This window comes from Dendropsophus ebraccatus, chromosome 6 (genome assembly GCF_027789765.1).
Source record: "Dendropsophus ebraccatus isolate aDenEbr1 chromosome 6, aDenEbr1.pat, whole genome shotgun sequence".
Classification (NCBI taxonomy): Eukaryota; Metazoa; Chordata; class Amphibia; order Anura; family Hylidae; genus Dendropsophus; species Dendropsophus ebraccatus.
The window spans coordinates 23,349,459-23,583,418 of record NC_091459.1 but is presented as its reverse complement, the minus strand read 5'-3'; the positions used below and the strand labels follow the sequence as shown (position 1 = coordinate 23,583,418).

The window sequence follows — 233,960 nt, the reverse complement described above, 5'->3', positions numbered from 1 at the left end:
GAACGATAATCGTTCTGTGTAAACGCACCATTAGATTGTGAATCACATTTCTGGAATAGTCCAGGTGCCTAATATTAACTCCATTCCTTAAGTTGGTTTCTAAATGTTTGCCATCTCGATGCCATTGTGTTCACTTGGCAGGAAACATCCAATCCAGAATTCTTATGAGTTCCAAATTCTTTATAAAGTATTACTAAACAATCCAGAACAATCAAGTCATAGTGCAGGAGGAGGCCTGATGTCTCCACGTTTTTATAACCGTGTTGTTTTTAGGTTCCACCTTCTATACTGAGTGTTTATAGTAGTTGGAGCTGGTACAGAGTGGCATAGTACTGTACACTGAGTACCTTAATAATTCAATATCTGGTGGTACCCACAGGCAGTCAGCATGCCACCAGGTTTCACCCCTATAAACCATTCCCACCATATTGAATGATTAGAAAGCCCCAAAAAAAACTAAAATAAGTTATGTGTCATCTATAATTATTCATCCTTCTTAAAGGGGTTGTCGGGCTAGGGAAAACGTTTTAGCTTTAATATATGGCTGCAAGTATTTATAAACCAATAAAGAGCCTATACTTACCTCTCTGCGCTCCTCCGCTGTTCTTTGTGTCTCCGGGTCTCCCGCTGACTGCTCCCGCCTCCACTTCCAAGATAGACTCATCTTGGCGGTGATAGCCCACTCAACCAATCACTGGCTGCGGCGCTGTCCCATCTGAGACAGGTGGAGGTGGCATCATTCATTGGAGGACATGGAGGCCAGCAGAGGTGTGCAGCGAAGTAAACATAGCTTGTTTATTTTTAATTTATTTTCTATATACTTTCAACAATGTATGAAAAGTTTTCCCTATCTGGATAACTCCTTCAATAGTTTGTTAGCCAGGTACTTGTGTTTTCTCTCTACTGCAGTTAAAGGGGTAGTTCTGCAACAACAAAAAAAATCTCCAGTCTTCCAGTACTTATCAGCTATTGTATGCCCTGCAAGAAGTGGTGTATTCTTTCCAGTCAGACACAGTGCTCTCTGCTGCCACCTCTGTCAGTGACAGGAATTGCCCAGAGCAGTAGAAAATCCTCTGGAGAGAATACCACTCCCTACAGCAGCTGATAAGTACTGGATTTTTTTTTTTTTTTTTTTTTTTTTGCTGAACCACCCCTTTAAATTCTAGTGGTACAGCTGGATGGCTGCAGGTTCCCCATCATTCTGGGGATATTGTTGGCTGTTATCTGTTACGCATTGTGAAAAAAATAATTTGTCTCTTACTGCTTTGTTTGTATTATTCATTTCTATTTTTTTAGACTTTTAGATGTTTTTAGATTAGAGGATTTAATTTATTCTTCATTTATTTGGTGCTTTGGAGTAATATTACTGTGAGACAAAAGACTTCAAAAAATTTTGAGAGAGTAAGAACAAATGCTCTTATGTAATACTATGTGTATGCATAAATAGGGACACTATGGGGGAGATTTACCAAACATGGTGTAAAGTGAAACTGGCTCAGTTGCCCCTAGCAACCAATCAGATTCCACCTTTCATTTTCCAAAGAGTCTGTGAGGAATGAAAGGTGGAATCTGATTGGTTGCTAGGGGCAACTAAGCCAGTTTCACTTTACACCATGTTTGATAAATCTCCCCCACTGTTCACAGATTTATACAGACATCCAGATATGAGATGGCAAGAAGGATTTAGCCATATCATAACCTATAACTTATAAGCACAGAGCAGGAAGTCAAAGCGATACGATGAAAGATTGATGGCTTTTATTTATTGAGTATTCTGATGGATTAATATGTCTGGAAAGGGAAACCGTCTTGTACATTTATATGTATTTTTTTTTTTTAGGTCCGAGGATTTTGAATGTCTGTTCTCTAATGCTGTGTAGTGTATCGGGAAGTCTGTCCATACATATATCATTTCTGAATGTGATGAAGTTACAGCCCATATGGCATGCATGGGGTTAGAGGAATAAGCATGGGCTTAGATCCAATCTGTTTTAGAGGACCCTACATATATAATAGGCTGTGTTTCTATGATGGACATGATTCCATGCTAGTATTAACTAAGGTCACCAATATATATAACAAACTACCCAGTATGTGCTAGCCCACATACTAAAGGTGACCCGGGGGAAATATTTCCACATATGGTTAGTAATAAGTCATAGGCAATATTGTTATATGACTGCATCTGAAGAAATCGCAGCATTAAAGGAGAAGTCCGGCCATTTTTAAAACTTGGTAGGGGGGAATTGGATCAGGAATACAAACTTACCTTTCCCTGTGCCTGCGGTGAGCATTGGGACCCCCACCAAGCTCTGGGTTCTCCGGCGCTGACACGTGACGACCCGGCTGATGGCCACTGAGCCAGTCAGTGACTAGGGTGGGATGCCTTTTCTGTCACTGATTGGCTAAGCAGCCAGTCAGTCAGCCGGATAAGTAGTAGAGAAGACTCGGCGCTCACCAAGTAGTTCTGCTCATTATGGTGCAGTAGACATCAGGTACAGTAAGTGTGCGCTTTGGCCAAGCATGGCCTTCATCAGCTTAAGAAGTACTCTAAGCTGATGAAGGCCATGCTTGGCCGAAACGCGTCCTTATTGTACCTGATGTTTACTGCATTATAATAAATGAGCAGAACTACTTGGTGAGTGCCGGGTCTTCTCTACAATTTATCTGGATTACTACTACCTCGGGCACCACCACTGACGGACATGCTGTCCTCCGCATCCACTCAGTCCATAAGCTGGGACAGGCATTTTCAGTCGTGATGCCATTTTCAGGGGAAAAATGCCTTCCGGCAGAGGTCCCGAGCTAAGTTCCTACTCCTGATCAAATTCCCCCTGCCCCTACCGGCTGCCAGATTTTAAAAATGGCCAGACTTCTCCTTTAAGTGTATTCCTGGCCTTAGACTAAACAGAGCTTGAGCCATATTGGTCTTTTTTTTTCTTCTTCTTCTTCTTTTTTTTAAACACGAAAGAAATTGTTATGTTAAGGTTACAAATGTCAACTGAGAAATATTGTTTCAATAAAAATGGATAATGCTGTGTATTATTTTCATTCCTTCCCAAAATATTGCAGTGCCTTTAAAGGAGAAGTCTGGCAAAACATTTTATTATTTGGCCCCTCTAAAAGCTCACAAATCCCCAATATACACTTATTATGGGAAATGCTTATGCTGTAGCAAAGGGGGAACGTGTTGGGGGGGGGGGGGGGGGGTGTGAGTTTGTTTCTGTTTTTTATTTTATTTTAATAATTTATTGCTATCATGGGGGTGATCTATGTTAGGGGAGCTGCACAAGGGGCCATCTACGTTAGGGGAGGTACATGGGGGCCATCTACGTTAGGGGAGGTACACAGGGGGCTATCTACATTAGGGGAGGCACACAGGGGGCCATCTCTGGTAGGGAGCTGCACAGGTGGGCATCTAATTTAGGTGAGTTGTGCTATGTTTACACGGGGCGATAATTCGCCCAATCGATCGTTTAACGATTTTAAAGCAACGATTTGGTTTTTATAACGATCAGCGTTTAGACGAATAAATCGTTAGAAAAATCGTTATTGCGATCGTTTTTAAGATCACTTAAGCCCATCTTTTACATAGGCTAAATCGGTGAAGATTACATTTGATGGATAATGTGTTTTCCCTTAGTCCATCAGCGGCACAATAATGGGGTATTATTGCCCCTGTGAGCTTAGGCAGGACAAAAAGGAATTTTAATAGTAAATAAAACTTTTAATGAAATCAACAATAGGCCCCTCCTTCCTCTGGTATAAGAGGAGGCCGGCCCCCAGATACCATGAGTTAATTGAAAAGAAAAAACCTATACTGCCCTAAAAATAGGTAGAGACAGTTGTGCCGCTGATGGACTTAGGGAAAACACATTATTCATCAAATGTAATCTTCCCTTACGTCCTCAGCAGCACAATAATGGGGATTTAGCACGACAATCCCTAGGGTGGGACCCAAGGAAAGCCTGACAGACCACCAAAGATGCAAACCCCAAAGATTCAGAGGCTGCAATCCGATAATGTTTAAAAAAGGTTCTAGGTGTGGACCAAGAGGCTGACTGGCATATTTGTTCTAGAGGGATAAGAGCCCTCTCAGCCCAAGAAGAGGCGACTGATCTGGTCGAGTGAGCCCTGGTGAATTCTGGTGGATCCTTTTCGTTGATCTGATAAGAGAGATTGATGCACTCTGAGATCCACCTGGATATCGAGGGCTTGGATGCTTTCAGTCCCTTGTTTTTACCTGAAAAGGATATAAACAGATTCTCAGATCTTCTGAATTCCTGAGTCCTTTGTAAGTAAACCTTTAAGCATCTTACAACGTCCGAACTGGCTAGTTCAGCATCACTGGATCTTAGTTCTGATGGGAGCCTCGGAATTGTTACCAGCTGATTTAAGTTAGAGAACGAGGGACACTTTGGCGAAAAAGGTGGGAAGGAACTTGAGCAGAACCTTGTCCTCTAGGAAGGTAGTGTATGGTTCTACCGAAGAAAATGCCTGTAGCTCCCCTATATGCTTGGCAGAGGTTATGGCCATCAGAAAACCCGTCTTTAAGGTTAATTGCTTCAGTGGAATCTGTGGGAGAGGTTCGAAAGGATCTCCAGTTAGTGTCCTCAGGACTAGGGAAAGGTCCCAGGGACTGACCGGTCTACAAATTCTTGGTCGAAGTCTGGATACGGCTCTATCTCCTGGATCTGGAGTAATTTCTGATGAAGTGATGCTGATAAAGCCGCAAGTTGGACTCTCAATGTACTAGGAGATAACCCTCTATCATATCCATCCTGTAGAAATTCTAATATTTGCGGGACGGATGGAGTACAGGGGTCTATGTGATGTTGGGAACACCAGGAACTGAAGATCCTCAAGATTATCGCGTATGACCTGTTAGTGGCGCTACTTCTTGAATAGGAGAGTGTCTCCCGAACCCTAGAAGAAAAGCCTTTGGCCTCTAATAGGGATAAGTTAGATGCCAAGCCGAGTCGCCATCAAATCTATCTCCGGGTGACCCCATCTGGCGGTTATCTGGTTGAATATGACAGGGTTTAGAGACCATTCCCCCGGGACTGCCCGGTTCCGACTCAGACTGTCTGCCAGAATGTTCAGAGTCCCCTTAATATGGACAGCTGTAATGCTGGCAAGATTTGATTCTGCCCACTTCAGGATCCTTCCCACCTCTTTGAGGAGGGGTTTGGACCTGGTGCCAACTTGTTTTCTTAGGTAATACACAGAAGCGATATTGTCTGTTCTTACCTTCACCGCTTGACCCTGAAGAAGATCTGAAAAGTGGACTAGGGCGTTGTAGATGGCTCTCAACTCCAGTTCGTTTGAAGAGAGGATTTCCTCTGATGAGGTCCAAACTCCCTGTATAGTTCTCTAAACTAGATGAGCTCCCCATCCTTGGCCTGATGCGTCTGTGGTGAGAGTGATCCATACTGGTTCTTCTATCTCTGCTCCATCTTTTATGCTTGACCACCACCGGAGAGATTGTCTTACGGATAGGGAGAGTCTGATCCTCTTGTCCAGGCCTGATGTCTTCCTGTTCCAATGTTGGAGAACCTCCGCCTGAAGAGGTCTCATATGGAACAAGGCCCATGGGACCGCTTCCAAGGCTGAAGTTAAGAGGCCTAGATACTTCATCAGGGTCCTCAGAGAGACCAAGCGAGGAACTCTCAGAAAGCGGTACCCATCCAGAATTCTTATCTTCCTCTCTGGAGTGAGGAATAATCTTGTTTCCTGGGAACCTATAATAAACCCCAGGTAGGTCTTTCTTGTAGAGGGAGTTAGATCCGACTTCTCCCAGTTGACTAGCCAACCGAGTTTGGACAGCAGGTCTAGAGTTGTAGAGACGTTCTGGTTGAGGAGGTCCTTGGATCTGGCTATGAATAGCCAATCGTCCAGGTAGGGAACAGTGGTTATGCCCTTTAGCCTCAGGACTGCCACCACTGAAGCTATCACTTTGGTGAAGATGAACGGTGCAGACGATATCCTGAATGGGAGGACCTTGAATTGAAGATAAAGGACACGTCCTCCCACGTGGACCGCTATCTGTAGAAACTTCCTGTGGCCCGGGAAGATCGGAATATGAAAATATGCGTCTTTCAAGTCCAGCGATGCAAGGTAGTCTCCTCTGTTTAGGACTGTTTTCACAGACTTTATAGTTCTTGACCATAAAGCGATTGAGAAAGTGCAGGTCTATTATAAGTCTGTCTTTCCCTGATGGTTTCGGAACCAGAAACACAGGTGAGTAAACCCCCTGACCTAGTTCCTCCTTTGGTACAGGCTCCAGGGCAGAGATCTTGATCAGATCCAAAATCGAGTTTTCTAGGACCTTCTGCTTGTCTGGTGAAAGACGAGATGAAATTCTGAACTTTCTTGGTGGCAGCCGCTCTTGCATAAATTAAACTTCGAGGGATTATCCCAGGACCATGGGCGAGCCATAGGGCTCTCCTGGCTGCTGTGGATAAGGCTAAAGATCTGGACGCCAACCTTGCCTGATGAGTAGCTGAATCCGAGATGTAATCTATGGCCAGATTAATTTCCTTGAAAGACTCTAGAATGTCATCTCTGCTGACTCCAGAATCAATATCTTCTTTCATCTTCTTGAGCCACTTCCTAAGTGCTTTAGATACCTCATGATTTGCAATAGCAATGGCACCCTGCCCAGCAGCCGTAGTATAGGCTCTTTTTAAAGATGCCTCAATGCGACGATCCATAGGATCCCTGAGGCTAGAGCCATCATCCCCAGGAACCAAAATATTCCTGGACAATTTGGATATAGCCACGTCCACCTTGGGGGGTTCCACCCAAGCACTAGACTGCTCTTCCTTCAGAGGAAATAAAGCCCAGAATCTCTTGCCTATGGTAGGGACCTTATCAGGTCTTTTCCATTCAGCCTTGAGTAAATCTGAAATAAAATGATCCATTCTGAATGCTCTAGGAGCAGAAGAGGACTCTTCCGAGAGTAGTTCTGTAGCCACCTCCACGTATTTGATTAATTTAGAAATTCTGTCCGGGTTAAACAGGAATTTTTCCTTCTTTTTAAAATCCCTGTCGGAATCGGAGGAGTATACTTCATCCAGGACTGTGAACCCCTCTTCGGAAATAGGAGAGTCCTCATGATCTCTTCTAGTTCTCTTTCTAGGAGGAAAAAAGAGGCTAAGAAACCATCTAGAGGGGAATCGGTGATAAAACTGGAAACACCCTACCTTGGGCGAGTGAGGGATTCTTTAAGACCATCCACAGAGGACTTCACAAGGTCACTAACCCGTATCACCACATCCTGGATAGAAGGCTCCTGTTTATCCTATAGAAACAGTCATAGTATTCCAGTGGCCTAGAAACACTTTTAAGTGTTACAGGATTGGGTCTCACCTGGATCCTGGGGCGGCATGCTAAAACAGGTGGTGAATTCAGTGTCATCCGGCAAGGGAATATCTGAAAAAAAGATTACAGGACTTAGTACCGTAACCTATAGGCATTACCACTGTAAAAAGAATACCCACCACATTCTCTGCAAGTTAGGTGGTGTCTTTTAGATACAGCCTTCCGCCCCGAGGATTCTCTAGACATCTTCACAGGAATCAATACACATATGCAGCAAACACTAGCACAGTATATCAGCAGCTGGCTCCCTAGAGAGACAGCAAGACTGGATAGTAGAGCCCAGGCTTTAAACCCACTTTGGCACCAAACAGAGCAGCATCCCGCCTAGGGGGAGGAGCGTTGTAGGAGCAGGGCATACCTGGACTCTGTAGTCCATCCTCAAAGAGATCCGGAGTCTTGAACGCTGTAGGAGGCGGAAATGAAGGAAAAAACGTCACTTCCGGTCACACGGCGCGGTGGAACGCAGATGCGTTCCAAATGCCGATACGTCACTTCCGGTCCGGCCCATGGAACGCAAACCGCGCTCCAGACGCTGGTGAACTAAGAAATCTGCAGAAAGAAAGTTAGAGAAAGAAGCCCCCCGAGGGAAGACCGCAGGAGGACAAGAAGACTAGGTAAAAAACAAATAGGAAAAACGAGGCACATGGGAGGGAGGAGGGAGTCCTGCCTTTACTCTCAGGACAAAAAATAACTCATGGTATCTGGGGGCCGGCCTCCTCTTATACCAGAGGGAGGAGGGGCCTATTGTTGATTTCATTAAAAGTTTTATTTACTATTAAAATTCCATTTTGTCCTGCCTAAGCTCACAGGGGCAATAATACCCCATTATTGTGCTGCTGAGGACGTAAGGGAAAGACTGTTTACAGGAAGTGATCTGCGAATTTTCAGCGAACGCCGATTTAAGAACATGTTGAAAGGTCAAAATGAACGATTTCTCGCTCGTCGTTTGATCGTTTTCTGTGTTTACATGGTACGATCGCTCAAATGTGGTTGTTTATGCGAAAATTCGAACGATAATCGTTCCGTGTAAATGCAGCATTGCACTGGGCAATCTACTAAAGGGGACTACATAGAGGGCCATCTACTATATGGGGCTGTACATCTACTATATTGGGATTGCGCATAGAGCGCCATCTGGTATATTGGGGAAGCACAGAGGCCTAATACTAAATGGAATCTGCACAGTGAGGCCCAATATTATAGGGGAGTTGTACTAAGGGGCATAATACTGCGGGCATAATAAACAGATTGTAAAAATATAGTGTGAACCCAGCTTTACCTAGGATATTGGGCCGTGTAAAACGACCCTTGGTTTTAAGGTGGCTATACACCCTCAGTAACTGTTATTCGGAAACATTCAGCATGGCTGATCTGTGTTTTCTATGGGGTGGGTAAGTCGCTTATCTCTCAGAGAACAAAGAAGTCGAGCTGTGATTTTTCATTACACCAGCCTCTATCTCCACATTTAAGAGAGCCCCACACACTCTACACTACCATTACACATATGTGACATACACATTACTTTTTATTTAGTTTAGTAGTTCCCGTAAGGATTCACATTGAATTATGTATCCCAGTGATGCTCATAAAGAACAGCAGAAATCACCAGACAATGTTTTATTGCTTCAAACTGCAGTAAATTTATTGCTGCATGATCAGAAGCATACATATTACATCTGCAATTTTTTTTTACCCCAGCCTTACCTGTATCAACCTAATATAGTGTTGTTTAAAATAAATTATATATATATTTTTTTTATTTATTTATTTTTTCCTATGAATATATTGTTATTCTGAATACAGAATGGCAGATAAATCAGAATTGATGTATTGTTGCTTTCATCCCCCTCAGAGCCCACCTAGAGCTAGCAATATTTTCTTTGTGAATGTTTAAAGTGAAAACCGACTCTCCTATAGAAGTCGATGAAAGGTAGACTGGACACGAGTATGTATCAGATTTTTTCGTATCATTCATTCCAGATGCTTCTGATGTAGGTAAACACTGCAGGTGAATAACTGGCAAGATATTGAGGCTATGCTTGGGAGGGGAATCTACAATCTCTCCATCAGTCTTGTTCCAGTGCACTCCCCAAAGATGGACTCCATGTACAAAAATGCCTTCTTGGGGTGGATCTCTTATCTAAAAGAAAACAGGTTGACAATTGGTCAGTCAAATCATTAATACTTATATTATACTGAACCCACTATTAGATTTTGTACTCGGTATACAGTTATACAGCAAATATCTAACTATATGTCATACTGGCCCTACTAGTGTTGTAGCGATTTTTACGTTAGCGGATCGGCGGTGGCGTGGTCACTTTTTTTTTTTTTTAACCTTTTTTTTGTGCTCGGTCTATTCCCGAGCACTGGAGGCAGGCCCGCCGGCCCCCAGTGTGACAATCTCCCCTCCTCTCTGTGATGCGGCTCCATTGATGGATTAGAATGGATTATATTCTAACGGATTGGTTCTAAAGGAGCCGCGTCACAGAGGGGAGATCGTCACACTGGGGGCCGGCGGGCCTGCCCCCAGTGTTCTGTTTCAGACCATTGCTAGGGAATAGACCGAGCACAAAAAAGGGTTAAAAAAAAGTGACCACGCCACCACCGATGTGTTAATGTAAAAAACCCAACGCAATGTACCTGATGAGGGAAACCGACAGCTTTCTCCTGTAGACACAAAGACTGTATTTGACCTTTTCTCTCAGTCTCCCCCCCTCCCTTCTGAGATGGCTGATGTAAACAAGTGTCTATCTGCAACTTAGTAGCAACTTTGTAATGCCAGGAGGATTAATCACAGTGAGTTCCTCTGCAACTTGACCTAAAATTAACCCTACCAGCATTACAAAGGATCTACAAAGTTGCAGATACAGCCTGCCAGGAACATACATGAGCAGTCTCGGAAGAGGGGGAGACGGAGAGAACAGCTCACACAGTTTTTTGTGTCTTTAGCAGAAAGCAGTAACTCAGAACTGCTAGAAGGATACTGAATACATAATAACAAGTATGGAAGGATTTGTTAATCTCAGCATGGGCCGCAACATACAAAGTTATGTATGAGCGGAATACCCCTTTAACCTGGGTCCTGTATAATCTCTAGATATGAAGGGGTTCTTCCAACCACCAGTCTCACTTTATGCCCTGTCTGATAAGCATTTTTTGGACTACTTACATGTTCCTTGTCTCTTTGTGTTACATCTGTTTTAAGTTCTATGGACTCCACATTGCCAGTTCTGTCTGAGTATCTGTGAACTGCCTCTTGTTTCAGTACAGAAAGAAGGCCTTTTGGATTACAAAATGCTCCGAGCCAGTATATTGGCATCTTTTCACGACCCTATTTATATAAAAGTAAGTGAAATATAAACTATACTATTAGTTAAAAGAAATAATTAAACACTTGAGCCTTCTAACCTTCACACAATATAGTTAAAAAGGAGAGTAATACTAGTTATAAGTCAGTGGTGTCAAACTTGCGGCCTCCAGCTGTTTCGAAACTACAATTCCCATCATGCCTGGACAGCCAGACACCCCTGTTATAGGGTACATTGCACCAGGGGCATCAATCCTTTGCAAATAATACCCTTTTCAAATTGTACATCTTCCCTGATAAGTAAACCTGGCTGTAGTCATAGAGTTGGCATTGACTGTACCATACTAACAATTATCACTGTGTTTATAGAACTAAAACAATTGGTTAGGAGTCAAGCAATAGATTTTATGCATAACGGCTGGGGGTCCGACCGAAAAGATTAAAACATTACCTCTCCTTGCTCCCGGTCTGCTCACTTACTGATGCCACGGCTGCAGCTTCAGAGCGGTCTCTGAGCTGACAGGCCGCTCAGCCAATCACTAGCTGCGGTGGTCCCAGCCAGTGATTGGCTGAGCTGCCTGTCAGCACAGACACCGCTCTGAAGCTGCAGCCGCCGTGTCGGGAAATGATCAGAGGGCAGAAGGAGACTGGGAGCGTGGAGAGGTAATGTATTAACTGTTTGGGCAAAGGCTGCACAGACATCGCTAATGATGTCTGTGCAGCCCTTCCTAAACGATTATCGAGCTGTGTAATAGGCTCAGTAAACGAGCACCGATCTGCTAGATCGGTGCTCGTTTACTAAACCTATTAGGCTGCATTCACACGTTCCGGGAAATTGTCCGTGCTCACGGATCCATGCGCACGGACAATTTTACAGCCCATTGCTTTCTATGGGGCTATTTAGATGTTCCGTGATTTCACGGATCCGTTCCGTTAAAAAATAGGACATGTCATTACTCGGAACGGATGCACGGAAAGGATTCCCCATAGAAATTAATGAGATCCGTGTTTTTCATGGATGTACACGGATGTGACATCCGCGTTCATCCGTGAAAAACACGGATGGGATGTAATCAATGTCATTTAAAATGCAGTAAGACAGATCCGTGAAAAAAACGGACACGGATACAAAACGGATGCAAAACGGACTGTTTTGCACGGATCACGGAGGTAGCTGCCGGACCACAATCACGGATCGGGAAAATCACTGAACGTGTGAGTGCAGCCTTACACAGATTTGCATTCTCTAAGACACCTGTGTGATTAGAGCTGTGAAAAGTCACCATGTGATTAGAGCTGTAGTGCATCTGCATAACTACTACTATGGCTGTATTATAGAGCCCAATGCGCCGGGGAAGCGAGAGCCAACCTGTCAGCTCAGCGCTTGCATTCCCCTTGTTCCTGGCTCGCTGAACTGTTACAGCAAACGGGAGGGGCTGTCCGAATGATCTAAGGACCATTAAAGTCAGAGGCGGTCTGCTGCCCCTGCTCCTATAGGCACAGGACAATAAAATGTAAAGGGGGAGAGGTATCAAATCCTGTGCAAAGGATCAAGGGTACAGTTACCAATATTCCAAAAAGAATATATTGTAAAATTACACAGAATATAGAGATAGTGTACAAAGTTAAGAATGGTTTAATGTACTTTTACTTACAAGCTGAAGCAGCTTCTCAAAGTGTGCCACTCTCTGCTGTAAATCTTGTATAAAAAAGGACACAGACCAATCGGGTGGGCAAGAAAAATTCCATGCCACATTGCACCAGTGTGCTGGAGTTTTTTTCTGATACAATTCATAAACAATGGTAATGTCAGAATCCGAAAGCTGATCTCCTAGCATGTCAGATGATTCCAGGGAATTTCTTATCATCTAAATAAATGGAGAGAGAAAAAATGATCTACAACATATACGCTGCTCAAAAAAAATAAAGGGAACACTCAAATAACACCTCCTAGATCTGAATCTCATTGAATACTTTGTTTTGTACAAAGTTGAATGTGTTGATAACAAAATCACACAAAAATCTGGTGATCATTTTGCAGGGCTCTGGTAGTGCTCCTCCTGTTCCTCCTTGCACAGAGGCGGAGGCAGCAGTCCTGCTGCTGGGTTGTTGCCCTCCTACGGCCTCCTCCTAGTCTCCTGATAGCGCCTCCAGCCTCTGGACACTACGCTGAGACACAGCAAAAATTCCTGCCACAGCTCGCATTGATGTGCCATCCTGGATGAACTGCACTACCTGAGCCACTTGTATTGGTTGTAGAGTCCATCTCATGCTACCACGAGTGTGAAAGCACCAAAGCACCACCAACATTCAAAAGTGACCAAAACAGCCAGAAAGCATAGGTACTGAGAAGTGGTCTGTGATCCCCACCTGCAGAACCATTCCATTATGGAGCGTGTCTTGCTAATTGCCAATAATTTCCACTGTCAATTAGTGTTTCTTCCTAAGTGGACAGTTTGAATTCACAGAAATTTGATTCATTTGGAGTTATATTTTGTTGTTTAAGCACTCCCTTTTTTTTTAGATATATGCAAAATATTATATTTCTTCTATTTGTCTACATAAAGAAAGAATATAATATAACCTAAATAACATTTTACGATTCATAATAATAATAATAATAATAATAATAATAATAATAATAATAATAAAGTGCTGTCAGAGAACCATTAGGTAGAAAAAGACAAGAGTTACCCAGGTAACTGTGGATTCCTCCATAGTTTCAGAATCCTTCCCAGAGGTCACATATATTTTATACCCTGTTCACGAATTCCACACAGAACAATCTACGTGCTCCACATTTAAAAATTCACTTCATGCTTATTATTATTCCAACCAATTCTGTGCTGACAAGGTGCAGATTAGCCCCACTGAATTACAATGGGGCTGATTTACATGCAGAGCCGCTGGCCAATACGTGGCAGAAATCAGAGTAACAGATATGGATTTCCTACCTCAGGTTATCTACAAGAGCCATGGTAATTTCTATGGATATCTATGGATAAAGCTGAAGCTTTTTGTAGAAAAATACGCAAAAAATATCAAGCCTATTTGCAGTCCTGATGGGATAATGGAAAATAGGTAGACTGCATAGTCACAGTAAAGTATTGAGTAATGTAAAGGGCCAAGAGGAAGCGTACAGTGACGCACGCGAAACAGGCTATGTCTATTTCTGGTTACCTGCATTAATGTGAAATAAACACTTTATCTGCTTTTAAGAAGACAAGAATGGTGAGTGCCTCATCCTTCCCTAACTTTGTGAAGTGATAAATAATCCTATACCAAGACAATTAACCACTTAAAAACAAGGTATCGAATAAATTAAGGGTGTTAGGTTGCATAAGCTTGAGATCCATGTATTAAGGAATGTTGGTTATGGTTACTTATTTTGGCAAATAGGAGATGTTGTATACTTCTTATATACACAGCCATGTCTGTGATCCTTATCACATCACATTCTAGATACGGTGCCCATTGATTTGTAAAGAGTCTTTACTGTACCTCCGCATGCAATTTTAAACTGATACACACAGATTTTTTTTTTCAGATTCTCACAACTATAGGCTCTATTTTTGAGGAATCATAGCCAATGAGCTAAATGGAACCTGCCACCTAGACAATGCTATCTAATCTATCACCACCATGTTATAGAGCAGGAAGATCTGAGCAGATTGATATATAACTTTTTGGGAAAAGATTCAGTATAACCTGTAAGTTGTTGATTGAAATCCCTGCTCATTCAGTGGTAAGGAGTCCAGTGGGCGGTGTCACTCAATGGACTGGACTCTTTAGCATGGAAACATCAGAGATTTCAATTAATAAATTACAAGTTATACTGAATCTTTTCCCCTAGAGATATATATCAATCCACTCAGCTCCTTCTGCTCTATAACATGGTGCCGATGCTTACCTGTCCCCATGCTAGCGCTGCATCATCAGGCTCCTGTACCCCTCCGGGTGTCCTCTTGTCACGACACGACCTGGATTGAATGCCACAAGAGGGTGAGATTTAGCCCGCTTAGCCAGTCAGTGACTGCAGGGGTGTCCCGCCCCAGTAAATGATTGGCTGAGAGGGGCATCTGTCAACCGGGTCATGGCGTAGCCTGAGGGGAGCTAAGAAGACAGCTGGGGTCCAGGAGCAGGATGCGGCGCTGCACGGGCACTGGGACAGGTGAACATAACTTCTTTTTTCTGTTCCCCCACCACCAGATCGGAATAATTTTTTGCTCCTCTCTGGACTTCTTGTTTAAATAATTATAATAATGAAAAACACTTCAGGTACACTGTCACTCACCTGCAAATTGCTTCTTATTTCCGATATGAGTGACATAAGATGACTGACTTCTCTCTTTAAAAACAGATTGAATGGTGTGTCTCCACCAAGTTTTTTTAAGCGGTCATTGATAAAATCCTTGTAGAAGAAAATAGAATTAGAAATACAAAATTAAATTAATTTAAAAGTTAAATAAAGAATGTTTTAAAAAAAAGAAATACAAAATGATATGCATTGCCACAGTGGTCTATATGATTGTACTAGTGTGGCACATGTACTATATATTGTAATGTTGCCTCACATCTTAATAATACACAGTGAAGGAGATCAATAATGATTGTTGTAAAATGCATAAGGATGCCTCTTATGATGGCCATACACCTTTAATAACTGACGTCCATCTGTTATTTCTCCCTGTCTGACCCCTTTCCTCCCCATTCATAGGGACCTTCAGCGTAGCCAAGCCTTCCTGTGTTTTCGATTAGAGAAACAGCTCACTGATCTCAGGGAGACCAGCCAAACGATAACACTGCCGACTGCTAGTAAAAGTGCTCAATGCAGTAGGATTTCACTGCATTGAGTGCTTTCACTAGCAGCCGGCAGTGTTATTGTTTGGCTGGTCTCCCTGAGATCAGCGATCTGTTTCTCTTATAGCTTTACTAGGCATTGCTCCCACCTAGCCAGAATCTTGCTCCACACTGGTGAGGGGCAACACCCTGAAACAGCTGTATGTGGATGGGTACCTGGCCTTGGTTTTTCCCTTGTCATTACATTGACTTATAGGGCCACCTAATATGGTGGTTTTGGTGGTTTCCTTACAGGAGCAACCCCTTGGCTGGGTCCTTCCCGGGGGGATATCTGGCTGGTCCTGTGTTTCGAGACTCTTCAATGAGGCTCCACGGGCTCTTCTTTTGCATATTTATGTTTTCGATGGGGAGTGGAAAGTCGCAGCCAGAAAGCTTTGGTTGCGGCTTATCTGACCCAGAACAAAGGAGTCAGGCAGTGATTTTCCATCATACCTGACCCCTATCTCCACCGACATCCTCTGTCCGTGGACAGTCGAGAGAGCACAATATACCTTATACTGACGGCTGTACCTGCTGCAAACTCTTGGTACGGCCAATAAAAGTATACTGTGTATGGGGATCTTTAGGACACTATTGATAAAACTTTTTATAGTTTAACATTTTTTTAAATGCCAACTTTTATTTAACAATGGTATAGAAATTTAAAAATATATGTATAAATGGATCTATGCAAAATATACAAAAATATTTTGTTGAGAAATGTCCATAAAAGCCAAAAAATATATTTCCATCTTCTTTGACTAAATTATTTACTTCAAAAAATTGCCTGAATTGCTATTCAATGAATACATTTACCAGACACCATATCAGAAGCCATTATTTATACAAAGCAGATGATGACATACTTACCCGACTCCATCCTCGTGGTAGCTTGGACAAAATAGAAGCACAAATGTCAAGAACCTCTGACAGCCTGGGTGTATATATGTCAGTAGAGCTGGGCAAAATCTCTGGTAGAGGCAGTGTTAGGGAAAGAGGACTTGCGAATGGAACTGGTTTCAAACCTAATTATAAGACACTTAGGATTAACTTCATTGCTTATGTTACATCTATTATGTTTTCTAGTAATAAAAGCTAAAATAATGCAAAGTAATGCTTTACATATACAAAATGAAAATACCCAGCAAATATATAGTTAATGTTTGTGATATGTATGCTATGCATTTTAATTTCACTGCTCCAGCGACCCATTTAGTGCCACTGTTAATGCTTCTGCATTTCACTCTGGGACGGTGGGCGGAGCCTTTTTGTCAGTTAGTTTACTCATCTGCAGCAGTGCACAGCTACTGGCCAATCAGCATTCGTCTTCACTGGGCCAACTGACATCACTTCCTGTATTTAGTCTCTTTTTTTGCTGTTACTAAAGACCAAATGGCCTTAGTGACGGAGCCTCAAGTTTTCCAGTAATTGAGACACCTAGTGGCTAAATGTATAGCATTGTATTTCATAAAGAAAACAGGCAAAATAAATAAATAAATGAAGTAAGTTGCTAAAAATGCAACTTAAAATTATTCATAACAGTGCCCATCTAAGTATTATCCAAAGACCAGTTAGGCCTATTGGCTTTCTTCTGCACTGTGTTGAGTGTAATAGGTAAATAATATCATATATCATGGTGTATGACTTAAAAATATACCACCAAACAATATGACATGAAACCGAGTTACTGGAACTACGCACACTGTATGTGTATTCACTGACCAAGAAGAAAAAGAGAGATGTTTCCACTTAAAGTGGACCATCACCAAATGTAATCTAGACGGGCTCCAACAAAATATGATCTAAGGGTCCTATTAGACGAAGCAATTTTTAAAGATTAACAATTATTATAAACCATCGCAAACGAAGGAACAATCTGCAATTACACTGGACAATTAGTGACCAAATGCGGAATTACAGCAAACGGTTAGTAACGGTCAGATCTAAATAAACGATCACATGAACGATTTTTCAATCGTTGCCTGCAATTACACAGGACGATTATCGTTTAAATGTGAATAATATAACGATTTTCCGCTTGATAATCGTCCCGCGTAATAGGGCCCTAATGCTATCCACAGGCAGAAAGAATAAATGAACATTCGCTAAAGACAAGTAAAATTCCTACAAAATAAGAGCAAAAGTACTTGTTGTCTGTTTTTATTCTATATAAAGTAATATTGTAGACATACCCTTCTGAGCTGTAGGTAAGGATTTTTCACCTTGTCGCCAGGGCCCTTGTTTAAATCCGTAAAGTTGGCTGAGCTTTGAGATCACATAATACTGTTCACCGAATGGAACCTGTACAACAAGTTATAGGGTATAGGGATACAGTAAATATAGACCTGCTTAGCGCTATATGTAGTAGGACATTGTACGTTGCATAGTTATATTACCACTGGAGAGGGGTACATATGGAAAGCCTCTGGAGCATCTAATGAATACTGAGGAATGGATTCCAGCGCTTGTGTCAGTGAAGAAAGATTTATATCCGGATTAAAGAAAGGTGGCGGAATTCTGAATTTTACTGCAAAATGATAAAACAGAAGAATTGATAACAGTCAGTAATGTTAGTACATAAGCATGACTGCAACTTCAACATTCCACCAGTGTAGTATTTAGATACAGAGTATTGTACATTTTACATAGTTATACACTTTAAACAGACTCAGTAGGATTATGCTGTCCTATCTCAGGGTAGCATAAATTAGTGACAGAGAAGCTGAATAGAATGATGTATCACTTACATTGTTCTGTGCAGCTGATCCAGAGATATCCTCCTGCATAACATGGATAATAAGTAGTCCTCTCCTTTATGTGCATGAGCCCAGTAGTCCAGGATATTCATGCGAAGCAGAAAACTACGCCCACCAGCTGCTGATTGGCAGTTAACTATCCATGATGTGTATAGGGAGTCAACTGTCAATCAGCAGCAGGAGGGCGGGGGGAGGGGTGTGGCAAGAATCCTTTTCTCCTGCATATTAGGAGAACGGCTGAAGAGAATGATGTAAGTAATACACCAATCTGTTCAGCATTTCTGTCACTAATTTATTCCTCATTTAAGGTGAAATAAACCTAGTGACAGATTCCCTTTAACTAGAAATAAGTAAAACAGGAAAGCTGATAGAAACATAATCTATCTGCCTGGAGAGTAGAAGATTCAGGTCCTATGTTATTCTTTTGTTTTTCCCTTCAATCCATTCTACCCAACTATCTTGTCACATTTGCATTCACTATGTAAAATGTAATAACAGAGTATATTATGCGATGTTCTGCCGGAATATATAATTGCTCATAAAAAGGTATAAATTGATAATTTCATGCCATCAGTTATATTATTAAAGCAGCACTCTAGGGAAAAGCGATACACAGCCTTCTACCCGAGAGGATGGCACATGACACAGGAATCATCTCTTTGGTGTCCATTGAGTTATTGATTCATGCCTATCACCTAGGCCCTGAATCAGACCTATCACACAGTATATCAGGTTTTCCTGCAGTGTTGGTTTAGATAAGTTAAATAGACTATTACATACATTTAGTGAGTTCGCTGTCTTTCTTTATAGTATTGAGGCTGATCCAGTAATCAATCATGGATGTTAAAACGGTCATGTCAAATTCATCTGCAACATTGCGCCCATAAATTATCTGCAAGAAAAGATCATTTAGTCAACAGGTCTCAGTGATTCTTTCTGTACATCTAAAGGGGTGGTCACCTTTAAAGCAAATTTAAAAATTCATGTGAAAATTAAAAAAAAAAAATTTTACACTACCTTTTTAGTGCTGTTGCGGAGATCCCTGTGCCACAGTCCTTTTTTCAAAATGCCAACTGGTTCCCATGACCAGTGCCCAAGTAAATTGGTACATTCGCTTTAACATGTTTTTTATCAAAGCAGTGTACATAGTTGATCACTTACTAATAGAGGGATCTTACTCTGCAGTGCCATTCACTCTAAGACTATGTTCACACAATGTACGGACAATGGCCGTTGTCGCAGTGAAAATTGCATTGAAACCAATGCACAATAGCCGGAAATAATAGACATGTCAATTATTTCAACGGCTGTAGCAAATGGCCGTTGTTCAATACATTGTGTGAGCAATGCCCATTGTTTGCATTGACTCCAGTTCAACACATTTCATTATGAAAAGAACGGCCATTGTTTTCGTAAAATGAACGTTGTGTGAACCTAGCCTTATAATTCAACTCTATCTCTTTTGGTGCCCATGGAACCAGAAAACGTATTCGTCCATACATGGTAGCCAATGGAGAGGCAGGTGACTATACACATCACTGTGCCTCCTGCATAGCTACATACAGTGCTGAAGCATGGAGGGCAGGTGGTGTGGAGGAGGTACAGTGCTATGATCAGACTTCTAATAGTGGCACTAACAACACCTCCTAAGGTTACATTTTTCAACAAGATCTGATTCCAATAGAAAGAGGTAGAGCAGAATCATACGGCCATATTCACACGAGGGTTCTGTGCCTAAATCCTGACAGAATCCATGTATATTTCTCCATGTCAATTATCCATTTCTGACATGGATTAGCTCATTCATTTACAGTGGAGATCATCTTAATGCAAAATTATTAGCTAATAGCATACCAATCTGGAGCAGAAAGCCACAGTGGATTGGACTAGTGCGAATTTGGACCCTGTGCACACACCCGTAGAAATAATCTATAACTAATGATTGGTACACATAGCATAGCTATATAGACAAAGGGGGAGATTTACCAAACATGGTGTAAAGTGAAACTGGCTCAGTGGCCCCTAGCAACCAATCAGATTCCACCTTTCATTTTCCAAAGAGTCTGTGAGGAATGAGAGGTGGAATCTGATTGGTTGCTAGCGGCAACTGAGCCAGTTTCACTTTACACCATGTTTGATAAATCTCCCCCAAAAACTATGCTTAAACATTGACTATACGCTTTAAGTTTGACTTGTCTTTTAGGACAGCCCAAAATATCGAAACCCAAAAATAAAATGTACATACTTCTGATAGTAGGTATCTGGCAGCAGTCAAAGATGGAGGCTTTCCTGCATTCTCAGAGTTGTCCATAAACTCAAGCTTTAGGGCCTCAATACTTTCCTGAACATAATACACACAAATAAAAAAACAACAACAAAAAAACAATTGGTTAAAACATATGTCAGGAGATAACATAAGGCCGTGAGCTGCAGTTCTTATAAAGAAGGCAGAGACAACAAAAAAAAGTAATATATATATATATATTTATATAAAAATTACCAATTACCATGATAGTAGTGAGACACAATTTAAAATTATATATATGTACAATCAGTGGCGACCGGGCCGCTACCAAGGGGGGGCCCTCGAGGCCCCCACCTCTCCACCGCACTGCCTCCCTTCGACTTCCTCTTGTGACCGCAAGCAGAGGCTGGCCCCCGGCTGCCGTGCGGCTTTCCGGCTCTGTCTCCATCCCGATGGTACTTCTGGCACAGAGAGCGTCTATAACAAGCGTCAGCTGTGCCGGAAGTAACATCCCCGGCGCATACAGAGCTCAGTGTGTGCTGCCGGGGACGGGACAGAGTCGGGGAGCCGCACGTCAGCCAGGGACCGGACTGCAGAACAGAAGATCCACGGCGGGGGAGCGAGTTGTCAGGTGAGTTGTGTGCTGTTTTTTTTTTTATTTTTTTATTTATATGCTTTGCAAAATAAGAGGGCTAAAAATCTAAACTTTTGTTTTTAGTTAGTTGTTAGTTTTTGTTCTTTTTTGGTGCAATTTGCTTTGTAAATGGACCTAATTTGATGGGCACCATAATTCCACCATATTTGAAATTTGACAAAAACAAAAGGCTTGTGAACAGTCAGGAAATAGGACAACCTGGTTCAACCACAAAGTATGAAAACCCTACATGTGGTCACACTGTGGTTATATGCAAAGTCTGCGAGATAGTTTTAGGCTGGTTTTAAAGAAGTATTTGTTCAGATCATCAAGGCTCCATAACTGGCACATAACTTGGATACATATTTTTTTTTTTTTTTTTTTTTACTATTGCTATATGTGTGTAGTGCATTTACACATACCATCAATTCTCCACTCCCAAACCGCATTGTATCTGGACAGTTCCAGCCTGCTGACACACCATACAATGTTCGGAATCGGGCAGCACAATGCATGTAACAAAGATTATGTAGAATAGCCGGCCATTCTGGGCGAGAATTTGAAGCTAGTGTTTCTGGGTCAACAAACTTCCAAGACTGTAGGAACCCACGTCTTATATTCTGCAACACAAAAATATATCCATTTTATCTATTTTATTAAAATAAACAAGATAGTATGGTAGTACATTCTCCTTTATATTTGTGAAGTATGTGTGACCTCTGCTATGGGCAAAGTAAGTTCTAACTTTCATACATATTGGAAAGCACTTCCTGCATAACACAAGTCATCCACAAAACTGTCATGTAGAATTGTGAGCAGGGTACAGAGAAAAATGTTGAATCCCTGCTTAAAAACATAATTTTATATAGAAACTTTTTGAGTAAGGGTCCTACGTGGCGGCCCGATCAATAATGTAAATGAGCAGTGCTCGTTTACTGAGCCTATTACATGGCTTGATTATTGTTTAGCAAGGGCTGCACAGATATCGTTAGCGATGTCCGTGCAGCCCTTTCCCCAAACTGTTCATACATTACCTCTCTACTCTCCCGATTACCTCCAGCCTTCTGTTCTCTTCCCGGCACTGTGTGCAGCAGCTTCTGTGAGCTGGCTGGGACTTCCACGGCCAGTGATTAACCGAGCGGCTTATCAGCTCAGAGAAGTTGCTGCGTGTGGTGCCGGGAGGAGACTAGATAGTAGGAGGAGACCAGAAGCGTGGAGAGATAATGTATGAGCAGTTAGCTGTTGGGCACGCATTGCTATTACACGTAGCGATGCGCACCCAATGCCCAATGATTTAAGGTCTGGACCTAAAGAAACGATCAGGCGGTGATCATTTTATCAGCTGATCGTTCTCTCTATTACAGGAGGGCCTGATTATGTGTAATAGGGCCCTAACAGTGTGTACATGCATTTTTTGAACCTTCTTAGAATATAAAATTAACCATGTTCTTCTCTACTTACTGGCACCTCATGTGGCCCTACAGATGGATTATGGAAAAATCTATATAATTCCTAAATATTTAATGCTATAATTTTTGTACTAAAGCTCAAAGAAGAAGAAAAAAAGAAGAAATATCCACGGCACTCACCCATATGGTATAAACTTTTATTGCTTCACAGTGGGATACAAACATGGGAAACAACACAGCAAATAAGGCCTACAGCCTTTTCATGTCACATGGACACATTGTCAAGATTAAAAAAGTCTACACAGTGGTCTGCTGTCAGAGGCATACCATGAAGGCAGGGCACACTTTCCAGGGCCCCCTTACTGTATGGGCCCTATAGCATTTGCCTGGCCTGCCTTCGTGATAGCTCCGCCACTGATTTGAATCACATATTTATGGCTTTGTTTTAGATCCATTGTGATTTACACGTAATATATTATAAGAATGGTGTCACTGTCTAAATACTTCTGTACCCTGTAATCTGTATTGCATGACTGAGATACCAGATACTTTTTATATTTTCTTACCATTGGAGTGTCCACAACGGTTTTTACAGTGTAATGAAGCAGCGGTGTAGGTAGATCTTCTCTGGCTTGGACAGAAAGCCACAGTCGGAAGTTTTTGTCTGGGTTCTTCTTAGACTTTAGGATTTCCCCAAGTGACATCATGAATTTGGCAGAATTCTGGATGTTCTCTATTAGCAGCCAACTACCCTGTATGTTAAACAATTCAATTGTTAGAATATTGAGAAATATCACACACTGTATTACGTCACTCCCCGCTGGAATCTCTGTTGGGCTTACAATATAGAAAAGTTCTAGTTGCAGCTAACATTCACGTTGGATGTCATAATGTTTGCAGTTATTAAATGGACATTAAAGGGAAACTATCAGCAGGTTAGACAAATGTAACCTGCTGATAGGCCCCTAATGCTCAAATGGCGCAGAGGAGGACACTATGTCTCTTACCTTCCTCCTCGGCAGTTAGTAGTTGAATCCACCGCTCAGAGAACTGTTAAGAGCACTGCCCCGCCCCATCACACTTGGCACGATGGGGGCGGGACAGTGCTCCTAACAGTGCTGCGGGACATGGATTCAACTACTAACAGCACAGGAATAGTGTCAAGGAGGAAGATAAGAGGCATAGTGTCCTCCACAGCACCCTGTGCGCATTAGGGGCCTGTCAGCAGGTTAGATTTGTCTAAGCTGCTGGTATTTCCCCTTTAAAGAACATTGGAACAAATGTATTTATGGTAAGTTTCTGGATTAAATCCATTGACCAACATGGTGTTTAGCTCAAACAGTATATGTATAGCCGAGGAACAAAAGACATAGGGGTGCCTTCCTAGTGTACTATCAATAATCATCTCTACGGGAGAATAATTGATTGTGTTGTGCTCCCATGTAGGCACAATATTACACATGGCAAGCAGAGAAACATAAATGTCAGTAGAGGGCAATGCTAACCCACCGCACCCTTCCCATGGGTTTCTTTGGCTTGCCAAATAGAGCAGAAAAGAGAACAATGCAGTAACTTTGAACACCACAATGCTAAGACCATATTACTGCAAGTTATAGCACAATCCAATGTTTGTTAAGTCACATACAGACAACGCATTTCAGCATCTGAATGATGCCTTCTTTAGGTCTGAGAAACATGTTACAAATAAACTTGTATATACAGTGGTACCTTGGTTTAAGAGTAACTTGGATTGAGAGCGTTTTGGTTTAAGAGATCACAGTTTTTCAAAATTGTGACTTGGTTTAAGAGCATTGCTTTGGTTTAAGAGCTCCCTGTACTGGGTGGGAGCGTGAGTGGAGGAGGGGTATGGTCTGCATAGCGGGGTCTACAGCTCTGTACTCTGACCCAGGAAGTCTCCCTCACCTTCCAAATCATAGCAGATCCACTTAGGGCTGGGGCTTGCATCAGGGGACAGGACTGTGGAGGTAATCTCTTTATAGCTGTAACCCCTCTCTCCCCGGACAGAGAGCGCTGCATGTATGTGCCCACATCTGTCCTGCTCATTCCTTCCTGCTCCCTGCAGTCTCTGTCCGCCCTTGTGTTTCCCATCCTCTTCATTACTGTACAGTAACTTATAATATCACATATTCTGCTGTTTCTAAATGTTTGTTTCATTTGTTTTACATGTTATTCAAAATAATAAATCATTATTTTTGGGGTGTGGAACCAATTGTCTGCATTTCTATGATTTCTTATGGGAAATTTGCTTTGGTTTAAGAGTGGATTTGGATTACAGTAGATACAGTATCGCTTTACACAAGAGAGGCAGATAAAAGAAATGTAAGTTCCAGTTCTGTTATAGCCATGAGTATACTATTTAGATGTTTTGGAAAGGATTCCATGTAAAGGTTTTTATGCAATTACTTTGTGTAACAGAACCCCTTGCAAAGACATTGGCGACCAATGATTTGTTTGTATATGTGTGTATACAGGCAAGTTTGTTTTTATTATGTTTATGATATTTGAAGAAGTCATCATTCCAATGCAGAAACACGTCTGCATGTGGTTTAAGTAATTGTGCTTCAGCTTGCCATGGTTATATGGGCTCAGTGCTGAGGTATTCCACGGGGCTGCCTTGTTGCGCTCTTCTCTACACCATAATAGCCCTATTCCACGGAACGATTATCGTTCATAAACGCGCTCCAACGACCGCTCGTTAACGATCACTAAACGTTTTGTTTTTTTTTGCGAACGATAACACATAACGTGAACGATATATGTAGTGTAACGATTATTTTGCGTCCGTTACATGGTCGTTTAAAACGTTCGCCGGGGTGATCATGACCATACGACACACCTACTTTTTTAAACCTTTTTACGAACGACTGAAAGATTTCTAATTTTACGAACCGATTAGCGAATTATCTTTCAAAGACCAACGACTTTTTTTCGACATGCTGAAAAACAATTTTGAACGACATTATAACGATTTCGCCTTTGTCGTTCGCTTGTTTACACCAATTCCACGAAGCGATTATTGTTAACGAGCGGTCGTTGGAGCAAGTTTATGAACGATAATCGTTCCGTGGAATAGGGCCTCAAGTCCTGCTCACATGCTCTGACAGATTCCCTTTAAGTTTATTTCTCATTTTTCTTAAATACCTCGCACATTGCTTGACTCAAGGCATCCTTTGTTTTGTCTTCAGGGAAACCATTGGGAAACACTGTCATTTTTTGGTTCCTTGTTTCTGAAAAATCCTTAAGTAGGGTGCGTGGCAACTTACAATCTGAGCCATATATTAGTAAACCTGGCTCATGTGGTGACATCCATGATAGAGTTGCTTGAAGATCCATAACAAGATCTGATGCATACCTGGAATTATTTCAGATTAAATACATTTGTCACATATAGATTTATTGTAGAGGTTGCACTATATAAATGTGGCTGTACAGGCAATAGTAGTACTAGGATCTTTTCATGTCACTAGTTTCTATTACATATGGAGTGTTTATAGAGACTGTCAGTAGGTTTGTACTGTCCGATCTCAGGGTAGCACAACCTAGTGACAGAGAAGCTAAACAGAATGAGGCATCACTTACATTGTTCTGTGCAGCTGATCCAGAGATATCCTCCTGAATAACATGGACAATAAGTAGTCCTCTCCATTATGTGTGTGTGCCCAGTAGTCCTGGATATTCATGAGAAGCAGAAAACTCCACCCACCAGCTGCTGATTGGTAGTTATCTATCCATGCTGTAATGCTGTATATAGGTGGCAACTGTCAATCAGCAGCTGGAGGGTGGGGGGAGGGGTGTGGCAAGAATCCTATTCTCCTGCATATTAGGAGAACGGCTAAATAAATTAATATAAGTAATACAGGGATTTGTTCAGTATTTCTGTCACTAGTTTATGCTGCCCTCATTTAAGGCACCATAAATTTAGTGACAGATTCCATTTAAAGTGTCCCTGTCGTTATAACTTTCAAAATCTAAATCAACAGTAGATCTGATATAAAGTTTGCAATTTCCATTCATTATTATTTTTTAGTTATCATGGAAAACACAGCACTTCCTGTTTTCTGACTCTTTTTTTTTCTCAAAAAACAGGAAACAGTCAGAGAACAGGAAGTTCTGTGTATCCCAGGCCATCTGAGCGCTCACAGAGAAGGCAGTCATGTGATTGATGGACACATTGAGCCGTGACTCTCTGTACTGGACGGAATTCCTGTATATAGTCATTTTCTTTTTTTTTCAACTAGCACAAGTCAGAAAATCTGCCTTCAGGATACTGAACCTGGATTTCTGGTAAGTACGGCTTTGTTTTACAGCATGATAACAACAACAAAATAATGAATGTAAATTGCAAGCTTGTTTTATTTCACATCTACTGTTGATTATAACCATTACAATCCCAGTAAAATAGGTTTGTATAATTATGAGTTACACAATAACTAAAACCAAAAAGTTCTCCTGGGATTGCCAAATTGGCAATCCCAGCTAAACTGGGGATTAGGTTGGGCCAGTGGTTTGTGCAAAGGCAGTAATTGTTTTGGAGACATTTCTGTGACTATTCTTGTCAACCTTTCACATATATGGAGCTGACTTTCTGCAACACAAACATCTCATGTGGATATACTCTTACATTTCAGGATAATAAGTACATTGAATATATCTATTTTTATGATGCATTCCACTTCACATTATCTTTCATGATTTCACAAATTTACGTACATTTTCCCCAAGGCAGAACTGATATAGTTAGAGGCTGATGGTAGTATTCTGTCCACCCTTACAGCTCGCAAAACCATAAATTTCTGAATTGGACTTAGTGCTTCAAATCCTTCAGGCCATTTAACCTGAAAACAACATAATAACCATTAATGACAGTATATTTCATATGGTCGAAACTTCGCTTGATAAAGACCACACTGGTTGAAACATTGCTTCCTGTTTGTACTTGGGCATGTCATTAAAGTGACTCTGTACCCACAATCTGACCCCCCCCAAAACCGCTTGTACCTTTGGATAGCTGTTTTAATCCAACATCTGTCCTGGGGTCCGTTCGCCAGGTGATGCAGTTATTGTCCTAAAAAACAACTTTTAAACTTGCAGCCCTATGCCCAACAGCCGTGGCCTAGATTGTGTATGCATTAGGCTGGCACACCCTCTCCATCCCTCCTCCCCGTCCTCCTCATCATTAGGAATGCTCCAGGCAGATTTTCTACTATTCATCACCTGTGTCAGCACGGCACATGGGTTGGAACATTAAGGCACCTGTGTAATTTTCCCTGCAGAGGAATAGGAAAAATGGTGAAGAGGGCGGGGAGGAGGGACAGAGGGGTGGTGCAAAGTTAGGGCACAGATACTCCATGCCATGGCTGTTGGGCACAGAGCTGCAAGTTTAAAAGTAGATTTTTAGGACAATAACTGCATCACCTGCCGAACGAACCCCAGGACAGATCTTGGATTACTATCTGACGGTACAAGTGGTTTGGGGGGGGGGGGGGGGGGTCAGATTGTGGGTACAGAGTCGCTTTAAAGCCTTGAAACTTAATCTTCTACTGTGGATGCTGTTGGACTTCGCTTCTGGAAAACCCCTTCAAACATTGTGGCATTGTGAGTTACCTTTGCAGGATTTTCTGGCTGTTCACTTTCACAAAATGTCTTCCATGTTAGGTCCTTACTGTCTCTATACATTCGATCAAAGAGGTCTCCAAACCAGTCAAAGTATGTAGCAAGAATCTTTAATAAAAGAAAAGTTTCAGAAATTTGCTTTTAATAACAGTTCAAAACAACTCTGTAACACATACTACGGTACATTAACTAAGAAATTATATATATATATATATATATATATATATATATATATATATATATTTTACATGGACAAAAGTATTAGGACACTACTTTTACTAATTAGTCACGTTTAATTCATTTTTATTGTCACAGGTTTAAGCAATAGGCATACTGTATAAGGCTATGTTCACACAACGTCAAAAATAGAGGAAAGGTGGCTGATTTTTATATTTGAAAAAACTTCCGTTTTTGCCGCGATTTAACTGACTGCAATGGCAATACATTGAAGTCAATGGGAAGAGGGACGTCCAATGCACACAATGTGTTAAATAACGGACGTTTTTGCTGCGGGCGTCAAAATAATAAACATGATCATAATCATAATCATTATTTTCGGACGTCATTTGCAAACAGCAGCCATTTTTTATTAGTTGTTCACACAGTTTTTCTTTTGTCACCGTTCTTTCTCCTTTTTTACTATTAAATTCAATGGACTTTTCCATTAAGCCGCATCCAAAGGCCAATTAGTAACCCAAACTAGAATAATGTACAAACACCAGTCATTGCACTAAGGGAAGGCGAGACAACTAAATCACGTCCGTTATTTTAGACTCAAAATAACGGACGTCATTTAAGTTGAGCTGAAAAAACGTTGAGTGAACATAGCCTATTGCTTACTACATATGATTTATTATGGTTTTCAGTTCGTCTGTACAATACTGGCTGTGAGAGATCGTACACAAGAATGGATCGGTGAAGGTTTTAGTTGTCCTCACCAAATTGAGTTTATTAAAGGAAAACTCCTGTGATTTTTTTTAGAACACATTACAAAGTTATATAATGTGCTTTAATTATCTTTCTGCCCCCTTCCCTATCACCCTGCTCCTCCAGGAAGTATTAAAACGCATATGTACCTGATCCCTGTTGACCACGTCCGCCACCATCTTGTATTGATGACATCTTGACAGTGGGCCGGCCCCCCTGTGAGACGTCAGCAGATGACTCACAGCTTGCTCAGCTCTGATTGGCTGAGCAAGCTGTCAGTCATCTGACGCTGCCAGCCGAAGAAGAAGGAAGTGTCAAAGAGATGGGGGCTCTGGGAGCTCTCAGCTGCACAGCTCCTCCTTCTTGCCATACAAATAAATAACATGATGTCATCTTTACCTGCACATTTTTAAACTGCTCTTCACTCATCCAGTCAAAGGGATTTTTTGCCTGCTGACGGGACTCGGACATCTTACTGTTCATCCTCTGTAGCACTGTGACACATAATTCTGGGGAAAAGATGAATTCCCTCTCACCTGGCTGTATTCTTCCTAGGGAATCCTCCACCTAGTTCACACAAACAGTATGTTACCAGAATCGTGTATAATTTATCATGTGCATGGAATAGAAAAGTTTAGTAGAATTTTTTTTTTTTTTTTTTTTTTAGTAATGCTTACCTCAAAGGTGACTAGTAAGGCATAAACCATTCTATCTCTTTCCAGCAAGGATCTTGCTATGTATGAGAATATGTTACTTGTCACACAGGCCACTATTCCTTTAAGTGAATACCTTCCAAAAAAAGTAGTACTGTAAATTAGAGACTTTTATGGCCTTGTAATTACATAATTTGGTGCCTTTTTAAAGGGGTAGTTCACCATTTTTTTTTGTCTTTTAGATCAACTGTGTCAGAGTTTTATCATTTACTTAAAAAAAATCTCGTTTTCTAGTACTCGTTTTTCTGCTGCTGTATGTCCTGCAGGAAGTGGTGTATATTTTCTTTCCAGTCTGACACAGTGTTCTCTGCTGCCACCTCTGTCCATGTTAGGAACTGTCAAGAGCAGTAGAAAATCCCATAGGAAACCTCTCCTGCACTCCAGACTGGAAAGAATACACCACTTCCTGCAGGACATGCAGCAGTAATGGAAGACGTGAGATTTTTAAATAGAAGTAAACTACAAATCTATGGCACTTTCTGTCACTAGTTGATTTAAATAAAACAAAACAAAACATTTTTTTTGTGACCAACTCCTTTAAGAAATCAGCTGTATAGTGGTGGAATATTTTGTATATGTTTTTCCTTTACTTTATGCAGCTCTATAAGACTCATTAGCATCTACAGCCATTGGCCATAATGGTGACCTAGGACAGCCACCCACACATAGGATAGGGACACATTAGTAAAAAATTTTTTTTTTTTTCATGACAACTGAACCTAATGATAGGATATTTGTGGCACTGGACAATTCCTTTAATTGCGTGTCATTCTATGCACATGTATTAGTAAATCTCACCTCTCTGAATGTGCCACAGATATATCAAACAGTTGCAGCAACTGTCTATAGCTGCTGTCGTACATTGTGTTTAGCTGCTGAAGCATTCTAGCAGTGTCAAACATGACAGCACCACGAACTGCGATCTCGCGGAAACCTCCGATGACAAGTTTCAAGCTGTCTCCTGAAGCAACGGTCTTCATGTACCTGAAAACAATGATCCGGGTGAATTTGGGGATCTCCCCACCACACACAGTCCAAAGTGTAATGGCCCTATTCCACGGAACGATTATCGTTCGTTTTCGGACGATATCGACCGCTACGGACGATAATCGTTCCGTGGAATAGAGTGCAACGATCAGCCGACATCGTTCATGTCGGCTGATCGTTGCAGTCGCTTGTTTTTCAACATGTTGAAAAACAAGCGACTGATATAGCAGCGATCTGCTGCCGTCGCTCCGCTGAATAGGAGCATCGGCAGCAGACGCTGCTATATCCTATGGGCTGCCCGGACGATCAGCGATCCCCCGGGCAGCCCCCCCGCCGCCCCTCCCGCACTCACCCGCTCGCTGCAGCCGCGTTGAATAGAGGCGGCAGCGAGCAGGGAACGAGGAGCAAACGAGCGCTAATAGCGCTCGTTTGCTCCTCTAAAACGACCCGTGGAATAGGGCCATTAGACGACACAGCGTACTCAAGTTTACTGAACGTACATCTCTGTGGCTTCTTCATGCAGCAGTGACAAGTCTGACAACTTCTTACTAACAGATAGACTGTGCAGGAGGGAATCATGACTTTGCAGAGTTGCTATGATTTTTTCTTCCAAAGCCGATAGTGTTATCATATTGTTCAAGCACTCCTGATAAAATATGGTAAAGAATGTTAAGTGAATTTCCCCCCCATTTTTTTTATAATTCCCCCCCCCCCCCATTTGTTTATACCTCCCCCCAATTTTTTTTATAATTCCCCCATATTTATTATTATTATTATTATTATTATTATTATTATTATTATTATTATTAATAATACTTCCTCTTCTTATTAGTTATTATTCTTATTAAATAACAATAATAATAATAATAATAATAATAATAATAAAATATATTTTTTATTACATAATAATTTTTATAATAATAATACTAACAAACCATAATACATAATGATTGACCTGTTTTAATTGTTCATGTTCCTCTTTTAATCTAGGTTTTTCCAGTTCGACAAATCTGTCCAACATCTGTTCCACCAATCCTTCTCTGTCCTGGTAGAAGTATAGGATGTTACAGTAAGAGGCCACTTCTGGACATACTTCTTCTGGCATTCGGGTTGTATGCAGGTAAAGACGGAAAGAAGGGTGGCACTCCACTTCATGCTTTCCCACCTAGAAAAAAAAACACAAATTTAGATAAATTGCTCATTATATTTCTTTTTCACATTTAAAGGGGTACTCAGGCGAAAATCTTTTTCTTTCAAATCAACTGGTTTCAGAATGTTATATAGATTGTAATTTACTTCTCTTAAATAATCTCATGTCTTCCAGTACTTATCAGCTGCTGTATGTTCTGCAGGAATTGGTGTTTTCTTCAGTCTGACACAGTGCTCTCTGCTGTCATCTCTGTCCGAGACAGGAACTGTGCAGAGCAGCAGAAAATCCCCATAGAAAACAGGGGTGGCAGCAGAGACCACTGTGACAAACTGAAAATAATACACTACTTATAAGTAATGGAAGATTTTTTTATAGAAGTAAATTACAAATCTATATAACTTTCTGACACCAGTTGATTTGAAAGAATTTTTTTTTCCACCAGAGTACCCCTTTAACATCATACTCTCTATAGGCATTTATATTTATTGACATGGCATGGAATAATCCAGCTGTGACTGCTCATACCATCATCTTGAATGGCACAGTATGATGCAGAAATTCTCTTTTGGAACGGAGAATCTGTCTGAGACGAACATCACGAGACAGGTCTTGTATTTCACAATAAGTCAGCAAAAGAGAACGTCCGACGGTCAGGCATGTATCTATTTCAGAATGCAGAGCCTGAAAACGATTAAAAAAACGTGAAAAGCAATGTGCAATATCCATACAAAATTGTACTCACATATTACTGTTAATTTAAGGCAACAGTTAGCAATCCATGAATGGGTATCTAATAATACAATGAGATACTCGGCTACAATCGATTGGTAAAAAGTGCACCTTCAGGCTGGGTTCACACTACGTATATTTGAGGCTGTATATTTGAGGCTGTATAGCAACCAAAACCAGGAGTGGATTGAAAACACAGAAAGGATCTGTTTATATAATGTTGTAATTGAGTGGATGGCTGTCATTTAAAATAAATATAAATATAAATATTTGCTGTTATTTTAAAACAACGGCTGTTGTATTGAAATAATGGCCGTTATTTACCATTATATGACGGCCATCCACTCAGTTTCAACATTGTGTGAACAGATCCTTTCTGTGTTTTCAATCCACTCCTGGTTTTGGTTGCTATAAGGACCTGACAAGAGGACCAAATACTGCCTGAAATATACGTAGTGTAATGTTCACATGCTGTAAAATAATGGCCGCCACTTTAATTTAAAATAACGGCCCTTGTTTTCAGTCTTCAATGGTTTCCATTAAAGTCTATGGAAACAATGGCTGTTGGTTCACACAATGTATACAATAACGTCCACTGTTTGTAGTGGCCATCAAATTGACTGTTCATGTCATCAATTTGCGGCATTTATTGAGCAAACAGCAGCTGTTATTTTACATTGTTCACACATAGATTCATTTATTCATTGTTTCACTTAAAGTGAATATACCACGGTACATGGCTTTGTGTTTTTACATGGCGCCGGCGTGGCGATGCAGTTGCCACTGCCTTCTTTTGAACCACGCACAGCATTGGTCTAGTTCCAAGCTCCAACCTGGCATGAAGCACTGGGGGCGGCCCCCAGTGTGATGACCTCCATTCCGAGGTCATCACACCTCCAATGGCTCCATTGATTCTAATCGAGCTTTGCTACAGAGGGGAGAGGGTTTTCTCGTCCGCCTCCATTGCTTCATGCTGGGCCGGTATTCGGGAACCGAGCGACAATTCAAAACAAAGGACCACAGCACCAGCATGCCCATGGCGCCATCCGGTCTATTCATATAAATACAGAAAGCGATGTACCTAGTGGTACATACTTTAAATTGAACTGACCAGAATAATGTACCAACAGCCGTCATTGTAACGTTTTAAAGTATGTTAAACAACGACCGTTATTTGATACTCGAAATAACGGCTGTTGAAAATCATTGTGTGAACCTAGCCTTTATTAGATAATTTATTGAACACCCATTGTTCCGTCTTTAGAAACAGAATCCATAGAGCTAAAAATTTCTCTTTCGGATAGAACAAAGATGCTGTTCCTTCCCTTTCTCTTAATCCTGCCCTTCTTTCCGCTTTGTAATTTTGGTTTATGTTATCTTATTGTTGGGATGTGGTCTCCTACGTCTTATGGAAAATGTTGGACGGTTAAGGTGGGTCCACCCCACGCAGTATTTATTTGCCAAAACTGTTGATGTTATTGATTTATGGTACAATCGTAGCTTGAACTTGGGCTATGTTATTAAGCCTATGTTGTTGTGTGGAATTCGGAATCCACTGTACCTTGTCTAACTGGGAGCTGTATAATATTCAAGTAGTGTGTGCCATGTTGAATGTAGGGTCCCAGCACAAGGTGATTCACATGTGTAAAGTTTCTCTCAGGTTCACAGAATGGGAGATGGTCTAAGTGTATTCTATGTTTTCCCCACTAGGTGGCACTGCTGTGTTTTGTCATAATTTATTCTGTGCACAGCTAAGGAAGGCACTGGGTTAAGTGTCTGTTGTCACATGTTATTCTCTTGTCCAGTTGTAGGTGCAGACTGCTTTCCCTCCTTTTTTGTTCTATCCTCTCCCTTCTCTTTCACACACGCTAATCACAGGAGACCTTAGGGTACTATTACATCAAGCAAATTTTTGACGACTAATGATAAACTATCTCGAACAACCGCTATGGCAAACGACCCGAAATCGTTTGCCCAATTAAACAAAACAACCCAACGCAGGGACCTGGGACCTCATACTACCCTCACAAGAAGGGTACCTCAACACTGTAGGCCATTAGGTGGTTCAGTAGATGTGAGTATGAGTATATTCTCTTCTTCTCCTCAGCTATACCCAGCTATGCTATCCCTGGCAGAGTACAGCACTACATTGGGCAGGGCCCTCAAGACGCTTCACGCTCTTCAGCTCACAGCTTAACACTGCTTCACTCTCCTGCCTGCACCTATTGTTGTTATTGAAGCAGAAACCTACTTTTGTGTATTGCGCTGAAGTATCAAGTAAAGGGAGGATATTCTGTTTAAGTCATTGGACTCTGTCTATTCATTTGCACCAACACACCAATGTATATTTGGGCTATCTAAACCGCCACAACGCCACTCCAGGCAACCGTGACCAGTGCCCAAGTGACCCTCACCCACCCAGCTGCCACAACATCGCCAGAGATACCCCGGTATCCAATCAATCTGACGCTCTGGCTTACTGCAAATATGGCAAGTTACATTAAAACTCCATACTGGTGTAACTCTTGGTGGTACACTACTTGTCAATATACCTCATTATAGAAAATAAAAAGAACGCTTTGGGTAAAATACATTTTGGCAATACTGCATAAGTAAACCTTTTTTTTTTTAGTTGCTTACATTGTACATTACTTCAACAGTATCTTCCGGTAAGTGGCCTTTCATCCAGTCAATAGCCTGTCCTGTGGGGTCACTCACTAAGACCCAATAATTACTGCCCATTGTATTGGAGAATATAAATGAATTATCCAAAGCAAGGGGGTTTGTTGGTATCCCCTTCTTCTCCAAAGTCTTTATTTCGATCTAGTAAAGAAGAAAGAATATTACTGGCAACATTTTTATGGAAAATTTGAAATACACAAGAAGCATGGCATCAACAATAGGTACATTACCGGAGATTGCATGAGCTCAATGAGGGGGAGGTTCTTCAAGAGAGTTCTCTGCGGAAGGTGAAGACCACAGCGCTCACATAATGTGAAAAGCAAATCAGTAACTTTCCTCCTAACATAAAACAGAGCATGTTAGAAATATTGTGTTATTTTAGAATATATGCAGCATATCTTATAAGAAAAGGAAATACAGCTGATTTAACCACTTAACACTTACAATAAAATTTGAATAACCCTCCCAAAAACGTCACCATTTTTGTAGATTCTATCACCTCTCAAGTAAGTCTAGTGGGTGCATAAACCTGGTACCTTAAAGGAGAAGTCCAGCAAAAATTTTTATTAAAGTATTGTATTGTCCCCCAAAAGTTATACAAATTATTAATATACACTTATTACGGGAAATCCTTATAAAGTGTTTTTTTCCCTGCACTTACTACTGCATCAAGGCTTCACTTCCTGGATAACATGGTGATGTCACTTCCTGGATAACATGGTGATGTCACGACCCGACTCCCAGAGCTGTGCGGACTGTGTCTGCTGGAGAGGATGATGGCAGAGGGATGCTCAGTGTCCCTTCAGTGCCCTGTGTCCCTCAGTGTCCCCCTGTCATCATCCTCTCCAGCAGCCACAGCCCGCACAGCTCTGGGAGTCAGGTTGTGACATCACCATGTTATCCAGGAAGACACATCACCATTTTATCCAGGAAGTGACATCACCATGTTATCCAGGAAGACACATCACCATTTTATCCAGGAAGTGACATCACCATGTTATCCAGGAAGTAAAGCCTTGATGGAGTAGTAAGTGCAGGGAAAAAAGCACTTTATAAGCATTTCCCGTAATTAGTGTATATTGGGGATTTGTATAACTTTTTTTTTTGGGGGGGGGGGGGGGGGGGGGGGGCGCAATACAATACTTTAATAAAAATTTTGCTGGACTTCTCTTTTAAGTCTATGTAAAGTATTAACTTTTCATGAAAAAAGCAAGGGTGCTCAGTTACTTGGAAATGTCATCCCTGAACGGCTAGGGCTACTTTAAGAAATGTGAGCGTGGTTTTTAACCACATTCAGAACACACATGTGGAAGAACAGCCCTAGGAGGGTAATGTCTTAAAACATGAATCCTTACCTCCCATCCACACTGAGGGCAGGACAATATGTGATAAAGGATGCAGCCAATACACAGTTGGTGAGTAGATCGCTAATATTGCTTTGGTTCAGTTTCTCTCTCCATTCTTGTTCTTGCATTTTCAATCTATGAAACAATAATGAAATCAAATAAAAAGGGAAGTAATCTTACAGGTAATGTAAGGGATCTCTGTCACTTTGAAGTGGAACTATCAGCAGGTTATACTAATCTAACCTGCTTATAGCCCCCTAATGCGCACGGGGCAGTAAGGAGGAAGGTATGTCCCTTACCATCCTCCTTGTTGCCATTCCCATGCAGTTCATAGTTGAATCCACCAGCCCGGAGCACCATTAGGAGCACATTGTGCCGATCCAGGACGCACGCTCCATTGATCATCATCAGAAGGCCGCCTTGGCGCAATAGGGGCAGGTCAGTGCTCCTAACAATGTTCCAGGCTGTAGATTCAACTACTAACTCCACGGGGACGGCACTGTGGTAAGATACAACTTCCTCCTCGAAACCCCGTGCGCATTAAGGGGCTATTAGAAGGTTAGATAAGTCTAACCTGCGGATAGTTCCCCTTTAAAAAAAGTTTTCAACTTAAAGTAGTGATCTACATTCTGCACTGAAATGGTGTGTGGTATTACAGCTTGGTTGTAGACAGCTCTGGAAGAAATCAGCTCTGTTTTTCTAATCCTGGATATCCCTTTTAGGCTATGTGCACACACCCCTGAAATAACAGTCGGTATTATGCAAACAATGTCCATTGTTATAATATAATGTTTAAAGGCCAGGTTCACACTTTGTAAGACTCCGGCCGTGCCACAGAATGGCCGGTGTCAGTGAAGTTTATCCTGGCCAATACTGCAGTACTGGCCGGATGAACTTCATTTGTGCTGAATTGGAAGGTGTGGCCGAAGCTGCACTTTCCATTGTATAAGCTGTCAGTGTTGTGCAGCCGCTATTCAATGAATAGCGGCCGCACAAAACTGACATGTCAGGCTTTCCTGCGTCCGCTAGGGATCCCAGCTGAAATGTATACTATGTGTATACACTATGGCCGGGATTCCCTCTGACTGCAGTGCAACATAACTTTTCGATTAATCACGGCCGTTGTTGCAAATCGTCAACAACGGCTGTAATTAATAGAAAAGTTACGTTGTGTGGACATAGCCTCAGAGTGACAGCGCCCATTTAAATGTTAACTAAATTCTATTGATTTATAGCCGTTATATAGTATATTATTTGAATTGATAAACTCTTCACAAACCTGCCCAGCGTATTTACAGCTGCTTGTAGCTTCTCCTTGTGTGACTGCAATTCTTCCTCAAGCTGATGTTTGTGATTGACAGCAGCATCATACTCTTCATGGAGCTTTGTCACCTATCATTGAAAAAAAGAAAGGAAATTATGTTTTAAGTAGCCTATTCATAAGCTGAAAGAAGCCTACAAAGGCCAACCAACCAGCCAATACACAAAGAAAGTTCTAGCCAGCATTCCAAACCAGTATAGATTCTGTCTATGGGAGCATCAGGAATTTTGGACGCTTTCCTGATGCATCAGGAAAGCGTCCAGAATACTGGATTGGTTCCAAGCAGTGTTCCCTTTAAGCTGCGCAGTTTAAAGGTACAGTAGGCCCCTCTTGCTGCCGCCAGCTGCCTGTTAGGCCCAGGATCTCTGAGCGGCAGCTGGCCACTGTATCTCACTCCTCCTCTGGGCACAGATACAGTGTAGAATGAATGGGACTACTAGTACCCATCCCCGCCATTCTTTCTCATAGACAGCAGGATACTCTGTCCTGCCGCCTATGATTAAGTGGAACAGGACTCCCCGCCCTCCCAGTACTGGCCAGCGTGATGATATGATGTCGATACCTTCGTTTTTTTTTTTGTTTTTTTTGTCATTGTCACTAAAGCAGAGGGGGCTTATACTATAGAGGGGGTGGGGGATTGCGCAGAGAAGACCTATACTATAGAGGGGTTTGCAAAGAGGAAGCCTATACTATAGGGGGTGGCTGCATAGAGGAGGACTATACTATAGGAGGTGGCTGCATAGAGGAGGCCTATACTATAGGAGGGGGGAGATTGCACAGAGGAGACCTATACTATATGAGGAGGGGGCTGCACAGGGGAGGTCTATACTATATGAGGGCCTATATAAGGGGTCTTGGGGGTACTGGCTGTTATTAGGGTTCTTGGCAGAGGGATAAGGGATACCAATGGAATTTATGCATATGATATACTTAACTGCTGGTATGTATCAGGAAACCATGAAGGCGATTCCTGATGGTTTCCTGAAGGTAAAAACTAATTACTGCTAGGAAATCCTGATGGTTTCCTGAAGCTTTTTGAGGCCTCATGATCAGGATTTCCTGACAATAAACAGTGACACAGATGTGTGAAGGGGGCCTGGTTTCACTGTGAGATGATCTTGTCAGTTTTCTACATTTTAAAGGGTTATTCTAGCAAAAAAAAAATCTTTTAAATTAACTGGTGTCAGAAAGTGCCAGAGATTTGTAGTTTACTTCTATTAAAAATTTTTTTCCAGTACTTATCAACTGCTGTATGTCCTACAGGAAGTGATGTATTCTTTCCAGTCTGACACAGTGCTCTCTGCTTCCACCTCTGTCCATGTCAGGAACTGTCCAGAGCAGTAGCGAATCCACATAGAAAACATCTCTTGCTCCAAACTGGAAAGAATACACCACTTCCTGTAGGACATACAGCAGCTGATAAGTACTGGAAGACGTGAGATTTTTTAATACAAGTAAATTACTAATCTCTGGCACTTTCTGGCACCAGTTAAAAAAAACGGATGAAAAAACGTATGCAGCTGTGTGCATCCGCTTTGAACTGTTTTTCCATTGACTTCCATTAAAAATTGATCCATTTTTAGCGTAGACAAAAACGCGGTCGACTTCATTTTGTGTCCATTAAAAAAATGGATCCCTTTTTTTTATATATTGCACAATTGCATCCGTTTTATTTATCAGTTTTTTTTATCCATTTTTTGCAAAAAACGGATTGCAAAAACGTTGTGTGAACCCAGCCTTAGGCTTTGTTCACACTACGTAAAAAACACGGCCGTATTTCATAACAACGGCCGTATTTGCGCAAATACGGCCGTGTTTTTTACGTAGTGTGAACCCAGCCTTAGGAAGGAAAGAAATAGTTGGAAACCAGATAACTTCTAATTGTTTTATAGTTGATTTTGAAGAATGTGTTTGCAACTCTATGGATCTAAACCAAATATGAAGGGTTACCTCTTTTTGAAGCAGAGGAAGATCATCAGCCGTCAGGGTGCTCAGAGTCTCATGATACAACACAGCTGGCTCTTCCTCAAAGCTCTCTGGCATCTAAACAAAGCATGCGTTATGTAGAAATCATATTACTATGTACATTCCATGTGGTTGCCTAATAATGCCTAATTGCCTAAATAATGTTTTGATTATAATCTTATTAACCTAATACATAAGTAAATAACAATCCATAAATCCATAAGTAAACAATTAGATTAGCTTGGAAAGCTTTCTCTCTGGATTAGGTGCAAAAAGAATTGCACAAAGCCATGCAATCTCTATGGACAAACTCTGAAAGTATGAGTCATACGGATATGCTCAGTGACTTTCAGGGTCTGTCCACACGTACAGGCTCGCAGCGTAAATCTCGCTGCAAGTCTGTCAGGTCCTGGCAGTTCCCTGTCACTACATACTTGCAGTGGTCTAAACAACCGCTGCGTGTATGTAATTCTGCCGGCCCCTTAACCCCTTCGGCTCGCGCTCTGCTGTGTCTGTATATACATTACCTGTCTCCTGCACGGGGTCCCGGCGTCCTGCTCTCCCGCCCGTCCAATCAGTGTGTTGCCCAGCCGCAGCCACTGATTGGCTGGGCGGGAGAGCAGGACAGCGGGACCCCGTGCAGCGAGGACAGGTAACGTATAAACAGACACAGCAGGGCGGGAGCCGAAGGAGTTAAGGGGGCGGCAGAATTACATACTCGCAGTGGTTGTTCAGACCGCTGCGAGTATGTAGTGACAGGGAACTGCCAGGACCTGACAGACTCGCAGCGAGATTTACGCTGCGAGTCTGTACGTGTGGACAGACCCTTAAGGGAATCTGTCAATAGGTTTATGCCATCTTAAATGAGGGTAACAAGAACTAGTGACAGAAATGCTGAACAGATCGGTGGATTACTTACATCTTTCTGTTTAGCCGTTCTCCTAATATGCAGGAGAATAGAATTCTTGCTACACCCCTCCACCCCATCCTCCAGCTGCTGATTGACAGTTGACTGCCTATACAAAGCATGGATAGATAACTGCCAATCAGCAGCTGGTGGGCGGAGTTTTCTGCTTCTCATGAATATCCAGGACTATTGGGCTCATGCACATAATGGAGAAGACTACTTACTGTCCATGTTATTCAGGAGGAGATCTCTGAATACAAAAAAAAAAGGCAAATTTGGTCAGCTCTCCTAGAACACCATTCACACTAGGCAGGCTATGGCTGAAATTGCAAACACACAAAAACACAGAAAAATGCAACAGCTCACCGCAATAGCAAGATACAGACCCACTACAGACATGAAAATAGTTAAAAGCAGCCCCCCCCCCCCCAACTGCAAAAAAAAATCCCACAAAAATAATGAGGCTGTTGGTTACCTAGTGTGAATGGTGTTCTAGGAGAGCTGACCAAATTTGTCTTTTTTTCTGTGTTCCAGATGGGGGAAGTGGCTGCCTCCACTTGGTCGTGCACTCCACCCATCCCACCCAGGTGGTGCAATTACTTTTGCAGGTATAAGACGGATCTTGCATGCCCAGAGCATAGGCGTATTACACGCCATGGAGAGGCCATAGTACAGTGTAGGGTCTGCTCCGATATGAGGCCACCTTATCGTGGTGGGGTGGTTTACACTGTTTGCAAATGGTCACCAAGATGGTAAAATAACTGCTGCCAGAAAGTCCCAGAGATTTGTAATTGACTTAAAAATCTCCAGTCTTTCAGTACTTATCAGCTGCTGTATGTCCTAAAGGAAGTGGTGTATTCTATTCAGTCTGGAGAACAGGAGAGGCTTTCTATTGGGATTTCTTCCTGCTCTGGACAGTTCCTGACACAGACAGAGGCGGCAGCAGATCAAAAAAGACATAGAAGTCACCACTACCTATTGTTTAGTCAGGCCCGCAGATAGGTGTATGCATCAAAGGTATAGCAGATATAGTGTCTCTTTTTAGGTGGTGCGCTCACAATGAATGAAAAAGTTCATTTATTCACAGTCGTAATTGTAGAAATAAATTGTGGGCACTCACCATAACGTAGACTTGCTTTATTTCTTCTTACAAAAACATCAAAGTGGCAGGTTAAAAACGAGACGCCTTACCCAAGCATGACAGCTGTTTCACACGACTTCCGTGCGCTTCATCAGATGAAGCGCACACAAGTCGCGTGAAACATCTTTCAGGCTTGGGTATGGCGTCTCTCGTTTTTAACCTGCCACCTTGATGTTTTTGTAAGAAGAAATAAACCAAGTCTACGTTATGGTTAGTGCCCACAATTTATTTCTACAATTACAGAGGTGGCAGCAGAGAGCACTGTTTCAAGACAAGAATACACCCCTTTCTGCAGGGCATACAGCAGCTGATAAGTACTGGAAGACTGGAGATAAAGTAAAAGTAAATTACAAATCTCTGCCACTTTAATGCACCGGTTGATTTGAAAGAGATTTTTGTGAACTACCCCTATAATGGTAATGATAGTAAAAAATATCACTCAGTGTAAGTACTTTGAAAGAACAAATCCTGGTTTCTTTACCTCTGTAGCAGTTTCCCATCTACTCACCACTCTAGATTGTGCCTCTTTTAATATAAAATCTTCTTTTTCTCTTTCTAAATCAGACAGCTTTTTCTGGCATTCCTTCAGTGGTGTACAAAGTCGAGTGTACTCTACAATGGCGACAACAAAGGCCACCAAAGAGGCCGCATCCTCCGAGCTGTACCGGGCTGTTGCTATCGTGATTCCTCCGGCTTTTGCATCTTTATTTTTGCTATAATCAACGTGTGAATATTTTTTGGCTGGAGTAATAGATTGAGGAGTTGCATCTGAAAATGGTAAAGTACACTTTGTGTAAATTAGTCATCTAATAGTTAAAGGGGTTATCCAGCGATATTTTTTTCCCCTTTCAAATCAACTGGTTTCAGAAAGTTACATAGATTTGTAATTTACTTCTTTTTAAAAATCTTAAGTCTTCCAGTATTTATCAGCTGCTGTATGTCCTGCTGGAAATGTTGTTTTCTTTTCAGTCTGCACAGTGCTCTCTGCTGCCACCTCTGTCCGAGACAGGAACTGTCCAGAGCAATAGCAAATCCCTATAGAAAACCTCTCCTGCTCTGGACAGTTCCTGACTCAAACAGAGGTGTCAGCAGAGAACACTGTGTCAGACTGAAAAGAAAACATTTAAATAGAAGTAATCAAGTAAATTATAAATCTATATAACTTTCTGAAACCAGATGATTTGAAGGAAATTTTTTTTTTTTTTGCTGAATGGTCCCTTTAAAGGAGCATAAACCTTGACTTTAAGGGAAAGCATCTCCAATAGGTGTCGCAAGAGAGATACTTCTTCCTACAACCCTGTAGATTTTAGTATTTGTTCACTTACTTAAGTCCTAATATATATATATATATAGATATATCATTAATTGTGTCATAAATCATGTTATTTAGTAATGTAAAAAAAATTTATGGAAGTTAAAGCAAGTAAAATGTGTCTTTAAAATGTCTTAAAATGTCTTAAAGGGGTTGTCCAGCGAAAAACTTTTTCTTTCACATCATCTGATATCAGAAAGTTATATAGATTTGTAATTCACTTGACTATTAAAAAATATCAAGTCTTCCCATACTTATTAGCTGCTGTACGTCATGTAGGAAAAGTTTCATTTTCAGTCTGACACTGTGCTCTCTGCTGACATCTCCGGCCCAGACAGGAACTTTGTCTTGGTTTTCTATGAATCCCCATAGAATACCTCTCCTGCTCTGGACATTTCCTGTCTCGACCAGAGATGTCAGCAGAGAGCACTGTGTCAGACTGAAAATAAAACAACATTTCCTGCATGACATTTAGTAGCTAATAAGTATGGGAAGACTTGAGATTTTTTAACAGAAGTAAATGACAAATCTATATAACTTTTTGACTTTTTAAAAAAAGATTTTAAATGGACTACCCCTTTAAAAATCCACCATTTTCAAATCGTATTCCCTTAAATGTAACATCTTAACATGGCGCTGCAAAAATGCAATAGCCTAAAACTATTGCTGAAAATCTAAGCTTATGACATTCCAATATGAGTTATATTTACATGGAGCTGCATTTTCCAACAAGGAGCCTTCACCAGTTACACCGCTGGATCCTTCCTTAGCTTTGCCAAGGTAGGCCTCCACATCTTTCACGGTCTGGTCTGGAAGTCCATCTTCAAGTTTGGCAATCCTAGTTTTAGAAATAGCACCAATATTTTAACAGAAGCAATACCTGCTACTTACAAGCTGATTTTATGACTTTGTACCTCATTGCAGCGTTTTATGCAACTACATTCATATCCATCCTGGGAGGAGCATTAAGCAAAGAAAAAAGAAAATTGATATGTAGAAGAAGGGGACAGGTAATTTATCTTCACTCAAATTCTAAAAAAAAAAAGTATTTTTTTTTATTTCTGGTACCAACGTAATGTCCACTGGAAAGGTATTGTACGAATTCTGCAATTTGGAAAAATTCTGTAGGTTAAAGGGAATCTGTCAATAGGTTTATGTTGCCTTAAATGAGGGTAGTATAAACTAGTGACAGAAATGCTTAACAGATCGGTGTATTACTTACATCATTCTCTTCAGCTGTTCTCCTAATATGCAGGAGACCTTTTTCCTGCATATTGGGAGAACAGCTGAAGAGAATGCTTTAGGCCACACCACTAACTCTACCCCAACTGCTGATTTGACAGCTGTCTGCCTAAACAGTATAGATAGACAACTGCCAGAGTGTGCTGGTGCTCATGAATATCCTGGACACACATAATGGAGAGGACTAGAATTGTTCTTGTTATTCAGGAGGATATTTCAGAATCAGCTGCAGAGAACAATGTAAGTGATATATCATTCTGTTCAGCTTCTCTGTCATTAGTTTATGCTACCCTGAGATAGGACAGCATAAAGCTCCTGACACGGTCTCTTTAAGCTGAGATTGGCAGCTATGGGCAAAACCAGACACTTTGGGTTTCAGGCAGGTTTATAATCTAGGCCGCTGTGCATGTATTTGCGTTAAAAGTCTGTTAGTGAAAGAAGAGCATAGTAAAAGAAAATGTTCAATGTAGGTGATGACATACCATATACCATACACCAGTTGTTCACATGAAGCTGGTAATACATTATGAATACACTTACTGATGTATCATTTCAACAAATTTGCTGGTCTCCCCAATTTGAAGTTGTATTTTCTTCCATCTCGCTCTGTCAACTTTGTCGGTAGGATCTCTCATGCCTAATTGTTTAGATAGAAATATATTACTTATATTACAGTACATATGCAGAATAGGATACTATAGGAAAAGTTTTATAATATAAAGAATTGTTGATGTTGTAAATGAAATAGTCTCCAAGTTGAGCGGATATTAAACTTGGCAATGAATCTATGGTGGCAGGACACCCTTTTCAAAATGTATAGGAAGATATCCTATACCATGAGCAGAATAACAGTGGATAGATGTCCATAGCACCCAATCAGACTGCTTCTTTCAGAGTTGAAGGCCCAAAATCAAAAGATTTTAACGGTCAGGGTCTGTGAAATCAGACCTCAAACAATCAGTAGAACAAACAAGGAGAAGACCGCACTGCTGCATACTCCTCTCCCTAAGACCTGGATGACCATTTAGAGTTGTATTGGGAGCCCATTCAGGTCACATGATACAGAGTCGGGAGTAAATACGTTAAGGGCCGATAATCAGCTGAATCAGGCCGATTTGGCCGATTATTGCTCTGTGTAATAGATACAACGATCAGCCGATGACCATGATCATTGGCTGATCTTGCCTTCAGGTCTGGACCTAAAATCATCCCGGTCTTCTCCTGTTCTCTTCTTGCTTCCTGGCGGCTACAGCTTCAAAAAAAGTCATTGGCTGAGAGGCCTATCAACTCAGACAGGCCGAAGAGGGCAGGAGAAGTCCGGGAGCGCGGGGAGGTAATGTATAACAATTTAGGCCAGGGGCCGCCTTATCATCGCTAATGATGTCCGTGCAGCCCTTGCTAAATTATCTTTTAATGCATCTAAACAGTTAGACCCCCAGCCCAACCAAACCTTTTAATACGTCTCTTTGAAATTTCAAAATTTTTGGCTAATGTCAGGTAGGCCTCTGAAAAATGAAAGCTTGAATCTGATTGGCTGCCATAAGCACAAGGTTTGATAAATCTCCCATTATGTTTCTCACCTCTCTTTGATGGTGTCGGTTTGCCTACTGGAGAGGGCTGAAGTCTGTTACTAGCTCTACTTTCCGACTTCTCATTTAAAGGAGGAGACGGTTTTTGAAGGTCCTTAATGTTTTCAGCTTTAGGGAGACAACTGGTCAGGACCAATGCCATTTCCAAAATCTAAGGAAGGTTAAAAAGACTCAAAAATCAATGCAAAAAAACAACAAAATATATATTTACTTATCTGATGAAGCACACATGTGCGTGAAATGGCTATCATAATGATGTCTTTTTATTTTTTTTTTGTACAATCTTACCTGAGCAACCAGGTATGGGGGATTCTGACCTCGGACAAGTCTTTCAACACATGCTTTGTCAACTTTATTACACCAATGCATCATCTAAGTATAGAAAATAATGAGAAAAACAAAATGTCGTTCTAAACATATGTTATACACATAAAGTAACAATAGGAAACGTCAGCTATTACCAATGCTATAAGGGTTGTGGCTTATTTTTAAGACTCATGGAATCCCAGCTTATCCCTTAAGCCGGCAATACAAATGAGATAGCTGACGACTATTTCTTCTGACTCCAATATGCAAAGGGAATAAGCCACTGCCAGACCCTTCCAGTAATGGCTTATCCCCCATAGAAGCTAATGTTTGGATATGATGAAATCCATCTGTTTTGAGGGGAGAGTCATTGGGTCCCCATAAACATAAGATAGGCAGTCTTGTTAAAGTGCATGGCCATCTATATTCACAAAGTAACTGTTTCTAGGGGCGCCCACAGCTAGGGGGCGCCCTGCGGCGCCCGACAGTATCCGGCCCGCAGCCCCTGCATCCTCAGGGCTTGCCCGCGGATCTGGACTCAAAGCTCCAGATCCCCTGGCCATAGCGACCTTTAGCTGTGCGTACCCATGCACAGCTAAAGGAAACAGCAGCTGGGGCAGAGACACAGAGGCTTCCTTTGCAGGCGGCTGGCTTCCTGTGCAGGTGGCTGCCTGCACCGGAAGCCAGAAGAGGACAGAGGGACCAGAAGAGGAGCTGGAGGCTGCAGGGTGAGAGGTGAGTAGCTGGTGGGGGGAATCCTGCACAAAGGGAGCCCCAGATATGTCCCGATAAGCCTGCGCCCCCCTGCGATAAGCCCCGCCCCCGGCATCAAAGTTTACAGGTCACCCAGCTATCCTGTATGTCAGTGTAATGGAGGTCACACAGCTTTTCCAGCACCCTGTATGTCAGTGTAATGGAGGTCACACAGCTTTCCCAACATCCTGTATGTCAGTGTAATGGAGGTCACACAGCTATCCCATCATCCTCTATGTCAGTGTAATGGAGGTCACACAGCTCTCCCAGCACCCTGTATGTCAGTGTAATGGAGGTCACCCAGCTCTCCCAGCATCCTGTATGTCAGTGTATAATGGAGGTCATATAGCTTTTCCAGCATCCTGTATGTCAGTGTCATGGAGGTCACACAGCTCTCCCAGCATCCTATATGTCAGTGTATAATGGAGGTCACACAGCTCTCCCAGCATCCTATATGTCAGTGTATAATGGAGGTCACACAGCTTTCCCAGCACCCTGTATGTCAGTGTAGTGGAGGTCACACAGCTCTTACAGCATCCTGTATGTCAGTGTATAATGGAGGTCACCCAGCTTTCCCAGCATCCTGTATGTCAGTGTATAATGAAGGTCACACAGCTTTCCCAGCATCCTGTATGTCAGTGTAGTGGAGGTCACACAGCTTTCCCAGCATCCTGTATGTCAGTGTAATGGAGGTCACACAGTTCTCCCAGCATACAGTTTGGGACCTTGTAGGTGGGAAAAGGGAAGGAAGTTTCTGGAAGTGTAGAGCCTGAGATGTTTGTCTGGCAGTTCCTAAAAAGATGATTTCTAGCTGCAAGAAACCATCATGGAGGCCGCGGCCGGATGCAGAGGAAAAGAAAAGTGACTGTCAGATCAAAGAAGACGCCGCCTGTGAGTCCCTGAATGATGTTTTTGTATTCAGTAGAACATTATTTGGTAGGAGTGCTGCACTGCTCTATGCCGCAATACACACACTGCTTCTTTCTAAGAACCCAAATCTTGATAAAAGCCCCACCCCTACCTTCCCCAGGGCTGAACTGAATGTGTGTTTGTGTGTGTGAGGGGGGGGGGGGCGCTTTTATCAACATTCACCCTGTTGCCAAAAAAAAAAAAAATTGTACTCACCTGTCGGTGATCGCTTCCAGAGCCATTCCAACTCTGCCAGTCTCCCTGAATACATAGGAGATGCCCGCTCAGCCAATCTTCAGCAGAGGGAAGTGACTGCTGTAGCATTGATTGGTGGAATATGCAATTCCTATACACTTGGCAATAGTGACTTGCACTGCTTGAACAGCACCAGCAGGGGATTGGAGACATGGGGGGAGGGCTAATATTTTGATCAATTCTATAAATAAAATGAATGCTCTGCAGTGCCCCTTTAAGAGTCCAGTATGAAACTGAATTATGACTACAATGATAAATAAATCAGCTTCACTTTCTTGTGAGAATGTTGATGATGACAAGGAGGTTTACCTCATTCTTTATGGATATCTGGTTTTTCTTGAGCTCCTCTAACTCATCAGCCGCTTTCTCTGTCTTTTGCAAGATATCATGCAGATACGACTTTTTACTTGCCTCTTTCATACGATAAAATGCTGCATCGTATTCATCACAACCATCTAGGATACAAACAGTACATGTACAAGAAAATAACAGTTACAACATACTCAGCACCTGCCCGGTTTCTATAAAAAAAAAACAAAAAAAACAACAACAAAAAAAAAAAATGAGATACTCAACTTTACTGTATTGTATTTGGATAAAACAAAAATAACCTGAATTTAAAGTAAAAAGACAGACAAACATTTGTAAACAGCAATACCATCTTTTAGTATATCATCATTTTCATCAAAGTTGTCAAACTCGTTTTCATTCTGCGAAAGGAAAATTTGCAGAGTTTCATCTCCAATTCCTGAAAGAAATAATGAAAAAAAAAAAAACTTATTCAGCCACTAATATCTGGGTGATCAACTGCCCGCTCAGCCAATCAGTGTCTGGGGTGGGACACTACCTCAGTCACTAACTGGATAAATGGGCAATCGCTCAGGCAGGCCGTGATGTTGCAGCTGGAAGATATGGGTATGTGACATACCCGGATTCCAAGTGAAAATTACATCCAGCAGCCATCAGTGGGACTCGGGAGAGGCGCTACAGAGGCACAAGGAGGGGTAAGTTTACTTTCTTTATTATTTTCCCACACCCCCTGCCTTCCTCACTTTTTTTTCAATATAACAGGACTTCTCCTTTAACTTCTAAGCCAAAGTCCTTTTGGCTTTACCAGAAATGATCACATGAATGTTACTGATGGTGACAAGTATCACATTAGTTGTTTATTCACAACTGGTGAACTTTCCTTCTCCCTTCTTCCTTCTTCCTTAAAATAAAGCAAATTTATGCAGCAAGTTGCACATTCCTTCTCTATTGAGCATTAGAGAGTCCGGGAAAACATGGGTACAGCCCGTGGCTATGTTCACACTAAGTATAAAAGGAAAAAAAAAAAGACATCTGCTTTCTCTTTTTAAAAAGTTGTCCGTTATTGACCTCTAAGCAGTGCATTGAAGTCAGTAGACTGACTAACACTCTATGCACACAGGGGGAGATTTGTCAAACTGGTGTAAAGTAGAATTGTCTTAGTTGCCCCTAGCAACCAATCAGATTCTACCTTTCATTTTTCAAAGAGTCTGTGAGGAATGAAAAGTGGAATCTGATTGGTTGCTAGGGGCACGTAAGACAAGTCTACTTTACACCAGTTTGATAGATCTCCCCCAAAGTGTATTAAATGACGGACGTTATTGGCGCGGACGTCAAAATAATGATCATTACAATTATTTTGCAAAAAACGGACGTTATTTTTTAGCTGTTCACACACAGTTCTTCATTTTTCACCGTGCTTACTATTATATTCCGTGGACGTCCATGGATATAATCCTAGACGTGACGGATATCTTCCACCACTTGCCTTTGCCATGCAAGTAATGTAAAAGTGGTAATTATTTAAAATAGGGAGAAATCAATGTAAAACCATACCTAATGCAGCTTTAAGTTGTTCTAACATGGAAGTCTTTGTGATAAGTTTATTTAGAGTATCTGAAACTATGATTTGTGCTTCCTTATATTTTTCTTCAAGACCAGCAATGCTTTCTTCAGTTTTCGTTGCGTGCTTCCTGGTATTAGCGAGTGTATCAAGTACATGCCTGTTGACATAAAATAAAAGCAATACATTTTCTAGACAAGTGGTTCATGCAAGATTATATCCAATATCGACAATCTGTAATTGCACTTGGATGGAAATGTATGGAAAGGTCTAACAGCTTATCGGCTTTAATACAGGTTGCCATAAATACAACTGACTGGCAGCTATCAATTGATCCTATAGGCGAAACGCGGGTTGGGTGAGTAGGTGAGATGCAGTCATAGGCACTTGCATTTGGACACGTTCTGGGCATATTAGTCTGTATATTGTGTACTGTTGGTGGACTACGGGGGACATTTATGAAGGTCCCACCACAGGCGTATGCCAGGGAGAAGGCGCAGATTCGCACCTTCTCCCTGGTGTACGCCTGCTGTATGCCTTGTGAGCAGGGGGAGCTGGGGGTGTGTGGCAAGCGGGGGAAAAGGCGTGGCCTCCTCCTGCGATGCATTTATTATGATTTATGCCTTGCAGCTGTAAATCATGATCCAAATCTACACCTGCTGTGCCTCTTAGGGCCCTATTCCACCGGACGATTATCGTTCAGAGTATCATTAAATCGTTCGAATCTAAACGATAATTGTTCGGTTGAAATGCAGTTAACAATTAACGACCGAACGAGAAATCGTTGATTGCTTTATAAGACCTGGACCTATTTTTATCGTTGCTCGTTCGCAAAACGTTCGCAAATCGTTCACATTGAATAAGACGTCGTTCGGTCATTCACAGTAGATACGAACGCAATAGCGAAGAAAAAACAATCGCAAATACGATCATAAGTAACGATTATCGTTCCATGGAAATGAGTGAACGTTTCGCAATAGCGGTCGTTTGAGATCGTTAATCGTGAACGATAGTCGTCCGGTGGAATAGGGCCCTTAGTGAATCTGGACAGAGAAAGGGGGAAAGGGGGTAGGGCCTAATTTAAATCTTCATAAATCCCCTCCATGTGTGTTTTACTGCACCATTGTGTGCTGATACCGCATGATTACTCTTTTATGATGTCCCCCATGTCCTCCTAATATATATATATATATATATATATATATATATATATATATATATATATATATATATATATATATTGTTTATATAGCTATATACAAGTTTATTTACATGTGGCCCAGTGTATGCTACCTATTACTGCTGTTAGGAATATACTGGTACTGCACTCTGTCTGTACGTTTCATCCCTCAATACTATTTTTGCTATTATCATATAATGTATATTTTACCATGATGAAATAAAGGGTATATTTTTATAATCTTTTATTATTGTCCAGAATTTTTTCTTGCCATAAAAGGCTTAGATCCTATTGGCTGGGCAACTGAGCCAGTTTCACTTTACACCATGTTTGATAAATCTCTCCCTTATGTTTTTTTTGTTTTAATTTTTGGAGATATAACTTGCAATCATCTCTAACTAGTATACTATATAGGTAACAGTGTGTTCTTACCCCCAGAAACATGAGTTCAAAAAGAAAAAAGTACTCAGCAAAAAAGGGATTGTTGCTAATGGGGAAAAAATAGGACCTACCCCAAAAATAAGCCCTGGCCCTTTTTTTTCTAAAAAAAATAAAAAAATAAAAAATAAATAATAGTAATATGAGACCGTGTCTTATTTTCAAAGAAACATGGTAAAATCCCCATTAAGAAGCTTGTTTGGTCTATCTGAACAGGCATACAAGGGTGTTATGTTGAATATGTACGGCCATAAACTGGATCACAAAAACTGTGATCCTTTGGGGTAAAACATTTGGCACCTGAAAATACAATCCCTATTCTATGGAGACAGAGAGTGAGGTGCCAGATACCTCAATTAATACTCGTCTCCAGCAAAACAATAAAATCCCCTACAAATCCGATCCATGAGATCCGATCCGGATTTTAGACTGTTCTGCTGAAACAATGGTCTACTGTCAATGGGCACGTTCTAGTTTGGTGGGTATGAAATGGCAGCATGTGAATGACTATCTGGTAACTAGGTTTCATGTTTTAATGTGGGGCATAGATTCATCGCTGTGGAAAAGGGTCCTCACAGAATTGTTTACACACTAGAAATTAATGTAATGAAATTTTTTGCCCAACCTGGCTAGGATACTGGAAAACTGTGCTCTGTGTAAGATCAACTCCATGTGGAGCTGATTTAGTTAGTATTTTGCATCTGTATTATAAGCCAAAACTTTAGCATCTGTACTTGAAGCCAAAACCAGAAGCGTAGCTAAACAAAGATTTATAAAATTTCATGTTAAAGGAGAAGTTCGACCATTTTAAAAATCTGGCAGCCGGCAGGGGGGGATTTGATCAAGAGTAGGAACTTACCTCTCCCTGTGCCCGCAGTGAGTGGCGGGACTGGCCTTGGGACCCCCACCGAAAGGCAATATCCCTTGAGTTGTGATGACATCACGACTTGGGGGTAAAGGCCTGTCCTGGCTGATGGACTGACCACTCAGCCAATCAGTGACTGAAGCAGCGTCGAGCAGTGTCCCGCCCCAGTCACTGACTGGCCAAGCGGCCAGTCCATCAGCCTGGTTGGGACGTGTCAGCACTGGAGATCCCAGAGCCTGGCGGGGATCCCAAGACCAGTCCCACCACTCACCCCGGGCATCGGGAGTGGTAAGTTCCTACTCCTGATCAATTTAACCCCTGCCCTTTGGCTACCAGATATTAAAAATGGCCAGACTTCTCCTTTAACTTTTATCTTGTACTGTTTTTTACTACAAAAGTAAAAGAGTAAACGTGGTCGATGTAAAGTTATGATTTTAGGTATATTACATCTTTCACATACAGCAACACAAACAATACTTACTTTAGCCGATTATTTGTATTGTGTTGTTCTTCCATCTTCTTTAAGAAGATACCTTTAAAGTTATCCAACATCATTTGTAATGTGCTGGGACCAACAAAAACTTTGTCTGTCTTTGCTGCTTCCCTCGAAAGTAGAAGCATGAGTTTTTCCTGTACGGAGAGAGTCCATATACATGTTAATACATACCAGGAATTGTAATGTAGTATGAATATAAGGCCCTATCACAGGGGCCGATTCACAGGAGCAAGTGAGCGCCAACCTGACAGGTCAGCGCTCACTTGCTGCTCGTTCCCTGTTCGCTGCCAGCGCTATTACACACACCAGCAGTGAGAGAGGAGGAGCAGGTGAGAGCCGGGGGGCGCGGGGAGCTGTGGGAGTCTCCCTGCTATTATTACACAGAGTGATTACGCAGATTGTTGCTAGGCTGATCATTTGTTTCAGCCTGTTGAAAGACAATGATCAGCCAACATTGACTGATGGTTGTTTTTTTTTATTACTTGAAGGGATTATCGAATACGGACGATAATCGCTTTGTGTAATAGGGCCTATAGCGTTCATAGTTGTTGCCTGTCATACCACCTCTAAAACCAGGAAGTAAGTATTCTTATCACTGTCTCTGCTTTATTTACAAAGGGAAACTGAAAAGAAAAACTATAATAATTATAATTCTCCCAATGTTCAATGATGACTTACAAGGGAAAAAAGTACAAAATATAGTTAGCAAAAACAGGTTAAAATAAACAAATAATACTGTAAGGGTATATTCACACGAACGGTCTCGCAGCGAGATTCTCGCTGCGAGTCCGGCAGGTCCTGGCAGTTCCCACAAACTATATACTCGAGTATGTACAGCGAGTATGTAATTCTGCCGCCCTTAACCCCTTCTGCTCCCGGCCGGCTCCCCTGCTGTAAGCATACATTACCTCTCCTCGCTGCACGGGTCCGGCGTCCTGCTCTTCCGCCCGGCCAATCAGTGTGTTGCCCAGCCGCAGCCACTAATTGGCCGGACGGGAGAATCTCGCTGCGAGACCGTTCGTGTGAATATACCCTAAGTTTCATTTCCTGGAGTCTGTAGGCAGCACATTATGAGCTCTGTGCTGCCATAGGACATCCAGGAAACATAAAAATTTGTCCTACCTGTAATATTCATTTCCTGAAGTCCGTAGACAGCACAGATTTCATTCTGTGCTGCCTACGGACTTCAGGAAATGAAAAGAATATGTATATGTTATAGATTAAAATAAAACACATCTGCAAACATTTTGTGGTTTAGCTTTAAAGGGGTTCAACAGGAAAGAGGGGAGGGCAGTTTTTGTTTTGAAGGACATAACACCACTATGTATATTTTATGATCCTCCATTTGAATGTGCACATTGTAATTCTACATTTCATCTACAGCTGATTTTCTATATATGATCACCAGCCGGTCCTCCTTTACAGAAACCAAGGACTTACAGTATTTTAGGATCTATACCTGAGTAATATCTTTGCAGTATGGAAACTGCACAGGACCCCCATCTGTCAAGGCACTACTGCTTCTCTGATCATCCTCATTTGCATCCTTGGAAAATATGCTGGGATCACTGTTTCCTGCCCATGAGACCTGGTCGTTTTGATGGAGCATATAACTATGAATCAAGGTGATCGCTGTTGCTATATTTTCACTGAAAACCCAATGGAAAAAAAAGAATTAGTGAGGTAAACATGTTTTCCTTTTTTTAAAGGTTTATTTCCGATCATTAAAAATGTATTCCCATTGAAACAGAGACTGTTCCATACAAAGGGACATGAATAATACAGAACATGTTCCGTGAATACTGATCTATTTACAATAACACATGAACAGCAGTCGTACCATGTTTCTTCTGTGTGGGCTTCCATAATCCTGTGCTGCATTATGTAGTGTTTGGCTTCTCTCTTAATAACATCTTGGGACCAGCTGTCAATCCAGATTAGCTGGCAACCAGTCAAGAATCCAGGATATTTTCTATGTAGACAGACATATATATATACACACATATTAAAACTGTGAGACAGGTAAAAATAAAGACGTTCTTATTCAAAAAATCACTATTAAGACTTACATAGTTTAGTAATTTATTTTAAGTGTGTACAACATTGTGGAGTATATGATGGCCAAGGGGTTGTTCATAAAAAAAAAATAAAAAAAATTCAAACTGGTGCCAGAGATTTGTTATTTACTTTTATAAAAACATCTCAAGTATTCCAGTACGTATCAGCTGCTGTATGTCCTGCAGGAAGCCGTATTCTTTCCAGTCTGGAGCACAGGAGAGATATTCTATCAGGATTTGCTGCTGCTCTGGACAGTACCTGACATGGACAGAGATGGCAGCAGAGAGCACTGTGTCACACTGGAGAGAATACACCACTTCCTGCAGGACATGTAGCAGCTGATAAGTACTGAAAGTTTTTTAAAAATTTTTTTTAATAGAAATAAATTACAAATTTCTGGCATTATTTCAAGTCTGTTAACACTGGGTTTGGGACAGCTATACCTCCCTCTATTATATGTAGAGGTGTATCATATAAACACATATATTAGGCTTACCCTGAGGCAGTCGTCAGAAGTTCATGATATGGAGAAATGCAAACTATTATTCGTAGATATGATTTCACTTGAGAAATAAAGTACTTGGCCGGGTCATAACCAAGATGTGGATGTTTCCTGCGTAGAGCTGGTCCTAAAACCTACAAATACAAATTGATGTCATTTCAATGAGAATTTGATTAGAAATTAGGCACTTGTCCCTGTGATGAAGCCAGTACAGTCAAAACACGTCGGCAGCAGGGTTATAGATTTGTTTGCCTTTAGTACTTTTGGGACAGACTGCAGCAGCTCTTAGGGTTTAGCAGTATTTTAGAGATTGGAACTTTTTGAGTGTGGATGAGATAGACAGGAGTGTCTTTATCTCCTGTCTATAGTAACTATAGAGGTGACTGTGATGACTCTGTGATGAAGTGCAGTTCACACATTCATTGTACAAATCATTGTTAAAGGGGTTATCCAGCGCTACAAAAACATGGCCACTTTCTTCCAGAGACAGCCCCACTCTTGTCTCCAGCTTGGGTGGGGTATTGCTGCTCACTTCCATTGAAGTGAATAGAGCTTAAAGGGGTTATCTAGCGCAACAAAAACATGCCCACTTTCCCCCCTACTGTTGTCTCTAGTTCAGGTGCAGTTTGCAATTAAGCTCCATTTACTTCAATGGAACTGAGTTTTAAAACCCCACCCAAACTGGAGACAACAGTAGGGGGAAAGTGGCCATGTTTCTGTAGCGCTGGATAACCCCTTTAATTGCAAACCACACCTATAAACCGCACAATATAGTATTTTATAATGAATATTTAAAGTGAAAGTACCACTAGGTACATCGCTTTGAGTTTTTTTACATTAAGAGGCCAGCGTCAGCGCGGGGATGCTGGTGGTGCAGTCCTTTTATTGAACTGCAGCCCAGTTCCCGCGGCAACAGCCTCCCCCTCCCCTCTGTAATGCGGCACCATTGATTTTAATGGAGCCGCACCACAGAGGGGAGTGGTTTTGTCACACTGGGGGCAGGCCGCCAGTGCTCCGGGGCGGTGCTCTGAAACAGACTGCCACTCTGCGCAGGAACTGAGCGGCAGTTATAAAAAAGGGACCGCACCACCGGCATCCTCGCACCGGCATCGGGCTGTTAATGTAAAAAAAAATAAAACGATGCTGGTACATTCACTCTAAGAAATCTTAAAGAATATTTTATAATTAAGGGTAGCTTCACACATACCGGATTCGCAGCGGATTTCACGCTGCGAGTTTGCGGCGAAATCTGCTGTGAATCCTGGTATAGGGAACTTCAATAGGGTTACATACCCGCAGCCAAATTTTCATTCCGCTGTGAGTATGTAACCTGGCCACTTTAATCCTGCTCGGCCCCCGCAGCAGCATGTGACTGATTGGCTGAGCGGGACCGACGTGAGCCAAAACCCTCACAAGCACCCGGGGCACCGAGCAGGTAATGTATGCTGCGGGCTGCGGGGGGTTAAAGGGGCCGGGTTACATAATCACAGCTGAATGAAAATTCCGCTAAGGGTATGTAACCCTATTGAAGTTCACTATACAAGGATTCGCAGCGGATTTCGCTGCAAACTCGCAAAGTGAAATCTGCTGCGAATTCGGTACGTTTGAAGCTACCCTTATGGTGACTTGGTCAAATACTGTTTGTCACTGTTGAAGACCCCTTGTAGCCCATAAACATTTAGGTGTCTCATTAATTGTGTAATATACATTTGAAAAATCCAGTCTGTACTCACTTGTGTTATCTGTCTCTATGTAGGGTGTTTCAGTACTAATAGTGAAAGACTGGCACTCAGTTCTGTAAGCTAAATCTTCTTAGAGGGAATCTGTCAGCTGTAATTCACATTCTAAACTGCTGACAGTGTTAAACGTTTTTAGGTGAAGGAGACACATGGGGAAGATTTATCAAACTCAGGGGCGTAACTACCACTATAGCAGCCATAGCGACTGCTATGGGGCCCGCCGCATCAGGGGGCCCCATGGCCTGCTCCTGCAATACACTGGGCCCCCTGAGCCGTCATCATTTGCAGTACCGGTGGCCCTGCTGGTCTCCTGGGTTTTGCAAATGTCCCTTTAACTGCAAGCACTCCTGACCAGAGTTAGCAGTTATGTAGTTATGACTTCACTTGACCGTTTAGTGGTCAGTCGGGGGGGGGGGGGGGGGGGGGGGGGGGCAATCAAAAGTTTACTATGGGGCCCAGCCATTTCTAGTTACGCCCCTGATCAAACTGGTGTAAAATGAAACTGGCTCAGTTGCCCCTAGCAACCAATCAGATTCCACCTTTCATTCCTCACAGACTCTCTGGAAAGTGAAAAGTGGAATCTGATTGGTTGATAGGGGCAACTGAGTTAGTTTCACTTTAATCATAGGTGTTTGCAGTGAGACATTGCCTGTGCTCTACTTACTGTTAAAATACCAGATATTTGTCCACTTAAAAAATAAAACAACCACAAAATGTTAAATAAATCCTATATATCACAACCATGATATCACCCAATGCCTTATTCAGTGCTTACCTGCAGGAGCTCATTCATCTCTTCAGTTGTGAACAATGAGGCGTATTCCCCACAAACCAGTAGGCTGTTAATAGCATTAAGACACCCCTCGGTGGCCAGTTCTTCTGCCTGTCATTTTTTGTATGTATTAAACCAAAAAAAAAATTGCAATCAATAAAGCACAAAATACAGTTAGGTTACCATTATTTTAATTATTACAAAATAAATTACATGGCAAAGCAAAGATCATTAGATTGCATGTTTAAAGTGAAAAATAAAAGTGTAATAAAAAAAGTTTTTAAAGGTATAGAAAAAAAACATTATAAACCCCGCTCCCAAAAAAAAGTTTGAAATACCCCCTTGCCAATTATAGAAAAAAAAAACTAGAGATGAGCGAACCTGGAGCATGCTCGAGTCGATCCAAACCCGAACTTTCGGCATTTGATTAGCGGTGGCTGCTGAAGTTGGATAAAGCCCTAAGGCTATGTGGAAATCATGGATATAGTCATTGGCTGCATCCATGTTTTCCAGACAACCTTAGAGCTTTATCCAAGTTCAGCAGCTCCAGCTAATCAAATACCGAACGATCGGGTTCGGATCGACTTGAACCCGAACCCGGTTCGCTCATCTCTAATATATACATAAACATATTAGATATCGTAGCATGGGGATTTGTCCGATCTATTTAAATGTAACATTATTGTTCCTGCACGGTGAACGGCGTAAACAAGGGGGAAAAAACGCCCACACCAAGATTGCTGATTTTTTAAAATTATATATCAGAAAAAAATTAATAAAAAACGATCAAAATTTTTCTGTTACACCAATATGATATTAATAAAAACTAGAGATCATGGCGCAAAAAATGACACCTCAACCAGGACTGTAAGTGGAAAAATAAAAGCGCTATGGCTCTTAGAAGGCGAGGAGGAACATTGCATTAATTTGACCCGGTCATACAGGCATCAAAGAGCTCTGTCTAGGGGTTAAGATAAAAGTTTTGGGAAATATCCACACAAGAAAAAACTATATATATATATATATATATATATATATATATATATTCATTCAGAAAGAAGCATTCAGTATCTCTAGGTTTGTTCTGATTGTTCAGTACTCTGTCACTTCCATGTGTGCTTTATAAATAGATCAGCAGCGCCCTCTGCTGGCTGCATGATACAATGCACCATATAACAATGCCGCTATAGGGTTGGATTTCATGAGATGTTGGTATGGCTATGTGTTTCAGCATCAGTATGCAAAAAAAAATGTGTTTAAGTGTACGTTTTAATCATGGGTTTACTGTTACTAAAATGGAATAATCAGGTTTGCCCAATCTAAAGCTAAAGCTTTGACTGTCCGGGCATGATGGGAGTTGTAGTTTTGCGACAGCCGGGAAGCCAAGCATCCCTACCCCTGCAATATATGATGTCTTTTTGTGTTTTGTTCACACTTCGAAAAAAATTCAATCAATTTATTTCAACGGGAGCTTCAGAGCAGGACCGCACACAAGGGAATAACATGTCACTTCTTTTTCCGTGCAGTTCACCATCTTCCTTTGAAATCAGTGGCTGCAGGCTTTTTTTAAAGTGAACCTCCATTTTTTTTTTAATATATATATATATATATATATATATATATATAAAAACAGTAGCAGTTAATGCCTATGGTATTAATGGTATACATGGTATACACTCTGGCCGGAATCCGTGCAGCTATGGCCGCAAGCTCCATTATGTGAAGTTGGGAGTTCTGATGCGGTTGCGCACGGATGCAGCCGCATCAGAACTCAGCGGCGCTAAAGATAACCTGCCTGGTACTGGCTGGGATGATCTTTTCTGAGACCAGCCGTTACGTGACCTGGCTGGGTCACGGAATGGCCGGTCTCATACAGCGTCTGAACATAGCCTTACAATGTATAGTTTAAAAGGGTACTCCAGCAAAAAAAATCAAATCAACCGGTGCCAGAAAATGCCAACGATTTGTAATTTACTTCTATTAAAAAATCTCAGGTCTTCCTGTACTTAACAGCTGCTGTATGACCTGCAGGAAATTGTGTATTCTTTCCATTCTGGAGAGAGTTGGAAAAGTTTTCTATAGGGATTTGTTACTGCTCAGAAGTTCCTATCATGGACAGCAGAGAACACTGGAAAGACTGGAAAGAATACACCGCTTCCTGCAGGACATATAGCAGCTGATAAGTACTGGAAGACTTTTTAATAGTAATAAGTAAATTACAAATCTCTGGCACCGTTTTTTTTGCTGGAGTTCCCCTTTAATTTTTTTTAAATCAAACAGTACAGTTTTTTGTTCTGTAATGATATTTATTTCATGCTTACCCACAAGATGATGATTACTTAGATTGCTAGTAACATGAAATATTGGATTAAACAAAAGAACACAAACTCAATCTATCGTTCAGTATATAGACATGCAGTAGTTTGATGTTCGGCTTAGTACAATAAGGGATCTATCTATTTTCTGTTTGAGTGCCTCTCTTCTAATGCTTAATAGGTTCCCAACAATGCACAGTAATGGAGGATCTTGCTGCGGCAAACATTAAGATTAAAAAGCGAAACAATGGCCTTTTGTTTGGAGGGAGATTAGCGTGGTCTGTGTTATACAGGGTAATAGCACACACTGCGTTGGCCTTTTATCTGCGCTCTGATCATACCATGACTGCACTGATACATATTACAGCACTGGAGCAGCCTTCATGTCTAAAAACAAATCCGACAATTGTTCGGCTTCAAGAGTCACAGTGGCTGCAATAACGATAATTAATATAATTAAGGATAATTGCACTTAACTCCTTAGTAACAGCACTCATTATTTCAGCTGAGTTAATACAGTACACAGTGCTTTCCTCAGAGGTTAAAGGGAAACTAGCAGCTGGTTAGACGAATCTAACTTGCTGATAGTCCCCTATAGCGCCGGGGATGCTGGGGAGGAAGGTATTTGTTTTACCTTCCTCATTGGCGACGCTCCCGCGCTGGTAGTCGGGGTAATGTGCAGCTGGGAGCACTGCCCTGCCCCCACAGCCTGCTCCATTGATTACCATAGCTTCATCTAACCTGCTGATAGTTCCCCTTTAAGCTTTGACTTAGAACATATTTTGAACATATGTAACCATTGACTTAAAGGGGTTGTCCAGGTTTAAAATGATATTTAGCTATGCTGCCGGGGCTGCGGGAGGCATGTCAGTGACATATACTTACCTCTCTTGCTCTTCCACAGATGCTGTGTCCCGGTCCACCCATTCTCCTCTGCTGTCAGGAATTTCAGAACATCCGCTGACATGCTGTTCCCTCCAAAAATTCAATAAACTTTGAAGATTATGATATTGGTGAGTGCCGCCATTTACTACTGAACTGTGCGATTGGGATGATATTCCTTCCCTCTTGCAGCACCTGACACTACCACGTAGTGCCGCTCTGAATTTTCTCCATGCCGGCCTCCAGTGTGACTTTATCCCCTCCCTCTGTGTCACAGAGGGGAGGGGGTTTAGTCGGCGGCCCTGACCCCCAGTGCTTCCTTCTGGGCCGATGCTCGGGAATAGACCGGCGCTGTGCACAGGAATTGGGTGGCAGTTCAAAAAAGAACTGCGGCACCGGCATGGGGGTACCGGTGCCACAGTTCTTTTTTGAACCTCCGCCCGATCTATTTATATGAACACAAAGTGATGTACCTAGTATATTCGCTTTGAAAATACAGTATTTATGTCTATGACCCTAAGGTCCTCACTCTTTTGCGAGCATTGAGACCTAAATAGGGAAACACCAGGGTGGCCCCTATAAGTCAAAGTCTAACTCTGTTGCGAGTGTAACAACATAAGAGAAGGGTTACCAAGGCTAGGCATTCATCCATAGACAGCTGTTACGGGACCAGAATGGTAGCCAGAATCCTGCTCCACACTGACGAGGGGCAAATAGCCTGAAAAAGCTGTCTGTGGATGGATGCCTAGCCTTGGTAACCCTTGTTTTATGTTCTGGTAGCCAAAATCCTATTTTCCCCTCGTCAGTGTGGAGCAGGATTCTGGCTACCATTCTGGTAGCCAGAATCCTGCTCCACACTGATGAGGGGCAAATACCCCGAAACAGCTGTCTGTGGATGGTTGCCTAGCCTTGGTAACCCTTGTCTTATAGTTTTATACTCGCAACAGAGTTAGACTTTGACTTATAGGGGCCATCCTTGTGTTTCCCTATTTAGGTCCCAATGCTCGCAACAGAGTGAGGACCTTAGGGGCTACCGATCAGGGTGGTTTGGTGTTCTCCTCACTAGGAGGCTTCCTTCTCTGGAGAGAGGGATATCTGGCTATTCCCATGTTTTGAGACTCGCAACTGAGGCTCAGCGGACCCCTTCTTGCATATTCAAATTTTGTAGGGGGCAATCAGTGGAGACTGATAAATGAGTACTCTATTGAATTTTTTTCACTGATCTCCCCGAGCTCAGTGATTGTTGTGTTTTATGTCTATGACCCACTTAATAACTAATATGCTGTAAACTTACAGTACAGAGAATGGCTGTTGGTTTTCCTTCAACTGCCGAGATCTGAATCGCTGATTTCAAGCTGTTCAAATAGCTGTTGTTTCCAGATATATCCAATGCATGAAGAGGTATCTCGGCAACGTAGAGAGCCAGCTTAACTAGGGTGGACAGGTGGGATCCAACACAGCCGACTAACAAAGCATTACCACTGCAATGACAATGAGATTTACAGTATTATTAAGGTGAAGGATCATACACTTTCTTTTTTTTTATGTACCATACTTTACAAATTAAGAACACTGCAGTAATACTGTAGAGTAGTTCTAAGAAAAAATCTGATATCAGTTTAATTACTAAACATTATATTAAACCTACAATTAATGTAAAAAATTTATATAAATATATTAAAACCACGTGAAAGGAACATATAATCAGAAATTACCTAAATAAAGCAATCTCGCAATCTCGACCTCGATCTTAGCATATAACTTTCCAGCAATTTACTCATTAGGCTAAGTTCACACTGCGTCTTAGAAATTCATTTTTTTTCCCCCCTTAAAAAAAAAACGGATAAAAACAACAGATGCATTTGTGTGCATCCGTTTTGATCCCTTTTTCCATTGACTTCAATTATATAAAAAAAAGATTAAAACGGATCTGTTTTTCTAAACGGACACAAAAATTAGGTTGAGTACATTTTTTGCATGTAATAAAAAAACGATCCGTTTTGAACCGTTTTTTTTTGTATAATGGAACTCAATGGAAAAACGGATCAAAACGAACACAAATGCATCTGTTGTTTTCATCCGTTTAAAAAACAAAACAAAAACTGCAGTGTGAACCCAGCCTAAGGAGTAAATTGCTGGAAAGCTCACACTCCATTTTTGCAGCCCGTTTACTGTAACCGTTTCATAGGGGGGGAAACAGATGTTTTTTTGGATTAGTTTTTCCCTGACTTTTATTATAATAAGAAAAAGTATTGAAACGCATCCTTTTTTTTTTTTTGCAGACACAAAAAAGTGGTTGACCACATTTTTCTGTATGTTAATTAAGGGTGTGTTCACACCTACAGGATCCGCAGCAGATCCGCAGCAGATTTGATGGTGCAGATTTGATGCTGTGTTCAGTTATTTAAATGAAATCTGCTGCGGATCAGCAGCAGAAAATCAGCTGCGGATTCGTTAAGTAGTAACTATTTAAAAACAGATCCATCAAACAGACTGCAAAAGCACCTTATCATCACAGACAGGATTAGGCTATGTTCACACAACGTCAAAAATAGAGAAAAGGCGTCCGATTTTGATGTTTAAAAAAAATGTCAGTTTTAACTTTAACGCATTTAACTGACTGCAATGGCAATGCATTGAAGTCAATGGAAAGACGGACACCCCATGCACACAATGCATTGAATAACGGACGTTTTTACCACGAACGTTAAAATAATGAACATGATCGTTCTTTTCGGACATCTTTTGCAAACAGCGGACGTTTTTTATTAGTTGTTCACACACAGTTTTTCTTTTTCCACCGTTCTTTCTCCGTTTTTACCATTAAATTCAATGGACTTTTCAATTAAGCCGCATCCAAAGTCCAATTAGTAACCCAAACTAGAATAATGTACAAACACCAGTCATTGCACTATGGGGAGGCCAGGCTACTAAATGACGTTGGTTATTTTAGACTGAAAATAACGGAGCTGGAAAATGTTGTGTGAACATAGCCTAACCGTGATCAAAGTGATGGCAGTAAAATCTAATTTCAGACATCTTTTGGTTTTAATCAATAACATGCACATGTTAACTTTGTAAGTAGAATCGACTTTTATTAATCATACAACTTACAACTCACCCATTCGCACCAGACAAGACCCTGTGTAAACGGATGACTTGGATTACAACATTCTCCGATAATTCAATGTACATCTTTTGGTGTCCAAACTCCTCGTTGTAATGCTGTATAATGGTCTCCAAGAAGCTCTGTACATCATCGAGTTTGTCAAGAGACTGCAGCAGGACCTAGGTAACCATAACCAGCATAGGTTTATTATTCATAAGGGAAAGAAGAGTATAGAATATACAATAAAGTACAGCGTGCCGCATCGAACGTTACCTTGACATCTTTGTTATCTGTGTTGGCTTGATGAGAAAACTTCATTTCTGTTGGAAATGTTGTGTATATTTTTTGAAGCGCAGTTGTTGGTATGTCTGGAAAATACTGGTGGTAGATAGAAAAGTCTGTAATATCGTACATTAGTGTAGAATAAAATTACATAATAAAATAACATATACATAAAATTAGCATAGTAATTTTAAAAAACAATATTATATTGAAATATTTTGAATTCATAAATAGTTAAATTTAAAAAAAGACAAAAAGTCCAGAATACCTGGTGGGCCAACACTATATATATGGTATTGCTTAATTAGTTAATAGTTTGGAAGGAAATGCTGTATTATATCGATATAGTACATGCCATTAAAAAACCACCTGTCAGATGGTGTAGGAGGCAAAAATATACAACATGTGATATAATAGAAGAATAGATCCTCCTTGGACAGACTGATGCCTACTGTTGTGAGGAAGGGAGCATAGGTTATCCTACTGTTGGGAGGAAGGGAGCATAGGTTATCCTACGTCAAAAACTTTTGACATGTCATAGAGACATCCAGAGAGAAAGTTGTCCGACAGCATCCAGTAGTGCAAATGAGCAAGGATTTGTTCAAGCAACATACAGTACACGGTGGAAATGTTTCGACCTCTGAGGGTCTTTCTCAAGCCTGGCTTAAGAAAGACCCACAGAGGTCGAAACGTTGCCACTGTGTACGTTTCTTGAATAAATCCCTGCTCATTTGCACTACTGGATGCTGTCGGACAACTTTTTGGATGTTATATGGTCTTCACTTGGGATTGGAGACCCTTTGGCGTGCATCTCACATCTACTGACAAAAGCGAATTCCTATACTTGGTGCTGTTGGACTTCTCGTTTAGTGGTACGTCATAGAGACATGTCAAAAGTTTTGATCGGTCCGGGTCTGAGTGTTCAGACCCGTATTGATCTGGAGAACAAGAGGGGAGAGACGACTGTGCTGCAGTGAGTCCACTCTCTGTTCTGTTAGAAAAAAAGAGTCGGACTTATAATGGAGCTCTATGGAGCCTGACTCTTTTTTTCTAACTCAGAGTGGGGACAGAACGTAGAGCAGCCCGATGCTTTCCCTGCTCGTTCTCTCGGATCGATCAAAACTTTTGACATGTCTCTATGACATGTTAAAGGTTTTTTGTAACAATAGTGACACTTTAAGCTACTTGGTAGGTGGTTTTAGAGCCTACACTCTCGACACAAATCAGATTCAATCACAATGTGATAAAAAATGTTGATACCTCTTTAATTGTTGTTGTCAATTCGGAGTTGAACCAACTGATGTCTGCATGCCGGCACAACCTGTCCTGTATTACACATTTTATTTCATGTTCCCAGTATCCTACAACAGTGGAACGGTCTTCGCGATCTTCACTGGACAGCTTTCGAAGCGACTGTAAAGATATATATAGGATTTTTTTGTGAATATTTTAAGATAACTTATTGACAGCTGTGGGTGAGTGTTGTGTGCCTTCTCTGTGACTTATGCAGAGGCACTTGTGAAAGGAAGGCGATAAAGTAATCTGTGGCTCATCACCTATGACAAATGGTGTTTTCTGTGTTTTTCCTTCACCTGTATAATATTATCACCTGTGCTAATAGATTTGCTTTAGGGTATATTCACACGGGCGGTCTCGCAGCGAGATTCTCGCTGCGAATCCGGCAGGTCCTGGCAGTTCCCCCACACTATATACTCGTGCGGTCTGAACAACCGCAGCGAGTATGTAATTCTACCGCCCTTAACCCCTTCTGCTCCCGCCCGGCTCCCCCGCTGTAAGCATACATTACCTGTCCTCGCTGCACAGGTCCGGCATTCTGCTTCCTCGTCCGGCCAATCAGTGTGTTGCCCAGCCGCAGCCACTGATTGGCTGGACGGGAGAGCAGGACGCCAAACCCGTGCAGCGAGGAGAGAGGTAATGTATGCTTACAGCGGGGGAGTCGGGCGGGAGCAAAAGGGGTTAAGGGCGGTAGAATTACATACTCGCTGTGGTCGTTCAGACCGCAGCGAGTATATAGTGTGTGGGAACTGCCAGGACCTGCCGGACTCACAGCGCAAATCTCGCTGCGAGTCCGTTCGTGTGAATATACCCTTAAAGGGAATCTGTCACTAGGTTAATTCTGCCTTAAATGAGGGCAGCATAAACTAGTGACAGAAATGCTTAACAGATCAGTGCAGGGGTGTAGCTAGGATTCATGGGGCCCCATAGCAAATAAACTGTATGGGCCCCCCCTCCCCTACACACTATGATATATATATATATATATATATATATATATATATATGTATTGTGGACATGTCACAGGAAAAGTGCTCGAGGGGAGGTACATCTCACCCAGACTACTGCTTATGGGGAGATGGTAAATCTGGAAGAGACCTGTCACTCAGCAGTGATATGCTGCTGAGTTGTTCTTTAAATTTTCCGGGCCGGATTTACTGGAATGGTGGGTAGGTTGGTAGTGGGACCTGCCATTCCCTCCCCCTCGATCCAGTGTGGGTTTTGGGATCAGGTGAGCTCTGATCCCATTCAGCCTGAGAAGGCAAAAGCTCTGGTCAGTCTGAAAGGGATTGCTCTCAGCCAGGGGTGAACAGCTTGCATGCTGTATCTCCTGGGAGCAACGAATACTGCCGCCGCTGGGGCCTATTCATACCCTGTGATACTGCCTACTGAAGAGTCAGATAGGAGACCTGTGTTAGTAAGTGCCCAGACGGGCAAGGACCTTTTTGTTTTGTTTTGTTCTGAAAAGCATGGTATTGCTACATTTCTGTTGAGGACTGTTTATGCAGCTAATAAACACCCAACTGTTTTTATAAGTCCAAGTTTGCTGTCTGAACTGTGTCCAAACACACCATCCCCCGGGAAGATCCTTACAGTATATATATATATATATATATATATATATATATATTGTGGCCAGAAGCAGAATCCTATGGTTATATACATAGGTGCAGGAGCTTTTTGCTTAACCCTTTATTTATTGCAGTGTGTAAGTGACCCAGTGTTCTCTTACATGCTGCAACACAAAAAAGGGTTAGTACAGAAGGCAATTAGCTCTGCTACTCCTGCACTGATAACCCCTGACCTCTGCAGGAACTCAGAGAACAGATGTTATAAGAGTAGTCAGGCAGAGAGCTAATTGTCTTTTGTATTAACCCCTTTTTTGGGTTGCACCATGTTAGAGAAAACTGGGTCACTTATACACTGCAGTAAATAAGGGGTTAAGCAAAAGGACACAGGAGGCTCTTATCTTCCCTGGGCCCCCTCCCTCCACGGGCCCCATAGCAACCGCCTTCCCTGCCTCTATGGTAGCTATGCCACTGGATCAGTGTATTACTTACATCATTCTGTTGAGCTATTGCTGGCTCTGCTGCCCCTAGCAACCAATCAGATTCCACCTTTAATTTTACAAAGAATTTGTGAGGAATGAAAAATGGAATCTGATTGGTTGCTAGGGGCAACTGAGACAGCTCTACTTTACACCAGTTTGATACACCTCCACCACAGTCTCTATCTCTTTTGAGCTATTGCTTAGTCAGCAGGATTACAGTTAATGGCTAATATAGTCTTCCTAAGCGATACAATAAAGCTGAGATAAAATTAATATAAACCCCTCATGAAGCATATGTTTTCAGACACTCTTTACATGTTTTACATTAGACAAGTCTAACCTTATTGTTGTTTCCTTACATTACCTGAAATACTTTTGTTATTTCCCTCAAAGAGAACAGATAGTGCTGTCTGCCTGGTGTTGAGGAGATAAGTAAGACTTTTTTGACAGATTCCAAAAGATGGCACGAGGCTTTTGCCAGGGATAGCTGTAGATCTTCTTGAAGGGAGAGTCCATCCATGTCACCCATATTTGCCTGAAATAAAAAACAACTATGTGAATACAGATTCACTCATAACAAGCATGAAGAACATTATATTTTCAATTCACATGGTGCGCATTTCTTCTGCCCAAAGACAGAACACACAAAGCGAGTGATTTATTAACCCTATGGCCAGTATACATTTGGAAAAAATATTTGTGCACAACGTACTGTGTAGATTTTTAAGATTTAGAGATTAGTGAATAGTAAAATATTCAAAAATTCGAAATTTAATTCGAATAATATTCGATCGAATCCCATTATAGTCTATGGGAGAAAAATACTTGGGACCTGGAAATAAATATTCGACCACTAGGAGGTCACCAAGTGCCCAATGACATCTCAGGAAATGAGGCCAAAAACCTCTTAAATGCATCTGGGACAGCAGGGGAAGCATGCCTGGCTGCATCTAACTTTTGGGGGTCCCTTCCTACCCAAGGGCCCTATTACACGGAACGATTATCGTTTGATATCTATTGTTTGCTAATCGTTCACTAATAGTTAGCTGTAATTCCACAATCGTTCGCTCAAGTTCCACATTTGTTCACTACTCGTTCAGTGTAACTGCACATGGTTCATTGTTTTGCTGGGATCAGATGGAGTAAACGATCATAGTAACGTTCGCAATAATGATCGGAACTAACGACTATAGTTCTGTGTAATATAGTGAACGATTTCAGGTTAACAATAAACAATCTTGTTTGCAATAGTTTATTGTTTGTCGGTAAACGTTAAAAATCACTTTGTCTAATAGGACCCTGAACACACTGGGGGAGATTTATGAAAGGGCGTAAATATACACCTGGTGTAAACTGCCCACAGCAACCAATCACAGCTCAGCTTTTAGCTTTGGTAGAATAAAAGCTGAGCTGTGATTGGTTGCTGTGGACAGTTTACACCAGGTGTATATTTACACCCTTTCATAAATTGCCCCCAGTGTCTTAAACATCTTCTAAATCTCTGCTTTCTATACTTTTAGCCCTAACAAGGGCTTTTGGGGGTCACTTACTACCTAACTTCACCTAAAAGCTTTCTCTCCCTGGTATACAGTCTGTCCCTCTCTAGCTCCAACCAGCAAGTGACATGAATCTGAAATCCCCTATTCTTATATTCAGGAAGTCACATGGTTTAGCCAGCCAATCACAGTTAGAGTTTTTTTTTAAGTCCTGCCTATTCCTAGGGCCTGTCCCTCCCCCCTGCATGTTTATTGGCTAGAAAAATAGCGCCAGGGGGTGGGAGGGGGAATTGAAATTTTAACACGTTTTCATTAGAATATTCGAACAAAAACGAATAGCTAGAATAGTGTAGTATTCAATCGAATAGCTATTCTATCGAATACTATTCGCTCATCACTGTTGAGATTAAATAAATCCAGTGTGGCCATAGCGGGGCCCCATCTGAGAGGGCCTGCCACGTCACATCCCAGGACTGGGGACCAGAGCTGCGGGATACCGGCACCAGTGCTGGAGCAGGGGGAGGTGAGAGCATGTTACTTCTTTCATCCTCTCCCTCCCCAGCACTCTGCCAAAAAAGACCCCAGCTCGGAGTTCTCCTTTAATTTGGAATCTACATTGTGAGCCCCACTGGAGACAGGGACTGATTGACAACTTCTGTAAAGTGCAATGGAAAATGTTGACACTACATACATGAACACAATCAATAAATAGAGATGTAATTACTGTGCATTTACATGCATTAACTTTAACATTAAGATATTGACCATCAAACTTAGGTTACAATCATTCCCCTTTGTGAACACTCAAGAACTTATTAGGCAACGAAATCAGTAAAACTTACTTCTAGTACAGAGAAAATCACTTTTTGGAGCTGTGACCCTTCCAGATCCGGTAGATGGAATATGGTGAAATGTCGCTAAAGAAATAAAACTGAATGGTTAATGTAAACCCCTAAACAGGTGAGCTGCATTAGAGAACAAAAACAGCAATGGAAGATTCAGAACATACTGCTCTATTATTATACAGTACTGTTAGTGACCATGTAAATTAAATTTTCTTTTAAAGAGTACCTGTCATTAAATTTTTTTTTTTTTTTACATATTCATCAGACATGCCAAAAGTTATTTATCACAGTGGGTCCCAAGGCTGAAACCCTATGTGATCAGCAACTATAGTTGGGGAGAGAGAGTGGCAGCAGCATGATCCACTCCCCATTCGGCTGCTATTTCCGACAGTGTAGCCTCATAGACTTACATTGTTGGAATTTTCCCTTACCGAGATACGGCGGGAGTGGATTGTGCTGCAAGGTTCCACAGATCCATCTTTGAAGAAGAGAACAGTGGGCACAGCATCTTCATACATGCTGTATACAGGTACAGGGACATGTCCATTGGTCTTGGGAAATAGTTTCCATTGTCTGCTGGTTTTGCTTGGTTCAAACACAGGTTTTGATGAATTTTACAGTCATGTGGCCTAACCATAGCAGCATTATGGTTATTTTTTAAGGAAACACAAACTTTTTTTTTTTTTTTTTACTCTGGCCATGTGTACTGTTTTAGACCCATAACCAATCTGTACATTTAGGGCTCACTTTTTATACATTTTATAATGAAGGCTTAAGATAACATATAACGTAGGATCTGCATGCTGGTGCATTTATTCTAAGGCTATGTTCATGCAATGTATTTTTTTATGAAAAGAACGGCCATTGTTTACAATTAAAACAATGGCCATTCTTTTCATATTGAAACAAAATGGCCGTAATTTTTGAGTTCCAAGCAATGGCCGTTGTCCATACTGTGTGTGAACATGGCCTAATAATGTAAGTGATTTTGACAAATTTAGATCTCCAGGCATTAGATTAATATATTAATAACTCACCAATAGCCGTTGAACTGAAACTTTATGGGCGCTGCTGACATATTTGGGTTGACCCATTACTGCCTTTACAAGGAGCCCTTCTATGGTCTGCCATTCAAAAGGTTTGCTGAATCTCACCAGAGTTTTCTCATCAAGAAGCATTCTCAGCAGCTAGATACATGGATGAGAACAAATACTTTGTAGTTAGTTACTTTGGCACATACACACATGCTGCAAATCCAAAATACGTAGTCCTTTCCAAAAGCTATATTATTTAGAGATACTGGCTTCTTATAGTATGAACCAGAGCTGGACTGGAACTAAAGGTCCCGTTACACTTTCTACCTCTGTTGGAAAATCACTGCCCAACCCCTTTGTTCATAGAGAGGCAAGCTGCTTCCAGAGCACTTAGGTTGCGGCATTTCCCTCCCTATAGAGAACACAAGAATGTTTGGCCTTGCTGAATGTTCATGTGTATTGGGATGACGGGAGAGATAGCTATTGAAGGTGTATGGCTACTTTAATTTACCCCCTGTCCAATTGTGACAGGTACTGTACACTTTATTAAAGAGGATGTACCACTAGGTACATCCTCTTTAACCTGACACAGCGATAGAACGGCGCTGTCACGGGCAAGCCGGTGCTGCGGTCCATTTTTCGATCCGCGGCCCGTTTCCTGTGTACGGCGCCGTTCTGTGCACGGGTAGCGGGCCAGTGCTCAAGCACTGGAGGCGGGCCGGCCGCCCCCAGTGGGAGGGAATTCCCTCCCCTTTATGACGCGGCTCCATTTAAATCAATGGATGGCGGCACCGGCTTTCCCGTGACTGCGCTGTTCTATCCCTGTGTCAGATTAAAGTACCTGATGGTACATCCTCTTTATAGCGATGTTCACACTATGTAAAAAACACGGCCGTATTTCATAACAACGGCCGTGTTTTTTACATAGTGTGAGCCCAGCCTAAGGCTGTGAAAATGCAATATGCTCAGCAGCTATTCAACAATTTTTTGTTAACAAGCACCGAGCAGCGCATAGGACTCTCTAGAGTATCGAGTACTTTAAAGTAGTAAATACTATACTCCATAGAGCATGCTCGCTCATCTCTAGTCTGTATGTATATTCTTACTAGTGAATGATAATAATAGTACTTTAGTTTACTGGCACAGTGTACCTCATTGCAGTTTTGTACCCCATTTTCATCCGGTGTAGGAAGATGCAGATCATCGATGAATAACTGCAGAGTCTTTCCATCTTTTGCACCATATATGAAACCTGAAACACATAATATATATGTTTATAAAGTGACAGCAACATCTTAGTAGAGATTACAATATAAATTTGCCACCTATGAAATATTTACACCCAATGAGACCAATTTTATAAGACATAATCTATTAGCATGGGTGACACATATGACCCAGAGAACATTCAATCTTGACTTTTAACAATGAACCGTTGCTTCAGGGGAGAGGTGCTGCAATACCCTCAAAATTTCACCCCCAATAAAATTCTATTATTTTAAAATATATACGACTATAGAAAATATTTTACACAGATTAATTTGAAGTGACAAATATATTTTTGGCTAGCTTATGTCAAGTAAAAAGATAAAATGACAAGAAATAGCTTTAAATTGTATAGATTAAAAATGGCAAGAAAACATTTAATATGTCTTATTACAGGGGTTTTCTAATTTATTATTACTGAGCAGCACCCCGGCCCCTTTCTTTTAAAGGAGCTGTTGGTCAATGTGTGACCCGCAGCTCCATTCATTCTCTATGGAGCTGCCAGAGATAGCAGAGTACAGCACTCGACTGTCCCGCGGCTCTATTCAAAAGAAAGGAGCCAGGGTGTGGCTCTAGAGATACCTGGGGGGAGGGGAGGTTGGACCCCCCACAATCGAGGGGACAAGTAATGATATATCGGAAAACCCCTTTAAGCAACAGTGTGGGCCACATATCAGGCTAAATGGGCATTTTGTTTTATTTTTATCCAGAAATGGATCCTGTTGGTCCCTTCATCCAGAAAGAAAAGTAGTATTTAACTAGGCACTGGTGAAAGAATACTCTTCCAGTGAGTAGAGCGGCAGGAACATATATCTGTCCACACAGTACTAACTAAGCAGCAACCAGCAAAATTAGGCTGGGTTCACACTACATTTTTATGATGTGTTTTTTCATCTGTTTTTTTTAAAAAAAACGGATGGAAAAACGGATACATTTGTGTGCATCTGTTTTTCCATTGACTTCCATTATATATAAAAAGGATCAAATCACATCCGTTTTTTAACATACACAAAAATACAATCAACTCGGTTTTTGTGTACGTTAAAAAAACTGATGTATTTTGATCCGCTATTTTTATAATGGAAGTCAATGAAACAATGGATCAAAATGGATGCCCACAAATCATCAAATAGGAAAATTGTTGAAACACTCACTATAAAAACTTCAATCTTTATTCATAACTTTTTAAAAATTGCCATAGCAGGTATAGCGGCAGCAAGAATGCCAGTGCCTCCGTGATAGCGTTACAGCTGTTTTGCACAAGTCAGTGCGCGTCTGTAGAAGCGCACTGACGTGTGCGAAACAGCTGTCATGCTGCCACGCTATCACAGAGATACTGGCGTCCTCGCTGCCGCTATACCTGCTATGGCAATTTGTAAGAAGTTGGAAATAAAGATTGCAGTTTTTATGGTGAGTGCCTCTACAATTTTCCTATTTTCTGAATCACGAAGATCAGTCTAGAATTCAGTAGAAGTGAGCACCTCATTAGTTGTGTTGTGATAAAACTCAGATTTAATTATTATACATATTGAGGATAACCATTATAAGACTAGTAGTGCCGGACGCCTTTTTCTTTCTTTTTTATTTACTAGAATGCACACCAATGTATCCATTTTTTTCATCAGTTTTTTTGATCTGTGACAGGTTTGAGAAGTCGTTCGACATTATAAACAGATTATTTCCAGATGTAATTCAAATATAACTGCACTTAAACTAAGAAATGTCATCAGTGTACTTACCTTGTCTGTGGACTATATTTTGCTCCAGTAATTCTTGGAGTTCTTTGGCCTTTGATGATCCCGAAAACACCATTCTTTTAAGCAATGTGCGTGTCCGGTCTGGGGGGGGGGGGGGTTAAATTACAATATTAGTTCTATAAATGGTAAATGACAATTCTTTTTTCTTTCAGAGTTTTTTCATATACCTTGAGTAGAAATTAAGTCATTCATTAACGCTGTCTTTCCACAACCCGGAGCTCCAGTTAATAAGACATGTTGGGACCCCATGCTGGCATACTCTAAGAAAGTACGCACTATAACCTATAAAAGACCAAGAGAGGAAATATGACATCGAAATATATAAAAATATACGAAATAGAAGCTCATGGTTGTTTCATGTTTCTTTTTCGTTTGATAGCACACCATATGATGCAAACTCAGTATATATTACTTAAAGGGGTATTTCGGTGACATTTTTTTTCTTTCAAATACAACTGGTGTCAGAAAGTTACATACATTTGTAATTTACTTCTATTTAAAAATCTTGTCTTCTCATACTTATCAGTTGCTGCAGGTAGTGGTGTATTCTTTTTAGTCTGACACAGTGCTTTCCGCTGCCACCTCTGTCCAAGACAGGAACTGTCCAGAGCAGGAGAGGTTCTCTATGGGGATTTGCTGCTGCTCTGGACAGTTCCTGTCTCGGACAGAGGTGGCAGCAGAGAGCACTGTGTCAGACTGAAAAGAAAACACTACTTCGGCAGATGATAAATAAGGGAAGACACCAGATTTTTTATTAGAAGTAAATTATAGCAAAATATCTACTATATATATATATATACCTTTCTAAAACTAGTTGATTTGAAAGAAAAATATTTTTGCTGGATAACCCCTTTACGAAATCTCCCTATAATGTCCATTGTAAATTTTTAAATTATGTTAAAGGCAAATTACCAGTAGGTTAGAAGTATGTAACCTGCCAATATCTCCCTATAGCACACAGGACACTGAGGATGAAGGTAAATAAAAGGTAAATAGGTTTCCGTAATATTAAGAATTTATCTCTTATACCAATAAGTCTTTGAACTACCAACTCCAGTGCAGCAAAACGACTTATTAGCATAGGGAATCAACTGTTAATATCACAGAAATGGCACCGAGGATGAAGGTAAGAAACTTACCTTCATCCTCAGCTCCCCATGATCTATGTGGACATATCAGCAGGTTAGATGCTTATAACCTGCTGATAGTTTTCCTTTACATTTTTGTTAGGGATGGTCCGAACCCGCCGAGGTTCGGGTTCGGCTGAACCCGAATGCTCGGCATCGGATTACCGCTGTCTGCCCGCTTCGTGCAGTGGGCGGATACAGCAGGAGGACCGCCTAGAAAACTGGGATACTGCCTATGGCTATATCCCAGTTTTCCAGGCGTTCCTCCCGCTGGATCCGCCCGCTACACGGAGCGGGCAGACAGCGGTAATCATTGCGGATGGTTCGGGTTCGTACGAACTCCGTACAAACTCGGATCGGACCATCCCTAATTTTTGTCAATTTAAATTTTTCTTTGTTAAGAATTACATGAAAACCAAATATCAGATTAATTATTTCCAAACATTTTTGGCAAAGAGAGAAATAAGTGATGTTCTCCACAACTCACCGTGTCTTGGGTTTCAATGAATGTTTCTCCCATGATATCTGTGTTACCAACATACGTGATGTCTGGTAAGCGTGTCTGCCAGGTGTCCCACTCTCCGGACTCATCAAGAAAATAATCGAATACTGAAATCTCCTGATCATCATCTGGCAAACTGCGCGATAAAGAAAACTATGTCAGCGACGTCATAATAGGCCATTATAAAGTAGTGTTCTGCATGACCAACTACATGAAACCTTTCTGAGAGGACCGCTCAGAACTGCCCTGAAAAGTGGTCTTCTAGGGGATTGGTCTTCTCTACAGATCAGCTGCAGAAAATCTGCTTCAAATTCACAGTGGGTGAACATACCCTACAAGAAACAATTTGGAGCATGTGTGGGCAGGGCACTAAAGTCACAGATATAGGGGAACAGGCAGGAGTGCTGTGGGAGGGAAGTAGACGAGGTGGAGTGTGATGAAGAGCTGAAGGGAAGCAATGCATTTTGGGAATTGTAGTACTTAGAAACTGCTCAACCAAAAGTGGTGATTTCTGACATCAACTGAAATAGGTAAGGACTAGAGATGAGCAAACCGGGTTTGGGTTCGAGTCCATCCAAACCCCAACGTTCGGTATTTGATTAGCTGGAGCTACTGAAGTTGGATAAAGCTCTAAGGTTGTCTGGAAAACATGGATACAGCCAATGACTATATCCATGTTTTCCACATAGCCTTAGGGCTTTATCCAGGTTCAGCAGCCACCGCTAATCAAATGCCGAACGCTCGGGTTCGGATGGACTTGAGCATGCTCCAGGTTCGCTCATCTCTAGTAAGGACTGACAAAACTAATTCTTGGTGGCAGAATTGGGGCAGACAAGTAAGCAATGCTATTTGCTTGCACTATATATATATATATATATATATATTTAATTTTTTTTAATTTTTTTTACAAAATGTCAGAGTACCCCTTTAAACGGGTAGTTCACAAAAAATTCTTAAAAATCAATGGCTGCCAGAAAGTGATAGAGCTTTATAATTTACTTTAATTAAAACATCTCAAGTCTCTTTTTTGCTCCTTCGCATTGGGCTACCAAGGGGTAGTTTAACAGTAAGTGATGTATTCTTTTTAGTCTGGAGAACAGAAGAACAGAAGTTTTCTATGGGCATTTGCTACTGTTCTGGACAGTCCCTAACATGGACAGAGGTGGCAACAGAGAGCACGTTGTCAAACTGTAGAGAATACACCACTTCCTGCAGGGCATACAGCAGCTGATAAGTACTGTAAGACTTGAGATTTACTTTTTTACTAGGAGTACATTACAAATGTCTGGCACTTTCTAGAACCAGTTGATTTTAATTCTTTTTTAAACTACCCCTTTAAGCAATTGTGTATTTGTAGCCCAATGCGAAGAAGCAAAAAAGATACTGTGCAGGAAATCTCCTCCTCCAAGATGTTGGATGAAGAAACCCCATTCTGCACTAAAAATCAACAAAAAACACTACAATGCATGTGAATAGGAATTAAAATGGAAATCAAAAAATCTCTTTTTCTTTTATTTGGCATTGTATTTTCAATCTGGGAATTTTCCTTTGAGAAAAGTAAATTATGAAATATAAAGCCACTATTAGCGGTCGCTGGAGGTCCTCCATGTATTATTACAAAGTGATAATATTCCCAGAACCCATGATGCAATAGATACAAGATACACTTACACCGATGTATAGACCTTCAGTAGATCACTAAACTTCTTCCTTTCTGAATATTCAACAACTGATCCTACAGACCAGATGAGGCAGAAGATGAAAAGCCTCTCGATATGCAGCTGTCCCCCGATACTCTGAGCCTTATCGTTCAGCATAATAGTCAGTAACTTTGTAAAAGAATGGAACAAGCCGACTTCTGTTACTGGAACAATCAGCCTAGGGGGAAAAATATTAAACCAATCCTAAATATATGATCGCTCTATCGAACAGGGTTAATTTCTCAAGGCAATAGTTAAAGTAAAATACATTTTACAGCAGAATATGATATATCAATATATGTAATGTTCGTATTAATAAATGTTAAATGCTAAAATGTATATAATTCTTTGTCCCAGAAAGAGGGGACAGTAGAATTATCTTGATTGATGATTAAGCAGATTTGAAAAATCTAAATTCTGACAACTTTGACATTTAGGGCCAACCTTAGGGTAATGTGACCTATAGGACCTTAACAAACTGTGATAGGCCCCTTCACATGTGAGAAAAATCTATCCTGATTTCTCATCAGGAAATCCAGAAAGATTTCCAGAGTTTTCCTGAGGGGTGTGCGTTCCAAAAAATAGGTACGATTTGGCACAGAATTCTGTCACGGATGCCTCTATGTTTATGGGAGCGTCTGGAATTCCGGATGCTTTCCTGATGCGCATCCAGAAAGCGTCTAGAATGCCGCATGCTACCTTTTTTTCCTGATTACGAAATCCTAAAAGCATTCCTGATGGTTTCCTGGAAGGAAATACTGATTACTGGCAGGAAATCCTGATTATTTCCTGAAGCCTCCTGAAGGTTTCCTGATCCATATTTCCTGTCAGTGAAAACTGATACGGACATGAAAAGGGGGACTGGAAATGGATGCGGTTAGACTGAGAGAGTGAGATGATACTGAAGACGGAGTATAACTGCAGGATCAGAGTATTAATGGTTTGCTTGTAGTTTGTTACCATGAAGATATAAAGGGCTGCAAAATATAGTTGCCACATCTTTTTTTAAATTCACACTATTCATTATAAGGGTATGTTCACACTAAGTAAATCTTTGTCTGGAGAGCAGCGGCAGCGGAGGAGCGCACGCTCTCCCATAGAGAAGCAGTGTCACACTGAGGAAGGTGGGATTCTGCGACGGACAGTTCTGCCGCAGAATTCCGACTGATTTACTCAGTGTGAACAAACCCTAACAGTGGACCAAGTCTTTGATATAACAAAAAAATCTATGGTGGTTCTGTCGGAGGTGTGTGTGTGGGGGGGAGGGGGGGAATAGGGTTGATAATTCTGCATAAGGATGCCATACAACTAAAGGCCTACTTTGTCCTGTGTGGCTCTGGCTCATTTTCTGTTCAGTTATCGATGTGTGAAATCAATCAAACACTGTCTATAAAGCTTAGACTTATAATATAAAGCATGTTGTTTTACTTGGTATCATAAAGAATGAGGTTGAAGATGGGATCCAAAGTCCGGTAGAAAGCTTTTGAAAGAACCTAATGAAAGAATATGTAAGCATTATTATATATATAATGTTATAATGTAATAGTATATACATAGGCATATTAAAAATAAGAATGCATTTATTGAGTGGTTTGCGCAAAAATTTGTGCCATTTTTTTGAAGTACGCCAGGCACATGGTGGATAAATTTCCCACCATGAGTTCTTACGAAAGTGATGCAAAAGTAACTGCCAAAAAATATTTTTAAAAAGTCAATGTTGTTTTCTTCAGATTTACAAATACAGTGGTACCTTGGTTTAAGAGTAACTTGAAATAAGAGAGTTTTGCAAGAAAATCTCATAGTTATACAAAATTGTTACTTGGACTAAGAGCATTGCTTTGGTGTAAGAGCTCCCTGTACTGGGTGAGAGGACGAGTGGGGGAGGGGCATGGTCTGCATAGCGTGGTCTACAGCCCTGTACTCTGACCCAGGAAGTCTCCCTCACCTTCCAAATCATAGCAGATCCACTTCAGGCTGGGGCTTACAACAGGGGACAGGACTGTGGAGGTAATCTCTTCATAGCTGTAACCCCTCTCTCCCTAGACAGAGAGTGCTACTATACTGTGCCCACATTTGCCCCGCTTATTCCTTCATGCTCCCTGCCATCTGTCAGCCCTTATATTTCCCATCCTCACTATTGCTGCTATATTCTGCCTGCACTAACTCAGCCATTCACACTGCTGTTATAATCTGCCTGCACTTACACTCAGCCATACACACTGCTGCTATAATGTGCCTGCACTCACACTCAGCCATTCACATTGCTGTATAGAAACGTTTGTCACTGTCCTCCTGCACAGCTTTGTAATTCTCACTTCCTGATTGGTCCATGCTGACCCCCCCCCCCCTTTCAATGGTTAAATGGTTGTCACAATCTACACAATTGTTTAAAGAGAGTACGGTGGGGCACTTTAAGGAAACCATATGTGAATTCAAGCAATGATGACAATTTGCTACTCGCCCCCTTTTGGCTCGGAGGGTATAGTTGTAGAGAGTCGGGCAGCAGATGGGTAGGACATTTTCTGCTCTCCGGACAGCCATTTTAATGTCCTATTCTGAAATCTTAAGGGGTAATAATTAGAGATGAGCGAACTTGCCGAGGTTCGGGTTCGTATGAACTTGAACTCTCGGCTTCTGATTCCCGCTGTCTGCCCGCTCCGTGGAGAGGGTGGATACAGCCTGAGGACCGCCTAGAAAACTAGGATACAGCCTATGGCTATGGCTGTATCCCAGTTTTCCAGGCGGTCCTCTGGCTGTATCCACCCTCTCCACGGAGCGGGCAGACAGCGGGAATCAGAAGCCGAGAGTTCAAGTTCATACAAACCCGAACCTTGGCCGGTTCACTCATTTCTAGTAATAATATAGGATGGAATCTTGAGGAGGTTAAATTTTTTATAAGCTATAAAAGTTTTTAGGGGCTTAGCTGGCCTACATTTTGATGAACAGGAAATGAAAGATGGACCATGGTTATTAAAAGGCTTACACAATTCTGGTCTGGATAAATTCCCCTCAAACTTTTCAATTTGTAAGTAGAATATAATGCAATCCAGTGATAAACATACCATTGGTATAAGAAAAATATAAACCTCTGTATGGAAACGTGTTGTGTTTTGTTTTCTATAAACTTACAGCATTTTCCTGTTGGTTCCTTCCATCCAGCCACATTTTAGACAAGGGTCTCCAACCAAGAGCTTCATCGTCAATATACAATATTCCCTTAAATATAATAAATGGTAGAATGCTAAATGTCTTTTTTAAGTTCAAGAAAGGCACATAAAATGTGACAATGTCAATACTCACTGCTTTTGTAAAGGTTGCGGGAGAAGCTGTCTGTAAACCAGTCGTTTCAAAAATCAATTTTAGATTTTCTGGAAGTTCCAAGTAGTCCCCATTACTAAGCTGTAAAACCTAGACAAAGAATAAAACAATAAATGTGTGATAATTGATATGATGCGACTGGCTTATCATATTCAGACTCTGTGTTTGGCTGTGACTTTTCCGCACAGCTGATAAGTTATTTTAAAGAGAGAGGTTTATGCTGTCCTATCTCACAGTAGCATAAACTAGTGACAGAGAAGCTGAACAGAATGATGTATTATTTGCCTTGTTCCGTGCAGCTGATCCAGAGATATCCTCCTGACTAACATGGAAAATAAGTAGTTCTCTCCATTATGTGCATGAGCCTAGTAGTCCTGGATATTCATGAGAAGCAGAAAACTCCACCCCCAGCTGCTGATTGGCAGTTATCCATTCATGCTGTGTATAGTCAGCAACTGTCAATCAGCAGCTAGTGGGCGGGGGAGGGGTGTGGCAAGAATCTTATTCTCCTGCATATTAGGAGAACGGCTGAACAGATTTATTAAATAATATACCGATCTGTTCAGCATTTCTGTCACTAGTTTATGCTGCCTTCATTTAAGGCGGCATAAACTTAGTGACAGATTCCCTTTAATGGGCTTATTGAACCCTAGAAAAACATGGCCACTTTTTTCCAGAAACAGCACCACTCTTGTCTCCAGGTTGTGTGTGGTTTTTCCAATTGAGCTCTATTCACTTCAATGGAAGTGAGTTCCAAAACCACAACCAAACTGGAGACAAAGGTGGTGCTATTTCTGGAAGAAAGCGGACATGTTTTTCTAAGCCTAAATATTGTCTTTAATGTGAACAATATGTACAGTAGGTAGGCAGTAATGCAGAAGGCAAAAAAGAAAGGAAGATTTCAAACAATTCAAATAGCACTTTGTCTGTCTGATTGCACCCGCTCTTCCACCTTCCCCCTTCTCTTCTTTGTTCTTACCCGGACGAATAAAGCATTCCATGGCAACTTTGGGGTGAGTGAACACCTAAAATAGCACTTTACTGTACTTACTTTTTCTGGTCCAAGGACACTGCTAAAGTTGTCAGCCCAGCTACCATTCAGAGGTCCATCAAACCAGAGCCATGTAGTACAGTGATTCTAGAATTACAAACATAGGCAGACGTAAAGGGGAAATTTATCAAGGGCTTTGCTCCTATTTTTAGGTGAATAATTGGATTTTTCACCAATTTTTGGTCCACGTTCTACTTATGAACCAGTATTCAAAGGGCAAATATTTTTTAGAAGTGACTTTTTAAAATCTGAGTATTTACCCAAAAATTCACATAATCTGGGATATGCACCAAATTTATAATTTGCAACTTTAAAAAAATAAATCACACAAACTAGTGCAGGCCTACATCTGGTCAGCACTAGGTGAATTTGTTTGCGCAAATTTTTGCAAATATTCTGAGAATATTCTATTTACAAATTTATGAATTGTTTGTTAAATTAGTCCTATCTGGCTGGGTAAAACATAGACGAATACTCGCACATTTTAGACTCGATCATAAATGTCCCCATGGAGTCTTATTTTATGTATTTTTAAGGGAATGAGTAATTGAATGTATATAAAAAAAAAACAGGATTTAGTGAACTATCATAACATCTAGTTGTGGTATCAGGTTTATGGCACAGCCATACATCAGTAGGCACTATCATGTATTATGACCCTACTGATAACTCATGTGCCGGTTTTTAATATCTCCGGAATTGACTCCCAAATTACCCGAATTGCCTTCTTCCACAAATAGCTGATAACGCCATCCTGCCACATGTGTGATGCATTTTGACCACCGAACATCAAAGTCATATTGTCAACGCTCAGAGGATGAATCTTCATGATTTTATGGGATGCTTCTCCATTAGATATCTGTATATGATTAAGAGCCTGAACTAGTGTACTAATGCAGGAACTTTTTCCAGAAGCTGGTGGTCCTGCCACTATTACACCTGTAATGATAGAAATAGGTAAAGATATGTATATATATAATATATATATATGAGGCATTTAAGAATAATGCACAAAAAATCACCAATCTATGGTTTCAACATTTATCTATCTATCATCTATAATCTATCTATCTATCTATCTATCTATCTATCTAGGCATAGGATGATGAGTGGCACTACAGGTCCCAGTGAGTTGGTGCCAGCAGATGAAGTCTTGACCAAAGACCTCTAATGTAGATATATACGATGATCTACGGCACTCCAGTTTAGTGAGGAAAACCAAATTTAATGTAACTTCAAACAATTACATAGTGCAACACAGCAAAATCGCACAATTTTTCTGCGGTACATCCGCCATTTTCAAGTGCATAGGAGTGAACTTCATTACAACATTAAATACACATGTAATTCAAAGTGATTAGTCTACATAAATGTCCATCAATAAATCCCATGGTGATTGGTGAAAAGAAATGTCTATCATTGCACAGGACTCACGTTCCATTTGTGATAGTTTAGTCCACTAAGCTATCACAAATAGGCCGTGAGTCCCGTACAATGATGTACAAATGTACAGCTACTTGTCTGCTCTCCCTGCTTGCTCATCCCCTCCCCCTCCATAGGTTATAATGGTCTCAGCAAACTCTTCTTCACTTTGCTCCTCCATAATGAAGACGGCTTTGCCTGATAATGTGCACATAAGAAGTGAGGGGAATCTGGGAAACAGTTTTTTGAATACAGAAAGAGGCTTTTTTTTGCCTAATAAAACCTGTTACAGAGTTTCTTAAACTCTAAAGCTCAAAAAACTCCACTGTGTTGACTCTTAACACACACAATGGCAACTTTATTCAATGCAACACATTATTCAGCACATTTTTTGTATTTAGTCTTCTGGCATAACATTGTTGGTACGTCTAATATAAACCTGCATCTACACTCACTCAGATGCATTCACTTCTATGTAGACTTCACACTTTTCTGGCACCTAGTTCCATACCCTTTACCTTGGATCCCCCATAGAACCACTCAGCTGGATGCTCCGGACAATTTTGCATACTTACCGGAATTTACTAAAGATAGATTGAAGAGCTGTTTGACTTTACTGAGCCAAGGTGAATGGGGAAACAACTTATTTTCTTCTGATTTTATTAAAATAGCTTTTTCGATTTCCTTTTGAAGGATCTGCCTGGTATCTGATGGGTCATACATTCCTGAAAACACATCTCCAACTATTTGTTTAAACACCAAATAATTCTGAAAAAGAAGTCAAGAAGTGATTTAAAGGCTATGACCTTGTGAAGGGTGGAAGGCATCTGACGCTTTGTTACATGAACTGAAACATCAACCTCTATCAAAATTTACTATAAAATCAACCAGCACAGAAATGGAACTAATTCAGCTGGAAGTTCTTGCAAGTTATCTAAATCAACATACCAAAATAAAAGTTTCACAACAAAAATGTTACTTGAAGTGAAGGTTTCAATTAAAAATAATATTACTTTACTGATATAGGTCAGAAAATAAACATATGCTTAATCATTAGATGTTTTCATACTAGTTGCCTTAAAGGGAACCGGTCACCATGAAAATGCTATCTAAGCTATCGGCATTATGTTATAGAGTAGAAGGAGCTGAGCGGATTGATATATATCTTTGTGGGAAAAGATTCAGTATAACTTGTAATTTATTGATTGAAATCTCTGATGTTTTCATAATAAAAAGTCCCGCCCATTGAGGTACACCGCCCACTGGACTACTTACCACAGAATGAGCAGGGATTTCAATCAACATGTTACAAGTTATAATGAATCTTTTCCCACAAAGATATATATCAATCTTCTCAGCTCTTCCTGCTCCATAACATGATGGTGATAAATTAGATAGCATTGTTGTGGTGACAGGTTCCCTTTAAAGCCAGTTCATAAAAATAACCAATGGTCCAGTATTATTCTCACATTCTACTACTTACATCACCAGTCATTCTTGGACCAATAACATCTTGCATTGAATCGGCTATCAATGTATGGCTTTCCTTTGTAGCAGCAAGAACAGGATTAGCTGAAATTACTTTCTTGTTTCTGTCTGCGCTGTTACCAGTTTTTAAACTAGGCACAGGACCTGGATCAGAGAAAACCAAGATACAGTATAAATACAGTATAAGATACAGTATAAATACAATGTGATCAAAACAACATGTTATGCACTTGCTCAGTCTCTCAACCAAGGGTAATCATAATGTACAATATACCTTTAGAATTTCTGATATGCTGCCAGTAAATTCAACTGATGCATATCTGCATGGGTTCTCAACAAGCTTGATGTGAATCAATGAGTAAAGACTAGGCAGAGAAGCATACAAGGGTATGACATAGAAGTACCAGAAAACCATGGCTTCATAGGGAACTTGTGATCTAACTTTTTTCTTTCACAAGTCTGAAATAACATAACACAATACAAGGCACCAAAGCAGAGAAATTGGGGGACATTTACGAAGTGTACGCCGAGGCGTACGCCAGGGAGAGGGTGCAGGTTCGCCGTATGCCCCGCTCGCCCAATGGGCCGGCTGGGGGAACTTGGGGGGGCATGACGAGGCATGCTCGCAGGTATAAATCATGATCTAAATCCACACCTGCTGAAAGCAGGTGTAGATTTAGGTGTAGATTTAGTACGCCGGGCACAGGTTGAGGCGCTCGGCCGGATTCACTAAGAGGCGTGCACCTCTTAGTGAATCCTGCTGGGGGAAAGGGGGCGGGGCCTTACACAAGACCGGCGTACTTGTACGCCGGTCTTCATAAATCCCCACCATTGTGTTCCACTGTTTGCAAGCCCCACGATGGCTATAATGCAACGTTTTGGTTCTGACAAAATGTGTTTCCATCGAAGGATTCAGAGAATCTGGAGAGATCCATGTGCGCAAGGGACAAGGCCAAAAGTTTGGCCCTCAGATGGCACTGCATTAAAAGCCAACATGAACAAGAAATCACTGGATAGGCTGAAGAACACACCAGAAATCATTGGGGCACATATATTGAATGCACCCCTGGCGTACACCATGGAAGGGACACAGATTGCCTGGGTGGTTTGCGCAAAAATGGTGCACAGCCCATTCGCCTGATGGGTGGTTGGGGGGTAGGGATGGTCGAGTTAAGGTGCTGAGTACAGATCTTTCACCAATGAAAAAAAATCAGAAAGGCAGGGGAGTGCAGGGAAAATAATAAACAAAGTAAACATACCTGTCCTGGTGCCCCATAGAGCCATCTTCCTGCAGCTCTTCCAGCTGTAACATCACATACCCAGCTGAGTGATTGCCCAATTAGTCAATCAGTGACTGGGGGGGGGGGGGGGACACCTATATACCAGCCACTGTCTAAGAGCCAGGAAAGTGATGATCCAGTGTCAGTCAGTGGGAATTGGGAGCGGCACTACGGAGGCACGGGGACGGGTAAGTTTACTTTGTTTATTATTTTCCTGCACATGCCTATTTTAATTTCTCTATATCTTCTGTGATTATTATATGTGGATATGTTACATTATACAGTCAATTCATCAAGAAACCTCATACTTGGTGCAAATGCTGTAAACTGTTGATAGGACATAACACTGCTAGATCGGGAGACTCTTCCTCCCTCAATATCCATCCGACCGTTAACCGTCTTTTCCATCTCTCGACGTTGAACTGCTCGGCATACAATTTGTAACATAGACTGTAAACTAAAGTGGCAGTGATATTCCTCTGGTCTATAAAAAAAAAAACAGAATAGTTAAAAATTTATTTGCCTTTATTTAATAGTCATACACAGAATGACAAGCTCCGACTACTATATAGCTGTTGTCCACGTGTAACAGGATTTCCACTTAAAGGGGTTGTCAAGGGAGAGAAAATTCTTTAAAAAAAAACTCACCTGCCCAGTCTCCTTCCACTGCTGTTTGTTCCTCATTAGCTAAAACCAATGAATGGTTGAGTAGGTTTTTTTCTTCAGAAAAAGCAGCATGCTGAGCACTGTTCAAATTGTAGCAGCAGGGCATCGGGCAGGTGAGTATCCCTTATTTTTCATTAATTAGCCATCCTGACAATTATGAGGATCATTTTTCCCCAAAAAAGACTATGGGGAAGATTCCCTTTGAACCTGTACTTCAACAACTGGTGTAAAGTAGAATTGTCTCAGTTGCCCCTAGCAACCAATCAGATTCCACTTTTAATTTTTCAAAGAATCTGTGAGGAATGAAAAGTGGAATCTGATTGGTTGCTAGGGGCGACTGAGACAATTCTACTTTACACCAGTTTGATAAATCTCCCCCTATATGATTTAGGCTAGGTTCACATTGCGTTTTTGCATTTGTGTGCATCCGTTTTTCTATTGACTTCCATTATTAAAAAAAGGAACAAAACAGATCCGTTTTTTTTTAACATACACAAAACCAGTGTTGACACTACTTTGGGATCAAGTTAATGAAAACCAGGACAAAAAGTTCTTTTTAGAAAAAATTCTTGTTATAAATATTTTTCTTTTAGTAATACAACTTTGCCACAAAAGAATAAACAGAAAATAATATCACCACAGTGCTCAAAAGGTTGGAGACTCAGATGTTCACGCCATAGCGCTGGTCGACTCCATTCCTTTACTGAAGACTCTCACTCTCCACAGGACGTAAGATGACGACAGCACGTCTTGCTACGTTTCGGGGGTCCGCCCCCTTTCTCAAGCTCATGCTTGAGAAAGGGGGCGGACCCCCGAAACGTAGCAAGACGTGCTGTCGTCATCTTACGTCCTGTGGAGAGTGAGAGTCTTCAGTAAAGGAATGGAGTCGACCAGCGCTATGGCGTGAACATCTGAGTCTCCAACCTTTTGAGCACTGTGGTGATATTATTTTCTGTTTATTCTTTTGTGGCAAAGTTGTATTACTAAAAGAAAAATATTTATAACAAGAATTTTTTCTAAAAAGAACTTTTTGTCCTGGTTTTCATTAACTTGATGCTATATTGACCCAGGTTGGCGACCGGGTACAGGACTATTCACACACAGTGCGATTAGGCACCAAGACTTTTTTGATTTTGTATGGACACTACTTTGGGTCCGTTAAAAAAAACGGATCCGTTTTGATCTGTTTTTTTTTTTAATAATGGAAGTCAATGGAAAAACGGATGCACACAAATGCATCCGTTTTTGTTTTTTTTTGCAAAAAACAGATGAAAAAAACGGATTGCAAAAACGCAGGGTGAACCCAGCCTAAGAGAACATCAGATCAAGTAATTATGACTTACCATTTTTATTGCCACCAGTGTAAGGCCACGTTCACGCATGAGAGGCCGGATGGAGGCCAAATGTCCAGGTCAACATCACTTTCTTATAATTGGAATGCGGACGCATTAAGCTGTGCCCACACTCCAATTAACCATAGCACACAATGGATAGTACGGCAATTCAGTGATACAGAGTGGCCAGTGTTTTATAGAAACAGAGGCAGCTGGCCACTGTCAATAAACAACGGTCGTTGTTGCACTCCGCAACAACGGCTGTTGTTTATTGATTTTTTACGTTGTGTGAACGTGGCCTAATACTGTGTTAACTTGCTGTAGGCATTGGGAATATACTAAAAACATTTAGAAAAAAATCCCCCTACCATTTGCACTGTGTAACGCACACACATACACACAAAACATAGAATTCAGAAAACTAACAATTGTTCCTTAAGCAGTTCTGAAGTGAGTTGCAGTCTTGTGGCGAGGGCTTTGGGACCCTTGAAGCCAAGGCTGGTAAGTTTGGCCTTGAGAATTGTTGTGTGATCTGGAAGAACTAAGGAAACGGGTCTAAAGATAGCCAGCATATCCTTCGGGAGACGCTGGAACCCAGATTTTGAGACTGTGAGAAAAAGGCTGCAATTGGGTTGTACTTCAATCTGTTGAAACACACAAAGAACAAATGCATGTTATATTATTTTATTTTCCTATTTTGGCTATGGCATGCAAAAACATTACTATATTTATACCTTTTTTTAATATTTCTTTGTTCTTGAACAATAACATTGAAATGAAAGGACGCTCTTTTTTTAAAATAAAAATTCACCTTTAAATCTATTTAAAGGGATATCCCCAAGTTATACACTATCCACAGTATAAACAGGATCAGGCATAACTAAGAAATTGTTGGGGGTCCAACCGCTGGGGCACCACAAATTCCATGCTAAACGTGCACCGCCACTCTATTCTCTTGTCTCTCCTCGGTGTCTCCACAGAGAATGAATGCTGCACATGCATGGCCCGCAGCTCCTTTCAGACATGGTTCTGTGGTTCCCTGTAGTCAAGATCGAGGGTCCCCCCCAGCTATCGGACCACCCAAAATCTTTTAATTATGTCCTGCCCTGTGGGTACTGTGGATAGGGTATAACTTGTCTAAATGGGAATACTCCTTTAAGGGTTTATAATTTCTGCATAAAAGTTGGAATAACTTTCTAAATGCATGGGATCACTCATCTTGTTACAGCCTGTATTATAGCCCACAGCTCTAGTCATATTTCTGCTGGTTTTGATTCATTTGCATACTCCACACGCTGGATTAAAACGCTTATTTTGTGCATTTGTTCATCTCACTTTCCGTAACAAAGATATGGTAGGAAGCCTTATTAAGACATCCATTAGACATCTGATCCTGCTGACTGGTTCCCTTAAAGGGGTTATGCAGCATTGGAAATGCATGGCCACTTTATTCCAGAAACAGCACTGCTCTTGTTTCCAGGTTGGGTGCAGGTTTTGCAACTCATTTCCATTGAAGTGAATGGAGCTTAATTGCAATTGCACCTGAACTGGAGACAAGAGTGGTGCTGTCTCTGGAAGAAAGGGGCCAAGTTTTTCTAATGCTGGATAACCCCTTTAAATGGATGGACCTTGAAAATAAATTAGCTCAAAAACACCACATTGGTACTTTTTTTTTTTATAAATAAAAAATAACAGAAAGTTTCAAAATCAACCGGAAATGTTGCCTGTGATGCGTAGGTATTTGATGTGATCAATGTGTTGTCCCTGGTGCTGAACATAAAGCAGTTCAGCACCAGGGTTGAAGCCAAACATACAGCAGCTTTCTATGTTGATAAGTCTGTTTTTTTCTGGGATAATTATGCATTCCTCTGGGATGCTACATGACCACCTTCCTATTGGAAATACTTGCCCTTCATCCAATATGGCACCATTCAAGATGCCAGCCATGTTCTGGACATAGCCAAAAAGTTAGGGCCCCACACCCACACCAGATATGCCATTTTTTCTTTGGAGGCTATGTTTACACAATGTACAATTTTTGAAAAGAACATACGTTGCAAAGAAAAGTACTGAAGTCAATGGAACAACAGCCGTAGTTTGGCACTCAAAACAACTGTTGTTCAATACATTTTGTGAAAGCAACGGCCGTTGTTCCATTGACTTCAATGTATTTCATTGTAGTATGAAAAGAAAATGTATTTCATTGTAGTATGAAAAGAACGCCCCCCCCCCAGAAAAAAGTATGCTGTGTGAACATAGGCCATTTATGAAAAAAAAAAAAAAAAAAAGATGTCCTGAGACTTTTTGACTCACCCTGAACTGTTATATCATCACTACAAAGAAAGGTTTGTACACATTCACACTCAAATAATTTACAGTATATTCTTCAGTATGGCTCTATCAGCATGGAAGCTTTATTCAGCTTTTTTTCAAAAGAGAAACAAATTTCTTTTTAGACTGACAATTACAGGAGTGACCACTAGATGGTGCTGATAGATTTCCCCATAGTACTGACACAGTCCCAGCGACAAATCAGGATTAGATGATGTAAGTGTTTCATTTTCAGTAAGATAAATATTTTTATTTTCCGCTGTGTCCCACAGACAGAATGTTTATGCTCAAACAAAAACACCCACTGCTTAAGATGAGCTCATGCGCTGGAGCAGCATTTTATAAACTGTAACTTACTATCATCCACCTAAAAGAAAGCTAGAAAAGCAAACAAGAAAAGAAGACACATCATAAGGTAAGCATGTTGTACAATCTGCAGAGATGGGCTAAGTTTGCACAATTTTTTGAAATGATGTCCACCAGGCCATCATTTTGAGTCCAAAATAAAGTCAGTCATTTTGCTTTTTGGATGCCCCTTATCATAGCTACCATGGAAGCAGGCCACGCAGTTGCTATGGGGCCAGAGCAGCAGGTGGGCCCGGGCTCCATAGTATGGCCAAAGCAACCCTAGGCACACATACACCTCAGGGACGGCACAGCTCTTCAAAGTGGCTCACCCCCCCAACCTTCCTCGCTCCCTCCCAGGGCGGTGTGATTATCACAGCATCCTAGACGCACAAATCCAACACTCCCCCGCACAACAGCAGACAGCGTGGCTCTCACAGCAACCAAGAACCCCCCCCCCCCCCCCCAGGACAGCTTGGCTCTAAAAGCAAGGGGACAGCCATCACAGAACAGGCTTCCTAGATGCTCAGAACGGCTCTCACAGCACAGTAGCATCCCTTCCCCAAGAACCCACCCTGGGCCATTGTTCAGAGTTTCCTGTGAGAGCCGCTGTGAGTGTTGTCCTGGGCGGAAGGGTGTTCTTTGATCGCCGTCCCCTTGCTGTGAGGGATGTGCCGGGGGGGGGGTTCTTTGAGAGCCATGCCGTCCCAGGGGGGGTTCACGGTGAGAACAGTGCCGCCCCGGGGGAGGGGGGTTGCTGTGAGAGTCAGTGCTCTAAACACTAGCCCCCCAATAGACACCAGGATTTATGGGACCCATACTGTGGTTTCCTATAGGGCCCATGAATTACGCCTTAGTTACGCCCTGACCAGTCATTAAAATGACGGCTGTTGATACATTATCCTAGTGCAGGTGGACCGATGGGCCTTTGGGTGTGTCTGTAATTGAAAAGTCCATTGATTTTAATAGGAAAGAGGTTATAAGGACAGCGAAAAAAGAACTTTGTGTGAACAACTAAAAAATAATGTCAGTTGTTTGCAAAAGACGTCCGCGAATAATTGTCATAATGATTATTTGATGTCCGCCATTTACTACACTGCGTGCAAATGACGTCCATTATTTCATAGACTTCAATGCAATTTATTGAAGTAAAAAATAAAGTCAATATGCGAACTTTTGTTTTCTTTTAAATAAAAAGCGGACGCCTTTTTCCTTTTCCTTTTTACTTATTGTTAACTTAACCTAAGTTTTGGGCCTTAGAACCATTAGGTAAGAAAATTATCTTCAAAGGAACGGTCAAATGATAGAAAGATGTAATACAAATACTTCCACACCTCAGATCCATCCTGTAGAGTGATTTTGGACACTTTTGCTTGTATTGAATCATACAGAGACCTTGTACTGTGCATAAAGACGGAGACTACATTCTCGGGGAGCAGATGAAAGTCATCAAAGCAGCTCCAGCATCCATCCTACAGAAGAAATATAGACACAATTGTAAGCTCATGGAATTTCTGGCATGTTACATTGAATTATTTCTGCAAAGCTCTTAAAGGGTTTCTTTAAGTGCCAATCAGCTCTATATATGTAAAAACATAAACTGTAATTTACTGACCTTTTCATGTTCATGAGGCCTTTTCTACAATAGGGCAAAAAGCAGTCAAAAAGTTGTGATCAGAAATTAGTGCAACCCTTGGGAGTCCGTAAAAACATGGATACAGCCATAGGCCATAGCAGGGGCATAACTAGAAATGGCTGGGCCTCATAGCATTTTTTTTATTGAGCCCCCTCCCGTCTGACCACAAAACTGTCAAGTGTAGTCATAACCTTTAAAATTTAACTGCAAGTGCTATTCAGGTGCCCTTACAGTTAAAGGGACATTTGCAGCACCTAGGAGGCTTGCTGGGCCACCGGGACCCCTTATGCAGTGGGCCCCGTGATAATGCTACCCCTGGGCCATAGACCATGTTCTCCAGAACATGTTCGTAAATGTTCCTACGAATTTGTTTCATGATCGGAATGGTTATATGGTTATTATATATCATTTTCAAGTATATTCGAACTTGCGCACATACACAACTGCGTAAAATGGCTTAGGGTGCCTTCATACACACCGGATTTGCAGCAAAATCTGTTGCGGATCCAGTGTCAGTGCATCCCTATGAGAATACATACTCCCAGCAGGATTGACAAGTTAACCTCCCGGCGGCCGGACCATACTTCACCTGCTGCCCGCTCCGGCTTGCTGCGGGGTGGGGTGGGGGGTGGGGGTTATATATATATATATATATATATATATATATATATATATATATATATATATGTTTTTTTGTTGTTGTTTTTTTTTTGCTGAACTGCCCCTTTAGGAAATAAGTTACTTACAAGAGCTGTTCCATCTATTACTCTGCTGAGAGCTGATATGTCTGTCACTGAAGAACATGTGAAGACGTAAAGGAAATTTCCCAGTAGATACGACAGTCCCTGTGAAAAAAAAAAGGTTATTTGTTGACGTAGATTAATAATATACAAAAATAGTAAAAACAATGGTAATAAGTATAAGGAAGAGCAGTGTGTGTGGCGCTTGTGGCAGTACCATGTTTAGAGAACTGTTGTCTTTAGATGGTAAGGGCCCTTTCACACAGCCCAAAATAAACCATGTATGGCCGTAAATGAGTGACAATCAGTGAGATCAGCGCTCATTTTCAATGCTTGTAAAAGGCAAGACGAATTGTGTGCCCAGGCTGCACGAACGATTACTGTATTGTTCGTGTGGCCATTTAAATGCATTACCGCACATCTCCTGATTACACAGAGAAACATGCGTCCAACAACGATGAATTTTATTGCCACAGAAAAGATCAATTAAGCCAACAAGCGGGTTTGCCAGGTTGTCAGCTGATCTCATTATCAGGTAATGTGGCTAGCACTGTAGCACAATTTGAAGAGCACAGACTGCTTTTATATAATAACTCTTTAATGACCTCTGATAGTTGTGGTCGAGGATGTATTATACCATATATAATTATATAACCCCTCTATTCTTCTAATCCTTAGTTATTATTTTTGGGTTTTATGACCCCATTTTAGAATACTGCTGTCTTATATCTGATAGACTGCACATTAGGGTTTCTGCCTGCCTAGCTTGCATTGACACAGGCTGACAGATGGATGTGCTCTGCAATGCAGCAGCAGGCACTGCTTACATTACCTCCCACACAGTCAGAAGCAAACTACTTCTAATAACCATATACATTGGTATTATAACTATAAGATACATATTTCTGTTGTTACATTCTTAAAGGGGTATTCCTCTCCAACATAACTTTTCATATGTTGCTGCCCATAGTGAGACTAATAACTCATTTCATACTTGTTATTATCTATTTAGTCTCCTTCCACCAGTTCTGAGCTGCTGCTTTCTGCTAAAGACACAAAAATCTGTGTGTGAGCTTTACATTCTGTCTCCTCCTTCTCCCTTCTGAGACAGCTGATGTAAACAAGTCCCTGACAAGCTTTATCTGCAACACTGTGGTTTCTTTGTAATGCTGAGAGGATTAATCACAGTGAATTCATCAGCAACCTAACCTGACAATAACCCTCGCAGCATTACAACGAAGCTACAATGTTGCAGATAAAGCCGGTCAGAGACCTGTTTACATCAGGTGTCTCAGAGGGGAGGGGGAGGAGGGGGAGACAGAGAGAAAGGATAACACACAGATTTTTTGTGTTTTCAGCAGAAAGCAGCAGCTCAGAACTGGGGGAAGGAGACTGAACAGATAATAACAAGTATGGAATGAATTGTTAGTCTCACCATGGGCAGCAACATATCAAAAGTTATGTTTGAGTGGAATACCCCTTTAAAGAAACTACATAGCTTTTGGTTAATTTTTTACACTTTGCTACACTTTGCCAAAGATAATACCACATTTTCTTTTCTTAAAGGGAAACCTTTACCTGAAGTAATGTTCAACCAAGACCGTTAGATAAGCTGAATAGTTGGTATCTGTCGAAGGCCACGTTCACACAGCGTACATTTTCTATTAATCATGGCCATTGTTGCCGATTTTCAACAACGCCCATGATTAATAGAAAATTTACATTGTGCTGCAGTCTTTGGAATCACGGCCGGAGTGTATACACATAGTATACACTCCGGCCAGGATCCCTAGCGGCCACAGCGAAAAGTGACATGACAGTTTTGTGCGGCCGCTATTCATGGAATAGCGGCTGCACAACCCTGACAGGTCACAAATGGAGAGTGCACTTTCCATTGTGTGCTATGGTGAATTGAATAGAAATAAAGCTTTTCCCAGCTGGAAGTACCACCCAGGATAAACTTCACTGACACTGGCTGTTCTATGACACGTCCGGGTCATAGAACAGCCGGTGTCTCACATAGTGTGAACATGGCCTAAAAGTCCTGGTCTACATACCTTTATTGTTTCAGTTTTGCCGACACTGTTGTCTCCTTGAAGGATTACACCATTATTCTGCTGCAGTACCTAGAAATGAATTGATAATTCTGGTATTAATATGAGACTTCAGAATAAAAAAAATGAAATTTATTAAAATCTAATAAACTGTGCCCAAAAGTATTAAAGGGGTACTCCAGCGAAAATCTTTTGTAGATTTATAATTTACTTCTATTAAAAATCTCAAGTCTTCATACTTATCAACTGCTGTATGTCCTGCAGGAAATGTTTTCTTTTCAGTCTGCATGCTGGGTTTTGGAGGGCTTTTTTAAAAAATTTAAGGCCATGTTCACATGCCGCAGAGTTCTGATCCGAAAGCATCCGTGCACGCCCGCATCAGAACTCCCCACAGCACACTATGATGCAAGCGGCTGGAGCCGCTCGCTTCATAGTGTGCACTGACATGGTTTCGTACGGATGCAATTCACTGAATAGTGGCCGCAGAAAACTGACATGTCAGTTCTTTGCGGCGCTGCGAGAGATCCCTGGCCAGAGCGTATACTATGGGCGACATGTATCATCCGGCGTACGGATGTTTTTCGGCTGAAAGTGCCGATTTGCGTATTTTTTTATTCGCAAATGGCCGATTTGCGAATCAAATATTAGCATATTGGCACTTTCCGCCGAGTACGCCGGGGGGCGGGGAGGGGGTGTGGACGGGGCGTTACGGTTACGATTTATCATTTTTTCAGCGCAAAGGTACGCCGAAAACCTACTGGCGTAGGTTTTCGGCTGTGCGCACCGACGCGCACGGAATTTATGTAGAGGCGGTCTGCCTCTACATAAATCTCCGTAGCGCCGGAGATGCGGGGACATTTATAAATCCGGAGTAAAAAACGCCGGACTTCATAAATGTCCCCCTATGTGTATACACTCCGGCCGGGATCCCATAGAAGGCAAGCCAACGTATTTTTTCGTATTTACCACGGCCGTTGTTGCAATCGGCAACAACGCCCGTAGAAATACGAAAAAATATGTTATGTGAACATAGCTTAAGCCTGTATGAAACCAGCCTCATGAGTCAAGGTGTAAGACATCAAGAGAAATCGGAGGTGTCTAGAGCAAAATTCCAAGTGTTATAATAAAGGGTCTAAATATTTCTGTCCACGCAAAAGTTTGTTTTTGTTTGTTTGTTTTTACTGTTTAATACATTTGGTAAAATTCAGTTTTCACGTTCCCTTTATGAGGTATTGAGTGCATAATGATGGGAGAAAATTTTATTTTTTATTTTTCATTTTAACACTAAGCCACAACATAAAAAATAAAATGAAGGGTTTGGAGACTTTGTGAATGCTAATATATATATATATATATATATATATATATATATATATATATATGTATATACACACACACACACACACAAACAATTCATATAGTAGCTCTCCTTCCAGTAAATGAAACAGAACTACACGCTGACAATAGAAATCATTTATCAATGTCCTTGTATCAAGGCTCTTACTACATGAGTCAACTTGGGGCACATTTCCATTGCATTAATTTACATGCCAATTAAAATGACAGCACGACTAAGAATAAATATTCAAGTAATATCATTGTGGAATAGGGTCTAGAATATGATTGATCAATGTATATCCTAATAATAGCTGAGTACAGATCATATTTATGTTGGCACAGCAAAGCAATAAACAATATAACAAACACATCGGGGGGGAAATGTATCAAGGGATTTGCATGTGTTTGTAGGTGAATAATTGGATTTTTCGCCCCTTTTTTAGTCTACGTTCTGTTTATGAACTAATATTCAATGGGCGAACATTTTTTTAGATGCAACTTTTTTATTGTTTTGAGTATTGTTTTGAGTGTTTGTCCAAAAATTCATTTAATCTGGGATTTGCGTCAAATTTATAGTTTGCGATTTTTAAATAGTCACTCAAACTGGTGCAGGTTTACGTCTGGTCAGTACTAGCTGAATATGTTTGCAATTTTTTTTTTTTTGAGAATATTCCATTTACAAATTTATGAATTGTTTGTTAAATTAGTCCTATTTGGCTGGGGAAAAAAACAGACAAATATGACGGGAATATTTTTTTAGATGCAACTTTCTTTTTACATCTCTCTATCTTGAGTATTCACCCAAAAATTAGCATAATCCGGGATTTTATCAATGGGAATAAATCAATGGTGACTTGATTGGTGACAAACTGGTGCAGTCCTATGTCGGGTCAGTACCAGGTGAATTTGTTTGCACAATTTTGTGCGAATATTCTGAGAATATTCTATTCACAAATTTATGAAAAGTTTGTTAAAGCGAATGTACCATCAGATAGAATGGCGCTGGCACAGGGAGGTCGGTGCTGCGGTCCTTTTTTTGAACCGGGGCTCAATTAGAATCAAGCCGCATCATAAAGGGGCGGGGTTTCTCTCAGAGGGGGCGGGCCAGCCCACCTACAGTGCTTCACCCCCGGCCGATGCCCGTGAATAGAACAGCACCGAGCAGGGGAACCGGGTCGCGGTTCAAGAAAAAGACAGTGGCACCGGCTTCCCCGTGCTGGCACCGTTTTATCCATTTGCAAAACCTAAAGCGAATGTACCTGATGGTACATTTGCTTTGAATTAGTCCTATTCGGCTGGGTAAAACACAGACAAATACTCTGTATAAAAATCACACGTTTTAGACTCAATAGTAAATGTCCCCCATTGTAGCGAATATTAAAGACAGCTTCCCAAATCATCAGTATTTACCTGGGATATTTTAAAATAACACTTCTCTGTCACAGGATTCATAATCAAAGGAATTTTTGCACCATAGAATTCACAGCCATAAGCATACTGAGCATCCATTATATTCAGCTCATGTCTGGGAGATCCATCTGTAAAAAAAATAACATTAAAAACATATAGTTATGGGATAGATAGGACTTTCCTGTTGTCTCTAATTAGCTGACCCATCCAGCACATCTGATGTTTAGCTGCAGCCGCACGCTCAATACTGTGCAGTGGGGAGTTCTGATGCGGGCGCGCACGGATGCACCTGCATCAGAACTCTGCGGCAGGAAAGATCATCCGGCCGGTACTGCAGTACCGGCCGGGAGGATTTTTTAAGAGACCGGTCGTTCCGTGACCCGGCCGGGTCACGGAACCGCCGGTCCCTCACACTGTGGGAACATAGCTTTATGTTGAAAGTACGGTATTATTCATTCATTTAATGTTATGGGATCAAAACATTTGTCAAGGTTTCTCTTTACACACTGGCAGCAGAATTAAAAAAAAAAAAGTAGCACAGCTGCAGGCCACTGGCCTGTAACATCAAGCTATCAAATTATACAAGTACACTATTAGGCTATGTTCACACTATGTAAGTTTTATATTACTCACGGCCGTTGTTGCCGATTTGCAACAACGTCCGTGATAATTATGAAACTTACATTGTGCTGCCGTCTATGGAATCATGGCCGGAGTGTAAACACATAGTATACGCTCCGGCCAGGATCACAGGATGACAAATCAGTTTACTGCAGCGGCTATTCATTGAATAGCGGCTGCAGAGAACCTGTCAGTTCACATAATGGAGTGTGCGGCTTCAGCTCCATTGTGCGCAGCGGGGAATTCGGATGCACGTGTGTGTCCGCATCCGAATTCAGCAGAAATTAAGATTATCCGGCCAATACTGCAGTACCGGCAGGGATGATCTTCTGTGATCTTCAGTCACAGAACGGACAGTGTTATATGTAGTGTGCACATGGCCCCACATTTATATATCCCGCTATCAACTGGAGATATAGCCAAGAGAGCATGGCAGCTGTGCCAGTGTTATATGTAGTGTGCACATGGCCCTACATTCAGGGCCGATTCTGGGGTTTCTGCCGCCTGAGGCAAACCTCAAGCGGCCGCCCCCTGACAACCCCCCCCCCGCCGCCGTCGTAACCGAATCACCCGCGCCTGCACCCCCCACACCCCCCCCCCCCGCCGTAACCGAATCACCCGCGCCTGGACGCCCCGCACCCCCCCCCCCCGGGCCGGCCCTGCAGCCACTCACCTGTCCTGCAGCAGCCGTCCCGTCCCGCTCACCGCTGTCTCCCGACCCTGCAGCCGCTCACCTGTCCTGCCGCAGCCGTCCCGCTCACCGCTGTCTCCCGACCCTGCAGCCGCTCACCTGTCCTGCCGCAGCCGTCCCGTCCCACCGCTGTTCCTTTCCGCGCTCCAGTGCCGTCAGTCAGCAGCTGTCATCGCCCTCCAGAGAGTCGTGAGTGCCTGGGGTCAGCGGGGGCATCGCGGCCCCCGCTGACCACGGGCACTCACGACTCGCTGGAGGGCGATGACAGCTGCTGACTGACGGCGCGGGACAGCGGTAAGCGTTGGCGGCGGGACCGGACGGCTGCGGCAGGACAGGTGAGCGGCTGCAGGCGCAGGGCTGCTGTCTGCCGCCCCCTGCAGGGGCGCAGAATCTGCCGCCTGAGGCGGAATACTCATTCCGCCTCATGGCAGAAACGGCCCTGCCTACATTTATATATCCCGCTATCATCTGGAGATATAGCCAACAAGAGAGTATGGCAGCTGTGCCAGTGTTATATGTAGTGTGCACATGGCCCTACATTTATATATCCCACTATCATATGGAGATATAGCCAACGAGAGAGCATGGCAGCTGTGCCAGGCACTCCCAGGTCGTATCTCCGTGTCGGCTAAATCCAACAATGTAAATTTACAAGAGTGCTTTGTCAGAATTATTGGCCAGCTGGGCCTGGTTTGCGCTGCTGTCACAATCTCTTCCAGGATATATACACCAGCAGGGAGACCCGCTGTGATCAATAACTTTAGACATGTTTAATGACATACATGAGCAAGAGAGTCGACCAGTATCCAAAGTTCAGCAACGCCCAAAGGTTTACTGCATGTCCAGGTAAGAAAGCGACGCTTTGACATGTAAAGGTTTTTTTTATCAAGTATATAGGGTTGTTTGTCAATAGTTCTTTTAAGTGACAGATACCTTTCAAAACCTAAATCAGCAAAAAACTTGCAAAAAGCAAGTTTGCAATTTACAGTCTTTTTTTTATTTACTTATCATGGAAAACACAGCACTTCCCGATTTCGGACTCTTTTTTTTTTATCAGAGAGACTCAACACAGGAAGTCCCGTGTTTCCCAGGTCATGTGCGCTCACAGAGAAGGCAGTCATGTGACTGATGGACACATTGAGCCGTCAGTCTCTGTATTGGCCAGGTTTTTTTTTTCAACCAGCACAAGACTGAAAAGCTTCAGGAGACTGGACCTGGATTTCTGGTAAGTACAGCTTTGTTTTACAGCATGATAACAAAAAATATAATGAATGTATATTGCAAACTTGCTTTATATGACATCTACAGGTACACTTTAAAGGTAAAAGTAACATGCAAATATAAATAATTTCTCGGAGATAAAACGTGACGGTGAGAATGAAAATCCAATCTTTACATTTGAACGATATCTCCATCTTCCCACATAAATGGAATATACTGTACATACAGAACCCAGGAAACCTGCATTTAGCCACGTTTTTCTTACTTATTTACCTTTTTCCTTCAGGTAAAACTTGATGGTTCTTTTCCAATCAAAATCAGTAGTCTCTCGTACTTTCCGAGACAAAATATTTTCCGTGACATCCCGAAGATAAAGTATTTGCTATAAACAAAATGCAATATTTTTTTACATGCGTAGATGCAACATTTAATTTTACACAGTTTTTTTTATACTGTACGGTATATTGTCTGCAATTTAATTAAAATGGGTGATCCAGCTCAGTTCCATTGTGATGGGTTTTGGAAAACTGCCAGTGTAGTTTTTGTGCCAAAACCAGAAGTGGATCTAACAGGAAAGAGAAGTACAAGTGCCTCCTTTATATTTTAAATCCCATTTGAATCCACTACTGTATACAAACCACAAAACCAGACCCACCCTGTATACAGAAACCAGTCGTGTCCCCCCTTTGTATATAAAGACACCCTATATATACATACCCCGTAAAAAATACAACTGAGGTGCAGAGATTGATTCTACGAGCCACTTTAAGTTGTGCATACATGGAAGCAAGGCCGGACTGGGACTGAAAAGCAGCCCTGGCCCTTTAGAGCAGTGCTTCTCAATTCCAGTCCTCAGGCCTCACCAACAGGTCATGTTTTGAGGATTTCCCAAGTAAAAAACAGCTGTGATAATACCTGATACACTGAGTATAATTATATCACCTGTGAAATACTAAGGAAATCCACAAAACATGACCTGTTGGTTGACTGGAATTGAGAAGCACTGCTTTAGACAATACCCCTGTAGGTTATTGCCCTCCACTGTAGGAAAACAATCTGTAAGAAATACCCTCCCTGTAGGAAATCCCCCCTTAGGTAACCCCCCTTGTAATATAACCCCACCCTTCATGTAGACATCCCCCTGTGGATAATCCATCCTGGTAATGGCACCCTGCCTCCAGGCCAACTTGACCCTGTTGATGTGCAGGGAGATAGCACATCACCAGGATACATAAAAGACCAGCCTACGAAGGGAAACGGCCCATCTGGCATTTGCCAGAAATGCCAGATGGCCAGTCCAACCCTGCATGGAAGACTTATTGTGGATTTCCCCATTGACTACAGAGGGGAAATTCAAATTCGCAAGTCTTGAGGATATTCAGTACATGAGGGTAACGGGACCCTGCTCTGTATAACACTGTGGGGCAGCGCTTGAGCAAAGCAATGGATGCGGAACTGCAGGGACTGAGCAATGTTTTTACAGGCTGCACAAATGATCAAATCAGCCAAATCAGCAGGCCTTTGCTTGCCGGTCGGCTGATCGCTGACCCTTTCACATAGGCTGATTCATATGAGCTTACGTAGGAGTGCTTATTAAGAATTGGCTCTTGTAAAAGGGCCTTTAGGTAATTCTTTTATAGAAAAAAAAATATCTTAACAATCTTAACAATTCATCATAAAATCCTATAAAACTGTGAGCAAAGCCATTCTCAAATACATAGCTGCTCTGTGTAAAATTTGTAAAAAACAAAACAAAAAAAAAACATTAAAACCATTCATGTGGGCAACTGTTTAATAAGACCAGAAAAAAAATCATACCATAATGATATTTTCTAGTTTTAGCCTCTCTGACTGGGAGATTGCTTCTTCCATATTTTTCCAGTGTCCTTTAGCAGTGATAGTAGACAGTTTGATGGCCATGGCTGTATATTTCTTGAGGAAACGAGTTTGTGCTCTGCGATCCTGTCTAATTTCAACAACTGAGCCTTCAAAGTCTCTGGTCCATAGGTAAAAGAGGCCGAGGACTGCAGCTTGGGTTGGGTACTTAAAAGCAAAGCAAAGGTACAGTCGATGTTTAGAAGCAATATGAGAAAATATTACTTTACTGAAAGAGTAGTAGATACATAGAGCAAACTTCTAGCAGATGTGGTAGGTAAATCTACAGCAACTAAAGTTAAAGGGAATGGGTCATCAGAAAATGACTTGTTTAAATAATGGGGGAGATTTATCAAACATGGTGTAAAGAGAAACTGGCTCAGTTGCCCCTAGCAACCAATCAGATTCCACCTTTCATCCCTCACAGACTCTTTGGAAAATGAAAGGTGGAATCTGATTGGTTGCTAGGGGCCATAATCTCTCCCAATGTTTTTAGTCTGTCTACTGTTGCCTATGTCAAGGAGTCTTGCTGTAAAGCATATCACTAAATGCTGTTAAGAACAGCTCAGGCAATATGGCAGCCCCCATAACAGTGTACAAAAAGGGAAATAAAATAAAAAAATTTAAGTCAGAAAATAGAAACAGATTGGAATAAAATAACAAGTTTTAGTATCTGACTCTAATCAACAAAAGAAAATGTAGGTGACACATTCCCTTTTAAAAGGCTTGGTATAAAAACACATGTATCCTAACATTATAAGGGCCCGTTCACACTGAGAAAAGCAGGTGGAAATTCCGAGTGGAACGCACGCCGCGGACTCTCCTGGCGCATCTGCCTCACTGTGTCACATGTCAGTTCTTTAAATGAACAGCGGCAAAGACAAGAGGTGTGCGAGACATCACATTGAGACGGTGAGGCAGGCAGGATTCTGAGTAGAGTCCATGGTGAGGCTTCCGCTCGGAAATTCCACCTGTTTTGCTCAGTGTGAATGGGCCCTAAAAAAGGAATTAATATAAGAGCAGAATAGATGGACCAAGTGGTCTTTTACTACCCACAACCTATGTTTCTATGTCATGTGCATTGACTTAAAGACTAGAAAGAATAGACTATGTATGTCGATTGAAAAATAAAAATATATGGCAGTCCAAAGGGAGAAATGGAAAAAAAAAAGAATATTGCTTGATCATAAGGATAATAATGGTTAATAGAAATGTAGGTGTTCATTGGAATTACATATTATACAATGTGCATAATTTATTTGTATTACCTTTCGTGACCACTCATCTATAGCCATTCCTTGATTCATGTCTTCGATGACCTCATAGATTTTGTTATTCAATGTGGTACGGAGGCTGCTGTGCAACTTACTGAGCCAGGCACCTAAGCTAGAAGTAATGGCGACCTATACAACGAAAACAGAAAAGTACACCATCTAAAGGTGAATCATTGAAGTGAAAACTGGTTCAGAGCGTCACAAACAAATTAAAAAGGAAGAAAGACACAGGTTTCAACACATGATAAGTAAGAATGAAAGAAGAGTTTTTAACAAGCAATGGGTAGTAGTCACCTGTTCATCCATCTGCAGAGATTCTTCTTCCAATCCTGTGACAGCCACTGCATTTATTTTTATACTAGGTTCCTTATATGCACTGGCTCGATTCCTCTCCTGGGATATACCAGCCTGTAATGTATTAGACAAAGATGTTAAAGTAGAAGCCATTTTGCATTTTTCCATATTAGTGCTAACAAACTTTTAGAATTTTTTAAGAATGTTAAAGCCAATGTACCACTAGGTACATCCATTTGTGCTTCTTACATGAACAGACCGGGGGCGGTGTGGTCTTTTTTTTAACCACTTGCCGATTCCCGTGCACAGCGCCGGTCTATTCCCGAGCACCGGCCTGGCATAAAGCACAGGGACTGGCCCACTGCCCCCAATGTGACATAACCCTCTCCCCTCTGTGACGTGGCTCCCTTAGAATCAATGGAGTGCATCACAGTGGGGAGGGGAGATCGTCACACTGGGGGCCGGCGGGACCGTCCCCATGCTTTCTGCCGGCCGGTGCTCGTGAATAGACTGGTGCAGTGCATGGGAACCGGACAGTGGTTAAAAAAAAAAAAAAAAAAGACCGCGCCACCGGTTTGTTCATGTAAAAAAAAACATAAAGCGATGTACCTAGTGGTTCATTCGCTTTAAACAGTAGACTTTAAAACATCTGTTCAGGTTCATACATGCAGCCAATACAGCTCTTTTTTGTATGAGGTCTCCCTGAGATCAGCGATGTGTTTCTATTTTTTGTATGAGGCAGTAGTGGGTCTCTAAGAAGGTGCAAGGGGATGTATACCAGGAGCACTAGCTTGCTCTAATTATGCAATATTTTTATAGAGATGTAATAGCACTGTAACCTGAACTGTAGAACATGTCAAGTCTGTCGTTTATCCAAATACACTGCATATCAAGTAAACCACCATATTTTTAACAAAAATGATAAAAGTATCCAGTGTCGTCACTGAAAATCACACTTCAAGCTGGTATCATCTTTCAACTGGCAATCGGTTTTGTACATGCAAAAAAGACCACCTCTTACCTGGAAATGGAGAACCGGCACTCCTAGTGACTTCTCAGTGACTTATTTTACTTGTTTATTACATTGACCTCATACTGTAGTTTGTCTACAAATTTTCCAATTAAGAATTCTAATATTAATTAAAATTAGTTTGACTTACAGATTTTAATGACCTTTGAAATATACTTTCTGTGTCTGTGACATGCGTGGTGCTTCTTTGACCTATTGATAGCCAACCATCGTTTCCTGATCGAACACTTAAAAAATCAAGAACTGGTCCCGTTGCTTCAACCTCCTCTTCATCGGAGATCACACTTTCCTCTTCTTCTACTTTTTCAACTTGAATAGAGGAAACCCCACTGAACAAGCACCTGAACAATGAGGAGTTTAAGAGATCATTTACTGCTTTCAATCTTTTCTACATTTATGATCCTAGCTAGGTAGTATGCATCTAAAACTAGAGACAGATGGGACCTTTTAAAAGCCAACAGATTGATGGCGGTGACTTCAATTAAGGAGATTACAATTAAATCCCTATGATCCTAATGATGATACCAGACGAAAACTACTTAATGTAATCTTGTAATTACTTGAAAGCATGCAAAGTCAAAGTGCATGGCATGGTCTATCTATACACTTTCTGTACTATCATTGTTACTTTCTGTAACATACATACACATGTAGAACAAATGTACTGGCAAACACAAGCATTTAGTTTTTTTTAAGTGTCACTGTTGTTTCCCCCCCCCCCCTAGAAATCAATAATACAGGCGATTTAAAAAAAACTTTGTAATTGGGTTTATTAGGCAAATATGCCATTATCTGCTTTCAAAAAGACTTTCCCCAGGTCCCCCCCCTCCCTCCTCTCTCTCATTCACTGCTCATTATCAGGTAATCTCGACTCTTTTACCAGTCGTGTCCTGTGCAACCTATGGAGAGGAGAGGAGGGAGATTAGTCGCCAGCAAAGAGCAGAGAACAAAGGATTACACAGCAGGACCTGCGTGAAAGCCATATTCAGAGCTCAGAGAGGTCAGTGCTGACTTCAAAGGAGATAGCCCAGTGATGTAGCTGTAAATTAACTCTTTGTTGTCCTGTTTTGGTGCCTCATCTCTCTCAACCCCTCCCCTCTCCATAAGAGAACCATGAAGACAGGGGGGAGAGCTTCAAACTGCTTTTTCATGATAAAAAAGCATTTTTCGGGTAATAAACCCAATTGCAAAGTTTCTTAAAATCGCCTGTACTATTGATTTCTGCAAAAAAATTTAAACATTATACATCTATAGTTTATGCTAAAAAAAAGTAGAAAAACACAAAAATACCTCAAATGATGCTGAATATATGTGATGTCATAGGGCCTGCTGAGAACAGATACCAAGGCCAAATCCGACAGGAAGTAGAAGCGAGGGAAAGTATGTCTCATTCTGCCAAGGTAAGAATTTAAAGCACTAAAACAGATCTCAAGCTCCTGGTAGAAGTGTCTCAGAAGAACCTCTTTGGGGACATCTCCTGTGCAACAGCACTATAGAAAACAATAGTGGAGATATAAGTCTAATTAAATTGACATTTATGCATTTACTGTTCCGCTCTGAACAACTAATCTGCGGCATCTTTTCTTAGAACTTTGCTCTGTACTGTTCCTCTGTTATTTCTCCGATAACCTTATAAATAAATTGTCAACTGGGTTAAGTGGACTGTAAAAGACTGTTTAGGGATACAAAAAGCAAACAAATAGCCAGTACTCCACTAACACTTGTTCACACTGTGCAGATTGCATGCTGCTGTGACTAACATACGCACAAAATCCTTTACATATACTTTGATTCATATACAGTGGTGCCTTGGATTACAAGCATAATTCGTTTCAGGACCATGCTTGTAATCCAAATCCACTCTTAAACCAAAGCAAATTTTCCCATAGGAAATCATTGAAATGCAGACAATTGGTTCCACAACCCAAAAGTAATGATTTTATATTCTAAATAATATGTAAAACAAATGAAACAAACAACGAGAAACAGCAGAATATGTGATATAAGTTACTGTACAGTATAGCAATCAGCATGTGGTGTATAATGTATAGTAAGTGCATAAATCTGAAAAAACAGCCGCAGTTTGTAGATACAGGATGAAACTTCAGATCTCTATAATGCAGTAGCGTAGTACAATAGGCTAGAACAGAGAAGCAGGGCTGCTCTCAGAGGTCTGTGTGGTCACATGACAGCAATGGAAAAGAGGTGTGTGTTCAGCATGGACCAATCAGGACTGACAGAGACTGCAGGGAGCATGAAGGACTGAGCAGTACAGATGTGGGCACAGTATAACAGCACTCTCTGTCCGGTGAGAGAGGGGTTACAGCTATGGAGTGATTACCCCCCACAGTCCTGTCCCCTGATGCAAGCCCCAGCCTGAAGTGGATCTGCTATGATTTGGAAGGTGAAGGAGACTTCCTGGGTCAGAGAACAGTGCTGTAGACCCCGCTATGCAGGCCATGCCCCTCTCCCACTCGCGCTCCCACCCAGTACAGGGAGCTCTTAAACCAAAGCAATGCTCTTAAATCAAGTCACAATTTTGAAAAAATGTGAGCTCTTAAACCAAAACGCTCTTAAACCAAGTTACTCTTAAACCAAGGTACCACTGTATTACTAAAAATTCAATAAATTATATTGGGGGAAAAAAACATACGGACAAAAAGAGAAAAATGCTGACGCAACCAGCAAGTGTCATATACTCCCTCCAGCGTACATACAATAAAAACCTATTTTTAACGTTTTTTTCATTTTTTTTAACATATATGCTACCCAGTATAGAGGATTTGTAACTTCAACCCCAGTTATAATCAGCTATGGCTTGTGGCCTACTATGACATATTCAGTAATTTTATTCAATTCCAGCTTGCGAACGTATGCCACTGCGTAATTTATGCTTTGCACCTGATAATCTGTACGCACGTGCGTAGACCAAAACGTACGGTCGTTGTTTGTTCATAATTGTTCGCCAAACACGAACCGATCACGATCTTTTTTTTGTGTTTGTGTTCAGGATCCGAGCCCGACATCGGGATGTTCGCTCATCGCTATTAGTGGCGCAATTACAATATGGCGCTGACCTTCTAAACAAGTAGAGATTTTTACATTCCCTAATGCTTATGTAAGTGCTATGCGAATAAATGTTCTTGTACCTTAACAATCTATGTTTTAGTGTGGTGACTCACACTATAAACTTTATGGCTATGTTCACACAACATCAAAAATAGAGAAAAGGCGGCCGATTTTGATATTTAAAATAACGTCCGTTTTTGCCGCAATTTAACTGACTGCAATGGCAATGCATTGAACACAATGGAAAGACGGACGTCCAATGCACACAATGTATTGAATAACAGACGTTTTTACCGCGGATGTCAAAATAATGAACATGATAATTATTTTCGGACGTCTTTTGCAAACAGCAGACGTTTTTTGTTCACACACGGTTTTTCTTTTGTCACTGTTCTTTCTCTGTTTTTACTATTAAATTCAATGGACTTTTCAATTAAGATGCACCCAAAGGGCAATTAGTAACCCCAAACTAGAATAATGTGCAAACACCAGTCATTGCACTAAGGGAAGACTAGGCAGCTAAATTACGTCCATTATTTTAGACTCAAAATACCGGCTCAAAAGACGTTGTGTGAACAGACAATCAATATGACAGCATTTGTAAGCAGAAGCGGATTATAATAGGTCCTTTTCCGGCGGTAGCCCGGAGCTCTGAGCTGCTGGGGGGGCCCATGGCCACCCAAAAAGACTTAGAGTCCTACTCCACGGGCCGAGCAGGGCCCGATCAACGATGCCTATTCCATGGCCCCGATGATCGTTAAGCGAGGGCTGCAGGGACATTGTTACCGATGTCCTTGCAGCCCTTGTTTCATACATTACCTGTCCGGGCTGCAGGTCTTCTCCTTCTACCTCACGATACCGCGCCGCAGCAGCTTCGGAGCAGCCTGTCTTAACAGACAGACCACTCAGCCAATCACTGGCTGCGGCAGTTCCGGCCAGTGATTGGCTAAACGGTCTGTCAGTTCAGACAGCCCCGCTCCGAAGCTGCTGCGACGTGGGACTGGAAGAGAAGGAGAAGACTTGCAGCCCGGACAGGTAATGTATTATGCTGCTGATATCGTCGGTCGGCAAGACGCACCGCTATTCCACCCTAGCGATGCGCTGGTGGCGAACGATAATTTTAGGTCTGAACCTAAATGAACGATCAGCCGATGACACGATAATCGTCTGATCGTTCTCTCTATTCCACAGAGCGATAATTGGCCGAATCTGGCCAATTCAGCCGATTATCGCTCCGATTCGGCCAATTATCGTTCCGTGGAAATTGCCACTAATACTTTCAGTGGTGTATTGTCTCCTGGCTACAGTTCTGCCATGATTTGCAAAAATTGCATCGCATCATGACATTATCTATCCTGAACTATGAACACCACGTTAGTGCCGCTATAGTTACAGTGGGATGGGGGGCCCAAGCTTGGTCAACAGCCCTGGGCCTATGGTGAAGTTAATCCGCCGCTGTTTGTAAGGTGCATCCCTATCATTTGATGTCCAACGTGAGGCAAGGAGCAAGATAGTCCGGATGAGCAGCCACAACAAAAACATTTACACCATTCTGATACATACGAGGGGGGAGACTGCAGCTCCACGATAAGGAGGTAAGAAAAATATTTCTCTTCCCTACCAACATCCTCCTATGTCTCAGCTCTGTGCTGTATGTGAGACAGCTGCCCCTGTGGACACATGACCACATAAAATAATGCTGCGTTTACACGGAACGATTACCGTTCAAATTTTCGCAATAACGATCGTATTTGAGCGATAATCGTTCCGTGTAAACACAGCAAACGATCAAGCGACGAGCGAAAAATCGTTCATTTTGATCTTTCAACATGTTCACAAATCGTTGTTCATCATTCGCAAAAAATTCGCTGATCGCTTTGTGTAAACAGTCTTTCAAACATTCACCCTATGTAAAAGATTAAGCGGTCTTAAAAACGATCGCACTAACGATTTTTCTTACGAATATTCTTACGTTTTTTTAACGATTTACTCGTCTAAGCGCTGATCGTTATAAAAACCAAATCGTTGCTTTAAAATCGTTAAAGGATCGATTGGGCGAATTATCGCTCCGTGTAAACGCAGCATTAGCCATTGTGATAAGTGAAATAAAGACGTATTAAGTCATTAAAATTCTCTTCACCTGAAGGACATTTTTGGTCTTGTAGGCTGAAACCATCATTAAAGTCCACCGTCTGTTAACTTTGGCAAATCTTCTTGCATCCCGTGGTAGTTCCTAATAAAAAAAAAGTTATATTTAACTGAAATATAAAACAGGTAGTAAGGTCACGGATTAAATTGTGTTTGTAAAACTGAAAAGAATAATGTCCTCTAGAGAAATTATGATGGATAATGAAACATGTATGCATTACCTGGATGATAATGGGATTACTGTACACCTCCTCAAGGTGCTGCCACAGCTCCTGTACATCGATCCACAGCTCCAGGACATCGCCCACACGCTTAAGCTTCTCAGCCCAGGTGGTTGCTTCCTCTCTTAGAGGATCGATTTCTTTTGAGGTCAGCATCTGTGCAAGAAGCACTTGGGCATCTTCTAACTCTTCCAGTAAAACAAGAGACTCGTCCTTCACCAACAAGACTTTGTTTTTGTAAGGTTTGAAGTTCAGAACCTACACACACATCATAACAAGAATTAAAGAGGTTTCATCACCTTTTTAAAGGGGTTATCCAGTGAAAGTCTTTTTCTTTTAAATTACCTTGCTTTAGAAAGTTATATAGATTTGTGATTTACGTCTATTTAAAAATCTCAGTTCTTCCAGTATTTACCAGCTGCTGTGTGTCCTGCAGGAAGTGTTTTTTTCTTTCCAGTCTGACACAGTGCTCTCTGCTGCCTCCTCTGCCCATGTCAGGAACTGTCCAGTAGAGTTGATTGAACATCAGAAAATCCTAGGTTCGATCGAACTCGAACATTCTTGAACCTTCCGCATTAGATTGCTGATGCCTTCCCGGTCCGTGGGGAAGGAGGAGACAGCCCGGGGACCACCTGGAATTCCGGGATACAGCCTATTACCTAGGCGAAATCCCGGAATACCAGGCGGTCCCTGGGCACGCTCCTCCTTCTGCATGGACCAGAAAGACATAAGCAATCTAATGCGGAAGGTCGAACCTAGGATTTTCCGATGTTCGATCAAGCCTACTGTCCAGAGTAGCAGCAAATCCCCATAGAAAACCTCTCCTGCTCTGGACAGAAAGCATCACCTCTTGCAGGACATACAGCGGCAGATAAGTACTGAAAGACTTGAAAAATTTAAGTATAAGAAAATTACAAATCTACCTAATTTTCTGAAACCAGTTGATTTGAAAGAAAAATATTTTCGCTGGAGTACCCCTTTATGATGTGTCTAACCTGCTGTTAGTGTAGTTAGTAGTACAATCTGAACATTACACCTTATTTTCCATACACACATGTACTGGAGAAATCCTGATTAAATTTAGGGGATCTGTCATCTGATCTGTCTAAAATACAAACAGCATGAAACAGAGACAGACTCCATTATTACAGCTAGCTAGGGTTTTAATAAGGGAGACCATCCTTGTTATTGATGGCAGGTTCCCTTTAAATGTCGATAAAATACCTGTTCGCTCCATTCTTCTTCAACCTTTCTCATTTTAATTTCCAGTTCCATTTCCTTCTTTGCTGCATTTGCTATTGAAATTAGCTGCTTCTGAAACCTTAATGGAAGAAATTAAATAAACACAAAAAAAAAGTAAAAAAAAAAGACAAATAAATAAATATTATTATTATTACTGGAAAAACCATATGAAATAATTTTAAATATCATAACATTTACTAGATAAGAAAGTATAATGAGGTGTCAGCACTATATTGGATATGTTATCAGTCCATCTCCAATTTAGGCAATGGAGCCCGCAAGAATACCTAGGGATCCTTGGGTGTATATACTGAAGAAAAAAGAATACTAAGGAGCAGGGGGACTGGAGGGGGGCAATACCAGAGGAGGGGGCAATGCACTGTGGAAGGGGGGATACTAAGGAGAAGGGAACTGTGCATGGGGGCATACTAAGAAGGAGGGGGAGTACTGCGGAAGGACAAAATGTCTAGGAGTGCTTAATGGTGGGGACACAGTTTGGATTCCTGAGGCGGGGGGCACGGTGTGGGTGGATAAGGACATACTGAGATGGGGGGGACAAGGTTTGGATGGGGTGAGTGGGCCCAGGTTACGTCTTGCACCAGGGCCTATGAACCATTAGCTACACCCCTGTATACTAATTACTCACACCAGTTTCCCATTGTGTACTTCCCTCACAGGATCCTTGCTTTCCTTTGAAAGCTAAACAGCCCATTACTCTGACTCACAACTAAGCACCATTTCTGTTCTTCCATTATGAGAACATTTCAGCGATGATCATCTCATCTATCTCCCTCTTTACTTCATATATGAAGATTTGTGTCCACTAAATATTACAGAATGCTCAATATAAATCGTACCACATTAGCCGTCATATTAAGAAGCATTGTTGTACAGAAAGGATCATCTCAATTCCTGCAAACATTTATAAATACTCAAAGTAGATGTCTACTTTTTCTGAACTTGATTTAGTGTTCCACATACTTTAACAGTCCGGTGTCCAGAAGGTGAAACACTTTAAAGACATTAGCTTCAAGTGGGAATGAGCTTCCTGTTACAGACATGACTTGAAGCCAGTGACGGTTTCGAATTTCCTACAAAGATATATTATTATGTCAGTTACGTCCAAATGTAAAGAATGCTAAATATGCAGTTTTTGTATTGTATCATTACCGTTCTCCATAAGCATCAATCTGTATTCCATAATATAACAGCAAAAATTCCGAATAATAGGGCAGCCATCAGGGCTTTGTGCAGACAAGTCAAGTTTTTCCATAGCAAACTCACACAACCAAGCCTATATAGCCCTTGCTTTGTGAACTGGGGCTCAGTAATGTTGAAACAAAAAGGGCCGAACCCAAACTGTTCTCACAAAAATAGATGCAAAAAGTTGTCTAAAACGTCCTAGTATGTTGAAACATTAATGGAGAAGTCCAGAGTCTGAATTTTTTTTTTTCAAAACAGCCGGGAAGGAGGTGGCTGAACATAACAACATGCACTTACCTCCCTGGCTCCAGCGCTGGGGTCAGTGCCCCCGCTCCAGTTACCCATCCCCTGCCTGCTTCCTGGTCTAAGCAGGGACCCGGGTCATTACTGGTCAGGCCCACTCAGCCAGTCAATGGCCAAAGTGGGGTCCCACCCTGCAACTTCAGTCAATCGCTGGCTGCGGTGGTCCCGGAGCACGGAGAGGTAATGTATTGACTGTTTGTTCAATCATCAGCTGTCGGCCGTACATCGTTATTACATGTACTGATGCACGGTCGTCGGCCAATGATTTTAGGTCTGGACCTAAAGAAACAATCAAATGATCATGTCAACGGCTGATCGTTGTCTCTATTACACAGAGCGATAATCGGCAGAATAAGACCGATTTGTCCAATTTTCACTCTGTGTAATAGGCCCCTAAAAACGTGGCATTCGAAACACATTATTACACATATTATTTAAGGCTATGTTCACATTACGTGAACGACAGGCCGTTCACGGAACGGCCAGTCTCTGCCCAGATCTTTCCGGCCACAGTGTTTTGATGCAGGCGCATCAGCGCGCGCCCGCACGAGAACCTCTCACAGCACACAATGGAGCAAGCGGCCAGAGCCGCTCGCTTCATTGTGTGGACTGACAGGGTTTCCTACGGCCGCAATTCATTGAATTGCGGACGCAGAAAACTGAGATGTCAGTTATTTGCGGTGCCGTATACGATGTGTCTACACTCCGGCCAGGATCCCATAGATCAATAGGCAGTGTTCACAGGTGCATAAAGTAAGGCCGTTGTTGCCGATGGCAACAACGGCTGTACTTATACGTAGTGTGAACATAGCCTAAAGATGCTTTAAAAAAATTGGATACTTGTTTTATTACTGGTGTGCTGGACCTCCATTCATGTCTGTGGTGTACAGTTAGAATACAATACCTTAGATTTTAATTCATGTAGAATAGGGAACACATCTTCATAAAATTTTATGTTTTGTGCCATTTCATTGTAGGCATCCCAGTCCTTTAGTTTATCATCCCAAATTCGGCACTCAGAGGAATACTGCTCAATCTACAGAGGAAATGGATAGAGAGAAAAACCATAAATATATATAAAAAAAACTATGTTTCAAAGATATATGCAGGGAAGAAACAAATGATAGATTTATTATATTTTTCAATATTCATAGTTTTTAGGGATTTTTTTTCTCCCAGTTATACAGCTAGGGATGTAGATAACAAACAAATTGGACAGGGAAAAGAAACTTTAAAAACCAATTTCTAATGGGTTGTTTGTGTTGGAACCACAGTCCATTACATGAAGACGACTGGCTGAAGGATAAATTATTCATTTACAAGAAATGTCCTTTACTTTTGCTTTTAGGAATTTTTAGCTCTTTGTTATTATTAGTGCAACATCAACCAGCTTTTTAGAAGGCATTGTAGTATTAACCCTTGATTATCTGCATCTATTAAGCATAAACAAGACATTAGGGATGTCCTTGTGACAGTACTAAGTAGTTTTATAAACGATACACAAAGGCATCTTAAAAACCACTTAAAGGGATTTGAATAGTGGTTTATAAGGGATTTTGGCCAGGTTCCTCTCACTCCATGACCAGTGGACGCTGGTAATAAATCTTTTCCTATTTCACACAATGGTAACTCTGCAGGGTGAAGCCTTATTTTTACATTGTGATGGGTCACAGACTTGCAAAAACCAAGAATCAATTGCAACGGATGAATGGTTTTCCTACATGCCCCACATAATAGGTAAAAAGTGTTATATTTAAGATAATGCAAAAGAAGAGCCCGTGGAGCCTAATTTAAGATTCTCAAAACACAGGACTATCCAGATATCCCTCCGGGAAGGGCCCATCCAGAGGGTGGCTCCTGTAGGAAAACCACCAAAACCACGATATTATGTGGCCATATAAGTCAAGGTAATGACAAGATGAAAACCAGGTATCCATCCACAGACAGCTGTTTCGGGGTGTTGCCCCTCATCAGTGTGGAGCAGGATTCTGGCGGGAGCAATGCCTAGTAGAGCCATAAGAAAAACAGATTGCTGCATTGCACCTAGGATTTTACTGCATTGAGCGCTTTAACCAGCAGCTGGCGGTGTTATCTTTGGCCGGTCTCCCTGATATCAGCGGTCTTCTCTTATTTAAGATAAGTATCTTAAGGTATCATCCTCTGTATTCTCTTTGTTTATGGACCCACTACTGGCTATCACTGGACCCCTGCACCCTCCCCAATGAACCGAGGCCATACAGCAAATTAAAGGTGAGCTGACTGTCACTGTATATATAATATGCTACCTACACTTTCACCTTCAGGAGTCCTGTAATTAAACCTTCTGTATTGCTAATATTTTGATCATTTATTTTTATATACTCAATATCATTACATCTCAGACAGAATGGAACAGTATATCATGAAGCGGTAATATAGGCACACCTCCTGGTTACTTATTTTAAGATCCACATCTGCCCAAAGTGTGTTCCGGAACCGCTGGTCAAAGTCAATAAACTTCTGGAACAGGATATAGAGAGTTCCCAGTAGCTTCAAATCCTAAAGAAACAAATTAACAGCTGCAATTAATACAATGTATTGGTAAAATATTACTTTGGCAAGGCACAAATGAATGTTTTATTTCTTGCTTAGACCCCTCATCCCCAGCAGCATCTTTAAGGGTCCTATTCTACAAAGCAATTTTTTGACGTTTAACAATAAACAATGTCAAACGACCGTTATGGTGAACAACCTGAAATTGTTCACCCAATTAGACTGGACGATGATTGTTACTTATGTTCGCTCTTGCAGTCGTCCTGACATCGATACTGCAAACAACGTCTTTTTACACCGAATAATGTGCAAAGGATTTGCAGATGATTAACGATAAAAATAGGTCAAAATGATATCAAGTGACCAACTATTTCTCGTTGGGCGTTTAATCGATTATTGTTCAATTACTAACAATCTAACTATTTTTTAATGATAACCATCCTGTGGAATAGGGCCCTAAGCTGATGCTGCGCCGCGGGACCCAGGGAGGAATACAGAGCGGAGGAGAAGCCCTGCTAGGTAATGTATGGTGCTTCTCAAATCGTCGGTCGCCGGCCGCACACCACTATTCCACAAAGCGATGCGCGGTGGGTGATCGATGATTTTAGGTTTGGGCCTAAATAAACGATCAGCCGATGACACGATCATCGGCTGATCGTTTCCTCTATTCCACCGAGCGATAATCGGCCGAATCGGGCCGATTTAGCCGATTATCGCTCCGTGTAATAGGCCCCTAAGTCTGCAGACTGCCGCTGACTTCAATGAGCAGCCCAAACAATCTAAGGATCGCTGTCTGTGTGTGCAGGGAAAGAGGGGGAAGCAAGTGCTGAGCTGACAGGTTGGCCCTCGCTTCACCGGGAAAATCATCCTGTGTAATACGGCCTGTAATCCTTGTATACCTTTGTCTTAGATAATTGACCCTATTAATTGACATGCAAATTGGTCTTAAAAGTCCACAGGGCCTGTCCCTGGGCTTCAAAAGCTCAGCAAAGTGAATCCCATCCATCTGTTAGCAGTTGCCTTTCAGGCTGCTTGTAACCTCATTAAAGAGGTAATGCTAACACCCCAAGCCCTTTAAGTCTAATTTGCATATCAATTAAAAGTGTGACATATCCATGCCATAGAGGTCAAGTATCAAATCAAAGTAATGCACAGGTTCAGGGTCAGAAGCCCTATTCAGCCCAAAAAGCTGTTATGGCTGATAATCGCTTTGTGTAATAGAAGACAACCATCAGCCGACATGCACGATGTTGGCTGATCATTGTCTTTCAACAGGCTGAAACACCAACGATCAGCCTAGCAACGATCTGCTGCCATCACTACGAGTAATAGGCGCGGCTGCAGCTGTCTTCTTTGGGCAGCCCCACCCCCGCTCTTATCCGCTCCTCCTCGCTCCCTGTTGGTGGGTGTAATAGCGCCGACAGTGGGTGGGAGAAAGAGGAGCTTGCTCTCCACATCGTCCTGTGTAATAGGGGATTTAGTTTATACACCAAAAACCTGAGGGTGGATCTGCTTTAAAGAAGACCTGTCACTATGCTGGACCCTTTGTTTTAGTAAATACTTGCATACTCCATTTTGTTGCGCATGGTCTTTACTATCACTCTTTAGGCTATGTTCACACAACGTATCTTTTCGTACAAGTACAGCCATTATTGCAATCGGCAACAACGGCGGTACTTTTTACGAAAAGATAGATTGCTTCGTTTTGTATGGGATCCCGGCCGGAGCGTATACACATAGTATACGCTCAGGCCAGGATCTCTTGCGGCGCCGCAAACAACTGACATGTCAGTTTTCTGCAGCCACAATTCAGTGAATAGCGGCCGTAGGAAACCATGTCAGTGCACGCTATGAAGCGAGCGGATCTGGCCGCTTGCTTCATTGTGTGCAGTTAAGAGTTCTGATGCGGGCCCATCCGTGTACGCCCGCATAAGAACTCTTAACTGCACACAATGAACACACAGAACACTGCGGCCAAAAAGATTATCCGGACGGTACTACAGTACCGGCTGGGATGATCTTTTCAGAGACTGACGACTGGCCGGTCTCTTAAGCCATGTGAACAGAACTGGCATTGGGCATTACAATTCACTTTGACAAAGGGGTGTGTCCCTGTATAATGTGATGCTGTCATCACTGACTGGACATATTTAGACACACCCTCAACTGGTAACAATTAGTTGTCAGTTTATTCATCCATTTCTACAAGGGATGAATGCTGAGTTATCAGAAAACAAGCTTAAGAATTGCCATTTCCTAAAAATACAAGCATTTAGTAAAATCAAGAATGGGCACATGTCCTTTTTTATTTTTATTTCTGCAGCAGGGTCACTATACCTTTCCAGTCCTGTCCAACTCATAGAATTTCTTTGGAACAATATTGAAAAGTTTCTGGACAGAGTTGAGGGTTTTCCTTTTAGCATCATATGTCTGGTATCTGTAGAAAGCAGCAGTATGTTACATATTGCCATCAACGATATCACAACAAATGTAAAAAATAAAATCATACATTACTTAAGAAGAAAATCACAAGATGAAATTGGGTCAGACACTTAAAGCTTTGATTTTTTTTAAATGACTATAACAGGCATGGTTAGAATGACTGCATTGGTTTGCTGTAATCTCTGAACTAAGTCTCCAACTCCCACACTGCAGAAATTCCTGCGCTGAAAGAATTCAAGAACTACGACATAAAGTGTGAGATGATTAGAACGTCCTATAAACCTTCCACAGATACATAACATGGCTCATAGACGAGCCCCATGTGTTTTATAAGTACATTCAACATCTTGTTTATCCCTATTGTTCATAGAAGCCATGGGTTCTGTTATATTTTCAAAATTTTAAACATTTGTGTATTTTTTTATTTTTGTGTTTTCATTTTATATTGTAAGGCTATGTTCACACACAATATGGAGAACAGTCATTGACTCTCAAAAACAACAGTCATTGTAGTGAGTGTCAAACAACCGCCCATTGTTGCATTGAAAATAGCATTGAAATCAATGCAGAACGGCTGGAAATCATTGACATGTCAATTATTTCCATGGCCATTGTTCAATACATTGTGTGGACAATGGCCGTTGTTTGCATTGACTTCAATGCAACGCATTTTAATGTGAAAAGAATGGCCACTGTTTTCATTTAAAACAACGGCTGTTCTTTTAATTAAAAATATGTTGTGTGAACATAGCCTTAGGTATTGTTCACACAACGTATTTTTTATGAAAAAAACGGCCGTCGCTTTCAATTACAATTAACAGAATTTTTTTCATATTGAACTTTGTTGTATTGAAGTCAATGCAAACAACGGTCGCTGTTCACACAATGCATTGAACAACGGCTGTAGAAATAATTGACATGTCAATTATTTCCGGACGTTGTGCATTGAAATCAATGCTATTTTCAGTGCAACAATGGCCGTTGTTCGTATATTGTGTTAAGATAGCCTAAGACTGTAAAATGCTTTAACATGGTCATTCAACATTTTCAGCTTTACTATCTATACCTACTTCTCATTGAAATCATGCAGTCGAGCCACAGCTTCCTCTGGTTTCACACCATGGGCGGCTGGACCTTGTGTATCAAAGCGATTTCTAAACTGGATCACCTCTACGACAAAGCTCTGTGACGAAATATCAATGATGAATCGAGTGAAAATAAATAACTCTATACAACAGATGTGTAGGGGTATCACAACCAGCTCAGGTGCCTTAAAGTGACACTGTCCACCCCCTTTTTTGCATTCTGACTTCTCTACACTGGTTTAAAAGGTAAATTTAGCAGTTTTCATAGCTTATTTTATATCATACGTTGAGCTAAGTGGGCGGGGCTTCAAGGCAACAGCGCCACTTAGCCCCGCCCACAGCGCAACCATTGTTCACACCCCCTCCATGACGTCATAGGCACATCTGCCCCACCCCCTTGCTGACCATTGGAACAGCCTGGCCTAAAGGTGTCAATGATGTCATGGAGGGGCGGGGTCAAAGGTGCCGCTGCATTAGCGAAGACAAAGGCATCGCTTGTTCTATCTGCCTGTGTCTGCAGCTCTGTACCTGGTACTGACCTGACAGATTCCCTTTAAGGGCCCAAAGGCCCACTGCTTCATAAAAAACACTAGAATAAATGGCACATGGTAGGTGGTGCCACCAGCTTGGTAAATCGTCTGGTGGGTACAGATTTGCTTAAAACAGTCTCTATTATTTATATTGAACATTTTAAAAATGTATTTTATCGTTATTTCTAAGCTGATGACGATAGGTTGTAAACATATACATTTGTTTAGGTCACATTACACATATACATTTGTTGTTTTTTTTATTGCTATGACGTTCACTAAACACTGTTATAGTTACAGGGATTGGAACTATACTATGAATTATACTATGATGTATGATGCACTATTACTTTAACTTGTTTGTCAAGTTCCTGTTTAAAGATGTCCTGTTTCTCTTTCAGTAAATTGTCTTTAACCTGTAAAAAAAAAAAAAAAATCACATATTTAATTTCCTCATATAATAGTCAGCTACTTTAGCAGAAAGATAACCTATGCACGTGTCTGTACGTTAATGTAAAGTAAGAGAAAACATTTTTTGACTCCAACTTTGTTTTTCTTTTACTGCTGCTCCAATCAATAGGTTTTTTAAAAACATATTACAAAAGAGAAAGTCTGTGGGGGAGATTTATCAAACTGATGTAAAGTAGAAATGGGTCAGTTGCCCCTAGCAACCAATCAGATTCCACCTTTCATTTTCTAAAGAGTCTGTGAGGAATCTGATTGGTTGCTAGGGGCAACTGAGCCAGTTCTACTTTACACCAGTTTGATAAATCTCCCCCTTTAAGCACTGAAGTCAGTGCAGTAGAGGTTTTTTAAGGGGATTTGCTGCTGCTCTGGACAGTTGCTGACATGGACAGAGGTGGCAGCAGAGAGCGCTGTGTCAGGCTGGAAAGAAAATACCACTTCCTGCAGGACATGCAGCAGCTGAATCACTAAATTACTGGAAGATTTGAGATTTTTAAATAGAAGTAAATTACAAATCTATATAAATCAGAAATCAGTTGATTTGAAAGAAAAAGATTTGCGCTGAAGTACCCGCTTGAAGTGACGGTTAAGGCTATGTTCACACACCGTCAAAATGACGGATGTTTATATTGGATGGCCTTCATTTAACAACGACTGTTATTGGTGTAACAACTCCCATGATTTGACGGCCGTCCATTGACAACGGCTGTCATTTTGACGGTGTGTGAACATAGCCTAAAGGAGTAAAAGAATAGATAAACCTGGCTTGTTACTTCCAGGAATAAAACAATTCTTGTACTGTGTCTGGTATTGCATTTTACAAGAGTGGAACTGTTTCAGGAACAAAACAGACATGTCTCTGTCAATCTTATACAAGATGAAATATAATGGCTGTCACTCACAACAATGGTAAGATCCATCAATTCAGCCCATTTAGTCCTCAGGTTTGATACATCATCCACTTCTTCCCTCGGGATGCGCAGCTGATAGGACCTGTAAACAGGAAGAGTTATTATGTATTGGTTCTGTTTGTCCTGTAGAGATTTACATCTTCATATTCAAACGCTTCCACACTAAATGCATAACAAGATGTAGGGCATATAGGAAATTATTCTGTCCTCGTTTAATAGACAAATAAACATTATGCAACGTTTTGGGAATAAAATATAATGCTTTTGAAAATGATCTCAGATCCCTTTGTATATTGAGTGTTTTTACTTTTATATATATTTTGATAGATTGATAGTTTTTTATAACTAACCTGAGGCAAAGTTTTATTCATATAGAAAGTTGTGGTACTGTTCTGGGTTTGTTCAGTTTAAAATACAATGAGACACACTCCAAAAACAATACATAGTGTAAAGGCCCTATTACATGAAGCGATTATCGGCCGTATTTGGCTGATTATCTGCCATTACTGCCGATAATCGCTTTGTGTATTAAAAGACAATGATCAGCCGACGTGCACAATGTCGGCTGATCGTTGTCTTTCAACACATTAAAAGACTAACAACTGGGATAGCACCGATCTGCTGTCGCTGCGCCGTGTGACAGGAGCGGCAGCAGAAGACTGCAGCTATCACCTATGGGCTTCCCGGATGATCTTGGCTGTCGGTGCATGTAATTACAAGCAGGGAACAAGGAGCAAGCGAGCACTGACTGATTGGCGCTCGCTTGTAATAGCCCTGTGTAATAGGCTTTAGAAGTGATCAAAACATACTATAATAACGCACCTAGGTGGGTAAGCAGGGATACCAGGTAGATGACAATGCTGGGCAGGGTGGGAAGTGTACTCTGAACTCAAATGCCACTGGTCTGACCCTGCCTTTTGGGTTAACCCTGACCCACCTCCTTAATAGGGTGTGTCCTATGTGTATACCTTAGTTGTTCATATGTGATTTCTATAGGTTGGTACACTTCATCAATTTTATTTTCCATATTCTGTAGTTCTTCTAGTAGCGATAAAATAGAGTTCAGCTGTTCCAGACTTTCCACTGGCATAGTCAGCTGCAGCCATGCTTTTTCTCGATATTGCACAGCATGCAAAAGTTCTTCCTGAAGGGAAAATAAGATTATGAAGCCATTATTGAGACTAACAACAATATATTCCACGTATTAGATCAATAAACACAGTGCACTTACCTTTACTCTCTGATGTAAAATTGTTGCATAATGAGACTTCCAACTTCCAACAAAACCTTTTAATGTTTCTTTTAGTAAAGAGTAATCGAGGCAAACACTGCCTAACTGCAAAACCTGGTAAATAGAGAATACTTATCAATAGAATAATACTGGACAGCTCTAATACAACTGGAACACTGTATTTATCCAGTCTAGTTACACAGTACTAAGAGGATCAAAACCATTAGAATTTTGCTACGTTTGTAAATGCAAATAAAATTTTATTGTCTTTTTTAATAATCAGAAATATTGTTTTGTAATAAACTACAAAAAGGCAAAAAGTTTGGCCCAAACGTCACATTTACGTGGCATGCCATGAAGGGAGCGTAGTCTCCACCTGCACCAAATGTATTACGATTATTCCTCTACATAAATCCAGTGCGTCTTTGCGAGGGTGGGCGATTACATAAAGTGAATGTACCATCAGGTACATCACTGCTTTTTTTTGGTGTATGTGCGGGGATGCCAGTTTTCTTTTTATTGCAGCCTCTTCCTGCATTTGGCGCCAGTCTTTCTCCGAGCACCCACCCGCCCCAGAGCACCGGCTCCCTGTGTGACGAAACCCCCTCTATGACGCAGCTCCATTAGAATCAATGGATCCATGTCAAAGAGGGCAGGGGATATCGCCACAATGGGAGGGCGGTGGGCCTGGCCCCCAGTGCTTCAGGATGGCCTGGTGTTTGGGAAAAGACCAGGTCCGAGTGCGGGAACTTGGAGTTTTTTTTTTTTTTTTTTAAATGACCATGCCACCGACCAGCAATGCACCTGATAGTAGATTCGCAATAAAGGGAAACTATCAGCAGGTTTGAGCAAACGAACCTGCCAATATCGCCCTGCATAATGCTGCATTTACATGGAGCGATAATTCGCCCGATCGTACGATTAACGATTTCGAAGTAACGATTGTTTTTTTTATAACGATCAGCGTTCAGACGGAATATGTTGTACGGAAAAATCTTTTGCGATCGCTTAAGCCTATCTTGCACATAGGTTGAATCGGTGAACGACTGTTTACACGGAACGATCTGCAAATTTTTTGCGAAAGACGAACGACGATTTATGAACATGTTGTAAGATCAAAATGAACAATTTCTCGCTCGTCGTTTGATCGTTCGCTGCGTTTAAATGTACGATTATCGTTCGAATTTGATCGTTATCGTGCAAATTCGAACGATAATCGTTCTGTGTAAATGCAGCATAATTGATATCTCTTTCTGTGCTGGTCATTTCTTAGTTGGTCCTGCTGTTTTCGTGAACTTTAATCATTGAGCCTGTTAAGAGCACTGGGGCGTTCCCTGGACCTCAATGCACCGTTTGGCCCCCTGCTTCGGTCATGCCTACCTATGCATATTTAATAACCCATAAACAGGCTAGTCTTTAGGTAGGTGTGAACTAAGGAGGAGGCAGGTGACTGAACTGTGCATGGTGGGACGAGGATTCCCCCCAGTGCTCCTGGCAAACTCATTAACATATTTCTTATTTATTAGTTCACAAAAACCACGGGACGAAAAGAAGACTGGCACCAGAAAGAGACATCAAGGTTACAAACACACTTGGCGGGTCTGCAGCGAGTCTCCATGCTGCGTTTTTGCAGCGAGACTCGCTGCAGATCCCGGCCCTATACTTTTAATGGCAGACAAACTCGCAGCAGGGATGTACATCCCTGCTGCGAGTTTGTCTGCAGCCCACCCTATTAACCCCCCGGCCGCCGGAGCTGATACTTCACCTGATCCCGGCTCGGGCGGTTCCCGATGTCTTCAGCAAGCCGGAGCGGGGACCAGGTGAAGTATATGCTCCAGCCAGCCGCCCGCAGCCCCGGCCGCCCGATCGCCCCGACCCCCCCCGGCAGCCCCGGCCGCCCGATCGCCCCCCCCCCCCCCCCCCCCCGCAGCACCGATCGCACACCCCACCGCAGCAACGATCGCACGCCCCCCCGCAGCACCGATCGCTTACACGCCCCCCTGCAGCCCCGGCCGCTCGATCGGGGGGGCATGCGATCGGTGCTGCGGGGGGGGGGGGGGCGATCGGGCGGCCGGGGCTGCGGGGGGGCGATCGGGCGGCCGGGGCTGCGGGCGGCTGGCTGGAGCATATACTTCACCTGGTCCCCGCTCCGGCTTGCTGAAGACATCAGGAACCGCCGGAGCCGGGATCAGGTGAAGTATCAGCTCCGGCGGCCGGGGGGTTAATGGGGTGTGCTGCAGACAAACTCGCAGCAGGGATGTACATCCCTGCTGCGTGTTTGTCTGCCATTAAAAGTATAGGGCCGGGATCTGCAGCGAGTCTCGCTGCAAAAACGCAGCATGGAGACTCGCTGCAGACCCGCCAAGTGTGTTTGTAACCTAAGACCTGAGTGTAAGACACTGGTCTTAGTAATCCCCCCCCTTACCTCCACTACTGGTGAGCACACCAGAGATGACTATACTAAAATAACGTGATCACATAAGATTATATTTATTTAAAATAATGTTAGATACTTACGTCGGAGTATTCTTTGATTTGTTCTTCAATCTTGAGGAAACGGGTTACATCTTTGTGCATGGCAGCAAGGCTTGGATTGCTAGCTAAAAACTCCTGACTCTGTCTGTACATGTTGTCCTCCCACAAGAAGTTGTAGCAGCTCAGGGTGAATACTTGCTTCCTAATCACAGGATTTAAAGCTATAAAAATAAAAGCAAAATATCCGACATCAGGGGCGGATTAACTTTACCATGGTTCACCCGGCCTGTAAAGGACCTGTGGTGACATCATTGTCACATGATAAGGTCCTTCAATACATTCACTAATGTTATTGCATTGTCTCCTGGCTGCAGTTTTGCCCTGATTTGTGCAAAGTTGTGTTAAAAAGCAGTGATTTTTATGCAAATCATGGCCAAACTGTAGCATGGAGATAATACATCTCTGAAAGTATAAGTCTGTTTGGGGGGCCATGGATCAAACATTACCTCTCACTGATTCCACAACCTTTGTTGTAATGTATTGTAGCAGCACATCTGCAGCCAGATCTACATGAAATGATTGTCCTTTCCTCTTTCCCGACCACCAGCTTAAACAGCTGCTGATATTTATGATGGAAAGCATAACCTGATGCAGGGCACCTTCAGCAACATCAATGGACGGATCTATCAGAACGTGAGGTATCTGAAACTTGAGAGATAACTTAAACCTGTGGTATAATAGAACAGATCTGGGTTAGTTCTCTATTTCCATTACTTCAGTATGAAACACCACCAAACGCTGCCACCACCATTTACTCTACATAAAAAGATAAATATGAAAAAAATGTTTTAAATGAAATGGTGTCATAGTATGCAGATTTGTAAATTACTTCAATAAAAAAAAAAAGAACTCAAGTCTTCCAGTATTTATCAGCTGCTATATGTCCTGCAGGAAGTGGTGTTTTTGTTTCCAGTCTGACACTGTGCTTTTCTGTCAAGAACTATCCAGAGCCTGTTCCATTAGCTGGGTGATGATTACCAGACCAAAGGGGATGGGACAAAGGATCAATAACCTATAAGATGGGATAGGTGGGTTCCAAAAATTGCAGTATATTTGCTTATGAATTGATAGGTATTGGTATGAGAGAAGGTCAGGTACCTGTCTCCTAAATGAGAGTAGGCACATAATTGGGTGTTCATGGTCGGACAGGGCAGATGGATGTGGGGCAATAGAGGTTTAGGAAGGTATACTTAGATAGGTGGGGAGGAATAAGGGGGTGGGAAATTTGGTTAATGAGACAGATTGAATGAAGTGGGTTGGGGGACTTGGGGCGGCCGGAAGGAAGATAGATAATGTAAGCAGTTAATTATTGATGTATTTTATACCATTTTTGTTGTTATGAAGCTAATAAATACCTTTCTTTGTAGTTAATAATGGGGCTTAATGGTTGAGTCTGTATTTTGAATGAGATGGAAACTAATTTAATTAAAAAAAAAAAAAATCAAATCCCCATAGAAAACATGATTTGTCCAAACCTATAACATTTTAAGTGCAAATACCATCCCTATGTCCGATGAAACACAGCTATGGATTACCTTTGGGTAACTGGCAGTTCCATTAGAATAGGCCATTAATCCCATAAGACTTGGTAACCACTTTAATTTCAACTGTGACTATGTTCCGTCTCTTTTTGGCCACTTGACAGACGTCTTTATGGACGTCTGTCATTTTGAGGCCAAATGATGGCCGTTCTTTTATAATGGCGGTCATCATTTTACTAGTAATAGTCGTCATTATGAAATAACAGCCGTTATTAGCCTTGAAAATACCAGCCAAAAAGGTGCAAGGACATGGTGGGAACATAGCCTTCAAATTTTTCTTTCTGATTCTCCCTTCATTTATGCCTAGATTAAGTGAAGCTTTAAGAAAAGGCAACGTACCATCATTTGCATTGCTTTAAGATTTTTCTATGAATAGACCGGCGCTGTAGAGGGGATGCCAGTGCTGCAGTCCTTTTTTTTCTATACTACAGCATGTTTTCCGCGCACAGCGTTGGTCTATTCCCGCCTGGCCTGAAGCACTGGAGGCGGGCCCACCCACCCTCAGTGTAACAAACCCCCTCCCCTCTGTGATGCACCTCTATTGATTCAAATGGAGCCGGGTCACAGAGGGGAGAGGGTTTGTTACACTGGGGCAGCCTGGCATTTTCATGTAAAAATTTTAAAGTGAAGTACCTGATAGTACATTCCGTTCAAAATACAGATTGTTTATTTTATTGGGTAACATAATGATAATTATACCAGCTACAGAAAACTATTGACGTATGACATACAGCTCGGTCTTACCTCAGCTTCTGTGCTTGAATTCTAGATTTGAAAAGCAAGTCTCTAAGCATATGTTCACTAACTAGAGGCTTATTCTGTGGGGTGCTGGGTCCATCTGCTGCTTTATTTAATAAATGTAATAGGCCTCTTGCAATAGATTCCGCTTCACATCCTGCTAACTGTGCTAGGACGACTAAGGAACGCAAAATACAAGTGTATACAGCTTGATAAAGCTGCCCATTAAGTGACTCTGAAAAAGAAAGATCATTGTTTTATAAAAGAGACACAGAATAGTTCTTCGTCAAATAAATCTTCACAATTCCTCCGGCCCAAAACCAAGATAAACAATCCCTCAAACTATAATTAAAAGAAGATCCCAGCAACAAAGAAACAAGTTGCTATAGTAATAAAATGAAACAAACAGAATCAAGAGGCAAAGAGTTCTCTATGTGGGGAACAGATACCACAAGTCTATTCACAAACTGAGAACAGGAATAAGCTTTGCCGTCAGTAATTTTCTTCTCTCAGTTTAGTTAGTCTCTGTGTTAGCTGGTTGATATCTCTGTACTGACAGAGCCACCATCTCAGCCCCCAGACTATGCAGTATGGTTCATCAAACTGTACTTACTAAAGGGAATCTGTCACTTGGTTTATTCCACCTTAAATGAAGGCAGCATAAACTAGTGTCAGAAATACTGAACAGATCGGTGTATTACTTACATCATTCTGTTCAGCTAATATGCAGGAGAATTGGATTCTTGCCACACCCCTCCCCCCCATCTTCCAGCTGCTGATTTACACTTAACTGCCTATATACAGCATGGATACATAACGGCCAATGAGTAGCTGGTGGGCGGAGTTTTCTGCTGTTCATGAATATCCAGGACTATTGGGCTCATGCACATAATGGAGAGGACTACTTATTATCCATGTTATTCAGGAGGATATCTCTGTATCAGCTGCACAGAACAATGTAAGTGATACATCATTCTGTTCAGCTCTCTGTCACTAGTTTATGCTAACCTGAGTCTCTTTAAAGATGTTGTTTAAGATAATCAGTTTGTTTTTTTTCACTGGAAAATCCTACGGATCATCTGGAACTTTTAAATGGAGCACTAGCCTTAGTATAAACCATCAATATCAGATCAGAGGGGGTTCTACTCTTAGAAGATTGCCCTTTTGAAGGCATTGTAGCTCTTGCCACTTAGCTGTTCGCCAGGCAATACAGTGCAGTACTTTCAGTGGCACTTGTGCCTAGTATAACAGCTCAGTCCTATTCTTTTTAAAGGAATGAAGTTATAGGGAGCTGCATTACCAGACATCGTTACTACTTAAAGGGATATTGAGCTCAGGTAAAAAAAAACATGTTAAATCAACCCCCCTCCTGTAGACTAACAATTCCTTCCATACTTGTTATTATATTTTTAGTCTCCTCCCGGTTCTAAACTGCTGCTTTCCGTTTAGGACACAGAAAACTGTATGTGAGCTGTTCACTCCATCTCTCCCTCCTTCCCCCTCCCTTCCAATATGGTTTATGTAAACAGTATCCCTGACAGTCTTTCTCTGCACTCTGTAATGCCAGAAGGGTTAATTTGAAGTCAAGGTGAGGGTGACCTCCCTGTGATTAACCCTCATGGTATTACAGAGTGTGGAGACAGTCGGCAAGGGACACTGCTTACATGAGCTGTCTCGGAAGGGAGGGGGAGAAGGGAGATCAGAGCGGAGATGGAGTAAACAGCTCACACACAGTTTTCTGTGTCTTCAGCAGAAAGCAGCAGCTCAGAACTGAGGGAAAGAGAATGAAAAGATAATAACAAGTATTATTATTTATTTATTTATAAAACGCCTTTAATTCCAGAGCGCTATAGAAGTCATAGGGGTAACAAACAGGAACAATACAAGATCATAACACATTTCATGAAGGCTAATGGCAGACTGGTACATGGGTGAAGAGGACCCTGCTCACGAGGGCTTACAATCTATCATATATAAGTATTAAACAAACTCCAGGAGGGGGGATGAGTCAACAGGTATTTTACCTGGGCACAATACCCCTTTAAAATGTGGAGGCCTAGCTTTAGAAAGTTGCCACAAATAATAAAATAGTTAAAAAAAACTAAAATTTGCATTTCTAAAAGTGAGACACACCTAGGACTTGATTGGTAATTTCTTCTGGGTATTGTGTACTGGAGTCCATAGACATCTGAGATTTACATGAAGCCTTTTTAGTCCAAGAATTAGAAGATGTATTCCTCAAAATGCCAGATGATCTTTTGTTTTCTGAAATGGAATCCTGGAACATAAGTTAGTAGACATGCACACTGTCAGAAGACCTTATCAGCACAACAAAGAGTGTAAATAGCAGACACAATAAAACAAACGCAATATAAAGAAGGTGAAATTGACTTGTTCTCTGTTTAAAGGGGAACTAACAGCAAGTTAGACAAATCTAACCTGCTGATATGTTCCTACTGCACAGGAGACACCAAAGGAGGAAGGTATGTCTCTTACCTTCCTCCTCTGCACCATTCTGGTGGAGCTAGTCGTGTTCCCAATGGTCTGGGAAAACCGTTACGAGAACTGTGTGCCCCCATAGCACTGATCGAGCCTGCCCCCAGCTGGCCCACTCCTTTCATTATCATTAGGGCCCTATTCCACCGGACGATTATTGTTCGCATAATCGTTAACGATTAACGATCTCAAATGACCGCTATTGCGAAAGACCTGAAAACGTTCACTCATTTTCATGGAACGATTATCGTTACTTATGATCGTATTTGCGATAATTTTTTCTTCGACATTTCTTCGCTATTGCGTTCATATCTACTGCGGACAACCGAACGACGTCTTATTCAATGCGAACGATTTGCGAACGTTTTGCGAACGAGCAACAATAAAAATAGGTCCAGGTCTTATAAAGCGATCAACGATTTCTCATTTGGTCGTTAATCGTTAACTGCATTTCAACCGAACGATTATCGTTTAGATTCGAACGATTTAACGATAATCTGAACGATAATCGTCCGGTGGAATAGGGCCCTTAGAAAGGAGTGGGGGGCCGAGGGCAGATTGGCCCTATGTAACTTTATGTAACCTATGTAAAGTTATGTAACTTTATAATATGCTTCTATTACCTATCTGCCCCCCTTCCCTATCTTTTCCCCCCTCAACCTCCCACTGGGAAGTGAAGTAAACTCATTCTTACCTAATGACTGTTGACCCCAGGCTGTTCTCTGGCAGCCATTTTGTGACAATGACATCATCAAGAGGGAGGCGGGTCGAAGCCCTGTTAGGCCAGCCTCTCTTTGTCAGATGACTCAGTTTGCTCAGCTCTGATTGGGTGAGCAAGCTGTAAGCCATCTAACAGTTTAACAGAGTCAGTTAGAATTGCATCATGGGAAAGCCCAAACCAGGAAGTGAAGAAAAAAATGAATACCAACTGGAGCTTGAGGGATCTGTTTTTTATGAGCGCCGGAGTACCCCTTTAAGACACATACCTTCCTCCTCGGCGTCTCCTGTGCAGTAAGGATATATGAGCAGGTTAGATTCATCCAACCTGCTGATAGTTCCCCTTTAAATGTATAATAAGACTTGTGGGCCAAAAGTAACATTGTTAAGGGTCTATGATCACAATATAGACATTTTTGGTATCATACCTTCCAGTTTAATAAAGCACTAGAATAGCACCTAATATTTTACATTATTGCTTCAGTCAGTATAGTTTTAAAGACTTAATACTAGATGTTGCAAATAATGTTATATTACCTGAAACTTCTTTAGTATTTTTAATATATCTTCAAATCCACTTTTAATAAGACATGCCATTGTTTCTACCTTGTCTTTCTTATCCATCAAAGATATCTGCATGAGCTGCAAAAATTCTTCAGGGCTCTGGAGAGATAAAAGTGTATTAACTACTGGTAACTAATAAAACATTGTGCGGTTAGTGTTCTATTGGGAACAAACAGACAATACAAACAGCAAATGATGTCACTGCAGAAATCAATAGTACAAGCAACTTTAAGAAACTCTGTAATAGGTTTTATTAAGCAAAACAGTTTTCTTCTGTTCTCAAAAAGTGTTTTGCAGCCTCCCCCCTCATTTCAGAAGAAGCAGGATCTCTGTGTCTATTATAGTATATGGAGGGGGTAGGGGTAAAGGGGGGTGAGGGAGCAGGAAGAGGAGGGAAACAGCAAGCCAGCACAGCACAACATCCTGCAATTTTACCTTACTAAGTTCCCAGACCAGCGCTGAGCACTCTGACCCGTAAATCTAGCGTTTTATGTGACCAGACAGTCTCCAAGGCGAACAAGCTACTTGTCTGCTGTTCCTGCTCCCTCATCCACCTCGGCCCCTTCCCTCTCCATGGGTTATAATGATGTGTTGGAAAAGACTTCAGAAGAGAAGGATTTAGGGGCAATGATATTGGACAGCCTTAAAATGAGTCACCAGTGCAACCAGGCGGTGGAGAAACCAGGCTGCGGGGGGGTGGGGGGTGATGGGCAGCCCGGGTGATCGCTAGATTATCCGGGCAACCGATAGAAGATAGAAGCAGTCTGCTGCTCCCGCAGCTCCAATTCCACAGAGCGACGGACAACGATCTGATCTAATCGTTGTCGATGTTGTCGTTGTTGATTATCGGACGTAATGTCCGATATCGGCTGAATACGGTCAATGATCATTTTGTGTAATAGGGCCTTTACACTTTAAGCTATGTTCACACACTGTAAAAAAAATATGGCAATGTGGTAAATATGGTAGTAAGATTGAGAGAAAATAAAACAATGGGTGAATGGGTGGAAAAGAAAACCTGCCATATTTTGCACAAGGAGGTTGTTAATAATTTGGATAGTCATAATCAACTACAAGTTATTTGCAAGCTATTATCATATGAGTTGCCATCTTGCCTAAGCAGCATTTAGTGACATGCTTTATGGCAAATCTAATAAACGGACATAGTAAATATCCCCAGGACCTGTTCCTTGTATGGGAAACATGTATGAGCATGTTCTGTGGGCTTATTCCACAGGAGAGGGGGGCTGGTTTGTAAGCAGAAGCTATAGTGTGTACCTCTTATATCTATACATTGTGTCCTCTTTCACTGTACTCCTTAAAGTGTACCTATAATTTCCCCAGCGCGGCAGGATATGTTGTCAAAACACCAGCGGGTATGCTATCCTCTTCTGAAGCAAGCAGTGAGTAGAACTGGCAGAAGTACCATAGACTGGATTGTAATACAGCTCTAGCGTTGACCACTTACTTTAAGAAAAGGACAGCGTACCTGTGCCAGCAAAAAGATAGGTACACTTTAACATAAAAACTTGATTAACGGGTTCACACTACGTATATTTCAGTCAGTATTGTGGTCCTCATGTTGCAACCAAAACCAGGAGTGGATTAAAAACACAGAAAGGCTCTGTTCACACAATGTTGAAATTGAGTGGATGGCCGCCATTTAATGGCAAATATTTGCTGTTATTTTAAAACAACGGCTGTTATATTGAAATAATGGCCGTTATTTACTGTTATATGGCGGCCAACCACTTAATTTCAACATTGTGTGAACAGATCCTTTCTGTTTTTAATCCACTCCTGGTTTTGGTTGCAATATGAGGACCACAATACTGACTGAAATATACGTAGTGTGAACCCTTCCTTAAAGTGTACCAGTCACAAAAAATAACTTTTGACATATCATCAGACATGTCAAAAGTTATCGGTCCCCCTGCATATCATTGCTGAGACCCTCTGAGATATAGCTAGGAAGTGGATGCGACAGCAGCACAATCCACTTCCCGGCCACCTACTCTGTCTACCTAGGTACTCTCATAGACTTCCATTGATGGGCTCAGTGAAAATGGAGATACAGCTGGAAATGTCTCCTAATTCCAGCAGGTCTCAGCAGTGAAACTCAGTGGGATGAACAACTTTTGACATGTGTGATGATGTGCCAAAAGTTATGTTTCTTGACAGGTACACTTTAAACACTTTCATTTTTTGGTAACGCATTCCCTTTAAATGCCAAACATATATCATGTTACCATAAGTAACAAGTAACAGTGTGTAATATCGTACTTTTGGAGCACTTGTAAGCTCATCCATTGGAATAACATCAAAGTAGGCAATCTCTTCAAGGGTTTTTTCAATTACCATATCTTTAATTTCTGTAACTTTAGCAACAACATTTTGCAACCTGTGGGAAAGAAAGAAAAACATGGATGACATAAGAATAAAGTGAATCTGACAACCCTTAATTTACGTTTCAAACTGGAGCTTGGGAAAACAATTTGGTCTGGAGAACAAAAGCACTTTTCTACAATATGGAGGAACAGCTGGATATATGAGCGGTACCATGTGTCTCCTTGCCCTAACAGTTCTCTAACAATCTATCTATCTGTTTGTCTGTCTATCTATCTGTCTATGGGTGGGTTCACACTACGGAATTCTCGCGGACAGCAGAATACGCCGGCCCATAGAATGGTGTCTATGGAGCCGGCGGAAAGGCGCGCGGCCGTGCGCGCCCACAGCCGACGGAATTCCGCTGAGTTTATCCGCAATAAATTCCGTAGTGTGAACCCACCCTATCTATCTGTCTCTTACATTTACCATGGTGGGGTGTCTCGAAAGATCAATACAATAGGAAGCCAGAAAGCTCCTAATCCCAGGTAGTTACCATTTCACCGCAGAGCTGGTCTGGTGAAGGAATCCCTCTATATTGACGCTACTCCATGATAAAGTAGATAGTCCTGGCTGGAACTGATGGTGTACTTGCTCGAGATGGACAGAGAACAACACCGCAAAGTTCTCAGGGATGGCTTGCTGAATTCTCCCATACTCCTTCACAACATCTTCTAAATTGCTTCTGTACAGTTTTAGTTTTTCTGCCTTTAATAGAAGATCAATAACAATATTACCCTGATGTGAATATTGATTTTACAAACCATAAAGGTCGGATTGGGAAGGAGCTTAACAAAAAGAAAAATTAAAAATAAAAAAATATATATATATATGAATAATTATTTTTATCTATTTTTGTAATTTATGGGGTAACCATATAACATATACAGAGCCAAGTATTTTAGCTTTCTAATGCACTACTTATATAAAGCAGTATACTAGGAAGAGCTGTATTGCTGTTCACATTAGACAGACTTCTGCAGGTATTTGTAGGAGCAGGATATTGACTAAGCATGGATAATGGATTCAATTATAATATCCAGTCAAGCAGTTTTACTTCACTGTCAGCTGAACTACCAACACGCGAAGCAAATTAAAGGGGTACTCCAGCGAAAATAATTTCCTTTCAAATCAGCTGGTTTCAGAAAGGTATATAGATTTGTAATTTACTCCTATTTAAAAATCTCCAATCTTTCAGTACTTATCAGCTGCTGTATGTCCTGCAGGAAGAGGTGTTTTCTTTTCAGTCTGACACAGTGCTCTCTGCTGCCATCTCTGTCTGAGACAGGAACTGTCCAAATCCCCATAGAAAACCTCTCCTGCTCTGGACAGTTCCTGTCTTGGACAGAGATGTCAGCAGAGAGCACTGTGTAAGACTGAAAAGAATACACCACTTTCTGCAGGACACACAGCAACTGATAAGTATGGGAAGACTTGAGATTTTTAAATAGAAGTAAATTACAAATCTATATAACTTTCTGACACCAGTTGATTTGAAAGAAAAAAATTTCCCCTTTAAGCTTTCCCATCAATATATCATCCTGGTTACAGCATGTTGCCATTAATTATGTACCTGATGAAATGCCAGCAGAGCTGCTTCTGGAACACGGATTCCAAGTCTCAACATCCATTTTGTCTCTTCAATCATCTGAAGCATTCTGGTACAAATAAAGACGCCGTTCAGTTTGAATCACTTATATAAGCCGCTAATAAGCCAATTTAATAGAAATGAATAAAAAAACATTATGGGGAGATTTATCAAACATGGTGTAAAGTGAAACTGGCTCAGTTGCCCCTAGCAACCAATCAGATTCCACCTTTCATTCCTCACAGACTCTTTGGAAAATGAAAGGTGGAATCTGATTGGTTGCTAGGGGCCACTGAGCCAGTTTCACTTTACACCATGTTTGATAAATCTCCCCCAAAGTGTCTTGTAATACATAGGTGGTGATACTCACCTCATATCTGTGTTGACCATAAGCTGCTGAGTAACAGGTTCCCGGACAAGTAATGTAAAATTAAGTCCACTTAGACCTTTGTCTATATGTGACTTCCACTTCTGATACCACATATCTTCATAGGACACCAAGGCAGAAGCTATTCTATTGTACAGCTTGACAGTATCGGAATAAGTGAGGCACGTAGCCACAATCCGTACATTTTTAAAGGCCTTAAAAAACAGAAGAGAGCAATCAGATACAACACAGACAGCTATCTCATTCATATCATTATCATTATACTCTATCATTATATCATTAAAGGGGTATTCCAGCGGGAAAGAAAAAATTCTTTCATAGATTTGTAATTTACTTCTGCTTAAAAATATCATCTTCCCATACTTATCAGCTGCTGTATGTCCTGCAGGAAGTGGTGTATTCTTTCTAGTCTGACTCAGTGCTCTCTGCTGTCACCCCTGTCCGAGACAGGAACTGTCCAGAGCAGGAGAGGTTTTCTATGGGGATTTGCTACTGCTCTGGAAAGTTCCTGTCCAAGACAGAGAGGGCAGCAGAGAGCACTGTATCAGACTGGAAAGAAAACAGCATTTCCTGCAGGATAAACAGCAGCTGATAAGTATGGGAAGCTTTGAGAATTTTAAATAGAAGTAAATTAAAAATCTATATAACTTTCTGAAACAAGTTGATTTGAAGGAAAAATATTTTTGCTAGAGTACCCCTTTAATTTCATTATTCTCTCTAGTGTATTTTCATAGATAGATTATCAGTTAGGTTGGGTTCATACTTCTGCAGTCCGTTTTTTTTTTCCATCCGTGTTATGCAAGAAAAACAAATGAAAAAATTGATGTATTAGTGTGCTTCCGTTTTGATCCGTTTTTTTTCCCATTGACTTCCATTATAAGGGTAGCTTCACACATAGCGGATTCGCAGCTGATTTCCAGCTGTGAGTTTGCAGCAAAATCCGCTGCAAATCCTGGAAGTGTGAAGTTCAATGGGGTTACACACCCCATGGCCCCTTTAATCCCCCGCCGCCCGGAGCCCGCAGCATACATTACCTGCTCGGTGCCGCAGCTGCATGTGAGACTCCTGGCGGTCCCGTTCAGCCAATCAGTGCTGCCGTGCACTGATTGGCTGAGCGGGACTGACGGGAGCCGGGAGCCTCACATGCAGCCGTGGTAAGTAAGGTACCACGTACCACGCAGGTAATGTATGCTGCGGGCGGCGTGGGGGTTAAAGGGGCCGGGTTACATACTCACAGCGGAATGAAAATTCCGCTGCAGGTATGTAACCCCATTGAACTTCACACTGAAATCCGCTGCTAATCCGTTACGCGCGAAGCTAAAAGAGCCCTAAAAAAAATCAAAAACGGATCAAAACGCACCTGTTTTTTTTTAGTGTACACAAAACACGGTCAACCACATTTATGTGTACGCTACAAAACTAATGTGTTTTGATCCTTTTTTTTTTTTCTAATTTCGATAGAAAAACGGATGCACACAAATACATCCATTTTTTTCATTCGTTTTTCTTGCATAAAACAGGTGAAAGAAAAAACGGACTGCAAAAACGCAGTGTAAACCCAGCCTTAAACATGTACTTAGTCAGTAAATTACATACTGACATCCTCTTACCTTCATGGTGTTTTCAATCCTGGACATCAGCTTTCTTGCCCAAACAATAGCTCCCACTGCCGGCGGCATGTTTCTTGGTAAGACCGGTTCATCCTAATAAAATAAGGGTGCAGAATACAGAAATACATGCACAACAGCAGTCACAGTGCAATAAAAGAAAAAGCAGATTTGGTGAAAGGAAGCCATAGCAATATTGTATTTCTATCTATTATCCAATAGTTCCATACAGAACTTACAGAATAGTTTTTATGCAGCATACACCATACACACAGCAGTATTATACAGTGCTCATAAACAAAAAAAAAAACGAAATAAAAAAAATAATAATATTCTTAAAAAAATAAAGTTGGCACCATGCCTTCCAGGATTCCCAGCTAGAAAGTTAGAACAGGTATATAGCATTCTTGCTGAGGGGCAACACCACATTTTGGCCTCAGCCCCTTAGGGTACTATTACACAAAAGATTTTTCGACAATCAACGATAAATGATCGTTTAACCAATTACATAGAACGATGATCGTTCTTGCGGTCGTCTTGTCGTCGTTAATGCGTTCAGCGCTACTGCGAACGACCAGACAATGTCTTATTACATGCAAATGATTTGCAAACGATCAACAATAAAAATAGGTTAAAATTCTATCAAACGACTAACGATTTCTCATTGGTCTTTTAATCGTTGCCTGCTATTACACTGAACGATTATCGCTCAAATCTGAACGATCTAATGATTTTCGAACGATATTCATCCCATGTAAAAGTTTTGTCTGCTCTCAGCTATAGGGTATTAGGGCATTTGCCTACAACAAAAAATTACCACATATTAACAATATAGAATGTCTACCTTAAAAATAATGTTTTATATACCTTGAAGTTCTCATATACTTGTTGAACGTTCTTTAGTTCAAGGTAAAACCAGTCAAATATTTCCACACAGCACTCATCCACAATGTGCTGTAAGCCTTGCCTATGGCTGACAATAGAAAACCTATGAAAGTAAAGAAACATTATCTAGAATATTTACATTTATTTATTTATATATTTATTTAGAAAATAAATAGGATTTCCTTCATATCAAATTCACAAAGCTTAACGGAGAACTCCTGTGAAATAAAAAAAATTAAAAAAAAAAGAGAAAAGCATGGGGGGGTGCAGGAAAATAATAAACGGAGTAAACATACCCGTCCTGTTGCACCGCTCCCTGGTCCCATTCAGTGGCGTAGCTACCATAGAGGCAGGGTAGGCCGTTGCTATGAGGCCCCGTGCAGGAGGGGAGCCCAGGGGAGAAGGTAAGAGCGTGTGTCCTTCTGCTTAATCCCTTATGTACTGCAGTGTGTAAACAATGTTTACTTACATGCTGCAACACAAAAAAGGGTTAACAAGCAGAAGAAAGAGATCTCTGCTTCACTGCTCGGATAACCTCTGACCTCTGTTCTCCAGCTGGCAATCAAGTAGGAAAGGAAAATGTGCAAAGCTGTGTGCAGAGGTCAGAGGTTATCAGTGCACCAGCAGTAAAGCAGATATATATATATATATATATATATATTTATTTATTTATTTATTTTTTATGGAATATATATGCAGTTACTTCAGTGAGAATTGTGTTATTACCTTCATATAATTCGTCATCTTTGGGAAAAAAAACTGCCTTTATTTTCTGGGGAGGACAAAGATATAGAGATACACTACTGGTGCCCGCCCCATTCTCCAAATACAGTTCCAACATCAGGTAGCTCCGCCCCCTCACAGAAAGATTGACAGTTGCCTCATCTCAGTTCAACCTAGGCAAAGATGAGCTGGCTATGAATCTTTCTGTGAGGAGGCATTCGGGCCTGGTGATGAAGCGGTATTGAGAGAATGGGGTGGGCACAGACATCTTTTTACAAAGATGACAGAACAGAGGAGCTATATAAAGGTAGTAATAGAATGCTCCCTTAGGAAGTAACTGGTAACTGTCAGGACTTATATATGCATACACGTGCTGTCAATTTCCCTTTAAGGGTGCGTTCGCACGTACAGAATTCACAGCAGTTTTGATGCTGCATTCAGTTATTGAAATCAAATCTGCTGCAGATCCTGTACGTGTGAACACACCCTAAAGACATGTTTTTTATCCTGATATTTTGACATCTTCCCACCTCCCTCCTTTTATAACCTTTCCATTTAAATTACATAAAATTTTACACACAGATCACTTGGAACAACCAACATCTTTTTTCCTTGCTGCATTTTGGATTTTCTTCCTGAAGGAGTGTTATCAGGGATGAGCCGGCACACCAGGGAATCCCTCAGTGGGCCCGAGCTACACAGGGCCTGCTGGGCTGATGCCAGCACTCAGAGAACCTAGACCATTGCTGGACCCCCTGCCCCTGGAGGGCTCCCTTGGTTGCCTTCTGCTGTACCTGGCTCTTTAACTGATGAGCACAAAAAGTTAAATGCAGTGCTCTGCATAACAGAATGAAGAGTGAAGAGCGTATGGCTGTCACCCCTGCCAATCACTCTTGTGGATGCTGGCAGCATTATGATTGCACAGTCACAAGAACTTGCTCTCTTCCCCAGTGCTCCAGCACTCCAGTGATGTCAGTCTTGTGCTTTTAGGAGTGTTCTGTGCCGGAATTAGGTAAGGATGGCTGGCCAGAATCAGGTAAGTATGGCTGTTTTTTTTTTACATTACAGGGGGGGTTATATTGAGTATGCTACCTATTTAGAGGTAAGGGGATAACTACAATGTGGGAGTACCTACAGGGTAATCCTAAAATGGCAAGTATTATCTACTGGGGCGAGGAACTACCATGGGACTACTTACATGGGGGCAACATAGAGGACACAAACAATCAACAGTAGGCCTTAGGTTTGAGGGTAGCTTCACACACACACCGTATCCCAGCGGATCCGCAACGTCAAATCTACACCATCAAATCTGCTGCGGATCCTGTACGTGTGAATGCCCCCTTACTTTTGAATATTTAATGTTTTAATGTTCTCTTATACATTGTATAATGCCTTTCCAGCACAGCACGGCAGATAAGTGTTTTTCCTCCCTTTAAATTATTGATATCTCTAGTATAAATGATGCTTCTATCCCCCATAACATCCCATTATTGTTTATCTTTCTATTATCTTATAACACAGCAAAATCCACAGCAGCTGTTTGGTGGAAAAGAGGCAACACATATTTCAGCATGTCCTTTATGCCCCAACACAAACCTTTGGACTGGACAAAAGTAGCGCCTATTTTTTTTTATTATTTTATGTATCATATGAGTCATATTAGTGTAGTACTAACCAGGTAGCAGTAAAGCTTCATATACTTGAAGAGGTCATCTCTTATAATTGTATTTTTATTTTTTTTTTTTTACTTTTACAATATAGTTATGTTTTATACACTTACTGGTAAAATATATTGTTACCTTTGAATAACAGAAAGGGCTTCCTTGCAAGGCATTCGTCTGAGGAACAATGCTTGTATATACACTGAAATGTACTTTTCTGCTTGTTGGTTCATGACTAAGAATTCTGAGTAACCTTCTTCAAAGGGGTCCCGATCCCTACAGAAGCGGGGGGGGGAAGTATTAAAAGCAAAAAAACAGCAATACCAGACGCAACTGATATACTGATAAAAATTATGGGGGAGATTTATCAAACATGGTGTAAAGTTAAACTGGCTCAGTAGCAACCAATCAGAATCCACCTTTTATTCCTCACAGACTCTTTGGAAAATGAAAGGTGGAATCTGATTGGTTGCTAGGGGCAACTGAGCCAGTTTTACTTTACACCATGTTTCATAAATCTACCCCTATTTGCTTATTTTTGGCCTTGAGAAATGCCCAATAGACAGATTTAAATCTAGATTTTGGTATCATTATAGTTGTAGAGAATTTCTCTGTAAAGCATTTAATTTATTTTGGTATAATCTTTAGATAAAGAGTTTTTCAGAATAAACTACATCCTATGTATCACAGGTATATAATTTTATATATTCCTAGTAACATGATAGTTAGTCGTGAATACTTCACAACATACAGTAGGATTCAAAAAGTTGTCAGTTACAGTATGTAATGTCCAATACCATTTTCTACATGTTTATTTCTGTACAAAATTTAAAACATGTAGTTCGGGGCTCATTCCAAAATGAAAGCGAATGGACCAATGGTACATCGCTTTTTCGTTTTTACCATTAATAGACCAGCGCCGGCACTGGGATGCTGGTGCCGCAGTCCTTTTTTTGAACTGCTGCCCAGTTTCCGTGCACAGCGCCGGTCTATTACCAAGCACCGGCCCAGCCTGAATCACTCAAATAAATGGAGAAGTGTCATAGAGGGGGTTTCCTCCACTGGGGGGCGGGACGGCCCGCCTCCAGTGCTTCAGCTTCAGGCTGGGACGATGTGATAGACCAGCGCTGTGCGTGGTTCGAAAAAAGGACCACAGCACCAGCATCCCTGTATCAGCGCCAGTCTATTCATGGTAAAAACAGAAAAGTGATGTACCACTGGTCCATTCGCTTTTATCTATTTTTTTTAACCATAAGGGTCTGTTCACACGTACAGACTCGCTGCGTAAAACTCGCACAGAACTCGCATCAAACTCGCATGAAAGTAGCTGCGTTTTTTTGTGGTGTTGAACTCGTCTGTGAAAATCATGTGAAAATCAAAACTCGCATGTAAAAATCGCACCAAACACGCAGCGAGAATACACATACATTGACTTGATAGCAATCAGTATCGCTATGAATTTAAGTGCGAGAAACTCACAGCGATAAATATGCAGCGAGTCTGTACGTGTGAACAGACCCTAAATAGAAGTCCAGAAAAACAGATCACAAAATTTGCAAGATGTACAGAGATCATTTATAGTAACAAATCTGTATGACCTACCTCTTCTCTGTATCCAATAATATATCTCCATCTATGTACTGAGTCAGCAGCTCAATCATCTCCTCCACTTTTTCCAGAAGAACAGAGGACAGAGTACACTCATCTGCATCTTCCTCCTCTCTATTGTACAGGTTTGCTGCAAATGGATGAATATGGATTGGTGTCTTAATATAATGACAGAAATAATGGTCATGATGTATTTTGCCTTCAAAATGATGGCCGTCCGAAAAGACGGATGCAAAGCTTTATATGAACATGGCCTAAAAGTTTTTATCAGGATCTGAGGGGGACATTTACTATTAAAGGGAACCTATCACCTGGAATTCAGAGCCCGACCCCCCGGTGGAGCCCCGGATACTTACCCTTTGCTGGAAGTCCCGCTCCTGGACCCAGTGCCGGGACGAAGATATTCAGAGATGAGTCCGACGCCCATAGAGAATGACGGCTCCAGTCATTCTCTATGGGCATCAGACTCATCTCAGGTAATTAAGCATACAACGCGCACACGGCTTCCGCCACAGACATCTCCGTTCGGAGACCGGGTCTAGGAGCGGAACTTCCAGCAAAAGGGTAAGTATCCGGCACCGGAATCCTGGGTGACAGGTTCTCTTTAAGTCTAAAACGTGTGAATTTTCTACAGTCTTGCCAAATAAAACTAATGTAACAAACTACTAAATTTTAAAAAAATTGCGCAAACATATTCATTCTTCACTAACCAGACATAGGCCTGCACCAGTCTGTGTGACTTTTTTAAAAGTTGCAAATAATAAATTTGGTGCTAATCCCGGATTATTAAAATTTTTTGGGTTAATACTCAAAACAGACAGATTAAAAGAAATTGCATCTTAAGTGCAAAGCCCTCAATAAATGTCCTTCTGAGTGTTCAGACCACAATGGAAGAAGTCCATGCTCAATACGTTCTCAATGCCCATGCTCAATATGTTCTCCGTGTCATGTGACTGAACACTCAGACCCTGACCAATAAAAACCTTTGACATGTCTCTGTGACATAATAATTAAAGCAAAGATCCAACAGCACCTGAGTATTTTATCACAATTGGCCTCGCAATAAAGATAGATGGATGCATGCTGTAGAGTCCACAATCTCAGTGTGGAGAAGAGAAGACATGAAGAATGATAGACTACTACAGCATCGGTAGTATAGTGAAAATTCCAGGTTTAGTTCACAATGTCAGGTATAAAGGTGCAACCTTTCGACCCACATGGGTCTTTATAAAGCTTGCTTAAGACACATATGGATTGAAACGTTGCATCTTTGTACCAGACGATGTGAACTAAACCTGACATTTTAATTATTCTATGGATGCAGTTTTTTTTTTGTGGTGACAATTATGCTTTACGGAATTGGTGATACAACATGATGATGCATACCTAACACGTGTTTCTCCTCATTGGACAGCCCGTTTTCTCGATCTTCTTCCTTATTTGATGAAAGTTGATCATTTTTTAAATCAGATGCTGCTGTGGTAGAACTATCCTCATATTTCACACATGGAACATTTGGCACTGAGGAATCTTCAACAAACATCTGGAAGACGGTAGAACATATAAAATCTGGTGCCAGAAAGTTAATAATATACAGACCTGTCCACAAAAAAATGCTAAGTGTTCTGCTCTATATTTCAGACGTGTAAGGTAAAACTTCCGAGAACACGTGGTCTATAGCAATAGAAAAATAAATGGAAAGCATAAACGTGAATCTGATAAAAAAAAAAAGAAGCTCAGCTAATGATGAAAAAAACAAATGTGGTAACAGTACCATACTACAAGTAATGTAAAAACTTAGATACATACAGAACATGGCCAATGGTAAGATGGAAACTAGAGATGAGCGAACCGGGTTCGGGTTCAAGTCGATCCGAACCCAAACATTCGGTATTTGATTAGCGGGGGCTGCTGAACTTGGATAAAGCTCTAAGGTTGTCTGGAAAACATGGATACGGCCAATGACTATATCCATGATTTCCACATAGCCTTAAGGCTTTATCCAAGTTTAGCAGCCACCGCTAATCAAATGCCGAACGTTCGGGTCGACTCTAACATGCTTGAGGTACGCTCATCTCTATTGGAAACCACTTAAAAAGGAGACTAACAGCCGGTTTGTACATATGATCCTGCTGGTATATACCTGGGGGCGTTCTGATGCTGATTATATTTACTTTATAAATATTGCATTTCTTTCTCAACATCTGCCATCTTCCTAAAAAATGTATTCAAATGGAAATGTTAAATGTAAATTATGTCAACTAGGGTTGATTGAGCATAGTGCTCGATCGAGCATGTCGCAGTACTCAGGTGCTTGTTTTTGTTTTTGTTTTTAAAGGCTGTAAACAAGCTTTAAAGCGAATCTGTAACGGCCACCACCCACCCCAAATCGCTAGTACCGTTCACTAGTCATAACAATTTCATGTCTGGTCCCAGGGTTGGCCTTCCTCCTGGGGCTGGTATTATAGTTACAAACAAGTTTTATTCCAGCGCCAAGGTGTAATAATTGTTTTATTTTTTACTGACCTGAGGTTCATCTTCCTCAATAAGAGTATGCAATTTTCCTGGTGTGCTTGAAATTTGTCTCAGCGGCTGGAAGGAGGAAGATTCAGTATGGACATCTATTGATAAAAAATAAAAATGAAATGTAGAATATTGGGACCCCAAGCCACAAAAAGAATGTTACAACGGCGATTGTAAACTACACAATAGTAATACCATACATCAATTAACTTTACAGGTTATCTTACTGATTTAGGCTGGGTTCACACACACAGTATTTTTGCTCAGTATTTTGGTCCTCATATTGCAACCAAAACCAGGAGTGGATTGAAAACACATTTATCTGATGCTTAAATTTTGAACAGTTCTTGAAGACAAATATTCCAATACATGTATATATTCAGACCTGGCTCTTTTGCGTCTTCCTGCATAGGAATTTCAAACATACTTCCAGATTCAACATCTTCATCTTCCATAAGATCTTCCTGGGCAGGTTTCCTAAGGCCTTCCGTCAGATTAGACAGTATTTTGTACTGTGTACATAAAATATATTTAACAATTAAATCAAACGACAAACGAGGTTGTATGAGTTAAAGGAAAAGTCAAGCGATTTTAAATAATTGACTGCCAACAGGGGATTGGGGGAACATAATAACTAAACACTACTTACCTCTCCTCATGCCTGCGTAGCACGGCGCCACAGGCTTAGGAGCCCCCGCCGAGTTAAGATGACGTCACGACTTGGGGGAAAATGCTGACCCAGCTGATGGACAGCCCGCTCAGCCGATCAGTGACTGTAGCAGAGTCCCGTCCCAGTCACTGACTGACTGAGCGCGCTGTCCATCAGTTGGGTTGTGACATCGGCTGAAGAGATGATCCCAGAGCAGTGATCCAGCAATGGAGAGGCACGGGGAGAGGTGAGTATTGTTGGGTATTATGTTCCCCCTGCCCCTGCTGTTTCAGAAAAAAATTACAGCGCTGGACTTCTCCTTTAAACCAAGGATTGCAAGGCATCCTTTTTGGCATATACAGCAAGCAGAATGTGACTACATTATATAACATAATGACATGGAGACCAAAGAGTATCAGTTTAACACACAGGGAGGATTTATCAAACATGGTGTAAAGTAGAATTGTCTTAGTTGCCCCTAGCAACCAATCAGATTCCACCTTTCATTTTTCAAAGACTGTGGAATCTTGGTTGCTAGGGGCAACTAAGACAATTCTACTTTACACAAGTTTGATAAATGTATGTCAGTTTGTAATAACATATATTCCTACAATATAGGTGGCATGTTATATCTTTTGTTGGGGGTGTTATACACTATATACCTTCAGCTGTCTTTGGTTCCATTATTGACCAGATTTGGACCCTCAGCATGGCCTAGCGTTCCTGTGGTCTCTGTGGGGAGTGGTAAGCCACAGCCAGACAGATCCAATTGTAACTTCTCTCTCTGAGAACAAAGAGTTTGGCCAATGATTTTCCACCACGCCCCACCCCCTATATCAACTGACATCATCTGTCAGAGGCCAGTCCTGAGAGCCCCATACACCATATACTGACGGACAAACGTGTCACGAGCAGTCAGTACCACTGACAAAAGTGTAAAGTGTATGGGGATCTTAAATTGTTGCTACAATATTTCAGCATTTGGGGCCCCACCTTCAACTTTGCCCAGGGCCACATTTAGTCCAAAACTGGCCCTGGATAAGGAAGTCTGGTTCATTTATCGGTCAGCATGAAACTAGAGACAGGTTTTCTTTAATATTGCGAAAAAGGAGCAAGGTATGTTCTGGTTTCTGACAACCAGACCTATTTTTTAGCAAGTGCTGGGGAGGCTAAAAGAAATAACATGCTCGTACCTCTCTTGCTCCAGCGCTAGTGGCTGCTTACCGCCGCTCTGGTCCCCGGGTTCCTTGTCGCTTCCTGTTTTGAGCGGGTACCCGGGTTGTGACGTGTGAGGTCCGCTCAGCCACTCAGCGACTGAGGCAGGACCCCACTACAGCCGCTGACTGGCTGAGCGGACCTCACATGTCATAACCCGGGTCCCCAATCAGACCAGGAAGTGGTCAGGGACCCGAGCATGGTATGCGGCTACCAGCACTGGGGCAGGGTCTGGCCGGACTTCTCCTTTAAAAATGATTCATTTTACCATTAGAAAATTTCACACAAATGAAGCCAGACAATAATTTTACCTCTTGTAGCTTGTCCGTTATGTCTAATGTTTGCTTCAGCTTAACACTGAGTGCTTCCAAATGATACATGATTGTGTCATCATCTGTTATAGCCACACCACTGCTTTGGTAGTCATGTTGTTGGTCTAAAAAAATATTAGAAATAAGTCAACAGGTTCATATGGAGAAAGCACAAACTGTTAAACAATAACTGCTACCACCTTAGTAGCAATTGTAAGGTTAAAAACTAGAGCCTGTTTACTAAAGGTTATAGACACATATGGAGCCATTTTGTTATTACATTGTACATTTCTATAATTAGTTGTTATTAAGAATGTTGCACTGTTTGGCACCTTGTCTATATTACAATACATGTCCACTTGGCCATTATGACCGATAATTGGTTCGTGTAATAGAAGGCAACGATCAGCCGACATGCACAATGTCGGCTGATCGTTGTATCTTAATGTTTTTCAACATGTTGAAAGCCCAACGATCCGGATAGCAACGATTTGCTGCCATCGCTCCGTGTAATAGGAGCAGCAACAGCACACCGCTGCTATCTTCTGTGGGCTGCCCGGACGATTTAACGATCACTTGGGCAGCCCACCCACCCACAGCTTCCTGAAGCCCCCCTGCAGTTGGCAGGGTAATAGCGCTGGCAGCGAGTGGGGAATGAGGAGCAAGTGAGTTTGGAAGTTATGGGGGGTGGATTTATGAAAAGCACATACTCTTACGCCAGTCTTAAATTAGGCCCCACCCCCTTTTCCATGGCCAGCTTTGGGCGTCCTTTTCCACGGCTGGCTTTGGGCGCCCCAGCTGGCCAGATTCACTAAGAGGCGTGCGCCTCTTTGTTCACCCCAAACCTACACTTGCTTCCAGCAGGTGTAGATTTGGATCATGATTTACGCCTGCAAGCAGGTATACATCATGCTAAATGAGGCGCTGGAGGAGGCCACACCTCCTCCCCACCTTGCCGCGCCAACTCCCCCCCCCCCCCCAGCCCCCCTCCTGCCAATCAGGCAAGCGGGTATACAGCAGTCATACGCCAGGGATAATGGGCGAATCTGCGCCTTTTCCCTAGTGTACGCCTTAGGCGGGACTTTCATAAACGTCCCCCAAGATGTCAACATACAATGGTCATCCCAGAATTGATTCATATTGTATGTATTTATAAAACATTTTTTTTTTTTTTTTTTTTAAACAACCAATTAGTGTTTGGCCACTTATGTGTAACAATGTCAAATGTTTTATGGCCCTATTCCAAGGAACGATTATCGTTCATTTTCGGACGATATCGACCGCTACGGACGATAATCGTTCCGTGGAATAGAGTGCAACAATCATCCGACATCGTTCATGTCGGCTGATCGTTGCAGTCGCTTGTTTTTCAACATGTTGAAAAACAAGCGACTGATATAGCAGCGATCTGCTGCCGTCGCTCCGCTGAATAGGAGCATCGGCAGCAGACGCTGCTATATCCTATGGGCTGCCCGGACGATCAGCGATCCTCCGAGCAGCCCCCCCCGCAGCTCCCCGCCGCCCCTCCCGCACTCACCCGCTCGCTGCAGCCGCGTTGAATAGCGGCGGCAGCGAGCGGCGAACGAGGAGCAAACGAGCGCTAATAGCGCTCGTTTGCTCCTCTAAAACGGCCCGTGGAATAGGGCCATTAGACTTCGTTCAGGAACATTGATTATCTTCTTTTGCTTGTAGAAGGTGTCAAGGGGTATTCAAAAATGGCTGCTGAAGTTTTAATGGACATTTAACAGATATTGTGAACATTTCAATCTTTTGCCAGTTTAGGCTTTTTGTATATTATCCCCAAGCAGTGACCTATCTAGAATGGAATTTCATTAGATTTCACTAGGCATGCTCTATTGAAACAGCAGAGCTCCAGCATTTCCTTGTCACATTCTGCTCTGTGCTTAGTTTGATTTCTATTGTCCTTGTATTTGTCATCTGTCACTACTCAGGGACTCTATGCAAATAAAGAGTCATAATTAGACATTCGGAGCCATACAGTCCCAAGGCAGGCTCCCAAATTAATAACACATTATGGCTAATGAGAAGTGATCACCCTATAGAAGATGAGGCCAACTGTTGTTTTAATACTGCTAAAACGTGGAAAGAAAGAAGCAACTATAGATTTTATGCTATTGGTGACGTATTGGTGACCTACAAACTATCGGTGACCTACTTAATATATATAATATTTAAAAAATATAAAAAGATATTTTAGGAAATCCAACTGAATTATATATTTTATGTTTAGCCAAAATTTACATTTAACTATTCATTTAGTCATTGGGGGAGATTTATCAAACATGGTGTAAAGTAAAACTGGCTCAGTTGCCCCTAGCAACCAATCAGATTCCACCTTTCATTCCTTACAGATTCTTTGAAAAATGAAAGGTGGAATCTGATTGGTTGCTAGGGGCAACTGAGCCGGTTTCACTTTACACCGTCTTTGATAAATCTCCCTCATTGCTTTATCAAAATTTTCTTACTAATCTCCCTAGTTTGCTATAGACAAAACAGACCAATTTTTGTCTTAGATTGACAAATCCGGGCCTAAGCCTGTGATAAGTTACTAAACTTTGTATGTAAATTATGGGGGAGATTTATCAAACTAGTGTAAAGTACAATTGGCTCAGTTGCCCCTAGCAACCAATCAGATTCCACCTTTCATTTTTTATAGAATCTGTGAGAAAAGAAAGGTGGAATCTGATTGGTTGCTAGGGGCAACTGAGGCGATTCTACTTTACACCATGTTTGATAAATCTACCCCTATGTTTTTGTGAAATACTCAAAGGATAATCTAAAGTCCCGGTCTGAGCGTTTAGACTTGTACCAATTGGGAAAACGAGTGGAAAAGGATGTGCTGCAGCGTTGTCCACTCCCACTGTGTTAGAAAAAAAGAGCCGGGCTCATAATGTAAGTGTATGGAACCTGACTCTTTTTTTTCTTACACAGAGCAGGGAGCGGTTGTGCTGCAGCGTCAAAAAGTCTCAAATTTTACTATCACAAAGCAGGTGTTTTTGAAGAATACGCCAGGTTTCAGGGAGATAAATCACCCAAAGAGTATGTTCAAAAACCACATAAAAAGCATAAACACCTCAAAATTTGTTTCCATCTTCGATTAATTTCAAAATAGCATTGAAATCAAATAGGAGCTTAAGGTGTCACTGTCATTTAAATTTTTTTTGCAGAAATCAATAGTACAGGTGATTTTAAGAAACTTTGTAATTGGGTTTATTTTTATCATGAAAAAGCAGTTTGAAGCTCTCCCCTCTGTCTTCATGGTTCTATTATGGAGAGGGGAGGGGTGGAGGGAGATGAGGCACCAAAACAGGACAACAAAGAGTTAATTTACAGCTACATCACCGGGCTATCTCCTCTGAAGTCAGCACTGACCTCTCTGACCTCTGAATACCGGCTTTCACACAGGTCCTGCTGTGTAATTCTTTGTTCTCTGCTCTCTGCTGCCGACTAATCTCCCCTTTCCCCCCTCCATAGAACAGACAGGGCCCGACTTATGTAAAAGAGTCAAGATTTCCAGATAATGAGCAATGAATGAGAGAGGAGGGGGGACCTGGGGAAAGTCTTTTTGAATGCAGATAATGGCATATTTGCCTAATAAACCCAATTACAAAGTTTGTTAAATTCGCCTGGACTATTGATTCCTGCAAATAAATAAATAAAAATGACATTGACACTTAAAAAAAAAAAAAAACCTGATGAGCCATACCAAAAACTTCATCAAAATGTTTTTGATTATACCTGTAAGGTTTATAGCAAATGAATAGGATTTAAAATTTAATAGGCAAATTTAATAGGCAAAAAAACTTCTAAAGAAGCTACAAGAGGGAACAGTGATACTTAGTGAAACTGAAAAAAAATAAAAATAAATAAGGACAGATTGAAATATTTACATACCAGAGCTGGACGGTACTGACAAAGTCACCCTCATATTGGTTTTATTTGTTTTGGAAGTTTGCAAAGAGGACAATCTCCCGGGTGCAGTAGAAACAGAACTTAGAGATGAGTATCTCTGAAGTCCATGTGTCCCTAATAACCATTCACGTAAATGCTGCACTTCTTCTTGGAAGCAACTGCATACTGCCATGCATGCTTGAATTCTGTATTGAAACAAAACATGGGAAGTTACTAGGGCAGAGCTGGGCAATTCCCAGAAACCAGGTAGCCAACATGGATAGAAATTTGCTCTCAGTGCCTAATATTTTCACGTTTTCTACTAAGGTCTTTAAAGTTGATGTCTGTTGACACCATCTGCAATGTTGCTGACCTCTCCTCTGCAGACAACATATCATTTTAACCTGGGGGCCTACGTAACTTGCTTGTCTTGTTACACCAGCAAGGTAACCTTATGTACTCCGTATAACCGTTCCCCGTGGCTACAACAACCTTGTTCTGATCCCATCCTGGCCGGACAGTCAGTATAGTAGGCCTCTTTCCTGTGTTTTGTGGACTCTGCGGAGTCATTTTCTGGTTTTCACCCAGCATGCTCCCGAACTCCGCTTTTGCCTAGCGCTTATGAATACCATTTTACGGACTTGTTGTGCTACTGTTTACACCTGCAAGTCCTAAGCCTACACCCCGTAAGTCCTGTATCCACTTTCCTGCCCTTGTCTGGCACCTACTGTTCTACAGTTCTGTGTCCATGTCCGAAAGGCCCGTGTCCACATTTCTGCCCTAGTTGTACTTTCATGTCTATTTCACCCATGTCCACATTTCCGCCCTTGCCTGGTAGCTGTTCTACAGCCGAGTCTACGTCTGACAACCCTGTTGTCATGTTCCAATCCAGACACGGTTATCCCATTCTAGCCCTTTTCCATTGTCCATGTTCTTGGTTGCTGCTCCATTGCCCATGTTCTAGGTGTCCATAGTGCTGTCTGTCCTGTCACCCCTGCTGTGCCCGGTCCCCTGTTCTAGGTCAGTATTCTCCTCCACTCAAAGGCGGGTAAAAAAGGCACAGGTCCAAGGGGTAATAGTGATATAAAAGATCATAAAACTTATTAAAAGAATTATGGCAGCGACACAACGCGTTTCGAGTGCGGTTCGATCTCTTTATCAAGTAGACACTTGGATAAAGAGACCTGACCGGTCTCGAAACGCGTTGTGTTGCTGGCAAAATTCTTTTAATAAATTTTATGATATTTCATATCACTATTACCCCTTGGACCTGCGCCTGTTTTACCCGCCTTGGAGTGGAGGAGGATACTAACTGTCTTTAATCCTTGTGGGGATTAGTCAGGATTGGCTGCGGTTCATTCACATGCTATCAGTAAGATTTGTGCCTTACACCAGCACAACCTACTCAGGTGAGAGTTCTATGTGCTTACTTTCACCACTTCAGCCCTGTCTGAATTACGCTATGGAGCGCTGTCTTATATTTTGTCCCTGTTCTAGGTGTCCATGGTCCTGTCCATCCTGTCATCCCTGCTGTGCCAGGTTCCCTGTTCTAGGTGTCCATGGTCCTGTCCATCCTGTCATCCCTGCTGTGCCATGTTCCCTGTTCTAGGTGTCCATGGTCCTGTCCATCCTGTCATCCCTGCTGTGCCAGGTTCCCTGTTCTGGGCGCCCATGGTCCTGTCCATCCTGTTATCCCTGCTGTGCCAGGTTCCCTGTTCTGGGTGCCCATGGTCCTGTCCATCCTGTCATCCGTGCTGTGCCAGGTTCCCTGTTCTGGGTGTCCATGGTCCTGTCCATCCTGTCATCCCTGCTGTGCCAGGTTCCCTGTTCTGGGCGTCCATGGTCCTGTCCATCCTGTCATCCCTGCTGTGCCAGGTTCCCTGTTCTAGGTCTCCATGGTCCTATCCATCCTGTCATCCCTGCTGTGCCAGGTTCCCTGTTCTAGGTTTCCATGGTCCTATCCATCCTATCATCCCTGCTGTGCCAGGTTCCCTGTTCTAGGTGTCCATAGTGCTGTCCATTCTGTCATCTCTGCTGTGCCAGGTTCCCTGTTCTAGGTGTCCATAGTGCTGTCCATTCTGTCATCCCTGCTGTGCCAGGTTCCCTGTTCTTGGTGTCCATAGTGCTGTCCATCCTGTCATCCCTGCTGTGCCAGGTTCCCTACTAGTGGCTATTCTGGGGACCTCACCTCCTTCCTTGTTTCTTACCGTTCATAAAAACTGTTACTTTTTAACACCTTCACTTTCCATTTCTCTCTTTTAAGGATTTTTTCTTCTCCGAAACCGCTCACTATTACTGTTTCCTTTTTATCTTTTCTGATATGTTCCTTGATAATTTCCCAAAGTCGGTCTTTTGAATCTTCTATCGAAATGATTTCATTAAGGAAAGATTTGCAATTTAGAGCCAACTGATTTGATACCTACAAAAAAAAAAAATTAAAGTCCATTTTAAGTAAATAATGTTAATATATATTGGGCCTTGTTTACATCCACTTTTTGTAATGTACAATACGATAAACTTATTTGTTATATACAGCAAATGGACAGTGTGAACAGAACCTAGTAAACTAGTGGGATGGAATAAGAGTAAGTAAGTTCTTCTGTTGTCACAATCATTATAACTTCCAAAATCTAAATCAGCAGTGGATGTGATATAAAGCATATTTGCAATTTACATTGATTATTTCAGATCAACTGTTGATTTTGAAAGTTATAAAAACAGTAACAATTAAAATAAGTACTCTTACAAAACAACTGCTTTCAGAAAGTTATCTAGATTTGTAATTTACTTCTATTTAAAAATCTTGTCTTCCAGTACTTATCAGCTCCTGCATGTCCTGCAGGAAGTGGTGTTTTCTTTTCAGTCTTACACAGTGCTCTCGGACAGAGATGGCAGCAGTGAGCACTGTGTTAGACTGAAAAGAAAACTCTGCTGCCTGCAGCACATGCAGCAGCTAGTAAGTACAACACACTGTTGAAATAACAATTCCATGCTTATTTAACAACAATCCCTAGCAGAAACATTGTGGTCATAGGTGCATGCCTGTAATGATTCCCATACTTTAAAATGTCACTTCTGTTTTTTGTTTTGCAGAAATCAATAGTACAGGCGATTTTAGGAAGCTTTGTAATTGGGTTTATTAGGCAAATATGCCATTATCTGCATTCAAAAAGAATTTCCCCAGGCCCCTCCCCCTCTCATTCACTGCTCATTATCAGGAAATCTTGACTCTTTTACATCAGTCGAGCCCTGTGTAACCTATGGAGAGGGGAGGGGGGAGGAGGGAAATTAGTCACCAGCAGAGAACAAAGGATTACACAGTGGGAGGTGTGTAAAAGCAGGTATTCAGAGGTCAGAGAGGTCAGTGCTGACTTAAGAGTAGATAGCCTGGTGATGTAGCTGTAAATTAACTCTTTGTTGTCCTGTTTTGGTGCCTCATCTCCCTCCACTCCTCCCCTCTCCATTGAGAACCATGAAGACAGGGGGGGAGAGCTTCAAACTGCTTTTTCATGATGAAAATGCATTTTTTGGCTAATAAACCCAATTATAAAGTTTCTTAAAATCGCCTGTACTATTGATTTCTGCAAAAAATGTTTGAACGACAGTGACACTTTAAGAAAAGAGATCACATTACTACCATAATTTGACCAAATGCATCATATTATATAACATTGGGGGAGGGGCACATGAACGCTATTATACAGTAACTCTATTATCACTTGGCACCTTAGTGAGCAGCAGTCCCAAATATCCATTCTTCGAGAAATGTCGCGTTAGCATCTCCATTTGTTGGATGCCAAGGAAGAAAGCTGGTAGAATGGTGTTTATAAGGTTTTCCGGATTGTTGTCTGTGTTCAAAGCCTCAAAATGACGATAAAGTGCTTCTAAGTACTTAACTCGATCCTTAGTAGCATTCATTGCCTCTGTAATACTGAAGAAGAAAAACAGCTACCACTATGCCCCTTTATGATGAAATATACTTTGAAATGACATATTAATAGTCTTGAAGGACAATGTCCTTACCTGATATCAACGGCTTTCCATCTCTTTAGGAGACGTGACTTGGATGAAATAATAACACCAATGACGGATTTACACTCTTTTCCTCTTAATTGTTCAGTTATTAACCCCAAAATTTTTTGCCTGTGGTGCCAACGCTCAAGTTCAGTCAAGGGAGTAGTGGTAATATCGACCACTCTGAGAGGGGAAAAAACAAAAACATGATATACATTTGCAATTCAACAACTAATCCCTTAAGTGACACACAATGATGTAATACTGAGGGACCTGGCCCTCCATGTTTAGGACCTTGAGAACAGGGGCCACTGGAACCATATTAAGATTAGGCTAAAATTACCCTCTTACCCGGCGTCTCCCACCACATCCTAGCCATGAGAAGACTCCTCAAACCACAACTATTGGTGATACGGGAGCTGGGAGCATCATACTGCTGGGGTCACCCATTCCACCTTATTTTTCACCATACTGGCAACTCCTATGTTGACTGTTGCTCCATAGACCTTCTGGGCACCTTCAATTTCCTAGGAACTATTCTCATCAAGGTGTTGGGCTGGCTTGTTGCTTTAGTACCTCTCTTCTCAGGTGGCCCATCCACTTTCTGTAAAGACCCCAAACTCTGTTTGAGCTGCTACCCCAACCCTGTACAGATGGACCCCATTTGCCTCCACTACCTCCCGATTCCATGGCTGCAACCTGAATAATCTGGCTTCCTTCTTGCCTAACTGTATCTGCAATAAATTGTGGGACATGTCCACTCCACTCCTTATGATCTGGGACTTCCAGAGCTCCAACAAGTTCCTGCTTCTGCTTCTTGGTATTACCTTTCATCAATGGCTTCTATCAAAATCTGATCAATGGTTTTTATCCAGTCAGAAACGAGGGTTTCATTTTCGCTGAGAGTTTCTTGGTCTACAACAGCAGATCTCTGCAGCAGAAAGTCGGGACTGACAATATTCTGAGGTCTCTTCAAAATCTGCAATGAGAAACATTTACCCAGTCCCAGAGATTAATACTTTTGAATAATCAATGAGATGAAAATTCAACAAAGATGCAAACCTACAAACAGACTATTTTATACAGGGGACAAAGTCCTTCAAATTACATACGCTATTAGGGCCTATTACACGGAGCGATAATCAGGTGAATCAGCCCGATTCGTCCGATTATCGCTCAGTGTAATAGAGACAATGATCAGACGATGAAACGATGATCGGCTGATCATAGCTTTAGGCCCAAACCTAAAATCATCGGCCACCGGCTGACGATTCTGCAAACAATAGACATTACCTATCCACACTCCAGAGCTCCTCCTGCGCTCTGCTTCTTCCCGGGTCCTGCGCACTACAGCTTCAGAGCAGCCTGTCTGAGCTGACAGGCCGCTTAGCCAATCACTGGCCAATTACGATGGCCAGCAGACCATCATGTTGAAAGACAAGGATCATCCAACATCGTGCATGTCGGCTGATCGTTGCCTTTTAACCTCTTAAGGACATATGACATACCCTTACGTCATATGTCCTCATTAGCACTTCAAAGCGGGTCCGCGCGGTGACCCCACTTTGAAGCGCCGCGGTCCCGGGTGCTACGTGTAGCCCGGGACCGCCGCTATTAGTGGGCACGGTCTGATCGCCGTGCCCGCTAATAAGCTAATCGGAGGCAACTGTCAAAGTTGACAGCTGCCTCCGATTACCGGAGGCAACCTTTCCCTGGGGTCTAGTGGGGGAGATCGCTCCTCCGGGACGTTGTCCCGGAGGAGCGATCTACCTGTCTGATGCCGGCCGGGGACTCATCCAAGATGGCGCCGTCCCCGGCTTGGCACTCGTTTGTTTCCGGCTGCAGCAGCCGAAAGCAAACGAGTGCCGATCTCATTGATCTTTGCTGTATATCTATACAGCAAAGATCTCAATGAGAGATCAAAGTATATATACTTCTAGTATATGTGTAAAAAAAAAAAAAAGTGTTGTTTATAGTAAAAATCCCCCTCCCCTAATAAAAGTCAGAATCACCCCCCTTTTCCCAGGTTTTAAATAAAAGTAAACAAATAAATAAATAAATAAACATGTTTGGTATCGCCGCAGACGTAATCGCCCGAACTATTAATTAATCACATTCCTGATCTTGCACGGTAAACGGCGTCAGCGCAAAAAATCCCAAAGTGCAAAATTGCGCATTTTTGGTCGCATCAAATCCAGAAAAAATTTAATAAAAAGCGATCAAAAAGTCGTATATGCGCAATCAAGGTACCGATAGAAAGAACACATTATGGCGCAAAAAATGACACCTGACACAGCCCCATAGACCAAAGGATAAAAGCGCTATAAGCCTGGGAATAGAGCGATTTTAAGGAACATATATTTGTTAACAATGGTTTGAATTTTTTATAGGCCATCAGATACAATATAAGTTATACATGTTAGATATCGCTTTAATCGTAACGACTTGAGGAACATGCATAACAAGTCAGTTTTACCCCAGGGCGAATGGCATAAAAACACAGTTCCCCATAATAAAAGAAATGCGTTTTTTTTTTTTCCATTTCACCACACATTGAATTTTTTTCTGGTTTCGTAGTGTGCCAAATGCAAAAATTCAGCGTGTCATTGCAAAGTACAATTAGTGACGCAAAAAATAAGGGCTCATGTGGGTTTCTAGGTGGAAAAAAGTGCTATGGCCTTTTAAACACAAGGAGGAAAAACCGAAAACGCAAAAACAAAAATGGGCCCCGTCCTTAAAGGGTTAACAGGAGCTATTACAAAAAGTGATTATCGTCCGTATTAGCCGATAATTGGCCAAATTCAGCCAATAACAGGGCCTTAAGGTTACAAAGTCAAATATGGCAGGTGTTTTTGCATTACTTTTTAGCTAGTAAACAAGCAACATTTCTAAAATATTAAACTTTGGGTTGTTTAAAAGTGGATATTTTATATTTGGCTGCTCTTTTACTTACTGTGATATGGTATTTTTCCAGATCAGCTATGGTGGCTGCCTCATCAATCGATGAAACATACTTCTCCAGGCCTGAAAGAAAACTAGCGACATTTTCCTGGCTACAGAAACCCCAGTCTTTTTGAGCACGCAGAAGTGGGATGTATAATTCGTTTATTAGGCATCTAAGACTCTCCACTGGGTTTTCCTTTATCTCACCACAGAATATTTCTTTCTCTATCAATCCGGCGTCAACATCATGATTTATCTGAAGAAAAAAAAAAAAAATTAGTAGTGGTCATGCTCCTTCCCTTCTTTTTGAAGTGAGTCCAGCACTGACTGGATGAACAGCAATCAACAGGGGCTGCTCCACCAATCAGACGACTGACTGCTCAATGCTAGATTGTGCACCCCTAAAGAATTTAGAACAGCTTCCTGAAGTCAACCTGGCCCTCCCGGCCCAATGGTCTTATAGGTTAGATAAGTGACAGAACATATGTAGTGCAGTAATTACGCTCATGTGTAGATTGTGTTATATGTAAAAGATGTTATCTTTATCACAGGCTGGCAAGAGGGTCTACTCTAAAAAAAAAACATAGCCACCGTTTAATGCAACGATTGAACCATGTAGGTTCTTTATTTAGTCGTCTATAATGATATGTTTCACAATGGTCGTCACAATGGTCGTCAGTATCCTCCTCCACTCCAAGACGGGTAAAACAGGTGCAGGTAAAAGAGGAAATAATGATATAAAATATAAAATTTATTAAAAGAATTATGCCAGCGACACAATGCGTTTTGAGACCGGTACGATCTCTTTATCAAGTGTCTCAAAACACGTTGTGTCGCTGGCATAATTCTTTTAATAAATTTTATGATATTTTATATCACTGTAACCTCTTGTTTTACCCGCCTTGGAGTGGAGGAGGATACTGTTTGTCTTTAATCCCTGTGGGGATTGGTCGGGAGTGCCTGCAGTTCATTCACATGCTATCAGTAAAGGCCCTATTCCACAGAACAATTATAGGCCGATAATCATCCTGTGGAATAAAAGGCAATGATCAGCCGACATCGTTCATGTTAGTTTTTGTGTGTGTGTGTGTGGGAAGGGGGGTCTTTAACCCCTTCAAGACAGAGCCCTTTGATGCACAAAAGTCTTGGTCAGATTAATACATTTCCACCAACAATTTTTCCACCTACAGGGCTGCTTTAGATGTCATTTTTTTGCGCCATAATCTCTAGTTTTTATTAATATCATATTGGTGTAACAGAAAAATTTAGATTTTTTTTGTGATATATAATTTAATAAAAACAGCAATCATGGTTTGTTTGTTTTCCCCCGTTTACGCCGTTCACCGTGTGACAACAATAATGTTATATTTTAATAGATCGGACAATTCCGCACGCTACGATATGTAATATGTTTATTTATTTATTTAATATTTTTATAATGGGCAAGGAGGTATTTTAAACTTTTATTGGGAGGGGGTTTATAAGGTTTTTTTTTTTTTTTTTTTTTTGGTGCACTGAACCTGGAGGCACTGCAATACCAGGTCAATCTTTTTCCATCTCCCTGTTCTAAAAATCCATTTAATATATGGTCCCCAGATAGGGGACGTATCAGATATAAGGGTACAAACACACACAACGTATACGCAGCAGATACGCAGCAGATTTGATGCTGTGTTCAGTTATTTAGACCTTATCTGCTGCGCATCTGCTGCATATTGCAGCAGTAAATATGCAGCGTATATGCCGTGTGTGTTTTTACCCTTAAACTGATAAGAACAGATACTACACTTGATCTTAGCCAAAAGGCAGAGAAGCAATATAAGGTTTTTTTTAATACTTTTATTCACTGTAAAATATGCAATCATTAGACGCTATGCCATAGCATAGATCAGTGTTATCGGCGATCTATGTATAGAGCCTGCCTAAGAGCAGACACTACACATAGATTGCCGATCCGACAGGATGGACGTAAGGAGCTTACCCCCGCCTGCCGGCACAAGCGATCACTCAGTACAGATGCTTGGTCTGTCACTGAGCACCTTAAACGCTGTGATTGCTGTAGATGGTGGCGTTTAAGGGGTTAATGAGAGTCAGCCGCAGGATCGCAGCTGACTTTCATCATCTCTGGCCCCGGACACTGATGTGAGCAGGTTCACTCTCACTGCAGCGCTCCCACTCACATCAGAAAGCCCCATCAGTGTCAGGAACGTATATATACATTCCTACTGCACTGGGTATGTGCAGTAGGAACGTATATATATACAGATTACTGACACAAAGGGGTTAAAATGGATGTCAAAATGTCTAGAAATATACACCTAGTTTGAGTTATTTTTTACATGTTACAACATAAATATCTGAAGCAGCCTATCAGTAAAATGGGGTCCCCTGGCCTCTGTTTTATCAATCTAGGTGGCCACAACCTGCCAGAAAAGAAAGAGAAATGCTAAATGGATTGGTGCTCTGTCCAAGTTACGTCTACAGTCTGAGCCAGGGACCACCACTGGTGCCACCCTATGGATATGCCGTACATGTCTTTCAGAATGTAATTAATCCCAATGTAACATTATTGCGCTTACCTCAGAACGTAAAAAGTAAAGTAATGTGGGGAAAGATGTCTTAGAGTGCACACTTTCCAGATTTTGGAGATCAGAATTGACATGGAATTTCCAGGTTAATGGATTTGTCTTGTCATTAGCTTCTATCAAGAAAAAGATGGCTCTGTGTCCTCCCGCTAAGTATAAAAATGAAAAAAACAGATATTATCAGACCATAGCATCCTATTTGGAAGACATAAAGATGAGGGCAGTGACATTACATGTTTCTATCGGAGTTTAAATTTTTATAAATCAGGGATTTTCCTTGAATCCATATGTATCAGATAAGCTTCATGATCCTTCACCATTAGGGTATATTCACACTGCAGATTCCGCAAGGAGACTTCAAGCGGATTCTGCTGGGGGGGCTCTGCTTGAAGTCTTGCCCATTCCATAGACTCAATGATATTTGCCGGCTGATTCCCCCGTCCGCCCAATTCTTTGGGTGGATTGTGGAATCAGATGGCAAATATCATCAAGTTTATGGAACGGGCAAGACTTCAAATGGAGGCCGCTCAGAGGAATCCGCTTAAAGTCTCCGCGCTGAGTCTGCAGTGTAAATGTACCCTAATGTTGAAGGATCATGAAGCTTATCTGATACATATGAATAGCTTTCTTCTATAATATATATTCTATAACTAAAATATGCTGTACTGGTCACCATATTCATGTTCCCTGTTCATCCGTGTTAAGATTCAGAGTTGTACCAAGTAGCAAATAGAAAAAGATCCACAAGGCAGCACCATAATTCCAATCCAAACAGTATCTTTATTTCACCAGATGCAACGTTTCAACTATGACAGTCTTTCTCAAGACTGTCATAGTTGAAACGTTGCATCAGGTGGAATAAAGACACTGTTTGGATTGGAATTGTGGTGCTGCCTTGGGGAACTTTTTTTTTTGTTAGGGAATCTGACACATGCTGCACTGGGTAAATGCACTCCTACCAAATGATAAGAGTTGAGCGAACTCTGAGCATGCTCGAAGATTGTCTGAACCCAAGCATGTGGCATTTGATAAGCGGTGGCTGCTGAAGTTGGATGCTTCTCACCGGGTCCCGCACCCTCCAGCTTCAGAGCAGCCTGTCTGAGCTGACAGGCCGCTCAGCCAATGACAGGCCGGGACTGCCACGGCCAGTGATTGACTGAGCGGCCTGCCACCTGAGACAGGCCGCTCTGAAGCTGGAGCGCGGGACCCGGGGAGAAGCGGACCACAAGAGGAGCCCTGCAGCATGGACAGGTAATGTATACAGTTTAAACAAGGGCTGCAAGGACATCGGTAACAATGTCCCTGCAGCCCTTGTTAAATGATTATCGGCCGTGTAATACGCCCAATAAACGAGCGCCGATCTAGCAGATTGGGGCTCGTTTACAGTTATTATCGGGTCCCCATCGGCCTCCGCTATCGTGAAGTACCAAAGTCCACGGCAAAGATGCATCCAAGTTTCCCCTTTCAATATGCAGACTTTGTGGTGGATCTGTCTGCAGCATAAAATTGAATCCACCATTAGGCCATATTGTAACATAATAACGAAATACAGCTGTAGTTTCAAAGTCAAAATACGGGTGTATTTTTACTATGATAATAATAATTATTATAATGATTGAATAATGAGTTCCATCGAATTCAAGAGAAAATTGGCCCATAGTGCACACACACCATGTAGAATAACATCTGTGATTGATTACGATGGCATCAGGGCTGGAGGGCTGCATCCAACTTCTCCAGCCGCCAGAAATCAAATGACGATTGTTTGGGTTTGGATGAACCCAAACATTTGCCAGGTTTGCTCATCACTAATTACGTCCATTCAAATAATAAACTTATGCTGCATCATTCAATAAGCGTGAGAACGGAGAGCTTCCAAAAATTATTGGGTAAAAATTCTACAGGAATGCTAAATGTAAAAAAAAAACTGCAGAAGGATAAGGGCTTGGGTCTGTGTGATGTAACTTGGTAGGGTCAGATCTGCAGTCGGGCCGGGACTTGGGTCCATTATTTATTACCTGCTTGTGTAAAATACAACCATTTTTTTTTTCATCTGTTCACACATTCAGTTTAAAATTCCCTCAAAATGATGGTTGTATTTATAATGTTTTTTTTTACTGCGTGTGCACCTAACCTTATACCGGCTGTATGATTCTCTGTTATGGACCCAAGTCCTGGCCCGACTGCCGGTCTCATGAGCAAAATGTAACACCGACGGCCTGTGCCCCCAATATTTTGAGACCCGGACCCTAGCAAGTAACATCACACAGACCCAAGCCCTTATCCTTCTGCTGTTTTTTTTTACATTTAGCACATCTGCCAGTGACAACAAGAGAAAACTGTGAACTTACACTTTTTCCTGTAGAATTTTTACCCAATAATTTTTGGAATCTCTCCATTCTCACGCTTATTGAATGATGCAGCATACAAGTGTGAAATATTTTTTTACCCAGTGAAATGTTTTTTTAAAATTCCATCATTTTCCCCAAATTTTTAGTTTCTCGACTTTAAAAAAATTGATTCCTTCCCCCTTATATGCACAGGTCTTGGATATTCTGCAGTTAACTCTTTCCTTACAGCCATAGTCCTACCAATCTTCCCCTCATGTAAACTCCCTTCCCAGTGTGAGGTGTACTGACCCTGCAAAAACCTGTTGATCAGCTGGAGGTTGGCAGCTTCCAGGATGAAGGCTTCTAGGGCAGCGGAGCTCTCCTCGCCACCATCATCCACAGCCTGCTGCACTTTGCCTGCTATCCACCAATGTCTCTCGTCCATTTCTCTCTCTTTAGTAATACAGATATTACAATCTCGGCCAGCCTTGTGTGTAGAGAGCTGCACCTTGTGAAGCTGTTGTCATGGTCAGCAGTAAACAGTCCACACAATGGAGCTGTAACCCTTTCATTAACTCCCGAGGGAAGAAGAGAACAATGGCCCTTGTGTTTATACCTCTTCTTTCAAGCTGTGTGCTAAGCGCTGGGTACACAGACAAGCAAGTGCGGAGATTTCATACAGGGGTTTTACTGCCCAGCTCACCTGCCCACTAGGATGAGGTTAGGTCCAAAATTCCCTCTTTCCATTTTTACCTTATCTCAATGAAATACGTGTTGGGTTCTGGAAATGGAATGTATTTTTTTTTAAGGTTTTTCTTTTTTTTTTTTTTTGCAGTTTTTGTTAATGCTGCAAAACTGTAAAGATAGGTTAAAGGGGTTATCCAGCGCTGCAAAAACGTGTCCACTTTCTTCCAGAGACAGCACCACTTGTCTCCAGCTTGGACGGGGTTTTGCTGCTCAGTTCCATTTAAGTGAATGGAGCTTAATTGCAAGCCACACCTGTACTGGAGACAAGAGTCGTGTTGTCTCTGAAAGAAAGTGGACATGTTTTTGTAGCACTGGATAACCCCTTTAAACTGAATCCGTGTTGTGATCTCGTCCGAATTATGATATGTCCTTCCAACTTCACGGAACGTGTGAATGCAGCCTAAGGCCATGTTCCCAAGTTGTAAGAGACCGGCCGCTTCGTGACTGTGACTTTACTGCCCCTAAATTTGGATGCGTGCAGGCTCAATTGTGCGAACTGACAGGGTTTTCTGCGGCTGCTATTCACTGAATATTGACATGACAGTTGAGAAATCGACATGTCAGTTTCTTGCGGCGCCGCTAGGGATCCCGGACGGAGTGTATACTATAGGGGAGATTTATCAAACATGGTGTAAAGTGAAACTGGCTCAGTTGCCCCTAGCAACCAATCAGATTCCACCTTTCATTCCTCACAGACTCTTTTGAAAGTGAAAGGTGGAATCTGATTGGTTGCTAGGGGCAACTGAGCCAGTTTCACTTTACACCATGTTTGATAAATCTCCCCCTATGTGTATACAGCTGGGATTCCCTGAGGTGCAGCACTATGTAAGTACCGTAGTAATCACGGCCGTGATCACTATGGTACTTAGGTAGTGTGAACATTAGTAAAACAATAGTGCACTCATTCTACTCTGTATTTTAGTGTGATATACAGTGGTACCTTGGTTTAAGAGTAACTTGGATTAAGAGCGTTGTGGTTTAAAGAGGATGTACCACCAGGTACATCCTCTTTAACCTGAACCCACGGATCGAACGGCGCCGGCACGGGGAAACCGGTGCCGCGGCACCGGCTTCCCCGTGCCGGCGCCGTTCGATCCGTGGGTTTAGGTTAATGACGATGTACCTGGTATTACATCCTCTTTAAGAGCTCACAGTTTTTCAAAATTGTGACTTGGTTTAAGAGCCTCCTGTCCTGGGTGGGAGGGGCAGGGGCTGCAGTGTGGTCTACAGCAGTGCTTCTCAAACTGTGAAGTGGGCCCCCACCAGTGAGGCGCCCCCTAGTTGCTGGTGAGGCCTAGCTTAGGAGGCAGTTCTCACAAAAGTCACCATAAGCTGCACAGTCCTTTCCCTGACTCCAACAATCTCTCCTTTAGGAACATTATTGACTCATTTTGTACTTATTTTATGTTATACTGAGATGAGGAGACAAATAGAGGGTACACTCAGCTATAGTTTTTATGTTTGCATGGACTTCTACCATAGATGATGAGGCCCAGACATCATTTTGTCTGTTGGGTGAGGCTCAGAAGAAAAAGTTTGAGAAGAACTGGTCTACAGCCCTGTACTCTGACCCAGGAAGTCTCCCTCACCTTCCAAATCAGCAGATCCACTTCAGGCTGGGGCTTGCATCAGGGGACAGGACTGTGGAGGTAATCTCTCCATAGCTGTAACCCCTCTCTCCCCGGACAGAGAGTGCTGCTATACTGTGCCCAGATCTGCCCTCCTCATTCCTTCCTGCTCCCTGCAGTCTCTGTCAGCCCTTGTGTTTCCAATAATCGCCATTATAGAGATCTGCAGTTTCATCCTGTATCTACAAACAGCTGATTTTTTTCAGGTTTATGCACTTACTATACATTATACTCCACATGCTGATTGCTGTACTGTACAGTAACTTATAATATGACACATTTAGCTGTTTCTAAATCTTTGTTTCATTCGTTTTACAGAATAAAAAATCATTATATTTGGGGTGCGGAATCAATTATCTGCATTTGAGTGATTTCTTATAGGAAGTTTTGCTTTGGTTTAAGAGTGGATTTGGATTACAAGCGCGGTCCTGGAACGAATTATACTCGTAATCCAAGGCACCACTGTAATAGAATATGTCTTTATCAAGAAGCCTTGTCATAACAGTTTATATTTGTTCCAATGATATGTTCTATTATGTGATTATTGCTATTATTCCTAGGCTGCTTTATAGTGAGCTGAAACAACAACAGTGTATTTCTCCATTTATAAACGGATACATTGTAATGATCTCACAATAGTTCTTTTGTGGTAATAATTGTTTTTTTTGTTTGTTTTTTTAATGTCTACGCTTTGCTCCATTGTGATGATTTTACAACTGTGTTTATCTTTAGGCAAGTTCTTTCTGATGATGTCACAATCACCTGATTATTCATTTCTCTGCAGCGTTCAATGATGTCATAGTGATCTGTGGATTTATTCCTAGGCTTTGCAAAATTTTTCTAAAATTCTATTCCGGGTTTTATTAAAAAACAAAATATTTAATATTTTATTTAATATTTAAACATACTTTATAGACAGAGATGGAGAGTGAGTATAGGTGTTTGAATGGTTTCCATCGTGTAAGAAAAACTGGCAAGGTCAGCTGTGACAGATGGTGAATAGCGGGTGAGCTAGGGAAAGCCCCTGTCAGCCTTTGTGCAGCTTTGCAGATGGTTTTAAATGGAAACAAACAGAACTGTGTCCAATGTACACAAATAATAGCATTTTTCTTCCAATACTTATCAACTTCTGTATGTCCTGCAGGAAGTGGTGTATTCTTTCCAGTCTGAAGGGCAGGAGAGGTTTTCTCAGGGGGATTTGCTGCTGCTTTGCACAGTTCCTGACATGGACAGAGGTGGCAGTAGAGAATACACCACTTCCTGCAGGACAAACAGCAGCTGATAAGGATTTAAAAAAAAATAAAAGTAAATTACAAATCTCTGGCCTTTTCTGGCACCAGTTGATTTGAAAGAATTTTTTTTGTGTGAACTGCCCTTTAAATTTCCAATAATTATAAGACAAATGTCAGTAATGTAAATATGGCGTTTTAGGCGCAGTTTCCTTCAAAGGGAAGGGGGTGAATCCCCAATGTATCCCTATCATGGATGTCTCTTGGTAACATTTGTCGTACATAGGGTGCCATGTTAAAAAAAAACCTATTCCAAATGGTAATTTGTTTTTTTTAGGATTTAGTAATTTTTCCAGCTCAATGAGATACCATAGTGGCCGCCGCCATTTCATTTAGCATCATTGTGGAGTCTCCGTTGGGTATATGGGAGGGGGGGGGGGGGGGACTATTGATCTAATTAACACATATGACGGGACTTATCTTGGTGCTTACGGTAAACTGACTTGGCTATACCCTGTTTAAAGAGTTTATACAGCGTTAGAAAAAACATGGCCACTTTCTTCCAGGGACAAAACATGTTGAAAGAAGTTAAAAGACAACAATCAGCCAACATCGTGCATGTCGGCTGATCGTTGCCTTTATTACACTAAGCGATTATCGCCCGGATTGGCCAAATATGGCTGATAATGGTGATGAGAGGGATGGTCAGTGTCCCTCCAGTGCCCTGTGTCCCTCAGTGTCCCCCTGCCATGATCCTCTCCAGCAGCCACAGCCCGCACAGTTCTGGGAGTTGGGACGCAACATCACCTTTTTATCCAGGAAGTGACATCACCATGTTATCCAGGAAGTGACATCACCATGTTATCCAGGAAGTGAAGCCTTGATGCAGTAAGTGCAGGGGGAAAAAAACACTTTATTAGCATTTCCCGTAATAAGTGTATATTGGTAACTTGTATAACTTTTGGGGGGCAATGCAATACTTTAATAAAAATTTTCACCGGACTTCACCTTTAAATGACGGCCATTAAATACAAATGGCCGTCATATTGACAGGGTGTAAACATAGCCTAATCATGTTCTATGGTTATACTTAAACACCCAAACTCCATTCAGTATAAAGAAACATTTCACAGTTTTTCATGTTAGTAATAATTTTTATTAAGAAACTAAGTTGAACAAATAAGAACAGAGAAAACACTGTGTGCACATTGATAGAGGAGTCATGGCTATGGGATCATTTTGGTTTCTTTCTACAGGTACATGCTTATATATGGAATATTACACATATACATATGTTCTAGGTCAGGGATGGGGAACCTTCGGCCCTCCAGCTGTTGCAAAACTACAATTCCCATCATGCCTGGACAGCCAAAGCCGTAGGCATGATGGTAACAGCTGGAGGGCCGAAAGTTCCCCATCCCTGTTCTAGGTGAATGGATGAAAGGTTTTAGGTTTTTTTTTTTTGGAAGAATAAATTACATTCATGTACCATTTGCTTTTTTCACATCTAAAAGCAGAATCATGCAGACTTGTATCCTGAATAAAATGCCCAAAAATGTTGAAATAATTGACAGGTGAATTACATAAAAATAGATATATAAAAAATAAAATCTTACATTTCTTTTCACGTAAGAAATAGAATTGCTCCAGAGGAATATACACGACAAACACTTTTTATGGTGCAATCTTAGAACAAATCTTAGGTTATAATGTGCTCTAGAATGATCATGTGGTTAGGGAAACATGGCAGACTTAGGCGGGCAGCAGACAACTTACTCAATACAGTAACACTCATCCACTGCAAATGTACCACTAGTTTTTGTTTTTCTTTACATAAATAACCGACGTGGGGATGCCAGTGGTGCGGTCCTTTTTTTGAACCGCCTGGTTCCCATGCACGGCGCTTGTCTGTTACCGAGCACTGGCCCGCTCCAAAGCACAGGAGGCAGGTCCTCCAGTGTGACGATCTCCCCTCCCCTGTGTGATGTGGCTCCATTGATTCTGAAGGAGCCACATCACAGGGGGCTGGTGGACCTGCACCTAGTGCTAGGGAATAGACCGCTGCCGTGTGCAGAAACCGGCCAGCAGTTCAGATAAAGGACTGCCCCCTCGGCATCCCCGCGCCGGTCTGTTAATGTAAAAAAAAAGCAAGGTACCTAGAGGTACATTCGCTTTAAAGCAACTCTGTACCCACAATCTGCCCCCCCCCCAAACCACTTGTACCTTCAGATAGCTGCTTTTAATCCAAGATCTGTCCTGGGGTCCGTTCGGCAGGTGATGCAGTTATTGTCCTAAAAAACAACTTTTAAACTGGCAGCCCTGTGCCAAACTGCTGTGGCCTAGATTGTGTATGCATTAGGCTGGCACACCCTCTCCGTCCCTCCTCCCCGCCCTCCTCATCATTAGGAATGCTCCAGGCAGATTTTCTACTATTCTGCACAGCACCTGTGCAGTGTTTACTGCAGAGGAATAGGAAAAATCCTGCCAGTGGCATTGCTAATGATGAAGAGGGTGGGGAGGAGGGACTCTAGGCCACTGCCATTTGGCACAGGGCTGCAAGTTTAAAAGTAGTTTTTTAGGACAATAACTGCATCACCTGCCGAACGGACCCCAGGACAGATCTTGGATTAAAAGCAGTTATCCGAAGGTACAAGTGGTTTGGGGGGGGGGGGGGGGGGGTCAGATTGTGGGTACAGAGTCACTTTAAGTCCTCAAAGATAAACATTTTCAGATGTCTAAAATTAACCTGTCAGTAGGAAAATTGGGTAAGAATAAGGCTAGTCATCATGATTCCTAATCATCTATCTTTCTTCTGTAGAAGCCGTCTGAAAAGGACTACGAAGATATAAAAAAAAGGTACGGCTAGAATGATGATGACTAGCCTGATCTATCAATGTGATTATTTACACATCTCTTTTCCTTTCGTGTAAACGAGGCGACAATCAATGATCCGGCTATTGTTCCGCCGCACACTTAAAAGGGTTATCCAGTGCTACAAAAACATGGCCACTTTTGCCCCCTCTCTTGTCTCTAGATTAGGTGGGGTTTCAAACTCAGTTCCATTGAAGTAAATAGAGCTTAATTGCAAACCACACCTGAACTGGAGACAAGAGAGGGGGAAAAGTGGCCATGTTTTTTATAGCGCTGGATAACCCCCTTTAATCAAGCTGTGTGAAGGCTCAGGAAACAAACACTGATCACAGAGATCGGCCCTAATCATAATAATCGGCCCCCACCAGCGTCAGCTCATGTAAAAGGGTAAGGTAAGGAAGACCAGCGAGTGTCTTTTAAAAACACAGAGACATGGAAAGACAATGACTAACAGGTGTTCTCTTCAAGGGATTACATAATATATTTTATTTTCATTAACCTCTTTTTGTGTAGTGAAACTGAAACAAAAGCCCCAAAAATAGAAGTGTATAATCCTGTTACGATAACATGACATGGTAACTTTAGTCTGAGGTTTTGTACAATACCAAAAAGTTTTCTGGCATGTGGCATGGCCTCCAGTGCTTCAGGCCCGGCCCGGCCCCCGTGGATAGAACGGCGCCATACACTGGAACTGGGCCGCAGTTCCAAAAACGGACCGCGGCACCGACTTCCCTGTGACGGCGTCGTTCTATCCGTGGGTCATATTAAAGAGGATGTACCTGATGGTACATACTCTTTAATGTTGTACCTATTTTATTTTTAAAACACATCCCTGGGGCAGCCATATTGGAAGCATACATATTCATCCTAAGTGTAGACCCTCAATATTCTAAAAAAATGCCACTGTTAGTCCTCAGTAAATGAGGACACAACCATTTCTACATACCAAGCCTTATATACGAGTATAGTGTACAGTGTTGCCGTCCTGACACTGGCAATAACTTACCTGACCTCTAAGGAGAATGAGATGTACTCCTGCCTACTGACAAAAATCAGGAAGTGTCAACCTACTGTGCTTGTTTCAAAGGCCGCATTAAAGGGGTACTCCGGAGGAGGAGAACGCTTTTAATCAACAGGTGTCATAAAGGTACAAGTTATATATATATATTAGTAAATGACTTATAACTCAAACAGTCCAGTACTTATCATTGCCCTGCAGAAAGTGTAATCTTATTTCCAGTCTGACACAGTGTTCTCTGCTGCCACCTCTGTCCATGTCAGGAACTATCTAGAGAGGCAGCAAAACCTCTCCTGCTTTGGACAGTTCCTGACATGAACAGAGGTGTCAGAGAGCACCATGTCAGACTGGAAAGAATACATCACCAGGCCATACAGCAGCTGATAAGTACTGGAAGATGTGAGATTTTTTTTTTTTCATAATAGTAATTTACAGATTTGTATAACTTTCTGACACCTGTTGATTTGGAAACTATTCTTTTTCTCTGGAGTAGCTCCTGAAAAGGGGCTATTCGGGAAGCATTCTTTTTATATTAAAAAACAAAAAAGTTTTTCATCGCTCCCCTTCCCCCACGAGTATCATGGAGCCCTGGTCCCTGGTTTCACCACACCATTTAACCAATCGATAGCTGAGCAGGACACCGATGCACCCACTGACAGTCATGATGTCAAGTCATGTCATTGTGCAGCAACAAGGAGTAAGGAAGTTTTATTATTATTATTTTATTTTTTTTATTTTTTTTAAGTACTTACCTCCCTGACCATAACTATAAAAAATATATATATAACAGTGCCCAAATAACCTCTTTAATAGTTACCATTAGTTCAAGCTCAAAATGGTAGTCTTAGATATCAACAATGCTTCATTAATTAAAATTTTGTAAATTTGTAAAAAAACAAAAAACAAAACAGAAATTAAATGATAAGATGTGGTCAAGTTTTATTAGGCACCATTGTATTTGACCTTATTTTGGAAAACACTGTGGCTAATGGACTTCATATGCACCTCTCATGCTTGGGTATCGGGAGCTATACTAGATATTTTGGTCTAAAGCTTTTTTTTTTTAACCCATCTACTGGATTGGAAATAGAAGCTAGATAGGTGAACACTGATCACCAGGTCTGTGGCCCTTAAAGTGACTGTACCACCAGGCCCAGGCTGAAGCACTGAAGGCGGGCCAACCCACCCCCAGTGGGAAAAAAACAGCCCCTCCATGACGTGACTCTATTAGAATCAATGGAACCCTATCATAGAGGGGCTAGGGTTTCCTCCCACTAGGGTGGGTCGGCCGCCTCCAGTGCTTCAGCCTGGGCCTGGTGGTACAGTCACTTTAAGAGTTTAAATGGAGCGGTGACATACGTGTGCTCCATTCAAAGCCTATGGCACAGATGAACAGACCGCAGCACGGAACACGCTTGACCACTGATCCAATCAAACGCGTGCCAACTGCTTGAAACCAGAGTTTCCCATTATTTCAATCAATTAGACTCCGATACATCTAGTACTTATCAAGAATCCAGGGGGATAGGTAAAAAGCTGTAGGCCAGAACACCCAGGAGAAAGGCATTTTGGCAAGAATTTATGGTTTTGAATAAAAAAAAAGAAAGGAGCTGGACATTACAGAAAGAAGAAACCATAGATTATAGGACATGCACAACTTGATATACTATACAAAGCAACCTATTAGGAATGTGCTACTTGTAACTCGAGAACTCCTTTTAGTCCACATTAACTTGTAGAAGAAGAATGATGGATCCAGATTGCACAATATGTGACAGGATGGTATCAAGCTGTACAGGAATTACGTCTCTTTTCTGCCAATCCCATCAACACCTTCCACGGTTTATTCATCCTATGGGAAAGGAGAAATAAGTCAAATGGTAATTTAAGAAAACTGTACTTACAGTTAGAGAAATCACATACATAGGGGGAGATAATATCAAACATGGTGTAAAGTGAAACTGGCCCAGTTGCCCCTAGCAACCAATCAGATTCCACCTTTCATTTTCCAAAGAGTCTGTGAGGAATGAAAGGTGGAATCTGATTGGTTGCTAGGGGCAACTGAGCCAGTTTCACTTTACACCATGTTTGATAAATCCCCCCCATGGTGTCTATAACATCCATGTGGCTACTTTAACCCCTTACCATCCCATACTATGGGAAATATATAGATCTATGTTGTGACGTGACAGTATGTTATAGTAACAGTCCCTGCACCTGCGGAATAACTTATAATAACTTTATACTATACAGCCACCGCCATGCTCTGTCAGGGATCAGGGACAATGCCAGCCCTGGCCATTTGAAGGTATTATCCAGGATTCAGAAAACAAAGATTATGTCTTTTGGACAGTGGTGGAAAAAAAAATAGCTAAAACTAAGCCAAAATGTTTTTAACCCCTTCCCACATATGGGCATAGTTACATCCCATTTGCAAGACAGGTATTAAAGGGAATGTGTCACCTACATTTTCTTTTACTGATTAGAATCACATAATAAATCTTGTTCTTTTATTCCAAATTTGTTACTATTTTCTAACTTTAATTTTTATTTATTCAACTATTTTTACATCGTTATGGGGGCTGCCATATTGCCTGGGCTGTTTTTAACAGCATTTAGTGATATGCTTTACAGAAAGACTCATGGACATAGATGACAATAAACAAACTGTCCTCTTAAGATGAATGTAAAACATCATTGAGTACACTGACCTTTGAATAGGTCATTACACAGGGAGCTGCTATTATCTTGTATTAATTCTATCTAACTACTGGTGTCAATTGACGCTTTAATGAAGTACAGATCACTTTACAGCAGCCTTCTCTTATCACTACAGACAGAACAGGAAGTCTCAGCTTAGTTTTAGACCCAGTGGAGAGAATAAAAACTGCAAAATTTCTGGATTATTTTACAATATAGATAAAAACAAATGTCAGAAAATATTCTTTAAAAAAAATGTTTAAAATAAAAAGTCCTTTTCTGATGACAAATTGCATTTAAAGAGAATCTGTCAGCACTTTTTATGCTTCTGAGGTGCTGACATTGTGAGGATGGTGTGTTAAGTGTGTGTGGTACCTTTCTTTTTTCCGGTAGCTGCTGTACTTGGCCCACAATCTGTTCCATAACTTGCGGCACAAGTGCCAAAAGGAGTGATGGTGCTGCGTTTCCTCCCGCCTCCAACTACTTCCTCCTCCCAGCTTCACGTGAATTTTCATTGCGTGCCAGCTCTGGCCTTCCTGGCGACATCATCTGTAGTTGCGCATGCGCCGTTGATGGCAAAGGCCGCGCGCCTTGTCAGTTCGCGAATGCGCCCTGGCTCTGTGCGTACTCCTGATGAACAATTCGTGCATGCGTTGTAGTGTGTCGGAGCAGCTCAGGGCATGGGCTCCGGCCCTCAGCGTGCTCCGCAAAGAGCCAGGGCGCATGCGCGAACTGACAAGGCCGTGCGCAGCCTTTGCCGTCAACGGCACATGGCAACTACAGATGATGTCGCCAGGAAGGCTGGAGCCGGCACGCAATGAATATTGATGGAAGCTGGGAGGAGGAAGTAGTTGGAGTCGGGACGAAGTGCAGCACAAACGCGGCACCATTACTCCTCTTTGGCACTTGTGCCGCAAGTTACTGAACAGATTGTGGGCAAAGTACAGCAGCTACCGGAAAAAAAAAAAAAAAAGGTACCAAACACACACCATCCTCACAATGTCCATACTCTAAGCAATGCCACAGCTATTGACCTCATTCTGCTGTCATGCATGCTGGAGGAGGTGGGCGGTAGCCAGAAGATACTGCATTGGCTGGGGAGTGAGGCGGGCAGAGGCTGCGTGGGGGAGGTGCTGGAAGTGTTACAGACACACCTCTGTGACCCTGTCAGCCCGGGGATAACGTTTTTTTTTTTTAAAAGGACGATACCAGATTACAGAGCAACGCAAAAGGTACCTACAAACTGTTCGTGTGATCGGAAACAGAAAATTGCATATCTGTGCTGTCAGTTTCCCTTTAAGCCTTATTCACCCTAACCCAACATGACCTTTTTCCCCAACGACCCGCTAGGCATAAGCCTGGTTAATTTATTTGGCTAAGAACATTGTTTACAAGAAAATGACTTAATTCTTTAATTAATTAAACGTACCATCTGTTCTTTATTTTATCCGCAGGAAGGAGCACACTGTATTACTTTCCTTGGCTTCAAAAAAGGCATTATAATCCTATAGAAATAAAAAACAAGCAAGAAAGCATTAACCAATTTAATAAGTTTTAGCTTCGGCTGTCCAGGCATGATGGGAGTTGTAGTTTTGCAACAGCTGGAGGGCCAAGGTTCTCTATCCCTGCTATAGGGGAATACTGTCAGAATATGACACCATTGTGCCTGGACAACAATGTATAATATGGAGAATCATGGTCTTACGTAAAATAAACCTCCACCTTTAAATAAAAAAGAACGAATCAATATAATACCAGTATATGAGCAAGTGTACAGCCTTAAGTAGAAAATCCATGGTATCCATATGGCTAGTATCAGGAAACTCCCTCGACTTATCTGACAACAGGTGCTGAATGTGTGCGTGAAACCTTACCGTACGCTATGAGAGTTTATATCATGACATGTGTCTGTGAAAAGATCTCTGCAAAGCAGGTAGTGTTCTGTACAGTGGATTATAGCTTTTTTGTTTTTGTGTTTTTATTTCTAATATGACTTATACCAAGAAGAAAAAGAGCATGTTAATGGGATACAAAAAAAAAAAAAGTTTTTATATAATAATATAAAACCAAACAAAAAAAATTGGCAAATGAATAACAACATCAAACATATAACACAAAATATGCTGAAAAAAAAATAATAAACACACAAAAAAACAACAACTGAACAGGAACCCTACATACAGCAAAAAAATAAAGGACTCATAAGACCAGTAAAAAAAAAAAAACTTAGACAACGAATATAAGAAAAAAACAGGAGTAGACTACCGACATATGCTAAAAGAATCATAATAAGGGACTAATCCAAAGGAATAGTAATAGTTATTCATTTGTCATCCAATTTTTTTCGTGTGCGGTTTTATATTTTTGAATAAAAACTTTCGTTTTATATCCCATTAACACGCTATCTCTTTTCTTGGTACAAGTCATGTTTCTATAGCGTGGGATTACATTGATTGTGGGAGTCTTTGTAGTTTTTTTTTGTTTTATTTCTAATATTTTACACATTAAAAAAACATAAATTATCTGACAATACATTCCCTTTAAAGAAATGCAACATTTCATAGATTTTTCTTTCTAGCTGTTGCATTTAATACAGTTAAACTGAATTTTAAATTCTTGACTATAATATATAGAAAACGTTGAATTTAGAAGTGAAGGCACTTATTTTAATCATTTACCTCACATTGCTTAGACAGTGGCAAAATACAACAAGGCCTTAGGGCCCTATTCCACCGGACGATTATCATTCAGATTATCGTTCAATCGTTCGAATCTAAACGATAATCATTCGGTTAAAATGCAGTTAACGATTAACGACCGAACGAGAAATCGTTGATCGCTTTATAAGACCTGGACCTATTTTTATCATTGCTCGTTTGCAAAACGTTCGCATTGAATAAGACGTTGTTCGCAGTAGATACGAACACAATAGCAAAGAAATAGCGAAGAAAAAACGATCGCAAATACGATCATAAGTAACGATTATCGTTCCATGGAAATGAGTAAACGTTTTCAGGTCTTTCACAATAGCGGTCGTTTGAGATCGTTAAACATTAACGATTATGCGAACAATAATTGTCCGGTGGAATAGGGCCCTTACAGTCTCAGGTCTGATTTAAAGTTGGTGACAAGGAGGGTGGAAAATGATGATCCTGGTCTCCTACACAGCAGTTTCCTACTACAACATGTCGCTATATAACTAGGCAGGTGTATCATTCAAGGCTTGTAAAAAGACGAATTATGATCCCCTAAATTATTTATGTGATTTTCACAGCAACAATTGTAATAAGCAACAACTAAAAAAATTAAAATTTGGTTACTTTTGTGTGTTTTTTTTTTATTTTATTTTTTTTACATTTTTAACAATTGTCTTAATATTAATATCTGGCTGCAATAGTAGAAAACCTCCAGTGCTTCATGCTGTGCTGGTCACTGGGAATAAACTGGGGCTGTGCACGAGAACTGAGCCGCGGTTCAAAGAAAAAGGACAGTGGCACCGGCATCCCCGTCTATTGATGTAAAAAATAGACTGGCGCCGACACCAGTCTATTGATGTAAAAAATCTTACAACCATGTACCTAATGGTACATTCGCTTTACAGGGAAACTAACAGTATGTAACTGCGGGGTATATAGTTTTTTTTCAAGGGCATGGATTGGCCTCCTGTGCATCCACTGAATGCACAAAATGATAGACAAACCCTTTATACTCTGTTAGTGTTGGGTACTTTGTCTAGTAATAATATAAACAGTCTTCAAATACCACACCTTTACAGTATATTCACACATTCAGGTTTTTAATCACAATAATTGAGCACAAAGCCAGGAATGGATTTGAAGGAGAAATCTCAGTCTTTACAACCTGTTCTCTATTTATAATCTGTTCCTGTCTTTGGCTTCAAAAATTACAATTAAAAACCTGACTGTGTGAACACACCCTAAAAACAAGTGCCACGCCTTACTATTACATTAGCCTAGACATACCACACAATGCTTGTCACAAACTCTTGAGAAATCATTTCAAACTTTTCCTTCTATACTTATTATATTCTGCAACTAACAATGAAGTCAGTGAGTTAGATGGAATGGTATTTTTTTGTTTCAGTTTTACACATTTCTTTCACCAAGGTTTTTTTATGATGAGCAACAGAAAAAAGAAATATGCCATGAAAATGAGTATGGTCTTTATTCCTGAGGATTCCACCAGGAACAAACTGCAGATCAGCCCATGTGAATGTGGTTAATCCTTGTGCAAATCCACAGCACATTAAATTGCTTCAAGGAAAAGTCCGGGAAAACACATAATTACAGTGCGGGCAGGGATAGTGGGAACTTAATAAAGAACCTATACTTACCAGTCCACGGTTGTCACCTTTTCTTGGTAGGTCACGACTTGGCAGGAAAGGGTGGGAGATACCCTGCTTAGCCAGTCAGTGACAGGGCATCCACCAGCTGAGTTGTGATGTAGCGGTGGGGGGGTGAAGAGGTGAGGAATCCCAGCAGGGGTCCAGGAGCAGAATGTGGTGCTGGGAGGGCCTGAGGACTGGTAAGTATGGGTTCTTTATCAGGTTTCCCCCACCCCTGACCCGTACTGAACATTTTTTATCGCTCTGGACCTGCAGAAATCTGAATGTCAGTCTCTGATTTCTGACAAGGATTCTGCAGTAAATACACGTCAGATATGTGAACATACCCTAATGTAAAGTTTTACAAATGGTGACACAAACGTGACAGCCAGCCTATTATTAAAAAGCTATAGGATATACTGGTACTTGCTGCAGCTGAATTGTATGTTTATCTACAAAAAGAAACCCTGAACACCAATGGTGGATAAGCTTACTGCACAATGTGTACTAGAGAGATAAGAGGCCACAATGGGCCCCAGAAAAATAGGTGCTACTTCTGGCATGGGGTTAGTTTCTGTCCATATTTTTCTTGGTTTATTTTCTGCAGTTTAATTATACTACCAAATATATGACTGGTTATTTGTGCTACGAATCTGCCATCCGGCATGTTAAACTTAAAGGGATTGCCCAGGATTAAAAAGACCTGTCCTCTTTTGTCCAAAAGCAACAAAACACTCACTTCAATGTAGCTGACCTACAATACCAGATATTGATTTGATCATGCCTAAAGCATAGATGATTACTTTAGAGAAGACATATGGGGGGGAGATTTATCAAACATGGTGTAAAGTGAAACTGGCTCAGTTGCCCTTAGCAACCAATCAGATTCCACCTCTCATTCCTCATAGACTCTTTGGAAAATGAAAGGTGGAATCTGATTGGTTGCTAGGGGCAACTGGGCCAGTTTCACTTTACACCATGGGGTCTCTGATAGATGTTAGGGTGGGTTTACACTACGGAATCCGGGCGGATCCCTGCCACAGATTCCGTTTCTCGCATCTCTGCCCCTGCCATAGACTCCACTCTGTGGTTGGGCGAATTCTGACATCCGACAAAAGAATTGACATGTCAAGTCTTTCGGTGGATGGCAGTATTCGCCCAACCATAGAATGGAGTCTATGGCATAGAGGGAGATGCGCGCAGGTGCGAGCGACGGAATCTGCGGCGGGTCATCCGTAGTGTGAACCCACCCTTAACGTGGAACCATAGAACTTTTTTTTTTTTAGGGGAGCCAGTGATTACCGTTCATATCAGGGCTGTGGAGTCGGTAAGCCGCAGCTCCGACTCCAACTCCTGAATTTTATCAGGACCGACTCCAACTCCTGCTTCAGGGGAGTTTTTTTTATCACACTGGCTCAGCAGCTTCTCCCTAATGTATTACATGATCCTGGGGCGACTTCTGAAACATACAAAGGAAGCTTCTCCTGTGTGTGCAGTGGATGCAGCCAGTCTCCAGCCTCCATGTCCTGAACAACTCAGAACTAGACTAGATGGAGCAGGTAGTCTTTTCCTGCTGACAGTCTTCTATGTTTCTAACTAAATATTCACCATACTTAAAGGGAACCATTCACCCCGTGGCCCCCGTTAGAAACAGACATACAGTAACATAAAGGTCAATATACTTACCACATCGCTCCCGGTCCCGTCCCGGATCCCGTTGTTGACACGGAGAAATCGCCGATTCTTCTTCTCCCGCCCATTATGGTAATGAGCTGAGATGAGTCCAACGTCCATAGGAAACGACGGACGAGTCCAACTTATTCATGAGGTCCTCTTCTCGTCGCCGCCCATCCACGCCTCCTGGAACTTGATTGACGTCTTCAGTCTTCAGTCTTCTGCCGAATTCCCGCGCAGGCGCCGTTGCGATGGTCTCGTCACCTCTTCTGCGCCTGCGCGGTAAACAGGATACGTGTTCGAGCCAATCGGCGCACGCGCAGTAAACAGTGAAGCTGCGGAGCGGCTTCAATTGTGAACTGCGCATGCGCCGAAAACGACTGTCACGGCGCCTGCGCGGGATCCGGCGAGAAGATAGAAGACGAGGAGGAAGAAGATCCGGCGTCAATCAAGTGTCGGAGGCGGGGAGAAGGCTGGACTTCGGGCCGGCGGCGCTCATTACCATAATGGGCGCGAGAAGAAGAATCAGCGATTTCTCCGTGTCAACAACGGGATCCGGGACGGGACCGGGAGCGATGTGGTAAGTATATTGACCTTTATGTTACTGTATGTCTGTTTCTAACGGGGGCCACGGGGTGAATGGTTCCCTTTAAAGAAACACTGCTAACAATGCCAGATACCTGTAATATAGAGGTCAGTCATACTGATATACAGGGGGTCACACATAGTGTGCACACACACGCACATAGCACGTACACACACACAGCCTGCGGCAGCCATAGCATACACCCACAGCATACACCCACACCCACACAGCCTGCTTCAGCCATAGCGCGCGCACACACAGCCTGCTTCAGCCATAGCACACACACACACACACACACACACAAACACACACACAGCCTGCTTCAGCAATAGCGCACACACACACAGCCTGCTTCAGCCATAGCGCACACACACACACAGCCTGCTTCAGCCATAGCACACACACAGCCTGCTTCAGCCATAGCACGCACACACAGCCTGCTTCAGCCATAGCACAAACAGCTTGCTGCAGCCATAGCGCACACCACACACACACACACACACACACACAAACAGCCTGCTGCAGCCATAGCACACATACACACAGCCTGCTGCAGCCATAAAGCGCACACACACACAGCCTGCTGCAGCCATAGCATACACACACAGCCTACTGCAGCCATAGCACGCATGCGCACACACACACACACACACACACACACTGCAGCCATAGAACACTGAAGAAAAACACACAACCTTCTCCCAGAGAGAAAACACCACACTGAGGACTGAGGTTACTGCTACACTACTTATGTCTTCTCCTCCTCCTCTATATTACACAGGATATCTTTATATTACACTGCTGCTCATATACAGTCATCCAGCATCCAGGAAGAGAACAGCACAGATCTCCCCCCACACAATGGACTCTTCCAGCTCAGAAATAAACTGCCAAATAGTGACCGACAACTTTTCCCTGACCCCCCCTTATCTAATAGGGCCAGTGTCCTATCAGAATGTTGCTCGTAATGTATATTCATGAGCAAAACTTGTAAAATTCATATCAAAATTCAATTCTACATTTTTTAAAGATTTTTTTAAAGCTGGAGTCGGAACATTTTTTTTTCCGACTCCAGCCAAAACTATCTCCAACTCCGACTCCACAGCCCTGGTTCATATGACATATAAATCTTGTACTAAATTCCTCAACTCCCCGTATCTATGATACAGTGAGCTCCATAAAGGTTAAAGGGGTACTTCAGCGAAGATCTTTTTCTTTCAAATCAACTAATTTCAGAAAGTTATAAAAAATTTAAATTTACTTCTATTTAAAAACCTCAAGTCTTCCCATACTTATCAGCTGCTGTATGTCCTGCAGGAAATGTTTTCTTTTCATTCTGACACAGTGCTCTCTGCTGCCACCTCTGTCCATAGCAACAGCAAATCCCCATAGAAAACGTCTCCTGCTCTGGACAGTTCCTGTCATAGACAGAGGTGGCAGCAGAGAGCACTGTGTCAGACTGAAAAGAAAACATTTCCTGCAGGACATACAGCAGCTGATAAGTATGGGAAGACTTGAGGTTTTTTTGTTTTTTTCAAATAGAAGTAAATGACATATCTATATAACTTTCTGAAACCAGCTAATTTGAAAGAAAAAGATGTTCACTGGAGTACCCCTTTAGCCATATCCAAGTCTAGTAGTTTGTACAAGAATAAAATGTTTCCCAAAATAATCTGATAAATTTATATATTTGCAAATATGGAAAATCAGTGAGCGCTCACCCCACAATAAGTGTCATCATTAAATATCTGTGGAGGTAGCGGGTTCCCTTGTTCCGGCCACTTATCCTTAGGAATGTTTTTGTACATCCACTGCTTCTGCTCTTCTGACATGGTGATATCCACTATTTCACAGTCAATATTGTGGGCTTCCAGGTATTGCAATAATTCCTGCTGCTGCTTTTTTATCTGTGGAATCAGAAGAGAATTACATTAGCCAGTTTACAATGGGCTCATTACCCCCCAAATATTGCAAAAAAACAAACAAAACATTTTTAATTGCAACAACAAGAAGGAAAAGTGGTAGAACTATGAAATAACAGGATCAATAGACAGCAAATAATAGAAAATGGAACCAAAATATTCACAACGTCTCAAGTTATTCAGCACCAAATATAAGCACCATGCGCAGAAGTACACACACTTAAAGGTCTTGGCATGATATCAAAAAGCTATTACCATATTTTCCGGCGTATAAGACGACTTTTTACCCCGAAAAATCCTCTTAGAAGTCGGGGGTCGTCTTATACACCGGATATGGTCACCCCATACGGTGGGGGGAGTTAAAAAATGGCCGCATCCCCACAGTATGGGGTGACCACTAAAAAAACCCCAAAAAAACAATTAACTCACCTGTTCCTGGCCTCCGCGCGCCTCCTGGCCCATTCCCGGCACAGGCAGTTCGACGCACACTCACTGTGCCGGGGAAGGCAAAGCTCTCCTGAGCAGCAGAGCCAGCTTCGGGAGAATGATGGAGGCTCTGGAAGTACCCGAAGCCTCTGTCATTCTTCTAAAGCTCTCCCGGCAGCCAAGCTTCTCCGATGAGACGCTCTGCTGCTCGGGAGAGCTCCGGGGATCCCCTGTGCAGTCAGTGTACGTCACACTGCCTGCGCCGGGAACGGGACAGAAGGGGTGCGGAGGCCGGGAACGGGTCACAGGTGAGTTAACCGTTTTTCGCCGGGCTGCGATCAGGCAGGGGTTAACATTTTCCGGAGTATAAGGCGAACCCCTGACAATCTTCTTGAAAGTCAGGGGCCGCCTTATATGCCGGAAAATACGGTATTTATTGTCTGCAGGATCTTGTTCATGCAAATAATCAAGATCGGCTGCAGCTCCCTTGTTGACCTCCTAGATGACGTCCCAGATTTGCTGAATAGGAGACAAGTCTGCAGGCCATAGCAGTAGATTGAGCCATGTAGACGGCTCACAGTAGCACGAGAAACATCCTGTATAGAACCGTGTTGAAAACTGCTCCTGGGACTCTTTGGTGAGAAGGCCGTAGCACTGGATCTACTTTCAAATCAACATAACAATGAGCCAATTATTATAGAATCTCTGAATATTAGGAATGAGGGTCTGTCCAGCACGTTACTTATTTCTTGCAGAACTCTGGGACAAATGCCACCTGGGCCCGGTAATTTGTGCATTTTGAATATTTTGTGGACAGCACTGCACTATTTTTACATTATTTATTCTTTAGTCTATAATTTATTTATTTTTTTCGTGCACCGAACCTTGAAGCAATGCCTGGAGGTGACAGAACAACTCCTTTTCCATCTCCCTGTTCTAAAAATCCATTTAATATATGGTTCCCTGATAATAAACCGATAAGAACAGATGCTATACTTGATCTTATCCAAAAGGCCTATAATTTTTTTAATGCTTCCCCACTACTAGAGATGATCGAACAGCACTGATGTTCAGGTTCGTATGAACTGGAACCATCGGTATTTGACTCCAGCAGTCTTCCGGTTCCGTGGGGAAGGTGGAGACAGGCCGAGTCCCGCCTGGAAAAGAGGAATACAACCTATGGCCCAGGCTGTATTCCTGTTTTCCAGGTGGGACTCCACCTTCCCCACGGAACGGGAAGTATGTAAGGGAAAACAATGCAAATACAGGTAGAACATATAAAATCTATGCAAATGTTCTTGTTCAGATCCCAACCCAATGCTACAAGGCCACTGTGCTAATCTCTGAATCACCAACTAGACACGTTTGCATCAGTATGTGTGTATGCAAAAAAAAAAAAAAAAAAAAAGGAGATATATATCTCTATCTCCATCCCCTGGAACTGATGAAGCGTGGAAACGTGAAACAGCTGTCTGCTGAGGGTGTACAGCGTCCTCGCCGCCTGCTAATAATGTTTTGAAAAGATTAAACAATAAAGTACACAGCACGTAATGGTGAGTGCCCTCGCATTATTTCTCACTTTCTGAAGATATATATATATATATATATATTATAGCGCAATTATTAGGAAGCTATCCTTCCATTAAATAGTGCAGATAACCAAAAATGATTCCCAATAGCCGTGCTCTGCTGGAAAAGCCCTGAAAAACCCAGCAGGGGGTAGGCAAAACTCAAACATTACATAGAACAACTTTCAGCTCAAGGGAGGTTTATCGCATTCAAAAAAGTTAAACAATAGACCTCAGCAACCAATACATTCAAGCTCTCAAAGAGCCATTTTTTTTACCCACGTTGCCTTTGAACCACTTTCGATAACTTTTCTCCGATGACTGAACCCAGCTAAAATAGTCTATATGTTACGTTACGACAAAATGTCCAAAGATAATAGCGTGGTGTCCATAAACTCAGGCTCCTGATAGCTAAACAAAATGGTGTGTTTACACAGACAGATTTATCTGACAGATCTTTGAAGCCAAAACCAGGAACAGACTATAAACAGGGATCAGGTTATAAAGGAAAGATTGGGATCTATCCTCTTTATAAATCCATTTCTGGCTTTGGCTTCCAAAATCTGTCAGATAAATCTTTAAACGCACTCTAATGGGGGAGATTTATCAAACATGGTGTAAAGTGAAACTGGCTCAGTTGCCCCTAGCAACCAATCAGATTCCTCCTTTCATTCCTCACAGACTCTTTGGAAAATGAAAGGTGGAATCTGATTGGTTGCTAGGGGCAACTGAGCCAGTTTCACTTTACACCATGTTTGATAAATCTCACCCAATGATAATAGCGATTATAGATAAAAAATTCTCTATAACGATTGATCTTTAGTAATAACAAGCCATTTTGTAGTGAACGATTCTGAGGTTATTACTTTCACCGATTAAAGTTATGAACGATCGTTTTTACGTCGTTCCACGGTCGCTAATCGTTCCTCAGGGCGACCCACACAACACGTTTTATCGGCAAATGACTTATTACACGAACAATCGATAACTACCAACGATAATTTTTCAACATGTTGAAAGACAAAATTGAACGATTTTTTGTTCTTCATTTGATTGTTGGGCGTTATTTCATGGACAGATTATCGTTCATTTTTGATCGTTATAGCGAATTTTTAAACGCTAATCGCTCTGTGTAATAGGGCCTATTTATATAGTGCCTTCATATTCTGCAGCGCTGTACACAGCTTGTTATCACTGAGATTGGACCCTGTCCCCTTTAGGACTCACTCAGTCTTGCTAAAGACACTATGGCGAAAGACGACAGACACCATAGCAGGTCAAAGGGGACTGTTAGGGTACTATTACACGGAACGATAATCAGCCCGATTCGGCCGATTTATGTAATATTTATGTAATAAATACAACGATCAGCCGATGACAACGATCATCGGCTGATCATTGATATAGGTTCTGACCTGTTTTTGTCGGGCGCCGACCGTGCACCGCTACGTGTAATAGCGGTGCGCGTCCGTCGACTGACGATATGCATTACCTATCCACGTTCCAAGGCTGCGACTGCGGTCTTCTTCCGGTCCCGCTCGCTCTAGCTTCATAGCGGCCTGTCAGCTGAAAGGCCGCTTGGCCAATCACAGGCCGCGGCGGTCCCAGCTTGTGATTGGCTGAGCGGCCTGTCAGCTGACAGGCCACTCTGAAGCTAAAGCGCACAGGACCTGTGGAAAAGCGGACCGCAGAAGCAGCCCTGGAGAGTGGATAGGTAATTTATGTAGTTTAAACAAGGGCTGCAAGGACATCGGTAACGATGTCCCTGCAGCCCTTATTAAACGATTATTGGGCCGTGTCATAGGCCCAGTAAACGAGCGACAATCTAACAGATCGGCGCTCGTTTACAGGTATTATCGGGTCCCCTTCGGCCCGTGTAATAGTACCCTTAGTCAACGCAGGATTCACTGTACTCATGTTGTTCTCAATAAAGAGGGGTATCACATGCTTCTCTGGCTGTGGCTCATCTCCCTGAGAACAAAATGATGAGGCAGCTGAAATTAAACAAATGCCCATGATATTCTCCTCCCCAATCAACCTCTGTTTTTTGGCAGTTGGGAGGTTCGTCTGACATATGTCTAACGGTGAGTTTACACAGAGAGATTATTTGACAGATTTTTGAAGCCAAAGCCAGGAATGGATTTTAAAAGAGGAGTCTTTCCTTTATGACCTGTTCCCTGTTTATAGTCTGTTCCTGGCTTTGGCTTCAAAAATCTGTCAGATAAATCTCTCTGTATAAACACACCACAAAATACGGCTTATGCTTCAGGTGTTGCAAAAAAAAAAATTGCACCAAAATGATGCGGGGAAAAAAAAAAAAAAAAAAAAAAATGTAGTGGAGAGTCACGATACCAATAAAAGCATAACTAATACAATTTTGAATGATCAGTAAAACCCAGCAAGGTACACTGACATCACTGCAGGCAAATGAAAGCTCAGCTGTCTCTGGCTGCTTCCTCCCAAGCAGGACATGAATGATAAGCAATTCATCATACACTCCCACAATAAGCACAGCCACACAGAACAAACACCCATACTGCACCGTCATCTGCAAGACATTACAGACAAAGCACTGGGTATGAGAACAATTTCCCAGACCTCATGTGCACAAGGACGATACTTTACTGGTTTGGCTTTAACCTGTGTTAAATACAAAACCTATTAAGGTGGGTTCCCACTCAGGTTTTAGAACACAGGTTGTGAAGCCAAAACCAGGAATACCTTTAAAATGAGGAAACGTTTCCTTTATAAATGCCCCTCACGTATGATCCAGTCCTGGCTTCAGCTTCAAAAATGTAACCAAAAAACCTAAACATGACAACATAACCCTATAGTATTTGGAAAAATTAACCTAACATTTACTTAAAGGGGTACTCCAGCGTGGGGGCTGTTTTTGGATCTGGCCGGGGAGGAGGTGGCTGAGAGAAAAGACGTCCACTCACCTCCCCGGTTCCAGCAGCGGGTCCCGTATCGCCGAGCTCCGGTCCCCGGCCGCTTCCTGGTGTCTGACGCGGTCTCGAGCGTGTCTGACTGGCTGAGCGGACTTGAGACGTCACGACTCGAGCCCGCGTCAGACACCAGGAAGTGGCCGGGAACCTGGGACCGGAGCACCGCGATACGGACCCGCTGCTGGAACCGGGGAGGTGAGTGGACGTCTTTTCTCTCAGCCACCTCCTCCCGGCCACATCCAAAAATAGCCCCCACACTGGAGTAGCCCCCACACTGGAGTACCCCTTTAATGGAGAAGTCCGGCAATTTGAACTATTTTTTTTTTTATTTGTCAGGAGAGGGGGGTGGGGGATGGCGACACATAAAGACACAACCCACCTCTCCCATGCCGGGCTCTGGGATCTCCTGAACAGCCAATGTCATGACCCGGTTGATGGACTGCCCGCTCAGCCAGTCAGTGACTGAGACGGGACACCAATGCTGAGTGCGCAATCCATCAGCCGGGAAACCTCAGTTGCACCCCAGAAAGGCCGAATGCAAATGGCAACACAGAATAAATGTGCCAAAACAGACAATTATCTGCCAAATCAGTTATACTTACCAGTCCAGGCTCCCTCAGTGTCCTCCTTCTGCCTTTTCCTCATGTTCCCTGCTCTCTGCTGACACTTCTGGTCTCATCTTCTTAGGCACAGGCCACTCAGCCAATCACTGGCCATGGGACTGTCCTGTCTCAATCAGTGATTGGCTGAAGAGGCAAGGCCAGAAGTGTCAGGGAAAAGGCAGAACAACACTGGGGAGCCTATGTAAGTATACATATTAATTATTTTTCATGTAAAAGCAAGGGTTGCATGGACATCACTAATATCTGTGCAGCTCTCTCGAACGCTTATGAAGGCTCGGTAAGTGAGCACCAATCAAGAAGATCATTGCTCACTTATACTGCAGTGGCCCATAGGGCCCATACAGTTACAGATGTCTGAAGCAGACCCTTTACATGTTCATACACCGTCTTCTTTGGGCCATTTGATAGCAGTCTTTAAGGACAGGCGGCATTTTGAGGCCGAATAACGGACATTATTTCATAATGGTGGCCGTTATTTTGTACAATCATACCCGTTATTATGAAATAACAGCCGTTATTTAGCCTTAAGATGACGACCATCAAACGACCAAAAAAAGATGGTGTATAAACATAACACCAAAACATGACACGAACAGGGCTTTGGGCCGTGCTTCTGCATCGGACAGATGGACGTTGGTGTGTGTCAGGCTTCACAAAATTATAGTGAGGTCTTTAAAGGTGTACAGACATTAGTTCCCAGCAGTCTTCACTGTTTGTAAATCCTTATCATTGTATCTTCCATGTCACATGTCACTGAGCGGAATACACCGGCCCATAAAATGGTGTCTATGGAGCGAGCGGACAGCCGACGGAATTCCGCGGATATTATCTGCGAGAATTCCTCAGTATGAACCCACCCTAATACTGACATAGCACAGTGATCAGGGAATCTATACTGAGCCATGACAGAACTAGGAATACAGCAGATAAGGAGCGTCTCACCTAGCTGCTTCTCTACACAGGAATTTCTTTCATGCTGAGCTTTACGCCAGTGACTACATTCCTCGCATACACCAGTGACCCAGAGGAGAGAAACCACCTGCCTGATACGGTGTCGCTCTTCCTCATGCTGCTAAAGCAGCTCGGACCCATCCAGGCATGGACTCCGCCGGAGCTACGACCCATCCAGGCATGGACTCCGCCGGAGCTACGACCCATCCAGGCATGGACTCTGCCGGAGCTACGACCCATCCAGGCATGGACTCCGCCGGAGCTCCTACCCATCCAGGCATGGACTCCGCCGGAGCTCTGACCCATCTTATATCTGCCACCAAGATGTTAACAGTAGATCATTTAAAGGGGTGTTTCAAGCAAAACAAAAAATTTGCTCTTGGGCCAGAGGTTATATAAAAATGAGGAGGTAAGTATAGCGGGGTTATTATTTTTACTCAACAATTTTTTTTCCCCTGGACAAGCCCTTCAAGTCTGTCGATTTCTAAAAGCCGGCAGCAGGCAGGGGGTAAATGGATTAAAAGTACTAACTTACCTCTCCCCGTGACCGACCCCTGCAGGACCCCCACCAGGCTACAGGATCTCTGGGGTGTCCATGTCACAATCCGGGTGATGGACTGGTCGCTCAGCCAATCAGTGACTGGTGCAGGACTCCACTCCTGTCCTGATTGGCTGAGCAGTCAGTCCATCAGCCTGGGCAGGTCCTCCTGCCCCAAGTCGTGACAGCATCACTTCTTACATCTGGCAGGGGTCCTGTGTGGTCACGGGGAAAGGTAAGTTCCTACTTGTAATCAATTTCCCCCATGCCGGCTGTCGGCTTTTAGAAATCACTGGACTTCTCCTTTAAGTCCTTTTAAAGAGTTTATCAGGTCTTTAGGAACTGATGGCCTGTTCCCTGGATAGGATTGAATATTACATAGGTGGTGGTGGTGGTGGTCTGCCTTTCAGTATCCCTAACTGATTGTTTCAAGGGGTTAATGGGGGGGGGGGGGGGGGGTCCCATCCCCGCAATCAGCTTATCATCCCCAATGGGCCCCTTTAAGGTGACATGTATAATACACAGCAGGGAAAGATTATTAATAGATGATTGTGACTGTGGTTTTATAAAGAAAAATAAAATAAACGTTGCGCCACCTGAGCTGTAAGGGAACCTGTTGGACAGGTCTGACCTGCTATATACTGAGCTGCTGCACATACATCTCTGTACGGTGTATTTTCATACAAGACCCCATGTGTTCTGCATACAATACTATAGTGATGTATACTGTATACAGTAGGGGTAGGGAACCTTGGCATAATGGGAGTTGTAGTTTTGCAACAGGTGGAGGGCCAAGGTTCTCAATCCTTGCTGTATACACTACAGTAGTGATGTATACTGTATACCATCCAATAGTCATGTATACTATACACCATACTATAGTGATACACGCTGTATACAATACAATAGCGATACACAATGTATACCATACAATAGTCATGTGTACTGTATACCACGCAATAGTCATGTATATCATACAATAGCGATACACACTGTATACAATAGTCATGCATACTGTATACAGCAGGGGTAGGGAATCTTGGCCCTCCAGCTGCTGCAAAACTACAACTCCCATCATGCATGGACAGCCAAAGCTAAAGCTTTGGCTGTCCAAGCATGATGGGAGTAGTAGTCTGGGAACAGCTGGAGAGCCAAGGTTCCCTACCCCTGCTGTATACACTATAATAATGATGCATACTGTATACAATAGTAATACACACTGTATACAATACAATAGTGATACACACGATATACATAAGGGATGCATACTGTATACAATATAATAGTGATACTATATACATAAAGGATGTATACTGTATACAATATAATAGTGATACACACTATATACATAAGGGATACACACTATATACATAAGAGATGTATACTGTATACAATACAATAGTGATGCACACTATATACATAAGGGATGCACTATATATATATATTTCACACTGTATATAATACAATAGTGATACACACTGTATATATATATATATATATATATATATATATATATATATATATATATATAAATAAGGGATGCATACTGTACACACTACATAAGGGATGATATGTTAAAGTGAACAACTCAACTTGTTAAAGTGGAAATGAAGCCAATGGGGCAGTTGTTGCAGATATAGTGGGGTCATCCATGTGTACACTGAGGTCAGGGGTCACCTGCCTGGATCCCCCTATCACACACACATATCCAGCATCAGGTCTCATTCATCCCAGTGCGCTGAAGTAGTAGTAGAGCAGCAGTCGGTGCCGGGAGCCCTCCGGAGCCGTCACTCACCGTGGTGGAGCAGGAGGAGGATGCGGTGTACACGCGGGTCACCATCTTCACTTGTTACTCCTCGCGATGTGACGCGGATCTCCTCCCGGGATCACTCCGGATTACACGGTGAGGACACGGGGGTGAGTGTCCCTAATACACCGGCCGACACTCCGCTCAGCTGCCTCCCACTGCACCGCCCAGACCGGGGAGGAGGAGCCGGCCAAAGGGCGCTGGGCTAGGCACATGACGGCACATTGCTGCCCTACCTAACACTGAGGGAACCGCACAGCTCAGAAAACGAGCGCCTAGCCGTGCGATAGTCACAAAACGCAGATACGTGCAGCTCATTATATAATTCAACCATGGCGCTTTAACACCTCGTCATACATGAGTATATAGCGCCACCTTCTGGACACCTACTGCATTACATCGTATTGTGGCCTGCAAAACTGCAGGATCACCACGAGGGGGCAGCACACACAGCTTTCGCATTTTGCACATGCAACAAATAGGTGCAGCCTCTCTGGTGATGAAATAATAAAGAGAGTCTGTACTGGGTCATGTCCACGCTGTTATTTCAATCAGAATCCACGCAGATTTTCATGTGTATTCTGCCTGGAATTGACTTTTATTGATTTCTTGAGGATTTTCTCAGCAGTGTAGTAATTACAGCACCTAAATTCCAAATTCCATCAGGACAATTGGCGTTTTACTTCTTGAGGCTAATAGTCCTTTTACACGGAACGATTTATCGTTCGAATTTGCACGATAACGATCAAATTCAAACGATAATCGTACGTGTAAACGCAGCGAACGATCAAACGACAAGCGAGAAATCGTTCATTTTGATCTTCCAACACGTTCACAAATCATCGTTGATCGTTCGCAAAAAATTCGCAGATCGTTCAGTGTAAAGAGTCTTTGAACGATTTCACCTATGTGTGAGATAGGCTTAAACGATCGCAAAACGATCGCATAGCGAATTTTCCGTACGATGTATCATTCCATCTAAACGCTGATCGTTATAAAAAAAAACATTGTTCATTCAAAATCGTTAATTGTGCGATCAGGCGAATTATCGCTCCGTGTAAAAGTACCATAAATCTGAAAGGAAACATCCCATTTAGGCGAGGTCCACGCCTTTTATTTTGGTCAGTATTTCTGTCAGTATTTGTAGCCTTAGGGCCCTATTACACGGGGCGATTAATCTGCGAAAAATCGTTAAATCGTTCAAATTTAAACGATAATCGCTCTGTGTAATTGCATACAACGATCAAAAAATCGTTTGTATGTTGTTGATCGTTGATATAAATCTGAACCTAAATTTATCGTTAATTGTTCGCTAATCGTTTGCTGTAATTCCACGTTCGTTCGCTCAAGTTCCGCATTTTTTCACTAATCGTTCAGTGTAATTGCACATTGTTCATTGTTTTGCTGGGATCAGAAGGAATAAACGATCATAGTAACGATCGCAGTAACGATTATTGTTCTGTGTTATGCTACGTTTACACGGAACGATAATTCGCCTGATCGTACGAATAACGATTTCTAAGTAACAATGTGTTTTTCATAACGATCAGCGTTTAGACGGTACGCTATATCGTACGGAAAATTCATTTTGCGATCGCTCAAGCCTATCTGACACATAGGGTAAATCGGTGAACGACTGTTCACACGGAACGATCTGCGAATTTTTGGCGAATGATCAACGATCATTTGAGAACTTGTTGAAAGATCAAAATGAACGATTTATCGCTCGTCGCTTGATCGTTCGCAGCGTTTACACGTACGATTATCGTTATCGTGCGAATTTGCACAATAATTGTTCCGTGTAAACGCAGCATAAGGGTCCATTTACACAGAAAGATTATCTGCCAAAGATTTGAGGCCAAAGCCAGGAATGGATTTAAAAAAAAAAGAGAAATCTCAGTCTTTCCTTTATGACCTGTTCACTGTTTATTGTCTGTTCCTGGCTTTGGTTTTAAATCCTTGTCAGATAATCTTTCTGGGTAAATGGACCCTTATACGGTGATCGATTTCAGGTTAACGATAAACAATCTAATTTGCAATCGTTTATCGTTAGTGGTTAATTGTTAAAAATCGCTCAGTGTAATAGGGCCCTTAGGGTGACTTTACACTTACCTTATCCGCAGCAGATTTTCATTCCGCTGCAGATATGTGACCCTTCCCCTTTAACCCCCGGCCGCCCGCACCCCTGGCCCGGACCATACATTACCTGCTCGGTGCCGCGGCTGTGTGTGAGGCTCCCGGCTCCCCCTCGCTCCTCATCTGGCACGGCAGCACTGATTGGCTGATGAGGAGCAAGGGGAGTCATAAAAACGCGATTCAGACAATGTTTCTACATGTTGAGAAATGTATGTGGCCGAAACCACTGTCCTCCACGCTCCCCAAGATGGGGCGTCTTCAGATGCAGTGCCTAGGGCAGCAGCAGCTGTTAATACGGCCCTGTGCTTCGGGCTGGGGATGCGGGCGGCCGGTATGTGCGTGAAATCTGCTGCGGATCCGGTATGTGCGAAGGCGCCTTAATCAGGAGTGGACAGAGAAGAGCTATAATGGAAAGATTTGCAGTTTCTGTGTTTTCAACCCACTCCTGGTTTTGGTTGGAAAAATACAGACCAAAAGACTGATGGAAATACTATGTGTGAACATAGCCTAAAGAAGAAGTCTCCTTTCTCGCTGCCCCCACAGCCCCATCGCCAGGCTCGGACTGGCCCACAGGGGAGCAGGGGAATCCCCTGGTGGGCCCTACCCTTTGGTGGGCCCCCAAACAGGAGGTGGGCCTCCCTGTCTGGCAGCTCCAGGTAAACACAGTCTGATTTGCCTATAGCAACTAATCACAGCTCACCTTTCATATGTTAAAGGGGTAGTGCGCCGCTAAACATTTATTCACAAAATAACACACATTACAACGTTATAAAACTTTGTAATGTGTGTTATGTATGTGAATGGCCCCCTTCCCCGTGTTATCCCACAGTTATGCTCAGCCAATCGCGGCTGAGCAGCTGATGACGCAGCAGAGGGAGGCCAGCATGAGGAACAGATGGAGCGGTTCGGCTGGCCTCCCGAAGATTCTCCCAAGATGGCGGCCGGGGGTCGACACGAATGCACACTTCCGGGGTGGGGGGGAACACTGGGAAGGGGGCCATTCACATACATAACACACATTACAAAGTTGTATAACTTTGTAATGTGTGTTATTTTGTGAATAAATGTTTAGTGCCGCACTACCCCTTTAACAAGCTCTTATAAAATTAAAGATGAGCTTTGATTGGTTGCTATGGGTAAGTTATGGTGCGTTTACACAGGCAGATTTATCTGACCAATTATGGAAGCCAAAGTCAGGAATGGACTTGAAAAGACAGGGAATCTCAGTCTTTCCTTTATGACATGCACCCTGTTTATAGTCTGTTCCTGGCTTTGGCTTCAAAAATCTGTCAGATAAATCTCTCTGTGTAAACGCACCATTAGACTGTCTAATGGTGCGTTTACACAGACCGATTTATCTGACAGATTTAAACCAGGAACAGACTATAAACACAGAACAGGTCATAAAGGAAAGACTGAGATTTCTCCTCTTTTGCAATCCATTCCTGGCTTTGGCTTAAAAAAATCTGTCAGATAAATCTGTCTCTGTAAACGCACCATAAGGGTCAATTTACACAGAAAGATTACCCGACAGATTATCTGCCTAAGATTTGAAGCCAAAGCCAGAAACAGACTATAAACAGAGATCAGGTGATAAAGGAAAGCAGATAATTTGTCAGATAATCTTTCTGTGTAAATGGACCCTAAGTTGCGCATGGTAGCCAATGACAGTTCAGCTTTTATATTACCAGAGTAATTTGAGAAATGAAAGCTGGGCTGTGATTGGTTGCTATGGGCAACATCAAACCATGTTCTTAATGGGTTAATGCTTTAGATGTGTTTGCCTGCAGTAACCATAGCAACCGTGCACTGTGATGACAAGCGCTGATGTCATAGAGAAGGTTATATAAAGCAATGCACCGCGCCCTGATCAGTGCCATCTTGGATGCACCAGAGGACCTTGAGCTTGACTACTTTACCACCCACCCTTGGAGGTTCTAGCAGGGAAAAGGTATGGCCTGCTTTAGACTACCCCTTCATCAAGTCTCCATCTTTTTGAGGAGTGGACCTGGATCTGTGAGGGAGAAGAGATACATCCGCCATCGATAAGGTGACAGAAGTTTCAGGCAAATTTCTCTCACATCCAGTTTATTATATTTACAGTATGGTATTACCCTCTAAGCCCTGGGGAGGGGCAACTCTCCAGCCATGGCTCCCTCGAGGTTTCCCCCACAGGGGTTTTTTCCTCGCCTGAGTGCTGGAGGGTGACTCTTTGTGAGTCGGGGGTCTGCCATTTTCAGTGTCATGTAATTTTAAATAAAATTGGGACCCTTTGACACCTGATTACAATGTGTTGTGTCTTTATTTTGCGTTCTTTTGTATAACTTATTATACTTGGGAGTTGGGGGTCCAATACATATTGCAGAGTCATAAAGCTGGACATCTGCCTGCTACACAGATCTATCACCTGCCCAGGTAAGTATAGCTTCATTATTAAGTCCCATTATCCATCCCTGGATTTTTACCTTTGTCCTGAGTTCTCCTTTAGGGTACAAACACACATGGCTTATACGCTGCGTATTTACTGCTGCGATACGCAGCAGATTAGATCTAAATAACTGAACACAGTAACAAATCTGCTGCGTATCTGCTGTGTGTGTTTGTACCCTTAAAGTCAAACAAATTTGTATTTTGGCTCCAAATCTGTCACATCAAATTTAAAGGGAAACTATTAGCAGGTTAGACAAATCTTTAGCCTTTACGGATGCAGGATTACACTACAAACTGCACAGGAACAGCACTGAGGATGAAGGTAAGAGACTTTCCTTAATCCTCAGCGCCTGTGTGCAATAGGGGGCTATCAGCTGAGTTGCGCAGCATAGTGCTTTCTGGTGGTGTGACCAGGAATCTGTGTAGTCCTAAGGCTGGGTTCACTCTGCGCTTTCAGCATACGTTTAACGGATCCGTTTTTTTTAACGGACAAAAAAATAGTGTCAGCAACATTTTTGTGTCCGTAAAAAAAAAAACGGATCCTTTTTGATCCATTTTTTTTTATAATGGAAGTCAATGGAAAAACGGATCAAAACAGATGCACACAAATGCATCCGTTTTTTTGCAATCCGTTTTCATCCGTTTTTTTCGAAAAATGGATGAAATAAAATGGATTGCAAAAACGCAGTGTGAACCCAGCCTAACCTAATTCATGCTCTTCTTATACTAAAGCTACAGACCTTCACCAGGCGAGGTGCACAGGTGTCTAAGGCTAGGTTTTTCAGTTGTTTAACATATACATTTTATGGAAAAATAAACAAAAGATGCAATTGTGTGCCATCCCTTTGGATCTCTTTTTATATTGACTTTTACATTATAAAAAAAACAGACTGAAAAGCATCCTTTTTTCCCTCTATTTTTTGGCATACACAAAAACGTGGTTAATTCTTCAGTACAAAGAGTCAGGGCCCTACTACACGGAGTGATACTCAGCTCTCTGTGTAATAAAGACAGTGATCAGCCTGAGGAGCCTATCATGGCTCTGTATAATAGCTATCTAACAGTATCAGCATTTTGGAAGATGAATTACAGCTGACATTTTATTTCATAACGCTTGCACTGAGAGAGGAGCCGTTTCCTGTCTTTCTAGCTGCTGTCATTCCTGAGTTACAAGTTTTTCTAAAAGCCGATTTATAACCAAGATAGAAAACTACATTTCCCATCATGCAACTCCCTGATTGCGTACATTTGCGTACTCGCCCCCTTAGCTTTCTTTCCTGCCCACTGCTGTCATTACTATTGCACAGCAAACACAGGACTGTTTTTTTTTTCACTGATTTTGCATCACATCACCCCAATATGTATTCCATACTAGCTGATGATGTAGCAGAGCTGACACGTGCATGGTGTAGCTATGTGCTGCATAACAGGCATCTGTTTACCAGGGGTTGGGGGTTTAGTGTAGGTTTAGATCTCTGATTGCTGACTGTGAATAAAAACATTCTAGTTCCATCCAGACTATAAGAACATCCATAACACTTACAATATACAGAGCTGTGACACAAAGACAGGTACATATGCCTGAATTCACTGACAGCAAGCAGAGGTAGACCTATAACTTTTCATATTACAGAAACCTAGGCTCAGGGACACATGTAAGTCTATGGAAGCAGCACAGGTGCATGGAGATGATGCAGATTAAGTCTCTTGAGGGTCAGGTTACCAAATCAATAGACAAGCTGACCCAGCCCCCAGAGAGGAGATCACATGTCCTCAGACTACAAAGGGAGGAGGGAAGAGGGAGCAGAGTGTGGTCTGAGTGGATTGAGAATAGAAGATTTTAGGCAACAAAAGTTGATAAGAATAAGCAAAAATGGTGCAAGAAGGGGGATCATTTAGAATACTGTTTCTGTTGCCCAGATAACCCCTTTAAAGAGGATGTACCATCAGGAACATCCTCTTTAATCTGACCCAGGGATAGAACGGCGTCGTCACGGGGAAGTCAGGGCCGCGGTCCATTTTTGGAACCGCGGCCCGGTTCTTGTGTACGGCGTCGTTCTATCATGGGGTCCCGGGCCGGAGCTGAAGCACAGGAGGCAGGCTGACCCCCCCTCCCCCAGTGGGAGGAATCCCCCGCCCCTGTATGACGCGGCTCCATTTATTCTAATGAAAGCGTCATAGAAGGGGAGGGAATTCCCTCCCACTGGGGGCGGGCCGGCCCGCCTCCTGTGCTTCAGCTCCGGACTGGGACCCGTTGATAGAACGGCGCCGTACACGGAAAACCCGGTTTAAAAAACGGACCGCGGCATCGGCTTCCACGTGGCGGCGCCGTTCTATCCCTGGGTCAGGTTAAAGAGGATGTACCTTAGGGCTTAACCTTACAAGATGCTGGGAAAGCTGGGTGACCTCTAACTGGAGGGCTTTTTAAAATCCCAGGCATACATATCCTACAAAGACCAGTGGCTACCACTAAATCCAATATCTTCTACAACAAACGATGACTCACAATGAAAATCAATTATAAATAAGTAGTCCTTTATTGAAAAGCAAATAACATAACATAAGAACTATTGTGGTCACAGATTTTCACAGATGACATAGATGAACCACAGAGATCACCAGAGCATGATGAATAAGGAAGCATACTACAATGGCACGGCAGCCTAGGAGCAATAAGTAAAGTGCATAATGCTAAGAGGTGATATATTCAAGGTCTTCTCTATCACGGCTGCAACCATAATAAATAGTGTCTAGTGCATATCCAGGTTCCAGTAAAGTGCAAAGTATACCTAATGGTCCCTTTACACGGAGCGATTACGATCGCATTTGAGCAATAATCGTCTCGTGTAAACACTGCGTATGATCATGAGACGAGCGATCCTTCAACATGTTCTAAAATCGTCATTGGTCGTTCGCTGAAAAGTCGCAGATCGCTTCATGTAAGCAGTCTTTCAACCAGGGGCGTAACTAGAAATGGCTGGGCCCCATAGCAAACTTTTGATTGGGCCCCCCCCCCCCCCGACTGACCACTAAACGGTCAAGTGAAGTCATAACTACATAACTGCTAGCTCTGGTCAGGAGTGCTTGCAGTTAAAGGGACATTTGCAAAACCCAGGAGACCAGCAGGGCCACCCGGTGCTGCAAATGATGACGGCGCAGGGGGCCCAGTGTTTTGCAGGAGCAGGCCATGGGGCCCCCTGATGCGGCGGGCCCCATAGCAGCCGCTATGGCTGCTATAGTGGTAGTTACGCCCCTTTCAACAATTCACCCTATGTGTGAAATGGGCTTAAGCGATCTTACAACAATCGCAATAACGATTTTTTTTCAAACGATTTATTGTTCCATCTAAACACTGATCATTATAAAAAAACACATTGTTACTTTGAAATCGTTAAACGCTTGATTGGGCGAATTATCGCTTTGTGTAAAGGGACCATTAGGTCCGGTGACTGTGTGGGACCTCCTCCTCCCCAACGCACAATTCGTGTTAGCTTGATCACGGGGAACACACAGAGAAATTTTAATCTAAAGACCCTGCCACGGACTGTGCTTGAAGTTCCGCCTGTCCCATAGACTCAATAAAGCTCAATCTGTTGTCCCTTCATCTCTAGGGTTCTGTCTTTAGGTCACCACCATACCTGTGTCTTAATGGGTGGGTCACCATTGCCCATGTCTTAATAAGAGAACATGTGGCCAGTTATATCAGTCCATAGGCCCTGATGCCCTGACTACCACAGTGTTTTTTATGTTTGTATTGTTTCTATGTCCATGATTCATGCCCCTGGAATCTAAAGGTCCTTTTACACAGGCTAATTATTGGCCAGGAGTGTTGCTAGAAATCAACCCCTGTGAGGTTATGTGCACACTGCTGAAAAGTGACGGAAACTCCGTCGAGTAATCAAGTTTATTCTTTGGACGGAGGAAGGGATCCACCCGTGCATAGAATGGAGTCTATGACACAGGCGGAGATGCGCGCGCCCACCGCAGTCCGCGAGCGGGCACGAGTGGCGGATTACGCAACGGAGTTTACGTCACTTTTTAGCAGTGTGCACATACCCTAAAAGTGACAGCGATCAGCTGAGGACAGGGGAAAAAAATGCCAGACCCTGTCTTTCAAGCTTGCTTTAACCCCTCAAGGACGGAGTCAATTTTTGTGCTTTCATTTTGTCGTCCTTGTGTTTTAGGTTAGCTTCACACATACCGGATCCACAGCGGATTTCTTGCTGCGAGTTTGTAATGAAATCCGCTGCGGATCCTGTTAGTGCGAAGGTCTATGGAGTCACATATCCATAGCGAAATTTTCATTCCACTGCGGATATGTAAGCCGGCCCCTTTAACCGCCCGCGGCCTGGAGCATACATTACCTGCTTGGTGCTGCGGCTGTTTGTGAGGCTCCCGGCTCCCATTGGTCCCCATCAGCCAATCAGTGCTGCCGTGCACTTATTGGCTGATGGGGAGCGAGGGGAGCCGGGAGCCTCACACAGCCGCAGCACTGAGCAGGTAATGTATGCTCCGGGCTGGGGGCTGCGGGGGGTTAAAGGGGCCGTGTCCCATACTGGCAGCCGAATGAATATTCCGCTGCTGGTATGTGACCCATTCAACTTCACACTACCAGGATCCGCAGCGGATTTTGCTGCAAACTCGCTGAGGATCCGGTACATGCGAAGCTACCCTAGTGCTTCAATTTTTTTCACCTACAGACCCACATGAGCCCTTATTTTTGTGGCACCAATTAATATGCTGCAAAACCAGGAAAAAAAATAATTAGTGGCATGTTATCTATGTTCCTCAATGTTCCTAAAAGTTCTTCAAATTTCTCTATTCTGATCTTTATAACGCTTTTATTTTTTGAGGAACACCTATCTACCTTCTTTTGTACGGTAGGGCACGTATCTACCTAATGGGGGCACTTATCTAGCTACTGAGAATAACTGCAGACTATTGGGCACCAGGAGGGGGATAATTACTGTTTCATGTACTATGGGTGAAAAAAAAGGCAAGGATGATGCTAGAAAAGTGCAAAGACTAAGATTTTTCATTGTGGACGGGAGAAATCATCACGGTGGTCTGGGCTGGATGGAAAAGAAAGTGAAGAAGACATCAGCTGCCAGTGACCGGATGTAACTATAGTCATCTCTTATCTGCCATTATTTGTCACTGTACGGAGAGGTTTTTGGTCTTTATATAATGCCTTCTCTTTGGTAAGAGTATAGCAGTATTATTTAGTCACTGTGTGGTGGTAATGGTAGTGGTTATAGTGCGGCAGTATAATTTATCCCTAGAATACTGGTAATATTGGTCTTGGTATACTGATTGGTTGGTCGGTAACAGTATATACAGCAGTTACATAGTCCGAAAGGCTGAAAAATAGACACACGACTATCCAGTTCAGCCATATACCATATGGTTTAGTATACTGGTAATATGTAAGATAATAATATCTGTCCTGTAGCTGTAGGACTAATATGAGGGCAGAATAGATGGACCAGGTGGTCTTTTCCTATTGTTTTCTATGGCTCAAATGTATCAGTCTGCCTGTAACCAGAACTGTCTGATTTCCTTTATAGTAACCAATCACAGATCAGCTCTTATATCCTGACAAGCTATGGGAAATGAAAGCAGAGCTGTGATTGGCTGCTGTGGGAAAACCAGACAGTTAGCATTGTCTGCCACCTCTCCTTCCCTTCTGATACCAGGAAATCTGGCAGCTCAGTATTCTGGGTAATTACACACATAATGGGAGATTTATCAAACATGGTGTAAAGTGAAACAGGCACAGTTGCCCCTAGCAACCAATCAGATTCCACCTTTCATTCCTCACAGGAAAATGAAAGGTGGAATCTGATTGGTTGCTAGGGGCAACTGAGCCAACTTCACTTTACACCATGTTTGATAAATCTCCCCCATACACCGTATACACTGTAATATGCGAGACCCCGGCCCCCCGCACATACACTACAGGTGATTAGCGCCGTTGACAGGTAAGCGAAGGGCTGATCCACTCACACGGCCCCTTACATCCTCCAATGAGGGAGGCGTTTGTAAAGGTTGCCTGGAGCTGGTCACGTGAGCGGGATAGAAGGGAACGATGTGGTTGGAGAGCCGTTACCGTGGAGCTGCGTGTAAATAGAATGCGGGCAGGAGCCGGGGACAAACAGTGCACAGCCTGGCAACGCGAGACCGGCCGCAGCTCGGAGGCTCGGGGACCCCGCGGACCGGAGGGAGGAGAGCTCGGCTGCCGGCGGACCAGGGACAAGACTAGCGGGGTACGGCTACCTGCGGCCCGCCCGGCTGCCATCCGGGATAGATGGGTGAGGGGATCCGGTCACTGACATCTTACTGATGGAGATGGCGGGGCGCAGCCGGCTCTGACGGGATCTCCCATCCACTAACATGAGGGACTGGCCATGGCTGGGGTGTCACCTCATTACCATCACATCTAGGATTTTACATTGGTTAGAAGCATCTTCATACAGGCTGGGGATTATATATATATATATATATATACACCTGTAGGATGGTTCCAATGGTTTCTCTTTTATGTTTTTTTGAATCCTGCCCGAGCCTGTATGACAATTTTTAAAATAGAGATAAATGTTACTACTCCCTGGATAACCCCTTTAGAGCAAAGATACCATTAGGTACATCACTTTGGGTTGAAACGTGAAATAATCGGCACTGGCGCGGGGATGCTGATGGTGCGGCCCTTCACATCACACAGGGGAGGGAAGATTGTCACATTGGGGGGCGGCAGGCCTGCCCACAGTGGTCCATGACGGGCCGGTGCTCAGGAATAGACTAGTGAAAAAAAAAGGACTGCACCGTCGGCATTCCCGCGCCGGCGCTGATCAGTTAATGTAAAAAACAAACAAAAACAAAGTGATGTACCTGATGGTACATTCTCTTTAAGTAAAGGTGTGAGTAACACTCAGCTGCTGGCCTCTTTACATGGGGTTGGGTTATCTTCTTTGGATGGCTCTTCATCATGTAGCTAGTCTGTGCCTATGGGATTGAGAATTGTGATACTAAGCTGTATAATTGTACCATGGATCAGAACCAGAGACGGCTGTTTGTCTGTTTCAGAACATGTCTTAAAGGGGTACTCCAGCGTGGGGGCTATTTTTTTATCTTGCCGGGGAGGAGGTGGCTGAGAGAAAAGATGTCCACTACCTCCCCAGTTCCAGTGGTGGGTCCCGTATCGCGGCGCTCCGATCCCCGGACGCTTCTTGGTGTCTGACGCCGGGCCCGAGACGTGACATCTCAAGCCCGCTCAGGAAGTCAGTGACAGAGGCGGGATCCGTTTCAAGTCCGTTCAGATCCCGCCTCTGGTGAGTGAACGTCTTTTCTCTCAGCCACCTCCTCCCCGGCCAGATCAAAAAATAGCCCCTTTAAAGAGGTTATCCAGTGCTACAAAGACATGGCCACTTTTGCACCACTCTTGTCTCCAGTTTGGGTGAGGTTTTGAAACTCAGTTCCATTGAAGTAAATGGAGCTTAATTGCAAACCACACCTGACCTGGAGACAAGAGAGGGGGAAAAGTGGCCATGTTTTTGTAGTGCTGGATAACCCCTTTAAGGTGCCTATAGACCTTCAGTAGTTGTCAGTTAAAAAGCGTAGCTGTCGTGAAAACTCTTCCTCAAGAAATTAACAGGGTTAGTAAGTGCAAGCAGTTTTACAATATACTCACTTTATTTTATTTAAAAAAAAAAAAAATTCTATGTTTAAATCAAGTTTACACATATGGCCAAACTGTGGTCAACACTTATATTTGGTCTTTTCTCTGTTCAAAAAAAGAGACCAAACACAGGAAGTCCCGGTCCTTTGTGCGCTCACGCAAGGAAGTACACCTGTCCATCATGCAGGTTGTTAAATCAGCTGAGGGCAATTTACTTTAGGATAATTATATTAATTTTTACAGAGGTTTTGGTGCTGTGAGACAGAAGAGCTGACCGTGCAATGCAAGCATTAGGCTTATAATAACTGTCTATTTTTTTATTTTTTTTTATACTGCCAGAAATGCCTAACTCACCGACATGAATAGCAGGAGCCCATACTCCCAGTATGATGAGACTGATAAACGCAGAGGAAGGAGCCCTTCACCCCGCCAGGATTCTACAAGCACACAGACCTACACTGCAAAGAAAGGCATGAAGAATGACCAGGATATGGCTAGGACGGAGAGAGGAAGAACTAGGAGCCACCCAGATAGAAGCCCGGATATTGATAAAAGTAGTGACTCTTATTATTCTGATGATTATGAGAACACAACCTATGGGTCCGACCGATCACCAACACCCAGCTCCAAGGCCTTGTCACCCCGTGCCAAAAAGGCTGGCTATAAAGTCAGATCTGTAACACCCGTACATAACAGGGGTAAGTTGTGCTTTATTAATCTGGCTGGGGTAAAGGTTCTATAAAAATATCACCCTACTTAGTAAAGGCATGATCACGTGACCACAAACCATGTGGTGCAGTGTGGTTCTGCTTTGACCTGTTGAAATCAGAATGTAAATAACACCCGCTTTTAAAAAAAATTAAAAAACAGCACTAAAACAGTACCGTTTTTGGCCATGTGAACATGCCCTTAGATAAACAACACCATTAAAGAGGTTCTCTGGGCATATTACACGGAGCGATAATCGTCCGAATCAGCCGAATTTGGCCAATTATTGATCAGCTGATGAAACAATCATCAGCTGATTGTTTCTTTAGGCCCAGACCTAAAATCATTGGCCGCCAAACTGCACGTTACTACGTGTCTTCTCCTCCGCTCTGTATGTGTCCCGACACAGTGCACTGCAGCTTCAGAGCAGCCTGTCTGAGCTGACAGGCCTCTCAGCCAATCACTGGCTGCGACCTCCACAGGCAGTGATTGGCTGACCGGCCTCTGAAGCTGCAGCGTGCGGTGCCGGGACGTAGGAGAAGACCGGGAGTGTGGACAGGTAAAGTATTAACTTTTTGGGCAAGGGCTGCACGGACATCGCTAATGATGTCCGTGCAGCCCCTGTTAAACAATAATGGGGCCATGTAATAGGCCCAGTAAGCGAGCATTGATCTAGCAGATCAGCGCTTATTTATAATATTGATTGGGCCTTCATCAGCCTGTGTAATAGGACCCTAAGTGTCATCTGATTTCATCATGGTCCTATTGCTCACCTGTGAGGCCGAGTATATGCAGTCGCTATGTATCAAGCCTGTCTTACATAATATACTTGTTATTCCAGGTATAAAAAAAATGAATTCCAAATTTTCATCAAATAAAAAGGCACCAAGATGGGGGTTTCGTTCCCAGAGCCTAAACAAAGAGTCTCCACCCAAGGACATCGATCTGGTCACCAAGAGAGTTCTTTCCGCTCGGCTTTTGAAAATAAACGAACTAAGAAATGAGGTAACGGAGCTTCAGATGAAGCTAGAAGAGAGTCAGAAAGAAAACAAGGCTCTGAAGAGGCTGCAGTTCAGACAGGAGAAGGCCTTGAACAAGTTTGAGGATACAGAAAATGAGGTCTCCCAACTTATATCTCGGCATAACAATGAGGTGCGGACGCTGAAAGAACGACTGCGTAAATCCCAGGAAAGGGAGAGGAATACGGAGAAGAGGCTGAAGGACATAGAAGAGGAGCTGTACAGGACAAATGTCGCATTGAAGAAGTTAAAGCAGCTTTCTGAAAATAAACATCTGGCCGAGCGTGAGGAGCTGACAAAGAAAGTGGACGTTCTAGAAAGCAGGCTGGATGACCGAGAAAGAAGAGTCAGGGTAGGCCACCTTTTTATGTGTCAAACCTTTTCTGACACTGTTTTTTTTGCTGCCATCTTTGAGGATAGTATAAATAAGTGACAGAGGTGCTGATCAGAACGATGTATTACTAACAGCATTCTGTGCAGCCATCTTCCCGATCAGCACCTCTGTCGCTAGTCACGCTGTGCTTGGGGTATGTAAAATGTAGAAAAAAGGAGGGCACCACAAAAATAAACATTAGATGGGGTGCTACAGTACTAAAAACTAGTCAATATATCAAGAAGGAAAGAAAAAGAAAAGTACTGGACCAGCACACCCAAAGTGATATATCCCGAAAATTTTTTTATTAAAGTACAGACACAAAACATAAAAACACTTAAAAACATGTGTACATAGTGCAAACCACAATACGCTGCACTAGAACCACTGTCCACAAGGCAGTAGTAAGCTGCCAAAATCCAACAATTTAAGGAAAAACAATATAATAAGTACTGTATGTAGAGGCAAAATGCAGGTAATGCAAAATAAAGTGTCAAGCGTGCATGGTAATCTGCCACTTCCCTCTATAGACAGAAAAAAAGGCCTAAGTACAGCAAATACAATAGCCAAAGGAATAGGCAAATCTATACAACCTGTACCGTGGCCAGTAAAAGATGGACAGATGGAGGAGAACCGCCCTTGGGGTACGTGTACACTATGGAATTCTAGTGGATAACATCCCGCGGATTCCGCTTGACTGTCCGTCCTTTCCCATAGACTCTATTCTATGCTCAGGCAGATTCCGCCATCCACCCTGAGGGTATGTTCACACCGAGTAAAACAGGTGGAAGGTTCCGCCACGGAATCCCGTCTGTCTCAGTGTTCCATAGCCCGTCTATGGGAGAGCGTGCGCTTCTCCGCAGCCGCTGATCTCCGCTTAAAGAAGTGACATGTCACTTCTTTAAGGGGAGAGCCGCGGAGGCAGACAGCGTGCGCCCTCTCATTCACTCACGGCAGGATTCTGCCACGGAATTCCACTGTATTTGCTCAGTGTGAACATATCCTTAGAATTGACACGTCAATTCGTTGGGCGGATGGCGGAATCCGCCTGAGCATAGAATGGAGTCTATGGGACGGGCAGAGAGTAAAGCGGGAGAGCGGAGGAATCCGCAGGAAGTTATCCCCGAGAATCCATCAGTGTGCACATACCTTTAGACAGAGCAGCAAAAAACTGGAGGTACCTTTTAGGCTATGTTCACACTATGGGGGGGATTCACAAAGAAAGTTCACCCAGACTTGCCCCTTCTCCTCCCGTACGCCTGACTCGACCAATGGGCGGGCTGGCGGAGCTTGGGGGCGTGTGATAAGGCGGGGAGGAGGCGTGGCCTCCTCCCACACCTAATTTATCATGAATTACGTCTGCTTGCAGGCGCAAATCATGAGGCAAATCTACACCTGTGCGCCTCTTAGCGCATCCTGCCTGGAAAAAGGGGGCGGGGCTTAATATAAAACCGGCATATTTGTATGCCGGTCTTTGTAAATGGGCGTTGTTTTTAGAGATGAGCGAACCTTTCGGCATTTGATTAGCGGTGGCTGCTGAAGTTGGATAAAGCCCTAAGGCTATGTGAAAAACAGGAATATAGTCATTGGCTGTATCCATGTTTTCCAGACAACCTTAGAGCTTTATCCAAGTTTAGCAGCCCCAGCTAATCAAATACCGAACGTTCGCTCATCTCTAGTTGTTTTACATGTTCCTCCAGCTGATACTGCTTTATCACTTTAAAATCATAGCGGTCCAGCCTGGGTGTGCCTGAGAATTAATTAAGCATTGATTGTCAGTCACACTATGGCCGCAAGACAGCCACACACAGTGTGTGAACTGTCAGTTATTTCCGGCCGCTGTTTGGGAACAACGGATGGAAATAATTGACAGGTCAATTATATCTGTGGCCGTATTGAACAACGGCCGTTGTTCAATACACTGTGTGGACAACGGCCATTGTTTCAATTGATTTCAATAATGGTAATCTTTTTTCTGACTAGAACGGCCTTGTTTTATTAGGCAACAGCGTCCGTTTTTGTAAAAAAAAATACATAGTTTGAATATAGCCTTAAAGGATATAAATAGACTCAATGTAAACCTAAAACTATTTTAATTTGGCTTGAAAGGGGTTATCCAGTGCCACAAAAAATGGCCACTTTTGCACCACTCTTGTCTCCAGATTGGGTAGGGTTTGAAACTTGGTTCCATTGAAGTAAATGGAGCTTAATTGCAAACCACACCTGAACTGGAGACAAGAGTGGGGCAAAAGTTGCCATGTTTTTGTAGCGCTGGATGACCCCTTTAAGTAGTATTCCCATTTGAACTGTTACAGATAAACTCCTAGGGCACGTCAATACAAATAATTTTGCAAGCTCTTACCCTCCCATTGACAGCTTGTTGTGTAGGTTACCGACAACTGACTGCTCTAAAAGCAGTGGATGGACTGATATATATGCTTTTATAGCAATGTAAAATATTAAAACCCTGTCTTTTACTTTCTTATACAATGGTGCTAACTAGTTATGTCCTACAGGAGCTGGAGAAGAACATTGAATTGACACAAAGCAGTTTCCAGAGGCAGCTGGTAGTTGAAAAAAAGAAAGTCCATGATATTCAAGAGGATAACAAAGTGCTGCAGGAAGAGCTTCAACGGCTGACTCAAAAATTAAGGGTACGTCTCCTTTTATTCCTGTTTGAAGCTGGTGCTCTGTAACTCTAGAACACTTCTATGGGGAGAAAAAAAGAGACAAGGCAGCACATCCATAAACTTATGACTGACCCTCTGCTTCTCAGCACTATATAATACAGATCATACAACTTCTTTTGCATTTTTTTTTTCTCTCTTCCTAATGGAGAAGGTAGTTAACCCCTTCACATCCATAATACGTGTATATATACATTCCTAGACTGAAGGGGCTTTAAATGTGTGCGGGACCACTTCAGTGCGGGTGGTCCCACACACACCAGTGTAGCCGGCTGCAGAGGTAATGACAGGCAGCCGTGGTCACGCAGCTGCCTGTCATTTACCCCCTTAAACGCCACAATGCACGACGATCGCAATGTTTAAGGTAGTCAGTGACAGGACAAGGACCTGTCACTGTCTGTTCAGGACCCCCGCATTATATATTAGAAAAAAAAAATATCAATCAATCGAAATTTTTCTTTTACACCAATATGATATGAATAAAAACTAGAGATCATGGTGCAAAAAAATGACACCCCAAACAGCCCTGGAGGTGGAAAAATAAAAGCGCTATGGCTCTTAGAAGGCGAGGAGGAACATTGCTTCAATTTGATCCGGACATCAATTACTTTGGTCGTGAAGGGGTTAATGTTCAGCACCACACATATACTTATAATTTTATGTCCGGTGTAACACTATAGATGAAGTAGTCAGTAGTGACCACTGCATCTTTAGGGTTGACAGGCAAACGGGGCTCCCCCTGTCACCCATTGAGAACCCAACAATCGAGTCATGGGGTTGGATGGTAGTCATTGCAGCAGATCATGACCTCGAGCCTGCAAGGTGTGGAAGCCAGTGAGGCCCAGTCCTGGGTTGGCTCTCACAGGCTTTAACCGTTGGTGTAATACTGACAGGTATAGTATAGAGCAGTACAGATGTATCACTGTATACTATAACAGTGATCAGACCATTGCAGCTTCAGGTCTCCTAAGAGGACAAAAAAAACGCACAATTGCTGTCACATGGTGGCACAAAAAAATGTTTCGTGTTAATTGATTTTATTGTGCAATGGTAGTTAAACATATAAAAAAAAAATCTATATAAATTAGGTATAGAGAGAATTGTACCGACCCGCAAAATATAGATAACTTTCTATTAATACTGCAGCATTTAAATGGCATACCTCCATAGGTGGTCTGGTGGCTGGATCGGCTCACTGCAGCTAGTTTTTTAAAAAAAACATGAATAAATAAATCCACCCACCCTGTCCTATTACCCCCCCCCCCCAAAAAAAAAAAATAAGCAAGTGCGGTACTGATAAAAATTACAGATCATGGTGCAATAACTGAGCCCTCACACAGCCCCATAGACCAAAAAATAAAAGCTTTATAGAGCAGAATAGAGCAATTTTAAAGGGAACCAATCAGGCAGAATATGCCCCTAATGATAAGGAAACGTGCTGGTACATCACCCAGCACGCTTCCCAAACATGCCCCTGTGCCCTCCTTGATTACACTGTAATCTTCCTTTATTTGAAGTCCCGCGCTGTATGGTAATTAGCTTTAAGTAGTCACGGTGGGCTGAACTAGTCACGGTCCTGGGCTTAGCTAGGCAGGGTCCTGGGTGGTCTCGAGCGCTTGAAACCGCCGAGAACACTGCCTAGCTTCACCCAGGACCGTGACTAGTTCAGCCCACCGTGACTACTTAGAGCTAATTACCATACAGCGCGGGACTTCGGAAAAGTAAGATTACACTGTAATCAAGGAGGGCACAGGGCATGTTTGGGAAGCGTGCTGGGTGATGTACCAGCATGTTTCCTTCTCATTAGGGGCATATTCTGCGTGACTGGTTTCCTTTAAACACCTTTATTTTTATTCCGCTTGGAACCCCCACCCGCGGACTCTGCACCGAATTTCGCCTGCTATCTCTTTCAATGAGAGGCCTTGTACACCTTTGCCCTCCGCGGCTCTCCGCTCAAAGAATTGACATGTTAGTTCTTTAAATGGAGAGGCGTGGAGGCGAGTCAGTGTGCGGGGGTTCTGTGCGGAATTTCGGCACCAATTCCATAGTGTGAACGAGCCCTTAAGATTTCAGCTGTGCATGTACGTTTTTACCATATAACCAATATTTTATTTATTTATTTTTTTAATTCCTCCCTCCGTGCAGGATAAAGAAAGGGAACTTGATGCAAAAAATATCTATGCTTTCCGTTTGTCCAAGCCTTCACCAAAGAAGGACACGGAGATTACACCTAGGAAAAAAGGTAAGAAAGATTTCTATAGTGAAAAGTCTGTAATAATTCTACATTTTAATAACTCATTATAGTGTGTAAGGTAATGGACACTAATAAATTACTGTTCTCATCATAGGCGCTAGTCATAGCATTAATATAGGTGTCCAAACAAATGACAATGCCTTATGGATGGACTTTCCTTCTCCACCTCCCCCACCTCCGCTTCCAACTGAAGATAACCTGGAGAGCCAACAGGACGTTCTGGTAATATATGTAAATCACTAAGTAACTAAACAACTTGCTATTATAATTCTTGCAATGTGGAACCTTTCAACCTTGAACTTGAATTTCCCAAGACTGGGTTTAAATGCAGAGCTCCTCTGAACACATACAGGGCTGTGGATTTACTGTCTAAGGGTCCGTTCACACGGAGTAAAACTGGCAGAGAATTCCAGCCAGCCTCCGTGTAATACTGTGAGTCTATGGGATATGTAAATTCTTCAGCACGGAAAGAGGAGGCGCGGGAGCCTCCCATAGACTTCCAGTATGACACGGAGGCTGGCGGGACGCCGTGGCGGAGAATTCCGCTGGTTTTACTCCGTTTGAACGGAGCCTAATAAAATCTATCTCAAAGTTGCCAACAGGTAGGTAAAAGTGACTTTTATTCTTTCATTTATTCATTTGGTTTTTTTTCAAAGGCAGAAGAAAATCTAGCCAAGCAGCTCAAAGAGGAAGCGGAAAGGATTAAAAAAGAAAAGCAAGATGCAGAAAGGCTTAAAAGAGAGAGAGAACAGGCAGAACGAAAACAGGCTCAGGAGGAGAAGCTGAATAAAAATAGGGAGCAAAAGCTTTTGGAGGACAAAGCAAGGAAACTCCGTGAAGGTAAGATCACCATTAATAAGAGAAGCAGATTTTTTACTGTGGAAATATAAATACCATACTTTCCAGCCAGTATATCTGTACAATAGCCTTATTGTGAAAAAGTATCGTTTTGCTGAGGAGAAGGAAAATGATTATGGTCCAATTGCCCATAATGATATTAAAATTAATGGGGGTTTCTCACTGTTCGACACATGAACATAAAAATTTTTTTTTTTTTTTTTTTTTTTTTTTTTAATCTTTTTTACCTCACCATTTTCTAGCCCTCGTAGTTTCTCACCAACCCCGTACCACATGACCCTGTCTCTGCAAGTTCTACTCACTAGTCCAGTGTGGTGCTGTCTAGAGATAAGCAGACTTGTTTGGGTTTGCTGGAACGTGAATGGTGGATGCAGCTTGGGGACTGTCTGGAAAACACGGATACAGCCTATGGCTTCTTTACCAGGCAGCAGGATTCAAATGCTGATCACTCGGGTTCATGTGAACCCAAACATACGGCAAGTAGTAAAACAAAAGTAGTAAGTCCTCCTGATCGTTTAATTCAGGAGAGCTATAACTTGTGGTATTTTCTCTTTGTCAAAGGAGATGAAAGATTAGACTTGTTCATCATCTCCTAAAGGCCCTATTCCACGGAACAATTTTCGGCCGTATTCGGACGATAATCGTCCTGTGGAATAGAAGGCAACGGTCAGCCAACATCGTTCATCGTCCATTGTGTCGTTTTTCTTTCAAACATGTTGAAAGACAAACGACTTATACAGCAACGATCTGCTGCCGTCGCTCCATAGATTAGGAGCGTCGGCAGCAGAGAGCTGCTGTATGCTATGGGCTGCCCGGACGATCTAGCGATCCCTGCGCCCCCCCAGGACTCACCCACTTGCTGCTGCCGCATGGAATAGCAGCAGCAGCTAGCGGGGAAGGAGGAGCAAAGGAGTGCTAATAGCGCTCGTTTGCTCCTATCAGTCGGCCCCTGGAATAGGGGCTTAAGACAAACAGGAAAAACTGAAGTTTATGAGTCTGATAACCGAAGCATGGTTTCCACTGCACCTCAAAAGGGAAGACTCTGCAGGGAAATGTCACATCTAGGTGGAACATAGAACACAAGGTGGCGTTAGAACTTTACAAATCTTATAACTTGTGAAAGAAATGGTTTTGACTTTTTTTTTTTTTTTAATTTTTTTTTACGGTCAGTCCAACATGGGGTACAGGGATCCAGTTGCCTGGCAATAAATTAAGTGCAGCCACTGCTCTGTACATTCTACGTGGGGCTTCCAAGCACTGAACTCAGATGGCTAGGGGATAACAAGCCCAGATAGGAACACTCCTTTAACTCACTGGAGATGGGGTGATTGCATATTGTACATCTCATACATGTCTCAGATATCTGAGCTGTATTTCACCCCGCACAAGACACTATGGGGGAGATTTATCAAACATGGTGTAAAGTGAAACTGGCTCAGTTGCCCCTAGCAACCAATCAGATTCCACCTCGCATTCCTCACAGACTCTTTGGAAAATGAAAGGTTGAATCTGATTGGTTGCTAGGGGAGACTGAGCCAGTTTCACTTTACACCATGTTTGATAAATCTCCCCCTATGTCCATAGGATCTTACCAGGAGCTGATACGCTTTTGGAAGTTACTTTTGAGGCTACTCTGCCTCCTTGTCTGGAGAGGACAAGCAGTGTTTTGTGCTCACTGGTGGACACTATAGTGGCAGTCCAGGTAGTATCCATAAGCAAGACAGCCATCTCTTTTAAAAAAACAAAAAGCCTCTGACACCTTTCACTGAAGATTAAAAGTTTGGGTTTTTTTACATTCTGGAAGCACTAATGAATATATGAAAGGTACCATGTGTCTCCTTTGACCTAACAGCTATCTAATAGTGTCAGCAGTTTAGAACATGAATTGCAGCCGACAGATTCCCTTTAATGTATGCAAGTTGTTGAGAAGGCTACTTGCATATTCAATAAAGTTAAAGCGTAACTATAAAATATTTTGACCTTTCAGTTTTAGTTAGCTTAGGGCGTGATAACAATTTTTGCAATATACATTAATAACCTAAAATGAACAGTTTTTTTAATACATAAGGCTGATTATGCCCTTACAGCTCTGTCTGGCTCTGACTTATTTCTGCATTCCTGCTGGACATGCCCCCTCCCTGCAGATCCGTACTTAGTGTACAGACTCTGACAGGAGGATCAGATAACAGTCCTGACACAGAGAGAAACAGAAACAAAACCTCCCCCCCCCCCCCCCCCCCCCCCCCCTCCTAGCAGCACGTTCTCCCCCCTCCCCTCACAGAGGTGACTAAGCAGAGCTGAAGGTGTTGTGTGTGAGGAGCAGCGCAGGGGAGGAGATGGATGGAGGGACAAGTGTATCCACTGCCACCATGACTCCAATGTACTGCATGAGGGAGAGTGGGTGAGTCACTGAGGGGAGGACTACAAGTCCCAGCACAACACAGCTGTAGTCCTTCCATAGTATATATAACATTCACTATCAGATGTCTACAGCAGGTGCCCCCACCTCCATGGCTGACATTATCCTACAGTGTAATGAGAGCAGATGACTGTATCTAATCCCACTGTGTGTGATACCATCTGCTGGGGCTCTGTATCTAATCTTACATTGTGATACTGTATGCTGGGGCTCTATCTGATCCTGCTATGTGTGATACATCTTCTGAGGTGGCGGTCAGTGAATGAAAGGACCCAGCCAGGGAGATGAGGGATAGGCCACGCCCACTTTCTCTCAGCCAGAAGAAAAATTCATTTATTCTTTTGAGCCAAACACCTGGGGATATCTCAGCGAGCGTACACGCTATCAACGCAGTTTAGGGCTCTTTTTAAAGGGTAACACATGGGCTTTTTATTTGAGAAATTTCATTTTTTGGCTACTGAAATTATAGTTACGCTTTAAAATTAGAGATCCAAGGCCCAGCAGCCTTGAAGAAAATAAGGCAGTCACAGTAAGCTACAGCCAAAGGGTTCTAATGTCAGAAACTTGTCTGTTTAAAAGGTATTATTGCCTAAATTTACTAATTAAAGCCAGATGAACCCTACGAAACAAAGTTTCAGCCTTTTTAAAAGGCTTAGAGGTGAGATTTAACCCCTTCATTGATGCACGTATGCCCAGGTCATCCTGAAGAAAATTGGAAGTAAAGTGGACAAAACAAAACCCACACCAAATTTTCATCATTAACATAAAAACTTGTTTTAAACTAGGGCTGGGCGATTAATTAAATTAATTTGCTGACTATTTCATTTTTTGCAAAAATCACCAATTTGGTAAAGCATATAGTTTCCTGATGTTAACCCTTTCTGTGCGGCAACTAGTCATCTGAGCGGAGAGCCACCCTGCCTAGTCACGACTTTCTGCCTGTCAGCACGCGGTGCGGGGTTGATTGACAGGCAGAGAGACCCAATAGTGGCTGGTATGCTGGTTGACTTGCACAGTAGATCTTTAGGGTTTAGCTGGGAACCATATCAGCACAATTGTGCTGATTGGTTCCCTTTAAAGTCCAGTGTCAGACCTTTTTTTTTTTTCAAAAGGGCCAGGGAGGAGGTGGCTGAACATAACATGCACCTACCTCCCCCGCTCCAGTGCAGGGGTCCACTGTACCTCACTCCGCTTCCCAGTCCCCTCCCTGGTCTGAGCGGGGCTGAAACATCACAACCCGGGTCCCCACTCAGACCAGGGAGGGGACTGGGAAGCGGAGTGAGGTACAGTGGACCCCTGCACTGGAGCGGGGGAGGTAGGTGCATGTTATGTTCAGCCACCTCCTCCCCGGCCCTTTTGAAAAAAAAGGTCTGACACTGGACTTTAAAGGGAACCAATCAGCCAGTCAGCGCCCATAAGAGGGTCCCGCTGGAGTCGGGGAGGTAGGTGCATGTTATGTTCAGCCACCTTCTCCCCGGCTATTTTGAAAAAAATGTCCCGACACTAGACTTCTCAGACAAAAATACACACATGATAATTGGTAAAGGAGAAGAAATGTTGGGGCAGATGCTGACAACAAATTTCTTATTATCAAAAGAAGGACCTAAAGAAAAATAGCCTAAGCAACTCTCATTGGCTCTTCTTCAGCAATTTGACATACTGTTGTCTTTCTTTTGCTCATTTTTTCTTCTTGCAGAATGGGAGAAAGAAGAATACGAAAGGAAAAGGAAAGAAGAGTCGGTAAAAGAAGAAAAAAATATTAGGGAGGAAAATGTAAACTGGAATGAAGAAAAGCTCAAAAAGGAGCTCCTACTAGCAAAAATGTTTGAAATTGATAGTGAGAACAAAGACCCATTTTACTCTGACAACTCTAGACCTTCTCCCGCACCACTCGTGGATACGTCTGTAAAAACGCAGACAACAGATACAAAGCATAAAGCATACAGATTCTCCGAGCCAACCGAGAAACTGTTCAATGGCTTTCCAGTCCATGGAGGACATGAGTCAAAAAAAGATGTCCAGAGTAATAAACACACCGGGGACGCCAGTGGGGACTTAACATTCGGAAGCTACACGCCGTCATTTGGAACAGGAAGATCGACTGTTAATAATCAAAGAAAGGAAGTGTTGGAGGAGCCCATTATAACCACCTCAAAGCTAGACTTACAAAAAGATAAAAAGTCAAGTCTAATGGAGCAGCTTTTTGGAAACAGTTCTAATGCTGCATTGCCTTCCATCTCTAAACATGGTGACCAAGATGGACTCGTATCAAACAGCAGCAGAATCCAAGATCAAGACTTCGGCAAGTCCTTACCTTGGGAACAGAGCGGCAAAGTCAGAGGAAGAGATGATAAGCTTTTATCTGGTGACGGGAAAATGTCAAGCTCCAGTAGAAGCCGCTTGCAGAACACACCAGCAAGGACAACACTAAAGGCTGTTAACTCTGTAGAAGACGAAATTGAAGAATTAGCTTTATAGATTATGATGTAAATGTGCCTGTTTGATATTTATAGCATAGTGAAAGTGTAAGAATTCGTTAAATGTGTCTTTGTGTATAATTTTTAAAGTTTAATTAAATTATTTTTTTTTTTCGATGCATATATGAAGGTTTAGGCTACGTTCACACAATGTATTTTTTATAAGAACGGCTGTTGTTGGGGACCTAAACAATGTTTGTGAACAAGTTGTGGAAGCTGGCACTCCAGGATGTATAGGCAGCTAAAACGTAACTTTTATTCGTACATTAAAAACTGAGAAATGCATGACTGGACCTACGCGTTTTCGCACAGTATCACTTAATCATCAGAGACCATGATTAAGTGCTACTGCGCGAAAGGCGTAGGTTTAGTCATGCATTTCTCAGTTTTTAATGTACGAATAAAAGTTACGTTTTAGCTGCCTATACGTCCTGGAGTGCCGGCTTCCACAACTTGTTCACAAGCATCCTTCTGCATATGGTGTTCGTCCAACACCCAGAAGCTTGTGCACCCTCCTTCGACTACTCTTGTTGCTGCTTACAGACTCTACTAATGGTGAGCTGTATCTTTTCTATTTTTTCCTTTTTGCAACTTAAACAATGGCCGTTCTTGTAAAAAAAAAAAAAGATACACTGTGTGGAATCCTATGGGGAACAGCAGCCGACTTGAGAATTATTTCCAGCCGGCAGATTGTGATCAATGGCTGTTTTTCACAGTCTATTCATACAGTGTATGGCCGTACATTGCACTGATTTCAATGGCAGTTTGGGTTGCAGGCACACCCAAATGTGCCCGCAATCCAAATAAAAGAATGTTCATCTGGGCGATACGGCAGGTAAACATGTCAAACAGCGGCTGTTGTTTATACAGTGTGTGAATGTAGCCTTAATGTGTACCTGTCACAAAGTGTGCTGGACCCAATCATTGTGCAGCCCATTTGCTGCTGGAGTTTCGGGTATCCAGAGACTAGCACACCAGGTAGTACTGCTCATAAGCCACATTCTGATCCATTTGGGGTCGCACGCATTACCAACCTAGTGTGGTTATCTCCATGGATACCCGAACCTCTGGTGCCAAGTGGATTGCATGCTGATCGGGTCCAGCATACTTCATGACCAGTAACATTTAAGCATCTTTCAGATCCGTTTTCAGTTTTCGTCGGTTTCCGTCTTTTTGTTTTTTTTAGACAGGTTATGCAAATAATTTTAATTAAATTTACAATGTCTCCTTCATTTGGCAAATTCATTTAATAGCGGCTCAATAGCCTGCAGCAAAACACAGCCTCATCCTTTTTCACTGTGCTACATTACAATAAGAGTGACAGAGAGGGTGGATTCTGCAAAACTATATATATCTATGTAGCTATATGTCTATAACTTTCAATTAGGCCAGGGCTATGCTACAGGTTTTTGTAGTGCTACAAGATTGATTTTTAACATTGACAGCTGCAGTCCACAATATTGCATGCCACTCAGTGTATGGCTGTGGGCTGCAGCTGTCACTCAATAGTTCAAATCAATCTTTTTGCACTACAAAAACTCACACTATAGCCAGGGCCTCATGTTCTGCACAGGTTATTTAATCTTCAAATCAAAAAGGAATGTTGAAAAGTTTATATTAATAACTTAAAAAGTTATGTTAAACATCTGTGATAAAAAAAAAACTGCACAAACTATTTACAATGATTTAATAAATATATTTTCCATCATTTACAGTTAATATTGTTTAAACCACTTAAATTATGATTTAATTGGGCTTGTAAAAGTGTCAGCGTTTAGGCGATGAGCGCTTCTTAACTGATTGCATCTTTTGTGCGGGTGATAAAATTTATTGCTAACAGCTGCTATCGGTAAAAAGATGTGCAGCAAATAGCAGTACATTTAAATGGCCACACAAACTATACAGTCATCATTTGTGTGGCCCAGCGGGGTGATTTGTACTGCAATCTCGCAGATTGGTGCTTGCTTGTGTCCTTGTATATCGGGCCATGAACAGGTTCATTCTTTGGACGGACGATGGAATCCGCCCGTGCATAGAATGGAGTTTTTGACACTGGTGCGAGCTGCGCAATCCGCAACTGATTTTAAGTCGCATTTCCGAAGTGTGAACCTACCCTCAGGGTACATGCACACTACGGAAATGCGATTTAAAATTAGATGCGGATTGCGCAGCTTGCACCCTTGTCAAAGACTGAATGAACCCGTTCATGGCCCGATATGCAAGGACACAAGCAAGCACCAGTACAAATCATGCCGCTGGGCCACACAAATGATGACTATATAGTTTGTGTGGCCATTTAAATGTACTGCTATTGGCTGCACATCAGAGAATTTCCGCCGGTTTCCATAGCTTGACCCGTTCACGGCTGCACACCTCTCCGCCCGTGCCATAGACACCATTTTATGCATGGGCGGATTTCGCATTCCGACGAAAGAATTGACGTGTCTATTCTTTCGGCGGATAGCAAATCAAGCCCATTGAATGGTGTCTATGGAGCCGGTGGAAAGGCGCGCAGCTGTGAACTGGTACGAGCTACAGAATCCGGCGGAAATTCTCTGCTCTGGTTCCGTAGTGTGAACCTACCCTTAGAAGGAAATTACCAGCAGGTTAGAGGAGTCTAATTTGCTCAAATGTCCCTATAGCGCAGGCAGCGAATGTTCTTGCCTTCATCCTTTGTACCATTTTTGTGATATTAACACAATGCTATGCTCATGAGGCATTTTGTTGCATTGGAGGTGGGAATACATATGTCTCATCATGTGAGGAGAGGGAGGCCAAAGCACAACTTCTTCTCCCGGCTTGTTTTACCGATCAGTCAGGGTCTGAACACTCTGACCGATCAAAACTGTAGACATGTTTCTGTGATAAAACCAAGTATACAAGGGTCTAGCAGCACCAAGGTACGTAGTCCACAGCGGCCACAAAGTTGGCAAGTGGAGTATGCAAACAGAGAAGTCCACAATCCCAGTGTGGAACAGATTGCTGAACTGCTGTCTGCTAGTGAAGCGCTCAATGCAGTGAAGTCCTAGGTGCATTGCCCCCTGGGAAACATGAATATGCAAAAGAGGAGCCCGTGGAGCCTCATTGAAGAGTCTCAAAACACAGGACTAGCCAGATATCCCTCCGGGAAGGACCCAGCCAAGGGGCAGCTCCTGTTAGGAAACCACCAAAACCACCATATTAAGTGGCCCTATAAGTCAATGTAATGACAAGGGATAAACCAAGGCTAGGTAACCATCCACATACAGCTGTTTCAGGGTGTTGCCCCATCATCAGTGTGGAGCAGGATTCTGACTAGGTGGGAGCAATGTCTAGTGAATATGCAAAAGAGGAGCCCGAGGAGCCTCATTGAAGAGATATCTCCATCCGAAGCCGTGCGCGCGCTCCCAGAGATGAGTCCGATGCCCATAGAGAATGACTGGAGCCGTCATTCTCTATGGATGGAGATATCTTGGCGGCAGGAGGGGGGGGTCTTCTTTAATACTAGAGAGGTGGGCGTTACTATATGAAACAAGATTTAAAACTGGGTGCTACAAATGTGCCCAAACAAACTCAACACAAAGAAAAGAGGAGCGTATAAGTATCCTTGTTCAATGCCAGAGAGTGATGCACTGATTGTTTTTAAATATTATTATGCTGTCTGTCTAATAAATCCAGGTACAATAATGCATATAAAAAAAATTGAGACACAAACTTTGCTTTCGTCAAAGAATCCACCTTTTGCAGCAATTACAGCATTGCACACCTTTGGCATTCTAGCTAATAATCTGTTGAGGTAAGCCGGAGAAATTGCACCCCACGCTTCTAGAAGCAGCTCCCACAAGTTGGATTGGTTGGATGGGCACTTCTGGCGTACCATACGGTCAAGTTGCTCCCACAACAGCTCAATGGGGTTCAGATCTGGTGACTGCGCTGGCCACTCCATTACCTATGATAGAATACCAGCTGCCTGCTTCTGCTGTAAATAGTTCTTGCACAATTTGGAGGTGTGTTTAGGGTCATTGTCCTGTTGTAGGATGAAATTGGCTCCAATCAAGCGCTGTCCACTGAGTTTGGCATGGCGTTGCAAAATTGAGTGATAGCCTTCCTTATTCAGAATCTCCCACCTTACCAGCACCAAAGCAACCCCAGACCATCACATTACCTCCACCATGCTTAACAGTTGGCGTCAGGCATTCTTCCAGCATCTTTTCATTTGTTCTGCGTCTCACATACGTTCTTTGTGATCCAAACACCTCAAACTTTTTTTCCAGTCTTCCTCTGTCCAATGTCTGTTCTTTCGCCCATCTTAATCTTTTTCTTTTATTGGCCAGTCTCAGATATGGCTTTTTCTTTGCCACTCTGCCCTGAAGCCCAAAATCCCGCAGCCGCCTCTTCACTGTAGATGTTGACACTGGTGTTTTGCGGGTACTATTTAACCCCTTAACGACATCGGGGCGTAAATTTACGCCCTGATGCCGGTAAGGGAGTTCAGAGCGGGGCCGCGCGGCGACCCCGCTCTGAACCGCGGCGGTCCCGGGTGCCGCGTGTAGCCCGGGACCGTAGGTATTAGCGGGCACAGTCCGATCGCCGTGCCCGCTAATACAGTAATCAGATGCGATTACCGGACGCAGCGTCATCCCTGGTGTCTAGTGGGGAGATCGCCGTAAATGAAGCCGGCCGGGGACCGCTCCAAGATGGCGCCGTCCCCGGCTCGGCACTCGTTTACTTCCGGCTGCAGCAGCCGGAAGTAAACGAGTGCCTATCTCATGGATCTCTGCAGCATATCTATGCTGCAGAGATCTCAATGAGAGATCAGTGTACTTATACTAGAAGTCCCCTAGGGGGGCTTCTAGTATAAGTGTAAAAGTTAAAAAAAAAATGTCATTATTAGTAAAAAGCCCCCTCCCCTAATAAAAGTCTGAATCACCCCCCTTTTCCCAGGTTATAAATAAAAGTAAATAAATAAACAAACATGTTTGCTATCGCCACGTGCGTAAACGCCCGAACTATTAATTAATCACATTCCTGATCTCGCACGGTAAATGGCGTCAGTGCAAAAAAATCCCAAAGTGCAAAATTGCGCATTTTTGGTCGCATCAAATCCAGAAAAATTGTAATAAAAAGCGATCAAAAAGTTGTATATGCGCAATCAAGGTACCGATAGAAAGATCACATCATAGCGCAAAAAATGACACCTCACACAGCCCCATAGAACAAAGGATAAAAGCGCTATAAGCCTGGGAATGGAGCGGTTTTAAGTGTCGTATATTTGTTGACAATGGTTTAAATTTTTTACAGGCCATCAGATACAATATAAGTTATACATGTTACATATCGTTTTAATCGTAACAACTTGAGGAACATATATAACAAGTCAGTTTTACCCCAGGGCGAATGGCGTAAAAAAACATTTCCCCCAAATAAACAAAATGCGTTTTTTTTTTCAATTTCACCACACTTTGAATTTTTTTCTGGTTTCGCAGTGTACTTTATGCAAAAATTCAGCCTGTCATTGCAAAGTACAATTAGTGACGCAAAAAATAAGGGCTCATGTGGGTCTCTAGGTGGAAAAATGCAAGTGCTATGGCCTTTTAAGCACAAGGAGGAAAAACCGAAAATGCAAAAATCGAAATTGGCTCTGTCCTTAAGGGGTTAATGAAGATGCCAGTTGGGGACCTGTGAGGCCTCTGTTTCTCAAACTAGAGACTCTAATGTGATTATCTTCTTGCTTAGTTGAGCAACGCGGCCTCCCACTTCTTTTTCTACTCTGGTTAGAGCCTGTTTGTGCTGTCTTCTGAAGGGAGAAGTACACACCGTTGTAGGAAATCTTCAATTTCTTAGCAGTTTCTCGCATGGAATAGCCTTCATTTCTAAGAACAAGAATATACTGTCGAGTTTTAGATGAAAATTTTCTTTTTCTGGCCATTTTGAGCGTTCAATTGACCCCACAAATGTGATGCTCCAGAAACACAATCTGCTCAAAGGAAGGTCAGTTTTGTAGCTTCTGTAACGAGCTAGACTGTTTTCAGATGTGTGAACATGATTGCACAAGGGTTTTCTAATCATCAATTAGCCTTCTGAGCCAATGAGCAAACACATTGTACCATTAGAACACTGGAGTGATAGTTGCTGGAAATGGGCCTCTATACACCTATGTAGATATTGCACCAAAAACCAGACATTTGCAGCTAGAATAGTCATTTACCACATTAGCAATGTATAGAGGGTATTTGTTAAAAGTTAGGACTAGTTTAAAGTTATCTTCATTGAAAAGTACAGTGCTTTTCCTTCAAAAATAAGGACATTTCAATGTGACCCCAAACTTTTGAACGGTAGTGTATGTAGTGATATATATGGTGATGCGGAATCTGTTAACGCTATACAAATAAAATTATTATTATTATTATGGTGATATATATGGTGATATAAATGGCTATATGTTTGGTAATATGTGTGGTGATATGTATGGTGATATAAATGATAATATATATGGTGATATGTATGGTGATATACGTGGTTACATGTATGGTGATATGTGTGGTAATATAAGTGGTGATGTATATGGTGATATGAATGATGATATATATATAGATAGATATAGATATATATACCTATGGTGATATATGTGGTTATATGTATGGTAATATATGTGGTTATATGTATGGTGATTTATAGGCTGATATGAGTGATATGTATGGATATATATCTATGGGTTTATGTATGCCTATATATGGGGGTGATATATGTATTGATATGTATAGTGTGCAGTGCTATAAGTGGTGATATTTATAGTGATATAAGTGGTGACATAAATGGTGATATATGTTGTGATATATATGGTGATATGTTTGGTGATATATGTAGTGATATGTATGGTGATATACGTGGTTACATGTATGGTGATATAAGTGGTGATATGTGTGGTGATATAAGTGATGATATATATGGTGATATGAATGATGATGATATATATATATATATATATATACCTATGGTGATATATGTGGTTATATGTATGGTAATATATGTGGTGATTTATAAGCTGATATGTATTGTGATATAAGTGGTGATATGTATTGTGATATAGGTGTATATATGTATGGTGATATATATGTTTATATGTATGGTGATATATGTGGTGATATATGTGGTTATATATATATATATATATATATATATAAAGTGATATGTATAGATATATATATGGGTTTATGTATGCTTATATATGGGGTGATATATGTATTGATATGTATAGTGTGCAGTGCTATATGTGGTGATATTTATAGTGATATAAGTGGTGACATAAATGATGATATATGGTGTGATATATATGGTGATATGTATGATGATATATAAGGTGATATGTATGGTTATATATTTGGTTATATGTTTGGTGATATAGGTAGTGATATGTATGGTGATATATGTGGTGGGATGAATAGTGATATATGTGGTGAAATGTGGTTATATATGGTGATATGTATGGTGATATATAAGGTGATATATGTGGTGATATGTATACTGATACATGTGGTTTTATGAATGGTGATATATGTGGGGATGTAAAAGGTGATATGTATGGTGATATATGTGGTGATATGTATGGTGAGATATGTGGTTATATGTATGGTGATATATATAGTGATATATGTGGTGATATGTATGCGGATTTATGTGGTGATATTTATGGTGATTTATGTAGTGATATGTATGGTGATATATAATGTGATATGTGGTGATATATACACTCACCGACCACTTTATTAGGTACACCATGCTAGTAACAGGTGGTCTTCTGCTGCTGTAGCCCATCTGCCTCAAAGTTCGACGTACTGTGCGTTCAGAGATGCTCTTCTGCCTACCTTGGTTGTAACGGTTGGCTATTTGAGTCACTGTTGCCTTTCTATCAGCTCGAACCAGTCTGCCCATTCTCCTCTGACCTCTGGCATCAACAAGGCATTTCCACCCACAGAACTGCCGCTCACTGGATGTTTTTTCTTTTTTGGACCATTCTCTGTAAACCCTAGAGATGGTTGTGCATGAAAATCCCAGTAGATCAGCAGTTTCTGAAATACTCAGACCAGCCCTTCTGGCACCAACAACCATGCCACGTTCAAAGGCACTCAAATCACCTTTCTTCCCTATACTGATGCTCGGTTTGAACTGCAGGAGATTGTCTTGACCATGTCTACATGCTTAAATGCACTGAGTTGCCGCCATGTGATTGGCTGATTAGAAATTAAGTGGTAATGTGCAGTTGGACAGGTGTACCTAATAAAGTGGCCGGTGAGTGTATATATATATATATAACCACATATATCACCATTCATATCACCACGTATATCTTTCCATATATCACCACATATATTACCATACATATCACTATATATCACCATACATATCACCAAATATATAACCACATATCACCACATATATCACCATACATATCACATACATATCCCCACATATATCACCATACATATCACCACATATATCCCCACATATATCACCATAGATATCACCACATATATCACCATTCAAATCACCATACATATCACCCCATATATCACCATAAATATCACCACATATATCACCATACTTATCACCATACATATCCCATCATATATCACCCGACATATCACAACATATATCACCATACATATCACCATACATATCACTACTTTTATCACCATATATATCACCACTTATATCACCACATACCTCACCTTATATATCACCATATATCACCATATATATCACCATATATATCACCATACATATCTCCACATATATCACCATATATATCATCATACATATCACCACATATATTAACATACATATCACCAGATATATCACCACATATATCACCTTATATATTACTATACATATCACCATAAATATCACCATATATATATCCATACATATCAATATATATATAACATATATCACCATTCATATCACCACGTATATATTTCCATATATCACCATACATATCACTATATATAACCATACATATCACCAAATATATAACCACATATCACCACATATATCACCATACATATCACATACATATTCCCACATATCACCACATATATCACCACATATATCACCATACAAATCACCATACATATCACCACATATATCACCATATATATCACCATACATATCTCCACATATATCACCATATACATCATCATACATATCACCACATATATTAACATACATATCACCAGATATATTACCATATATAGCACCACATATATAACCATATATCACCATACATATCACTATATATCACCATACATATCACCAAATATATCACCACATATATCACCATACATATCCCCACATATATCACCATACAAATCACCATACATATCACCACATATATCACCATAAATATCACCATATATATCACCATACATATCTCCACATATATCACCATATACATCATCATACATATCACCACATATATTAACATACATATCACCAGATATATCACCATACATATGACCACATATATCACCATACATATCACCATATATATCACTATACATATCTCCACATATATCACCATATATATCATCATACATATCACCACATATATAACTACATATCACCACATATATCACCTTACATATCTACGCATATATCACATCATATATCACCAAACATACCAAAACATATATCACAATATATATCACCACATATATCTCCAAATATATCCCCACATATATCACCGTACATATCACCACAAATATCACCATATATATTCCACTACATATATCACCATACATATCACCATATATATCACCATACATATCTCCACACATATCACCACATGTATTAACATACATATCACCAGATATATCACCATACATATCAGAACATCTCATTCCCGCCTCCAAGACTTCTCTCGTGCTGCACCAATTCTCTGGAACGCCCTACCCAAACACATCAGACTCATACCCAATACTCACAGTTTCAAGCTTGCCCTGAAGACTCATCTCTTCAGGCTCGCCTATAACATTCCCTAAACGTTTTCCCCCTTCTGTTGTTTCCCTTGCTCTATCTCTGATGGTTCCTGCACTTCATTTGTTTACATGCATCAGACATTGGAGTTGTTACTGGCTTATCCTGTATTTCTATGTACAATGGCTGGACCATGGACAAATAAAGCACTTATGCCTGGTGTCAACGAAAATTTATAGTCTGTAAGCTCCAACGAGCAGGTCTTGTTTATACTTTGTATTTTTGTTTTTATTTATGTTCTTATTTATTCCAATTTAACTGTGTATTATGTAACTCTGTACTGTATGCATAGAAAAAAAGCGCTGCGGAATCTGTTATAATGCGGAATCTGTTATATATGCGCTATACAAATAAATTTATTATTATTATTATTATATCACCACATATATAACCACATATCACCACATATATCACCATACGTATTACATACATATCACCACATATATCACCTTACATATGTACACATATATCACAACATATATCACCAAACATACCAAAACATATATGACAATATATATCACCACATATATCACTATACATATCACCACTTATAGCACTGTCCACGATATATATCAATACATAAATCACCCCATATATAAGCATACATAAACTCATATATATATATATATATATATATATCCATACATATCAATATATATATATAACCACATATATCACCATTCATATCACCACGTATATCTTTCCATATATTACAACATATATCACCATAGATATCACTACATATATCACCATACAAAATCACCATACATATCACCCCATATATCACCATAAATATCACCACATATATCACCATACTTATCACCATACATATCCCATCATATATCACCCGACATATCACAACATATATCATCATATATATCACCACTTATACCACCACATACCCCACCATATATATCACCATACATATCTCCACATATATCACCATATACATCATCATACATATCACCACATATATTAACATACATATCACCACATATATCACCATAAATATCACCACATATATAACCACATATCACCACATATATCACCACAAATATCACCATATATATTCCACTACATATATCACCATACATATCACCACATATATCACCATTTATATCATCATACATATCACCACATATAACACCATACATATCACATACATATCACCACATATATCGCCTTACATATCTACACATATATCACAACCTATATCACCATACATACCAAATCATATATCACAATATATTTCACCACATATATCTCCACATATATCCCAACATATATCACCATACATATCACCACAAATATCACCATATATATTCCACCACATATATCACCATACATACCACCACATATATCTCCACATATATCACCATAGAGATCACCACATATATCACCATACAAATCACCACATATATCACCATAAATATCACCACATATATCTCCACATATATCACCATAGATATCACTACATATATCACCATACAAATCACCATACATATCACCCCATATATCACCATAAATATCACCACATATATGACCATACTTATCACCATACATATCCCATCATATATCACCATACATATTACAACATATATCACCATACATATCACTATATATATCACCACTTTTATCACCATATATATCACCACTTACATCACCATATATATCACCATACATATCTCCACATATATCACCATACATATCACCACATATATCACCTTATATATCACTATACATATCACCATACATATCACATACATATCACCACATATACCGCCTTACATATCTACACATATATCACAACATATATCACCATACATACCAAATCATATATCACAATATATATCACCACATATATCTCCACATATATCCCCACATATATCACCATATATATTCCACTACATATATCACCATATATATCACCATACATATCTCCATATATATCATCATACATATCACCACATATATCACCATACATATCACATACATATCACCACATATATCGCCTTACATATCTACACATATAACACAACCTATATCACCATACATACCAAATCATATATCACAATATATTTCACCACATATATCTCCACATATATCCCAACATATATCACCATACATATCACCACAAATATCACCATATATATTCCACCACATATATCACCATACATATCACCACATATATCTCCACATATATCACCATATATATCATCATACATATCACCACATATATAACCACATATCACCACATATATCACCATACATATCACATACATATCACCAAAAATATCACCTTACATATCTACATATATATTCCACCACATATATCACCATACATATTACCACATATATCACCATAGAGATCACCACATATATCACCATACAAATCACCACATACATCACCATAAATATCACCACATATATGACCATACACATCACCACATATATCACCATATATATCACCACTTATATCACTATACATATCACCACTTATAGCACTGTCCACTATACATATCAATACATATATCACCCCATCTATGAGCATACAGAAACTCATATAAATATATATATATATATATCCATACATATTAATATATATATATAACCACATATATCACCATTCATATCACCACGTATATCTTTCCATATACCACCACATATATTACCATACATATCACTATATATCACCATACATATCACCAAATATATAACCACATATTACCACATATATCACCATACATATCCCCACATATATCACCATACATATCACCACATATATCTCCACATATATCACCATACAAGTCACCATACATATCACCCCATATATCACCATAAATATCACCACATATATCACCATACATATCACCATACATATCACCACTTTTATCACCATATACATCATCATATATATCACCATATATATCACCATACATATCACCACATATTTTAACATACATATCACCACATACATCACCATACATATCACCACATATATATTTCCATATATCACCACATATATCACCATACATATCACTATATATAACCATACATATCACCAAATATATAACCACATATCACCACATATATCACCATACATATCACATACATATCCTCACATACATATCACCACATATATCTCCACATATATCACCATAGATATCATTACATATATCACCATACAAATCACCATACATATCACCACATATATGACCATACTTATCACCATAGAGATCCCATCATATATCACCATACACATCACAACATATATCACCATACATATCACCATATATATCACCACTTTTATCACCATATATATCACCACATACATCATCATATATATCACCATTTATATCACCATAAATATCTCCACATATATCACCATATATATCATAATACATATCACCACATATATTAACATACATATCACCAGATATATCACCATACATATCACCACATATGACCACATATATCACCATACATATCACCATATATATCACCACTTTTATCACCATATATATCACCACTTATATCACCACAAATATCACCATACATATCACTATATATATCACAAAACATATCTCCACATATATAACCACATATCACCACATATATCACCTTACATATCTACACATATATCACATCATATATCACAAAACATACCAAAACATATATCACAATATATATCACCACATATATCTCCACATATATCCCCACATATATCACCATACATATCACCACAAATATCACCATATATATTCCATTACATATATCACCATACATATCACCATATATATCACCATACATATCTCCACATATATCACCATATATATCATCATACATATCACCACATATATCACCATCCATATCACATACATATCACCACATATATCGCCTTACATATCTACACATATATCACAATCTATATCACCATACATACCAAATCATATATCACAATATATTTCACCATAAATATCTCCACATATATCCCCACATATATCACCATACATATCACCACAAATATCACCATATATATTCCACCACATATATCACCATACATATCACCACATATATCTCCACATATATCACCATAGATATCACTACATATATCACCATACAAATCACCATACATATCACCCCATATATCACCATAAATATCACCACATATATGACCATACTTATCACCATACATATCCCATCATATATCACCATACATATCACAACATATATCACCATACATTTTACTATATATATCACTACTTTTATCACCATATATATTACCACTTATATCACCACATACATCACCATATATATATCACCATATATATCACCACATATATCACCATATATATCATCATACATATCACCACATATATAAACATACATATCACCAGATATATCACCATACATATCACCACATATATCACCTTATATATCACTATACATATCACCATAAATATCACCATATATATCACCATACATATCACCACATATATCGCCTTACATATCTACACATATATCACCATACATATATCACCATACATACCAAGTCATATATCACAATATATTTCACCACATATATCTCCACATATATCATCATATATATCACCATACATATCACCACAAATATCACCATATATATTCCACCACATATATCACCATACATATCACCACATATATCTCAACATATATCACCATATATATCACCATACATATCTCCACATATATCACCATATATATCATCATACATATCACCACATATATTAACATACATATCACCAGATATATCACAATACATATCACCACATATAACACCTTATATATCACTATACATATCACTATAAATATCACTATATATATCACCATACATCCACCATATATAACTGCATTTCACCACATATATCACTAAACATACCACCACATATATCACCATATATATCACCAAACACATAACCACATATATCACCATACATATCACCTTATCCATCACCGTACATATCTCCACATATATCACCAAACATATCACCATATATATAACCACACATATCACCATTTATATCACCACTTATATCACTACACATATCACCACTTTTAGCACTGTCCACTATACATATCAATACATATATCACCCCATATAAAAGCTTACAGAAACTCATATATATATGTATATCCATACATATCAATATATATATATATATAACCACATATATCACCATTCATATCACCACGTATATCTTTCCATATATCACCACATATATCACCATACATATCACTATATATCACCATACATATCACCAAATATATACCCACATATCACAACATATTTCACCATACATATCACATACATATCCCCACATATATCACCATACATATCACCACATATATCACTATAGATATCACCACATATATCATCATACAAAACACCATACATATCACCCCATATATCACCATAAATATCACCACATATATCACCATACTTATCACCATACATATCCCATCATATATCACCCGACATATCACAACATATATCACCATATATATCACCACATACCTCACCATATATACAGTATCACCATACATATCTCCACATATATCACCATATATATCATCATACATATCACCACATATATTAACATACATATCACCACATATATATTTCCATATATCACCACATATATCACCATACATATTACCACATATATCTCCACATATATCACCATAGAGATCACCATACAAATCACCACATACATCACCATAAATATCACCACATATATGACCATACATATCACCACATATATCACCATATATATCACCACTTATATCACCATACATATCACTATATATCACCATACATATCACCACATATATCACGTTACATATCTACACATATATCACAACATATATCACCAAACATACCAAAACATATATCACAATATATATCACCACATATATCACTATACATATCACCACTTATAGCACTGTCCACTATACATATCAATACATATATCACCCCATATATAAGCATACAGAAACTCATATATATATATGTATATCCATACATATCAATATATATATATAACCACATATATCACCATTCATATCACCACGTATATCTTTCCATATATCACCACATATATCACCATACATATCACTATATATCACCATACATATCACCAAATATATAACCACATATCACCACATATATCACCATACATATCCTCACATATATCACCATACATATCACCACATATATCTCCACATATATCACCATAGATATCACCACATATATCACCATACAAATAACCATACATATCTGCCCATATATCACCATAAATATCACCACATATATCACCATACATATCACCACTTTTATCACCATATATATCACCACTTATATCACCACATACATCATCATATATATCACCATACATATCTCCACATATATCACCATATATATCATCATACATATCACCACATATATTAACATACATATCACCACAAATATCACCATACATATCACCATATATATCACCAAACATATCTCCACATATATAACCACATATCACCACATATATCACCATACATATCACATACATATCACCACATATATCACCTTTCATATCTATACATATATCACATAATGTATCACAAAACATACCAAAACATATATCACAATATATATCACCACATATATCTCCACATATATCACCATATATATCATCATACATATCACCACATATATAAACATACATATCACCAGATATATCACCATACATATCACCACATATATCACCTTATATATCACTACACATATATAACCATACATGCCAAATCATATATCACAATATATTTCACCACATATATCTTCACATATATCCCCACATATATCACCATACATATCACCACAAATATCACCATATATATTCCGCCACATATAACACCATACATATCAAGACATATATATCCACATATATCACCAAATATATCACCATACATATCTCCACATATATCACCATATATATCATCATACATATAACCACATATATTGACATACATATCACCATATATATCACCATAGATATCACCACATATATGACCATACTTATCACCATACAGATCCCATCATATATCACCATACATATCACAACATATATCACCATACATATCACCATATATATCACCATTTTTATCAACATATATATCACCACATACATCACCATATATATCACCATACATATCTCCACATATATCACCATATATATCATAATACATATCACCACATATATTAACATACATATCACCAGATATATCACCATACATATCATCACATATGATCACATATATCACCATACATATCACCATATATATCACCACTTTTATCACCATATATATCACCACTTATATCACCACAAATATCACCATACATATCACCACATATATCACCATAAATATCACCACATATATGACCATACTTATCACCATACAGATCCCATCATATATCACCATACATATCACAACATATATCACCATACATATCACCATATATATCACCACTTTTATCACCATATATATCACCACATACATCACCATATATATCACCATTTATATCACCATACATATCTCCACATATATCACCATATATATCATAATACATATCACCACATATATTAACATACATATCACCAGATATATCACCATACATATCACCACATATGATCACATATATCACCATACATATCACCATATATATCACCACTTTTATCACCATATATATCACCACTTATATCACCACAAATATCACCATACATATCACCATACATATCACCACATATATCACCATAAATATCACCACATATATGACCATACTTATCACCATACAGATCCCATCATATATCACCATACATATCACAACATATATCACCATACATATCACCATATATATCACCACTTTTATCACCATATATATCACCACATACATCACCATATATATCACCATTTATATCACCATACATATCTCCACATATATATCATAATACATATCACCACATATATTAACATACATATCACCAGATATATCACCATACATATCACCACATATGATCACATATATCACTATACATATCATCATATATATCACCATATATATCACCACTTATATCACCACAAATATCACCATACATATCACCATATATATCACCAAACATATCTCCACATATATAACCACATATCACCACATTTATCACCATACATATCACATACATATCACCACATATATCACCTTTCATATCTACACATATATCACATCATATATCACAAAACATACCAAAACATATATCACAATATATATGACCACATATATCTCCACATATATCACCATATATATCATCATACATATCACCACATATATAAACATACATATCACCAGATATATCACCATACATATCACCACATATATCACCTTATATATCACTACACATATATAACCATACATGCCAAATCATATATCACAATATATTTCACCACATATATCTTCACATATATCCCCACATATATCACCATACATATCACCACAAATATCA

The 233,960-nt window shown here is 41.6% G+C and overlaps 3 protein-coding genes and 2 pseudogenes across 6 annotated transcripts; 1 reads left to right on the top strand and 4 right to left on the bottom strand.

The window, feature by feature from the left end:
- Positions 1 to 8,996: 8,996 nt before the first annotated feature.
- Positions 8,997 to 163,526, bottom strand: LOC138795503 (uncharacterized). Its single transcript, XM_069974682.1, has 106 exons — positions 163,057 to 163,526; positions 160,412 to 160,566; positions 157,843 to 158,088; positions 155,717 to 155,868; positions 154,899 to 155,072; positions 154,602 to 154,806; positions 153,083 to 153,294; positions 150,879 to 151,081; positions 146,964 to 147,088; positions 145,174 to 145,300; positions 144,792 to 144,886; positions 143,652 to 143,808; positions 142,260 to 142,395; positions 140,796 to 140,933; positions 138,253 to 138,373; positions 137,389 to 137,481; positions 135,761 to 135,972; positions 135,376 to 135,460; positions 134,299 to 134,510; positions 133,701 to 133,818; positions 131,391 to 131,516; positions 129,774 to 129,918; positions 127,647 to 127,875; positions 125,808 to 126,028; positions 125,344 to 125,522; positions 122,827 to 122,940; positions 122,564 to 122,739; positions 121,587 to 121,677; positions 120,570 to 120,635; positions 119,675 to 119,787; positions 118,500 to 118,599; positions 116,055 to 116,168; positions 114,535 to 114,666; positions 113,106 to 113,215; positions 112,107 to 112,203; positions 110,883 to 111,140; positions 110,654 to 110,746; positions 106,735 to 106,934; positions 105,575 to 105,785; positions 104,415 to 104,528; positions 104,115 to 104,249; positions 102,790 to 103,014; positions 101,245 to 101,353; positions 98,439 to 98,566; positions 95,694 to 95,762; positions 93,643 to 93,741; positions 92,595 to 92,732; positions 89,011 to 89,228; positions 86,893 to 87,068; positions 85,300 to 85,448; positions 84,392 to 84,584; positions 83,110 to 83,333; positions 82,395 to 82,481; positions 81,326 to 81,433; positions 81,155 to 81,241; positions 79,454 to 79,518; positions 77,997 to 78,203; positions 76,311 to 76,461; positions 74,864 to 74,978; positions 74,679 to 74,777; positions 72,825 to 72,925; positions 71,677 to 71,826; positions 70,637 to 70,711; positions 68,663 to 68,833; positions 66,213 to 66,365; positions 64,944 to 65,048; positions 64,683 to 64,849; positions 62,856 to 63,042; positions 58,368 to 58,475; positions 55,848 to 55,987; positions 55,134 to 55,265; positions 54,753 to 54,942; positions 53,279 to 53,427; positions 50,308 to 50,474; positions 49,103 to 49,192; positions 48,754 to 48,899; positions 46,510 to 46,593; positions 46,213 to 46,372; positions 45,173 to 45,269; positions 44,101 to 44,228; positions 42,587 to 42,846; positions 40,016 to 40,108; positions 38,024 to 38,136; positions 36,754 to 36,879; positions 35,629 to 35,737; positions 35,357 to 35,539; positions 32,513 to 32,668; positions 31,793 to 32,002; positions 31,338 to 31,483; positions 30,649 to 30,834; positions 29,815 to 29,926; positions 29,537 to 29,704; positions 28,202 to 28,318; positions 27,308 to 27,432; positions 25,739 to 25,949; positions 23,143 to 23,328; positions 21,590 to 21,787; positions 20,534 to 20,629; positions 19,069 to 19,180; positions 17,929 to 18,059; positions 17,725 to 17,833; positions 16,403 to 16,557; positions 14,988 to 15,104; positions 12,349 to 12,561; positions 10,556 to 10,717; positions 8,997 to 9,523 (listed from the first exon to the last, which is right to left on the bottom strand). The coding sequence occupies exons 1-106, from the start codon at positions 163,190 to 163,192 to the stop codon at positions 9,200 to 9,202; spliced, it is 15,591 nt and encodes a 5,196-aa protein (XP_069830783.1). The 5' UTR covers positions 163,193 to 163,526; the 3' UTR covers positions 8,997 to 9,199.
- Positions 159,510 to 159,650, bottom strand: LOC138796089 (U2 spliceosomal RNA; annotated as a pseudogene).
- An 8,412-nt stretch (positions 163,527 to 171,938) lies between the features above and the next one.
- SH3BGRL2 (SH3 domain binding glutamate rich protein like 2) lies at positions 171,939 to 190,612 on the bottom strand. Its single transcript, XM_069974681.1, has 4 exons — positions 190,317 to 190,612; positions 181,267 to 181,452; positions 174,370 to 174,445; positions 171,939 to 172,092 (listed from the first exon to the last, which is right to left on the bottom strand). The coding sequence occupies exons 1-3, from the start codon at positions 190,359 to 190,361 to the stop codon at positions 174,380 to 174,382; spliced, it is 297 nt and encodes a 98-aa protein (XP_069830782.1). The 5' UTR covers positions 190,362 to 190,612; the 3' UTR covers positions 171,939 to 172,092; positions 174,370 to 174,379.
- LOC138796091 (U2 spliceosomal RNA) lies at positions 182,762 to 182,919 on the bottom strand (annotated as a pseudogene).
- A 9,921-nt stretch (positions 190,613 to 200,533) lies between the features above and the next one.
- On the top strand, positions 200,534 to 215,682 carry LCA5 (lebercilin LCA5). Of its 4 annotated transcripts, none has more exons than XM_069973505.1 (8): positions 200,534 to 200,615; positions 202,909 to 203,267; positions 204,119 to 204,648; positions 207,186 to 207,323; positions 209,502 to 209,598; positions 209,705 to 209,832; positions 210,267 to 210,450; positions 214,584 to 215,682. In XM_069973505.1, exons 2-8 carry the CDS (start codon positions 202,928 to 202,930, stop codon positions 215,363 to 215,365), a joined length of 2,199 nt encoding a protein of 732 aa, XP_069829606.1. In that variant the 5' UTR covers positions 200,534 to 200,615; positions 202,909 to 202,927; the 3' UTR covers positions 215,366 to 215,682. The 4 variants fall into 4 exon arrangements, with proteins under 4 accessions (XP_069829606.1, XP_069829607.1, XP_069829605.1 ...); XM_069973506.1 differs by lacking the exon at positions 200,534 to 200,615 and adding an exon at positions 200,784 to 200,875; XM_069973504.1 differs by lacking the exon at positions 200,534 to 200,615 and adding an exon at positions 200,931 to 201,205.
- Positions 215,683 to 233,960: the final 18,278 nt, after the last annotated feature.

Excerpts from the sequence above, each read along its gene's own strand:
- LOC138795503 (XM_069974682.1), bottom strand. The coding sequence starts at position 163,192 with ATGGACGAGAGACATTGGTGGATAGCAGGCAAAGTGCAGCAGGCTGTG. Across the intron at positions 31,484-31,792 it reads AACATGAACAATTAAAACAG|GAGTGCTTGAACAATATGAT; the intron begins GTCAATCATTAT and ends ATATTTTATCAG. Across the intron at positions 21,788-23,142 it reads CCGTTGTGGACACTCCAATG|AATATAAGACGTGGGTTCCT; the intron begins GTAAGAAAATAT and ends TTTGTGTTGCAG.
- LCA5 (XM_069973505.1), top strand. The coding sequence starts at position 202,928 with ATGAATAGCAGGAGCCCATACTCCCAGTATGATGAGACTGATAAACGC. Across the intron at positions 209,833-210,266 it reads AGAGCCAACAGGACGTTCTG|GCAGAAGAAAATCTAGCCAA; the intron begins GTAATATATGTA and ends TTTTTTTCAAAG. Across the intron at positions 210,451-214,583 it reads AGCAAGGAAACTCCGTGAAG|AATGGGAGAAAGAAGAATAC; the intron begins GTAAGATCACCA and ends TTCTTCTTGCAG.
- SH3BGRL2 (XM_069974681.1), bottom strand. The coding sequence starts at position 190,361 with ATGGTGACCCGCGTGTACACCGCATCCTCCTCCTGCTCCACCACG. Across the intron at positions 181,453-190,316 it reads CCTCCTCCTGCTCCACCACG|ATAAAAAAGCAGCAGCAGGA; the intron begins GTGAGTGACGGC and ends CTGATTCCACAG. Across the intron at positions 174,446-181,266 it reads ATGATGACACTTATTGTGGG|GATTATAATGCCTTTTTTGA; the intron begins GTGAGCGCTCAC and ends TTATTTCTATAG.